Raw genomic sequence first — 252,770 nt, 5'->3', positions numbered from 1 at the left:
TTTGGTGGAATAGAGAAAAAATGATAAAATTCAAAAAATCAAAAAAGATGTAAAATGATTTTTATACCAAATTGAAGCTTAATCATTCCTCTTTAAAATGATGTATAAGTCGTTGCTTCAATTTGAAATCGATTCCACTAAGGAATTTTAAAGAAATGATGTGTTTTTGAGGATTTAGTGAAATCGCGAAAAAAATGATAAAATTCAAAAAATCGTGGAGGTCTTATTTTGAAAAATGAAAAAATAATTTTTGCATCAAATTGAAGCTTAATCTTTCTTCTTTAAAATGATATATAAGTTGTTGCTTCAATTTGAAGTCGATTCTTCCACTAAAAGATTTTAAAGAAATGATGTGTTTTTGAGGATTTAGTAGAATCACGATAAAAATGATAAAATTCAAAAAATCGTGGATGTCTTATTTTTGAAGATGATGAAATGATTTTTGCACCAAATTGAAGCTTAATCTTTCTTCTTTAAAATGTTATATAACTCGTTGCGTCAATTTGAAATCGATTTCACTAAAGAATTTGAAAGAAATGATGTGTTTTTGATTGTTTAGTAGAATCGTGAAAGAAATGAAAAAATTCAAAAAATCATATAGGTAGGTTTTATTTTTAAAGATGAAGAAATGATTTTTATACTAAATTGAAGCATAATCCTTCTACTTTAAAATGATGTATAAGACATTGCTTCAATTTGAAATCGATTCCACTAAAGAATTTTAAAGGAATGATGTGTTTTTGATTATTTAGTAGAATTGTGAAAAAAATGATAAAATTCAAAAAATCGTGGATGTTTTATTTTTGAAGATGATGAAATGATTTTTGTACCAAATTGAAGCTTAATCCTTTCTCTTTAAAATGATGTATAAGACATTGCTTCAATTTGAAATCGATTCCACTAAAGAATTTTAAAGAAATGATGTGTTTTTGAAATTTTAGTAGAATCGCGAAAAAAATGATGAAATTCAAAAAATCGTGGAGGTCTTATTTTTAAAGATGAAGAAATGATTTTTATACCAAATTGAAGCTTAATCCTTTCTCTTTAAAATGATGTATAAGTCGTTGCTTCAATTTGAAATCGATTCCACTAAAGGATTTTAAAGAAATGATGTGTTTTTGAGGATTTGGTGGAATCGCGAAAAAAATGATAAAATTCAAAAAATCGTGGATGTCTTATTTTTGAAGATGATGAAATGATTTTTGCGCCAAATTGAAGCTTAATCCTTTCTCTTTAAAATGATGTATAACTTGTTGCTTCAATTTGAAATTGATTCCACTAAAGAATTTTAATGAATTGATGTGTTTTTGAGGATTTAGTAGAATCGCGAAAAAAATGATGAAATTCAAAAAATCGTGGAGGTCTTATTTTTGAAGATGAAGAAATGATTTTTATACCAAATTGAAGCTTAATCCTTTCTCTTTAAAATGATGTATAACTCGTTGCTTCAATTTGAAATCGATTCCATTAAGGTATTTTAAAGAAATGATGTGTTTTTGAGGATTTAGTAGAATCGCGAAAAAAATGATGAAATTCAAAAAATCGTGGAGGTCTTATTTTTAAAGATGGAGAAATGATTTTTATACCAAATTGAAGCTTAATCCTTTCTCTTTAAAATGATGTATAAATAGTTGCTTCAATTTGAAACCGAATCCACTAAATAATTTTAAAGTAATGATGTGTTTTTGAGGATTTAGTAGAATCGCGAAAAAAATGATGAAATTAAAAAAATCGTGGAGGTCTTATTTTTAAAGATGAAGAAATGATTTTTATACCAAATTGAAGCTTAATCCTTCCTCTTTAAAATGATGTATAACTCGTTGCTTCAATTTGAAATCGATTCCACTAAAGAATTTTAAAGAATTGATGTGTTTTTGAGGATTTAGTGGAATCGCGAAAAAAATGATAAAATTCAAAAAATTGTGAATGTCTTATTTTTGAAGATGATGAAATGATTTTTAAACCAAATTGAAGCTTAATCGTTCCTCTTTAAAATGATGTATAACTAGTTGCTTCAATTTGAAATCGATTCCACTAAATAATTTTAAAGTAATGATGTGTTTTTGAGGATTTAGTAGAATCGCGAAAAAAATGATGAAATTCAAAAAATCGTGGAGGTCTTATTTTTAAAGATGGAGAAATGATTTTTATACCAAATTGAAGCTTAATCCTTTCTCTTTAAAATGATGTATAAATAGTTGCTTCAATTTGAAACCGAATCCACTAAATAATTTTAAAGTAATGATGTGTTTTTGAGGATTTAGTAGAATCGCGAAAAAAATGATGAAATTAAAAAAATCGTGGAGGTCTTATTTTTAAAGATGAAGAAATGATTTTTATACCAAATTGAAGCTTAATCCTTCCTCTTTAAAATGATGTATAACTCGTTGCTTCAATTTGAAATCGATTCCACTAAAGAATTTTAAAGAATTGATGTGTTTTTGAGGATTTAGTGGAATCGCGAAAAAATGATAAAATTCAAAAAATCGTGGAAATCTTATTTTTGAAAATGAAGAAATGATTTTTATACCAAATTGAAGCTTAATCCTTTCTCTTTAAAATGATGTATAATTCGTTGCTTCAGTTTGAAATCGATTCCACTAAAGAATTTTAAAGTAATGATATGTTTTTGAGGATTTAGTAGAATCGCGAAAAAAATGATGAAATTCAAAAAATCGTGGAGGTCTTATTTTTAAAGATGAAGAAATGATTTTTATACCAAATTGAAGCTTAATCCTTTCTCTTTAAAATGATGTATAATTCGTTGCTTCAGTTTGAAATCGATTCCACTAAAGAATTTTAAAGTAATGATATGTTTTTGAGGATTTAGTAGAATCGCGAAAAAAATGATGAAATTCAAAAAATCGTGGAGGTCTTATTTTTAAAGATGAAGAAATGATTTTTATACCAAATTGAAGCTTAATCCTTTCTCTTTAAAATGATGTATAAATAGTTGCTTCAATTTGAAATCGAATCCACTAAATAATTTTAAAGTAATGATGTGTTTTTGAGGATTTAGTAGAATCGCGAAAAAAATGATGAAATTAAAAAAATCGTGGAGGTCTTATTTTTAAAGATGAAGAAATGATTTTTATACCAAATTGAAGCTTAATCCTTCCTCTTTAAAATGATGTATAACTCGTTGCTTCAATTTGAAATCGATTCCACTAAAGAATTTTAAAGAATTGATGTGTTTTTGAGGATTTAGTGGAATCGCGAAAAAATGATAAAATTCAAAAAATCGTGGAAATCTTATTTTTGAAAATGAAGAAATGATTTTTATACCAAATTGAAGCTTAATCCTTTCTCTTTAAAATGATGTATAATTCGTTGCTTCAGTTTGAAATCGATTCCACTAAAGAATTTTAAAGTAATGATATGTTTTTGAGGATTTAGTAGAATCGCGAAAAAAATGATGAAATTCAAAAAATCGTGGAGGTCTTATTTTTAAAGATGAAGAAATGATTTTTATACCAAATTGAAGCTTAATCCTTTCTCTTTAAAATGATGTATAATTCGTTGCTTCAGTTTGAAATCGATTCCACTAAAGAATTTTAAAGTAATGATATGTTTTTGAGGATTTAGTAGAATCGCGAAAAAAATGATGAAATTCAAAAAATCGTGGAGGTCTTATTTTTAAAGATGGAGAATTGATTTTTATACCAAATTGAAGCTTAATCCTTTCTCTTTAAAATGATGTATAAATAGTTGCTTCAATTTGAAACCGAATCCACTAAATAATTTTAAAGTAATGATGTGTTTTTGAGGATTTAGTAGAATCGCGAAAAAAATGATGAAATTCAAAAAATCGTGGAGGTCTTATTTTTAAAGATGAAGAAATGATTTTTATACCAAATTGAAGCTTAATCCTTTCTCTTTAAAATGATGTATAAATAGTTGCTTCAATTTGAAATCGAATCCACTAAATAATTTTAAAGTAATGATATGTTTTTGAGGATTTAGTAGAATCGCGAAAAAAATGATGAAATTAAAAAAATCGTGGTGGTCTTATTTTTGAAGACTATGAAATGACTTTTGCACCAAATTGAAGCTTCATCCTTTCTCTTTAAAATGCTATATAACTGGTTGCTTCAATTTGAAATCGATTCCACTAAAGAATTTTAAAGAATCGATGTGTTTTTGAGGATCTAGTAGAATCGCGAAAAAAAATAATAAAATTCAAAAAATTGTGGATGTCTTATTTTTAAAGATGAAAAAATGATTTTTGCTCCAAATTAAAGCTTAATCCTTCCTCTTTAAAATGAGGTATAACTCGTTCCTTCAATTTGAAATCGATTCCACTAAAGGATTTTAAAGAAATGATGTGTTTTTCAATATTTAGTGGAATCGCGAAAAAAATGATAAAATTCAAAAAATGAAAAAAGATGTTAAAATGATTTTTATACCAAATTAAAGCTTAATCGTTCCTCTTTAAGATGATGTATAACTTGTTGATTCCATTTGAAATCGATTCCACTAAAAAAATTTCAAGAAATGATGTGTTTTTTGAGGATTTGGTGGAATAGAGAAAAAATGATAAAATTCAAAAAATCAAAAAAGATGTAAAATGATTTTTATACCAAATTGAAGCTTAATCATTCCTCTTTAAAATGATGTATAAGTCGTTGCTTCAATTTGAAATCGATTCCACTAAGGAATTTTAAAGAAATGATGTGTTTTTGAGGATTTAGTGAAATCGCGAAAAAAATGATAAAATTCAAAAAATCGTGGAGGTCTTATTTTGAAAAATGAAAAAATAATTTTTGCATCAAATTGAAGCTTAATCTTTCTTCTTTAAAATGATATATAAGTTGTTGCTTCAATTTGAAGTCGATTCTTCCACTAAAAGATTTTAAAGAAATGATGTGTTTTTGAGGATTTAGTAGAATCACGATAAAAATGATAAAATTCAAAAAATCGTGGATGTCTTATTTTTGAAGATGATGAAATGATTTTTGCACCAAATTGAAGCTTAATCTTTCTTCTTTAAAATGTTATATAACTCGTTGCGTCAATTTGAAATCGATTTCACTAAAGAATTTGAAAGAAATGATGTGTTTTTGATTGTTTAGTAGAATCGTGAAAGAAATGAAAAAATTCAAAAAATCATATAGGTAGGTTTTATTTTTAAAGATGAAGAAATGATTTTTATACTAAATTGAAGCATAATCCTTCTACTTTAAAATGATGTATAAGACATTGCTTCAATTTGAAATCGATTCCACTAAAGAATTTTAAAGGAATGATGTGTTTTTGATTATTTAGTAGAATTGTGAAAAAAATGATAAAATTCAAAAAATCGTGGATGTTTTATTTTTGAAGATGATGAAATGATTTTTGTACCAAATTGAAGCTTAATCCTTTCTCTTTAAAATGATGTATAAGACATTGCTTCAATTTGAAATCGATTCCACTAAAGAATTTTAAAGAAATGATGTGTTTTTGAAATTTTAGTAGAATCGCGAAAAAAATGATGAAATTCAAAAAATCGTGGAGGTCTTATTTTTAAAGATGAAGAAATGATTTTTATACCAAATTGAAGCTTAATCCTTTCTCTTTAAAATGATGTATAAGTCGTTGCTTCAATTTGAAATCGATTCCACTAAAGGATTTTAAAGAAATGATGTGTTTTTGAGGATTTGGTGGAATCGCGAAAAAAATGATAAAATTCAAAAAATCGTGGATGTCTTATTTTTGAAGATGATGAAATGATTTTTGCGCCAAATTGAAGCTTAATCCTTTCTCTTTAAAATGATGTATAACTTGTTGCTTCAATTTGAAATTGATTCCACTAAAGAATTTTAATGAATTGATGTGTTTTTGAGGATTTAGTAGAATCGCGAAAAAAATGATGAAATTCAAAAAATCGTGGAGGTCTTATTTTTGAAGATGAAGAAATGATTTTTATACCAAATTGAAGCTTAATCCTTTCTCTTTAAAATGATGTATAACTCGTTGCTTCAATTTGAAATCGATTCCATTAAGGTATTTTAAAGAAATGATGTGTTTTTGAGGATTTAGTAGAATCGCGAAAAAAATGATGAAATTCAAAAAATCGTGGAGGTCTTATTTTTAAAGATGAAGAAATGATTTTTATATCAAATTGAAGCTTAATCCTTCCTCTTTAAAATGGTGTATAACTCGTTGCTTCAATTTGAAATCGATTCCATTAAAGTATTTTAAAGAAATGATGTGTTTTTCAGGACTTAGTAGAATCGCAAAAAAAATGATAAAATTCAAAAAATCGTGGAGGTCTTATTTTTGAAGATAATGAAATGATTTTTATACCAAATTGAAGCTTAATCCTTTCTCTTAAAATGAAGTATAACTCGTTGCTTCAATTTGAAATCGATTCCACTAAAGAATTTTAAAGGAATGATATGTTTTTGAGGATTTAGTAGAATCGCGAAAAAAATGATAAAATTCAAAAAATCGTGGATGTTTTATTTTTGAAGATGATGAAATGATTTTTATACCAAATTGAAGCTTAATCCTTCCTCTTTAAAATGAGGTATAATTCGTTGCTTCAATTTGAAATCGATTCCACTAAAGAATTTTAAAGAATTGATGTGTTTTTGAGGATTTAGTGGAATCGCGAAAAAAATGATAAAATTCAAAAAATCGTGGATGTCTTATTTTTGAAGATGATGAAATGATTTTTGCACCAAATTGAAGCTTAATCTTTCTTCTTTAAAATGTTATTTAACTCGTTGCTTCAAATTGAAATCGATTTCACTAAAGAATTTGAAAGAAATGATGTGTTTTTGATTGTTTAGTAGAATCGTGAAAGAAATGAAAAAATTCAAAAAATCATATAGGTAGGTTTTATTTTTAAAGATGAAGAAATGATTTTTATACCAAATTGAAGCATAATCCTTTCTCTTTAAAATGATGTATAAGACATTGCTTCAATTTGAAATCGATTCCACTAAAGAATTTTAAAGGAATCATGTGTTTTTGATTGTTTAGTAGAATTGTGAAAAAAATGAAAAAATTCAAAAAATCGTGGAGGTCTTATTTTTGAAGATGACGAAATGATTTTTATACCAAATTGAAGCTTAATCCTTTGTCTTTAAAATGATGTATAAGACATTGCTTCAATTTGAAATCGATTCCACTAAAGAATTTTAAAGTAATGATGTGTTTTTGAGGATTTTGTAGATTCGCGAAAAAAATGATAAAATTCAAAAAATCGTGGATGTTTTATTTTTGAAGATGATGAAATGATTTTTGTACCAAATTGAAGCTTAATCCTTTCTCTTTAAGATGATGTATAACTCGTTGCTTCAATTTGAAATCGATTCCACTAAAGAATTTTAAAGAAATGATGTGTTTTTGAGGATTTAGTAGAATCGCGAAAAAAATGATGAAGTTCAATCAATCGTGGAGGTCTTATTTTTGAAGATGATGCAATGATTTTTATATCAAATTGCAGTTTAATCCTTCCTCTTTAAAATGGTGTATAAGTCGTTGCTTCAATTTAAAATCGATTCCACTAAAGAATTTTAAAGAAATGAAGTGTTTTTGATTGTTTAGTAAAATCGCGAAAAAGGTGATAAAATTCAAAAAATCGTGGAGGTTTTATTTTTGAAGATTATGAAATGATTTTTATACCAAATTGAAGATTAATCGTTTCTTGTTAAAATGATGTATAACTCGTTGCTTCAATTTGAATCGTAAAAAAAATGATAAAATTCAAAAAATCGTGGAGGTCTTATTTTTGAAGGTTATGACATGACTTTTGCACCAAATTGAAGCTTAATCCTTCCACTTTAAAATGATGTATAACTCGTTGTTTTAATTTGAAATCAATTCCATTAAAGAATTTTAAAGAAATGATGTGTTTTTGAGGATTTAGAGGAAACGCGAAAAAAATGATAAAATTTAAAAAATTAAAAAAGATGATAAAATGATTTTTATACCAAATTGAAGCTTAATCGTTCTTCTTTAAAATAATATATATCTCGTTGCTTCAATTTGAAATCGATTCCACTAAAGAATTTTAAAGAAATGATATATTTTTGAGGATTCTGTAGAATCGCGAAAAAAATGATAAAATTCAAAAAATCGTGGAGATCTTATTCTTGTAGATTATGAAATGATTTTTACACCAAATTGAAGCTTAATCCTTTCTCTTTAAAATGCTATATAATTCGTTGCTTCAATTTGAAATCGATTCCACTAAAGAATTTTAAAGAAATGATGTGTTTTTGAAGTTTTAGTGGAATCGCGAAAAAAATGATAAAATTCCAAAAATCGTGGAGGTCTAATTTTTGAAGATGAAAAAATAATTTTTGCACCAAATTGAAGCTTAATCCTTTCTCTTTAAAATGAGGTATAACTCGTTACTTCAATTTGAAATCGATTCCACTAAAGAATTTTAAAGGAACGTTGTGTTTTTGAGGATCTAGTAGATTCGCGAAAAAAATGATAAAATTTAAAAAATCGTGGAGGTCTTATTTTTGAAGATGATGAAATGATTTTTGTACCAAATTGAAGCTTAATCCTTCCTCTTTAAAATGAGGTATAACTCGTTGCTTCAATTTGAAATCGATTCCACTAAAAAATTTTAAAGTAATGATGTGTTTTTGAGGATTTAGTAGAATCGCGAAAAAAATGATAAAATTCAAAAAATCGTGGAGGTCTTATTTTTGAAGATGATGAAATGATTTTTATACCAAATTGAAGTTTAATCCTTTCTTTTTAAAATGTTATATAACTCGTTGCTTCAATTTGAAATCGATTCCACTAAAGAATTTTAAAGAAATGATGTGTTTTTGATTGTTTAGTAGAATCGTGAAAAAAATGAAAAAATTCTAAAAATCGTGCAGGTTTTATTTTTAAAGATGAAGAAATGATTTTTATACCAAATTGAAGCTTAATTCTTTCTCTTTAAAATGATATATAAGACATTGTTTCAATATGAAACCGGTTTCACTAAAGAATTTTAAAGGAATGATGTGTTTTTGAGGATTTGGTAGAATCGTGATAAAAATGATAAAATTTAAAAAATCGTGGAGGTCTTATTTTTAAAGATGAAAAAATGTTTTTTGCACCAAATTGAAGCTCAATCCTTTCTCTTTAAAATGATGTATAAGTCGTTGCTTCAATTTAAAATCGATTCCACTAAAGAATTTTAAAGTAGTGATGTGTTTTTGAGGATTTAGTAGAATCGCGATAAAAGTTATAAAATTCAAAAAATCGTGGATGTTTTATTTTTGAAGATGATGAAATGATTTTTGCACCAAATTGAAGCTTAATCCTTTCTCTTTAAAATGATGTATAACTCGTTGCTTCAATTTGAAATCGATTCCACTAAAGAATTTTAAAGAAAAGATGTGTTTTTGAATGTTTAGTAGAATCGTGAAAAAAATGAAAATATTCAATAAATCGTGTAGGTTTTGTTTTTAAAGATGAAGAAATGATTTTTAGAGCAAATTGAAGCTTAATCCTTTCTCTTTAAAATGATGTATAAGACATTGCTTCAATTTGAAATCGATTCCACTAAAGAATTTTAAAAAAATTAGGTGTTTTTGAGGATTTGATGGAATCGCGAAAAAATGATAAAATTCGAAAAATCTAAAAAGATGTTAAAATGATTTTTATACCAAATTGAAGCTTAATCCTTTCTCTTTAAAATAATGTATAAGTTGTTGCTTCAATTTGAAATCGATTCTACTAAAGAATTTTAAAGAAGTGATGTGTTTTTGAGGATTTCGTAGAATCGCGAAAAGAATGATAAAATTCAAAAAATCGTGGAGGTCGTATTTTTAAAGATGAAAAAATATTTTTTTGCACCAAATTGAAGCTTAATCCTTTTTCTTTAAAACGAAGTATAAGTCGTTGCTTCAATTTGAAATCGATTCCACTAAAGAATTTTAAAAAAATGATGTGTTTTTAAGGATTTAGTAGAATCGCGAAAAACATGATAAAATTAAAAAAATCGTGGTGGTCTTATTTTTGAAGACTATGAAATGACTTTTGCACCAAATTGAAGCTTCATCCTTTCTCTTTAAAATGCTATATAACTGGTTGCTTCAATTTGAAATCGATTCCACTAAAGAATTTTAAAGAATCGATGTGTTTTTGAGGATCTAGTAGAATCGCGAAAAAAAATAATAAAATTCAAAAAATTGTGGATGTCTTATTTTTAAAGATGAAAAAATGATTTTTGCTCCAAATTAAAGCTTAATCCTTCCTCTTTAAAATGAGGTATAACTCGTTCCTTCAATTTGAAATCGATTCCACTAAAGAATTTTAAAGAAATGATGTGTTTTTGATTGTTTAGTAGAATCGTGAAAGAAATGAAAAAATTCAAAAAATCATATAGGTAGGTTTTATTTTTAAAGATGAAGAAATGATTTTTATACTAAATTGAAGCATAATCCTTCTACTTTAAAATGATGTATAAGACATTGCTTCAATTTGAAATCGATTCCACTAAAGAATTTTAAAGGAATGATGTGTTTTTGATTATTTAGTAGAATTGTGAAAAAAATGATAAAATTCAAAAAATCGTGGATGTTTTATTTTTGAAGATGATGAAATGATTTTTGTACCAAATTGAAGCTTAATCCTTTCTCTTTAAAATGATGTATAAGACATTGCTTCAATTTGAAATCGATTCCACTAAAGAATTTTAAAGAAATGATGTGTTTTTGAAATTTTAGTAGAATCGCGAAAAAAATGATGAAATTCAAAAAATCGTGGAGGTCTTATTTTTAAAGATGAAGAAATGATTTTTATACCAAATTGAAGCTTAATCCTTTCTCTTTAAAATGATGTATAAGTCGTTGCTTCAATTTGAAATCGATTCCACTAAAGGATTTTAAAGAAATGATGTGTTTTTGAGGATTTGGTGGAATCGCGAAAAAAATGATAAAATTCAAAAAATCGTGGATGTCTTATTTTTGAAGATGATGAAATGATTTTTGCGCCAAATTGAAGCTTAATCCTTTCTCTTTAAAATGATGTATAACTTGTTGCTTCAATTTGAAATTGATTCCACTAAAGAATTTTAATGAATTGATGTGTTTTTGAGGATTTAGTAGAATCGCGAAAAAAATGATGAAATTCAAAAAATCGTGGAGGTCTTATTTTTGAAGATGAAGAAATGATTTTTATACCAAATTGAAGCTTAATCCTTTCTCTTTAAAATGATGTATAACTCGTTGCTTCAATTTGAAATCGATTCCATTAAGGTATTTTAAAGAAATGATGTGTTTTTGAGGATTTAGTAGAATCGCGAAAAAAATGATGAAATTCAAAAAATCGTGGAGGTCTTATTTTTAAAGATGAAGAAATGATTTTTATATCAAATTGAAGCTTAATCCTTCCTCTTTAAAATGGTGTATAACTCGTTGCTTCAATTTGAAATCGATTCCATTAAAGTATTTTAAAGAAATGATGTGTTTTTCAGGACTTAGTAGAATCGCAAAAAAAATGATAAAATTCAAAAAATCGTGGAGGTCTTATTTTTGAAGATAATGAAATGATTTTTATACCAAATTGAAGCTTAATCCTTTCTCTTAAAATGAAGTATAACTCGTTGCTTCAATTTGAAATCGATTCCACTAAAGAATTTTAAAGGAATGATATGTTTTTGAGGATTTAGTAGAATCGCGAAAAAAATGATAAAATTCAAAAAATCGTGGATGTTTTATTTTTGAAGATGATGAAATGATTTTTATACCAAATTGAAGCTTAATCCTTCCTCTTTAAAATGAGGTATAATTCGTTGCTTCAATTTGAAATCGATTCCACTAAAGAATTTTAAAGAATTGATGTGTTTTTGAGGATTTAGTGGAATCGCGAAAAAAATGATAAAATTCAAAAAATCGTGGATGTCTTATTTTTGAAGATGATGAAATGATTTTTGCACCAAATTGAAGCTTAATCTTTCTTCTTTAAAATGTTATTTAACTCGTTGCTTCAAATTGAAATCGATTTCACTAAAGAATTTGAAAGAAATGATGTGTTTTTGATTGTTTAGTAGAATCGTGAAAGAAATGAAAAAATTCAAAAAATCATATAGGTAGGTTTTATTTTTAAAGATGAAGAAATGATTTTTATACCAAATTGAAGCATAATCCTTTCTCTTTAAAATGATGTATAAGACATTGCTTCAATTTGAAATCGATTCCACTAAAGAATTTTAAAGGAATCATGTGTTTTTGATTGTTTAGTAGAATTGTGAAAAAAATGAAAAAATTCAAAAAATCGTGGAGGTCTTATTTTTGAAGATGACGAAATGATTTTTATACCAAATTGAAGCTTAATCCTTTGTCTTTAAAATGATGTATAAGACATTGCTTCAATTTGAAATCGATTCCACTAAAGAATTTTAAAGTAATGATGTGTTTTTGAGGATTTTGTAGATTCGCGAAAAAAATGATAAAATTCAAAAAATCGTGGATGTTTTATTTTTGAAGATGATGAAATGATTTTTGTACCAAATTGAAGCTTAATCCTTTCTCTTTAAGATGATGTATAACTCGTTGCTTCAATTTGAAATCGATTCCACTAAAGAATTTTAAAGAAATGATGTGTTTTTGAGGATTTAGTAGAATCGCGAAAAAAATGATGAAGTTCAATCAATCGTGGAGGTCTTATTTTTGAAGATGATGCAATGATTTTTATATCAAATTGCAGTTTAATCCTTCCTCTTTAAAATGGTGTATAAGTCGTTGCTTCAATTTAAAATCGATTCCACTAAAGAATTTTAAAGAAATGAAGTGTTTTTGATTGTTTAGTAAAATCGCGAAAAAGGTGATAAAATTCAAAAAATCGTGGAGGTTTTATTTTTGAAGATTATGAAATGATTTTTATACCAAATTGAAGATTAATCGTTTCTTGTTAAAATGATGTATAACTCGTTGCTTCAATTTGAATCGTAAAAAAAATGATAAAATTCAAAAAATCGTGGAGGTCTTATTTTTGAAGGTTATGACATGACTTTTGCACCAAATTGAAGCTTAATCCTTCCACTTTAAAATGATGTATAACTCGTTGTTTTAATTTGAAATCAATTCCATTAAAGAATTTTAAAGAAATGATGTGTTTTTGAGGATTTAGAGGAAACGCGAAAAAAATGATAAAATTTAAAAAATTAAAAAAGATGATAAAATGATTTTTATACCAAATTGAAGCTTAATCGTTCTTCTTTAAAATAATATATATCTCGTTGCTTCAATTTGAAATCGATTCCACTAAAGAATTTTAAAGAAATGATATATTTTTGAGGATTCTGTAGAATCGCGAAAAAAATGATAAAATTCAAAAAATCGTGGAGATCTTATTCTTGTAGATTATGAAATGATTTTTACACCAAATTGAAGCTTAATCCTTTCTCTTTAAAATGCTATATAATTCGTTGCTTCAATTTGAAATCGATTCCACTAAAGAATTTTAAAGAAATGATGTGTTTTTGAAGTTTTAGTGGAATCGCGAAAAAAATGATAAAATTCCAAAAATCGTGGAGGTCTAATTTTTGAAGATGAAAAAATAATTTTTGCACCAAATTGAAGCTTAATCCTTTCTCTTTAAAATGAGGTATAACTCGTTACTTCAATTTGAAATCGATTCCACTAAAGAATTTTAAAGGAACGTTGTGTTTTTGAGGATCTAGTAGATTCGCGAAAAAAATGATAAAATTTAAAAAATCGTGGAGGTCTTATTTTTGAAGATGATGAAATGATTTTTGTACCAAATTGAAGCTTAATCCTTCCTCTTTAAAATGAGGTATAACTCGTTGCTTCAATTTGAAATCGATTCCACTAAAAAATTTTAAAGTAATGATGTGTTTTTGAGGATTTAGTAGAATCGCGAAAAAAATGATAAAATTCAAAAAATCGTGGAGGTCTTATTTTTGAAGATGATGAAATGATTTTTATACCAAATTGAAGTTTAATCCTTTCTTTTTAAAATGTTATATAACTCGTTGCTTCAATTTGAAATCGATTCCACTAAAGAATTTTAAAGAAATGATGTGTTTTTGATTGTTTAGTAGAATCGTGAAAAAAATGAAAAAATTCTAAAAATCGTGCAGGTTTTATTTTTAAAGATGAAGAAATGATTTTTATACCAAATTGAAGCTTAATTCTTTCTCTTTAAAATGATATATAAGACATTGTTTCAATATGAAACCGGTTTCACTAAAGAATTTTAAAGGAATGATGTGTTTTTGAGGATTTGGTAGAATCGTGATAAAAATGATAAAATTTAAAAAATCGTGGAGGTCTTATTTTTAAAGATGAAAAAATGTTTTTTGCACCAAATTGAAGCTCAATCCTTTCTCTTTAAAATGATGTATAAGTCGTTGCTTCAATTTAAAATCGATTCCACTAAAGAATTTTAAAGTAGTGATGTGTTTTTGAGGATTTAGTAGAATCGCGATAAAAGTTATAAAATTCAAAAAATCGTGGATGTTTTATTTTTGAAGATGATGAAATGATTTTTGCACCAAATTGAAGCTTAATCCTTTCTCTTTAAAATGATGTATAACTCGTTGCTTCAATTTGAAATCGATTCCACTAAAGAATTTTAAAGAAAAGATGTGTTTTTGAATGTTTAGTAGAATCGTGAAAAAAATGAAAATATTCAATAAATCGTGTAGGTTTTGTTTTTAAAGATGAAGAAATGATTTTTAGAGCAAATTGAAGCTTAATCCTTTCTCTTTAAAATGATGTATAAGACATTGCTTCAATTTGAAATCGATTCCACTAAAGAATTTTAAAAAAATTAGGTGTTTTTGAGGATTTGATGGAATCGCGAAAAAATGATAAAATTCGAAAAATCTAAAAAGATGTTAAAATGATTTTTATACCAAATTGAAGCTTAATCCTTTCTCTTTAAAATAATGTATAAGTTGTTGCTTCAATTTGAAATCGATTCTACTAAAGAATTTTAAAGAAGTGATGTGTTTTTGAGGATTTCGTAGAATCGCGAAAAGAATGATAAAATTCAAAAAATCGTGGAGGTCGTATTTTTAAAGATGAAAAAATATTTTTTTGCACCAAATTGAAGCTTAATCCTTTTTCTTTAAAACGAAGTATAAGTCGTTGCTTCAATTTGAAATCGATTCCACTAAAGAATTTTAAAAAAATGATGTGTTTTTAAGGATTTAGTAGAATCGCGAAAAACATGATAAAATTAAAAAAATCGTGGTGGTCTTATTTTTGAAGACTATGAAATGACTTTTGCACCAAATTGAAGCTTCATCCTTTCTCTTTAAAATGCTATATAACTGGTTGCTTCAATTTGAAATCGATTCCACTAAAGAATTTTAAAGAATCGATGTGTTTTTGAGGATCTAGTAGAATCGCGAAAAAAAATAATAAAATTCAAAAAATTGTGGATGTCTTATTTTTAAAGATGAAAAAATGATTTTTGCTCCAAATTAAAGCTTAATCCTTCCTCTTTAAAATGAGGTATAACTCGTTCCTTCAATTTGAAATCGATTCCACTAAAGAATTTTAAAGAAATGATGTGTTTTTGATTGTTTAGTAGAATCGTGAAAAAAATGAAAAAATTCAAAAAATCGTGCAGGTTTTATTTTTAAAGATGAAGAAATGATTTTTATACCAAATTGAAGCTTAATCCTTTCTCTTTAAAATGAGGTATAACTCGTTCCTTCAATTTGAAATCGATTCCACTAAAGAATTTTAAAGAAATGGTATATTTTTGAGGATTTAGTGGAATCGCGAAAAAAATGATAAAACTTAAAAAATCAAAAAAGTTGTTAAATGATTTTTATACCAAATTGAAACTTAATCGTTGCTTGTTAAATTATTATTATTATTGATACCAGAAGGGCTTCGATAGCGAAGATCTTTGGCGCGCACCGTGTTTATAATTGATGGAACAAATCAATAGACTTAAAAAATTCAACCAAATTTATAGGATTCGCGTATGCATCATCCAGGCATAAGATATTATGTAATTGTCTCAACAAATAACCGAAAGTTAGTTGTGTACGTCCTATATGTAATCTCGCTAGTTTCACCTGCTCTGATCTATTGAAGATAATGGACTGATTCCAAGGTTTTATTAAGGGTTTGATATGGTGTAGAAAACTTTCACTGTGTTGCCAGCCATTCTACCACTTGTTATATACTAGAGTATACCTAAATAAAAACAGCATCATCATAGGCATTGATTATACAGGGTGCCCATTATGTATGGAATATAGTATATATCTTAGGAAATATCAATTTCATAAAAAAACATTTTATACAAAAGTTGTTTAATATTTTATTTGCCATAATAAGAAAGCATTCAATTGTTTCTATTTCAGAAAACAAACGAGCAACGAATAACTCTTTAATTTTTTTAATTGGCAAATTTTTCTCTTTACGATGACGTAAGATTTTACTACCCTTATATCTGAAAATTTTAGAAAAAAATGTAAAAATTGTTTATTAATAAAAATCGTAGACTCCAAAGTTCCTAGCAGTTCTTTGGCCTTTACTACTGCCGGTCTTGTGGCTGTTGATTTGTACACAGGTGGCTGTTGGGAAAACAATATAAAGATTGGGTGCTCAGGTTGCATGCGTTTTTTACAAAATACCAGATTCACAATACAAATTATGAACCGGACTAGTGGGAAATGTTCCAAGTTGCAAGATTGTGTATTACATTAAAATTCAATTTGATTCCATCAAACAGTGTTAAAGGTAAAACTTGCTTAATTCTCTAAGAATTAATTAATTTAAAGATGCGATTTATTGTGTAATTATTAAGTTATCCCCCTCAAATTAGCAAAATGTATTTGCACACACACTTGAATAGACAACAAAATTATTTATAAGGAAAATCATTAAAGGATATCCCACGGTTTGTTAGAGGGTCGCCCTGAAAGTGGACAATAACTTCATTAACCGGGGGAGCCAGTTCAGCTCTCTTTTCTCCTCTTCGTTTATGATGGGGTGGCGACGCCTTCGAATAATAAAAGGCGTTACAGATAAAAGCGTCTCTTTCGGTGGCATAACGCAACAGCGGGACCGTGGAGAACAGGTTCGACTAAATTCCGTGGAAAATTTAATTAAACCGTAGGGATTGTTGTCGGGCAAAATATAGGCACGTGACGCTCCCTATCAGAGATCAAGGGGGTCGCAAAAACTTCCTTTCTAATTCATCACCACGAAGATTAAAGTTTTTCACAAAAATATGTGCCTAAAGTTTCGGTTCGTTCATCAAATCTCTTTATAATTAATCTTGAATTAAACTATCGTCTCTTGTTCTAACCGGTTGTCTTTTGTTCCGGAAGTGGGTTCTTTTGTTGTCCGCGTCGCACATAAAACACAGATGACATCTTCTTTGTTAATTTGAGAGGGTTGAAAAATTTTTTTTATGGAGTACCCTCAACGTCGCTCGCGTCCTCGTTTCTTTTTTTACCTCCTCTTTTTTCTTCGCCTCATTAAAAGATCCACTTAACTTTACAAGTTGAGGCGAGAAAAAATTGTCTATTAAATGTTTGCGTTCTAACAAATATAGATTCGCAATCATCGTATTAATGCCCTTAATTAGTTTCGATGAAATCGGGAATCGAGGGGTCGAATTTGGCGCTGAGAGCAGATTGTCGCTAAATCACCCCTTTTGAAAACGGGTGGCTCCGCGCTGTTCCGACAATCGAGGTAGGTATGCTTTGATTTATTTAATCAAATCAAATCAAATCAACTTACGTTCGAAAAGCAACCCCCGCATATCGGGGAGGGTGGCAAATTCAATAACAAAAACCGGGGATTCCCATAATCAACATCATTGATAATCATTTCTTGGACCTTTTCATTTTGGTAATAAAGTACCCTCTTTTATTTTCGCGTAACTTAATCTCATACTTAAAATTATATAGTACATTCGTGATGACACAAAATACATCCTCTGTGAACGGCTAAAACCATATGCCGAAAATCAATACGAATTCCGCACTCAAAAATCAACAATTGATTAAATATTTGTGCTAAGGCAGATTCTACCATGAAGGACCTCAACATTCCTACGCACCTTATCTCACTAATGAGGGAGACACTGAGGGTGGAAAGTACTTTGAGAATTCAGAATGAGAAAACACAACATTTTAAAGTAGGAAGAGATCTACAACAAGGAGATGCACTGTCATGCATACTTTTCAATATCACTCTTGAAAAAATTGTAAGAGAAACAGATATAAAAATCAGGGGTTCAATCGTGATCAAGAGTGTACAAATATTAGCTTTTGCAGACGACCTTCTATAAGCTACCTTAAATTCCCCAATACGAGACAAACTACATTAAATAGATATGGGAATGTTTATAGATAATTTGTAGAGAATTCAATTCTCTTTCTGATAAGCTAAAAAATTGCAAATGCGATTTCATTGAATATGAAGAAACAGTAATTTAATTTTTGACCACGCTGTATAATAATTGTGGATATATATATGTGTCCACAAGATAAATTAATATTTTAATAACTAATAATATGAACTACATTCTAAGGACTGATAGAATCGATTGATTATTTGAATGATAATAATTTTATATAGTAACGTTCTTTTTGTTTTGTACAGGGTGGTTCAAATTCGATGTCCGAATAGGCTAACTCGGAAACTATAAGAGTTAGAAAAAAAGTAGCTTACTTGTCATGATCTCGTTTTTCGAGAAACTGCTAATGCCGAAAACCTCATAGCGCTATCGTCTTTTGTTTTTCCGCTAGAGGCTAAAATTGAAAATATCGTAAAACCAGCAAGCGCAATTATTTTGGTTTTAGATTTTGAGATATCACAATGTTCGTTTTTTTAAATGGAAACAACCACTGGTTATTCGCTTATTAAATTCGTTATTTTTTTCTGATTACAAGAATATAGGGTTTGATAGGTCTATTTCTTATTGTTTTAGAATAAAGCTAAAAATAAACTTTTCTTTTAGTGTCTTCCAAGAAATTAAATTTACAGTTTCCTGTAAATTACGGTACTATAATTAAAAATTAAAAAAACATATTTCTGATATTTGAAACAAATATATTTGTTGAACTATTTAATTTATATATGTAATTATACAAAAGTTGGAATAGATTGCATAATTTCACATTTTTTATTAATATTTAATATTATTCTTAAATGACTTAATAAATTATTGATAGATGGCGGCATATGTTTTTTTTTGAATTCAAATAAACATAGCAAGATTTGTTTGTATTCAAAAATTTTCTGAAGTGTCACTTTAAAAATTCTGTTTTTTTAAGATGGATTACGAAAATTACGAAAAGTTTAACATGTTAGAATGTTACATATTAGAAAATAAAGTAAATTTTATATAAATTTTTAGTAGAATAATTTTTAGTTATAGTACCGTAATTTACAGGAATCTGTAAATTTAATTTCGTCGATGACACTGGATGGAAATTTTATAAAAAAAGTTTATTTTTGGCTTTATTCTAAAACAATAAGAAATAGACCTTTCGAACCCTATATTTTTGTAATTAGAAAAAAATAAAGAATTTAATAAGCGAATAATCAGTGGTTGTTTCCATTTAAAAAAATGAAAATTGTCATGATATCTCAAAATCTAAAACCGAAAAAATTTTTTTGTCTACATCATCAAATTCTCTGTAAAAAAGTGTCCATATAATGTCTTAGTTATAATACTCCAGCTATAATAATAACCAAGATAATTGCGCTTGCTGGTTTTACGATATTTTCAATTTTAGCCTCTAGCGGAAAAACAAAAGACGATAGCGCTATGAGGTTTTCGGCATTAGCAGTTTCTCGAAAAACGAGATCATGACATGTAAGCTACTTTTTTTCTAACTCTTATAGTTTCCGACTTAGCCTATTCGGACATCGAATTTGAACCACCCTGTACATGTCGTGTGCACAGCATGCTATAATAATAATAATAATTTATTGCTCTGCAAGAAAATAATATATACATACATAAAAAAAGATTATTATAATAAACTTAAGACTTCTTAAATCTAGAACAATCGTATTGCTTGGTTCAGCTGTGCTGTTCTTCTACCTTGCTATAATAATAATCATTAAAGAAACCTGAACTCATGTCCAGAAAAATAATAAATCCATAAAGAAAAAAAGTCACACAGCAAACATAATGTCCGCACAGGCCAAGTATTTCCCCTCGATAATAGATAAATAATAATAATTATATTTATTGAATAAGCATGCATAATACATTATTCTCGTCAATACAATACAAAAGAAAAAAAAATTTATATTACATAATGTAAAAACATCAACATCGCTTTATTAGACTCTTCAAATAAATAAATAATTGGTATTTCCTGATTCTAATTTAGTTACAAATTCCTGCACCGAATAGAACTCGCCTTTCAATAACATTCTCTTCATAGTAATTTTAAATTGACTGTTATTTAATGATCTTATTTCGGATGGTATCAAGTTGTATATGTTGTGTTCTGTATGCTATCTATTTTGAAATGAACTGTATTTCTTTATTTTCTTGTTTTTAGTTAAGTGACATTCGTATATTTAGGTTTTTGTCTAAAGGATAACTAAAACGCACCTAACACCTTTTCTCATTCGACAGGAAGTGTCCATTTTTATTTCGCTGCCAACTTACAACTTAAAAATAACCAAATATTACTCTAACAATAAGTCAAAAAAAAACAAAAACACCAGACAGAACATGCCGCCAGCCTTGAAATATCAATATTTAAAACTAACATACATAAATGAAAACTAATACAAATTTGTAGAAAAATAGGAATATATAATATTTGTAAAATATATTCACTGAACTGAGTCAATCTTCATCTATCGGTAACGGACAAACTTTTGCAACGGCACGTTTTACCATGCCGCTTCTTGTCCGTACTAACACTACGCGCACTAGATGGTCCTGGCCGGGATATAGTTCTTCTACACGGCCTAAACGCCATTGTAGTGGAGGTATGTTTTGCTCTTTCAACAAAACCATGGTTCCAATCTGGACGTCATGATTATTGCGCGTCCATTTTGAACGTTGTTGTAAGGTATGTAGGTATTCATGATTCCAAACACGCCAAAATCTTTGCAACAATTGTTGCTGTTGTTTAAAATTGTTTAAACGGTTGGTTGGTACGTCGACAACGTTCTCTTGAGGTACTGCTTGTAGTGGTTGTCCAATTAAAAAATGTCCAGGTGTAAGCGGCTCCAAGTCCGTGGGGTCAGAGGATAAAGGTAATATTGGACGGGAGTTTAGGATTGCTTCAATTTGAGTAAGCAACGTATAAAATTGTTCAAAATTTAATTTAGTTTCACCTAAAACTCTCTTAATATGGAATTTAAAAGATTTCACTGCCGATTCCCAAAGACCACCGAAATGCGGAGACCTTGGTGGGATAAAGTGCCATGTTATCTGATTGTCAACAAAGTATGAATAATAATTTTCATCCTTAGCTGTCTCTTTAATAAGGTTATATAAGTTCTTTAAATCATTATTAGCGCCAACGAAATTGGTTCCATTATCTGAATAAACAGTCCTGCAAAGTCCTCTGCGCGATACAAAACGTTTAAAGGCGTTCATGAAAGCTTCTGAGGTCAGTTGTGTTACCAGTTCCAAATGTACAGCTTTTGTAGCCAAGCAGACAAATACACATAAATAAGCCTTAAGTTCCACACGACTTCTACTCTTATTATCTTTTATTAAATATGGACCTGCATAATCTAAACCGATTGCTGCAAATGGTCGTGTACGTGTTACTCTGAAATCTGGTAAATCGCCCATCAATTGATCAACATTTAACGGTTTGACTCTGAAGCAAGTTGTACAATTTCTCAAATATCTACGTACGGTATTTCTACCATCCAGTGGCCAAAATTTACTTCTAATACGGGATAAAACGAATTGTGGACCAGCGTGTAAGTATTTATGATGATAATACTTAACAATTAATTTGACAAAATGATGTTTTGCAGGTAAAACTATTGGAAACTTCTCATCATAAGATAATTCGGAGTGCCTTAAACGTCCTCCTATACGAATTAAGTTATTGTTATCTAAAAATGGATTTAAGCATACTAATTTACTTTGTTTATGAACCATTTTTCCTTGTTGCAAAAGAGATATTTCTTGTATAAAAGATTGGTTTTGCACAATTTTGCATAGTTTTATTGTAGCATTATTTAGTTCTTCCAAAGAAAGTAAACCGCTTAATTTAGTTTCTGATCTTATGTTGTTTACAAAACGAAGTAGGTATGCCATAACATGTTGTAATTTTAAAAATGTTGAATAGCGGGTACATATTCTATCGAAGTCATTCACTATCAAATATGAAAAATTAATATTTTGCTTTCGAGCTTCAGGTACGTCGTCTATCGTTACCGTGTGGTTCTGGGGCCAATGCGTTTCTTCTAATGTTATCCATTCGGGACCTTTCCACCAACATTCCTTATTTTGCAATTCGTCGGGATTAAGACCGCGTGAAACAAAGTCTGCTGGATTATCAGCTGTTGGAACATGTTTCCACATTTCGCGCTCTGTCAATCTTTGTATCTCCGCGACGCGATTAGCCACAAAAATTTTCCATTTATGCGATTCAGAATTCAGCCACGAAAGAACAATGCTTGAATCTGTCCAATAATAAACATTTTTTATTTGTATTTTTTCATTTGTTAACATTATTGATTTAATTTTTGTCATCAATTGAGCAAGCAAAAATGCTCCGCATAATTCCAATCGAGCTATCGATATTTGTTTAATAGGTGCGACTCGGGATTTTGAACAAATCAAATGAGATGATTTTTCGCCATTATCATTGCTCGAACAAACGTAAATGCATGCACCGTAAGCGACCTGCGAAGCATCGGAAAATCCATGTAATGTAATTGACACTACCTTTGCTACAATAACCGGTCTTGGTATTGCTATTTTGCTTATCATTTTGATGCTTTTAATAAAATTTGACCATTTTTGTTTTAAACAGTCCGGAATTTCATCATCCCAATCGCTTTGTAATTGCCACAATTCTTGTAAAATTAACTTAGCTTTCATAATACATGGATTAATGAGACCCAAAGGATCGAATATTCGCGCCACCTGTGATAATATAACCCGTTTGGTAATTTTGTCATTTTTAATTTCAAAATCGGTACTGTAATGTAAAGTGTCTTCTCGTGGATGCCAAACAATTCCCAACGCTCTCGTCTCAATTCCGTCGTTAATCTGAAATTTGTCTAGCTGGTTGTTCTCATTGTGTAGAACCCTGCTATCGTTCGATTGCCATTTTCTTAATTTAAAGCCCGATTTCGCCAATATACTAGCAAGTTCATCTTTAATTTTCAATGCTTCTTGCCAATCATCAGAACCAGTAATCAAATCATCCATGTAAAAATTTCGTAATATGATGTTAGAAGCTACTGCGTTAGAATTTCTAGAATTCAAGCCAACCTGATGTAAAACACGTGTTGCTAAAAATGATGCACTAGATGTGCCGTAAGTAACTGTGTTCAAACGATACGGCTTTATTTCATCATTAGGGTCGTATCGCCATAATATTCTTTGAAAATCTCTTTGTGTTTTATGAATAAGGATCATTCTGTACATCTTTTCTGCGTCTGCGGTTATCACTATCGGGTGCATTCTCATTCTAACAACTATATCGAACAAATCACTCTGGATTTTTGGGCCAACCTTTAAAACGTCATTCAAACTTAAGCCTGATGTCGTCTTCGCTGAAGCATCAAATACCACTCTTACTTTAGTAGTGCTACTCGTTTGTTTTATTACAGCATGGTGAGGCAAATAATTTACAATGTCATTATCACACTTATCGAAAGAAGTAAGAGTCATGTGGCCTAAATCCTCATATTCTTTTAAGAAATTATTATACTCCTGCCGTAAATTTGAATTTTTTGCTAGTTTTCTTTCTAGCGAAATTAGTCTGTTTTTTGCTATATCAAAAGAATCTCCTAATGATATGTGATTATCTCGTAAAGGCAATTTAACTGTAAATTGTCCGGTTTCGTCACGTTCAAACTCTTCGCGAAAATTCAATTCACATTCCATTTCCTCTTTTGACAATTTAGAGTTTGCAATTTCAATATTTTCAATTTCCCAAAAACGTTCGATCTGCTTGTGTAAATTGTCGGTTGCCAAAAAACATCTTGTTTCGTTTTTCTGTTTTATTTTTCCTAACATGGGTCCGGCAACTATCCAACCTAACTTTGTATTTTGTAATATAGGACCGTGCTTTCCCAACTTTAGCTGATCTGGTTTCATTAAGTCGTAAAATATTTCGCATCCCAATAAAACATCAATTTCGTTTGTTTCGTTGTAACTGGGATCAGCTAATTTTAAATCACTAGGAATTCTAAGATTCGATGTATCGAACGAAGCTTGTGGTAAGCTACCAGTAATGTTGTCGATAACAAGAAATTCCAATTTGTTTTGATAGGAACAGTCTGCTGATTTAATAATTGCCTCTGTTTTACAAGTTATGTTGCAAATGCTTTGGCTAATACCGGAAACAGGTGCAGCTATATCTTTTCCCGTTAACTGCAATTTATCGAACAGAAATTTGGTGCAAAAATTTGATTGACTGCCCGAATCCAGCAACGCACGACATTTAACGAATTCTCCGTGCTTATTGTAAATATTAATAATAGCAGTTGGCAAAATTATTTGTCTTGTTTTAGGAATATAACTTTGTGATGTCATAGTGATTGGCGGTTTCTCATCGTTTTCTTGTTCGTCGTCGCTCCAACGACTTTGTTTGGTATCGTGATCAATTTTTGATATTTCGCTTCGACTAACGTGTGCTTTAATATTAGTAGCTTGTCTTTGACGTAAATGAAAATTTTTGTCATGTAAAATAGTATTATGACGTTTCTGACAAATTTGACAACTTTTGCTGTTGCATTTATTAGGAGTATGATCGGATTTTAGGTAATTTGTGCATATGTTATTCTTTTTTAGTTCGTTGTAACGTTCGTTAATAGGTAATTTTAATAATTTTTCGCATTTGAATGTAAAATGATCATTGTTTTTGCAAAAAGTGCAAGACAAAAAGGCTGTTTTTTCGTTATTTGAAGTAATATGCATTGATACCTTTTCGTTTGTACGTTCATTCAAGAAGTTGGCATTTTTCTTTTAAAACTTTTAAAAATTGATCCAATTTCGGCGTGGTAATGTTTTTTGAATGAGTTTCCCATTCCCGTTGTGTTTGCTTATCTAATTTTATTGATACAATATGTATTAAAGTGTATCCCAATGTTGTACTGGCTCACCTAATGTTTGTAAAGAACGAAAATCTTTTAGAAAATTGTCGATAAGTTTTCTTAAATTAACGTGCGACTCTCGGGTCAGTGGTTGTAGCTCAAAAATGTTTTTTACGTGATTCCGTATCAAAACCTTTTTATTTTCATATCTTTCGCGTAATAGCTCAATAGCTACGTCATAATTTGCTTCTGATATTTCGAGTGAATTTATAATTCGTAAAGCGTCATCTTTCAAGCAAGATTGTAAATAATAAAATTTCTGAATTTTATTTAACCTTGCATTGTCATGTACGAGCGATTTGTACAATTCGAAAAATCTCAACCATTCTTCGTATGATCCTTTAAATTGAGGAAGATTCAAAGATGGTAAATTAGCCGAAAATTGTGAATAAGTATCGACGATTGTTGTCTTGTTGACTGATTTATTTAATTCGGTAATTTCTTCAGCGCGAGAAATAACCTCAAAGTATTTATTTTCAAATGTTTCGCGTTCCGTTGATTGACTTTGTTCGTCACCTTTTTCGTTTTCTTCGATTTCCGTTTGTATGTTATCAAATTCGTCCCATAATTTTTCTAATCGTTTTAATCGTGTTTTTAATTCCGCGATGTTTTTATTACCCAATTGTACTTCGTCTACGAACGAACCGAATCGTGTAACTTGTGATTTTATTACGGCGCGCTTCTTTGCTAATTGTTCCATCGCATCGATTTGTACTCGTGAAAGGGATTAAAAGGATGGACCAAATATAAAGGACACGAACCTGTATTGCCGTTGTTTAATATTAGCGTCTGTTGCCTTCCCATCCAGCGTAATGACGTCACCAACAAAGAGCGACTCGTCGAAACTTGTTGGCTGATGTAACCTAACCACAATGTTGATATCACTCAAATTTCGATAATCTTCGCTCGAAGGACCAAAAGTTGTGTTCTGTATGCTATCTATTTTGAAATGAACTGTATTTCTTTATTTTCTTGTTTTTAGTTAAGTGACATTCGTAGATTTAGGTTTTTGTCTAAAGGATAACTAAAACGCACCTAACACCTTTTCTCATTCGACAGGAAGTGTCCATTTTTATTTCGCTGCCAACTTATAACTTAAAAATAACCAAATATTACTCTAAGTCAAGAAAAACAAAAACACCAGACAGAACAGTATAACTTTATACCAACATATTTGAAAGAATTCTGAGATTTTTCTATCCTATGGTACGGAACCTGAATATCATTTCCGTGTCTGGTATGACATTTCGTGTATATAGGTGTTTCTGCGTATGAATATGACTCAAGCAGGTTAGTATGAAACAGCTGGGTATCGTTAAAATTCCTAATTTTTTGAAAATTGTTCTACAGCTTTCCCGATTGTTTAATTCCTTTAAAATTCTTACCGATTTTTTCTGCAGTTTAAAGATATTGATTATTTGACTAGATACTCCCCAAACTTCAATTCCATACGTTGCCATACTCGAATTTATCTGATGATAAATTCTTGGTCACAACCCTTAAACAATACAACGAACTTGCTAGTTTCTTTTTTAGTTCATTAATATGCTCTGTCCAGGTTAAAGTTTCTGACAATGTAATACCCAAAAATTTTGCAATTTTTGTATAAAAGGTCAGCATCTTGGTTTTTCCTCATTAAGTTTAAGTTTGTTAAAATTGAACCATCTTTTAGCATCGTTTAATGTTTCTGAAGTTTTAAGTTTTAAATCGGTTATATTTCCGCCATAATTTATAAAGGACGTATCATCAGCGTAGAGACACTGTGAATCCGATTGAATGTTGCCAGGCAAATCATTAATGTATAACAGAAACAATACAGATCCTTGCGGTACACCAGCCTTGACACAATTCCATTTTGATATTTTTCCCTTTCAATGAACTTGTTGGTATCTTTTTATATCTTTTTATACCTCCCTTCATTCCATACGCACTTATTTTTTTTATCAAAATTTTATGATCCATCAGATCAAACGCCTTGGTCAAGTCGCAGAAAGCAATTTGTGTAAACCTTTGTTCATCAAAACCGTCAAGAATCGATTGTAGAACACTTAGGAGAGCTGTACTTGTCGATTTTTGAGGTTGGTACCCATACTGATATTTTGTTAGAATATTTTCCTCGATTAAATGCGTCATAATCTTTTGGTTTATAATCGATTCAATAATTTTTGACATAGTTGGCAATATAGAAATTGGCCGTCATTTCGATCCCCAGGTTTCTTTGTTGGGACTATTTTGGCAAATTTTAGTTCTGGAAAAAATCCTTCAACCATGGATTTATTTATAACCACCGTTAGTTGATTTATTATTAATTCGTTTATTTCTTTGAGTAGCCTTACTGACACTCCATATACAGGTGTCCCGTTAAGCGTACAGAGCGGCTGTATCTCGACAACGGTAAGTCCTAGAGGTTTGGGAAAAAAATCTTTATAAGCAAAGTGACCAAGAGAAACAGCTGGAAATTATTTTGAAATTCGTAATTCGACCGCTAGGGGGCGTAACAGCCATTGAGAAACATAAAATTGCCGCTATCTCAGAAACTTAGACGATGAGCTATAATTTTGACAACATCATTTAATAGCTTGGATAATACCGCATCGCTTTTGTTTTGCGATATTTCTCCTATCTGTCATAATAAGGGAGGGGGAGGCCAATGCGTTTTCATATGTTTACATTTTAATATCTCCTGGACCATTCAACCGATTTGAATATTTTTGGTGTTGTTTGAAAGAGCATTTTATGCTCTTTTTAAAAATATTTTCAATAAAACCGTTTGCTTTTAAATAAATAAGCTAGACTGCGCTATCTGCAGTGATTACATATTTTTGTGATTTTTGAAGAAAAGTTAAATGGAACGATACTATTTACTTCACAGATTCTTAGTCACCTTAAAATTTGCTAAATTTTAGTGATAAACTCATCTCGATATCGCCACCCGTTCTCGAATTATAGAAGAAAATGTTAAAAACTCGAGGGCCATCAATCGCATCCAGTTACCTCATCGATAAAAACAAATCACATGACCATGGTAACCGTAAACATGTCATTTACCAACGCAGAAGCGTATGATGATTTATTTTCAATGTTTCGAATACGATGCAATTGCATGGCAAAAATGTGCAATGCAATTACGACAAAGAAAGACATTTTGCTCTAGAAGTGTTTTTTAAGATTGATTTAGCGATTACAGAAAACTGGCAACGTGTAACCCATTCAGACATCTCTATGAATTCGTAAATCACATTGGTGCGCAATGCATGGAGTTCACACATAATCTGGGAACTCCGAAAACAATTGTCCACAAGATTCCTCAAGAGAATAATATCTCCACCACGTTGTTTTACATCAGGCCTTAACAGATACCGATTATGATAAGAGACTGAACTATTATCATTGACTTTTAAATATGATTTGGACAAATCCAAACCTTTTATCACAAATGCTATGGATGTATGAAGCATCTGTCCACAAGCTGGTGTAAACTTGCATAATATGCATTCTTGGCTCGAGCAAAACCCACATTGCTTTCACCCCTTTATCTATTGCGTAGACTAAACGACCTGACTTTTCAAGAAAAATCAATAACCAGGGAAAATATGACAAAATTCTAAATACCAGTAGAAACGTGTCCAGGGCCGAGACTTAAGCTTTTAAGTTTTTTACGTCGAAACTAGATTAAATAAATGCATCGAGGTTTATGTAAGGCATTTCGCACATTAGTGAGCTATTTTTGCCAAAAATTTAAGTTATTCTAAGTGTTTTGAGATGAGATGAGAAATATCGCAAAACAAAAGCGATGCGGTATTATCCAAGCTACTAAATGATGTTGTCAAAGTTATAGCTCATCGTCTAACTTTCTGAGATAGCGGGAATTTTATGTTTCTCAATGGCAGTTACGCCCCCTAGTGGTCGAATTACGAATTTCAAAATAATTTACAGCTATTTGTCTTGCCCACTTTGCTTATAAGACAAATCCGACTTTCTCTGTGCACTAAATCAAGTTAATTCTAATTCGGGTCCAGGATCTGACGGTTTGCCCGGTATTTTGGTTACTTCCTGTGCCGATTAGCTTGCGGAACCATTGTTTTTGCTGTTCTATCAGTCTGTTGTTCAGGGGGTTTTCCCTTCCGTATGGAAGAAGGCGCTTGTTGTACCAATATTCAAATCTGGTCATAAGCATCTTGTCTCCAACTATCGTCCTATTTCAATATTGCCCATTATCTCAAAAGTTTTTGAAAAATTAGTATATTCTAAACTTCACTATATACTAAAACCTTTTATTATCCAGGAACAGCATGGTTTCTGTAGGGGCCGATCAGTCGAGACCAATCTTGCTGCTTTTATGACTTTTGTGCATAATGCAACGAATAATAATTTACAGACTTCAGTAAGGCTTTTGACAAGGTTCACCACGCAATTTTAATGGAAAAATTACAAGCGTTTGACCTTTCATATGGCCTGTTGCGTTGGCTTGGATCTTACATATCTAACAGACTTCAAGCGGTTAAAGTTAACAACTTTATATCTCATTTCGTACCGGTTACTTCCGGAGTACCGCAGGGGAGTCATCTTGGACCCATACTTTTCTTAGCGTATATTAATGATATTAATAAATGTTTTCGTTACTCTAATTTTTTGTTGTATGCTGATGACTGTAAAATTTTTTCATGTGTTCGGTCCTTGTCTGATTGTGATTTGCTACAGGAAGACTTAAATCGATTACATGATTTTTGCTCTGAAAACTATCTCTTTCTTAATCTGAATAAATGCAGCAAGATTACCTTTGGAAGAAAACGTTACCCCGTGAATTACCCCTACAGATTCGGTGCTGAACTGTTGCAGTCTAGTTCTTGCGTTAACGATCTCGGAATTGCGATGGATTCTAAACTGCTGTTTGGTCAACATATTGAATTAATGTTTTCCAAGGCTTTGCAACGTTTGGGTTTCATTATTAGATCGTGTAGAGCTTTCACCAATATATCCTGTATCATAAAACTTTATATGGCTTACGTGCACAGCATTCTAAGTTTTGCGTCATTGGTTTGGAATCCCGTGTATGCAACTTACGTTGATCGTATTGAGTTGGTGCAACGGAGGTTTGTACGGTATTTGGCGCATAAGTTTTTCTTGCCATATTGCGATTATGCTCGGAGATGTGCGGTCTTTGGCCTGAGGTCCTTGAGGGGTCGTCGTAACCTCTCGGATTCAATATTTCTGTTTAAGTTAGTAAATGGGTTGATAGACTGCCCTAACCTTGTCTCCGAAGTATATTACATTACCCCTTTATATACTGTGCGCGCTCATAGTCTGTTCAGATTGCCCGCATCCGCCTCGATCGCTCACATGAATTCACCTTTGCCTCGTATTATGCAGTTTTATAATCGGCACTGCTACTTGTGTGACTTGTCGTTGGAGTCGTTTAAACGTGCCCTCGCCTCTTTAGACGTAGTACGGTAGTAATTATAATTTGTTAATTTTCTTTTTTACCATTTAGTTAATTTTATACAATTAATTTGATTTGATTTGTATTATGTTTGTTTCTTTGTTTATCTTTTTGTACTGATTGTCACTTTGAAGAAATATTGTTGTACAATTGTTTTTCTAGTGGATACTTCACTGGGATTTTTCCTGTTTGTATCCCATAAGCAGAATAAATAAATAAATAAATAAATAAATAAGGATTTTTTTCTCAAACCTCTAGGCCTTACCGTTGTCGAGATACAGCCGCTCCGTACGCTTAACGGGACAGCCTGTATATCTTTTGTATTTGTTGTTTTCAAACATATTATTATTTTTATAATGTCTTGATCTTTGACTTGTTTAATATGATCGATACTATTATTTATTTTCTTTTTTATTAAAGAGGCTGGATCGATACTTGGATTTCCAATGCTGTTTGAAATCGGTTGATGTGCTAGATAAAAAGTTGTTGATATCATCAGCATCTATTTGGCAGTCTTCCTCATTCTTACATCAGTTTCCTTCTTTGTTATTTCCCAGGCCGCCGTTATTTTATTATCTGAGTTATAAACATATTTACTTATAGCCCTTCTCTTTGCTTGATCAACATGCTTTCTATATTCTTCTTTCAGGTGTTTGTATAACTTTTTGTGTCTTTCATCGTTCGTCACATCAATTACTGTGTACAAGGCATCCAAATAATTTTTGTACTGATCTAGCTTATCAGTTTCCCATTTTATCTTTATGGTATCAGTAGATTTTCTCACACTAAAATAATTCAAAACAATTCATAAATGTGGTGTGAAAAAATGTGTAGCTTGCCTGAGCATCTAAGTTTTTATTATTTAAAGCACCCCAGCCACATTGTTTTAATAAATGTTGATAAATATTGATAAATATTGAGCCAGTTTAATTCGGTCAACCTGTGACTGACGTGATCCCGTCTACGTAGCCCTAAGATGAATCTAATACAAAAATTCTGAACATTTTGTATTTTGAAATGAAATAAGTAATAATAAGTAGGCCTCTTCACCTCTAAAGTTTTTTATTAATTAAGTTTATGTACTTGGTACTAGTTTCGACATATTATGATGTCATCATCAGCCAAATCTACAAAAAGATATAATAACTATAGTGATCTTAAAAATATGTAAAAACCTTTTTTACACTTATGTAGGAGTTGTACAGGGTGGTTCAAATTCGATGTCCGAATAGGCTAAGTCGGAAACTATAAGAGTTAGAAAAAAAGTAGCTTACATGTCATGATCTCGTTTTTCGAGAAACTGCTAATGCCGAAAACCTCGTAGCGCTATCGTCTTTTGTTTTTCCGCTAGAGGCTAAAATTGAAAATATCGTAAAACCGGCAAGCGCAATTATCTTGGTTATTATTATAGCTGGAGTATTATAACTAAGACATTATATGGACACTTTTTTACAGAGAATTTGATGATGCAGACAAAAAAATTTTTTTTGTTTTACAATTAGATTTTGAGATATCATGACAATTTTAATTTTTTTAAATGGAAACAACCACCGATTATTCGCTTATTAAATTCTTTATTTTTTTCTAATTACAAAAATATAGAGTTCGAAAGGTCTATTTCTTATTGTTTTAGAATAAAGCTAAAAATAAACTTTTTTTATAAAATTTCCATCTAGTGTCATCGACGAAATTAAATTTACAGTTTCCTGTAAATTACGGTACTATAACTAAAAATTATTCTACTAAAAATTTATATAAAATTTACTTTATTTTCTAATATGTAACATTCTAACATGTTAAACTTTTCGTAATTTTCGTAATCCATCTTAAAAAACAGGATTTTTAAAGTGACACTTCAGAAAATTTTTGCATACAAACAAATGTTGCTATGTTTATTTGAATTCAAAAAAAAACAAAACATGGCGCCATCTATCAATAATTTATTAAGTCATTTAAGAATAATATTAAATATTAATAAAAAATGTGAAATTATGCAATCTATTCCAACTTTTGTATAATTACATATATAAATTAAATAGTTCAACAAATATATTTGTTTCAAATATTAGAAATATGTTTTTTTAATTTTTAATTATAGTACCGTAATTTACAGGAAACGGTAAATTTAATTTCTTGGAAGACACTAAAAGAAAAGTTAATTTTTAGCTTTATTCTAAAACAATAAGAAATAGACCTGTCGAACTCTATATTATTGTAATCAGAAAAAAATAACGAATTTAATAAGCGAATAATCAGTGGTTGTTTCCATTTAAAAAAACGAACATTGTGATAATATCTCAAAATCTAAAACTGAAAAAATTTTTTTGACTACGTCATCAAATTCTCTGTAAAAACGTGTCCATATAATGTTTTAGTTATAATACTCCAGCTATAATAATAACCAAGATAATTGCGCTTGCTGGTTTTACGATATTTTCAATTTTAGCCTCTAGCGGAAAAACAAAAGACGATAGCGCTATGAGGTTTTCGGCATTAGCAGTTTCTCGAAAAACGAGATCATGACATGTAAGCTACTTTTTTTCTAACTCTTATAGTTTCCGAGTTAGCCTATTCGGACATCGAATTTGAACCATCCTGTACATTGTCATAATCAATGTTATGGCCTGTTTCTAATTTATGTTTGAAAATGTTCGAAGTGCATCGGGTTTTATGTTCGCATAGTCTTTTTTGTAATTCTCTGACCAACATACATAGCAGAAAACACTTAACAGAATAAATACCACTACAATCCAAAGCGTTTTCTTTTTGTTTGTAGTTAGAAATGGAATCACCCAGTTGTCCTTTACATTTAAAGCTGACAAATACACCATAGGTTTGTAGTATGGTTTTAATTTTGCACTTTATTTTGTTGTATGTTATTGTCTTATAATTGTCAAAGTTATTTTTATTCGTAGAGTATAAAGAGTCTAGTTTTATGAGGTTTTTAGACAGTAATTGGTCGATGGTACAACTTGGATAACCATTTTCTCTTGCTAATCTGTTAATAAAATTTAGTTCTTTTAGTCTGAATGTATAGTCTAGAGGATATTTCAATAGTCTGGCAATAAAAGCCTGGAAAGCAACTAATTTGTAGTTGTTGGGATGGAACGAATCGTAAGGGATGAGAGTATTTAAAGATGAGGACTTCCTAAAAATGTCAAACTTAAAATTATTGTCAATTTTTTGTATTTTTAATTGATGTTGTTCATGTAAGATAGCATACTATCAAGATCGAATTTATTTCCATTCCATACACATATAATGTCGTCGACGTATCTATACCATTTTATGATATTCTCAAAGAACGGATTTTTTGAGTTAACAATGAAGTTCTTTTCAATATTATCTAAATACAAATCAGCTAATAATCCAGAAATTGAAAGACCCATAGGAAGTGCATGTTCAAGTTTGTAAATTTTATTATCAAAGCGACAATAGTTTTGTTGAATTATGTGATTAAGTATTTCAATTAACTCAAAAATTGAATTTTAAAATTTTGTATTGTGTTTTTTAAAATATATAGGATTTAAAAAAAAAATCGAAAATTCTGTACAATTTTCTTCATAATTAAGTAATATCGCTTTTAGTGTGTCTATTTCAAGCCAAGTCTTGTCACTTGTCCAAAAGCTATTCATTAAAGAAAATATTCTTTCCGTAGAATCATTTGTGCCAGGCAGGCAGAAAAAGAACTCTGCTAATTTTCGTAAATTTGAAAATGGAAGTTCACGATTATTAACGTGAGACACCCTGTATAGTTTAATAAGAAAAGTAAATAAATTAACTTTTTAGTTATGTAATTAATATAATTATTATTATAAATTCAAATTAAACAAAATCAGCATTTTAACGATATTTTTAATAAAAAATTAATGTTTTTAACATAAATATTTGGGGAAAATGAATTTATCTGATACAAAAAAAAGTGAGGTTAAGTAAATTTTATACATTTTTTATATATGTATAAAGCGATTTTATTTGATCAAATTCGCAAATAAATAACTAAAACAATGTTACATTTATCTACACCAGTGGTTCCCAAACTTATTATGGCTACGCACCCCTTCTTGAGCCAAAACGTGATCGTAGACCCCCTAGTCAGTGCCGTGCTACTAAAACTGTTTTTACCGGAATGCAGTGGTCGTAAAAAGTGAACTGGCTAGAAAATTGATGACCTGTCACTGACTTGTGACGTAAAATAAATACATATAAAAAATATTTTGATATTTAAAACAACATTAAAAAACATGTTACTGTTTTAAACAAAACATTTTTTAATGTGATGGGTGAGCCTGATGACTTGTGATCAAATGAAGGGGTCGGGAGAAAAAAGTGCCAAGCATCATGTTTGTTGTTTTGAGATATAGCAAGTTGAAAGTTTGGCTAAATCCATAAATAACATTTTAGTGCAGACAACAAACCAAAGTTTTTTAATACAAAGGTTATGTATTTATATACCGTTAAAAGTGAAGATAAATTATATAAGATAAAAATGGTTGTATAGAAAAATATGCACTGAATAATGTTGCTTGGCATTTTTTCCCCAAAAATAAAAGACATTAGGTTTGTTTGTACTTTTATTAAAACACACACTGTCATCGACAAAAAATACTCTTAACCAAAAAGGTACTTTTCAAATAGGCCTATATTACCACAACATCTTCCTTTTGGTCGTCTACTTCAGCGGAAGACTGTAGGCCATTGTAATATCCATGGTAGATGGGAGGAATGTATTGCATCAAGGATTTGACATCATCTAATTTTTTCTTATTGATTTTGTTGGGCGCATTTCTTTTTAAATGTAGTGCTGGAATAGAACTCCTTCCACGTTTCTTTAGGTTCAACACTAAAAACTCTTCGTTCATCAAGTGTTTGAGTTTCATTTGAAAAGGTTCTTCGCTGTCAAATTTAAAGCAAATAGCTTTGGAAAATCGTGGAGGAGTAACACCATCTGTACAAAACTTGCTTTTTGTGTTAAAGTAGGTCTCTTGCACCCTAGACAAATCGAGGAAATCCTCACTCATCATGCATGTTACGATGAAGTTCAGTGTTTTGTTCCACACTTTGCTACTATCTCTCTCCATTGCCCAGGACTGTACACATTTTGGCAGTGCTTGATATGATACTTTTCTATTTTTGAAAAGTCACGGTCTGATGAAAGATAAGTTAGTAATTGTTAGTAATGTTCTATTGTTTCAAAACGTTTACTAGCTACAAGGTGTGACCAAAGCGACATTATGTTCCAATTTTTATTTTGTCCTCCGCAGTTGTCGGTAAATATTACCAACTTCTTTGCGTGGACATTTGCTACTAATAAGTACTTTATAATACAGCTTCCTATTTCATCACTACCCCTTTTTCCAACTGATTCATCCCACCTGAACATAAAACCTTGTCCAGAAGTGCAGTTATGGATACCTACGTTATAGGTCCACAGTTTCCTGCAGTAAAATGCAGGTCCACATGACAGTTTTGGTGTAGGGAGGGTTTGTTGCTAAATAATTGGGATCGCTGTCACTGTCATCAAATTCTTCATACAAGTCTTCTAGGTTTTCATAATAATCTTTAAGATTTCTAACACATTTCCTCTTTCCCTCCATTTCTCATGAGGAGCTTGACACTGTCTTCCCCAAAACTTTGCAAACAACCAGTTGAGGTAATAAAATGCAATGCAAATACAGAGCAATCTAACGGCAATAATTGAAATCTAAACAGTGCTGCTTGTAATTTGTTCAATTTACTCATAGACAGCACTGCTAAATTCGGTTAGGCCAAAATGATGCTTGGCACTTTTTTCTCCCGACCCCTTCAAATTGTTTATGTTTGGCTCTATATTTGTAAGCAATAACCGCAAGTCACCACGAGCACTAACATCAAGTCGGTTTCTTTTTTTCGTAATCAGGTTCACAACCGCACTAAATCTACGTTCCATTAACTATGAAGACGAAAAAGCTATTAAAAACTTTTCCGCAGTGTCCTATACTTCGGGGTATAAAGTTGGTATCTGTTTTTGTAACCAACATTTTTCATATCCGTCAACAAACATTGGTTTTAATTCTTCGTTTGTACTTAGCTCGATAAGTTGCTAATGAATAAACATAGAGCTGGTTGATTTGTTGTCTTCAAATCTTTTTTTAAAATCTAAGTGAAGTGCCCCCAAGTGCTGACAATATACAAGCAAATCAACATCACGATTTTGTAGCTAAAAAAGTTTTGGAAATTAAGAGAATTCTCCTCTTCCCAACTTTTCTTTATAGAAAAAAAGTTTTTTTATGAATGTAGATATTACACTTTTTGTTTTTATTAAATTCAACTGATCGCCTTGCAGCTTCAAATTGATTTCGTTAAATTTGGCAAACATATCATTTCTTGAATGAAATAAATTAAGTCGCAGATCATTGCCTTCAGTTTCAGAGAGTTCTAAAACTTAATCAAAAAGTGAGTAAAATCTATTCAAACATGCACTTCTAGACAACCAACGTACTTCTATGTTAAGTAGCAAACGATTGTAACCCTAATCACTCTCCAGGCAAAGTTGAGCAAATAATCCCTCATTTAAGACATTCTTTTTGATTTTATTAACTGCTGTAATCACATAATAATTCAGCGAGCGATGTAAGATTTTTTGCTACTAAATGTTGTCGTTGAATGACACAATGTACTGTTAATACATTCGCTCTGCTTGTTTTAAATATGCCAGAAAACCTCGATGGCGTCCTACCATTGCCGGAGGACCATCAGTAGTAACGCAGATGATATTACACAAAGGAATAGCTTTTGCTTCAAAAAATTTTTAATTCCTTAAATATAGTTTCATTTTTTGTATCAGTTTCCAAACATACGCTATAGTATCTTACAAATTTAGTTGTTAATACACTTCACAGACTTACATATACTACAACAATTGACTACTGTTCCTACTTTTTGCGGACCCCCCAACGCTACCTATGGACCCCCGAATTAATTTTATTTTGCTACGGACCATCTGAGAACTTACAGGGACCCCAAGGGGTCCGTAGGAACCACTTTGGGAACCACTGATCTACACTATTAAAAACATAATCTCAAAATGACTTTGTATTTAATATTTAACTTTAATCATAAATATTTATCTTTATTAAAATCTTTATTTGACATTAAAATCTACGTGTGATGCAAAATGATCAAATTTGACAGTTAAAACGTCAATTGGTAGCAAAAATTGAGGTTGACATATCAATTAGAATATCAAACTGTAAATTTAATCATTAAGATGTCAATCAAATGTGACTTTTAACATTAAAATCTACTTATGATGGTACATGCCCGAATTTGATAGTTACACTGTCAATTGGTAGCAAAAATTGAGGTAAATATGTCATTTAGAATGTCAAATTGTCAATTTTGTCTTTAAGCTATCATTTAGATGTCACTTTTGACGTTAAAATCTTCGTGTGAGGCAAAATAATCAAATTTGACAGCTAGAACTTCAATTGGTGGCAATGATTGAGGTTGACATGTCATTTAGAATGCCAAATTGTAACAAAATTGTAAATTTAATCTTTAAAATGTCATTCAAACGTCATTTTTGACATTAAAATCTACTTGTGATGTAAAATGATCAAATTTGACAGTTAAAACGTCAATTGGTAGCAAAAATTGAGGTAAATATGTCATTTAGATTGTCAAATTGTCAATTTTGTCTTTAAGCTATCATTTAGATGTCACTTTTGACGTTAAAATCTTTGTGTGAGGCAAAATAATCAAATTTGACAGTTAGAACTTCAATTGGTGGCAAGGATTGAGGTTGACATGTCATTTAGAATGCCAAATTATAACAAAATTGTAAATTTAATTTTTAAGATGTCATTCAAACGTCATTTTTAACATTAAATTCTACTTGTGATGTAAAATGATCAAATTTGACAGTTAAAACGTCAATTGGTAGCAAAAATTGAGGTAAATATGTCATTTAGAATGTCAAATTGTCAATTTTGTCTTTAAGCTATCATTTAGATGTCACTTTTGACGTTAAAATCTTTGTGTGAGGCAAAATAATCAAATTTGACAGTTAGAACTTCAATTGGTGGCAAGGATTGAGGTTGACATGTCATTTAGAATGCCAAATTGTAACAAAATTGTAAATTTAATTTTTAAAATGTCATTCAAACGTCATTTTTGACATTAAAATCTACTTGTGATGTAAAATGATCAAATTTGACAGTTAAAACGTCAATTGGTAGCAAAAATTGAGGTAAATATGTCATTTAGAATGTCAAATTGTCAATTTTGTCTTTAAGCTATCATTTAGATGTCACTTTTGACGTTAAAATCTTCGTGTGAGGCAAAATAATCAAATTTGACAGCTAGAACTTCAATTGGTGGCAAGGATTGAGGTTGACATGTCATTTAGAATGCCAAATTGTAACAAAATTGCAAATTTAATCTTTAAAATGTCATTCAAACGTCATTTTTGACATTAAAATCTACTTGTGATGTAAAATGATCAAATTTGACAGTTAAAACGTCAATTGGTAGCAAAAATTGAGGTAAATATGTCATTTAGATTGTCAAATTGTCAATTTTGTCTTTAAGCTATCATTTAGATGTCACTTTTGACGTTAAAATCTTTGTGTGAGGCAAAATAATCAAATTTGACAGTTAGAACTTCAATTGGTGGCAAGGATTGAGGTTGACATGTCATTTAGAATGCCAAATTGTAACAAAATTGTAAATTTAATCTTTAAAATGTCATTCAAACGTCATTTTTGACATTAAAATCTACTTGTGATGTAAAATGATCAAATTTGACAGTTAAAACGTCAATTGGTAGCAAAAATTGAGGTAAATATGTCATTTAGATTGTCAAATTGTCAATTTTGTCTTTAAGCTATCATTTAGATGTCACTTTTGACGTTAAAATCTTTGTGTGAGGCAAAATAATCAAATTTGACAGTTAGAACTTCAATTGGTGGCAAGCATTGAGGTTGACATGTCATTTAGAATGCCAAATTATAACAAAATTGTAAATTTAATTTTTAAGATGTCATTCAAACGTCATTTTTAACATTAAATTCTACTTGTGATGCAAAATGATCAAATTTATTGATAGCAGAAAATAAGATAAATATGTCATTTAGAATGTCAAATTGTCAATTTTGTCTTTAAGCTATCATTTTGACAGTTAGAACTTCAATTGGTGTCAAAGATTGAGGTTGACATGTCATTTAGAATGCCAAATTGTAACAAAATTGTAAATTTAATCCTTAAGATGTCATTTAAACGTCATTTTTGACATTAAATCTACTTGTGATGCTCAAATGATCAAATTTGATAGTTAAAACGTCAATTAGTAGCAAAAATTGAGGTTGATATGTCAATTAGAATGTCGAACTGTAAATTTAATCATTAAGAAGTCATTCAGTTGTGACTTTTGACATTAAATTCTACTTATGATGGTACATGCCCGAAATTGACAGTTAAAACGTCAATTGGTAGCAAAAATTGAGGTTGACATGTCAATTGGAATGTCAAACTGTAAATTTAATCATTAAAATGTCATCGAAATGTGACTTTTGATACAAATATTGTCAAAATTCCATAGCTTTCTAATAAAAAACCCTTCATTTCGTGCGGCTTAACTTAAAAATAATATTAAAAGCATTCCAATGCTTTTAGTCCACGATATATTTAATTTATCGCATAAAATAAAAAAAGTAGAAATAATCGAATAAAAATGAGGTAGAAAATCGATTATCTTCTCCCGAAACATTTAACCTTGTCAACCCCTCGGAAATCTGGAGATTTTGCCCCCTTAATTGGGGATTGTAAAATCAAGAGGCACTCGAACAACACCGGAAACGAGAATATCATGTTTCAACTTCTATTATATATATATATATTTTATGTTATATTATATAAATTTTTTTATTTGAATTAATTAATTACTAAATTTTTTAATAACATTGAATTTTCGCTCTCTACCCAATTAATCCGGCAGTTTGTGTCCCGAAATCGCATTGTAGACGTGGCAACGCCGTTAAAGGCGTGTCCACACCCCACCGCCCCAAAAGCATCCCTTGGAAACCGACCAATGGAAGTAAAGCGAGATGACGAGGGGATCTCGGGGGTTGCAAATTGGACATTTAGAGAGCAATATGCGGTACATTAAGGGAAGATGGATTGTGTACAGCATTTCGGGGGAGGTGGGGGGAACCGAGAATAATATGCGATATATTATTTGACTTTGACATTCACTAGGTGACATTTTCAACAACGACGTTGTTGTGACATTTTGCGGTGTTCATCATTTTAGTGGGGACCCGTTATTAACCTTTAGTTGTTCTAATCGAGTCGTTTATGCGGGGTGAAATTCGATATCACTTTGAAAATGTAACCCGATAATAACAATATTTTCTAACAAATTTTCCCTCGAAAAAAGGGGCTTGATTGGAAATTCAATGATGTTTTTATTAGATTTTCATCGCCTCACGTGGAGATGCTTTGAAAATTGGTTTTGATCGCAATATGGATTATTCGCCCCCCCCTATCGGGGGGATATGCGAGAAGCGAGCGAGCGAAAATTGCCCAGTTATTGGAAATTTTCGCCGAAGAATGCCGTTCGTTATGGAACCATTTGCGGCCGTACACTCCCCGATTTGGGGGGAAGGGGCACACCGAATGCTGCCATTTTTAAATAAATCAATATCGAACGTCCCCCCCACCCACCTTAATCCTTTGTGTTATGTTGTACCTAAAATAAACCCAAAAAAAATAAGCATTACTTTAAAACCACCCCTATAATTAAAAACCCACTTAAAATCTCGAATTAAAATTGATCTAAAAAAATCTTAGATTCCAGATAAATCACGTTTTTATCAAAACACACATACTTAAATAATTTTTTTTTTAAATGGTTAAATTTAATTCAAATTTTAACGAATTTATCCCAACCAATTATCCCCAATCAATCCCATCAACGGGTTATTATCGTCTTGTATGTTTGCTTTAAGGATACATCCGATTCGAAGAGGGTGCAGGATGGTGTAGAGACTCAATTCTGTGGCGATGAGAAAGGGGATGATGCCGGGGGATGCGATGAAGGGCGGCGTCGAGGCGGGGCGAAGGATTGCGAGGGGTGGCGGCGTCGGCGTCGCAAATTCGAAGGCGGTGGCAGAACCCCAAATAGCCCCCCAGTTTGTATTCGGAATCGCCAAAGCAAACGTGATTTTTGAAAAAGTGATTTTTAGTTTGGTTTATTTTAATGGTGCGAAAGAGTTGTTTAATAATAATGGAGGGTTTTGTTGTAAGAGGTAAGTTCTAAAAAAAATGAACAAAAAATTTAAAAACTTTGAAAGGGTGTATCTTAAAAATTATTGAGAACGGATAATTTTGTTGGAAAGATCGTACTTTAATTAATAATCAAAGTTTCAAACATTTTTAAAGTTAAAATATAAAGTTAAATATATCTCAAGAACGAAACAAAATTTTTCAAAACGGACTAAATTTCTAAAAAGGGGATGCTTTAATTAATAAACGGTGAGAGTTTCATAAAAATTTTCCAAAAAATTAATTTTTTACAAATTATTAAACTTAATCAATAAAAATTTAAAAATATTAAAATCGAATTGGATTAAAACATTAATATCTCAAAAACGAAACGAGATTTTTCAAAACGGACTTGATTTCTAAAAAGGGGATGCTTTAATTAATAAACGGTGAGAGTTTCATAAAAATTTTCCAAAAAATTAATTTTTTACAAATTATTAAACTTAATCAATAAAAATTTAAAAATATTAAAATCGAATTGGATTAAAACATTAATATCTCAAAAACGAAACGAGATTTTTCAAAACGGACTTGATTTCTAAAAAGGGGATGCTTTAATTAATAAACGGTGAGAGTTTCATAAAAATTTTCCAAAAAATTAATTTTTTACAAATTATTAAACTTAATCAATAAAAATTTAAAAATATTAAAATCGAATTGGATTAAAACATTAATATCTCAAAAACGAAACGAGATTTTTCAAAACGGACTTGATTTCTAAAAAGGGGATGCTTTAATTAATAAACGATGCGAGTTTCATAATAATTTTCCAAAAAAGCGATTTTTCACAAATTATTAAACTTAATCAATAAGAATTTAAAAATATTAAAATCGAACTGGATTAAAGCGTTAATATCTCAAAAACGAAACGAGATTTTTCAAAACGGACTTGATTTCTAAAAAGGGGATGCTTTAATTAATAAACGATGCGAGTTTCATAATAATTTTCCAAAAAAGCGATTTTTCACAAACTATTAAACTTAATCAATAAGAAATTAAAAATATTAAAATCGAATTGGATTAAAACATTAATATCTCAAGAACGAAACGAGATTTTTCAAAACGGACTTGATTTCTAAAAAGGGGATGCTTTAATTAATAAACGATGCGAGTTTCATAATAATTTTCCAAAAAAGCGATTTTTCACAAACTATTAAACTTAATCAATAAAAATTTAAAAATATTAAAATCGAATTGGATTAAAACATTAATATCTCAAAAACGAAACGAGATTTTTCAAAACGGACTTGGTTTCTAAAAAGGGAATGCTTTAATTAATAAACTATGCGCGTTTCATAATAATTTTCCAAAAAAACGATTTTTCACAAATTATTAAACTTAATCAAAAAAAATTTAAAAATATTAAAATCAAATTGGATTAAAACATTAATATCTCAAAAACGAAACGAGATTTTTCAAAACGGACTTGATTTCTAAAAAGGGGATGCTTTAATTAATAAACGATGCGAGTTTCATAATAATTTTCCAAAAAAGCGATTTTTCACAAATTATTAAACTTAATCAATAAAAATTTAAAAATATTAAAATCGAATTGGATTAATACATTAATATCTCAAAAACGAAACGAGATTTTTCAAAACGGACTTGATTTCTAAAAAGGGGGTGCTTTATTTAATAAACGGTGAAAGTTTCATAATAATTTTCCAAAAAAGCGCTTTTTCACAAATTATTAAACTTAATCAATAAAAATTTTAAAATATTAAAATCGAATTGGATTAAAACATTAATATCTCAAAAACGAAACGAGATTTTTCAAAACGGACTTGATTTCTAAAAAGGGGATGCTTTAATTAATAAACGGTGAGAGATTCATAATAATTTTCGAAAAAAGCGATTTTTCACAAATTACTAAACTTAATCCATAAGAATTTAAAAATATTAAAATCGAATTGGATTAAAACATTAATATCTCAAAAACGAAACGAGATTTTTCAAAACGGACTTGATTTCTAAAAAGGGGATGCTTTAATTAATAAACGGTGAGAGATTTATAATAATTTTCGAAAAAAGCGATTTTTCACAAATTACTAAACTTAATCCATAAGAATTTAAAAATATTAAAATCGAATTGGATTAAAACATTAATATCTCAAGAACGAAACGAGATTTTTCAAAACGGACTTGATTTCTAAAAAGGGGATGCTTTAATTAATAAACGATGCGAGTTTCATAATAATTTTCCAAAAAAGCGATTTTTCACAAACTATTAAACTTAATCAATAAAAATTTAAAAATATTAAAATCGAATTGGATTAAAACATTAATATCTCAAAAACGAAACGAGATTTTTCAACACGGACTTGATTTCTAAAAAGGGAATGCTTTAATTAATAAACTATGCGCGTTTCATAATAATTTTCCAAAAAAACGATTTTTCACAAATTATTAAACTTAATCAAAAAAAATTTAAAAATATTAAAATCAAATTGGATTAAAACATTAATATCTCAAAAACGAAACGAGATTTTTCAAAACGGACTTGATTTCTAAAAAGGGGATGCTTTAATTAATAAACGATGCGAGTTTCATAATAATTTTCCAAAAAAGCGATTTTTCACAAATTATTAAACTTAATCAATAAAAATTTAAAAATATTAAAATCGAATTGGATTAATACATTAATATCTCAAAAACGAAACGAGATTTTTCAAAACGGACTTGATTTCTAAAAAGGGGGTGCTTTATTTAATAAACGGTGAAAGTTTCATAATAATTTTCCAAAAAAGCGCTTTTTCACAAATTATTAAACTTAATCAATTCAAATTTAAAAATATTAAAATCGAATTGGATTAAAACATTAATATCTCAAAAACGAAACGAGATGTTTCAAAACGGACTTGATTTCTAAAAAGGGGATGCTTTAGTTAATAAACGGTGAGAGTTTCATAATAATTTTCCAAAAAACCGATTTTTCACAAATTATTAAGCTTAATCAATAAAAAATTAGAAATGTTAAAATCGAATTCAATTAAAAGGTTAATATCTCAAAAACGAAACGAGATTTTTCAAAACGGACTTGATTTCTAAAAAGGGGATGCTTTAATTAATAAACGGTGAGAGTTTCATAATAATTTTCCGAAAAAGCGATTTTTCACAAATTATTAAACTTAATCAATAAGAATTTTAAAATATTAAAATCGAATTGGATTAAAACATTAGTATCTCAAAAACGAAACGGGATTTTTCAAAACGGACTTGATTTCTAAAAAGGGGATGCTTTAATTAATAAACGGTGAGAGTTTCATAATAATTTTCCAAAAAAGCAATTTTTTACAAATTATTAAACTTTATCGATAAAAATTTTAGAATCTTAAAATCGAATTGGATTAAAACATTAATATCTCAAAAACGAAACGAGATTTTTCAAAACGGATTTGATTTCTAAAAAGGGGATGCTTTAATTAATAAACGGTGAGAGTTTCATAATAATTTTCCAAAAAAGCGATTTTTCACAAATTGTTAAACTTAATCAATAAGAATTTAAGAATATTAAAATCGAATTGGATTAAAACATTAATATTTCAAAAACGGAACGAGATTTCTCAAAACGGACTTGATTTCTAAAAAGGGGATGATTTAATTCATAAACGGTGAGAGTTTCATAATAATTTTCCAAAAAACCGATTTTTCACAAATTATTAAACTTAATCAATAAAAATCTAAAAATATTAAAATCGAATTGGATTGAAACATTAATATTTCAAAAACGAAACGAGATTTTTCAAAACGGACTTGATTTCTAAAAAGGGGATGCTTTAATTAATAAACGATGCGAGTTTCATAATAATTTTCCAAAAAAGCGATTTTTCACAAATTGTTAAACTTAATCAATAAGAATTTAAGAATATTAAAATCGAATTGGATTAAAACATTAATATCTCAAAAACGAAACGAGATTTTTCAAAACGGACTTGATTTCTAAAAAGGGGATGCTTTAATTAATAAACGGTGAGAGTTTCATAATAATTTTCCAAAAAAGCGATTTTTCACAAATTATTAAACTTAATCAATAAGAAATTAAAAATATTAAAATCGAATTGGATTAAAACATTAATATCTCAAAAACGAAACGAGATTTTTCAAAACGGACTCGATTTCTAAAAAGGGGATGCTTTAATTAATAAACGATGCGAGTTTCAATATAATTTTCCAAAAAAGCGATTTTTCACAAATTATTAAACTTAATCAATAAGAAGTTAAAAATATTAAAATCGAATTGGATTAAAGCGTTAATATCTCAAAAACGAAACGAGATTTTTCAAAACGGACTTGATTTCTAAAAAGGGGATGCTTTAATTAATAAACGATGCGAGTTTCATAATAATTTTCCAAAAAAGCGATTTTTCACAAATTGTTAAACTTAATCAATAAGAATTTAAGAATATTAAAATCGAATTGGATTAAAACATTAATATCTCAAAAACGAAACGAGATTTTTCAAAACGGACTTGATTTCTAAAAAGGGGATGCTTTAATTAATAAACGGTGAGAGTTTCATAATAATTTTCCAAAAAAGCGATTTTTCACAAATTATTAAACTTAATCAATAAGAAATTAAAAATATTAAAATCGAATTGGATTAAAACATTAATATCTCAAAAACGAAACGAGATTTTTCAAAACGGACTCGATTTCTAAAAAGGGGATGCTTTAATTAATAAACGATGCGAGTTTCAATATAATTTTCCAAAAAAGCGATTTTTCACAAATTATTAAACTTAATCAATAAGAAGTTAAAAATATTAAAATCGAATTGGATTAAACCATTAATATCTCAAAAACGAAACGAGATTTTTCAAAACGGACTTGATTTCTAAAAAGGGGATGCTTTAATTAATAAACGGTGAGAGTTTCATAATAATTTTCCAAAAAAGCGATTTTTCACAAATTATTAAACTTAATCAATAAAAATTTAAAAATATTAAAATCGAATTGGATTAAAACATTAATATCTCAAAAACGAAACGAGATTTTTCAAAACGGACTTGATTTCTAAAAAGGGGATGCTTTAATTAATAAACGGTGAGAGTTTCACAATAATTTTCCAAAAAAGCTATTTATCACAAATCATTGAACTTCAACAAAAGTTTAAAAATGTCCTTAGTATTTAATTTGCTTTATAAATTTGTATAAAATCCATTGTATTGAATGTGAATATGAATCAAATTGTTAATTAAAATGTCCTCTTTCCAATGGACCAACCCGTTTTGAAAAATAACTTTTAGTTTTTGAGAAAACAATATTTGAAGTTTTGATCAAATTTTCGATGTTGCAATTTTAATCGATAACTTTCAAAATTCGCTATAAAATTAATTTCTTGAAGGATACTTGTGGAAATATCACCAATTATTAATTAAAGCATCCCCTTTTTAATGCAAAAAGCCGTTTTGAAAAATCACTTTCAGTTCTTGAGAAATACATTTTTGAAACGATCGAAAATTTTTTCGAATTTTGCAATTTTCGCCGATTAAGTTTTAAAAATTCGTATAAAATCGATTTCTTGGAATATGAGTATGAAAATTTGCCAAAGTATTAATAAAAGTGTTCTCTTTTCAATGAACCAACACGTTTTGAAAAATAACTTTTAGTTTTTGAGAAAACAATTTTTGAAGTTTTGATCAAATTTTCGATGTTGCAATTTTCATCGATAACTTTCAAAATTCGCTCTAAATTTAATTTCTTGAAGGATCCTTGTGGAAATTTCACCAATTATTAATTAAAGTATCCTCTTTTTAATGCAACAAGCCGTTTTGAAAAATCACTTTTAGTTCTTGAGATGATCGACGATTTCTTTTTATCTTTTTAGATTAAAACTCGTTACTTTCCCAACAAGCAATCAAAGGTAATAATCGATTTCAATCATTTTGGGACGATTTAATGCAACATTGGATTTTTGGGGTTAATAATTTATAAGATGGATCACCATGCAAGCGAATTTTCGACTCAAAACGAATTGGATTCATCGAATTTGAGTCAAAACTACCAAAATAGAACCTCGTTTTTAATCGAGGACATTTTATACAGACAGAAATCGGACGAATCCGGCTCCGATAAGATATACACTTCAAAATCCGACGACGTTTATCACCACCCAATTACAAGGGAGGAAAAGCGATTAACCTCCGAAAAATCATCTTCCGGAAATTATGGTTATTTCCAACCGGGGTCAATGATACAAAACGGATTAAGTTGTAGTATGCAAGGGATCCAAAGCGGTGAAAACCAATATATTCAAGTAATGGGCGCTTTAGGAGCTTACCTTCAAACGCCTTACAAAAATTCAATGACAGATCCTTATTTTCTAACACAAGGTAAAATCCTAAAAAAAAACTAAAAAGAATTATTAACGTTATTGATGTTATTTAAGGAATTCCTTTTCACCACGCATTATTCGGTTCTTCATCAGCTGAAATTTCCTTAAACGCTTTAAAACATTGTAGAAGAAGAAAAGCTAGGACGGTTTTTAGTGACCCTCAATTAACAGGTTGATTAGATTTATATTAAAAAAATCATTTGATTATTATTGTTTTAAAAAAACAGGTTTAGAAAAACGATTCGCAGCTCAAAGATATTTATCGACGCCGGAAAGGGTGGAATTGGCGGGAGCTTTAAGTTTAAGTGAGACGCAGGTGAAAACTTGGTTTCAAAATCGACGGATGAAACATAAGAAGCAAATGAGGAAGATTCAGGAGGATAAATCGAGCTCGAATTCAACGAAAAACGAACAAAATCATGGTAAGTGGTGGCTTAAAACATTGTTTTTTTCTAAATTTTATGGACGATATTAAAAAGTTTTATATGTGCTTAAAGAGGGCGATTTTAGCTTTAATTCGAGATATGAATCATTTCTTAGTTCCTATAAATACGGAAGATACGATTTATTAAAATTTGATGTTTTTAAAGAAATGTTCTAAAACAAGCAACTTTTCTGATTATGTTTTTTTCAAAATTTTATGGGCGATCATAAAAAGTTTTATATGTGCTTAAAGAGGGTGATTTCAGCTTTAATTCGAGGTATAAATCATTTCTTAATTCCTATGAATACGGAAGATACGATTTATTAAAGTTTCACGTTTTTGAAGAATTGTTCTAAAACGAGCAATTCTTATGATTATGTTTTCTTCAAAATTGTATGGACGATCTTATATATCTTTATATGTACTTAAAGAAGGCGATTTCAGCTTTAATTCGAGGTATAAATTATTTCTTAGTTCCTATAAATACGGAAGATACGATTTATTAAAGTTTGACGTTTTTAAAGAAATGTTTTAAAACGAGCAATTCTTATGATTATGTTTTCTTCTAAATTTTATGGACGATCTTAAAAATCTTTATATGTGCTTAAAGAGGACAATTTCAGCTTAAATTCGAGATATGAATTATTTCTTAGTTCGTATAAATGCGGAAGATACGGTTTATCAAAATTTGACGTTTTGAAAGAAAAGTTCTAAAACCAGCAATTTTAGGTTTATCTTAAAAAATTGTTTTCTTCTAAATTTTATGGACGATCATCCAAATCTTTATATGTGCTTTTAAAGACGACAATTTCAGCTTAAATTCGAGATATGAATCATTTCTTAGTTCCTATAAATGCGGAAGATACGATTTAATAAAGTTTGACGTTTTGAAAGAAAAGTTCTAAAACCAGCAATTTTTGGGTTTATCTTCAAAAATTGTTTTCTACTAAATTTTATGGACGATCTTAAAACTCTTTATATGTGCATAAAGAGGACAATTTCAGCTTAAATTCGAGATATAAATCATTTCTTAGTTCCTATAAATGCTGAAAATACGGTTTATCAAAATTTGACGTTTTGAAAGAAAAGTCTAAAACCAGCGATTTTTAGGTTTATCTTAAAAAATTGTTTTCTTCAAAATTTTATGGACGATCTTAAAAATCTTTATATGTGCTTAAAGAGGACAATTTCAGCTTAAATTCGAGATATAAATCATTTCTTAGTTCCTATAAATGCTTAAGATACGGTTTATCAAAATTTGACGTTTTGAAAGAAAAGTTCTAAAACCAGCAATTTTAGGTTTATCTTTAAAAATTGTTTTCTACAAAATTTTATGGACGATCTTAAAAATCTTTATATGTGCTTAAAGAGGACAATTTCAGCTTAAATTCGAGATATGAATCATTTCTTAGTTCCTATAAATGCGGAAGATACGATTTAATAAAGTTTGACGTTTTGAAAGAAAAGTTCTAAAACCAGCAATTTTTAGGTTTATCTTCAAAAATTGTTTTCTACAAAATTTTATGGACGATCTTAAAAATCTTTATATGTGCTTAAAGAGGACAATTTCAGCTTAAATTCGAGATATGAATCATTTCTTAGTTCCTATAAATGCGGAAGATACGATTTATTAAAGTTTGACGTTTTTAAAGAAAAGTTCTAAAACGAGCAATTTTTAGGTTTATCTTAAAAAATTGTTTTCTTCTAAATTTTATGGACGATCTTCAAAATCTTTATATGTGCTTAAGGCGAACAATTTCAGCTTAAATTCGAGATATGAATCATTTCTTAGTTCCTATAAATGCGGAAGATACGATTTAATAAAGTTTGACGTTTTGAAAGAAAAGTTCTAAAACCAGCAATTTTTAGGTTTAGCTTAAATAGTCGTTTCTTCTAAATTTTATGGACAATCTTATAAATCCTTATATGTCCTTAAAGAGCATAATTTCAGCTTTAATTCAAGATATAAATCATTTCTTAATTCCTATAAATACGGAAAATACGATTTATTAAAGTTTAACGTTTTTGAAAATATGTTCTAAAACGAGCAATCTTTATGATTATGTTTTCTTCGAAATTTTATGGACGATCTTATAAATTTTTATATATGCTTAAAGAGAGTAATTTCAGCTTTAATTCAAGATATAAATCATTTCTTAGTTCCTATCAATACGGAAGATACGATTCATTAAATTTCGACGTTTTTGAAGAAATTTTCTAAAACAAACAATTTTTAGGTTTATCTTAAAAAAGTGGTTTCTTCTAAATTTTATGGATAATCTTATAAATCTTTATATGTCCTTAAAGAGGATAATTTCAGCTTTAATTCAAGATATAAATCATTTCTCAATTCCTATAAATACGGAAAATACGATTTATTAAAGTTTAACGTTTTTGAAAATATGTTCTAAAACGAGCAATCTTTATGATTATGTTTTCTTCGAAATTTTATGGACGATCTTATAAATCTTTATATATGCTTAAAGAGAGTAATTTCAGCTTTAATTCAAGATATAAATCATTTCTTAGTTCCTATCAATACGGAAGATACGATTCATTAAATTTCGACGTTTTTGAAGAAATTTTCTAAAACAAGCAATTTTTAGGTTTATCTTAAAAAAGTGGTTTCTTCTAAATTTTATGGACAATCTTATAAATCTTTATATGTCCTTAAAGAGGGTAATTTCAGCTTTAATTCAAGATATAAATCATTTCTCAATTCCTATAAATACAGAAAATACGATTTATTAAAGTTTGACGTTTTTGAAGAAATTTTCTAAAAAGAAAAATTTTTAGGGTTATCTTAAAAACGTGGTTTCTTCTAAATTTTATGGACAATTTTATAAATCGTTATATGTCCTTAAAGAGAGTAATTTCAGCTTTAATTCAAGATATAAATCATTTCTTAGATCCTATCAATACGGAAGATACGATTTATTAAATTTTTACGTTTTTGAAGAAATTTTCTAAAACGAGCAATTTTTAGATTTATCTTAAAAACGTGGTTTCTTCAAAATTTTATTGACAATCTTATAAATCTTTATATGCCCTTAAAGAGAGTAATTTCAGCTTTAATTCAAGATATAAATCATTTCTTAGTTCCTATAAATACGGAAGATACGACTTTTTAAAGCTTCATGTTTTTAAGAATATGGTAAACTGTTTAAGCTATGTTTTGAGTTTTTTTGTGAGTTTATTGTATTGGCCAGCTTTTCCCTGGTAAAATACTAATTAAAAAAGTGACACAGAAAATAATGAATTAAAAATGATGTAGTTTATAAGTTTTCGATAAATTAGTGTTAGAAATATTCGAACGACCTAAAGTTTCTGGAAATGCAAAGTGGCCTCGGTCGTGTAACTTGTCTGGAGGGTCGGAGACACAACGGGGAACTTGGCGAAATCGAATTAGCCCTGTTTCTAATTGGCCGATGTTAAGATTTTAGCAAGTCGTCTCATTCCGTCCCCCCTTCCGAGGAAGCCGACCAAGAAGGGAACTTCTCCGCCCGAGAATCCCCAAAGCGTGTACGATTCACCTTCATTAGACCAGGAACTGTTCCCGGTTAATTGGCGTTTAACTTCAAGTTCTCGTTTCGTCCCATCTTTTAACCTTCAACGCATCGACTCTTAAGGCCTAAAGACGTGTTTATCTGATGTAATTTCTTAAATAAACGATTTATATTCTTTTAAAGAATATATAATATATATAGTTTTACGCTCCAATCTAACATACATTTTTTTATTCTTATCATTCTAGTCACCTTCACCAGTCCTCTCCTCTCCATCTCCATATTGATATTCTGTATCGATTTTTTCCTAGGCCTACCTGTTTTGCTTTTTGTCAACATGGTTCTTTGGCAGCATCTTTTCCAAAACATCATCTCTGATGCTAGCAGTCTTCGAGTTGTGTCTTTGTCTCTCACCCATACTTCTGACCCATACGTCATTAATGGTTCTATAATGGCCCTAAAAATGTTTTTCTTTGTTTGTATCGTTAGGTTGTTATTCCACGGAATCGAATGCATTGCCTTTATTGCTTTTTTCTTCTGCCAACTTTCCTCATTACATCTTTATTGTACTGGTCTACATGAATTCGTTCCTATTTTAGAGTTTATGTTTGCACATTTCGTGTTCTATGCTTTATTTTTCAGTTTTTTATTTCTTTTTTGGCTGTATATCTATATCTAGCTATAGCATTGTTCGTGTCCAACCATTTAAGATATAATTTCTGTCACTTCTGTAACAATCCACCAGTTATTACTTTCTTGTAGCTTTCCATTATATACCTAATGCTTCTGTGGCAGCTTCATACATTTTGCCTTTTAGTTCCTCGTAGGTTTCTTCTGTCGTGGCAATAATTTGTCGCTTCAGCTTCTGTGCTAATCGTAGTTTGTAGAGTCGGTTTTCAAGCTGTCTATATTGTAGTAGTTTCTCGTTGTCGTTTCCAGTTTTGCCTTCTCTGTACTTTTCTCTTCCTGTTTTCCATATTTCATGTCAAAACGCAATTTAAGCAGAAAGTGATCCAACCCACATGTCGCTCCTCTCCAGACTTTTACGTCATGTACTTCTATTGCTGGATTTTGTTATATTATGATGTAGTCTATTATAGATCTTAAATCTTTGGTTCTTTACATCCTGGTATACTTATGTATACCTTGTGGTCAAAATATCCATTTAGTATTTGTTGTAATGTAGTAATGTTGTTCATAGAGTTCTATCTACCTGGTTCCATTGTCGTTTACTGCATTCTCACCTGATTATTTAGAAGAAAGAGGGAGCGATTTTTTTTCGAAAAGAAATTAGGCGTGGCGAAGTATGTAAAGAATTTGTTGTTAAAATACATAAATTAATTTTTATAAAATGTATAAACCACAACCACGATTAATCCGAACACCGGTTCATAATCTAGAATCTTTAAGCTTAATTTTTTTTTTAATTTCATTATTAATTTGATTTATTAATTTGACAACTTTTTCTTTAATAACTTTTTCCTGGAAATTTCAGTAATATTATCTTATAGTTTTTATATCACATCATAAGGTAGAATCTCTAAGCATCAATTTAACATATAGATATCATATCATGATTCTTACAAACACATACACTATGATTTTTTGAAAATTTCATTTTATTTTTGATTTAATACTTTGACAATTTCTTTTTTAATAACTTTTTCCTGGAAATTTCAATAATATTAGCTTATAGTTTTTATATCATATCATAAACTAGAATTCTTATGTTTCAATTTGACATACATATCATATCATAATTCTTAAAAACACGGGTAATATGGTTTTTTGAAAATTTCGTTTTATTTTTGATTTATAATTTGACAATTTACTCTTAAACAATTTTTTCCTGGAAATTTCAATAATATCATCTAATACTTTTCATACATCATCATAAACTAGCATCCTTATGCTTCAATTTGACATACATATCATATCATAATTCTTAAAAACACGGCTAATATGGTTTTTTGAAAATTTCGTTTTATTTTTGATTCATAATTTGACAATTTCCTCTTAAACAATTTTTTCCTGGAAATTTCAATAATATCATGTAATACTTTTTATATATCATCATAAACTAGAATTCTTATGTTTCAATTTGACATACATATCATATCATAATTCTTAAAAACACGGCTAATATGGTTTTTTGAAAATTTCGATTTATTTTTGATTTATAATTTGACAATTTCCTCTTAAACAATTTTTTCCTGGAAATTTCAATAATATCATCTAATACTTTTTATACATCATCATAAACTAGCATCCTTATGCTTCAATTTGACATACATATCATATCATAATTCTTAAAAACACGGCTAATATGGTTTTTTGAAAATTTCGTTTTATTTTTGATTTATAATTTGACAATTTTCTCATAAACATTATTTTAATGGATATTTCAATTATATCATCTAATACTTTTCATACATCATCATAAACTAGAGTCCTTATGCTACAATTTGACATATATATCATATCATAATTCTTAAAAACACGGCTGATATGGTTTTTTGAAAATTTCGTTTTATTGTTTATTTATAATTTGACAATTTTCTCTTAAACAATTTTTTCCTGGAAATTTCAATGATATCATCTAATACTTTTTATACATCATCATAAACTAGAATTCTTATGCTTTAATTTGACATACATATCATATCATAATTCTTAAAAGCTCGGCTAATATGGTTTTTTGAAAATTTCGTTTTATTTTTGATTTATAATTTGACAATTTCCTCTTAAAAATTTTTTTCCCGAAAATTTGAATAATATCATCTAATACTTTTTATACATCATCATAAACTAGAATCCTTATGCTTCAATTTGACATATATATCATATCATAATTCTTAAATACTCAGCTGATATGGTTTTTTGAAAATTTCGTTTTATTTTTGATTTATAATTTGACAATTTCGTCTTAAACAATCTTTTCCTGGAAATTTCAATGATATCATCTAATACATTTTATACATCATCATAAATTAGAATTCTTGTGCTTCAATTTGACACACACATCATCTCATAATTCTTAAAAACACGGCTGATATGGTTTTTTAAAAATTGCGTATAATTTTTGATTTATAATTTGACAATTTCCTCTTAAGCAGTTTTTTCATGGAAATTTCAATAATATTAACTAATACTTTTTATATCACATCATAATTTGAAATCTTTAAGCTTCAATTTAACATACATATCATATCATAATTCGTAAAAACTCGGCTGATATGGTTTTTTGAAAATTTCGTTTTATTTTTGATTTATAATTTGACAATTTCCTCTTAAACAATTTTTTCCTGGAAATTTCAATAATATCATCTAATACGTTTTATACATCATCATAAACTAGAATTCTTATGCTTCAATTTGGCATACATATCATATCATAATTCTTAAAAACACGGCTGATATGGTTTTTTGAAAATTTCGTTTTATTTTTGATTTATAATTTGACAATTTACTCTTAAACAAGTTTTTCCTGGAAATTTCAATAATATTATCTAATACTTTTTATATATCATCATAAACTAGAATATTCATGCTTCAATATGACATACATATCATATCATAATTCCTAAAAACTCGTCTGCTATGGTTTTTTGAAAATTTCGTTTTATTTTTGATTTATAATTTGACAATTTCGTCTTAAACAATCTTTTCCTGGAAATTTCAATGATATCATCTAATACATTTTATACATCATCATAAATTAGAATTCTTGTGCTTCAATTTGACACACACATCATCTCATAATTCTTAAAAACACGGCTAATATGGTTTTTTAAAAATTGCGTATAATTTTTGATTTATAATTTGACAATTTCCTCTTAAGCAGTTTTTTCATGGAAATTTCAATAATATTAACTAATACTTTTTATATCACATCATAATTTGAAATCTTTAAGCTTCAATTTAACATACATATCATATCATAATTCGTAAAAACTCGGCTGATATGGTTTTTTGAAAATTTCGTTTTATTTTTGATTTATAATTTGACAATTTCCTCTTAAACAATTTTTTCCTGGAAATTTCAATAATATCATCTAATACGTTTTATACATCATCATAAACTAGAATTCTTATGCTTCAATTTAGCATACATATCATATCATAATTCTTAAAAACACGGCTGATATGGTTTTTTGAAAATTTCGTTTTATTTTTGATTTATAATTTGACAATTTACTCTTAAACAAGTTTTTCCTGGAAATTTCAATAATATTATCTAATACTTTTTATATATCATCATAAACTAGAATATTCATGCTTCAATTTGACATACATATCATATCATAATTCTTAAAAACACGGCTGATATGGTTTTTTGAAAATTTCGATTTATTTGCGATTTATAATTTGACAATTTTCTGTTAAACAATTTTTTCCTGGAAATTTCAATAATATCATCTAATACTTTTCATACATCATCATAAACTAGAATCCTTATGCTTCAATTTGACATATATATCATATCATAATTCTTAAAAACACGGCTGATGTGGTTTATTAAAAATTACGTTTTATTTTTGATTTATAATTTGACAATTTTCTCTTAAACAATTTTTTCCTGGAAATTTCAATATTATCATCTAATACTTTTTATACATCATCATAAACTAGAATCCTTATGCTTCAATTTGACATACATATCGTATCATAAGTCTTAAAAACACGGTTAATATGGTTTTTTGAAAATTTCGTTTTATTTTTGATTTATAATTTGACAATTTCCTCTTAAACAATTTTTCCTGGAAATTTCAATAATAAAATCTATTACTTTTTATATATCATCATAATCTAGAATCTTTAAGCTTCAATTTGACACACATATCACATCATAACTCTTAAAAACTCGACTAATATGGTTTTTTGAACATTTCGTTTTATTTTTGATTTATTAATTTGATAGTTTCTTTAGGGATATCACCGAAATTATTACAAATAATTATATTAACTCATTCCTTTAAAACTTGATTTGATCTAAAGACCAAAAGCGAACCAATTTGTAATAGGATACTTATCCTTAACTCCCTCTTACAAAAACTACACCCTCCCTATTTACTACACGAGGTTTATTACGCCCCGGGGAACAAAGAAAATCCTCTATAAACCTCAATAAACCTCGATAAACCCCTTTAAATCCCTTCTCGTATAGTTTGTCCCGTCGAATACAACGTTTAATTCGAATTTAACGAGCTCCCGAAGGACTCGAAATTTGCCGACGATTTCATATTCGTTTTTGATTTCTTTTCACTTTTTTAACCGATTCAATGTAAACATTTTCGTATTCTTTTCTGTTTAGAAACTCCCGTGGACTTTTCGAGCAGACCCAATGAGACTCAAAAGTCGACATCGACCCAATACGGACGACAAACGACATCGAGCATAAATTCGCATGATTCCGATCTAAGCGAGTGCGAGAGTGACATCGATATCGTGGGCGATGCAAAAGCAGCTCCGTATTCGTTCAAGGGGGCATAAAAAAGCTTTTTCTCAACCCCAACTTCCCTATTTATTTTTTAACTTACTTATTATGCCAAAGAGGTTCTTTGCTTTAAGAGAACCAAAATGGAAAAAGAAACTAATGGAATCAAATTGAGTTTCCAGATTTTTTTTCTTATTTAACATTTTTTTTTTTTGTGTAAATAGTTATGTAGGTTTTAGAGCTTTTTTGGTTCATTAGCAAGTTTTAACTAGTCTTGTTTAATGTGATTGTTTAAGTATTGGGGTAGATAGATAGTGAAAATAAATAATAATAATAATTAAACAGGGTAATGATGTATTATATAATTGATATTATTAATTATAAAAAAGAGGAATTAGTAAAAATGGGGTTTTTATTTATTTATTTTTATTAATTTTATAATTTTAAATTAATCCCCCCATAACTAGCGCCATCTCTTTGTGACAGTTCGAATTAACTTAAATTCATTCTCAACTAGTTAATGATTATTTAAATTTCTTTTAATCCAGAATCATTTCATTTCAACGAAATTACTGTTTTAATCATTAATCTAATTTTAAATTAGTTAATTATTCCTTTTTTATTTTTATTTATTTTTAGTTATTTTATTTTTTTCATAGTTGGTATTGATGTTGTGATTGTGATTAAGATGAAGCGTCAATTTATATTATGGTTTTTTTTAAGCTTTTTACAAGAAATTTGGCTTAGGATTAATGTTTTAAGGTAAGGAATCGTTAAATAATGAACATAATTAAGAGATTGATGCACAAAAATTGATTTAAACGTAAAAACACCGCCAATGTATATTGAGGTTATGTTAGTGACAACAAAACATTGTACACATAACCTTACTTTTTAAATTTCAAAGGAAATTTGTTCGTAAGTATAAAATTCTCTTTCTTTTAAATAAATTTTTAAAGATATTCGGTTCAAAATTAATTCAGGGATCATTGTAGATCTTTATCTTCCATAAATACAAGTTTTTAGTGATGGTGTTTGTAGTGTGTTGAATAAATTTTGAGGTAAGTAAATAATTATTAATTAATTAACTCCTTGGTGATTAATTATATGACTAATTATTCAGGTTCCACTCAAAAAGGAAGATACACAGAATAGATCTCCAACTTAGTGAATAAAATGGTTGCTGAAAGTTCTTTCTTTTAGATGGATCATCATTTCATAATGTTTTGGAAATAATAACACCTCAAATTCCAAAAATAGAGAATGAATGGAAAATTATTTCCAATCACAGATTACAAGCAGTAAATTTTAGCCAAAGAACTAAATGTAAATAAATATCTTCTATATTTACCTTGATTATGTTGTTAACTAATCATCATTGTTAAACTCCTCATTCTTTTTCTTTTATTCTTGATTTATTTTATTTGTAATGTTGGATCTTTCTGACCTATGAGAACTTCAGCACCATTTTTGAAATCTAAACATAATTAAGAAATTTACATAATTAATACAAGTCTGTTGTATTTGTTAATAAAACTAACTGTTATTTGTATTTAGCTTCTTTATTAACTTTACATAAGTTTGTTTACCAGTAAGAACGATTCGACTGCTACTGACTACATTGTTTATTGAGTTGCCTACATCTCTATCTATTACATCCCGTTTGTCAAGATAATTACAAAATATTTCAACATATATAGGGTGATTCACATAAGAACCGACACAGAGCAGGGACATGTAGAGGACAATAAATTAAGATGATTTAACGCAACTTATCTCTATACCAAGTTGTACCCCTGAGGAGTTATAGGCCTTCAAAGTTGGGTCTTAAATTTTTAAAACATTGAATATCTTCGTAATACATAAAGCTAGAAAAACCAAATTTGGTAGACGTTATGTGTGTACCGAGGGTATTAATTGGTAGCAAGTTGAGACCAATTGAAGCATTTCAAAGGGTTGATTAAGGGCGATGGTTCCCTAAATTTTGGCAGATTTTTTTAACCTTTTTGTGGATTTAATATATTATTACCTCATTTCACGTGGAATTTAATTCTAAAACTTTTTTTACTTAAACAAATTTAGTTTAGGTATAATGATTTTCTAGTGATAAAGAAAAAATCATCAAAATGTCAAAATTGAGTACTTTTGGTATTAAAATAGATCATAACTCAAAAATTAAAGGTGATTGAGAAAAGTTTATTTGAAATAAATTGTTTATTATGAACTAAAAAAACATCATCCATAAACAAATTTAGTTTAGGTATAATGATTTTCTAGTGATAAAGAAAAAATCACCAAAATGTCAAAATTGAGTACTTTTGGTATTAAAATAGATCATAACTCAAAAATTAAAGGTGATGGAGAAAAGTTTATTTGAAATAAATTGTTTATTATGAACTAAAAGGACATTACTCATAAACAGATTTGGTTTAGTTATAACGATTTTCTAATGATAAAAAGAGAAAATCACCGAAATATCAAAATTGAGTACTTTTGGTATTAAAATTGATCATAACTCAAGGATGAAAGGCGATGGAGAAAAGTTTTTTAGGAATAAATTGTTTATTATGAACTAAAAAAACATCATCCATAAACAAATTTAGTTTAGGTATAATGATTTTCTAGTGATAAAGAAAAAATCACCTAAATGTCAAAATTGAGTACTTTTGGTATCAAAATAGATCATAACTCAAAAATTAAAGGTGATGGAGAAAAGTTTATTTGAAATAAATTGTTTATTATGAACTAAAAGGACATTACTCAAACAGATTTGGTTTAGTTATAATGATTTTCTAATGATAAAAAGAGAAAATCATCGAAATATCAAAATTGAGTACTTTTGGTATTAAAATTGATCATAACTCAAGGATGAAAGGCGATGGAGAAAAGTTTTTTAGGAATAAATTGTTTATTATGAACTAAAAAAACATCATCCATAAACAAATTTAGTTTAGGTATAATGATTTTCTAGTGATAAAGAAAAAATCACCAAAATGTCAAAATTGAGTACTTTTGGTATCAAAATAGATCATAACTCAAAAATTAAAGGTGATGGACAAAAGTTTATTTGAAATAAATTGTTTATTATGAACTAAAAGGACATTACTCAAACAGATTTGGTTTAGTTATAATGATTTTCTAATGATAAAAAGAGAAAATCATCGAAATATCAAAATTGAGTACTTTTGGTATTAAAATTGATCATAACTCAAGGATGAAAGGCGATGGAGAAAAGTTTTTTAGGAATAAATTGTTTATTATGAACTAAAAAAACATCATCCATAAACAAATTTAGTTTAGGTATAATGATTTTCTAGTGATAAAGAAAAAATCACCAAAATGTCAAAATTGAGTACTTTTGGTATCAAAATAGATCATAACTCAAAAATTAAAGGTGATGGACAAAAGTTTATTTGAAATAAATTGTTTATTATGAACTAAAAGGACATTACTCAAACAGATTTGGTTTAGTTATAATGATTTTCTAATGATAAAAAGAGAAAATCATCGAAATATCAAAATTGAGTACTTTTGGTATTAAAATTGATCATAACTCAAGGATGAAAGGCGATGGAGAAAAGTTTTTTAGGAATAAATTGTTTATTATGAACTAAAAAAACATCATCCATAAACAAATTTAGTTTAGGTATAATGATTTTCTAGTGATAAAGAAAAAATCACCAAAATGTCAAAATTGAGTACTTTTGGTGTTAAAATCGATCATAACTGAAGAATGAAAAGTGATGGAGAAAACCTTGTCGTCAAATAACTTTATACCCTATTCATAACGTATACCAAATTTGGTTTTTCTAGCTTTATGTATTACGAAGATATTCAATGTTTTAAAAATTTAAGACCCAACTTTGAAGGTCTATAACTCCTCAGGGGTACAACTTGGTATAGAGATAAGTTGCGTTAAATCATCTTAATTTATTGTCCTCTACATGTCCCTGCTCTGTGTCGGTTCTTATGTGAATCACTCTGTATAATCATTAAATCTAACCGGTAATTTTCTTAGTCTTTTATTTAGAATCTCGCATCTATTAACACTTTCTTCATGAATACCATTTTGATTATTTACATTTTTTGGTATGTGAACAAACTTAGAATGTGAGTGTGGAGAAGATGGTTATGCCCTGGATAATACTTCCTTAAATATTTATTTATTTACACACACGGGGGTAGCAACAGGACATAGTCCCACATAAAAGCTACTCCACTGTAATACTTTTTATATACAATAAATTGTATGAACACAAAATTGAAAATCGATCAATTAATTAATTAATGGCCTTAAGCATATGTGATCAAATCAATTCAACACAGAACTCAAGCCGCTGCAACGAGATAATGTACTCAAAATCACACAACTGGTAGGGCGAGCACGGCATTACGAATAATTTGTTTGAAGTTGTGCGGCGTGACGGTGAATATGTCCAACCCAAGACGGTCCACTGTCCTCTCCATGCGAACTATTGGGGAATTTCTATACGAATTTGTACAGGCACTCGGCGCATAGAACAGAAAGTCATAGCGCAGCCGACGAGGGGGAGGATGCAGATCAATGCGTGAAAGAAGAACCTCTGACCAACCTGAACTGAAAGCAGGCATCACTGCAAGTTCTGCGCTGCTGAAGTGTGGGCATATGATACATTTGACAGGCAGATTCGTAATCTGTATAAGGATGTCGGAATTTATACGAGAGATACTTCAGAAACCTTATCTGAATCCTCTATTCTGTTAATGTATACGTCGTACTGAAGATTCCAAGCCGATCGATAAAATACTATTAACGAAAGCATTGTATAAAGAAATAATACGTCTAGGGCAGCAAAACGATTCAGAAGAGCGCATTACAAATCCCAGCATCCTATTAGCTCTGGCCACCACTGCATCAACGTGTTGATCAAACAATAGTTTGCTATCTAAAGTAATGCCCAGGTCTTTAATAGTGTCAACACGATCCAGTAAGCATGTTCCGCACCGGTAATCAAATTTAAAGAACTGCTTTTTTCTCGTAAAAGTAACAGTCCGACACTTGGATATGTTAAGTGACAAATTATTAATCTCACAAAAATCATAAAATCTGTTCAGGTCATTCTGAAGGTTAACACAGTCTGAAACAGCAGCAATAGAAGAAAATATTTTAATGTCGTCAGCATACATAAGACATCTTGAGGTAAGAAAAGACCCGGTGATGTCACCTATGTACATCGTAAATAAGAGTGGGCCCAGATGACTACCCTGAGGCACTCCGGAAGACATGATAACACAACCGGACGAATATCCACCAACCCCAACCACCTGCATGCGATTGGAGAGGTACGAAGCAAACCAGCTCAAAAGGACACCTGCGACACCAACACGCTCCAACTTCAACAGTAACAAACAGTGATCCATAGTAGTATAGAAACGCCGATTCTAGATAGGAAGTCGCACCACCGTGACGTCATCAATCCAATGTAAAAGGATAGGGAAGGGTACCAACCTATGGCTGTGGTGAAAAAAAAAGGTTGGTATTGGAAAAGTAACTAGATCTGGTGACTTTTAAAAAAAAGTAACGCTCCACCTAGTGGTTGGTAGTGGAACTAAACCACTACCGACAAGGTAGACTGCTACTTTTTTTTATATAAGTCACCAGATCTAGCTACCAACCTATTTTTTCCCCCAAGCCTTTGGTTGACACCCCTCCTTTTACATCGGGCGGATGACGTCACGGAGGAGCAACAACTTCCTGTCTAGAATCGGCGTTTCTGAAAGATGGCGCGTTGAACGCATAAAGGCGTGCCTCACAACTCTTGAATGCTGTCAAAAGCTTTGCTAAAGTCAGTGTATATCGCATCTACTTGGATGTTTTTATCAATAGTCGAAAAAAGAAAGTCGGTATATTCTAACAAGTTGGTGTCCACAGATAAAAATCGTGTTGCTCCTCACCCACACAGGGCTTCATCTGAAAAAATAGCCTGCTGTAAACCAATTTTTCAAAGATTTTTCCCATTATTGGTAAAATAGATATAGGACAGTAATTAGTTACAAGACTACGATCTCCTGACTTAAAAATAGACGCAATTTTCGCCCGTTTCCACACAGATGGAAAAACACCGTAACGTAGCGACATATTAAAAATTAAGCATAGAAGTCTAGTAAGGGATTTAGAGCATCTCTTGATAAAAAGGGAAGGTATATCATCTGAGCCCGGACCCTTGGAAACAGCCATACCAAAAAGAGTCTCTTCAACCTCGAAACAGCCAACCGAGATCGCATTAAGGCTATGGTCCCCCTCGGGGTATGTAGTAATTACCAACGGGGCAAACACAGATCCGAAGTAGTCGGAAAAGAGTTCACTAACTTCCTCCCCATTCACTAAGGAGACACCGTTATGTCGGACAACCACCGGCACGCCAACACCGCCCTTTCTTTGTTTTACAAGGGGACCTTACTTTTCGTCATGACCGATTTTGTTCATATTTATAGGGATTGAAGATCAGTACTCGGGCATCATTTTCCTGAAGCAGTTCGATCCCATGCTGGAAAATATCGGAGAAAATCGATATTAAAATTTTCAAAATATTTCGCAACAATAGAAATGCGGTAAATTGTATCTTCGTTCATAATGCCGATTAGCCGAGCGGCGTGAGTGGGGCTTTGGATGCCCAAGGTCGCAGGTTTCAATCCTTGCTGTTCGCTTTATTTTTTCATTATTGATGATAATCATTATTTTTAATGATTATTAACAAATATTAAATAAATTCAAAAATAATATTAAAAATAATAGCACAATGTCATCTGTTCATTGTCAAACCAAATAATCCAGATTACGCATACGGATGGCATAGTGATGACAAAATAATTTATTTATTGTTAGGAGTATTATACAGGGTGTATCTGAATGACTGCAAGAAACTTCAAGGGGTGATTCTTTAGTGAATTTTAAGGGTAGATTGAAAGTACAAATAGGGTCGAAACGTGCCCTATTATGAGTTAAACATATTCCTCAAATTTCATTTTCCTAGCGTTTATGGTTTTTGAGAAAAAGAAATTAAACCAAAATTTTCCGCTATTTTTGGAGGGGTGTAGCTCCTTAGGGGAGCCGAAGTCGCCCAAAGTTCATATATCAAAGTACTCTTAAAATTCACTATATAATATGAAATATATTAACAATACGAATAATATACGAATCGCCGTGCCGATCAAAACACGTTTCTCACGTGTACTTACCAATAGATTCGACACGGGAAGAGAAATAAACTTTTTCGGTCAATCAAAGTCGTCCGCTATTGGACAATAGCGGATGACTTTAAACAGTTCCCGTGCGGTTATTATAAACATTTCGAAAAAAATTTATTAGAAAGATCGCTTCAGAATAATGTATCCTACAACCTTATAATGCTCTGATGCGGAAGATACCGGGCACCCTGTATATAGATATAACAATAAATTATAATAACAACAGATTACTATTTTTAATCAATATTACATGAACTGCCCATGCTCTGCTGTTAACCGTATCAGATTCTCGATTTTTGGGTGGCAGTTTATCTCTCCAAAGGATTTGAATGACCTTTTATCGAGCAAAGTATTAATGTTCGTTAAGAGCGACTGCACGGTAAAATTTGATAACAATATCTATCGGAGTGCAATAGATCCTTAGGTATCTATACCTTGCTCCGCGAGGTTGGTTAGTCCGCTTATCCCATATGCAATCTATGTAATGGAATGTCATATATATTGTTATTATCGTATTGTTAATATATTTCATATTATATAATACTCCTAACAATAAATAAATTATTTTGTCATCACTATGCCATCACTATGCCATTATTTTTGAATTTATTTAATATTTGTTAATAATCATTAAAAATAATGATTATCATCAACAATGAAAAAATAAAAAAAAAATAAAGCGAACAGCAGGGATTGAATCTGCGACCTTGGGCATCCAAAGCCCCACTCACGCCGTTCGGCTAATCGGCATTATGAACGAAGATACAATTTACCGCATTTCTATAGTTGCGAAATATTTTGAAAATTTTGAAATCGATTTTCTCGGATATTTTTCAGCATGGGATCGAACTGCTTCAGGAAAATGATGTCCGAGTACTGATCTTCAATCCCTATAAATATGAACAAAATCGGTGATGACGAACCCGTAAGGTCCCCTCGTTAGATATGACCAAAACTGTTTAGCGTCAGCAGCAACAGAGTCCTGAACATGAATCATATAATCTTTGTGATCACGCGCTATAAGACATTTAGAACGATGTCTCAGCATTGAAAAGGTGCGGTAGTTAAGCTGATTTTTGTATCGTTTTCACCTTCTATGTACAGGTGTCCCAATTTCGATGCCCGCATAGGCTATCTCCGAAACTAAAAGAGATAGATAAAAAGTAGCTTACATGTCATGATCTCGTTTTTCGAGAAAATACTAATGCCGAACAGCTATCGTCTTTTGTTTTCGCCCTATCGACAAAAACTGAAAATTTTGCGAAAACGACAATCGCGAACATCTTACTTATTATCAAAGATGGAGTATTATAAATAAAACATTATATGGGCAACTTTTTACGAAGAATTCAGTGGCGTAGGTAGAATTTCTTTCCCATCTTTTATTTTCGAGATTTTAGACGTAACTTCATTTTTTTAAATGGAAACCATAGTTGGCTATGACCTAAAATAATTTGTTATTTTCTTCTAATAACAAATATGTATAGTTTGTGGGGTATATTTCTTATAGTTATTGAATAATTAAGAAAAATTCATTTTGTTCTATCTAAAACTAATGTATGTATTTAAAAGTTAATGTTGCTATGGTGATAACCATACATACTATGATGGAACATAATGTATCAATTTTTTGTATCAATTGTATCGGGGGTGTTGATGGGAAATACATCCATATGCAAGCACCAAAAGCATCGAGAAGTGAGTTCTTCAATTATAAACATACCTTCAGCATTGTTTTAATGGTACTTAAAAGTCAAGTTTTAGTGGCATGTGTAGATGCGGATTATAATTTCATTATAGCAGATATTGGAGCTAGTGACAGAAATGATGACAATACTATCTTTAAAGAATCTTCTTTCGGGTTTTTTTAAATGGAAACGTAGATATCCCTTTTCCAAAGAAATTGCCTAGAAGCGACATTATACTTCTACATTTTGTTGTGGGTGATGCTGCGTTTCCTCTAAGAGAAAATATAATGAGACTATATCCCGGACAGCAGGTAGGACTAGAAAAAAACATTTTCAACTATCGTTTATCCAGGGTAAGGAGGACCGTTGAAAATGCCTTTGGTATACTGTGCCAGCGGTGGCGAATTCTACGGAGGCCAATTATAGCTAGGGTAGACGTAGTAGAAAATATTGTAAAAGCCACAGTAGTTTTACATCACTTCCTTCGTATTGAACGGCAAAGCGAAAGGTACTGTCCTCCAAGATATGGTGATACTATTCAGTCAGAGTCAGGGGAAATTATAAATGGTCAGTGCGACCAATGCCACTGCAAAATATAGGACGGGTTGGGAGCAACAATGCGGCAAAAAGATTCCAGAAGAACAGAGACTTGTGTGAATATTTTAACGGTATTGGAAGTGTAACATGGAAATATGACCATGTATCGCGCAAAAATATTCATAAATAATGTTTTTGTATTTAATTTCAAAACAAGAGATAAATAAAAATAACTCTATTAATTTTGAGTCAATTTGGTCCGCATTTGATTCCATCGAAATAATTGTCGAAACAGTAACGCACAACAACCTTAATACAATAAAATACAAAACCTAACTGACCTAACCTCAATTTATAAAATAAAACAAAACACTGCTATATTACAAGGACACAAAAGAAAAAAGTGCGCATGCGTCACGTTACGACCGATTGTTTTAGCTTTAAGAAGTTAAAAGTTGGGCAACTCTTGGGACTAGGACAAAAACCATTTTAGTCGTAAGGTGTTGCATAAACAGTACTAGTATAACACAATACCTAACTTTCCACTCTTACGACTATGCCAACAACTACGACTAAAACAGGTTGCATGAACCCACCTTCACAGTGCTAGTGTAAAACTAGAACTAACACTAAACCTAGAAGGTCTAGTGTTAGTTCTAGTTTTAATTGTTATGCAGTGCTAGACCTAGAACTAGAATCATTTGGAAGAGTCGTACGTCTCTTAAGACGGCTAAACCTAAATGATTCTAGTTCTAGGTCTAATGTTAGTTCTAGTGACAGTGTAAGTGTAAAACTAGAACTAACACTATACCTAGAACTAGAATCATTCAGGTTTAGCCGTCTTTAGAGACGTGTGGCTAAACCCAAATGATTTTAGTTCTAGGTCTAGTGTTAATTCTAATTTTAATTGTTATTAAGCGCTAGATTGTTGTATATTCTTATTGAAGTAGTTAAAAGGTTAAATATACGTATTAGAAAAGTACGTATATTAGATTATGGTAGAACAAGAATCATTTGGGTTTAGCCGTCTTAAGAGACGTGAACCAGAAGTGACACTAGTGGTATTCCGCCAAATCTTTACCACTGTCACCAAGTACGAATTGAGCGCCGTTCAATCTGCTTGGCCATTGGTCGTCAACCCGACCTACGGATCGGACGGTCGCCAACCAACCACAACGCCCGGTTGATAGAGTTTTACCCAAGGGCGCCTATTTAAGGCGGCCGGGTTTCCATCAGCGGTCAATTCCAACCGAACTCCGAAGCGACAACAGCAGCGACAACAAGCCAGCACTTCAACCGCCAATTCGAAGACGACCCCTTTCGTCTTAAAAAAACCTTTGAGGGTTTTTTTTTTGTACATATTTTGTAAATAAATTATTTCGTTTTATTCAACAACTGTTGTTGACAAAAGGACGAACAACGAGAAGCCGTTCATTGTCGACACGGCCATATCCGACGAAGGAAGATTTGGCAAGCTCTTCAGAAGAAGAGGGGCCCACCCAACCGATTAAAGAAGAGAAGAAAGGAAAAGAATCCCAAACTCAGAAGATGGGGAAGACCGCCGAAGAACCGAAACAAGACAGTGCGACCGTTCAGACACAGGTTTGCGCCCTGTCAAAGTTATTGGCCGAACATGTCTGCATCCCAAAAGCCGAGTCCCCGTGCTTCACCGGCGATTCCTTGGAGGATCCTGCAGAATTCATCAAGGTAATAAAGACATATTTCACTGACACCGGCATTCCATCAGCGGAACAAACAAAGAAAGCGACCAGTTTTCTTCGAGAAGATGCCGCTGTGTGGTGGAGTGCATTCGATGATTTGGAGATGTCCTTCGCGGAATTTCACCAAGCGCTGTTGGAAAGGTTCAACAGTCCGCAAATATTGGCACAAGTCAACGGCCAATATTTCAGCCGCCATCAGCAGACTGATGAATCGGTGCAGGCGTTTTTGAAACTCAAACACCTGCAAGCCCGTCGTCTGCACCGAAAACCGGACGACGACATTGGAATGATGGTTGCCCTGCTGCTACCTCAGCTACAGCTGCACCTGTCCCCCACGCCGGCCAACATACACGAGTTGCGACACAAAGCAATTCACACGGAGGCGCTTCTGAAGAAGTCGGGCCTCCTCAAACAACCCACAACACCATCTCCAAAGGGTAAGAAGACTCCTGAAGGGGACAACGAGGACCCCAAGAAGAAGGTGCCCCGATGCTGGTACTGTCCCGGGTACCATTGGAACCGTGACTGTCCCCTACAACGCAGCACCGGTTCGCCCAGGACAACCCGGACGGCCGCAGTAATCTCCACATTGGAGGAACCTGGTAGCTCCAGCCGCTCGACTGTAATAATCGAGGTAGCAGGAAGGCGCAGCCTAGCTCTCCTGGATTCCGGCTCGACAAGCAACTTCGTCAGCTCAAGAGCCGTCGCGTCTTATAAACCGCTGGGAGACACCTACACCACCCAAGCGGACCCGAATGCCCAGCTGCCCATCCTCGGGAAGGCCGAAATCCAGTTCACCATCGGTGGACTCCAGTGCACCCAGCAGTTTTTGGTGGTTCCCCGACTCAGCACCCCGTTTGTTTTTGGGGATCCCTGGTTCCGCGACCAAGGGGTGATCCTCGATTTCCAACGAGGCTGTTTTCACTTCGGGAAAGAGAAGAGGACCACGATGTACTTCCGACGGGGCAGCCCCACTGCGCCACTGCCCGCTCTGGACGTCAGTACTATCCGTCACCAATTTCCGGACAAATACAAAGAGGCCTTTCTAACGACGCTTCGTGCCTTCCCCGACGTGTTTACCGACTCCCATAAGAGTACCACAGGGGCAACTCAACACAAACTGGAGCTCACCGAAGGAGCAAGGCCGTTTCGACTACCGCCATACCGCTGCTCCTATACCAAAAAGGAATTTATCGCCCGTGAAGTAGAGAAGATGTTGGCGGAAGGTGTCATTGAAGCCAGTCGTTCCCCGTATTCATCTCCGATCGTACTGGTGGAGAAGAAAGATGGGGCCAAGAGGTTTTGCGTCGACTACCGTCGATTAAACCAGCAAACGGTGGACGAGTCCTCAGCGTTGCCAATCATCCACGAGACGCTGCGGGACCTCAGCCAGGCTACCGTTTTTTCGAGCCTCGACCTGCGGTCCGGATATTGGCAAATCCCAATGGAGAAGGGATCTCGACCCTTAACCGCCTTCACAACTCCCGACGGTGCCACCTACCAGTTTCGCGTCATGCCTTTCGGATTGAAGAATGCCCCGGCGACGTTCCAGAAGTTGATGACGCAAGAAGTGCTCCCTGGATACCTCCGGAAATTCGCCCTGGTGTACCTGGATGATGTCATCGTCTACAGCAACTCCTGGGAAGAACACCTTAGACACTTACACCTGGTGTCTGAACAACCTCCGGTTATCACCGGAAAAATGCCACTTGGGGGCAACAACCATCGACTACCTGGGTCACCGGATTACACCAGGAGGAGTGGAGCCCTTACCGAACCACGTCAACTCCCTCTGCGACGCATCGAGACCGTCCAACAAGAAGCAGCTGCGATCCTTCTTGGGACTGTGTAACTGGCTACGCGGGTTTATTCCACGCTGCGCCGAAGTGTTAACCCCGCTGACAGATCTCTTGCGGGGCCAGAAACAGTTTAAGTGGACAGGTGAAGCCGAGAACGCCTTTCTCGAGATTAAACAGCTACTGAGCCGCCCACTGCAACTTAGACGCCCGGACTTCACTCAACCTTTCGTGCTACAGACCGATGCCAGCGGGAAGGAAGATCATCGCATTTGCCAGCGCCAAGTTGTCTCCCACTGAGCAGCGCTACCATGCTAACGAACAGGAATGCTTGGCAGTCGTCTGGGCGATGCGATTTTTCCGACCGTACCTGGAGGACAGAAGATTCACCCTGCGCACCGACAGTAGAGCATTGTTATGGCTTGACACCATGAAGGACCGGAACGCCAAGTTAACCCGGTGGGCGCTCCTTCTTCAGGAATATAAATTTGACGTACAAGACGTCCCGGGGGAACAGAACGAACTCCCGGACTTTCTCTCGCGCCAACCCGGGCATGAGCCAACGACTCCTGCGGGTCACACAGCTGACGTCGACCGGATGTTTCTTCCACCATCCGCCGAACAAGAACCAAAAAACGTCCGACCCCACATCGCATGTGTCGAATTCCCTGGGCTAGCAGACGACTTAAAAGACAGTCAACGACGAAATCCCCACAGCCAAAACCTGATTCGTACCCTGGACGGAATCAACGAGGCGGGTCCCGCAAACCCGGCGGAAGCTAGAGTCGCCGCCCAGTATTTAGTGCATGATGGGCTTTTGTGGAGACAGGACACAGGCCACAGGACATGCACGACCAGGTGTTGCACGCCTACCATGACGCGTCCACCGCAGGCCATCCCGGAGCTGAGGAAACCACGAGGGTCATCCTGAGGAAATACTGGTGGCTCGGCGTAGAGGAAGACGTGGCCAGATACGTCCGGGATTGCTGGGCCTGCTCATCGCTCAAGCGGGGACCCCTACAGGAACGGGCTCCATTACGACCACGAGCGCCCACACAACCATGGGAAGTTTTGGCAGTAGACCTCATGGGCCCATACGTGAAAACACGAGATAACAACAGGTTTGTGTTCGTTGTCACCGATCTGTTCAGTCGATGGGTGGAGGCGTTTCCGGCCGCTACCAGCAGCGCTCCGAAAATCATAAATATCCTGGAGAGTGAGGTGTTTCCCCGGTATGGTTATCCAAGGGCCATTTTATCCGACAACGGGCCTCAGTTTACCAGCGCCAACTGGGACTCCGCGCTGAGACGTTGGGGGTGCCACCACTGGACGACGCCGATATACCACCCTCAGGCCAATCCTGCGGAGAGGAGGATTCAAGAAATAAAGAAATGCATACGGATCCAACTCCAGGGCATAAATCCAACGACCTGGGATCGACACATCAATCGGGCTCTATTCAACGTTCGGTCACGGCGCAACGCGGCGACAAGAGAAACCCCCGCCGCCCTGCTGTTGGGATACGAGTTACCGCGACCTGGGGAATGGTTTCTTGAGGGCCCCCAAGATGGTCAACAGCCAGCGGCAGGACGGGCCGAGAGAAGAAGACGAGCGCACAGGAACGAGCACCGATACCGCCAGCGATACGCTGGGGCTGTACCACCACCCAGGCGGTTCCTGCCAAGGCAGCTCGTAATGGAGCGGGCTCATGTAGCGACGCCGTTTGGTCCTCGTTGGATAGGACCCCACATGGTTATAGAGGAGGCCGGACCTACAACGTACTGGATCCGCAGACACCAGACTGCAGAGCCCAGCAAAGTCCACATCAACGACCTACGTCTGGCTCCTCCACCACATCGACACCCACCTGCGCAGCCCGAACCAGCGCCTTGAGGGAGGGGGTGTCACCAAGTACGAATTGAGCGCCGTTCGATCTGCTTGGCCATTGGTCGTCAACCCGACCTACGGATCGGACGGTCGCCAACCAACCACAACGCCCGGTTGATAGAGTTTTACCCAAGGGCGCCTATTTAAGGCGGCCGGGTTTCCATCAGCGGTCAATTCCAATCGAACTCCGAAGCGACAACAGCAGCGACAACAAGCCAGCACTTCAACCGCCAATTCGAAGACGACCCCTTTCGTCTTAAAAAAACCTTTGAGGGTTTTTTTTTTGTACATATTTTTGTAAATAAATTATTTCGTTTTATTCAACAACTGTTGTTTCTTCTTCGGCGCAATCCATCCCCCGTAACACCACCAATAGTATGTTGCTATTGGTAACTCGCTATAATATGGCGCCAGATTTGGCGGAATACTGCCACTGTCACTTCTAGTTATTCTGTGCCCTAACAGTGTATCAATCCTTATTTAAATTTCATACAAACACCTCATACAGAGTTAATCATATCTACATCATTTTTTTTTTATTTTTTAGGCATTAATCCTGATTTCAACATCCATTTTAGCCGAATTTAACGGTAAGTTTAACGACAAATTCAATTTATTAACTTCCTTTTCAATCAACAAAAAAAAGAAATAAAATCCACTAAATAATCGTTTATTAAACCCCATTCCTCTGCTTACATTTTAACCTTCTAATTGTAAACAAAACAATAAGTCCTTTATAAAAAGTACTAAACACTAAAACAGTTAGTTTTTTTTTCCGATAAATCAATTCTTACTGGGTATATACAAATCAAGCGTAATTAAATGAGAAATGCAAATAATAATAAATATAAATCAAAAAAAAATTAAATAAAATCGTTTTAACCTAATTCGGCTAAAACCGAATCTAAATCTTCTTGTAACGCCATCGTAAGATCTTTTTGTTTGTTAAGATCGTCTTGTAGCCTCTCGACGTTCGCTTTTAACATTAAATTTCCTTTTTTCAACGCGGCCAACATGTTTTCGTGTCGTTTAACGCGGTGGGATAGATTATTTTTGACTTTGTCGGTTGGGGCGTCTTCCGGTTCGCTGTGAGATGCTTCCGAATCGGTTTCCGATTCTTCGGAGGATTCGGATTCGCTCGATTCACTTTCTTCGCTTTCACTCGCACTCTCTTCTTTGCTTTCTTCGTCTTCGTCTTGATCCGAATCGTCTTCGTCTTCATCTTCGCTCGATTCTTTCATTAATTTCGCCATTTTGTCGACTTCTTTTTGTAAGGCTTTGTATTTTTTCTTTTCTTCTTTGATGCATTTTTGGTGGGTTTTGACTTGTTCTTTTAATGCGACTCGCTCTTTTTTGGCGTTGTCTCGTTTGTTTTTGCAGCTGCGTAGTTTGTTTCTAAACATTTTTACTTCGCGTTGAGCGCGACGTTCGCGTTTTTCTTCGTTGTCGCTTCCTTCTGATTCGGATTCGGAGACTTCGTAAATTTCTTCTTCTTCTTGGTCGTTGTTGATTTGTGGGATTGATTGGCGTTTTCCGGTTAAGTATTCTTGGAGTTTTCGTTCGAGTTCGCGATTTTGTTTTTTGGCTTCTTCGAGTTCGGTTTTTTTCGTGTCTAATTCTTCGGTTGCTTGCGAATATTTCTTTTCGAGTTCTTCGCTCGTTTTGCGCGCTTCTTGGGCTTCTTGTTTTAGACTTGTTATTAATTTTTGATCTGCTTCTGAATTTGTTGAACTATTTATCACACCTCCACCTTCATTTCTGTTTTCGTGCTTCTCTAATTCCGCTTCTAATTGTTGGATTTTCGCCAATAACTTTTTATTCTCTCGTATTTGAGCCTCTTTATTCCTCATCTCAAACGCTAATAACTGCTTTGTACTTTGCAAATCATCCCTAACTTTATCAATATCATCCATTTCATCAGACTCATCTGGTACATCTTCCTAAAAATCAATTTAATCAAAACCAAAAATAAATTTTTTTTTGTACTTACAGGTGGTATGCTGGCCATCGATTGCGACTTAATAATTTGTTCCTCAATCGTCATTTGCCGCCTAAACTTCCTCAACCCATCCAGAATCGGTTTCGAGCGATCATTAGTCTTAACTTTCTTCAATTTGACTCCTTGCTCGATTTGCTTCAACAAATCGTGATGTGGATCATTTTTCTGGTGATTCTCACTCTCAAAAATGAATTGGCCCTTTGATTTCACTTTGGGGAGGAGTGGTTTCGATCTGTCGTTGCATTCCACGTGCTTCAATCGGGCTCCTTTTTCTAAATCTTTCAACATTTGGGTCCAATCTGGACGATGTTTTGGTCTTTGCCTAAAAAAAATAAATAAATAGAGTCCCAAACATTGCCAAAAAGTGTCTAAACTTAGTTTAGTGATTTATAAAGATGTCCAGATGAATTCCAAAGATGTCAAAACTACTTAGGTGTTGTCTAAGAATTTCCTAAGGTGTCCAAAATTGACCAAAAAATGTCTAAACTTATTTTGGTGATTTATAAAAATGTCCAGATGAATTACAAAGATGTCAAAACTACTTAGAAGTTTTCTAAAGATTTCTTTCTAAGCAATCTAGGATTTCCAAAGATATCAAAAACAGAGCTAAGGATTTCCAAAGTAAGAGAAATATTTTTATGAATACTCATAAGTTACCAGAAAGTATCTAAAGTTATTTTAGCAATTTATAGAAATATCCAGAGGATTTCCAAACATCTCAAAACTACTCAGGGGTTTTTCTAACTGTTCCCTAAGTTATCTAGATATTCTTATGAACATATCCAGAATTGTTAAAAAATTACTAGATATTGTTTCTAAGATTACTAAGAGCTTTCCAGAAAATTTTCAACAAGTCTAACAATCTTGGAAGCTTTACCAACATTCTCCTAAGCTTGTTTTCGTGTCATCTAAAATGGTCAAAAGGTGTCCAAACATTTTCTAGGAATTTTTAAACATTTGCAAATGTTTTAAAGATGTCAAAAAATATATCATCCTTTCTAAGGATTTCGTAATTGATATTTTTTGTGAATATCCAAAGTTGTCAAAAAATGTCAAAACGTTTTTTAAGATTTTTGAGAGCTTTCAAGAAAATTTTCAACAAGTCTAACAATCTCGGCAGCTTTACCAACATTCTTCTAAGCTTTACAGATGTTTTCATGTCATCTGAAATGGTCAAAATGTGTCTAAACATTTTCTAAAAATTTTTAAACATTTGCAGATGTTTTAAAGATGTCAAAAAATATATCATCCTTGCTAAGGATTTCGTAAGTGATATTTTTTGTGAATATCCAAAGTTGTGAAAAAATGTGAAAAATTTTTTTAAGATTATTGAGAGCTTTCCAGAAAATTTTCAACAAGTCTAACGATCTTGGAAGCTTTACCGAAATTCTCCTTAACTTTCCAGATGTTTCCATGTCATCTAAAATGGTCAAAAAGTGTCCAAACATTTTTTAGTAATTTTTAAACATTTGCAGATGTTTTGAAGATGTCAAAAAATATATCACCCTTTCTAAGGATTTCGTAAGTAATATTTTTTGTGAATATCCAAAGTTGTCAAAAAATGTCAAAATGTTTTTTAAGATTATTGAGAGCTTTCCAGAAAATTTTCAACAAATCTAACAATCTTGGAAGCTTTACTGACATTCGCCCAGACTTTCCAGATGTTTTCATGGTTATCTAAAACGGTCAAAAAGTGTCTAAACATTTTCTAGGAATTTTTAAACATTTGTAGATGTTTTAAAGATATCAAAAAAATATATCATCCATTCTAAGGATTTCGTAAGTAATATTTTTTGTGAATATCCAAAGTTGTCAAAAAATGTCAAAACGTTTTTTAAGATTTTTGAGAGCTTTCAAGAAAATTTTCAACAAGTCTAACAATCTTGGAAGCTTTACCAACATTCTCCTAAGTTTTCCAGATGTTTTCATGTCATCTAAAATGATCAAAAAGTCTAAACATTTTCTAGGAATTTTTAAACATTTGCAAATGTTTCAAAGATGCCAAAAAATATATCAGCCTTTCTAAGGATTTCGTAAGTAATATTTTTTGTGACTATCCAAAGTTGTCAAAAAATGTGAAAACGTTTTTTAAGATTATTGAGAGCTTTCCAGAAAATTTTCAACAAGTCCAACAATCTTGGAAGCTTTACCAACATTCTCCTAAGCTTTCCAGATGTTTTCATGTCATCTAAGATGTTCAATAAGTATGTAAACATTTTCTAGGAATTTTTAAACATTTGCAAATGTTTCAAACATGTCAAAAAATATATCATCCTTTCTAAGGATTTCGTAAATAATTTTTTTTTGTGAATATCCAAAGTTGCCAAAAAATGTCAAAACGTTTTTTAAGATTATTGAGAGCTTTCCAGAAAATTTTCAACAAGTCTAACAATCTTGGCAGCTTTACCAACATTCTCTTAAGCTTTCCAGATGTTTCCATGTCATCTAAAATGGTCAAAAAGTGTCTAAACATTTTCTAGGAATTTTTAAACATTTGCAGATGTTTTAAAGATGTCAAAAAATATATCATCCTTTCTAAGGATTTCGTAAGTAATATTTTTTGTGAATATCCAAAGTTGTCAAAAAATGTCAAAGCGCTTTTTAAGATTGTTGAGAGCTTTCCAGAAAATTTTCAACAAGTCTAACAATCTTGAAAGCTTTACCAACATTCTCCTAAGCTTTCCAGATGTTTTCATGGTTATCTAAAATGGTCAAAAAGTGTCGAAACATTTTCTAGGAATTATTAAACATTTGCAGATGTTTTAAAGATGTCAAAAAATATATTATCCTTTCTAAGGATTTCGTAAGTTATATTTTTTGTGAATATCCAAAGTTGTCAAAAAATGTCAAAATGTTTTTTAAGATTATTGAGAGCTTTCCAGAAAATTTCCAACAAGTCTAACAATCTTGGAAGCTTTACCAACATTCTCCTAAGCTTTCCAGATGTTTTCATGTCATCTAAAATGGTCAAAAAGTGTCTAAACATTTTCTAGTGATTTTTAAACATTTGCAGATGTTTTAAAGGTGTCAAAAAATATATGATCCTTTCTAAGGATTTCGTAAGTAATATTTTTTGTGAATATCCAAAATTGCCAAAAAATGTCAAAACGTTTTTTAAGATTATTGAGAGCTTTCCAGAAAGTTTTCAACAAGTCTAACAATCTTGGAAGCTTTACCAACATTCTCTTAAGCTTGTTTTCGTGTCATCTAAAATGGTCAAAAGGTGTCTAAACATTTTCTAGAAATTTTTAAACATTTGCAAATGTTTTAAAAATGTCAAAAAATATATCAGCCTTTCTAAGGATTTCGTAAGTTATATTTTTTGTGAATATCCAAAGTTGTCAAAAAATGTCAAAATGTTTTTTAAGATTATTGAGAGCTTTCCAGAAAATTTCCAACAAGTCTAACAATCTTGGAAGCTTTACCAACATTCTCCTAAGCTTTCCAGATGTTTTCATGTCATCTAAAATGGTCAAAAAGTGTCTAAACATTTTCTAGTGATTTTTAAACATTTGCAGATGTTTTAAAGATGTCAAAAAATATATGATCCTTTCTAAGGATTTCGTAAGTAATATTTTTTGTGAATATCCAAAATTGCCAAAAAATGTCAAAACGTTTTTTAAGATTATTGAGAGCTTTCCAGAAAGTTTTCAACAAGTCTAACAATCTTGGAAGCTTTACCAACATTCTCTTAAGCTTGTTTTCGTGTCATCTAAAATGGTCAAAAGGTGTCTAAACATTTTCTAGAAATTTTTAAACATTTGCAAATGTTTTAAAAATGTCAAAAAATATATCAGCCTTTCTAAGGATTTCGTAAGTTATATTTTTTGTGAATATCCAAAGTTGTCAAAAAATGTCAAAATGTTTTTTAAGATTATTGAGAGCTTTCCAGAAAATTTCCAACAAGTCTAACAATCTTGGAAGCTTTACCAACATTCTCCTAAGCTTTCCAGATGTTTTCATGTCATCTAAAATGGTCAAAAAGTGTCTAAACATTTTCTAGTGATTTTTAAACATTTGCAGATGTTTTAAAGATGTCAAAAAATATATGATCCTTTCTAAGGATTTCGTAAGTAATATTTTTTGTGAATATCCAAAATTGCCAAAAAATGTCAAAACGTTTTTTAAGATTATTGAGAGCTTTCCAGAAAGTTTTCAACAAGTCTAACAATCTTGGAAGCTTTACCAACATTCTCTTAAGCTTGTTTTCGTGTCATCTAAAATGGTCAAAAGGTGTCTAAACATTTTCTAGAAATTTTTAAACATTTGCAAATGTTTTAAAAATGTCAAAAAATATATCAGCCTTTCTAAGGATTTCGTAAGTTATATTTTTTGTGAATATCCAAAGTTGTCAAAAAATGTCAAAATGTTTTTTAAGATTATTGAGAGCTTTCCAGAAAATTTCCAACAAGTCTAACAATCTTGGAAGCTTTACCAACATTCTCCTAAGCTTTCCAGATGTTTTCATGTCATCTAAAATGGTCAAAAAGTGTCTAAACATTTTCTAGTGATTTTTAAACATTTGCAGATGTTTTAAAGATGTCAAAAAATATATGATCCTTTCTAAGGATTTCGTAAGTAATATTTTTTGTGAATATCCAAAATTGCCAAAAAATGTCAAAACGTTTTTTAAGATTATTGAGAGCTTTCCAGAAAGTTTTCAACAAGTCTAACAATCTTGGAAGCTTTACCAACATTCTCTTAAGCTTGTTTTCGTGTCATCTAAAATGGTCAAAAGGTGTCTAAACATTTTCTAGAAATTTTTAAACATTTGCAAATGTTTTAAAAATGTCAAAAAATATATCAGCCTTTCTAAGGATTTCGTAAGTTATATTTTTTGTGAATATCCAAAGTTCTCAAAAAGTGTCTTAACGGTTTTTCAAGATTATAGAGAACTTTCCAAAAAATTTTCAACAAAGTTATCAATCTTCAAGGATTTTCTACTTTCTCCTAAGCTTTTCAGATGTTTTTATGAGCATGAAAAATTGTCAAAAAGTGTCTAAACATTTTCTAGGAATTTTTAAACATTTCCAGGAAATGTTTTAAAGATGTCAAAAAATATGTCAGCCTTTCTAAAAATTTCCTAAGTTAGTTACATATTAAACTAACGTAACTAACTTAGGAAAATATATAAAACTAAATATTTTTATGAATACTCAGAAGTTGTCAAAATGTGTCTAAACTTATTTTAATAATTTATAAAACGTCTAGAGGATTTCCAAGAATATCAATACCATTCAGGAGTTTTCTAAGGATTTCCTAAGCTATCCAAAGTTGTCCAAAACAGCTCAAAAATTATATAACGTTTTCTAAAAATTTATAAACATTCTTAGAGAATTTTCAAAGATATCAAAAAATAGAAAAAGCTTTCTAAGGATTTCCTAAATTAGCCAGATATTTTTATGAATACTCAGAAGTTGCCAAAAAGTGTCTAAACTTATTTTAATAATTTATAAAACGACCAGAGGATTTCCAAAGATATCAAAACTAGTCAGGAGTTTTCTAAGGATTTGCCAAGCCCTCCAAAGTTGTCCAAAATTTCTCAAAAATTATCTAAACGTTTTCTAGCAATTTATAAACATTCTTAGAAGATTTTCAAAGATATCAAAAAATAGAAAAGGCTCTCTAAGGATTTTCTAAGTTAACCAGATATTTTTATGAATACTCAGAAGTTGCCAAAAAGTGTCTAAACTTATTTTAATAATTTATAAAACGACCAGAGGATTTCCAAAGATATCAAAACTAGTCAGGAGTTTTCTAAGGATTTGCCAAGCCCTCCAAAGTTGTTCAAAAGTTCTCAAAAAGTATCTAAACGTTTTCTAGCAATTTATAAACATTCTTAAAGGTTTTTTAAAGACATCAAAAAATACAATGAGCTTTTTAAGGATTTCCTAAGTTAGCCAGATATTTTTATGAACACTCAGAAGTTGTCAGAAAGTGTCTAAACTTATCTTAATAGTTTATAGAAATGACCAGATTAATTCCAAAGATATCAAAAGTACTAAGGAGTTTTCTAAGGATTTCCTAAGTTATCAAGATATTTTTTGTGAATTTTCAAAAGATGTCAAAAAATGTCTAAACGTTTTTAAGATTACTGAGACCTCTCTTTGTTGAAAATTTTTAACAAGTCTAACAATTTCAAAATTCAAAATTGTAGATAAGCGTTTCTAAGGATTTTCTAAATTATCAAGATATTTTTTATGAATATCCAAAATTGTTAAAAAGTGTTTCTAAACGTTTTTTAAGATTACTGAGAGCTTTCCACAATATTTTCAACAAATCTAACAATCTTGGAAGGTTTACCAACATTCTCCTAAGCTTTCCAGATGTTTTTATGAACATAAAATATTGTTAAAAAGTGTCTAAACAGTTTCTAGGAATTTTTAAACATTTGCAGAAGAAGTTGTAAAGTTATCAATAAATATATGAGCCTTTCTAAGGATTCCTATTTATCAAGATATTTTGTGTGAATAACTAAAGTAAATTTCCAAAGTTAGTCTAAACTTGTTTTAAGATAACTGAGAATTTAACCTTTCCAGAGAATTTTCAACAATCTTTGGACGCTTTCCATCATTTGCCGAAGTCTTTCAGATGTTTTCATGAACATCCAAAATTGTCAAAAACTATCTAAATATTTTCCAGGAATTTTTAAATATTTCCAGAAGATATATTAAAGAGGTTAAACAATATATGAGCCTTTCTAAGGATTTCTTAAATTAACCAGATATTTTTTGTGGATATCCAAAGATGTCAAAAAGTGTCTAAACTTTTTTTAAGATTACTGAGATTTTTCCACAGATGTTTCAAGTCTAACAATCTTGGGAAGCTTTCCAGATGTTTTCAGAAACATCCGAAATTGTCAAAAAGTATCTAAACATTTTCCAGAAACGTTTAAACTTTTGCAGAAGCTGTTTTAAAGATATCAAAAAATATATGAGGTTTTCTAAGGATTTCTTTCATGGAATCAGGACTTTTCATGGAATTTTTAAGCATGTCTAAAACCCTCTAGAGGCACTGTAGTACCTCTCCAAGCTGTCTAAAGACAACTAATGATTTCTAAAGTTATCAAAAAATGTCAAAACTTTCTTTGGTTTGCCAAAAATTGTCCATAGGACTTTCTTTGGCACTTTCCTAAGCTGTCTAAAGACACCTAAGAAGTTTTGATGTTGATAAAAAGTGTGAAAACTTGTTTTGGGAGTTGTCAAAAATTTGTTACAGGATTTTTAATAATGTCAAAAAGTATATAGATGCTTTTTAATACTTTTCTATGCCAACCACAAATACCTATGAAATCTTTTAATAGTTAGAGCGTGTCGAAACATTTTCTGGGAATTATGACAACCTACGAAGAAATTTTAAACATGCCTAAAAGTCTTTCTAATACTTTCGTAAACTGTCAGACATCTAAAAAAAGACATCAAAAGACATCTAGGAATTTATAAAGTAAACAAAAATTGTTAAAACTTATTTTGGAAGTGGTCAAAAATTTTCTAGACTCTTTTAAAGATGTCAAAAAATATGTAGAGGGTTCCTAACACTTTCTTATGCTATCCAGAGACTTCTATGGAATCCTAAAATACTTACAGTGTGTCTAAAATTTTTTTTAATACCTTTTTAAGTTGTCTGAAGATATTTAAGGATTTTGAATGTTGTCAGAAGGTGTCAAAACTTATTTAGGAAGTTGTGAAAAATTTTCAATGATGCCAAAAAGTATGTAGAGGCTTTCTAATACTTTCGTTAACTGTCTAGAGACATCTAAAAATTTCTAGTGAAATAAAAAGTTGTCAAAACTTATTTTGGGAGTTGTCAAAAATTTTCTAGACTCTTTTAAAGATGTCAAAAAATATGTAGAGGGTTCCTAACACTTTCTTATGCTATCCAGAGATTCCTATGAAATCCTAAAGTACTTACAGTGTGTCTAAACATTTTTTTAATACCTTTTTAAGTTGTCTGAAGATATTTAAGGATTTTGAATGTGGTCAGAAGGTGTTAAAACTTATTTAGGAAGTTGTCAAAAATTTTCAATGATGCCAAAAAGTATGTAGAGGCTTTCTAATACTTTCGTTAACTATCTAGAGACATCTAAAAATTTCTAGTGTAATAAAAAGTTGTCAAAACTTATTTTGGGAGTTGTCAAAAATTTTCTAGACTCTTTTAAAGATGTCCAAAAATATGTAGAGGGTTCCTAACACTTTCTTATGCTATCCAGAGACTCCTATGAAATCCTAAAGTACTTACAGTGTGTCTAAAAATTTTTTTAATACCTTTTTAAGTTGTCTGAAGATATTTAAATATTTTGAATGTGGTCAGAAGGTGTCAAAACTTATTTAGGAAGTTGTCAAAAATTTTCAATGATGCCAAAAAGTGTATAGAGGTTTTCTAATATTTTCCTACGCTGTTTAATGACATCTAAGGATTTCTAACGTTATCAGAATGAGTCAAAACTTGTTTTGGGAGTTGTCAAAAAGTATGTAGGGACTTCTTAATACTTTTCCCTTCTTTAACTTCTTCCCAAATCCCTTTTTTATCGTAACTTTACCGAATTCTTTGAGAATACTTAATTTATGTATTAAAAAAATTGTTTACCTTAACATATCAAGCTTCTCCTTCTGTTTATTTGATAGATTAGTCGCTTCAGATAGATCAGGTAGAGCCGGAGCAGGTGGTGGTAAAGGTGGAGCATTGGGAACCCCGAATTTCTTCATACTTTCTTGCCGAACCAACGCGTTTCTTGTAGCAGGAACGGCCTACGTTTGAAAAATGTTTATTTTTAAACCCAGTTCGAATTTATTTTTGTATTTCAAGTTGATTCATTACCTTATCAATATTATCGGGTAAATAATCCTCCCCGGCCACAGAGTTTCGTTTCAACGGCGCCAATTCGCGATCTTTAACACTGTTTAATTTCGGAATAGGAATTTTAACCTCCTTCGATTGCAAAGTGGTTTCTTTTGGGGGGACCGGTTTTAATTGGGGTTTTTGAAACGTGGTCGTTTCTTTTTTGCCATTTCCGTTTTCTTGTTGATCGGATTTAACGACTTTTCGTAATTTTGGGACTACTAATTTCGATGATTCTTCCACGTTTTCTTTTAAGCTGTTGCGTTTGTTTAATGTCCATGGCATTGTGGGTGTTGGTAAAGGATTTGGGGTTTCTTTAACCCATGGTGGGCGACCTTTTGTGCGGGTTGTGCTTGATGAGGAATCGTTGTTTATTGGGGAGGAGTCTTTGCTTCTATCTATTGGCATGGTTTAATCTAAAAATAGATGGATTAAATTTTTTTATTATTTATTTTTTGGGAATAAGTCACAATCCAAAATAGATCTTTTCGTTATTATCCGGCTGCATTCGATTTATTTTTGATGCGATACGGCCTTGAATGCAAACGTTTTTGGCATAAATAACAATTTTCATCGTGATTTTGATCATCAAATCTTATTATTATTAAAATTTTTTTTAATTATCCCAAAAATCTTTTTGTTGTTGAATCTCAAATAGAAAATGATTTCTTTTTATCTTTATTGTCCGGTTTAAAATTACCTGTGTTTAAAATAAAAAGGGGGGAAATCTCGTTATTTCACTTCTGATTCGGGTTGTTTTCCTTCGATGTTGTTGATTAACAATCGCAAATTGGGGGCACTTGAAAAAACTCCCGATATAAACCACTTTACGGAAAACGCACGCTAAAATGGCTACTCGCACTTAAAGAAGAGGCGTCTATTTTTGGATTGGGACGTCGTCGTCGACGACGCTCGGCGTCGGAATCCCAAACTAGTGAAATTTCTCGCTCGGTTTTCTCCTCGATGAAATTTAGAAAACGATTTTAATCTATTTTCTTTTTAATTTAGAATTAAAATTAAAAAAATAATAATTTTCTATGAATTATTATGGGTTTATAAAAAATTTGACAATTCTAAATTTGGGATAAATTTATTTAGAAGAACTTAAGTTGATATTGCGCCAAAACGAAAGTAAATTTTGTGAGTGTTGCCAAGAAATAAAGTGTTTTATTGAAACTAAATTGTTAGTTAGATTACAATAACTAATTTATAAAGTCATTAATCAAAACTTAATTAAATCGCTACTGAGTACTGGAGAATTTTAAATTTTAAAGCTAGCTGATTATTAAACGTAGTTGTGGATAAAATCAGGAAGTGTTGGTCATTGTAATATAATAGAAAAAGAAAAATAGAATGAGACTTGTTAAGAACTTATCTTTTTTTTTATTGTCCTTAATGATGATGTAAAGAGTTTTCAAAAAGGTGCCTTCAGAACGCAATGCAATACTTGAATTATATACTTTTTGCAGAACATCGTACATTGATTGCACATGATTAGATGCTGCCTGCAGAAGACTAGATATTGCTTGCAGAACACTATACAGGGTGTCTCACGTAACTGGTTCGTTAGAACTTTTTAAGGTTCCACTATTCGTAGTGGTTTGAATTTTGGTAGCATGGGTTGTTCATTCTAAACTTTCGATCTAAAATATTTTCAAGATGGCCACCCCTTCCGGTCTACCGGAAGTAGACCACAAATTCGTTATTTTAAATGGAATGCTATAGTTTTTATTACACTTTTCAATTATACGTAAAAAAATATGTTGACTTTGATAAAAGTTGTTGGTACCTAGCGTTTTTTGTTTTCGAGTTATTTTGATTTTAAGTGTTTTTTGACAAATTTCACCATGGTCTTTAAAAGCCCATATCTCAGCTAACGATCATTCAAAAAAGCTCTGCATTGGCACGACTACTCTACAGATCCTGCCAAATAGATTGTCATTTGTTGTATCAGAGAATCTTATACAGGGTGGTCAAAAATTGAATTATCGTTTCTCAATATTCAATTGCGGGAAAGTCGAAAATTTTAAATGGAACACCCCATATTTCTTTACCCCATCAGAAAGGGAATTTAATTCTCTACAAATTATCTATAAACATTCCTATACCTATTTGTTGTAGTTTCCCTGATATTGGAAAATTAATCAAAATCAGACATAGAATCCCAAAGCCCGTTTGTGTTTTTGTTAGCAGGCCAAGACATTTTGACAGTTCATCGTTTAATTTATTTAAATTATTATTGGTGTTATTTCTACAATTAACTATGGTGGAATAACCTTTAGCTTGCTCGCTTTTATTTACCAAAAATAACCAACAGAAAAACGAATAAATGAAACAATGAAAAACAACAATTTAATAACAGAAATTAGAATGAATAACATATAAAAAAACAAAAACTTAAAATTATAAAAAAATGAAAACTGTTCGATATGCTGACCATTCACCATTAAACATTTTTCAACTCTTCTTTCGACTTCTACGGTTGTGCCCCGTAGAAGTTGGTCGCCATCAATAGTACGTACTGCACGCATCACTCTATCATGCAACTCTTGTCGTGTGTTGATCGGTGAATTGTACACTTGATTTTTTAAGTGACCCCTCAAATAAAAATCCAATGGTGTTAAATCTGGAGATCGTGGAGGCCATTGCCATGAATATAAAACAAATTTAAAATATCGGCGTTGGAATAATTTGCCATGATATACAATGACTTTCACTCGTGATCAAAAGTAAGTAACAACAACAATAACACAAATATGGACCAAAAACTGTCAAAATTCTATTGCCTTCTAATAAAAAAATCAAACGTTTTCCCGCATTCCGTGCATGCTTTGAGTAATGTCCCAATATCAGGGAAACTACAATAAATAGGTATAGGAATGTTTATAGATAATTTGTAGAGAATTAAATTTCCTTTCTGATAGGGTAAAAAAATACGGAGTATTCCATTTAAAATTTTCGACTTTCTAGCCATTGAATATGGAGAAACGGTAATTCAATTTTTGACCACCCTGTATAAGATACTCTGATACAAGAAATGACAATCTATTTGGCAACATCTGAACAGTAATCGTGCCAATTTAGAGGTTTTTTTTAATGAACGTTAACTGAGATATAGGCTTTTAAAGAGCATGGTAAAATTTGTCAAAAAAAGCTTAAAATCAAAATAACTCGAAAACAAAAAATGGTAGGTACCAACAACTTTTATCAAAGTCAACATATTTTTTTATGTATAATTGAAAGTTGTAATAAAAACTATAGCATTCCATTTAAAATAACGAAGTTGTGGTCTACTTCCGGTAGACCGGAAGTGGTGGCCATCTTGAAAATATTTTAGATTGAAAGTTTAGAATGAACAACCCATGCTACCAAAATTTCAAACCTCTACGAATAGTGGAACCTAAAAAAGTTCTAACGAACCAGTTACGTGAGACATCCTGTGTATTGGAAAGGAATAGATATTGCTTGCAAAAAACTAGGCATTGCTTGCAGAGGATTAAATATTGCTTCCAGACTAGTAAATATTACTTGCGGAACACGAGATATTGGAGAAGAATAGATATTGCTTGGAGAAAACTTGATATTATTTGCAGAAGACTAGATATTGTTTGTAGAAGGCTAAATATTGCATAAAGAAGACAAGATATTGTTTGCAGAAGACTACTGTCGGTCCCAAAAGTCAAGGCCCCTCACTTTAGAGATTGATATCTTCTCAACCGCTCAATAAAAAAAATTGCGTCGAAGTTTGTTGTAATAATATAATATAATATCAGTTTATTTGCTTGTAAAGACAATATAAAACGTCGGAGAGAAAAACCATAGGGTAACATCATTACCCCTAGCGAGTTCTCTCAGGTTGCTGGTACACTCTCTAATTAGTGCCGAGTCACACATGTAGGCCTGTGTCTGTGAAAATGTTTATGGATACACCTTTTTATCCCTTCTGCAGATTCAAAGCGGTGCAGAAGTTTATAGCAAGCACTTCTGCTTGGAAAATTGTTATGTCCGAGCTGAGGGGCAATGTGATGTGGCTATTTGGTCCACTGTTGCCCATGCCTACTCCGGATCTTACTGTCTTTGAAGCATCGGTGTACCAGGCTAGGGTTCCTCTTTTTAGTTGAGGCCCTCCCTTTGCCCAATCATCCCTGCTTATAAATATGACCTTATATGGCTGGTTGAAATTGTATTCTGTCGGAATGACCGTTTTAATTTCAATCAGATGATTTAGACATGTGTCCTTGAGGACCTCGAGGTGTCCTCTGAGGTTACCCTGCATCAACTTGAGTGAAGAAACTGTTTTCAGTGATAAGGCATTTAAGGCTGCCTCCTTTTGTATATATATGTGGAGCGGTGTGAGACCGAGTAGGGCTTCCAAAGCAGCCGTCGGACAGGATCTCATTGCATTAAGACATGCTAACCGCTGGATTTGTGCCAGCTGCTGTTGAGCTGTCTTATGTTTTGTTTCTGGCCACCAAACCAATGAGGCGTAGGCGACCATGGGTCTGATTATTGCTACGTAGGCCCAATGAGCCATTCGTGGTTTGAGACCCCAGTTCCTTCCTAGGAGCCTGCGGCAGATCTGGTTAGTAGAATCTAACAGGACTGCTACATCTATTGTTGTGACAACCTGCCCGCAAAGTACGTCACATCATTTTCCACGCCCACCTGTTGTTATGGTTTATGCGTTTGCTGTGTATTTTTAGAGGTTATATCCTAGACGTATTCATATTATTTTTGAAGTTTTATGTTTTTAGACGTATTAATGTCTATCATATAACCTCTAAAAACACATACAGCTACCAGGCGTGGCAAATAGTGTGACGTAGAGTGCGGGCAACCAATCCGTAGTGGACTACAAAAATACAATGGATGTAGCAGTCCTGTTAGATTCTACTGTCCTTGTTTTACACCAAAGAAACACTTATCGTAATGACATTTTGTTTTGTTGTCATGGACGCGCTTCCTATGTTTTCTATGCTCAGCGCATACGACCCATATCAAAAATATAATATGAAACACAGACTACTACCAGACGGCCAACTCCATTGTGAAAGCGAGATCCAATATATACCGGTCTCTCTCACTCATCATGTAACACTTATGTTGATGGCAGTGAGAAGCAAAAATGCAATTGGCGCCAAATTCAAATCTTTTATTTAATTTAAAATTTGAATACAGAAATATTTTTGATCTAATGTGCTTTTTGTGGATCTATTAAGCTATATTTAGCTTGCGTAAGCCAAAATAATTACATTAATAGACCAATAAAAAGCACCTCAAATCTAAAAGTTATAATTTTATGATTTCAATGCAAAATAAAGAGAAATCCATTGGCGATTCAAAATTTTATATTTAAATTACAATATAATTACACTAAAAACCCTTGTCCTCGTCTTCTCCGGGACGACCCTCACAGGTTGGGTTGGGTTGGCCGTTTTTGTTTGTGGTTTTCAATTGATAAAGTACATACATATAATAAAAAAGCATTATAACAAATAAATGTTGGTTATCAAACACCAACTGCTTCTTACCCTAAGTGACACGGTGTTATCAAAAATTTGAATACTTAATTTGAATACTATTGAAATTAAAAATTAATATAATTAAAATACTAACCTGTCCTTATTCTTGGGAAAACAAAATAATTTTCCAACTTCATCTTCGCTACATCCACACACAATGCAAAACATTGTTACAATAATTATTCTCGAAAATTATTCGTAAAAAATACACAATACACAATAAAAACACAATAAACGCAAAGGACTCTAATGTAACATACATAAAATGTCAAAACCGCTTAAACAAAGTCAACAGCTTTCTGTAATATTACTAACGACATGTACGCCATCTACTAAGGATTTCTATCAAGATGACAAAGAGAAAATATCGGTATTATGATGTGATAATAAGAGATAGAGTGGCCTATCATTTTCCCGGTGAGCTAACTCTCTGCCTTACTCTGTGATATGAAAGATCAAACAACATCAGAAGTACACAGGAAAAAATCGTGTCGTGTAAAAATTTTAGAGTAGTTGGTAAAAAGAATTAGAGTAAAAATTGTAATAGCACATGGTAAAAACAACTCTAATGTACACTATGTTTAATATTAATATAGAGTTCATATATTATTCACTTAATAGAGTAGTTTTTACAGTTCTCTAAAGGAGAGTTCTTTTTTACTTATGTTAGTGAAGTTATGTAATATATAAAACATTAAATTTTACACTAGACGTGCTTCGTAGGCACCGCACTATTTTGCTCGGGATTACTCGTCGGTACCACGTGATCAATATGTGGTGTGATACAGCTAAAATTTAACGGTCATCTACTAAACGAGTCGGAACTCGATAACGTCTCGAGACCGGATTTACGCGATATAGAAAGAAAGAACGATTATTTTTATTTTAATTATGTTTGCCAAAATAAAACATTCATGATGTGAAATTAGTGGAACTTCCGGAAGATTTTACATACAAGTTCCTTGTGAAGATTGGTAAGTATGTGCAACTTGGTGCAACTATACATATAGGAAACTTATAGAAGACTCATTAGATGCAGTTTTGATGGTGACTCGGTGGAAACTTTAAAATGAATTAAGGGCCGGTTGTACAATATAGCGATAAACTTCCCGACAGCGTTATCTGGCAGATAAGTTAGTTTGTACTGTATTACAATGTACAGGTGTCCCAATTTCGATGTCCGCATAGGCTATCTCCGAAACTAAAAGAGACAGAAAAAAAGTAGCTTACATGTCATGATCTCGTTTTTCGAGAAAATGCTAATGCCACTCCGCACAGCTATCGTCTTTTGTTTTCGCCCTATCGGCAAAAACTGAAAATTTTGCGAAAACGACAATCGCGAATATCTCACTTATTATCAAAGATAGAATATTATAAATAAAACATTATATGGGCAACTTTTTACGAAGAATTCAGTGGCGTAGGTAGAATTTTTTTTCCATCTTTTATTTTCGAGATTTTAGACGTAACTTTATTTTTTTAAATGGAAACCATAGTTGGCTATGACCTAAAATAATTTGTTATTTTCTTCTGATAACAAATATATATAGTTTGTGGGGTATATTTCTTATAGTTATTGAATAATTAACAAAAATTCATTTTATTCTATCTAAAACTATTGTATGCATTAAAAGTTAATGCTGTTATGGTGATAACCATACCATGATGGAAAACATTGTTTCCAATTATTGCCAAAATTTGTAGTAGTATTTAAAAATTCACTAACAACTCTGGCATTATGTGGTGGTGCTCCGTCATATTGAAAATATATCATTTGAGACATATTTAATGGCAAATTGTCGACCAAAGGCTCAATGTGCTGCCTTAATATATTGAGGTATTTACGTGAGTTTAAGTTTTTATGGTAGATACTATATGCCAAATATCTATTATCTAAAAACGCACACCATACATTGAACCCTAATCTTCTTTGAACACTCAGAGACTTCATCGGTCCAGATGACATTTTGCACAAACAGTAGATTATTTAATATTTCTAAATATCATCTACAAATTTCTAATCTTAGATTAGACACGTAAATAATGAGTAAGCCCCGCTTTGTATGGTTTATACTTATTCTTCTTTCATATTCGGGAGCAGCGGCTGTTGGGTCAGACGTCTTGTTTAATTTCTCTGCAAGATGTTGAAGGATTTATCGCAATTGAAGCCAACACATTGACTTCATCCTCTTGCAGGTCATTTTGGTATGTTTTTGCACGTGGTTTGGGGAAGGACCAAAAATCTATTAAATTTTCTGCTAATCGGCTGAAGGTTCTTACGTGCGGTTGTCTTTTTTCCGGACACTTGTGAAATATAATTTCGCGGCTAACGTGGCATTCTTATCTGATAACATATAGCGTTCCATCATGTTACATTTTTCATAATTTTCGAAATTCATTGTAAAGTTTTATTCAGTTTTGTTATACTTGCTAGTGCTTCGTACCAGCACATAATGTCAGAGTTGTTATCAAATTTTTAAATACAAACTTTGGCAATTATTTGATACATTATGTTCCATCATAGTATGTATGGTTATCACCATAGCAACATTAACTTTTAAATACATACATTAGTTTTAGATCAAACAAAATGAATTTTTGTTAATTACTCAATAACTATAAGAAATATACCCCACAAACTATAGATATTTGTTATCAGAAGAAAATAACAAATTATTTTAGGTCATAGCCAACTATGGTTTCCATTTAAAAAAATAAAGTTACGTCTAAAATCTCGAAAATAAAAGATGGGAAAAAAATTCTACCTACGCCACTGAATTCTTCGTAAAAAGTTGCCCATATAATGTTTTATTTATAATACTCCATCTTTGATAATAAGTGAGATATTCGCGATTGTCGTTTTCGCAAAATTTTCAGTTTTTGCCGATAGGGCGAAAACAAAAGACGATAGCTGTTCGGAGTTTTCGGCATTAGCATTTTCTCGAAAAACGAGATCATGACATGTAAGCTACTTTTTTTTCTATCTCTTTTAGTTTCGGAGATAGCCTATGCGGACATCGAAATTGGGACACCCTGTACAACAAAAGTTGATTAACCCTAGAACACATACAGGGGTAATTAAATACCCCGGCAAAAATTAAAATTGCCGCCAACGTCACTATTTCCTTTAGTCAGTAGAGAGCGTTCTAGTATACTAAAGTGAGGTTAAACATATGTGTATTCCATTTGCAAAAGTAAAATAATCGTTATAGTTTTTTAATTACAAGTGGATTGGGGTAATTAAATACCCCAGTATGTATTAATGTATGTATTTTTTCTATACATATAAATAAATATAAATTTTGTAGAGGATGTCTACGCGAAAGAATGTAAAATATACAGATGCTGATTTTGAAGCCACAGTATTGAAGTGGTATGAAGAAATAGAATCAGATGGTGAGGGTAGTGAATATGAAGACAACGTAGAACCTATTTCAGAGCATGAAAATGAAATTTCGGAAAGCGATATTTCTGATTCGGAAATCATCGATTCCTCTGGTTCTAGTAAAAAAAATGTAATTTTGGGTAAAAATGGGTATAAATGGTCAACACTGGAACCACCAAGAACAAAAACTCAACACCGTAACATAGTTGTAAAAATACCGGGGCTACAAGGACCAGCCAAAAACGTAACTAATGAATTCGAAGCATGGAAAATTTTATTTACTGCTGATATGATCGAAAGCATTGTAGTGTATACGAATCAAGAGATTGAAAGGCAGAAATTATGCTATAATATGGACACTAGATATGTACAATTTACTGATGTAAGTGAAATTTTAGCACTTATTGGCATTCTTTACATAGCAGGCGTAAGAAAAGATGCACATTTCGCAGTACGGGAAATGTTTTCTAATGAAGGCCCCAAAATTTATAAGTGCATAATGAGTGAACCACGGTTTACCTTTTTATTGAGTTGTCTAAGATTTGATGACAAAAATATACGAAATCGACAGGATAAATTTGCACCGATAAGGCAGTTGTGGGAACCATTTATAAAAAATTGTACAGAATGCTACACACCTCATGCATATTGTACAATAGACGAACAGTTATTGGGTTTTCGCGGTAATTGCCCTTTTCGAGTTTATATAGCTTCCAAGCCTGACAAATATGGCTTGAAAATAAATACTATGTGTGACAGCAGAACATATTACATGGTCAGCGCTCTACCGTACATTGGCAAGGAAGATCGAATAAGTAAGGAACCTGTGTCGACTCAAATAGTAAAAAAGTTAGCAGAACCAATCTATGGCACGAATAGGAACATTACTATGGACAATTATTTTACGTCTATACCTCTCGCTCATGATATGTTAAAAAATCATAAACTGACCATAGTAGGAACTCTACGTAATAATAAAAGGGAGATACCGCCATCTTTTCTACCTAATAGAAAGAAAGAAATTCTTTCATCACAATTCGCCTTTGCTGAAAAGACAACCTTGGTATCCTTTACACCAAAACGTTCAAAATCGGTAATATTGCTTTCCACTGTCCATTCGACAGCAACAATAGATGAACAAAGTAAAAAGCCGGAGATTATCCTCTTTTACAATTCCACAAAAGGGGCGGTTGATACCTTTGATCAAATGGTGCATAATTATACAGTTGCGCGAAAAACTAAACGATGGCCATTAAGATTTTTGTTTGGAATGATTGATCAGGCTGGTATTAATGCTTACATAATTTTTAACTTATCAACTAAACCTGACAAACCAAATCGAAAACAATTTTTGAATAAACTTGGTGTACAGTTAGCACGAAATTATATGGAATATAGATTGAAAGGTAAATTACCAAATGAGTTCAGAAAAGATATAGAGAAAGTATTAGATATAAATACACCAGAGGAAGATGAATTGCCAGCCAAACGGTTAAAATCTGGACGGTGCCACTTGTGTCCAAGGATTAAAGATCGAAAATCAAAAATATGCTGCGTTAAGTGCAATAAGCCCGTATGCACTGATCATAGACTTGATATTTGCTTTTCTTGTAAAAAATGATAGTTTAGGCATTAAACGAAGCATTACTATATGTAATTTTCATAACGATTAAAAATTTGAATGTAATAATGTGTTTTATATAATGGGGTAATAAATTACCCCATGTATGTGTTTATAGTTGCAATGTTTATGTATGTGTTCTAGGGTTAAGATAAAATGTTTGTTATGTTAAATTATAGCGATATGCCGAATTTTATTAATTTAGCATATAAAAGAAAAAATGAGTTTTTTCTTGAAAATTTTTTTCTAATATTCCGTTTTACAATAAAAACAAATGACCTGAGTGAACTAACAATTATCATTTGATAGCTTAGCTTTAGCCTATTGTCAAATATTAATTGATCATGTTTACATTACAACATAAAATATTTATAGTGCAGTGCTATGGATTGAACAGCAATTTGAGGAAAAATTTCGATTTTTAGTAGATAAAAAAACAATTAAGAAAGTTGTTAAACAATTTTCGGAAACGGGCAATGTGGAAAATAAAAGGAAGGAAAAAAAGCTTTTAGATGAACATGATGCGAGGTCGATTGTTGCAGTAACGAACGCAATGGATTACGGTAAGGTGTCGTTAAGAAAAGGGGCAGTTCAAGTCGGTATAAGTAAATCCCATTTACAAAGAATCGAGAAAATAAAATATTGCTGTATAAACCAAAATTTAACCACACTATCAAATTAGGTGATGAAGCAAAACGTTTAGATTATTGTTTGTGGCTTGGGTACAAAATTTTGAAAGACAAAACTTTTTTAAAAAACATAATATTTTCGGACGAAGCATCGTTCACCACTAATGGAGTGGTTACATCACAAAATTGTCGATTCTGATCAAAGACTAATCCACATTATCGCATAGCTTGTAAACTCCAGTATTCCCAGAAAGTGAATGCGTGGTGTGCTGTTTCGTGGGACGGTGTTATTGGACCTCACTTCATAAACGGCAATTTGAATCAACAGCGATATTTGGAAATACTATAAAATTATTTATTTAATTATCTTCACGGCGTGGATTTAGAAAAACGCAATAAATTATATTTTCAACAAGATGGTTGCGGCCCGCATTCGACCGAAAAAAATGGATTGGTAGATATGATCCGCAACCATAGTCTACAAGAAGTCCGGATTTATTTACTATGGATTTTTATTTTTGAGGTTATGTAAAACAAAAAGTGTACACTGAAAATTTTAATAACAATTTAGACCGTTTAAAACAAAAAAATTGAAACTGTTATTAGAGAAATTCCGTTGGACCATATTAGAAAAAGTTATAAACAATGTCGGAAAAGGGCTGAATTATGTGTTAGTGTTGGTGGTGGTATCATTGAATAAGCTTTTATGTTAATTTAGTTTAGATCGAAAATGTTTTGTTAATCTTATGATTTAAAAATCTGCATTTTGCTTTTATATCCTAAATTAATAAAATTCGGCATATCGCTATAATTTAACATAACAAACATTTTATCTTAATCAACTTTTGTTGTACATTGCTCAGAAAGGCCACTTTACCTGCGACAGTTAACAAACTTCTTGCGATAACTTTGGTACTTTGAGGACATTTGACGTAACTTGGTTATATTTCGTTTTATGACATCCAGACTTTAATTGCAAAAGATGGAATTTGAATTCAAAAATTTATCGTCAATTATACCTTACGGGGACACAATCCGGGGACACACTGTATGTTATATATGTATATAAACAGAATTTAATTTTTTTAAATTTAAGTTATAACAATATATTACAAGTAAAAATAAAAACAAATATTTTATAATTTTGATTTTTATTACAAAAGTAAAACTTCCCTAAAAATACTCCACTTCCTATTAAATATGAACACTAATAAGTTTAAGATACACACTATTTAGTGATATTTTGTTAATTAATAGAGTAAAATTAGAGCGAATTTTTAATAATTTACACTGATTAGATTAGAAATGTATCTAATTAGAGTGACGACAACATCTAGTTAGATTACATACAGGGTGATTCATAAGTAATGGGCCAAATTGTAAATGTACGTTCAGGAGGCCAAAATAATAATATTTTCATTAACAATAATGGGTCTTAGTCTGCTCCTTACTGAGATACAGGATGTTAAAGCGAAAAAAATAAAATAGATTTTTGTTAATAGATCAGCTACTTTTCTACATAATGACTCATAGTTGACTTATAGTTTTTGTAAGGGTAAACAATAATGTGTGAGAGGATTTGAGTTAACTCGTAGATGTCGCCACATGCGCCATATGAATTAGATGAAATCAGCTAAAAATTTTTTATCGCTCATTATTTTACAACATACTTGTTTAATTTGGATAGCCCCATCATTTCTGTAGAAAAAAGCTTTTCGAGATATTTGAATTTTACTAATTCACTACACTACATTTCACGGTGGTCGACGTAGCATTAATCTGTTAAGACACAAGCATGGCATGGAATGTTGACATTTACCTAACCGTAATTGATAATTGATAACAATATTAAACTGAAACCATAAAAAAATTACGTAATAAAACAATTTATTGTACGCCAGTTAATAAAACGAAATACAACATTAGAACAGACTTGAACTAAGACCACTTACGACAACTGTTATCAAAACCTACATGTTAATGTTGTGCGAAGTTAAATTAAATTTAAGCTTAATTATGAGCTACTGCAAAAGGTTTTCAACATGACCACCACCAGCATTTATACACGCATTTAACCGTTTGGTTAAGGATTGTCTGACTTTAAAAAATGTAGCAGGATTATTTCGTATTGAATTGGCTGCATCTTGAATTCTATTCCATAACTCGTCTCGTGTATTTATAGTAGGTTCAGCATAGACCATTGATTTCATGTAACCCCACAAATAAAAATCAAGTGGATCACTACCACGTCCAATCCAACGGTGAGGGAATGTTTCATTCAGATGTTCGCGCACAGCACGTGAAAAATGTGGAGGAGCACCGTCTTGCATGAACCACATATTTCTTCTTAGTTGTAATGGAAGATCTCCCAAGAGGTCGACTAAGTCATTATTTAAAAAAATTAAATATAACTCTCCATTTAAATTAGGAGGTAATTCAGCTGCACCACACATTTATTTTAAACTCGTGCTGGAAATGTCTATCTTTTTTTAAACGAGGGTTTTCGGTTTCCCAGGCATGACTATTTCGCCAATTAAAAACTCCGCGTCTGGTAAAGGTTGCTTCATCCGTGAAAAGAATGTTATTTAGGAATGTTGGATTATTATTCAATTTTCCTTTTAGCCACTGACAAAATTGAACTCTGATTCGATAATCTGTTGGAAGTAAATTTTGCACAGGTATAAAATGATAGGGATATAAATTTTCCTTGTGTAAAATTCTAGTCACGGATGGTTGGCTTATTCCAGTTGCTGCAGACAATCGACGAGTGCTTATTTCAGAATTTTGCGCAATTCTTACCAAAATTTCATCTTCTTGCTGCGGAGTGATAATCTTAGGACGTCCTGTATGATATTTTGGACGAAATGAACCTGTTTCACCCAATCGATTATAAATATTTTGAAATATCTTCCGGTTTGGCTGCCTTCTGTAAGGGTACATTTCACGATATTTTCTGGATGCTGCTTGCCCAGAAAAACGTTCTTGTGCGTAAACGCATAACATGTCTCTCATTTCTTCGTTTGAAAAGTGATTATGTCTCGGCATTTTGATTTATGTTAGGACAAGAATGAATCAGTTTACTTAACAATAAAATGTTTTAAACTATTCATTAAACGTAAAAGCTCATTGACGTTTCATAATTACATTACATACATACGAGTTAACTCAAATCCTCTCACACATTATTGTTTACCCTTACAAAAACTATAAGTCAACTATGAGTCATTATGTAGAAAAGTAGCTGATCTATTAACAAAAATCTATTTTATTTTTTTCGCTTTAACATCCTGTATCTCAGTAAGGAGCAGACTAAGACCCATTATTGTTAATGAAAATATTATTATTTTGGCCTCCTGAACGTACATTTACAATTTGGCCCATTACTTATGAATCACCCTGTATAATACACTGTTATAGAGTAACGATTTTACACTATTTAATAAACACCATCTTTTCACTATTTAGTGTAAATTTTTAATCTATTCACCTACACTATACAGCGTGTCCCGTATCTTCCGCATCAGAGCATTATACGGTTGTAGAATACATTATTCTGAAGCGATCTTTCTAATAAAATTTTTTCGAAATGTTTATAATAACCGCACGGGAACTGTTTAACGATGACCAATAACGGACGACTTTGATTCATCGAAAAAGTTTATTTCTCTTTCCATGACGAATCTATTGGTGAGTACACGTGGGAAACGAGTTATCATCGGCGTAGCGAACCGGCCGAGGGTGGCACCGATTACCTGAGTCTGATTTGCGATCTGCTGATTTGACGAAAAACAGTTCCTTTAAACAGTTCCCGTGCGGTTATTATAAACATTTCGAAAAAATTTTATTAGAAAGATCGCTTCAGAATAATGTATCCTACAACCGTATAATGCTCTGATTTGGAAGATACGGGACACGCTGTATAGTGCAAAAAAATAACTCTAAATAAATTGGACCGATCTGAACCATGTTTTAGAGTTGATTTTTACTCTATATTTTTTCCTGTGTAGCAACTCAACAATTATACTTAATAATTTTTGGAAGTAGAAAAAGTAAGGTTAGAATCATCAAAATTTCCAATTCGATAATAATGTTATTAAAGAATTTATTTATTTGTTTTATAACGAATGTTTCTGCTTTTGTTATATTCGTGTTATAAATTATGGTAATTTTTTGATATTTTTCTCCCATAAATTTATTTAAAAAAGTTAATGAAATAATTTTTTCCACTAATCTTGCAGCATAAAAAAAAATAAGTAACAGTAGCGAATCGGTAGTTAATTACTTAACATCTCCGCAGAAATAAACACTTGGATGAGTAATACTTTTTATTAATTCTTTTTATTTTCATACGATTTAACATCAACTTGTTCAGAGAAATTGGGCCACGTCGAAATTTCCTTCAACAACCGATCCCCGGGACACTCGGTTCCATCGCGAACCTGCCGATGCCCATACAAAGTATAATTTTCTTGAATCATCCCCATCTCCACCCCTTTCCGAATCAACTCTTTCACCACTTCCAGTTGTTCGTACGGGGGCAATTCCACCCTCCAATCACCAATTATACAAATCCCGATGCTGCGATTATTATAAAGAGGGGCGTGAGCTCCAACGGAACTCCACCCCCTACCCTCGTAAGCCCGAAAATCACCCCCAACAGCAAAACTATACCCAACATCGTTCCAACCGTTAGTTTCTTGGTGATAATTTTGCATCCATTGCATCGCTTCGATACACTCAGTGGTGGTGTTACAAGCTGGGGGGATGTAACTGTGGTGGATGATTACGTAGGGGACGGGGTTTGGCATTGGTTCGGGGTCGATTTTTGGGGGTAAAGCCCCCCAAAAGCAACGTGGGGTGATTTCAAACATTTTTGGAAATGCTGGAACAAAAAAAAATTATCTAACTTTATCTTAATGGGATTTTAATTAATAAGTACTTAAAATAAAATAAATAAAAAAATTAATTTTCTTACCATCAACGCAAATTATTATTAATAATAAATAAATTGAAACGAAGGAAATGTTTTTGTAATATGGCTTCATTAACATTTTGATTTAAATTAATTAATTAATAAAAAATTAATTGATATCGCGATGTTCACTATTCACTGGTTGGTTTCAAACTGGCCATAAACGCAAATTGTCACCCATGTTTTAGATGGAGCGTATATATATATTTTTTTTTTATTTATTATCATCATCGCGAACAATGCGAGCATTTCCACCAACTTAAAATAATGAATTGTTGCGAATAACTAAAATTTTTGTGTCTTCCCCCTTGATGTTAACACAAAAGTTTTTTTTTACAAAAAAATTTTTTTACAATGTTTATACAAGGTCATTTTGAATTATTATTTTTATATAAATATAATTAAATGATTACGAAATTTAATTGGTATTTAAGACATTTTGGCGGTAAATAACCGTGATGGGGATTTTTTTATTTTTTATTTATTTTTTTTCTTTTTCTAATAAAATATAAACGACCTTGTTATGATTTGTGTAACGTTGCGTGTAATAAAACTAAATAGAGAGCGAAATGAAACGAGGCTAAAAAAACATCATCTTCTTTCACGAAATTAAAAAAAAAAACACATTGACTGTTTACCGTTTATTTTTTTGTTGCTTTTCTTGCGGTTTTTGCGTGGTGTTATTCACATCTGTTCGTTTTTATCTGTTTTCCGGACGTGATTAAAGGTAAAGTACAGGAAATCCCCTTTTGAGTTACTAATACCGAGAAGAAGATAAAGTTAAAAAGTCATCAATTGAAATCTTATTCTTAGTTGCACAATTCTTGTTTTTGTCAATATTAATAATTAAATATTTATTTCGAAATAATATTGTCGATTTATTGTTACATTTACGTTTTTGTTTAAAATATTGTTATCTTTAATTGTGAAAGTCATTATCAACTTTAATCGATTCGACCTTAAAAATTAATTACACTAAAAATTGTGATTATTACATTTTTTAATTTATAATTACATTCGTTGTTTTCGATTTGATTGATTGATTTCTGTTACAAAGTAGAGTTAAATATTATTCTAGGATTTTGCCCTTTTTATGGATATGGTATACAGTGCGTTTCAAAAGTAACGGATAAATTCGATAAAATCATTACGAACAATTTATGAAAAGATCACTGAAACGGGTCTAAAGATTTAAATTTTTTGCAATTTTTTGGTGTATATTTTAAATTTTTTCCGCCATTTTTAAACAAGTTATGACGTAATCGAAGTTTTTTAAAATGGAACACCTCATTTTTTATATCGGAATTTGAAAGAGAATTTTTTTCTAAATTATGTGCAATAAATATTAATATCGGTTACATAAGAAAATTTTCGAGAAAAATTAATTGAAAGTTTTATTATTTCTCATTCATTTGATATAGAAAATAGCAGTAGCAGTGCGTAACCATGGCAACCAATTGTTTTGATTTGACATTTTCAAGTGTCAAAATTCAATTTGAATTGAATTATTTATTTAAATTAATTATTATTACTATTGTACTTGAGATACAAAAGTAGCAATAGCTTGTTGCATCAAACGCATTAAAAAAAAACGCAAACAGAAAATAAGATATCAAAAATTAAACATTTTTTTTAAACTTTAAGTTTACAAAAATAACATGAACGATACCCAACCCAACCCAAATTTTTTTTAGATGATATTTTTTTTCTCAGAAATTTCATCATATAACATATAAATTATCATATATCATCTTAAAGGCGATATTTTAACCTTTCATTTAAGATATAATTAATTCGTTAACTCCCAAAAATAAACCGGAAGTGATGACAAATAGAAATGATCACCAATTTTTTAATAATCATAACTATTTTTTCATAATTTTTTTCTCGGAAATTTCATCATATAACATATAAGTTATTATATATCATCTTAAAGAGGACATTTTAAGCTTTCATTTAAGATATAATTAATTCGTTAACTCCCAAAAATAAACCGGAAGTGATGACAAATAGAAATGATCACCAATTTTTTAATAATCATAACTATTTTTTCATAATTTTTTTTCTCAGAAATTTCATCATATAACATATAAGTTATTATATATCATCTTAAAGAGGACATTTTAAGCTTTCATTTAAGATATAATTAATTCGTTAACTCCCAAAAATAAACCCGAAGTGATGACAAATAGAAATGATCACCAATTTTTTAATAATCATAACTATTTTTTCATAATTTTTTTTCTCAGAAATTTCATCATATAACATATAAGTTATTATATATCATCTTAAAGAGGACATTTTAAGCTTTCATTTAAGATATAATTAATTCGTTAACTCCCAAAAATAAACCCGAAGTGATGACAAATAGAAATGATCACCAATTTTTTAATAATCATAACTATTTTTTCATAATTTTTTTTCTCAGAAATTTCATCATATAACATATAAGTTATCATATATCATCTTAAAGAGGACATTTTAAGCTTTCATTTAAGATATAATTAATTCGTTAACTCCCAAAAATAAACCGGAAGTGATGACAAATAGAAATGATCACCAATTTTTTAATAATCATAACTATTTTTTCATAATTTTTTTCTCGGAAATTTCATCATATAACATATAAGTTATTATATATCATCTTAAAGAGGACATTTTAAGCTTTCATTTAAGATATAATTAATTCGTTAACTCCCAAAAATAAACCCGAAGTGATGACAAATAGAAATGATCACCAATTTTTTAATAATCACAACTATTTTTTCAAAATTTTTTTTCTCAGAAATTTCATCATATAACATATAAGTTATCATATATCATCTTAAAGAGGACATTTTAAGCTTTCATTTAAGATATAATTAATACGTTAACTCCCAAAAATAAACCGGAAGTGATGACAAATTGAAATGATCACCAATTTTTTAATAATCATAACTATTTTTTAAAAATTTTTTTTCTCAGAAATTTCATCATATAACATATAAATTATCATATATCATCTTAAAGGCGATATTTTAACCTTTCATTTAAGATATAATTAATTCGTTAACTCCCAAAAATAAACCGGAAGTGATGACAAATAGAAATGATCACCAATTTTTTAATAATCATAACTATTTTTTCAAAATTTTTTTTTTCAGAAATTTCATCATATAACATATAAGTTATCATATATCATCTTAAAGAGGACATTTTAAGCTTTCATTTAAGATATAATTAATTCGTTAACTCCCAAAAATAAACCGGAAGTGATGACAAATAGAAATGATCACCAATTTTTTAATAATCATAACTATTTTTTCATATTTTTTTTCTCGGAAATTTCATCATATAACATATAAGTTATTATATATCATCTTAAAGAGGACATTTTAAGCTTTCATTTAAGATATAATTAATTCGTTAACTCCCAAAAATAAACCGGAAGTGATGACAAATAGAAATGATCACCAATTCTTTCATAATCATAACTATTTTTTAAAAATTTTTTTCTCAGAAATTTCATCATATAACATATGAGTTATCATATATCATCTTAAAGAGGACATTTTAAGCTTTCATTTAAGATATAATTAATTCGTTAACTCCCAAAAATAAACCGGAAGTGATGACAAATAGAAATGATCACCAATTTTTTAATAATCATAACTATTTTTTCATAATTTTTTTCTCGGAAATTTCATCATATAACATATAAGTTATTATATATCATCTTAAAGAGGACATTTTAAGCTTTCATTTAAGATATAATTAATTCGTTAACTCCCAAAAATAAACCGGAAGTGATGACAAATAGAAATGATCACCAATTTTTTAATAATCATAACTATTTTTTCATAATTTTTTTCTCGGAAATTTCATCATATAACATATAAGTTATTATATATCATCTTAAAGAGGACATTTTAAGCTTTCATTTAAGATATAATTAATTCGTTAACTCCCAAAAATAAACCGGAAGTGATGACAAATAGAAATGATCACCAATTCTTTCATAATCATAACTATTTTTTAAAAATTTTTTTCTCAGAAATTTCATCATATAACATATGAGTTATCATATATCATCTTAAAGAGGACATTTTAAGCTTTCATTTAAGATATAATTAATTCGTTAACTCCCAAAAATAAACCGGAAGTGATGACAAATAGAAATGATCACCAATTTTTTAATAATCATAACTATTTTTTCATAATTTTTTTCTCGGAAATTTCATCATATAACATATAAGTTATTATATATCATCTTAAAGAGGACATTTTAAGCTTTCATTTAAGATATAATTAATTCGTTAACTCCCAAAAATAAACCCGAAGTGATGACAAATAGAAATGATCACCAATTTTTTAATAATCATAACTATTTTTTCATAATTTTTTTTCTCAGAAATTTCATCATATAACATATAAGTTATTATATATCATCTTAAAGAGGACATTTTAAGCTTTCATTTAAGATATAATTAATTCGTTAACTCCCGAAAATAAACCGGAAGTGATGACAAATAGAAATGATCACCAATTTTTTAATAATCATAACTATTTTTTCATAATTTTTTTTCTCAGAAATTTCATCATATAACATATAAGTTATGATATATCATCTTAAAGACGACATTTTAACCTTTCATTTAAGATATAATTAATTCGTTAACTCCCAAAAATAAACCCGAAGTGATGACAAATAGAAATGATCACCAATTTTTTAATAATCATAACTATTTTTTCATAATTTTTTTTCTCAGAAATTTCATCATATAACATATAAGTTATCATATATCATCTTAAAGAGGACATTTTAAGCTTTCATTTAAGATATAATTAATTCGTTAACTCCCAAAAATAAACCGGAAGTGATGACAAATAGAAATGATCACCAATTTTTTAATAATCATAACTATTTTTTCATAATTTTTTTTCTCAGAAATTTCATCATATAACATATAAGTTATGATATATCATCTTAAAGACGACATTTTAACCTTTCATTTAAGATATAATTAATTCGTTAACTCCCAAAAATAAACCCGAAGTGATGACAAATAGAAATGATCACCAATTTTTTAATAATCATAACTATTTTTTCATAATTTTTTTTCTCAGAAATTTCATCATATAACATATAAGTTATCATATATCATCTTAAAGAGGACATTTTAAGCTTTCATTTAAGATATAATTAATTCGTTAACTCCCAAAAATAAACCGGAAGTGATGACAAATAGAAATGATCATTCATGTTATGAACGTTGTTGAATTTAGAGTTATTTTTTTGTACTATATAGTGTAGGTGAATAGATTAAAAATTTACACTAAATAGTGAGAAGATGGTGTTTATTAAATAGTGTAAAATACGTTACTCTATAACAGTGTATTATATGTAATCTAACTAGATGTTGTCGTGACTCTAATTAGATACATTTCTAATCTAATCACTGTAAATTATTAAAAATTCGCTCTAATTTTACTCTATTAATTGACAAAATATCACTAAATAATGTGTATCTTACACTTATTAGTGTTAATTTTTAATAGGAAGTGGAGAATTTTTAGGAAAGTTTTACGTTTGTAATAAAAATCAAAATTATAAAATATTTGTTTTTATTTTTACTAAACTTATTGAGATTACAACATATTTTCGGACGAAAACCTTATTTCTTAGGCTATCAATGCATAACGACAATTACCTGTCGTTAGATAGAATTGTTTCTACCAAATGTGTGTTAATAGACTTTATGTTAATAGATTGTGTATCAATTGATCTGTCAAACGACTGAAATATCTTTATATTGTAAATATAAATGATAAATAAGTATAATAGCTTATTTAATAGTACCTTACTTAAGTTAAAATAGTTATTTATTTAAAAATTAATATTAAAAAAGACGTGTACATGGTTACAAAATAACAATAAAAAAATAACCCGTGTGACGATGGCAACAAACTGTGTATTTAACCAAATGACAATTATAACTAACAACACAAGCAATGTTAACCATGTATTTTCGTATTAAATCCTAACCTGAAATTGTTTAACTTATACCCACGCACAAAATAAAAAGTTATTTTCACTAAACTTGTTGAGATTACAACATAATTATTCATAATGACACCTATGTGAAGTTAGCCCCCAATTAGATAGGATTTTACATGTATAGTATTTTGATTATAACATGAGAACCAGTGAACCGATTTCGATAAACAATGTCTCATTCGAAAGCTTAATCCTGGGCCAATACGAAAGTGGAAATGCCCGATTCGAAATCTCTTTCGAATTTCGCTAAAACGCCAAAATAATGCGAAGATACACGAAAATAACACAAGATTTTGATTAAAACACAACAAACGAATTAATTAAACACATCAATTATCTCCTTAACTAATTGACCAATTTTAGTCATCGAAGGTGGAAATGCCCGATTTCAAAATTTACTAATTATGTGCGTACAGCCATTGAAATGACCCCGCGAGAGATTTCGAATCGGGCATTTCCACTTTCGTATTGTTCAAAGATTAAGCTTTCGAATGAGATATTGTTTATCGAAATCGGTTGACTGGTTTTCTTGTTATAATCAAAATACTATACATGTAAAATCCTATCTAATTGGGGGCTAGAAAAATTTGAGGCTAACCTCGCATAGGTCATAATGACTAAGTACCTGTCGTTAGATAGACTGTGTGTCTATTAACTATGTACAAGGGCGTCGCCAGATAGGAGCAGACAGATTCGAAAAAAAAAATTGAATAGAATATAAGATACAAATAGATTCTAAAAATCTATTTGAAATGTTTATAATCTGTTATCGCATTTAAATTGAGAGTTAAATAAGTTTAGAATTGAAATTCACACTTTTTAAATTTGACATAATATTAATTTAATTTTTTTAATTTGTTATTAAAAGACTTCAAACCACTTAAATATTATAATTAGGATACTTATTAGTTAGTTTAACGTTATTTTGGAACTTAATATATAACACATATTTTTAACATCAAAAGTTCCTAACGTAGGCTGAAATATTCGTCAAATCCTTTGGTCAAATCTGAAAGAGAAGAATAATAAACCTTATTTTGGAGAAATTCAAAAGATTAAGGTAGAAATGCAATTGATGGGTACTTGTGGGTGTGCAATGAGCACGTTTCCACTCGGAAATAAAAAAGAAGGAAGGTGCGGTAAGGTTGTATCGTTTCAAAAAGGCAACTTTTTTGCATATTTTAAGTTACAAATCCATCGAATCCACCTGGCGTCATGCGAAGAGTAGTATGTCAACATCTGGCCGTACTAAAAGTCATCTCCCAGGGAATCTTGCCAGATATATTTTCCACAAATCGTGCACAGTGAAGAATTTTATCGAATAGCTGCGATTATGTAAGTACGACCCTATGAAGCCAGCTGAGCAACGGTACCTGGAGGAAGCTTAAATTTTTCTATTACAAATTATAAAGTATATCTAGTTATACTTTATTTTTGGTTTGCGTCTCTGTTCACTTCCTCATAGTGCAACCTGGGTAACGCTAAGAACAGAATAAACAATAGTCATCAATTGTAAAAACAGATTGAGTTCCTATAAATACTTATTCTTATTTTTATAGCTGATGTTTATATTTGACCTACACCCTGCTGCATATCTAATCCGACATTTGGGAAATTCTCGCTAATTCAAACGTAAATTAATCTAACTCAAAATCTAATTTCTACACAAAATTCTTATTTGGGCGATTTTACATCGAGAAAAGCAAGATTAACGATTTTTAAGCAACATGTATATTGTAAAATTATACCAAGATGGGTTTATGGAAAAGTTGAACTTGTTCATTCATAAGTAGATAGTTAGCTGATATCTTTCTTATTATTAGAGATAGTGAAAAACTAAATGCGCCATTTAAAAGCTTAATCTTTCTCTATCTAAAACCGGTTTTTGCCTGTCGATAAGTTAATACTAAGATCAATCTGTACTTAAAGTACAAAGCGGTGGCTCTGTACTTAGATTAAATAACTTAAAATTACCAAACCTTGTGCAATTGTTATCAAACCGAATTTTAAAAAACTATTATCACACTCAAAAAGAGCGCTCTTTAAATTATCTTAATTCGGGTTTTCGTTGGTAAATATCTATCGGCGTCATGCTTAAATCGCCCTTAATATACATCACTACACGCAAAAATACTTAATTACTACTCCTTTAAACAACTTTCTTATTTGATAGGGGGAAAACTATAGAAGTATAGATCTATCTTATCTACAATTTTCTGCTCTTTCTAATGGTGTATAACACGCGGCTATCGCTGCTTGGTTATAGAGTTTTTTCCTGGTGATATAAGAAAGTTATTGATCCCAACAATGTTTAAAAGTAGCTAAAACGTGTGAATTTGGTAATTTTTTGACCAAAAACGTCCTTGTGCAAGTCTATAACTTCAAGATATACTTCTATAGTTTTCCTCATATCAAATAAGTATATTAATATGTATATTAAAGGTGATTTAACCATGATGCATGCTAATAGATATTGACCGACAAAACCCGAATTAAGATATTTGAAGGAGCGTTCTTTCTGATTGTGAACACAGTTTTTTAAAATTCGTTTTGATAACAATTGCACAAGGTGCTTGAAGTTTGGTAATGTTAAGCTATTTTACGTACAGAGCGGTGTTCTTCATCTTTTATTGATCTTAACCCTTTGTGTCCCGACGGTACTTTAAAGTACCGGTAATTTTAAACACTCATTTTAAACTGTAGTTATCTATTCGGCGCATTTAGAGCTGTCGGTACTTTCTACTATACAAGTAGTTGTTTCAACATTTTTTTTCTTAATATTTTTCAAATCCAACCCAACAATTATTATACATCATTTTAAAGAGAAAGCTTTGAGCTTTAATTTAAAATAAGTTTCATTCTTTAATTTCAATAAATACGGCTTACAGGAATTTTTAAATTAGCATCTTTTTTACATTTTTAGGTTATTCGAAAATGTAAGTTTTATTTCAACTTTTTTTTTCTCTATATTTTTCCAATCCAACCCAACAATTATTATACATCATTTTAAAGAGAAAGCTTTGAGCTTTAATTTAAAATAAGTTTCATTCCTTAATTTCAATAAATACGGCTTACAGGAATTTTTAAATTAGCATATTTTTAACATTTTTAGGTTATTCGAAAATGTAAGTTTTATTTCAACTTTTTTTTTCTCTATATTTTTCCAATCCAACCCAACAATTATTATACATCATTTTAAAGAGAAAGCTTTGAGCTTTAATTTAAAATAAGTTTCATTCCTTAATTTCAATAAATACGGCTTACAGGAATTTTTAAATTAGCATATTTTTAACATTTTTAGGTTATTCGAAAATGTAAGTTTTATTTCAACTTTTTTTTTCTCTATATTTTTCCAATCCAACCCAACAATTATTATACATCATTTTAAAGAGAAAGCTTTGAGCTTTAATTTAAAATAAGTTTCATTCCTTAATTTCAATAAATACGGCTTACAGGAATTTTTAAATTAGCATATTTTTAACATTTTTAGGTTATTCGAAAATGTAAGTTTTATTTCAACTTTTTTTTTCTCTATATTTTTCCAATCCAACCCAACAATTATTATACATCATTTTAAAGAGAAAGCTTTGAGCGTTAATTTAAAATAAGTTTCATTCCTTAATTTCAATAAATACGGCTTCCAGGAGTTTTTAAATTAGCATCTTTTTTGGCACTCTTAGGTTATACGAAAATGTAAGTTTTGTTTCAACATGTTTTTTCTCAATATTTTTCCAATCCAACCCAACAATTATTATACATCATTTTAAAAAGAAAGCTTTGAGCTTTAATTTAAAATAAGTTTCATTCCTTAATTTCAATAAATACGGCTTACAGGAATTTTTAAATTAGCATATTTTTTACATTTTTAGGTTATTCGAAAATGTAAGTTTTATTTCAACTTTTTTTTTCTCTATATTTTTCCAATCCAACCCAACAATTATTATACATCATTTTAAAGAGAAAGCTTTGAGCTTTAATTTAAAATAAGTTTCATTCCTTAATTTCAATAAATACGGCTTCCAGGAGTTTTTAAATTAGCATCTTTTTTGGCAGTCTTAGGTTATACGAAAATGTAAGTTTTGTTTCAACATGTTTTTTGTCAATATTTTTCCAATCCAACCCAACAATTATTATACATCATTTTAAAAAGAAAGCTTTGAGCTTTAATTTAGAATAAGTCTTATTCTTTAATTTCAATAAATACGGCTTCCAGGAATTTTTAAATTAGCATCTTTTTTGACACTTTTAGGTTATACGAAAATGTTAGTTTTAACTTAATACTCTTTTTCTCAATATTTTTTTAATTCAACCCATCGATTGTTATACATCGATTTAAACAGAAAGCTTCAAGCTTCAATTTAAAATAAGTTTTATTTCTTAATTTCAATAAACACGGTTTCCAGGAATTTTTGAATTAGCATCTTTTTAGATGATTGCATATTTTGCTAAAATTTTATTCCAAAGGCCTTTACTGAGTGTATTTTGATAGCGTTTTAATTCTGTCTGATTCTGTCACAAAGTTTCAAAATGTTTGACTTCTTGGGACACAAAGGGTTAATATCAACATATCGGCAAACAAGGACCGACGATTTCACAGAGAAAGAATCAAGCTTTCAAATGGTGCATTTAGTTTTCCGCTATCTCTAATAATAAGAAAGATATCAGCTAATAAAATAGATAGGAAATTACGGGTAAAAGTTTGTTGTTGGATGGTTTGTTGCTATCGTCACACGGGTTATTTATTTTGGAACCATGTATACACATGTCTTTTTTAATAACTATTTTAATTTAAGTAAACTACTATTAAATAAGCTACTATACTTATTTATCATTTATATTTACAACATAAAGATATTTCAGTCGTTTGACAAATCAATTGATACACAATCTATTAACACAAAGTCTATTAACACACATTTGGTAGAAACAATTCTATCTAACGACAGGTAGTTGTCGTTATGCATTGATAGCCTAAGAAATAAGGTTTTCATCCGAAAATATGTTGTAATCTCAATAAGTTCAATAAAAATAAGTTTTTATTTTGTGCGTGGGTATAAATTAAACAATTTGACGTTAGGATTTAATACGAAAATGCATATTTAACATTGCTTTTAACTTCGTAAAAGAAACGTCAAATCGCAACTTTAAAGTGATTTTTCGGTAAGTACTACACTTTTCCGCACTTTTTTATCATTAACGCCCCTTTTGACTCATTTCCTATCGATTAATAAAAAAATCCTCGATTTTTAAGAGATACTCCTAATCTTGAATTATTCCGTAAATCTTAAGATTTACCAACATGAGTTGGTAAATGCGAGGATTTTTTAAACAAGAGATAATTTTTCTGGCTTTTATCAATAGAGTTTAGTTCGTAAATGTTGGTTTTGAGAATAAAACAATATACAGGGTGTATCTGAATGACGTGCCCAAACTTCAAGGGGTGATTCTTTAGGCAATTTTAAGGGTACTTTGATATATGAACCATGGACGACTTCGGCTCCCCTAAGGAGCTACATCCCTCCAAAAATGGCGGAAAATTTTGGTTTAACTTGATTTTCTCAAAAACCATAAATGCTAGGAAAATGAAATTTTTTGAACCGTTTTGACCCTATTTGTACCTACCCTTCTAAACTACAAAACATAACCACCCCCGTTCAATTTATGCCTAGATTTTTATTATGAAGATGATAAATATATTGGAAAAATTTCAATTAGATAGATAAAACTAGTCTAAAACTTTTTTGTCTCTCTGATGTTCTAAAATTTAATAATTTCTGAGAAAAAAAATAATTAAGCAAACACTAACTGTTAAGCTGTAGGGTTGTTAATTGAAAGTTGGAATGAATTTTTAATGGAAAAATCTTACAAGGGAAGTATCAGAACTGTCCCTCACCGATTTTATTGAAATTTGGTACAGCGATAGTATGGCCAAAAATAAGGTTTACGTATTTTTTTATACGTGCTAATAAAGCCCCTGGGGCGAGTTATAAGGGTTGGAAATCGGGGCGAAATATATATATTCGCTTATAGGCTGAAAACGAAAATAGCTATCGAAATGTGGTAAATGTAAACTGATATTCATTTTCAAAGAGCTTTCCATTGATATATCACACATTTATCTGAGGGCTTCAGGGGGTAAACTACCCCTAGTTTTTTGGAATATTTGAAAAACTATCCTGTCGATTTTGGCGATATTATACAGGGTGTCTCAGCGAGACCGGTCATTAGACGTTTCTGGGGTTCTAGCCAAACAAAAAATTTGAGAATGCAGACTTAAGTATTATCAATTACGTTCTCTTCATCTAAAATATTTTCAGATTTCTAGCACTTCCGGTTATACCGGAAAAAAAACTGGAAAAAATGGAACACCCTGTATATTTTTACATATTTGGATTTGTCTGTTTTGAAGGTTTATAAATAACTTTACTTTTTGCAATTTGAACCAGCAATTCTCGAGTTATTCGAATTTTTGTAGAAAAATTTGCTCCAGCGGACATTTGTTCAAAAAATCATAGAACACTCAATTTTTGAGATATCAATTTAGGATTCAGAACATGCTTAAGCAACATGATGGAGTATGTTTTGGTGCCAAGAATGGCTGTCTAGATCGTTTGGTCACTTTACTATGATACGTTAACTTTTCGAAATTTGGAAGCACCATAACTTCATTTTTTTAAATGGCACCCCCCATATTTTATTACTTAGTCGTCTTCGGCGTCTCATTTTACATCTTTTATATTCCATATGTCCTATGCCTAACATTAATAGTTTGAGAAATAATTAGGGTTTTTTGAAAAATGCTTACATATCATATCGATATTAACCTAGTGTGCCATGGAAAACAAATGTTTAATGACTTATTGATAAACGTCAAAGTCTAATTTAGGTTGTTTGATGCTTGTGAGTCTAAAACCAGTTAAAATGGATATTAATAACGTAAATAATGTTTATACAAATGAAGAAATCCATAATTTATTTTTGTGCATGAAAAGTGCGACAAAGTTCTTAGTAGAACTTGCAGAATGTTTAATGAAAATTATCCACATTTATCTCCGATGACAAAAGGTAAATTTAGAGGAATAGAAGCAAATTTTTTGCATTTTGGACGAATTAATCACGTGTTAAACTGACCAAAAAATGTAGTAGATAATGCAACGGAAGTGGTGAATACCTTGGCTTATTTCGAGCCCAGTCCCAACACCTCAATTCGAGCTGCCAAAGAAGATCTGGGAATCATACTACGAACTTTGTCGCACTTTTCATGCAAAAAAAATAAATTAAGAATTTCTTGATTTGTGTAAATATTACTTTCGTTATTGTTATCGATTTTAACTCGTTTCAGTACTAATATTAAGGGACATAACAGATAATTATTAGCTCACATGCATCAAGTGACGTAAACAAGTGAGTCTTTGACAAGAACTCATTGAGAAGGCTTGTTTTTCATGGCACACTAGGCTAAATATCCATATGATATGTGTGCATTTTTCAAAAAACCCTAATTATCTCCCAAACTATTAATATTAGGTGTGGGTCATATGGGATATAAAAGATGTAGAATGAGACACCGAAGACAACTAAAAAATAAAATATGGGGGGTGCCATTTAAAAAAATGAAGTTATGGTACTTCCAAATTTTGAAAAGTTAACGTGCCATAGTAAAGTGATCAAACGTTCTAGACCGCAGTTCTCGGCACCAAAACATACTCCATCATGTTGCTTAAGCATGTTCTCAATCCTAAATTGATATCCCAAAAATTGAGTGTTTTCTGATTTTTTGAACAAATGTCTGCTGGAAAAGTTTTTTTAGAAAAATTCGAATAACTCGAGAACGACCGAATCAAATTGCAAAAACTAAAGTTATTTATAAACCTTGAAAACAGACAAATCCAAATATGTAAAAATACACAGGGTGTTCCATTTAAAAAAATAAAGTTGGTGGTGACTTCCGGTATAACCGGAATGACCGGTCTCGCCGGTCTCGCCGGTCTCGCGGAGACACCCTGTATATCCTTATAGTACGTTTAAAAATATTAATGACGTGTTTTTTCTTATTTGCCTCTGAGCATCCCCTGCAAACTTACGGGATTTGACAGATAACCCCTTTCCTTAAGGATAATGTCATAAACTGTTACACTTTTGAACAATATTTTGAAGAAAACCATTAATTAGATGTAAATTAAGATTTACGCAGTAAAATAAACCCTGTACGACATTAAGGGGTGGCTGGGGTTAACTACTCTAACCACCCCAAAAATTATATTATTCTTTTTTTCGAAAATTGTTTGTCGATTTTGGTGCAATTTACCACGATGATTTTTTTATACGTTAGGTAGTACTATTGTAGTATTTCTTGTAAGAACTTACAACGGTTGGAAGTTTGGGGTAGAAACTATATTTTCGCTAATAACTTTCATACTCCTACAGAAAAAGCTTTTTTATCCTTATTCTATTTAAAGAACACAAAAGTTAGGATAATTATACAGGGTGCCCATTATGTATGGAATATAGCATATATCTTGATAAGTATCAACTTTATAAAAAAACATTTTATACAAAAGTTGTTTAATATTTTATTTGCCATAATAAGACTGCATTCAATTGTTTTCAATTGAAAAAACAAATGAGTAACGAATAATACTTACATTTTTTTAAATGGCAATGTATTCTTTCGTTAGGATCATTTGATAGAGATTTTCTCTTTACGATGGCGTAAAATTTTTGTACCCTTACATTAGAAAATTTTTGAAAAAATGTAAAAATTGTTTAATAATAAAAATAAATTAATAACATTAATCTAGATACCCGAGATCTCAAATTATTACTGTAAATTAAATGTACGTACAAAATAAAATAAATAAACGAAAAATTAGTGTACATCTCCAATAATTCGAGGTACTTGATTATCTCGCATATCCAAAGGCAAATAAAATATTAAACAACTTTTGTATAAAATGTTTTTTTATAAAGTTGATACCTATCAAGATTTATACTATATTCCATAGATAATGGGCACCCTGTATATCCAGATGCAAATCAGGCGTATTTAAAAACATTAATAAATCGTGGGGGAGACAACTGGTTATGCGTTGAGGAGTGCAATTTTAAAATGTCATCTCGCTGATGCAAATTGACATCGTACTGGTAGAGAATAACTTGATCAGAAAATCTTCTAATGAAATTTTTCCATATTCTAAAACTAAATACATCCAGGGGTTGATTTTGGCCTGTTGTCCCTGCAGGTATAGACAAATATTTAAACTTAACATCCGATGGAGTTACTTCACTAATAATTTCAGGGCAGTGGCCACTCCACGTATCCAGTAATAGTAATGATTTGGGTCCGGTGTTTGGGAAATAGACATTTTGTAGCCAATTTTTCATATGAGCAGAAGTCAGTTTATCAGACTTTGATGCCAAAACGAATATGTTAACTGCTTTGAACATTGTACTTATTACCCTCGGTCCAAACGTACCAGAGGATTCTAACTAATATTTAAATATTTTTGTTTAAATGTCAGTGGTTTTCTTACTATTACACTATTACACAAAAAAAAAATTCTCTTTGAAAAATAATGTCTACTTGAGAATTCTACGAATTGTAACTAGACCATTCAATCGATTTGAATATTTTTGGTCTTGTTAGAAAGAGCATTTCATGCTCTTTTAAAAGATATTTTCAGTAAGCCCGCTTGGTTTAAAACAAGCGGGAACATATTTTTGTGATTTTTGAAAAATAAGTTAAATGGAACGGTACTATTTACTTCACAGACCGTTAATCACCATAAAATTTGCTAAATATTAGTGAAAACCGCATCTCGATATCTCCATCCATTCTCGAATTATAAAAGAAAATGTTAAAAATTCGTATATCTTAATCGGATCAAGTTACCTTAGGAAACAAATAAGAGAGAACAAACATTTTATTATCTAGAACCTTCCTTCACACTTTATCCAAGCTTAGAACTGCTTCAAAGCTACTTTTGAGGCGTGTTGAAAAGCCAACGGATCAATGAAACATCAACAATGATAATAAAACAAAATAAACCAAAACACTTAGAATAACTTAAATTTTTGGCAAAAATAACTCACTAATGTGCGAAATGCCTTCCATAAACCTCGATGCATTTATTTAATCTAGTTTCGACGAAAAGAAAGCGCTGCTTAAGTCTCGGCCCTGGACACGTTTCTACTGGTATTTAGTGTTTTGTCATATTTTCCCTGGTTATTGGTTTTATCTTGATAAGTCAGGTCGTTTAGTCTACCCAATAGATAAAGGGGTGAAAGCAATATGGGTTTTGCTCGAACCAACAATGCATATTGTTGTTTTTTCTTATACTCTTTCTCTATACGGTATGGCGTGCAATTTTCTAAAGATTATACATTTAAATATCAGATCATTGCGATCAAAAATTGAAGATTTGAGGACGTTGATTGCTGATACTAATGTGGATGTGTTGGCCTTGTCTGAAACCTGGCTACAGGATAATGACACTTTTCATGTGGATGGATATAATGTGATACGCAGAGATCGGGGGTCGAGAGGTGGCGGAATTTGTTTTGTTTTACGTGATTTTTTGGAGTTCTCCATTATTCCGTCTTCTTTCGAGATTGAGCAGTTGTGGATAAAAGTCCGTTTTGGTTGCGAGTGTCTGTGTGTTGGATGTGTGTATAAGCCTCCCGCTGTTTATTACAGAGGATTTCTGGATGAATTTGAGAATTCGGTTGTAAGTTGTCTGAGCTTTCCTGATCGAATTATATGTTGCGGTGATTTTAATGTTAATTTAATCAATATGGATAATTGCGATAGTGAGTATCTGTTGAATTTGCTAAATTCCCTTGGAGGTCAACAATTGATTGATGTACCTACAAGAATTACTTTTGGAACGGCTTCTCTGATAGACTTGTTGATAACGTTCGAAAAGACTCTGGTTCTACGCAGTGGAGTGCTCCCGTGCAATTTGTCTGATCATGATATGGTATTTTGCGATGTTGGTGTGAATGTAGGTAGACAATCTCCAGTGTTTAAGTCTCTACGACTATTAAGGCGTATTGATAGTGTATCTTTTCTGCATGATTTACAATCAGTTCCATTCAATTTTATATTTTATCTAACTGATATTAACGACAAGGTCTCATTCTTTACACAAGCCTTAATTGATTTATTTGATATTCACGCTCCAATAAAGCAATGTCGATTTACCAAGCCTCCCGCACCCTGGATGACTGATAATATTAGATTAATGATTAAGTTGAGAAATGAAGCTAAAACCAAGTTTAGACATACGGGCAGGCCGGCTCATTGGGAATATTATAAGACCCTTCGTAATCTCACTACTGCAGCTATAAGGAATGAAAAGCGAGCTTATTTTGGTTCTATTGCTGCTACGGGCAATACCAAACAGATGTGGAATAACTTGAAAACTTTGAACTTAAAACCAATTAAAAAATCTTGTCTACCTTTAAATTTAAAACATCCTGATCTGATTAATAATTATTTTGTAGGCAGTGTAAATGACATTATTAAAGATTTACAGGCTTCTGACCTTGATCTGTACAGTTCTCCTATTTATGGTAGTCAGTTTTCATTTAAGACTGTGGAGATCTCTCTGGTTTTTGACGTGATTGCATCTATTACATCTTCTGCTATTGGTACTGATGGAATTTCCATTGAGATGATCAAACTGTGTTGCCCCACCATTTTGCCATATTTAACCCACCTACTCAATTGTTGTTTAGTTGACCATGTCTTTCCCTTGGAATGGAAACGCGCAGAGGTTATTCCTCTGCTCAAAAATGATAACCCACGTGAGTATAGTGACTTGCGACCAATAAGTATTCTCCCTGTTCTTTCTAAAGTTTTAGAAAAGGTTATGAAAGCTCAATTGGTGGAGTATATGGAGACCAATAGTTTGCTCCCTTCAGAACAATCGGGTTTTCGATGTGGGTATAGTTGCACAACATCAATGTTAAATCTAACTGATGATATATTGTCCGCTGTTGACGTGGGAGAGAGTACTGCTGTGGTTTTTTTAGACTATTCAAAAGCATTTGACACTGTTAACCACACCATTTTGAGCAAACTACTTCGTTATCTGGGTTTTGGTCAAGGCGCAGTAACACTATTGAGTAGCTATCTTAGTGATCGCACACAGAGGGTGAAAATTGATGATGCCATCTCTGGTGAACTCGCACTTTGTAATGGTGTTCCCCAAGGATCTGTGCTGGGACCTATTTTATTTTCTATCTATACGTCACAATTTAATAAATTTATTAAATTCTGTAAAATGAGTACATATGCGGATGATACCCAGCTTTACGCTTCATACGCGACAGCGGGCAGTGGTATTGCCGAGGCTGGTATTAGCGGTGACCTTGATACGATTTTTGAATTAGCAACATACCACCAGCTTAAAATAAATCCTGACAAATCTATGTGGATGAGTTTTAATGGGCAACAGCGCAACCCTACTTCGCACTTAGCCATTAAGATGAATAACACCTTAATTAAAAAGGTCTCTGAAGCTAAGTGTCTTGGTATGATTTTAGATACTAGCTTAAGATTTAGAAAACAAATTCAAACATATATTCAGAGATCATATTTTTTTTTGCGTCGGCTGTACCCGCATCGTTCATGTTTACCTTTGAAATTAAAAGTGCTCCTCTGTGATATGTTTGTTCTTTCACAATTTAATTATATGTCTGCTGTATATCATAGGGCTATAGATGCAGTCACGTCACGAACTATACAAAAGGTTCAGAATAGTTGCCTCAGATTCATTTATGGGATTCGCAAATTTGATAGAGTTTCTTATAAACTTAAGGATGCTGGGTGGCTGAACATGAGCTCTCGACGGGAGTTTCATAGTTTGTCTCTCTATCATAGAATCGTTACCTCTGGAGTCCCGGAGTACCTGCATCATAAAATTAAATATAAACCACAGTGCGAGGGAAGTCAGACAAGGTCAGGTATTAGTTTCTATCCTCCAAAACATAGAACATCACTTTTTCAAAGGTCATTTCATATCATGTTTATAAATCGTATGGAAGCTTGCCACATGCACTACGTCAACTGAAATATGACCAATTTCGAATAAAATTGAGGAATATGATTTTTCAGCAGTCAACGGGTCTTGTCTGATGTTTGTTATTCTTTGTTTCTCTGTGATTTTTTTGTGACCTTATTCTTATTGATATAAAGTCATTGTTACGATGTTAACAGTTAAGCCATCAGTTATTACACTGAGTCCTTTTTTAATTTTCATTATTATTTTTTTTTTCTTTTTTTGCTCCTCATTTCTTTTTTTTTTCTCTTTCATTTAATTTACGTTTGGGTCTTTTGGGCCCTTTCATTTAATTTAATTATGTTTAAATTTAGATTTGATATGATGCGGGTGATACTGTATTAATGATTTCAAGATTTTGCCTTTGTTTTTTTTTCTTTTTATTTGTTATAATTCATAGAATTTTTTTTTTTTATTTTATGGTTGGATAGAACAGACTATTCTGGATCCCGCCGTTTGATCTCCATACATTATGTATATATTTGTATTGTAGTTTCTTTTTTGTAATGGAGACAATAAAGTCATTTATTATTATTATTATTATATTATGCAAGTTTACATCAGCTTGTGGACAGATGCTTCATGCATCCATAGCATTTGTGATAAAAGGTTTGGATTTGCCCAAATCATATTTAAAAGTCAATGGTAATAGTTCAGTCTGTTATCATAATCGGTATCTGTTAAGGCCTGATGTAAAACAACGTGGTGGAGATATTATTCTCTTGAGAACTCTTGTGGACAATTGTTTTCGGAGTTCCCAGATTATGTGGGATCACATTGCGCACCAATGTGATTTACGAATTCATAGAGATGTCTGAATGGGCTACACGTTGCCAGTTTTCCGTAATCGCTAAGTCAATCTTAAAAATACTTCTAGAGAAAAATGTCTTTCTTTGTCGTAATTGCATTGCACATTTTTGCCATGCAGTTGCATCGTATTCGAAACATTGAAAATAAATCATCATACGCTTCTGCGTTAGTAAATGACATGTTTACAGTTACCATGGTTATGTGATTTGTTTTTCTCGATGAGGTAACTGGATCCGATTGATGGCACTCGAGTTTTTAACATTTTCTTCTATAATTCGAGAACGGGTGGCGATATCGAGATGCGGTTTTCAGTAAAATTTAGCAAATTTTAAGGTGACTAAGGGTCTGTGAAGTAAATAGTATCGTTCCATTTAACTTTTCTTCAAAAATCACAAAAATATGTAATCGCTGCAGGTAACGTCCTCTAGCTCATTTGTGTTAAAGCAGACGGTCTTACTGAAAATATCTCTAAAAAGAGCATAAAATGCTCTTTCAAACAACACCGAAAATATTCAAATCGGTTGAATGGTCTAGGAGATATTAAAATGTAAACATATGAAAACGCATTGGCCTCCCCCTCCCTTATTATGACAGATATGAGAAATATCGCAAAACAAAAGCGATGCGGTATTATCCAAGCTATTAAATGATGTTGTCAAAGTTATAGCTCATCGTATAAGTTTCTGAGATAGCGGGAACTTTATGTTTCTCAATGGCAGTTACGCCCCCTAGCGGTCGAATTACGAACTTCAAAATAATTTCCAGCTATTTCTCTTGGTCACTTTGCTTATAAGGATTTTTTTCCCAAACCTCTAGGCCTTACCGTTCTAGAGATACAGCCGCTCCGTACGCTTAACGGGACACCTGTATATTAGAATGTATTAAGGGGATAAAAATTGTAAATATTAAAAACAATAAAATGCTTATTAATTATGTCATAGCTCTGAAATATTTTGCTCGTTTGGCAGCTTCAACTTCTTTGAATTTGAAGTGTTTGAATAGTTTTATGTTGTTGTCTAAATCTATACCAAGATATTTAATAACATTGGAAGATTTCACCGTGGTTGTGCCAGTAATAATTTTAGGAGATCTTGCGCGGATGCGGTGGTTGGGAATCATAAGTTGGAACTTGGAGGGATTGGGTGTAAATCTCCAATTTTTGAACCATTTTAGCGTTACAGCATTTGAAGGTTTTCGGTTGCTTTGTCTAGTGTGGTGTTGTGTGAGACCAATGTTGTGTCATCTGCATACTGTAGGATTATGCCATACAGTGTCAAAGGCTTTATTTATGTCTAACAATGCAATAGATTTTCTTTTCTGTTTGTGATTTACTTGTATGTTATTCACTAGTATTATTAGTAGAGTTTTGTGGTTTAAATCCAAACTTGTATAACGCTAGCTTGATGAATAAATTTGTGCGCGGTGGGATTTAGATTTCGTAATATATGCTTACTAATTAGATCTTTTCCAGGAGCTGAGCTTTTCTCTTTTTTCACTTGTTGTATATATTCGTCTTCGTCGATATCTGTAAGTGTATCTTCATTGCGTCTTTGAGATTCGCTGAATCTGATATACCATTCTTACACTTTTGCTAGATTGTCTTCGTCAAATGTTGGATCAGTTTTGGGGATAAAAGCTTCTTGAAAGAGTTGGGCAAATGCTTTGCTTTTTTAATGATCTGTTGTTGCATGTTCCAGATCATTCAATTTTAAAGTTGGTGCGTTCCATGTTTTTTTGTAAGAAGTAACTCTTTTTTTTTTGCCAAAATGTTGTGCCTTTATCGTTTTCGATTTCTTTGCAGATTTTGAACAACTCATTGATTCTGTATTTTTTTACTGCATCATGAATTTTTTTGTTTAGATTATTATATTCTGTCTTTTTGGTTTTGTCGTTGGATATTAAGTACGTACGATACGTTTTTCTTTTTGTGTGCAACAAGTTTACTATATGTTTGCGTAGGGTATACATAAAAGATATGGATTGAGTCAGGAGTTGTTGGAATCTGTTAATTAGATCTATGCACATTAATGACGTATCTGTATTGCGATGCTTTTGTGAAAATGAAGTTGATGTGGATGAATGTATACTAAAAAGATGTGGATTTCGTCCTTATCAAATAGAATTGTACAATGTAGACATTCATTAAGCGGTCTATTTATAGCTGGAGGGTTCGCTTTACGAAGAGATATTGCGGGGTTTAATATTATGAAAGAGCCACCTCTTGTTTTATCAGTTTTGTTTCAATTTTTTTGTGTTATTTGCCAATCTCTGTATCTTATTAAAATTGTTCTCCAACCTTTGATTTGGTTTCTACAAACATCAGTATATCTATGTCGTTTTGTTGTATGTAGTTGTATGTTAGCAGTTTTTTGTTATTGAAGCTGTTGATATTAGCATAAGAGAGAATTAGCATACTCATAAGAAATACATAAATGTATTATTTATACAGGGTGTTTCATTTAAAATAACATATGCTTATATCTCGAAAACCTAAACTCGAATCGAAAAAAGTTTCAAATAAACTTTTTTGGTGAAAAAGGGCACAGGGTACACATGAGCAGATTTTTTTTTCAAGGTTTTATTTGTTGTTTCAAATCGCACATATACTTTTTTCTTTCAACGTCTTGAACAACTTGACAAACTAAGTATTTTTTTCTTACAGGGTGAGTTGTTAGTATGCCGGCTTCCTATAACGTACAATTATTTTTATTTATACTCCCGTTGCATTTAGGCGTGACAAAGAGTATATATTTTTTAATGGAACACCCTGTATATTTTATCGTACTATGAATACAACTAAATTTGTTTCTCCACCCGTATATAAATATTACATTCTGTCTATTTTTGTCGGTTTTGTTTGATTAACATTTCGTTATTCCTCCTTATATCCAGGGTCGCGGATATACAGGGTGAGTTTTTTTTTCGATGTTTGGTATAGAGATCTTGAAAACTAGAGGAGATAGAGAGGCGATTAAATAGAGAAAGAATTGCAGTTTCATGAACTCAATTTAATGAGCTTTTTGTTTTTTGGATAAAATGCATGGCTAACTAGATATCTCGAAGAAACCGTTTTTTTGTTATATCGTTAGATACCTATGGCTCCGCTATTATTGATTTTAGGAAAAATGTGTAGGGTATTACATGTTTAACAAAGCAGTCTAACGGATTTTTTTATTTAAGCAATAATTTTTGATTTATGACACAAACTTGTAATTTTTCTAATGGAAACCACAGTTGGCCATGGCTTTATAAAAAAGGCCTTTTCTCAACGATTCTAATGATATACCACTTGACATAGATATTTTTATTAATAAATAAATTATAGCCATTTATTCTTTTAATTAGAAAAGTGTTCAGTTAGTATGCTATGGATTCGAATTTCAAGCCCCTAAAATCACCTGGAGGAGATGGAATTCTGCCTATCTTTCTGCAAAAAGGCTTAGAAGACCTTCTCCCAATAATAATATCCCTATATATAGCTAGCTACAACTTTAGCTATATACCCACTCTATGGAGGAAAGTAAAGGTGGTCTTCATACCTAAAGGTGGTAGGCGTTCAAACGCGGGCACCAAGGCGTACAGACCAATTAGCCTAACTTCATTTCTCCTCAAAGGGATGGAAAAGGTAATCGATCAATACCTAAGGAATGGAGTGCTTCTCACAAATCCACTCCACCCTAGCCAACATGCTTACCAGAAAGCAAAATCAACAATTACCGCTCTCCATGCTTTGACTAGCACCTTAGAGGAGGCAATTGCAACCAAAGAGATAGCCCTTTGTGTTTTCATAGATATAGAGGGTGCGTTTGATAACACCTCATATGAATCCATAGAGAATGCTTTAAACGTAAAAGACATACATCCGTCGACAATCAAGTGGTGTATAGCCATGTTGAAAAGTCGGCAGATCACAGCCAGTCTGGGAGGCGAGTCGCTGACTATAAAGGCGCTAAGAGGATGTCCCCAAGGGGGAGTTCTATCACCTCTACTATGGTGCCTGGTAGTTGGTGACTTGATGAACACCCTAACTAAAAACGGATTTAAGATACAAGGGTATGCTGATGGCCTGGTAATCACAATCCGAGGTAAATATGATTCAATCATAACTCAGCTAATGCAGAAAGCCCTACTACTCACCAGTACTTGGTGCAGAAGCAATGGGCTCAGCATCAATCTCAATAAAATCGAAATAGTCCCTTTCACTCGGAGAAGGAAGCTACAAATAAAAGCACCCTCCATTGAAAGCAGAACTATTAACCTCAAAATAGAAACTAAATACCTAGGGGTAATACTTGACAGTAAACTAAACTGGAACTCACACTTAGACAAGGTGAGGAAAAAGGCCATCATGGCAAACCAGATCTGCCGCAGGCTCCTAGGAAGGCACTGGGGTCTCAAACCACGAATGGCTCATTGGGCCTACGTAGCAATAATTAGACCCATGGTCGCCTACGCCTCATTGGTTTGGTGGCCAAAAACAAAACATAAGACAGCTCAACAACAGCTGACACAAATCCAGCGGTTAGCATGTCTTAACATAACGGGTGCAATGAGATCCTATTCGACGGCTGCTTTGGAAGCCCTACTCGGTCTCACACCGCTCCACATATATATACAAAAGGAGGCAGCCTTAAGTGCCTTATCACTGAAAACAGTTTCTTCACTCAAGTTGATGCAGGGTAACCTCAGAGGACACCTCGAGATCCTCAAAGACCCATGTCTAAATCACCTGATTGAAATTAAAACGGACCTTATACCGACGGAATACAATTTCAACCAACCGTATAAGGTCATATTTAGTAGCAGGGATGATTGGACGAAAGGAGGGCCTCAACTAAAAAGAGGAGCCCTAGCCTGGTACACCGATGCTTCAAAGACAGTAAGATCTGGAGTAGGCATGGGCATCAGTGGACCAAATAGCCACATCAAATTGCCCCTCAGCTCGGACTTAACAATTTTCCAAGCAGAAGTTCTTGCTATAACCTTCTGCACCGCTTTGAACCTACAGAAGGGACAAAAAGGTGCATCCATAAACATTATCACAGACAGTCGGGCCGCCTTAAAGGCAATTCCGCACTGATCAGAGAGTGTAACAACAACCTGAGAGAACTCGCTAGGGGCAATGATGTTACCCTATGGTGGGTTGCAGGTCACAGCAACATTGAGGGCAATGAGAAGGCCGACAAGCTGGCCAAAGAGGCAGCAAACACGCCCTTCATTGGACCCCAACCTGGATGTGGACTACAAAAAAGCCACCTAAAACAAATAATCAACAACTGGGAGGCTTACGCTGGAAAGAACTTCCAGGTCACAGACAAGCGAAGAGTATGATAACTCCGTCGCAAAACAAAACCAAAGAGGTTTTATGCCTCAGCAAAGGGGATCTAAGAACGCTCTCAGGCTACCTAACCGGCCATGTGCCCCTAAAATACCACCTCTTCCACATTGGACAAGCTGAGGATCAAACTTGTCGACTTTGCAACGACGAGTCAGAAACTGCTGGACATATACTGTGCAATTGCACAACGTCTTCGGTAAAACTCCCCTGTTACCTACCGACATAAAGGTTCAAGACCTCAGGACAATACTAAGGTTCATTAAGGACCTACATTTGCCCTAAACCTTTGGAGGGCTAAAGTTACAATAGATCTTATAGGTCGCGGTAACGAGAGGGGCCGCCCTCCTCAGCCCGGCAGCAATAATAATAATAATAATGCTATGGAAACAATTGATAGATACGTTTGCAAACGTAAGTTTCGGTGATTTCGTACCGCTAGCTTATTAAGTGGTGGTGCTCCATCGTGTTGAAACCATTTAAGCAAATGACGTGTCTGTAGAAGCAATTCATCCAACATATTATCGAACTCGTTCTGTAGAAAGTGAAGATAACGATCTCCGTTTAACATATCATTCCCTATATCTCATCCTGTATATTTAAATGGTCGGTTATCTCCTAAAGTAAAATATCTAGCAAAAAATGTTAAGCCATAAGTTTCACTGTTTTTTAAAATCAAAGACAAATTAAGTATACAAGGTCATAAGAGTCATCAAAAGTTATGATTGTTGCGTCAGTTACGTTTTCTTTAACGAAACACCCTGTATATTATTCCATATTGCGGTTCATCTCGAAATTCTAAACAAAATTCAAATCAGTCCTATAAATTACACAAAAATAATTTAGACAATGATGTTCATAGTTTATCAAGCTACCTTTGAAAGTTTCTCATCTCCATAGCAACGCAATGACATAAAACATGTCAAAAATACAAAAATAGTTTGAATAGATTCGTAAATTTTTAAAAGCTCGATATTTGGAAAACGGTTAAGTTTAGGTTTATGGTGTGCTACATGAATTTTATTTAGAATTTTGAGATGAACCGAAATATGGATTAATATAGAGGCTCTTCCCTTAAGGAAAACGTAACCTTGTTTCGTCATAACTTTTTGACTGACCCTGTATACTTAATTTGTCTTTATTGTAATGGATTTTAAAAAACACTAAAACTTTTGTATCTTAACATTTTTCGCTAGCTATCTTACTATCACCCAACCTGTATATAAAATGTCTAATCCTTTTTTCAGGATTTTTGATCTTATTAAAATCTTCTTCGATTTCGAGAATACTTGGTAATTCTTAGGATATTGTTACTTTCATTGATATAGTTAAGTATATCCTCTCTATCGGTCGGTAATATAGTGTTGTACCTGTAAGCAGTTCAACCCGAAAGCAACTCAACTTGAAAGGAATCCAACTCCATCGCAATCTGAAAGAAATTGAACTTGAATGAAACCCAACCCAAACCGAACGCAATTCAAACTAACTGAACCCAATTTAAAAGTAACTCACCCCGAATGCAACCCAATCCCAGTAACTCAACATGAAAGCTACCTAACTTTGCAAGCAACCTAATTATAGACCACTCAACCTAATGTGAAAACAACTCAACCTTAAAACAATCCAATCCAACCCGAAAGCACCCTAACCCAATCCGAAAATACCTCAACCCAAGAGGAAATCTGCTAAACAGACTGTAAAACTTTTCCCCCTCCTCTTCGGAATCTAGCGAATTTCTTCAGGGCTCTTCTTCCAAATGACTGGAAAACTTCTATTCCTCTATTGTTAACTCTATTATTGTTCCATTCTAGCTATATTATTTTTATTTTATTTTATTTATCATTTATTGCCACAGACAAAAATACAAAATTACATAAGATACACTTAACTTAAACAGTATCAGCAAATGGATCATTTTATCGCACAGGCGATCTCTGCCAAATGACCCAACAGAACAAACAAAAATAAAAATAGTATTTGCTGAATATGGCAAGTAGTGATAATTAGATATCACCAAATAAGATTAAGCAAGAAAAGAAAAACAAAGAGAAAAATAAAGAAAAGACACAAAAAGAGAGATAGAGAGCGACAAAAGAAACCAAAAGAATCTGCCGTATATCAGTTGCCAACAAGTGAGAGCAGTTGAAGAGAGGAAAAAAAGAGAAAGACAAAGAACAAAGAATCAGGAAACAGCCAGTTGAAGGGCAAGCAAGTGGCTTTTTAAAACATGTCTAAAATTAGTAATTCTAGAAATATTACGAATTTCAGAAGGCAGTCCATTCCACAGCGCAATCGACTGTACTGTAAATGATCTATGATAAATTTCAGTGCTATGAACGGGAAATGTAAGAATAGTATCAGAACGTGAACGAGTAGCAAGCTCATGAGTTGATAATTGCTGGAACCTATCTGATAAGTACTTTGGGGTGCAGTTATGAAGGATTTTAAATAAAATGGTTAATAAACGAAAGGATCTACGTCTCTCACAGGTTAACATCTGAATGTAATTGCGATACGGCGTTACATGCTCAAATCTATTTAGGTCAAATATGAACCGGATACAATTATTTTGTAGCCGCTGCAATTTACTCAGAAGAGTCACCGAGAGATCGGGATAAACCGCGTCCGCATAGTCAAAGTGAGGAAATATAAGAGAGTAACAAAGATTACGACGCACCACAGGAGGAAGAGAGCAGCGAAGTCTTTTTAAAGAGTGGAAGCAAGCATAGACTTTTGTTGAATTTGCGGTTTCCAAGACAGTGCAGAATCCATAAGGACTCCAAGATTTTTAACTGTGTTAGAAAACCGTATGACATTACCATCCAGCATCAGATCAGCAGGCAGATGGATTAATCTTACCAAGTAATTGACGAGTTCCAAACACAATAGCTTGCGTTTTAACTGAGTTCAACTTAAGTCCGTATCTCCGAGACCAGTTCAAGACGTTAGATAGATCGTTATTAAGTCGCGCAATAGCTGCCGGAAATTCAGCAACAGTAGTAGTAGTATATAACTGCAGGTCGTCGGCATACAAATGATAATTACACGAGATATAATTAGTAACACTATTAACGAACAAAGAAAAAAGTAACGGACCCAATACACTGCCCTGAGGAACACCACATTTGATTGCACAAGCAGAAGAAATTGAAGAGTTAGCGCGTACGCACAAGGAGCGATGGGAAAGGTAGGATTGAAACCAAGAAACACAGGGGGGAGTGAATCCGTAGGCAGAAAGAGACGCTAAAAGAAGGCTGTGGTCGACAGAATCAAAAGCCTTGCTGAAATCGAGCAGTACCAACACAGTAACACATCTGTTGTCGCAGGCATACCTAATATCATCAGTAACTTTAATGAGAGCAGTAGTTGTACTATGCCCACTGGGAAAACCCGATTGCAACTCATTGTGTAAATTAAACCTCTCTAGAAATCCTTGGACTTGTAAATAAACTAAGCGTTCAAGAGCTTTTGATAGTACGGATAAAATTGAAATCGGACGGAAATCAGTGTTACATGAAGAGGACTTGGATTTGGGTATGGGAACGACATGAGCAACCTTCCAGACAGAGGGAAATAAAGGTCGCTCAAGAGAAAAGTTGAAGATATGAGTTAAGGGAGGAAGCACTATATCCAGGATAGGAAGAAGAAGGTTGAGACCGATACCATCAGAACCCACGCAAGGGGACTTCGAATAAGTCAAAGCATCGCCTACTACGATCGCGGTCACAAGCGTAAGAGAGAAGGAGCAAGATTTAAGAGAAGTAAGAATTTCATTAATTGTAGCTGCCTTAATTACGTCATCGATGATCAGGGGAGGCTCTGCAAAAAAGTTTGCCATCGACTCACAATCAAGATCCATCTGGACAGACGGAGAATCAATCACTCCGAGAGACCTCATAGTCCTCCAAAATGTTCTGGGCGCGACTCCAGACAGCCTCTGGTAGAAATAAGATCTCTTAGCATACTTGCATTTATGATTACAGCGGTTGCGTAAAATTCGATAATTTTCCCGATTAGCGCTAGAGGGTGTACGTTTAACTACGGACTTTGCACGGTTACGCAGTCGCATAAGAGATCTTATCTCATCACTCAGCCAAGGTGCAGGCGGGTGCCTCATCCTGCGTTGCCTAAGTGGGGCATGTTTATCATAGAGATTAATGATTTTGGAATTAAAGTAGTCCACTTTAGCATCAATATCTGTTAAACGATACAGTGGAAGCCAATCAATCATCAGTGCATCCGACAAGAGCAAATTACTTTCAACTCGCCCTAGATCACGGTAAGTCACAACACGCCAAGAACGACTCAGATGCTGCACCCGCAGAGCACAATAGATTAAATCATGGTTGGAGAATTGGAAGGCAGGTAGCTGACCATGTGTAAGTATTCCGTCTGGACAGGATGTAATAATAAGATCAAGAAGAGAATGTGAGGTAGGAAGATGATGAGTAGGCAGAGAGGGTAAGATAGATAAGTTTGAGGAAGAAGTAACGAACTGAAGTTTCTCACTACGAGTATCATTTTTCAACAGACAGGTATTAAAATCCCCCATTAACAGAATAGTCCCATAGATAAGTGAGTGCCTTTCCAAAATCTCTTCCAATTGATCAAAATAGTTCATAGAAGGAGGGCAGTAAAAAACACCGAGTAATAATTTATTATAATCAGTTTTCAGCTGTACAAGCAAAAACTCCGCATTCGGCAACGTCGGAGGTTTCTACGATGGTAGCATGCAAAGTGTTTCGAATAAACAAGGCCCCTCCCCCACCACGTGAGAACATACGATCATTTCTTAACAAATAGTAATTAGGAAGAGTGTATAAAGTAGAAGGTAAGGTCGGCTTGAGCCACGTTTCTCCAACCATGATGACATCAAAGATATTGGATTCAAATGTAAGTAGGAGATCATCAAAATGAGCACAAATACTTTGCGCGTTTATATGACAGACTGAAATGAAGTTGGTCAGTCCTCGGAAGAGATCAGTCGAGGAGATCCCCGTATAATCAGCGGGATTAGTCACGCCATCACCATCCTCGACATTAAGGAGAGATTCCGTTGATGCCGCGAGAGAAGAGTCAATAGATGAAATACAAGAAAGGAAAGATTGTGAAGAAGAATCAGATGAACAACTGATACCAACATCCATTCAGAAACAATAAAAAGGCGGAAAAAGAAAAGGAAAAAAAGAAACAAAAACAAACAAAATTCAATAGACAAACAAAACTTGAAATAAAAAAAAACAAACAAAAGAAAAGAAAGAAAAAAAATATATATATATAGATATGCGTGTATGTATAAAGTATATAAAAGTAGTAGATAAAAGAAACGAAAATTGTTCTAACTAAACTAAAAGTGATGTAAATTCATACAACGAAAACCGGGCAGGTCGCTACAGTGAGAACTGAGACCAACGAGTTAAGTTCCCCGGAAAAAACGGAAATAACCAATAACAAAGTATCTCAAAAATTAACAAAATAAAAATGAAAGAAACAATATATATATGTGCAAGGTAAATAAATAAACTGGGCATAAACCGAACTACTCCCAGCATAATAATCAAAACTGAATGTACTTTTAAAGAAAAATACTTGAAACAAGAAAAGAATTATAGCCTATTATAAACAAATCATAACCTACTCCACAGCAGCCCGGCCACGGGTAGTCATCCCGCGACGACGGAGGACACGGGGGCACCCATCAAGATCGGACAAATTACGTATGACCTTCCTCTTCTTACCATCCCTTGATAACGAGACAGCTCTTCTGCTATTCCTCCTCTCGACGACCTCCACCACTCTGTTCCCTGCGGAATTCCGGAGGTGACAACTCTGTCCTTTCCTTCTGATAGAAATTTCTTCCTCTCGCAGCGGTAAGATTTCAGTATTCTTCTTATCCAGTGCCGAACTTCCTTCTCCTTCATGGCCTTCCTTACTCCTTTCCAGGACACGGTCTTGAATGCATTATAGTCATCACTGCATCCAATGTACCCTTTTCTCTAGTGTTACCTGTATACAATTCAACCCGAAAGTAACCCAATTCGAATGCAATACAATCCAATCTAGCAGCAACTCACCTCGAGAGCAACCCAACCTAAACGCAACACAAACCAACTCAACCTAAAAACAACCTAAGATTAAGAAGTATTGCTATTGACGAGAAAGTTATTAAAGCCGAGGCAATATCTTCATTCAATATCCATTACATCGACAATACATCTTAGTATTTTTGGATTTAGAGGTTTTTAAGTTGGTAATCCATCAACTTCTTGTTTCAAGATGTGCTGCAAAAGTATTTGCTTTTCTAATAGGAGTCACTTGTCTTAGTGGTCATTTAGGAAAGCTATTTAATAAATAACACAACTTTTATTTAACATTTCAAAAATCAATTAAAATTCTAACAAAATTTAAATTATATCACAAACTTACAAAATTAAAAACTAAAAAAACAATTTTATAGAAACAATTTATTAAAAACAATTTTCATTAAACCTGACTCGTAGAAATTTCATCCAACTGCTTTTTCATATCCTCCAATTTCTGCATATCACTCATCGACGTATCACACCGATACACGACCAACGAATGATAAAAGTGCACGGCGAATAAAACGAAAATAACCAAAACGGGTATAACGATAACAGTGCTCGCGATGGCCGCCTCAAAACTGTAATCCCAAAACTTCACCCAGCATAAAATCGCCACTTCGACAAGGAACAAGAAGAGGCCGAGAATCGTGGAGAACGCCCATGCGAGTTCGATGAATCCGCGCATTCGTTCGTGAGGGCTTTCTGAGACCAATTCGCAAACGTCCAATTTTGATATGGCGTCGATGTTGGGTAGAATGTAAGTTGAAATCATCAGGGCGAAGATGTGGACGGCCACAAGGACGGTTGTGCAAACGGCGAATAACACGAAAAGCCATTGAGGTACTGAGGTTGGATCATTTATTTGAAGCTCTACCTAAAATTTAATAAAAAAAATTATTAATTTGCATCATATAACATTATTGTCATGTTGCAGAAAATTTTGACAAGCTACAATGAGTTTTGACACATATTTGATTGTTCCTAATTCATATTTAATGTAGTACTGACGTCTGTTATTGCAAAACATAATTTTGACACATTCATATTAATTCTGATATGTATTACTGACACATGTGATAAAATTCTAATAAATTTATGAGTTATATCTTACACCATTTTAACATAGATTGATGTTAGACATAACTTTGTCGTGTAGCAGAAAATTTTGGCAAACTACAACGACTTTTGACACCTATTTCTGACATATCTTATTCTATTCTGACATGTTCCTGAATCATATTTAATATGATTCTTACATCTGTTATTACTAAACATAATTTTTAATCATTCCTATCAATTCTGATATACAGGTGTTTCTGAAAGTCGTGGCATAATTTTACGGGTCGAAACGCTTAATTATTTGTTGTTTTAGACGAATTTTGAGTTTTAAGTAGTTCTTGGAGTTGTTAATTTGTAGACTGAGCTTGTTGCAAAGTTTGAAGGTTCAGTTCGTAAAATTCAAAAGAATCAATATTGTTGTAAAGAATATCTGTTGAGAACTGCGCTATAAAGTTTAGATAGCGAGATTGTCTAAGATTTTTTTTGATTTAGAGGAAAAAGGCAAAGATATTCAGAAAGGCATCCTAGATTGTCTAGAAAAATCAAAGATATTCAGCACGCTGGATTTGAAGAATAGTTTTTTCCATGTCCCCGTTGATGTCCTTTGGAACTCCTGCTGGTCAATATCAATTTTTTTGAACACCATTTGGGCATTGCAATTCACCTTCAAAGATTTGATAAAGGATGGAATGATTCTAACATACATGGATAGCATTATAATTGTAGCTGAAAACGAGATGCAGGCTCTGGAAACATTGAAAATATGTATTAAAGGTTGCTAAACATCACGACTTGGAGATTAATTGGAAAAAAAGTCAATTCTTGAAGTCAGAAATAGAGTATTGGGGTTCTGAAGTAATTAATGGAAGCATTCGACTATCTCTGAGAAAAATTGAAGCTGTAACAAAATTTTCAAATCTTAGAAATCTGAAGCAGTTCCAATCATTGTTGAGCATTGCTCGTTATTTTCGAAAATTCGTCAAAAACTATTCGCTGATAGCTAAACCATTAAGTGTAACCGTTGAAAGATTAAAGACCATCTTGTCAGAACGTCCTGTCCTTAAAAATATACCAAAATGATGCTAAAACTGTTTAATTTGGTGCAATACTGATGCAAGACAGTGAAGATGATCAAAAATTACATCCTGTGTATTATATGAGTCGGAAGACAACACTTGCTCAACAAAATGGATGCTTTTAGTAAATTTACTTGGTTATATACAACCAAAACAGTGAACAGTAAAAAAGTGATAGGAAAACTAGATAATAGGAGAATATTTTTGGCAATCAAAGTTGGAGCAAGTTGGGGAAAACTGAAAATATTTTAGCTCGGGTAAACCTGTATATAAATTTCGTTTTAGTTTTCCATATACATATAGATTCCTCTCATCGTGACAGACCCTGTACATTTATGGCTATTTTCCTAAGGTATCTTAAAAAGGGTGGCAGATACCAGAATAACGCATCAGACCAAAAAGTTGAAGAAAAGCTGCCATGCTCCCTATGCCTGGAGATGGTATAAGAATCAGGAAGACGAAAAAATAGGACACCCTGGTAGTGTGGCTGACGATTTAATTTTATTGACAGTGTTGATAGTTGGAAGAAATTGCTTGGCACTCTTGATAAAAACAATGCACTGGTCGTCTAATGTGGAGTTTAGTTCCATGACTCTTAGAGAGTCGATCACCATGCAGCTCTCGTTCTGCCGTGACAAAAGGAGAAAAATCGTCGCATGCTTGCTCCTTTAAAAGACTTTTGCTTCAAGGTTTCTAATGTTTTCCATATTCATCTTTCTTCCATATTCAAGGAAGGAAACATATTAAGAGGACGAGAATCTGAAACCTTTCTAACACCTGTTTTCATTTGAAGTACTTTTTCTCCAACTTTCTTCAGCGTTCAGTTGTTTACAAACATTCTCATTTTTTATCATGTTGCTCTTCGTCTCTTTCTTTTCTCTCCGCCTTTTTTTCGGTTGGTGTTCCTTTTTTTTTTTGATTTTTCAGGTTTTGCGATTTCTTCACTCCTAATCCATTCCTTCAACTCTGTTCTTTTCATAACTTCCGCTAATCTTTAGACATTTCTCACTATATCATCAACTCTGAATGCATGGCACCCTAAAGCATGGCTTCCTTCTTTTCTACTGTCTGAGGTCTTCAAATATGGCACTTTGCCTAAAGACGATCCTTTCTATGTTTTCTGTCTTGTTGTTTGTGACATCGACGACCCTGGTTGACTTTGAAATTGTTTCGTTCTCCTCTTCCCAATGGCGTCGATTTCTGTTTTAATAGATTTCGAAAAAGTGGAATTCATCTCATCTAATTGATGACGAGCTGTCTCCGTCAAAATGCAGCATTCAATTGCCTTGTCTAATGTGTCGGAATCCCGTTGAAGCAGTTTTTCTCTCACCGCGTCGTCTTTTATGCCGGTTATGAGCATGGTTTTTATTAAATCGTTTTTTAATCATTCATCGCCGAATTCACATTGCGATGCTTGATTTTTTAATATTGTAATAAATTGTTTGATTGATTCCATACAATTATTGGTTGTATAAATTTTTGATCCATATTATTTTATTTCATGTAATTTAATTTTAACTTATCTTTATTTCACGTGTTTTACTCGCAGCGCCATGTCATGTGAATCAAACCACGTCTGGAGATGAACTGAACTTTTATTATTTTCAAAACCTGTTTTATACAATAAACTTAAATTTACATTTAAATATAACAGTCCTGGCTAGCAGAACTTGGTATAGATGAGTCTAGTAATAGTAAAGTATACTTTGAAAATAGATCCTATGGTCAATGCTCTTCAAGATGTTAGCAACTTTTGTTTTAAAAGTTTCTCTGTATCATGCTCGTAATACCGATTTATTTTCGAATATTTCTCTACATTGATGCATCTGAGAGCAGGAATGTTAGAAAACAATGTGTTAAGGGTAAAATTTGCTACAAATTTTGTTCTAAAAGTTTTTCTGTATCATGCTCGGAATACCGATTTTTTTTCCATTAGCAACTTGTGAAACTACGAATTTTTCTAATTTTCATATTTTCGAATATTTCTCCACATTGATGCATCTGAGTGCAAAAATGTTAGAGTATAATGTGTTAAGGGTAAAATTTGCTACAACTTTTGTTCCAAAAGCTTTTCTGTATCATGCTCGGAATACCGATTTCTTTTCCATTAGCAACTTGTGAAACTACGAATTCTTCTAATTTTCATATTTTCGAATATTTCTCTACATTGATGCATCTGAGACCAAAAATGTAGGAAAACAATGTGTTAAGGATAAAATTTGCTACAACTTTTGTTCTAAAAGGTTTTCTGTATCATGCTCGGAATACCGATTTTTTTCCCATTAGCAATTTGTGAAACTACGAATTCTGGTAATTTTCATATTTTCGATTATTTCAATACACGGATGCATCTGAGACCAAAAATGTAACAAGACAATGTGTTAAGGATAAAATTTGCTACAACTTTTGTTCTAAAAGATTTTCTGTATCATGCTCGGAATGCCGATTTTTTTTCCATTAGCAACTTGTGAAACTGCGAATTCTTCAAATTTTGTGGATATTTCTCCACATTGATGCATCTGAGAGCAAAAATGTTGGAGAACAATGTGTTAAGGGTAAAATTTGCTACAACTTTTATTCTAAAAGGCTTTCTGTATCATGCTCGGAATACCGATTTTTTTTCCATTAGCAATTTGTGAAACTACGAATTCTGCTAATTTTCATATTTTCGATTATTTCAATACACTGATGCATCTGAGACCAAAAATGTAGGAAAACAATGTGTTAGGGATAAAATTTGCTACAACTTTTGTTCTAAAAGTTTTTCTGTACCATGCTCGGAATGCCGATTTTTTTTCCATTAGCAATTTGTAAAACTACGAATTCTTCTAATTTTCATATTTTCGATTATTTCAATACACTGATGCATCTGAGAGCAAAAATGTTACAGAACAATGTGTTAAGGCTAAAATTTGCTACAACTTTTGTTCTAAAAGTTTTTCTGTATCATGCTTGCAATACCGATTTTTTTCCCATTAGCAGCTTGTGAAACTACGAATTCTTCTAATTTTCATATTTTCAAATATTTCTCTACATTGATGCATCTGAGAGCAAAAATGTTAGAGAACAATGTGTTAAGGATAAAATGTGCTACAACTTTTGTTCTAAAAGTTTTTTTGTATCATGCTTGCAATAGCGATTTCTTTTCCATTAGCAACTTGTGAAACTAGGAATTCTGCAAATTTTCATATTTTCGAATATTTCTCTACATTGATGCATCTGAGAGCAAAAATGTTAGAAAACAATGTGTTAAGGATAAAATTTGCTACAACTTTTGTTCTAAAAGTTTTTCTGTATCATGCTTGCATTACCAATTTTTTTTCCATTAGCAACTTGTGAAACTACGAATTCTTCTAATTTTCATATTTTCGAATATTTCTCTACATTGATGCATCTGAGAGCAAGAATGTTAAAAAACATTGTGTTAAGGGTAAAATTTGCTACAACTTTTGTTCTAAAAGTTTTTCTGTATCATGCTCGCAAACCGATTTCTTTTCCATTAGCAACTTGTGAAACTACGAATTTTTCTAATTTTCATATTTTCGAATATTTCTCTACATTGATGCATCTGAGAGCAAAAATGTTCGAAAACAATGTGTTAAGGATCAAATTTGCTACAACATTTGTTCAAAAAGTTTTTCTGTATCATGCTTGTAATACCGATTTCTTTTCCATTAGCAAATTGTGAAAGTAGGAATTCTTCTAATTTTTATATTTTCGAATATTTCTCTACATTGATGCATCTCAGAACAAAAATGTTAGAGAACAATGTGTTAAGGGTAAAATTTGCTACAAGTTTTGTTCTAAAAGTTTTTCTGTATCATGCTGCAATACCGATTTTTTTCCCATTAGCAGCTTGTGAAACTAAGAATTCTTCTAATTTTCATATTTTCGTATATTTCTCTACATTGATGCATCTCAGAACAAAAATGTTAGAGAACAATGTGTTAAGGGTAAAATTTGCTACAAATTTTGTTCTAAAAGTTTTTCTGTATCATGCTTGTAATACCGATTTCTTTTCCATTAACAAATTGTGAAAGTAGGAATTCTTCTAATTTTTATATTTTCGAATATTTTTCTATAATGATGCTTTTGAGAGCAAAAATGTTAGATAACAAAGTGTTAAGGGTAAAATTTGTTACAACTTTTGTTCTAAAAGTTTTTCTGTATCATGCTTGCAATACCGATTTTTTTCCCATTAGCAGCTTGTGAAACTAAGAATTCTTCTAATTTTCATATTTTCGAATATTTCTCTACATTGATGTATCTGAGAGCAAAAATGTTAGAAAACAATGTGTTAAGGATAAAATTTGCTACAACTTTTGTTCTAAAAGTTTTTCTGTATCATGCTTGTAATACCGATTTCTTTTCCATTAGCAAATTGTGAAACTACGAATTCTGCTAGTTTTCATATTTTCAAATATTCCTCTACATTGATGCATCTGAGAGCAAAAATGTTGGCGAACAATGTGTTAAGGATAAAATTTGCTACAACTTTTGTTCTAAAAGTTTTTTTGTATCATGCTCGGAATACCGATTTTTTTTCCATTAGCGACTTGTGAAGTTACGAATTCTTCTAATTTTCATATTTTCGTATATTTCTCTACATTGATGCATCTGAGAGCAAAAATGTTAGAAAACAATGTGTTAAGGATAAAATTTGCTACAACTTTTGTTCTAAAAGTTTTTCTGTATCTTGCTCGGAATACCGATTTTTTTTTCCATTAGCTACTTGTGAAACTACGAATTTTTCTAATTTTCATATTTTCAAATATTTCTCTCCATTGATGCATCTGAGACCAAAAATGTTAGAGAACAATGTGTTAAGGGTAAAATTTGCTACAAGTTTTGTTCAAAAAGTTTTTTTGTATCATGCTCGGAATACCGATTTTTTTTCCATTAGCAACGTATGAAGCTACGAATTCTTCTAATTTTCATATTTTCGTATATTTCTCTACATTGATGCATCTGAGAGCAAATATGTTAGAGAACAATGTGTTAAGGATAAAATTTGCTACAACTTTTGCTTTAAAAGTTTTTTTGTATCATGCTCGGAATACCGATTTCTTTTCCATTAGCAACTTGTGAAACTACTAATTCTTCTAATTTTCATATTTTCGAGTATTCTTCTACATTGATGCATCTGAGAGCAAAAATGTTAGAAAACAATGTGTTAAGGATAAAATTTGCTGCAACTTTTGTTCTAAAAGTTTTTTTTTGTATCATGCTCAGAATACCGATCTTTTTCCATTACCAACTTGTAAAACTACGAATTCTTCAAATTTTCATATTTTCGTATATTTCTCTATATTGATGCATCTGAGAGCAAAAATGTTAGAGAACAATGTGTTAAGGCTAAAATTTGCTACAATTTTTTTTCTAAAAGTTTTTAGTTTTCTAAACGTAACATTAAAAAGCTTGTAGTGACAAATTTCTGACCACATGTTTATTAGAATTTTTCTGATATTTTGTCAAGTACTACCACCCCCTAAAATATCTGTACGTCGGCGTCGTTTATTAACACCCTCTATATTAAATTAATATCTATATTAATATATACCATTGCAACCATTGCAAATCCCGAAAGTAACTCTGAAGTAGTCGCGGTTGCTTTCAATTTCGCCCTGGACATGTGTAATCGTCTCCAGCTTAATCCCTCGGGAGAATTCGTGGCGTAACCTTTATTTTTAAAGTTGTCTTCTTCGCAGGAACATTTACAACTCGTATCCGATCCTCCAATATACACATTTTTCTGCACAAAAATAAAATTAATTAATTTAAATTTCGTTATTAACTTTCATTTTTGAACAATTTTTTAAATAGAAAAATGTTGGATAATAATTACTCAACAGTTTAACTTTAACGTTACTCAACTTTAAAAAATGTTAAATATTTTAACTCATAATTTGCATTTTATTTTTATTTAAAAGTTTTTTAATTTTTTAAACTCACCTGTTTTAAAGGAACGTTATAATTAAAGGTTGCGTTAGAAACGGGGGGTGTACCCCGTTCCCTCCAATGTTGCGTTAACGAAACTTCACTGGTCGTTGGAGAATTCTTGGATAATTCGGATTGATAAAAAAGGCGACTTCGTTGATGAAAAGTTTCTGTGCTAACGAAATTTTGCCGATCCTTACTCGAAATTGGACGCATTTGCAACCAATTATTATTATTATTACCGTTGTTGTATTGCCTCGTTCCCACGTTAAGATCTGCCGAGGTGTTATAACGTGTTATATTCGCTCTTTTCGGTTGCGTTGGAAAATTAACTTGAGTTGATTGATCCATTTGATCTAAAAAAAATTAAATATTTCGCAATAAATTTTTATTGTGATGACTAACTCGAATTTTATTTTTAACCGGAAGTCGAAGGTAGAAATTAGATCCAATTACTTCTCTATTATTTAATTTTGTTTTTTCAAACTCGATTTCTAAACCGCTCTCAATCGCGTTTATTTTCCGTCTGTTTCGTTTCGACAACGAACGATAGTGGCAACATTAATGATTGTTTTAAAACAAACTTTACGAGTGTATTGTTGGTTTAAGCAAACCGTACAATACACACTTGACTTCAACTTCACTTTGAGTTATCGCTCCAACTATCGGGTTTTATACGCATTCTCAAGATGCTTTTAATAGACGAAATAACAACAACAATGTGCCAAGGAAAAAAAAAGACACTCATACAGAATCACAACAAAACGATAAAATTGATTAATTTTTGTTTTTTTAATCGAGAATTTGTAAAAAATTTAGATTAAACAGTTAAAGTTGTTAAAAGCCATTCGGAGTAATTAAGATCCTTTAAAAGGGTAAAATATTCGGAGTAAAAATAAAAATAAAACGCTATATGCCTGGAAAGTGATTAATTTATATTAAAAGCTATTCAGAGTCAGTGTGGGACAATAAAATGTCCTAATTATTGAAAAGATTGGTAACTTTAATTGATAAGTAATATTATGTTAACCTGAAATTGATTATGACATTGAGCTACCTCGGCCTCGGCTTTATCAATTAATAAAGTTACAGATTTTTTCGATAATTAAACCGAGGTCGCTAGCATCTTAAGGTATCCTCAACACCATCCATCCATCCATCCAACATTTTAATTCAATTTTTGACCAGCCTGTATAAAACACTAGTAATCGTGCCAAATTAGAGCGTTTTTGAATTAGCTATTGCTGAAAAATAGGATTTTAAACAGTTAACTATTCTCAAATTTAAACTTTTCTGATTCAATAGCTTACAAAGTGATCGAATATTATTTATTATTATTACAATGTCAAAGAGTATATTAAGACCCTATGTGAAACTACGAATTCTTCTAATTTTCAAATTTTCGAATATTTCTCTACATTGATGCATCTGACAGCAAAAATGTTACAAAACAATGTGTTAAGGGTAAAATTTGCTACAACTTTTGTTCTAAAAGTTTTTCTGTATCATGCTCGTAATACCGATTTTTTTCCATTAGCGACTTGTGAAACTACGAATTCTTCTAATTTTCATATTTTCGAACATTTCTCTACATTGATGCATCTGAGAGCAAAAATGTTGGAGAAGAATGTGTTAAGGGTAAAATTTGCTACAACTTTTGTTCTAAAAGTTTTTCTGTATCATGCTCAGAATACCGATTTCTTTTCTAGTAGCAACTTGTGAAACTACGAAATCTTCTAATTTTCATATTTTCGAACATTTCTCTACATTGATACATCTGAGAGTAAAAATTTTAGATAATAATGTGTTAAGGGTAAAATTTGCTACAACTTTTGTTCTAAAACTTTTTCTGTATCATGCTCGTAATACCGATTTCTTTTCCATTAACAACTTGTGAAACTACGAATTCTTCTAATTTTCATATTTTCGAATATTTCTCTACATTGATGCATCTGAGAGCAAAAATTTTAGAAAACAATGTGTTAAAGATAAAATTTGCTACAACTTTTGTTCTAAAAGTTTTTCTGTATCGTGCTCGGAATACTGATTTTTTTCCATTAGCATCTTGTGAAACTACGAATTCTTCTAATTTTCATATTTTCGAACATTTCTCTACATTGATGCATCTGAGAGCAAAAATTTTAGAAAACAATGTGTTAAAGATAAAATTTGCTACAACTTTTGATCTAAAAGTTTTTCTGTATCATGCTCGGAATACCGATTTTTTTTCCATTAGCAACTTTGAAAACTACGAATTCTTCTAATTTTCATATTTTCGAATATTTCTCTACATTGATGCATCTGAGAGTAAAAATGTTAGATAATAATGTGTTAAGGGTAAAATTTGCTACAACTTTTGTTCTAAAACTTTTTCTGTATCATGCTCGTAATACCGATTTCTTCTCCATTAGCAACTTGTGAAATTAAGAATTCTTCTAATTTTCATATTTTCGAATATTTATCTACATTGATGCATCTGAGAGCAAAAATGTTAGATAATAATGTGTTAAGGGTAAAATTTGCTACAACTTTTGTTCTAAAACTTTTTCTGTATCATGCTCGTAATACCGATTTCTTCTCCATTAGCAACTTGTGAAATTAAGAATTCTTCTAATTTTCATATTTTCGAATATTTCTCTACATTGATGCATCTGAGAGCAAAAATTTTAGAAAACAATGTGTTTAGGGTAAAATTTGCTACAACTTTTGTTCTAAAAGTTTTTCTGTATCATGCTCGTAATACCGATTTCTGTTCCATTAGCAACTTATGAAACTACGAATTCTTCTAATTTTCATATTTTCGAATATTTATCTACATTGATGCATCTGAGAGCAAAAATGTTAGATAATAATGTGTTAAGGGTAAAATTTGCTACAACTTTTGTTCTAAAACTTTTTCTGTATCATGCTCGGAATACCGATTTCTTTTCCATTAGCAACTTGTGAAATTACGAATTCTTTTAATTTCCATATTTTCGAATATTTCTCTACATTGATACATCTGAGAGCAAAAATGTTAGATAATAAAGTGTTAAGGGTAAAATTTGCTACAACCTTTGATCTAAAAGTTTTTCTGTATCATGCTCGGAATACCGATTTTTTTTCCATTAGCAACTTTGAAAACTACGAATTCTTCTAATTTTCATATTTTCGAGTATTTCTCTACATTGATGCATCTGAGAGCAAAAATGTTAGATAACAATGTGTTAAGGGTAAAATTTGCTACAAGTTTTGTTCTAAAACTTTTTCTGTATCATGCTCGGAATACCGATTTCTTTTCCATTAGCAACTTGTGAAATTACGAATTCTTTTAATTTCCATATTTTCGAATATTTCTCTACATTGATACATCTGAGAGCAAAAATGTTAGATAATAAAGTGTTAAGGGTAAAATTTGCTACAACTTTTGTTAGAAAAGTTTTTCTGTAACATGCTCGGAATACCGATTTTTTTCCATTAGCAACTTGTGAAACTAAGAATTCTTCTAATTTTCATATTTTCGAGTATTTCTCTACATTGATGCATCTGAGAGCAAAAATGTTATATAATAATGTGTTAAGGGTAAAATTTGCTACAACTTTTGTTCTAAAACTTTTTCTGTATCATGCTCGGAATACCGATTTCTTTTCCATTAGCAACTTGTGAAATTACGAATTCTTTTAATTTCCATATTTTCGAATATTTCTCTACATTGATACATCTGAGAGCAAAAATGTTAAATAATAATGTGTTAAGGGTAAAATTTGCTACAACTTTTGTTCTAAAAGTTTTTCTGTATCATGGTCGAAATACCAATTTCTTTTCCATTAGCAACTTTGAAAACTACGAATTCTTCTAATTTTCATATTTTCGAGTATTTCTCTACATTGATGCATCTGAGAGCAAAAATGTTAGATAATAATGTGTTAACGGTAAAATTTGCTACAACTTTTATTCTAAAAGTTCTGTACCATGCTCGTAATACCTATTTGTTTTCCATTAGCAACTTGTAAAACTAAGAATTCTTCTAATTTTCATATTTTCGAATATTCCTCTACATTGATGCATCTGAGAGCAAAAATGTTAGATAATAATGTGTTAAGGATAAAATTTGCTACAACTTTTGTTCTAAAAGTTTTTCTGTATCATGCTCGAAATACCGATTTTTTTTTTCCATTAGCAACGTGTGAAACTACGAATTCTTCTAATTTCCATATTTTCAAATATTTCTCTCCATTGATGCATCTGAGAGCAAAAATGTTAGAGAACAATGTGTTAAAGGTAAAATTTGCTACAACTTCTGTTCTAAAAGTTTTTCTGTATAATGCTTGGAATATCGATTTTTTTCCCATTAGCAACTTGTGAAACTAAGAATTCTGAGTCATTCGGAATAATTAAGATCCTTTGAAGAGTAAAATGTTCGGAGTAAAAATAAAAATAAAACTCTGTATGCTTGGAATATAGTAAAAATTAGGACCCATTGAAAGCGATTAATTTATATTAGAAGCTATTCGGAGTCAGTGTGGGACAATAAAATGATTCTAAGGGTCATTAACATTTAAAACATTATGAAAAGCTGAAATTAATTGTCTCATTTAAAGTTATTACTATACTCAATATTATCATTAAAATGATATTGGAGTTATTCGGAGGCATTGAGATATATTAGGAAGCAATGAAACCCATTAGGAGTTTAAGAAGCTTTTGAATACGTATCGAATAGAGAGCAGTTACAGGAATTATTGAGGGTCATTAGTTCCACCGGTTTCGATTCCTACAAATCATCTTCATAACTATTACATTAATAAAAACTATTTAAAACCAATTCTAAAATTTACAAATCATGATCAATTTTAGATAGATATAATATTAATCACTGGACTCGACCACAGGTGACCTCGACTTAATTATTGAAAAGATTTGTAACTTTAATTGATAAATAATGTTATGTTAACCTGAAATTGATTATGACATTAGCTGCCTCGGCCTCGACTTTATCAATTAATAAAGTTACAGATCTTTTCGATAATTAAACACCTTGTGAAGTTACGAATTCGTCTAATTTTCATATTTTCGAATATTTCTCTACATTGATACATTTGAGAGCAAAAATGTTAGATAATAATGTGTTAAGGGTAAAATTTGCTACAACTTTTGTTCTAAAAGTTTTTCTGTATCATGCTCGGAATACGGATTTCTTTTCCATTAGCAATTTGTGAAACTACGAATTCTTCTAATTTTCATATTTTCAAATATTTCTCTCCATTGATGCATCTGAGACCAAAAATGTTAGATAACAATGTGTTAAGGGTAAAATTTGCTACAAGTTTTATTCTAAAAGTTTTTCTATATCATGCTCGGAATACCGATTTCTTTTCCATTAGCAACTTGTGAAACTACGAATTTTTCTAACTTTCATATTTTCAAATATTTTTCTACATTGATGCATCCGAGAGCAAAAATGTTGGATAACAATGTGTTAAGGGTAAAATTTGCAACAACTTTTGTTCTAAAAGTTTTTCTGTATCATGCTCGGTATACCGATTTCTTTTCCATTAGCAACTTGTGAAACTAAGAATTCTTCTAATTTTCATATTTTCGAATATTTCTCTACATTGATTCATCTGAGGCCAAAATTATTAGAAAGCAACGTGTTAAGCGTAAAATTTGCTACAAATTTTGTTCTAAAAGTTTTTCTATATCATACTCGCAATACCGATTTCTTTTCCATTAGCAACTTGTGAAACTACGATTTTTTCTAATTTTCATATTTTCGAATATTTCTCTACATTGATGCATCTTATACCAAAAATGTTAGAAAACAATGTGTTAAGGATAGAATTTGCTACAACTTTTGTACTAAAAGTTTTTCTGTATCATGTTCGAAATACCGTTTTTTTTCCATTCGCAAATTGTAAAACTACGAATTCTTCTAATTTTCATATTTTCTAATCTTCCTCTACATTGATGGATCTGAGACCAAGAATGTTAGAAAACAATGTGTTAAGGGTAAAATTTGCTACAAATTTTGTTCTAAAAGTTTTTCTGTATCATGCTGGCAATACCGATTTTTTTTCCATGAGCAACTTGTGAAACTACGAATTCTTCTAATTTTCATATTTTCGAATATTTCTCTACATTGATGCACCTGAGACCAAAAATGTTAGAAAACATTGTGTTAAGGATAAAATTTGCTACAACTTTTGTTCTAAAACTTTTTCTGTATCATGCTCGTAATACCGATTTCTTTTCCATTGGCAGCTTGTGAAACTAAAAATTCTTCTAATTTTCATATTTTCGAGTATTTCTCTACATTGATGCATCTGAGAGCAAAAATGTTAGATAGTAATGTGTTAAGGGTAAAATTTGCTACAACTTTTGTTAGAAAAGTTTTTCTGTAACATGCTCGGAATACTGATTTTGTTTCCATTAGCAACTTGTAAAACTACGAATTCTTCTAATTTTTATATTTTCTAATCTTCCTCTACATTGATGGATCTGAGACCAAAAATGTTAGAAAACAATGTGTTAAGGGTAAAATTTGCTACAACTTTTGTTCTAAAATTTTTCTGTATCATGCTCGGAATATCGATTTTTTTTCCGTTAGCAACTTGTGAAACTACGAATTCTTCTAATTTTCATATTTTCGAGTATTTCTCTACATTGATGCATCTGAGAGCAAAAATGTTAGATAATAATACGTTAAGGGTAAAATTTGCTACAACTTTTGATCTAAAAGTTTTTCTGTATCATGCTCGGAATACCGATTTTTTTTCCATTAGCAACTTTGAAAACTACGAATTCTTCTAATTTTTATATTTTCGAATATTTCTCTACATTGATGCATCTGAGAGCAAAAATGTTAGAAAACAATGTGTTAAGGGTAAAATTTGCAACAACTTTTGTTCTAAAAGTTTTTCTGTGTCATGCTCGGAATACCGATTTCTTTTCCATTAGCAACTTGTGAAACGACGAATTCTTCTAATTTTCACATTTTCGAATATTTCTCTACATTGATGCATCTGAGAGCAAAAATGTTAGAAAACAATGTGTTAAGGGTAAAATTTGCAACAACTTTTGTTCTAAAAGTTTTTCTGTATCATGCTCGGAATACCGATTTCTTTTCCATTAGCAACTTGTGAAACTACGAATTCTTCTAATTTTCATATTTTCGAATATTTCTCTACATTGATGCATCTGGGAGCAAAAATGTTAGATAATAATGTGTTAAGGGTAAAATTTGCTACAACTTTTGTTCTAAAACTTTTTCTGTATCATGCTCGTAATACCGATTTCTTCTTCATTAGCATCTTGTGAAACTACGATTTTTTCTAATTTTCATATTTTCGAATATTTCTCTACATTAATGCATCTGAGACCAAAAATGTTAGAAAACAATGTGTTAAGGGTAAAATTTGCTACAACTTTTGTTCTAAAAGTTTTTCTGTATCATGCTCGGAATACCCATTTCTTTTCCATTAGCAACTTGTGAAACTACGAATTCTCCTAATTTTCACATTTTCGAATATTTCTCTACATTGATGCATCTGAGAGCAAAAATGTTAGAAAACAATGTGTTAAGGGTAAAATTTGCAACAACTTTTGTTCTAAAAGTTTTTCTGTATCATGCTCGGAATACCGATTTCTTTTCCATTAGCAACTTGTGAAACTACGAATTCTTCTAATTTTCACATTTTCGAATATTTCTCTACATTGATGCATCTGAGAGCAAAAATGTTAGAAAACAATGTGTTAAGGGTAAAATTTGCAACAACTTTTGTTCTAAAAGTTTTTCTGTATCATGCTCGGAATACCGATTTCTTTTCCATTAGCAACTTGTGAAACTACGAATTCTTCTAATTTTCACATTTTCGAATATTTCTCTACATTGATGCATCTGGGAGCAAAAATGTTAGATAATAATGTGTTAAGGGTAAAATTTGCAACAACTTTTGTTCTAAAAGTTTTTCTGTATCATGCTCGGAATACCGATTTCTTTTCCATTAGCAACTTGTGAAACTACGAATTCTCCTAATTTTCACATTTTCGAATATTTCTCTACATTGATGCATCTGAGAGCAAAAATGTTAGATAATAATGTGTTAAGGGTAAAATTTGCAACAACTTTTGTTCTAAAAGTTTTTCTGTATCATGCTCGGAATACCGATTTCTTTTCCATTAGCAACTTGTGAAACTACGAATTCTCCTAATTTTCACATTTTCGAATATTTCTCTACATTGATGCATCTGAGAGCAAAAATGTTAGATAATAATGTGTTAAGGGTAAAATTTGCAACAACTTTTGTTCTAAAAGTTTTTCTGTATCATGCTCGGAATACCGATTTCTTTTCCATTAGCAACTTGTGAAACTACGAATTCTTCTAATTTTCACATTTTCGAATATTTCTCTACATTGATGCATCTGAGAGCAAAAATGTTAGAAAACAATGTGTTAAGGGTAAAATTTGCAACAACTTTTGTTCTAAAAGTTTTTCTGTATCATGCTCGGAATACCGATTTCTTTTCCATTAGCAACTTGTGAAACTACGAATTCTTCTAATTTTCACATTTTCGAATATTTCTCTACATTGATGCATCTGGGAGCAAAAATGTTAGATAATAATGTGTTAAGGGTAAAATTTGTAACAACTTTTGTTCTAAAAGTTTTTCTGTATCATGCTCGGAATACCGATTTCTTTTCCATTAGCAACTTGTGAAACTACGAATTCTCCTAATTTTCACATTTTCGAATATTTCTCTACATTGATGCATCTGAGAGCAAAAATGTTAGATAATAATGTGTTAAGGGTAAAATTTGCTACAACTTTTGTTCAAAATGTTTTTCTGTATCATGCTTGTAATACCGATTTTTTTTCCATTAGCAAATTGTGAAACTACGAATTATGCTAATTTTTATATTTTCGAATATTTCTCTACATTGATGCATCTGAGAGCAAAAATGTTAGATAATAATGTGTTAAGGGTAAAATTTGCTACAACTTTTTTTCTAAAACTTTTTCTGTATCATGCTCGTAATACCGATTTTTTTTCCATTAGCAACTTGTGAATCTACGAATTCTTCTAATTTTCACATTTTCGAATATTTCTCTACATTGATGCATCTGAAAGCAAAAATGTTAGAAAACAATGTGTTAAGGGTAAAATTTGCAACAACTTTTGTTCTAAAAGTTTTTCTGTATCATGCTCGGAATACCGATTTCTTTTCCATTAGCAACTTGTGAAACTACGAATTCTTCTAATTTTCACATTTTCGAATATTTCTCTACATTGATGCATCTGAGAGCAAAAATGTTAGAAAACAATGTGTTAAGGATAAAATTAGCTACAACTTTTGTTCTAAAAGTTTTTCTGTATCATGCTCGCAATACCGATTTTTTTCCATTAGCAACATGTGAAACTACGAATTCTTCTAATTTTCATATTTTCGAATATTTCTCTACATTGATGCATCTGAGAGCAAAAATGTTAGATAATAATGTGTTAAGGGTAAAATTTGCTACAACTTTTGTTCTAAAAGTTTTTCTGTATCATACTCGGAATATCGATTTTTTTTCCATTAGCAACTTGTGAAACTACGAATTCTTCTAATTTTCATATTTTCGAATATTTCTCTACATTGATGCATCTAAGACAAAAAATGTTACAAAACAATGTGTTAAGGGTAAAATTTGTTACAACTTTTGTTCTAAAAGTTTTTCTGTATCATACTCGCAATAACAATTTCTTTTCCATTAGCAACTTGTGAAACTACGAATTCTTCTAATTTTCACATTTTCGAATATTTCTCTACATTGATGCATCTGAGAGCAAAAATGTTAGAAAACAATGTGTTAAGGGTAAAATTTGCAACAACTTTTGTTCTAAAAGTTTTTCTGTATCATGCTCGGAATACCGATTTTTTTCCATTAGTAACTTATGAAACTACGAATTCTTCTAATTTTCATATTTTCGAATATTCCTCTACATTGATGCATTTGAGAGCAAAAATGTTAGAGAACAATGTGTTTAGAGTAAAATTTGCTCTAACTTTTGTTCTAAATGTTTTTCTGTATCATGCTCAAAATACCGATTTTTTCCATGTATATTGCTATATTGCTATCTTTGTCCTGGTTATGAAATATCGCTGAAGACCATGAAGACACATGTTTGCTGTCTGATTTCATCCCCACATTTATTTAAGGGTGCATTTATGCAGAAATGTTGATCCTTGCCAAATTTATTGTGCAAGATTTTTTTGTATAAATGATAATCAATAAATTACTTAAAATCGTTAAAAAAAGAATTTTAAGTGACGATTAAAAAATTCTTAGAAATTTCGTTTCGGAATTCTTCATTTAATTAATTCCATTTAACACCAATTAATTTTTTCCAAATTATCACCTTTTTAAACATTTTTAAACCTTAATTATAACTTATTTATTCACTCATTTATTACAATTATTTTTATTCTTCGAATTTCAGATGGACATTATTTATTTAAGCCGACATTTTAGCGAAAACACCTACTTAGTAGCCGGAAAATGTAGGATATGTTACCAAGAAGACAACAACGTCCAAATAACCGCCATAAACCGCAACTTTCTGATCCAATTCGACCCCGAAAAGGTTCACTTACCCATTTTAAAAGGATGCGATTTCAACAAAAATTTTTTAATCTGTTTAGAGAAAAATCAAGATACGATAAAATTTATTCCTCCGATTTCTCCTTATCATTTAATTGAGGAACAACTTTTCGATGATCCTTGGAAATTATTAACCGCAACGATTTTTTTGAACAAAACCCCACTAAAATCTTGCAAAAATCATTTGGAGTGGTTCTTTAACGAGATTGAGTCGCCACAAAAATTACTCGAAACCGAAATAACCGTCTTGGAGAAATTCTTCGAACCTTTAGGTTTAAAACGAACGCGAGCCACTCAAATTTATTATATGACCCACGATTATTTATTTAAAAATTGGAAAAGTGTCGAAGAAATTTACGGAATTGGGGAATATGGGAGAGATGCTTACAACATGTTTTGTTTGGGGAAATTCGACGTCGAGCCGAAAGATCGATATTTAAGGATTTATAAGAACTGGTATTTGAAGGTTTATCTGGGGAATAACAACAATGACTTGTCTTTGTCGTGAATTGTAAAGGTAAGAATGTTTAATTTTTAATAAACGCAATTTTGCGCTTAATATTGCAAAGTTGTTTGCGTCACAAAGAAAAAACGTGGAATTATTTACTCGTTGACGTCGTAAGCGAGGTCTTTGATGTTTCTATTCTAATTGCGAATTCTTAGAAAATCGTGTACAGATCTTTTTTGTAATGTTACGTTGGAAATTAACGCGAAAAACAACTCAAATTAATCTCTAAATAATATTTTTATTCTTTATTTATATAAAATATATATATTATTTTTCGTGGTTACTTAAAATTGTTTAATAAAGCCGATACGCGAAGCAAAACGATTTGCAGAAGATTAAATTTAAAACAGAAACCTTAATACTATTGTAAGTAGAAAATTAATCAAGTTTTTTAAAGTAATCCATAATTTTCAGAATTATTTTATCTGATTAAAGAATTATGAATATTATTTGGAACATTCCCTCTTGATAATACAAAGGTTTCAAGCTTGCTAAGAGAGGAATAAGCTTCATCAAATGTAGGCACAGCGATAAGTATTTCATTTTCAAGATTATCATCACCCTCATCTGATTTTGAAACAATAACAACATTAGGTTTGTTTTGGTTCAAGAGTCTGTAGTTTCTGAGCCAGAGTCTATGAGTTTTGATTGTAGTTAAAATTACTTACAGAGCGGATTCGAATATTTTATTCTTTGGTAAATTCGACTTATAGAAGTGGAAGTTGAAGAAATTCCATAGTAGTTCAGTTCGAGTTACAGAGAAATTCGAGTTAGGGAAATTCGACTAAGGGCCGGTTTATCAATGTCGAGTTAAATCTGTTAGATACGCAACTCATGGATAAACTTGCCTAACAGATAACCTCAGCGAATCGTTTATCCAGCAACTTTCTACCCGACAGGCAGCAAGCTACGAGATAAAACATAGATGGTACCCCTGAGTGTTAACATCAGAAACGGAAATGAAACGTAATTGGTGAAATTTGAATAATTGACTTTAGTTTATGAAGTGGATATAAACAGCTGATCGTGTTTTGGAGGTTACCATTCCTGTGTGCTTTCGGTATTGTGCTTTGTTTTCGAAAACCTCTTTTATAATGGAATTCCTACATGAATATTTATTAGACAGCGATAAAGATGAGGATATTGTCCAACTCTTAAATTATAAACGACGACCATTATAAACCCCTATTATAAAAGAAAGACAAAAGTCAAAACCACTTTGAGGAGTTGGACGACCACGTTTTTTTGTTAGATTTCGGTTAAAAAATGACACAGTTTTGTCGATCTTGGTTAAAATTGAGACGAGTTTATACTGTATTAGATTATAGATTAGATTATTTTTTTTTTTTTTTTTAATTACTAGATTATTATTTATTTTCTATAACGTTTTTATATTCGTTTGCCAAATCCATCAACAAGTTCTTTTCTGCTGTACTAAAATTTGATGATCTTTTCTTTCTCTTGCTTATCCATCACCACAATTATTATCATATTATAAGCTTAATTTATTTTTGACGTTATATTTTGATTTTATTGTCATTTACTTTCACCAAGCAACCAAACTTGTGCTCACATTTTTTGGACAATATCTAATAGGTAAACCCTTAACCAGTACTTCAATCTGGTGGGTATCCAAATGTCATATTTATCTATAAGATTACCCTAAACTAGGGGTGGATAAACGATTCGTCGACGTTATCTATCAGCTACAATTTTAATTGACAAATAATTCGTCTTAACTAGATATTGATAAACCGGCCCTAAGGCCCACTTTTACCATCCTCCTGATAAACTATCTAGAAGATGGTTGCCATGGTTACGGCGGTTTTAAGCACTCTCATTGGCTAAGGTCCATTACTACCATCTTTTAGTTAAATTTATCTTATAGATAAACCTAAGAGTAATGGACCTAAGAGCTGGATTTATCTATCGGATAAATTTATCAAGAGGTGGTAAAAGTGGGCCTTAGAGAAATAAAAACACATTTGAAACCTAGTCAAACGCTTGAGCTAACGAAAATTATTCGACTTTCAGGATAATTCGAGATATAGAAGTTCGAGTTAGGGGAATTTCACTGTATATACTGCTTATGGAAGTCTAATTCGCAATTTAGCAACTTGTGAAACTACGAATCTTGTAAAATTACGAATTCTGCAAATTTTCACATTTTTGAATATTTCTCTCCATTGATGCATCTGAGACCAAAAATGTTAGAAAACAATGTGTTAAGGATAAAATTTACTACATCTTTTGTTCAAAAAGTTTTTCTGTATCATGCTTGTAATACCGATTTCTTATCCATTAGCATCTTGTAATATTATGAATTCTGCAAATTTTCATATTTTCGAATATTTCTCTACATTGATGCCTCTGAGAGCAAAAATTTTAGATAACAATGTATTATGGGTAAGATTTGCTATAACTTTTGTTCCAAAAGTTTTTCTGTATCATGCTCGGAATACCGATTTTCTTTCCATTAGCATCTTGTAAAATTACGAATTCTGCAAATTTTCACATTTTTGAATATTTCTCTCCATTGATGCATCTGAGACCAAAAATGTTAGAAAACAATGTGTTAAGGATAAAATTTACTACAACTTTTGTTCAAAAAGTTTTTCTGTATCGTGCTTGTAATACCGATTTCTTATCCATTAGCATCTTGTAATATTACGAATTCTGCAAATTTTCACATTTTCGAATATTTCTCTACATTGATGCATCTGAGAGCAAAAATGTTACAGAACAATGTGTTAAGGGTAAAATTTGTTACAACTTTTGTTCGAAAAGTTTTTCTGTAACATGCTCGGAATACCGATTTTTTTTCCATTAGTAATTTGTAAAACTACGAATTCTGCTAATTTTCATATTTTCAAATATTTCTCTACATTGATGCATGTGAGAGCAAAAATGTTAGAAAACAATGTGTTAAGAATAAAATTTGCTAGAACTTTTGTTCAAAAAGTTTTTCTGTATCATGCTTGTAATACCGATTTCTTCTCCATTAGCAAATTGTGAAACTACGAATTCTTCTAATTCTTATATTTTCGAATATTTCTCTACATTGATGGATCTGAAAGGAAAAATTTTAGAGAACAATATGTTAAGGATAAAATTAGCTACAACTTTTGTTCTATAAGTTTTTTTGTATCATGCTCGGAATACCGATTTTTTCCATTAACAATTTGTGAAACTACGAATTCTTCTAATTTTCATATTTTCAAATATATCTCTCCATTGACGTATCTGAGACCAAAAATGTTAGAAAACAATGTGTTAAGGATAAAATTTACTACAACTTTTGTTCAAAAAGTTTTTCTGTATCATGCTTGTAATACCGATATCTTTTCCATTAGCAAATTGTGAAACTACGAATTCTTCTAATTTTTATATTTTCGAATATTTCTCTACATTGATACATCTGAGAGCAAAAATCTTAGAGAACAATGTGTTAAGGATAAAATTTGCTGCAACTTTTGTTCTAAAAGATTTTCTATATCACGCTCGGAATACCGATTTTTTTTCCATTAACAAATTGTGAAACTATGAATTCTTAAAAATTTTATATTTTCGAATACAGGTAAACGTCGTTTTGCGCCGGTTTGGTTTACGCCGATTCACAATTACGCCGGTTGGTGCTGGCGTGGGATTCCCCGGTTCGCCTGACATCAGACGACAATAAAAAAATATAGAGAAAATGGAAAAATGTTAGCATTGTGGATTGATGATGCCAATCAAAAGAATATTCCTGTAACACAAGCAATCATATGCAAAAAAGCACTGTTGATTTTTCTGATTTGAAGGCGCAAGAAATCACTGACGAAACTTTCTTGGCAAGCACTGGGTGCTTCACAAGATTCAAATCTCGAACCAATATCCGTTCAAACCTCGAACGGCGAGCGCTGATGTAGCAGCAGCAGCAGCTTACCTTTAAAAGTTTCAAGAAATTGTGGAACAAGGGAACTACCTTGCAGATCTCATCTTCAATTTTGATGAAACAGGCCTCTATTGGAAGAAGTTGCCATCGAGAACATTTATTTCGCGACAAGAATGTAGTGCTCGTGGATTTAAAGCCGCCAAGGATAGACTGACTGTTCTCTTGGAATCAAATATTTCTGGTTCTTTAAAATTTAAGCCAATGGTAGTGTACCATTCCCAGAATCCACGAGCTTTTAGAGGTCTTGACAAAAGCTGAGAGGGACGAAGTGACAAACAATTAATTAAACGGCGTTTGGCGTAAACTTCTTCCTGGATTTTACAAGGTGCAAGTGTAGAAGTGGTAAATAACATTAACATAAACGAAGACATTATCAGGTTTACACGCGAATGTGGAATCAAAGACGTTACAATTGAAGATGTGACCGGACTGTTAGACGTGCATGAATAACCAATCACATATGATCGCCCTCAATCAGAAAATCCCGAAGAAGAAGAGGAGGATGAGAAAGAAAATGATAGGAAAATCCTAAAAACGGACTATCTAACTCGTATCCTTTCCTCTATAGAAAGATTAACAGGTGAGCTCGATGACATAGATGGGGATTACAATCGAAGCGCAAATGATAAAAGAAGTGTCATAGCTGCCCTCCGACCTTATGCTATGATTCTGCAAGAAAGGAAGCAACAATCAAAGCAAATTAAACTAGATGCTTTTTTCAAAAAAGTGTGAGACTTTAATTTAGTACCAACGAACTAGTGTGTTAGTATTTATTTCAAAAAATTTATTATTTATATCAAGAGATTATTATTTATTTTGAATATATACGAATGCATCTGAGAGCAAAAATGTTATATAATAATGTGTTAAGGGTAAAATTTGCTACAACTTTTGTTCTAAAACTTTTTCTGTATCATACTCGTAATACTGATTTTTTTTCCATTAGCAACTTGTGAAACTACGAATTCTTCTAATTTTCATATTTTCGAGTATTTCTCTACATTGATGCATCTGAGAGCAAAAATGTTATATAATAATGTGTTAAGGGTAAAATTTGCTACAACTTTTGTTCTAAAACTTTTTCTGTATCATACTCGTAATACTGATTTTTTTTCCATTAGCAACTTGTGAAACTACGAATTCTTCTAATTTTCATATTTTTGAATATTTCTCTACATTGATGCATCTGACAGTAAAAATGTTAGAAAACAATGTGTTAAGGGTAAAGTTTGCTACAACTTTTGTTCTAAAAGTTTTTCTGTATCATGCTCGTAATACCGATTTTTTTCCATTAGCGACTTGTAAAACTACGAACCCTTCTAATTTTCATATTTTCGTATATTTCTCTACATTGATGCATCTGAGAGCAAAAATGTTAAATAGCAATGTGTTAAGGGTAAAATTTGCTAGAAGTTTTGTTGTAAAAGTTTTTTTGTATCATGCTCGGAACACCGATTTTTTTCCATTAGCAATTTGTGAAACTACGAATTCTTCTAATTTTTATATTTTCGAATATTTCTCTACATTGACGCATCTGAGAGCAAAAATGTTAGAAAACAATGTATTAAGGATAAAATTTGCTACAACTTTTGGTCAAAAAGTTTTTCTGTATCATGCTTGTAATACCGATTTCTTTTCCATTAGCAAATTGTGAAACTACGAATTCTTCTAATTTTTATATTTTCGAATATTTCTCTACATTGATGCATCTGAGAGCAAAAATTTTAGATCACAATGTGTTATGGGTAAGATTTGCTACAACTTTTGTTCTAAAAGTTTTTCTGTATCATGCTCGGAATACCGATTTTTTTTCCATTAACAAATTGTGAAACTACGAATTCTTCTAATTTTTATACTTTCGAATATTTCTCTACATTGACGCATCTGAGAGCAAAAATGTTAGAAAACAATGTGTTAAGGATAAAATTTACTACAACTTTTGTTCAAAAAGTTTTTCTGTATCATGCTTGTAATACCGATTTCTTTTCCATTAGCAAATTGTGAAACTACGAATTCTTCTAATTTTTATATTTTCGAATATTTCTCTAGATTGATGCATCTGAGAGCAAAAATTTTAGATCACAATGTGTTATGGGTAAGATTTGCTACAACTTTTGTTCTAAAAGTTTTTCTGTATCATGCTCGGAATACCGATTTTTCTTCCATTAGCAACTTGTGAAACTACGAATTCTTCTAATTTTCATATTGTCGAATATTTCTCTACATTGATGCATCTGAGAGCAAAAATGTTAGAAAACAATGTGTTATGCAGGCCATACACCATAGGGTTTGCATGATGATTTTAGCCTTACATGCATAACCGACAGGTAAACCCTAGCGTGTGTGTGATAAAACTGTACAGGGTGTAGAAAGAAAAATTCTACGTGCACCATTGGATTCTACGTGAAAAAATCTATTAGAACCCGTTTTTACGTTTCCGGATAGCCGAGATACAGGAGGTGTCTGAAAATCGTAAATTTCAAAACCGAAGAGAGATGAAAATATGGAAATTTGGTTTGCGTCATTGTAAGTTTCACAAAAAAGTAGCTCAGGTTCGCGAAAGCCGCAACTTTCTATTTTTCATAATAACTGAGATACCCTGCAAACCCATTGAAATTTGGACACTCTGTACAGTTATCGGCGCATGTACGTGCAACCAAGCAAATATCAAAATTGATATTTTCTGCCGCTCGGTTACGTTTGCATGCATGCATAACCAGGCGTGTGTGGCGTCCGGCTAGCTTGCATACACAATTCTCAGACTTCTCAGTTTGTTTTCAGTTCTCAGTGGTTCTCACTTTAATGTATACGACGGTGGAAGGACGTGCGCGCCATCCACTCGTATGACACTTTAAGACACTTGTATGTTCTTCCTGTAGCAAGAAATCTTAATGTTGCTGCTAGTCTCTCATATGCTGATATTGCATTTCTCATAACAGTATCTTGTCTTTGTATAAACGGAGTGATCAATGATAGTTTCAAATAAAGATTTTCAGCCATTCGTAAATAATTTTTGTAATCTGTTGGTGTAAATCTCAATTCATTTAACAAATTTACTTGAGAGAACTGCTTTCTTTTCAATAACCAGCGTTTACACCATTCCGAGCGAGTTCTTCTTCTTTTTGTATTCTGTAGAACAAGTGTTAAGCCAAGTACAGCTATCAGGTCGTCGTCGTCCATTGTTAGTGACTATGTATTGCTTGCTAAAGATAAAAAAGTCATTATAAACGGCTGGATACTGCTTGAAACAGACTAAATGCTGATTGCAGAAAATCAAATCTGACAAAAAGACAAGAAAATGATCATAGAAGACTAAATACTGCTTAAAATAGTCTGAATGCTGATTGCAGAAGATCCAATCAAGTTTCCGAAAGGTTACCTGCTACTTGAAAATTCATAGGAATTATGTGTTGATAAAGCAAAACTCTATATTGCATGTAGGAAAGTAGATATTGCTTGTAGAAGACTAAATATAGCTTACTGAAGACTAGATACTACTGGCAGAAAATTAAATATTGCTTGCAAAAGACTAAAAGCTAAATAACGCGTGATGGTGATTTTATACTACTTCGGAGAGATTATGTGCTACTTACAGAAGATTAAATATTGATTACAGAATACCAAATTTTGATTGAAGTACATCAAATCTACTTTGCAGGAGATTGCATGCTACTTGAACATTCATGGAAACTTCGTATTGACGAAGCAAAATTGTATACTGCTTGTAAGAAACTAGATAGTGCTTCTAGAAGGCTTAATACAGCATATTGAAGACTGGATATTGCTGGTAGAAGAGTAAATATTGCATGTAGAAGACTACAAGCTAAATGAAGCCTGATGGTGACTTAATATTATTTCAACAAAACCATGCATTGCTTGAAAATGACTGAATGATGATTACAGAAGATAAAATTCAGTTTGCAGAAGATAACATGCTACTTGAAAATTTATACAAATTATGTGTTGATAAAGCAAAACTCTATGCTGCATGTAGGAAGCTAGATACTGCTTGTAAAAGACTAAATATACCTTACTGAAGACTAGATACTATTGGCAAAAAATTAAATATTGCATGGAATAGACTAAAAGCTAAATAAAGCTTATGGCGACTTTATACTACTCAGGGAGATTATGTGCTACTTACAAAAGATTAAATATTGATTGAAGAAGATCAAATCTACCTTGTAGGAGATTACATGCTACTTGAATATTCATGAAAACTTCGTATTCACGATGCAAAATTATATACTACTTGTTGGAAACTAGATAATGCTTGTAGAAGGCTTAATATAACATACTGAAGACTAAATATTGCTGGCAGAACAGTAAATATTGCATGTATAAGACTACAAGCTGAATAAAGCGTGATGGTGACTTAATATTATTTCAACAAAACCATGCATTGATTGAAAATGACTGAATGATGATTACAGAAGATAAAATCCAGATTGCAGAAGATAACATGCTACTTGAAAATTCATACAAATTATGTGTTGATAAAGCAAAACTCTATGCTGCATGTAGGAAGCTAGATACTGCTTGTAAAAGACTAAATATACCTTACTGAAGACTAGATACTATTGGCAAAAAATTAAATATTGCATGGAAAAGACTAAAAGCTAAATAAAGCTTATGGCGACTTTATACTACTCAGGGAGATTATGTGCTACTTACAGAAGAATAAATATTGATTGAAGAAGATCAAATCTACCTTGCAGGAGGTTACATGCTACTTGAATATTCATGAAAACTTCGTATTCACGATGCAAAATTATATACTACTTGTTGGAAACTAGATAATGCTTGTAGAAGGCTTAATATAACATACTGAAGACTAGATATTGCTGGCAGAACAGTAAATATTGCATGTATAAGACTACAAGCTGAATAACGCGTGATGGTGACTTAATATTATTTCTACAAAACTATGTATAGCTTGCAAAAGATAAGATACTGCTTGAAAAAACTGAATGCTGATTTCAGAAGGTCTAATTTAGTTTGCAAAAGGTTATATGCTACTTGTAAATTCATAGAAACTACGTATTGCTGAAACAAAGTTATATACTGCTTGCAGAAAACTTAATATGGCGAACTCAAGATTAGATTCTGCTAACAGAAGAATAAATATTGAATACAAAATACTTAATATCGTTTACAGGAGACTATATACTTTTTGCAAAAGATCATAGATTGATTACAAAAAACTTGATATACCGGATGAAGTCTGAAGAAAACTAAAGATTGATTAGAGAAGGCTAGATATTGCTTGATGGCGTCGGGACACTGCTTGAAACTTTGTGAAGGCTGATTTTGCTGGTTTTCGTGAAAGTGATTTTTCATCAGATATATTATAAATCGCCTTAATCTATAATACGCTCCTATAAGGCATAGACTAGAGAGTCAGGAACATCGCAGAAGTGGAACTGCTGGCTCAAGAAAAACTAATAAATGCTGCCTTCAAACTGAGACATGTTCCCAGACTTTTATGTAAGTTATTATGAAACCTCCTAATGAAGTGTCTTCCTACAGACCAATATCGCTGCTTCCGATGATGTCAAAATTGTTTGAAAGATTTTTATTAAAACGATTAAAACCAATAATAGAGAAGAAAAAGCTTCTGCAATGAATTAAGTTCACTTAATAACAAATAGAAGTAATAGAAAATCTGAAAAGAAAAGATAAAGACCAGGAAAGGATGGCCATACAGATGATTGGAAAGGCTGAGAAAACGACTGAACAAAGGTTGGAGAGCCAAGAAGCGGAATGGGCAGAAAGGTGTGAGACTGAAAAGAGGGTGGTAATGCAAGAATTATCATGAAGAAAGACTGGAAAAGAAAAAAGGCGGTTGGTCAGAAACATATATCAATGGAAAGATACTGGTAATAGAAGATTGAATAATACCTTAAAAGAGAAAAAAGACTAAGCAGAAAGGTGGAAGACTGCAAGAAGGGTATGAATCCAAGAAAAGCATGGCCGTACATAAACGAAGAACTCACGCCTTGTCCGTAAGCGATCTCGGTTGTAAACTCTCTAAATAGAAAAGATTTATCTTCTCTGTCTTGTTATAGATACACTAATTATTAGTGTAATAAGGTTGCGACAGTATATGTTGCTTCCTACCGAGGCAGTATTTCTATAACACTTTATCTTTATGGATCCTCATTAATTTAATATAAGGAATTCACTGTTGCTCTGTGTCTTAACTTTTTCGTCGTAGTAAAACTATTTTTAAAAACTTATTTATTTGAACTTGAATACAAAAAGTTACACTGAATCTAATACAATGAATATTAAGACTAGACTAAAATTATCTCTTAGTTGAGCGCAATTTTATACGACGATTACAAAAGAATCTGATGATTATTTATTTTAAAGTTCCTTTGTTCTCGGGTTATAACTTGTATTTACTTTTATCAGTAAATAGAACAATTTTACAAAAAGAAAAATTTTTATTTTCGTGCTCTTTCGCAAATATTAATCTCATGTTGTGATTCTTTTTATTGATTAACGGGTTTCTTCTCGCCTTTCTACGATGTAAATTAGTAGTGGTGGAACGGATATCTGGTATCTGGCCTATCCAGCTATTTTAAAATCCGGCCGGATACCGGATAGTAACTAAATCCGGTTTTGGCCGGATATTAAAAACTTATTACTTAGTACTCCACCATTCACAGGAATTAGTATCTCTTTTAGGTGTTGGACACTGCAGATAATAATCAAGTTTAACTACAATAAGACCTTTTCATTGAATACAACTTTATTTATCATTAGCAACCTCATTATAACAATCCCAATACGATATATAAAATCTCTTGTTGCTGCAGCTTCATCTAGTTTTCTTCTCTTCGCTTGTAATTCATCATCACATTCATTACTAACAGAACTGTCGCTGTTATCACTTTCGATTATTAATTAAAGTATCCTCTTTTTCATGCATCAAGCCGTTTTGAAAAATCACTTTTTGATTTTGAGAAATAAATTTTTGAAATAATCGAAAATTTTTTCGAATTTTGCAATTTTCGCCGATTAAGTTTTAAAAATTCGTATAAAATCCTGTTCTTGGAAAATGAGTATGAAAATTTCCCAAAGTGTTAATAAGAGTGTCTTCTTTCCAATGAATCAACCCGTTTTGAAAAATAACTTTTAGTTTTTGAGAAAACAATATTTGAAGTTTTGATAAAATTTTCGATGTTGCAATTTTCATCGATAATTTTCAAAATTCGCTATGAAATTAATTTTTTGAAGGATCTTTGTGGAGATATCACCAATTATTGAATAAAGTATGCTCTTTTTAATGCAACAAGCCGTTTTGAAAAATCGCTTTTAGTTTTTGAGAAATTAATTTTTGAAATGATTGACCTTTTTTTCGAATTTTGCAATTTTCGCCGATTAAGTTTTAAAAATTCCTATAAAATTCAACTCTTGGAATATGAGTATGAAAATTTCTCAAAGTGTTAATAAAAGTGTCCTCTTTCCAATGAACTAACCCGTTTTGAAAAATAACTTTTAGTTTTTGAGAAAACTATATTTGAAGTTTTGATGAAATTTTCGATGTTGCAATTTTCATCGATAACTTTCAAAATTCGCTATAAAATTAATTTCTTGAAGGATCCTTGTGGAAATATCACCAATTATTAATTACAGTATCCTCTTTTTAATGCAAAAAGCCGTTTTGAAAAATCACTTTTAGTTCTTAAGAAATAAATTTTTGAAATGATCGACAATTTTTTAGAATTTTACAATTTTTACCGATTAAGTTTTAAAAATTCGTATAAAATGCAGTTCTTGGAATATGAGTATGAAAATTTCCCAAAGTGTTAATAAAAGTGTCCTCTTTCCAATGAACCAACACGTTTTGTAAAATAGCTTTTAGTTTTTGAGAAAACAATATTTGAAGTTTTGATAAAATTTTCGATGTTGAAATTTTCATCGATAATTTTCAAAATTCGCTATAAAATTAATTTCTTGAAGGATCGTTGTGGAATTATCACCAATTATTAATTAAAGTATCTTCTTTTTAATGCAAAAAGCAGTTTTGAAAAATCACTTTCAGTTCTTGAGAAATAAGTTTTTGAAATGATCGACAATTTTTTCGAATTTTGCAATTTTCGCCGATTAAGTTTTAAAAATTCGTATAAAATCCAGTTCTTGGAATATGAGTATGAAAATTTCCCAAAGTGTTAATAAAAGTGTCCTCTTTCCAATGAACCAACACGTTTTGTAAAATAGCTTTTAGTTTTTGAGAAAACAATATTTGAAGTTTTGATAAAATTTTTGATGTTGAAATTTTCATCGATAATTTTCAAAATTCGCTATAAAATTAATTTCTTGAAAGATCGTTGTGAAATTATCACCAATTATTAATTAAAGTATCCTCTTTTTAATGCAACAAGCAGTTTTGAAAAATCCCTTTCAGTTCTTGAGAAATAAATTTTTGAAATGATCGCCAATTTTTTCGATTTTTGCAATTTTCGCCAATTAAGTTTTAAAAATTCGTATAAAATCCATTTCTTGGAATATAAATATGAAAATTTTCCAAAGTGTTAATAAAAGTGTCCTCTTTCCAATGAACCGACACGTCTTGAAAAATAACTTTTAGTTTTTGAGAAAACAATATTTGAAGTTTTGATAAAATGTTCGATGTTGCAGTTTTCATCGATAATTTTCAAAATTCGCTATAAAATTAATTTTTTGAAGGATCCTTGTGGAGATATCACCAATTATTGAATAAAGTATCCTCTTTTTAATGCAACAAGCCGTTTTGAAAAATTGCTTTTTGATTTTGAGAAATAAATTTTTGATTTGATCGACAATAGTTTCGATTTTTGCAATTTTCGCCGATTAAGTTTTAAAAATTCGTATAAAATCCATTTCTTGGAATATAAATATGAAAATTTCCCAAAGTGTCAATAAAAGTGTCCTCTTTCCAATGAACCAACACGTTTTGAAAAATAACTTTTAGTTTTTGAGAAAACAATAATTGAAGTTTTATGTTGCAATTTTCATCGATAATTTTCAAAATTCGCTATAAAATTAATTTCTTGAAATATCCTTGTGGAATTATCACCAATTATTAATTAAAGTATCCTCTTTTTAATGCAACAAGCAGTTTTGAAAAATTCCTTTCAGTTATTGAGAAATAAATTTTTGAAGTAATCGCCAATTTTTTCGAATTTTGCAATTTTTACCAGTTTTAAAAATTCGTATAAAATCCATTTCTTGGAATATGAGGATGAAAATTTCCCAAAGTGTTAATAAAAGTGTCCTCTTTCCAATGAACCAACCAGTTTTGAAAAATAACTTTTAGTTTTTGAGAAAACAATATTTGAAGTTTTTACAAAAATTTTCGATGTTGCAATTTTCATCGATAACATTCAAAATTCGCTATAAAATTAATTTTTTGAAGGATCCTTGTGGAGATATCACCAATTATTGAATAAAGTATCCTCTTTTTAATGCAACAAGCCGTTTTGAAAAATTGCTTTTTGATTTTGAGAAATAAATTTTTGATTTGATCGACAATAGTTTCGATTTTTGCAATTTTCGCCGATTAAGTTTTAAAAATTCGTATAAAATCCATTTCTTGGAATGTAAATATGAAAATTTCCCAAAGTGTTAATAAGAGTGTCCTCTTTTCAATGAACCAACACGTTTTGAAAAGTAACTTTTAGTTTTTGAGAAAACAATATTTGAAGTTTTGTTAAAATTTTCGATATTGCAATTTTCATCGATAACTTTCAAAATTCGCTATAAAATTAATTTCTTGAAGGATCGTTGTGGAATTATCACCAATTATTAATTAAAGTATCCTCTTTTTAATGCAAAAAGCCGTTTTGAAAAATCACTTTCAGTTCTTGAGAAATAAATTTTTGAAATGATCGACAATTTTTTCGATTTAGCAATTTTCCCCGATTAAGTTTTAAAAATTCGTATAAAATCCATTTCTTGGAATATAAATATGAAAATTTCCCAAAGTGTTAATAAAAGTGTCCTCTTTCCAATGAACCAACACGTTTTGAAAAATAACTTTTAGTTTTTGAGAAAACAATATTTGAAGTTTTGATAAAATTTTCGATGTTGCAATTTTCATCGATAATTTTCAAAATTCGCTATAAAATTAATTTCTTGAAATATCCTTGTGGAATTATCACCAATTATTAATTAAAGTATCCTCTTTTTAATGCAACAAGCCGTTTTGAAAAATCGTTTTTTGATTTTGAGAAATAAATTTTTGATATGATCGACAATTTTTGCAATTTTCGCCGATTAAGTTTTAAAAATTCGTATAAAATCCATTTCTTGGAATATAAATATGAAAATTTCCTAAAGTGTTAATAAGGGTGTCCTCTTTCCAATGAACCAACCCGTTTTAAAAAATAACTTTTAGTTTTTGAGAAAACAATGTTTGAAGTTTTAATAAAATTTTCAATGTTGCAGTTTTATAGATAATTTTCAAAATTCGCCATAAAGTTAATTTCTTGAAGGATCCTTGTGGAATTATCATCAATTATTAATTAAAGTATCCTCTTTTTAATGTAACTTTTGAAAAATAACTTTTAGTTTTTGAGAAAACAATATTTGAAGTTTTGCAAAAATTTTCGATGTTGCAATTTTCATCGATAATCTTCAAAATTCGCTATAAAATTAATTTCTTGAAGAATACTTGTGGATATATCAGCAATTATTAAGTATAGTATCCTCTTTTTAATACAAAAAGCCGTTTTGAAAAATCAGTTTTAGTTCTTGAGAAATAAATTTTTGAAATGATAGACAATTTTTTCGAATTTTACAATTTTCGCCGATTAAGTTTTAAAAATTTGTATAAAATCGATTTCTTGGAATATGAGTATGAAAATTTTCCAATATGTTAATACAGGTGTCTCCTTTCCAATGAACAAACCCGTTTTGAAAAATCACTTTCAGTTCGTGAGAAAAAAATTTTTGAAATGATGGACTATTTTTCGAATTTTCAATTTTCGCCGATTAAGTTTAAAAATTCCTATAAAATCCAGTTCTTTTAATATGAGTGTGAAAATTTCCTAATGTGTTAATAAAAGTGTCCTCTTTCCAATGAACCAACACGTTTTGAAAAATAACGTTTAGTTTTTGAGAAAACAATATTTGAAGTTTTGATAAAATTTTCGTTGTTGCAATTTTCATCGATAACTTTCAAAATTCGCTATAAAATTAATTTCTTGAAGGATCGTTGTGGAATTATCACCAATTATTAATTAAAGTGTCCTCTTTTTAATGCAAAAAGCCGTTTTGAAAAATCACTTTCAGTTCTTGAGACATAAATTTTTGAAATGATCGACAATTTTTCCGATTGAGCAATTTTCGCCGATTAAGTTTTAAAAATTCGTATAAAATCCATTTCTTGGAATATAAATATGAAAATTTCCCAAAGTGTTAATAAAAGTGTCCTCTTTCCAATGAACCAACACGTTTTGAAAAATAACTTTTAGTTTTTGAGAAAACAATATTTGAAGTTTTTACAAAAATTTTCGATGTTGCAATTTTCATCGATAACATTCAAAATTCGCTATAAAATTAATTTTTTGAAGGATCCTTGTGGAGATATCACCAATTATTGAATAAAGTATCCTCTTTTTAATGCAAAAAGCCGTTTTGAAAAATCACTTTCAGTTCTTGAGAAATAAATTTTTGAAATGATCGCCAATTTTTTCGAATTTTGCAATTTTCGCCGATTAAGTTTTAAAAATTCGTATAAAATCCATTTCTTGGAATATAAATATGAAAATTTCCCAAAGTGTTAATAAAAGTGTCCTCTTTCCAATGAACCAACACGTTTTGAAAAATAACTTCTAGTTTTTGAGAAAGCAATATTTGAAGTTTTGATAAAATTTTTGATGTTGCAATTTTCATCGATAATTTTCAAAATTCGCTATAAAATTAATTTCTTGAAATATCCTTGTGGAATTATCACCAATTATTAATTAAGGTATCCTCTTTTTAATGCAACAAGCCATTTTGAAAAATCACTTTCAATTGTTGAGAAATAAATTTTTGAAATGATGGACTATTTTTTCAAATTCTGCAATTTTCGCCGATTAAGTTTTAAAAATTCCTATAAAATTCAGCTCTTGGAATATGAGTATGAAAATTTCCCAAAGTGTTAATAAAAGTGTCTTCTTTCCAATGAACCAACACGTTTTGAAAAATAACTTTTAGTTTTTGAGAAAACAATATTTGAAGTTTTGATAAAATGTTCGATGTTGCAGTTTTCATGGATAATTTTCAAAATTCGCCATAAAGTTAATTTCTTGAAGGATCGTTGTGGAATTATCACCAATTATTAATTAAAGTATCCTCTTTTTAATGCAAAAAACCGTTTTGAAAAATCACTTTCAGTTCTTGAGAAATAAATTTTTGAAATGATCGACAATATTTTCGATTTTTGCAATGTTCGCCGATTAAGTTTTAAAAATTCGTATAAAATCCATTTCTTGGAATATAAATATGAAAATTTCCCAAAGTGTTAATAAAAGTGTCCTCTTTCCAATGAACCAACACGTTTTGAAAAATAACTTTTAGTTTTTGAGAAAACAATATTTGAAGTTTTAGTAAAATTTTCGATGTTGCAATTTTCATCGATAATTTTCAAAATTCGCTATAAAATTAATTTCTTGAAGGATCGTTGTGGAATTATCACCAATTATTAATTAAAGTATCTTCTTTTTAATGCAAAAAGCAGTTTTGAAAAATCACTTTCAGTTCTTGAGAAATAAGTTTTTGAAATGATCGACAATTTTTTCGAATTTTGCAATTTTCGTCGATTAAGTTTTAAAAATTCATATAAAATCCAGTTCTTGGAATATGAGTATGAAAATTTCCCAAAGTGTTAATAAAAGTGTCCTCTTTCCAATGAACCAACACGTTTTGAAAAATAACGTTTAGTTTTTGAGAAAACAATATTTGAAGTTTTGATAAAATTTTCGTTGTTGCAATTTTCATCGATAACTTTCAAAATTCGCTATAAAATTAATTTCTTGAAGGATCGTTGTGGAATTATCACCAATTATTAATTAAAGTATCCTCTTTTTAATGCAAAAAACCGTTTTGAAAAATCACTTTCAGTTCTTGAGAAATAAATTTTTGAAATGATCGACAATTTTTTCGATTTAGCAATTTTCGCCGATTAAGTTTTAAAAATTCGTATAAAATCCATTTCTTGGAATATAAATATGAAAATTTCCCAAAGTGTTAATAAAAGTGTCCTCTTTCCAATGAACCAACACGTTTTGAAAAATAACTTTTAGTTTTTGAGAAAACAATATTTGAAGTTTTTACAAAAATTTTCGATGTTGCAATTTTCATCGATAACATTCAAAATTCGCTATAAAATTAATTTTTTGAAGGATCCTTGTGGAGATATCACCAATTATTGAATAAAGTATCCTCTTTTTAATGCTACAAGCCGTTTTGAAAAATCGCTTTTTGATTTTGAGAAATAAATTTTTGATATGATCGCAAATTTTTTCGAATTTTGCAATTTTCGCCGATTAAGTTTTAAAAATTCGTATAAAATCCATTTCTTGGAATATAAATATGAAAATTTCCCAAAGTGTTAATAAAAGTGTCCTCTTTCCAATAAACCAACACGTTTTGAAAAATAACTTTTAGTTTTTGAGAAAACAACATTTGAAGTTTTGATACCATTTTCGATGTTGCAATTTTCATCGATAATTTTCAAAATTCGCTATAAAATTAATTTCTTGAAGAATCTTTGTGGAAATATCACCAATTATTGATTAAAGTATCCTCTTTTTAATGCAACAACCCATTTTGAAAAATTACTTTTAGTTTTTGAAAAACAGTATTTGAAGTTTTGATAAATTTTTCGTTGATTTCAAAATTTGCTATAAAATTCATTTCTTGAAGGATCTTTGTGGAAATATCACCAATTATTAATTAAAGTATTAACTTTTAGACTGATTTTCCTTCCTAGGAATGTTTAAGCACTAATTTTCTAATTTTGATAATTCTTTGTCCTCTTTGTGTAGACTTTTCGAATAAAAAGCTAGATTTTCGCGCGAATAATACAAAAAAGTCAATTAGGGAATTCCCCTTGTCAAGTGTTAAAGGTCTACATGAAATTGTTCTTAGTTTTTGTACTATTTTGGTTTATTTTTAAATTTTTTATTAGATTGAATAAATTTTTGTATTTTGTGTTTGTTTTTTTAATATGCAATTATTAAATTATTGAAAATCAATTTATTTTTTTTCCTAGCTGTTTTTTAATTTGAATATTTTTTAGTAAGAAATTATTATTACTCTATTGTACGAGTTTGGATCGATTCGGAATCAATAAGTCAATTAAAAAAATTCTTCGAGAACTACATAAGTTATTTTCGAAGTAAAAATAAAAAAAAATATTCAGTTTATGTAACGTTTCTGAACGAACAATGAAGCTGTAAAGATGATTTAGAATGGTTTTTTCCTTTTAATTTTTATTTGCTAAACAGCCGGAGAAAATCGGTTTATAAATCGATTATTTTTTTCTTAATCAAAATTATTATCGATTGACATTTTATTATCTTTTTTTTGACATATTTTTGATTTGTTTATTTTGTGCAAACCTCAATTTTAACGTCCCTTTTTTCGTTAATTTTTCTTTTTTAAATTCTTTTTAAATTTAATTTTTTCTTATTTTATTTTCAAGAAGAAAAATGGATGCGAAAAATAAATATTTAGAGGAGGTCGAAAGAAAATTAATAGCCACGCGAAAATGCATGGAAATGATGAACGAAAAGTGTATGAATAAATTCAAAAATAAGCAGACTTCGGATAAATTACCGTGGTGAGTTGATTTCTTTAATGAACACTTACTATTTTAATTCCTCTATAATATATATTATAACAAATTTTTAAGTTCCATTTTTGCTGCACGTTTTTATTGTTAATTGTTAACTCGTAAGAGACACTGCGTATTGCGAACCGGTTCGTTTTCGAATCGCGTCCGAGGTTATTCTGACCGCTTTTCATCGCTCCCGTTCGCTTTAAACGCAAATTAATCGTTTATAGCCTTTCTTTTCTCACCGGAAAATTATTTTTATATGATTTCGACGAAAACAGGGTTTTTTCAAAAGATACACCGAATTTCTATTTAATTTAGTGGTCATCTTGGGTTTTTAATTAGATAATCATTTATATATATATATATTCTAACAATAAATTTTTTCTTCAGATTATGCAACAAAAATTTTGTAAAATCCAACAAATTAGATAACCTCATATAAACAATTTCCAACAATCCGAGACGCAACAAATAGGTTACAGCAAATTCCATCCAGAGAAATAATATCATAACCGCTTGCGGCATAATCAAAATGTATTTATGTTTTCATCATCATAGTAAATTTAAATAGTGCAGGAAACTGTAAATTTAAATTCTTTGGCGACACTAAAAAAAAGTTTATTTTTAGCTTTATTCTAAAACAATAAGAAATAGACCTATCTAACCCCATATTGTTCTAACCCCAGTGGTTATTTCCATTTAAAAAAACGAAAATTTCAAAATATCTCAAAATCATCTGTCTCACTGAGCAGAATTGAATTGTCCGAAATTTGGACGAAAAACTCGTTTAACCCTCGCGACGTAATTATTAAAACACAGCAGGGTTTCATAATTAAATCCGAAAACAATAAAACACAGCAAATCACTTATCTAACTCTCCTAAAAGAAAGGCTACTCCAAAAGGGTTTTTTTTATAAAAACTGTCATTTCCCAGTTCCATGCAGTAAATGCCATGATTTTGCTCACACGACCGATAAATGTAATGTTCCAGTAAAATGCTCCAAATGCTTGGGTCCGCACAGTACCACCAAATGTACCTCCCAACTACCAGAGAAGTGTAGGTCCTGTGGCATTGAAGCTCTTGTTGCCTCAAATAAGTCGCGTGGACCCCCAAATTAATTAAATGACTACTTTCTAAGTTCCTCGATCCTTTGTGTCTCCGATAATTATGGATAATTGGAACCCTTCCATCAATACTTGTGTACAAAAAACCGTTTGTGATGGGAAATTTCGGTTCTTGATTTAATTGGGTTGATTTTTGTTGGTGGTGGTGATGTTGACGGTGGTGGATTTCGTTGTTGGAGGATTCGATGATGATTTCTGATTGTTGCGGAATTTCTGGGTGGTTGCCACACTCCATGGCGATATGAACCAAGGAAATAAACACAAAACCTATAAAGAAAAGAATGTGCTTTTTAGTGGTGAAAGCAGCATTAAAAAAGCTTATTTAGTTCTTGAGATATAAATTTTTGAGTTTATACCAATTCTTATTAACTTAGTAATTTTTAACAATCGGTGAAAAATCGATTTCCTTTTGAAACTTCATGAAACTATCACCACTTATAGAGGAAGGTGTGATCTTTTTGATGGCGAAAACAGTTTTTGAAAATTTCGATTAGTTTTTAAGAAAAAAAAATTTTAACTTGACCCAATTTTATTGAAATTTTTAGTTATCCTTCATTAATTAAAAAAATTGTGAAAAGTCGATTAATTCGAAAATCTTTTTGTATATTTTCCCACTAACAAGAAAAGGAATATACTTTTTAATGCCGAAAACCCAATTAAAAAAGCTCATTTATTTGTTGAGATATTAATTTTTGAGTTTTATTAACTTCGCAATTTTTAAAAATCCGTGAAAAATAGATTTCTTTTTGATACTTCATGAAACTATCACCACTTATAAAGGAAAGTGTGATCTTTTTAATGACACAAACAGTTTTTGAAAATTTTGATTAGTTTTTGAGAAAAAATTTTTTAAATTTTACGCAACTTTATTGAAATTTTTAGTTATCTCTCATTAATTAAAAAATTCGTGAAAATTCGATTAATTCGAAAATATTTTTGGATATTTTACCACTAATAAAGGAAGGAATATACATTTTAATGCCGAAAATCGCATTAAAAAAGCTTATTTAGTTCTTGAGATATTGATTTTTGAGTTTATATCAATTCTTATTAACTTTATAATTTTTGAAAATCGGTGAAAAATCGATTTCTTTTTGAAACTTCATGAAACTATCACCACTTATAGAGGAAGGTGTGATCTTTTTGATGGCGAAACAGTTTTTGAACATTTCGATTAGTTTTTGAGAAAAGAAATTTTTAACTTGACCCAATTTTAATGAAATTTTAGTTATCCCTCAATAATTAAAAGAATTGTGAAAAGTCGATTAATACGAAAATTTTTTTGGATATTTTACCACTAACAAAGAAAGGAATATACTTTTTAATGCCGAAAACCACATTTGATAAGCTTATTTAGATCTTGAGATATTAATTTTTGAGTTTATATCAATTTTTATTAACTTTGCCAGTTTTAAAAATCGGTGAAAAATCGATTCATTTTTGTAATTCCATGAAACTATTACCACTTATAAAGGAAAGTGTGATCTTTTTAATGGCGAAAACAGTTTATGAAAATTTCGATTCGTTTTTGAGAAAAAAAAATTTTAACTTTACCCAATTTTATAGAAATTTTTAGTTATTCCTCATTAATTAAAAAATTCGTGAAAAGTGGATTAATTCGAAAATCTTTTTGGATATTTTACCACTAATAAGAAAAGGATTATTCCTTTTAATGGCGAAAACCGCATTAAAAAAACTTATTTAGTTCTTGAGATATTAATTTTTGAGTTTATATCAATTTTTATTAACTTTGTAATTTTTAAAAATCGGTGAAAAATCGATTTTTTTTTTAGAATTCCATGAAACTATCACCACTTATAAAGAAAAGTGTGATCTTTTTAATGGCAAAAACAGTTTTTGAAAATCTCGATTAGTTTTTGAGAAAAAAATTTTTAATTTGACACATTTTTTTTGATATTTTTAGTTATCCCTCATTAATTAAAAAAATCGTGAAAATTCGATTAATTCGAATATCTTTTTGGATATTTTACCACTAATAAAGAAAGGAATATACTTTTTAATGGCGAAAACCGCATTAAAAAAGCTTATTCAGTTCTTGCGATATTAATTTTTGAGTTTATATCAATTCTTATTAACTTTGTAATTTTTAAAAATCGGTGAAAAATCAATTTCTTTTTGAAATTTCATGAAATTGTCACCACTTATAAAGAAAAGTGTGATCTTTTTAATGGCAAAAACAGTTTTTGAAAATCTCGATTAGTTTTTGAGGAAAAAATTTTTAACTTGACAGAATTTTTTTGAAATTCTTAGTTATCCCTGTTTAATTAAAAAATTCGTGAAAAGTCGATTAATTCGAAAATCTTTTTAGGTATTTTACCACTAATAAAGAAAGGAATATACTTTTTAATGGCGAAAACCGCATTAAAAAAGCTTATTCAGTTCTTGAGATATTAATTTTTGAGTTTATATCAATTCTTATTAACTTTGTAATTTTTAAAAATCGGTGAAAAATCAATTTCTTTTTGAAATTTCATGAAATTATCACCACTTATAAAGAAAAGTGTGATCTTTTTAATGGCAAAAACAGTTTTTGAAAATCTCGATTAGTTTTTGAGAAAAAAATTTTTAATTTGACACATTTTTTTTGATATTTTTAGTTATCCCTCATTAATTAAAAAAATCGTGAAAATTCGATTAATTCGAATATCTTTTTGAATATTTTACCACTAATAAAGAAAGGAATATATTTTTTAATGGCGAAAACCGCATTAAAAAAGCTTATTCAGTTCTTGAGATATTAATTTTTGAGTTTATATCAATTCTTATTAACTTTGTAATTTTTAAAAATCGGTGAAAAATCAATTTCTTTTTGAAATTTCATGAAATTATCACCACTTATAAAGAAAAGTGTGATCTTTTTAATGGCAAAAACAGTTTTTGAAAATCTCGATTAGTTTTTGAGAAAAAAATTTTTAATTTGACACATTTTTTTTGATATTTTTAGTTATCCCTCATTAATTAAAAAAATCGTGAAAATTCGATTAATTCGAATATCTTTTTGGATATTTTACCACTAATAAAGAAAGGAATATACTTTTTAATGGCGAAAACCGCATTAAAAAAGCTTATTCAGTTCTTGAGATATTAATTTTTGAGTTTATATCAATTCTTATTAACTTTGTAATTTTTAAAAATCGGTGAAAAATCAATTTCTTTTTGAAATTTCATGAAATTATCACCACTTATAAAGAAAAGTGTGATCTTTTTAATGGCAAAAACAGTTTTTGAAAATCTCGATTAGTTTTTGAGAAAAAAATTTTTAATTTGACACATTTTTTTTGATATTTTTAGTTATCCCTCATTAATTAAAAAAATCGTGAAAATTCGATTAATTCGAATATCTTTTTGGATATTTTACCACTAATAAAGAAAGGAATATACTTTTTAATGGCGAAAACCGCATTAAAAAAGCTTATTCAGTTCTTGAGATATTAATTTTTGAGTTTATATCAATTTTTATTAACTTTGTAATTTTTAAAAATCGGTGAAAAATCGATTTTTTTCTTTTGAATTCCATGAAACTATCACCACTTATAAAGAAAAGTGTGATCTTTTTAATGGCACAAACAGTTTTTGAAAATCTCGATTAGTTTTTGAGAAAAAAATTTTTAATTTGACACATTTTTTTTGATATTTTTAGTTATCCCTCATTAATTAAAAAAATCGTGAAAATTCGATTAATTCGAATATCTTTTTGGATATTTTACCACTAATAAAGAAAGGAATATACTTTTTAATGGCGAAAACCGCATTAAAAAAGCTTATTCAGTTCTTGAGATATTAATTTTTGAGTTTATATCAATTCTTATTAACTTTGTAATTTTTAAAAATCGGTGAAAAATCAATTTCTTTTTGAAATTTCATGAAATTATCACCACTTATAAAGAAAAGTGTGATCTTTTTAATGGCAAAAACAGTTTTTGAAAATCTCGATTAGTTTTTGAGAAAAAAATTTTTAATTTGACACATTTTTTTTGATATTTTTAGTTATCCCTCATTAATTAAAAAAATCGTGAAAATTCGATTAATTCGAATATCTTTTTGGATATTTTACCACTAATAAAGAAAGGAATATACTTTTTAATGGCGAAAACCGCATTAAAAAAGCTTATTCAGTTCTTGAGATATTAATTTTTGAGTTTATATCAATTCTTATTAACTTTGTAATTTTTAAAAATCGGTGAAAAATCAATTTCTTTTTGAAATTTCATGAAATTGTCACCACTTATAAAGAAAAGTGTGATCTTTTTAATGGCAAAAACAGTTTTTGAAAATCTCGATTAGTTTTTGAGGAAAAAATTTTTAACTTGACAGAATTTTTTTGAAATTCTTAGTTATCCCTGTTTAATTAAAAAATTCGTGAAAAGTCGATTAATTCGAAAATCTTTTTAGGTATTTTACCACTAATAAAGAAAGGAATATACTTTTTAATGGCGAAAACCGCATTAAAAAAGCTTATTCAGTTCTTGAGATATTAATTTTTGAGTTTATATCAATTCTTATTAACTTTGTAATTTTTAAAAATCGGTGAAAAATCAATTTCTTTTTGAAATTTCATGAAATTATCACCACTTATAAAGAAAAGTGTGATCTTTTTAATGGCAAAAACAGTTTTTGAAAATCTCGATTAGTTTTTGAGAAAAAAATTTTTAATTTGACACATTTTTTTTGATATTTTTAGTTATCCCTCATTAATTAAAAAAATCGTGAAAATTCGATTAATTCGAATATCTTTTTGAATATTTTACCACTAATAAAGAAAGGAATATATTTTTTAATGGCGAAAACCGCATTAAAAAAGCTTATTCAGTTCTTGAGATATTAATTTTTGAGTTTATATCAATTCTTATTAACTTTGTAATTTTTAAAAATCGGTGAAAAATCAATTTCTTTTTGAAATTTCATGAAATTATCACCACTTATAAAGAAAAGTGTGATCTTTTTAATGGCAAAAACAGTTTTTGAAAATCTCGATTAGTTTTTGAGAAAAAAATTTTTAATTTGACACATTTTTTTTGATATTTTTAGTTATCCCTCATTAATTAAAAAAATCGTGAAAATTCGATTAATTCGAATATCTTTTTGGATATTTTACCACTAATAAAGAAAGGAATATACTTTTTAATGGCGAAAACCGCATTAAAAAAGCTTATTCAGTTCTTGAGATATTAATTTTTGAGTTTATATCAATTCTTATTAACTTTGTAATTTTTAAAAATCGGTGAAAAATCAATTTCTTTTTGAAATTTCATGAAATTATCACCACTTATAAAGAAAAGTGTGATCTTTTTAATGGCAAAAACAGTTTTTGAAAATCTCGATTAGTTTTTGAGAAAAAAATTTTTAATTTGACACATTTTTTTTGATATTTTTAGTTATCCCTCATTAATTAAAAAAATCGTGAAAATTCGATTAATTCGAATATCTTTTTGGATATTTTACCACTAATAAAGAAAGGAATATACTTTTTAATGGCGAAAACCGCATTAAAAAAGCTTATTCAGTTCTTGAGATATTAATTTTTGAGTTTATATCAATTTTTATTAACTTTGTAATTTTTAAAAATCGGTGAAAAATCGATTTTTTTCTTTTGAATTCCATGAAACTATCACCACTTATAAAGAAAAGTGTGATCTTTTTAATGGCACAAACAGTTTTTGAAAATCTCGATTAGTTTTTGAGAAAAAAATTTTTAATTTGACACATTTTTTTTGATATTTTTAGTTATCCCTCATTAATTAAAAAAATCGTGAAAATTCGATTAATTCGAATATCTTTTTGGATATTTTACCACTAATAAAGAAAGGAATATACTTTTTAATGGCGAAAACCGCATTAAAAAAGCTTATTCAGTTCTTGAGATATTAATTTTTGAGTTTATATCAATTCTTATTAACTTTGTAATTTTTAAAAATCGGTGAAAAATCAATTTCTTTTTGAAATTTCATGAAATTATCACCACTTATAAAGAAAAGTGTGATCTTTTTAATGGCAAAAACAGTTTTTGAAAATCTCGATTAGTTTTTGAGAAAAAAATTTTTAATTTGACACATTTTTTTTGATATTTTTAGTTATCCCTCATTAATTAAAAAAATCGTGAAAATTCGATTAATTCGAATATCTTTTTGGATATTTTACCACTAATAAAGAAAGGAATATACTTTTTAATGGCGAAAACCGCATTAAAAAAGCTTATTCAGTTCTTGAGATATTAATTTTTGAGTTTATATCAATTCTTATTAACTTTGTAATTTTTAAAAATCGGTGAAAAATCAATTTCTTTTTGAAATTTCATGAAATTATCACCACTTATAAAGAAAAGTGTGATCTTTTTAATGGCAAAAACAGTTTTTGAAAATCTCGATTAGTTTTTGAGGAAAAAATTTTTAACTTGACAGAATTTTTTTGAAATTCTTAGTTATCCCTGTTTAATTAAAAAATTCGTGAAAAGTCGATTAATTCGAAAATCTTTTTAGGTATTTTACCATTAATAAAGAAAGGAATATACTTTTTAATACCGAAAACCGCATTAAAAAAGCTTATTTAGTTCTTGAGATATTAATTTTTGAGTTTATATCAATTTTTATTAACTTTGTAATTTTTAAAAACCGCTGAAAAAACGATTTCTTTTTAAAACGTAATGAAACTATCACCACTTATAGAGGAAGGTGTGATCTTTTTGATGGCGAAAACAGTTTTTGAAAATTTCGATTAGTTTTTAAGAAAAAAAAATTTTAACTTGACCCAATTTTATTGAAATTTTTAGTTATCCGTCATTAATTAAAAAAATTGTGAAAAGTCGATTAATTCGAAAATCTTTTTGTATATTTTCCCACTAACAAGAAAAGGAATATACTTTTTAATGCCGAAAACCCAATTAAAAAAGCTCATTTATTTGTTGAGATATTAATGTTTGAGTTTTATTAACTTCGCAATTTTTAAAAATCCGTGAAAAATAGATTTCTTTTTGATACTTCATGAAACTATCACCACTTATAAAGGAAAGTGTGATCTTTTTAATGACACAAACAGTTTTTGAAAATTTGGATTAGTTTTTGAGAAAAAATTTTTTAACTTTACGCAACTTTATTGAAATTTTTAGTTATCTCTCATTAATTAAAAAATTCGTGAAAATTCGATTAATTCGAAAATATTTTTGGATATTTTACCACTAATAAAAAAAGGAATATACATTTTAATGCCGAAAATCGCATTAAAAAAGCTTATTTAGTTCTTGAGATATTGATTTTTGAGTTTATATCAATTCTTATTAACTTTATAATTTTTGAAAATCGGTGAAAAATCGATTTCTTTTTGAAACTTCATGAAACTATCACCACTTATAGAGGAAGGTGTGATCTTTTTGATGGCGAAACAGTTTTTGAACATTTCGATTAGTTTTTGAGAAAAGAAATTTTTAACTTGACCCAATTTTAATGAAATTTTAGTTATCCCTCAATAATTAAAAGAATTGTGAAAAGTCGATTAATACGAAATTTTTTTTGGATATTTTACCACTAACAAAGAAAGGAATATACTTTTTAATGCCGAAAACCACATTTGATAAGCTTATTTAGATCTTGAGATATTAATTTTTGAGTTTATATCAATTTTTATTAACTTTGCCAGTTTTAAAAATCGGTGAAAAATCGATTCATTTTTGTAATTCCATGAAACTATTACCACTTATAAAGGAAAGTGTGATCTTTTTAATGGCGAAAACAGTTTTTGAAAATTTCGATTCGTTTTTGAGAAAAAAAAATTTTAACTTTACCCAATTTTATAGAAATTTTTAGTTATTCCTCATTAATTAAAAAATTCGTGAAAAGTGGATTAATTCGAAAATCTTTTTGGATATTTTACCACTAATAAGAAAAGGATTATTCCTTTTAATGGCGAAAACCGCATTAAAAAAACTTATTCAGTTCTTGAGATATTAATTTTTGAGTTTATATCAATTCTTATTAACTTTGTAATTTTTAAAAATCGGTGAAAAATCAATTTCTTTTTGAAATTTCATGAAATTATCACCACTTATAAAGAAAAGTGTGATCTTTTTAATGGCAAAAACAGTTTTTGAAAATCTCGATTAGTTTTTGAGGAAAAAATTTTTAACTTGACAGAATTTTTTTGAAATTCTTAGTTATCTGTTTAATTAAAAAATTCGTGAAAAGTCGATTAATTCGAAAATCTTTTTAGGTATTTTACCATTAATAAAGAAAGGAATATACTTTTTAATACCGAAAACCGCATTAAAAAAGCTTATTTAGTTCTTGAGATATTAATTTTTGAATTTATATCAATTTTTATTAACTTTGTAATTTTTAAAAATCGCTGAAAAAACGATTTCTTTTTAAAACGTAATGACACTATCACCACTTATAAAGAAAAGTATGATCTTTTTAATGGCGCAAACTGTTTTTGAAAATTTCGATTAGTTTTTAAGAAAAAAAATTTTTAACTTGACCCAATTTTATTGAAATTTTTAGTTATCCCTCATTAATTAAAAAATTCGTGAAAAGTCGATTAATTCGAAAATCTTTTTGGATATTTTAGCACTAATAAAGAAAGGGATATACTTTTTAATGGCGAAAACCGCATTAAAAAGGCTTATTTAGTTCTTGAGATATTAATTTTTTAGTTTATATCAATTTTTATTAACTTTATAATCTTTAAAAATCGGTGAAAAATCAATTTCTTTTTGAAACTTCATGAAACTATCACCACTTATACAGGAAGGTGTGATCTTTTTGATGGCGAAAACAGTTTTTGAAAATTTCGATTAGTTTTTAAGAAAAAAAAATTTTTAACTTGACCCAATTTTATTGAAATTTTTAGTTATCCTTCATTAATTAAAAAAATCGTGAAAAGTCGTTTAATTCGAAAATCTAAAGCACCTATACAAGGCGTCCCCAATGTTAGAATTAAATCGGCTAAGAAAAAATCAAACGAAATCATGAACAAAACCACCAAAGAAAGCTGCATTCATAATCCTGTTACGATCCATTATCAAATTATCGACACTTATCTCACAAAAATCAACTCTTCCAAGCCGCGGGATCGACAAGAGCTTTTAAATACCCTAAACCGTAGATTCATTGAGCATCATCAAATTGACACAATTGCTTTTTTGGGAAGCTACATGTATACAGGGTGTCCCGCAACGATTGTACAAAACTGCATCAGCGTATTCTATGATCAAAAATAAACAAAAAAAGCCTAATAAACATAGGTCCGAAAATGGACCATTTTCGAGATATTCAAATATTTAGTTTCATAAGTTAACATAATAAATGTTCAATATGCGCACCATTTACTTCTAAACACAAACGGATACGTTTTCTAAATGAACTTCTAATTTGTTTTACTGTGTCAAATGCGTTACTAATTTTATTCTTCAAATCCTGCACAATTTGAACGTCTTCAGAATAAACTATTTGTTTTAATTGTCCCCAAAACCAAAAATCTAACGGATTTAAATCTGGTGAATCCTCCTCGGCCAATCCACTTATTGCCAAATCTGTTATTTAAGTATGCTCGAGTAGCGCGTGCATAATCGTGCATAAAGTAGCAATCTTCTAGAATTTGTTGAGGTAATTCATCAAATGCCTCTGTAAGGTCATTTTGTAAAAAATATATGTAGGCATCGGCTGTCAATCTCTTTGGAAGAAAAAATGGACCTAATAACTGATCACCTATAACTCCAGCCCATACATTAACACTGAATCGCCACTGATGATGAGTTTCTAGTATTGCATGGGGATTTTCATCGCTCCAAACGTGCGCATTAAGAATATTAAAAATTCCGCTTTGAGTAAATGTTGCTTCATCCGTAAATACAATGTTTATGGGAAAGTCGACGTTTACTACCTCTTCCTGTATGGCCCACCTACAAAAAATCTCTCTTTTTTCGCCAGCATTTTCTGTTAGAGCTTGAACGGTGTTGTAATGATAAGGATAAAGCAACTGCTCCCTTAAAATGCGGTGAACGGTTGTTTTGTTAATGTTTCCTTGCACGGACATTCTTCTAATGCTGGTCGAGGCATTTTCATCAACTCTTCTCAAAACTGCTTCTTCTAATTCCACCGGCCTTGTGTAATGTCTCTCCGTGGAATGGCTGTGGGTTACGCTTCCCGCTTCTTTTAATCTTAGAAATAGTCTGCTAAAGGTGTGACTATTAGGCAATCGTCTGTTCGGGAACCTTTGCGCGTAATGACGAGCTGCTAACGACGCATTTTCATCAGCTAGTCCGTAACAATACATCATATCCGCCATCTCTTCCTTGGAGTAATTAATAGGAGCCATACTTAATAGTTTTATTAAATTAAATAGTAAAATAATAATTTCGTATAATAATAAGTCGTAATCATAGTAACGACTTAATTATTATAAAAACAAATTTAAATCCATGATGTTAACTTATGAAACTAAATATTTGAATATCTCGAAAATGGACCATTTTCAATGTATGGGCTGGAGTTATAGGTGATCAGTTATTAGGTCCATTTTTTCTTCCAAAGAGATTGACAGCCGATGCCTACATATATTTTTTACAAAATGACCTTACAGAGGCATTTGATGAATTACCTCAACAAATTCTAGAAGATTGCTACTTTATGCACGATTATGCACGCGCTCGAGTAGCATACTTAAATAACAGATTTGGCAATAAGTGGATTGGCCGAGGAGGATTCACCAGATTTAAATCCGTTAGATTTTTGGTTTTGGGGACAATTAAAACAAATAGTTTATTCTGAAGACGTTCAAATTGTGCAGGATTTGAAGAATAAAATTAGTAACGCATTTGACACAGTAAAACAAATTAGAAGTTCATTTAGAAAACGTATCCGTTTGTGTTTAGAAGTAAATGGTGCGCATATTGAACATTTATTATGACATGAATCTTTTCCAATTTGTTAAATATTCGTTGTTTTTATGCTGGTTGAACGATTTTCTTCGACAATCTTTGTTACTTGTTTTGTTAAATTATTAATGAACTGTATTAATTAACTTAATATTATCTTATTATTTATTAAACTTTATCTTAACCATCGTAACCATGGTAATCATATAATTACTGCATCTAAATCGTTAGAATTAATGATGTTTACAATAGGTCAGCTTATGAAACTAAAACTTTGAATATCTCGAAATTGGTCCATTTTCGGACCTATGTTTATTAGACTTTTCTTGTCTGTTTTCGATCAGAGAATACGCTGATGCAGTATTGTACAGTCGTTGCGGGACACCCTGTATATATTCTAAAAATAAATTTTTTCTTCAGATTATGTAACAAAAATTTTGTAAAATCCAACAAATTAGATAACCTCATATAAACAATTTCCAACAATCCGAGACGCAACAAATAGGTTACAGCAAATTCTAGCCAGAGAAATAAAAACATATACCGCCTTCAAAACCATATAAAACAATACAAGAATTCTTGATGATCGAAATGTATTTATGTTTTCATCATCATAGTAAATTTAAATTCTTTGGCGACACTAAAAAAAAGTTTATTTTTAGCTTTATTCTAAAACAATAACAAATAGACCTATCTAACCCCATATTTTTTTAATCAGAAAAAAATAACGACTTTAATAAGCGAATAATCAGTGGTTATTTCCATTTAAAAAAACGAAAATTTCAAAATATCTCAAAATCTAAAACAGAAAAAAAATTTTTGAATACGTCATAAAATTCTCTGTAAAAAACTGTCCATATAATGTCTTACAAGGGAAATATCAGAAATGGTTGGAAATCGGGGCGAAATATATCGGGTGTCCCTCAGAAGTGGCTCACCCCCATATTTTTTTTATTAGTGATATAAGAAAATCATTTAGAATGCATAATTAGGCCGTTAAAACGGATTATTACGACATGAAATCATTCTTTTTGTACTTCCGGTTATACTGGTTGTAAGTACTAATTTGGCTATTTTTTTAAATCTGTATAAAACAATAAGAAACAGACCTGTCAAACCCTATATTTTTGTAATCAGAAAAAAATAACGAATTTAATAAGCGAATAATCAGTGGTTGTTTCCATCTAAAAAAACGAAAATTGTCATGATATCTCAATATCTAAAACCAAAAAATTTTTTTTGACTACATCATGACATTCTCTGTAAAAAAGTGTCCATATAATGTCTTAGTTATAATACTCTACCTATAATAATAACCAAGATAATTGCACTTGTTGGTTTTACGATATTTTCAATTTTGACCTCTAGGGGAAAAACAAAAGACGATAGCGCTTTGAGGTTTACGGCATTAGCAGTTTCTCGAAAAACGAGATCATGACATGTAAGCTACTTTTTTTCTAACTCTTATAGTTCCCGAGTTAGCCTATTCGCACATCGAATTTGAACCACCCTGTACAATGGACATTGTACATTATAAGTTACTATCAGCTACAGAACATTTAGTGTTGTAAAAGAATAAAAAATAAAAGATTAAAAATAATTGAATTAAACTTAATTGTTTTTCTTTTAAAACTAATTTAATACAACTGTTAATTTACAGCATTATTAAAAAAGAACCACTGACTAAAGCATAGCAATGATCACTGCTCGAGAAATAGCAAATCAAGAGGGACATAACGTAGTTTATACTATTAACCTAGCTACTATGCGTCAAAAGTTGTAATACATTTTCCGAAACTACAAAACATTAAAAAATAACTATAACTTTTTTTTCAAAAATTATAAGCGATCGTGAAACTTTTTTCAAGTAAAAGTTATGTGAAATTATGCTGTCTACACAACTGAAGAAAAAAAATTATTGATTTGAAAAAATAGCGAAATTAGTACTCACATCCGGTATAACCGGAAGTACAAAATGAATGATTTCATGTCATAATAATCCGTTTTAACGGCCTTGTTATGCATTCTAAATGGTTTTCTTATATCACTAATAAAAAAAATATGGGAGTGAGCCACTTCTAAGGGACACCCGGTATATATTTGCTTACAGGCTAAAAACGAAAATAGCTGTCGAAATGTGGTAAATGTAAACTGATATTCATTTTCAAAAAGCTTTCCATTGATATATCACACATATATCTGAGGGCTTCAGGAGGTAAACTGCCCCTAGTTTTTTGGAATATTTTAAAAACTACCCTGTCGATTTTGGCGATATTATGTATCCTTATAGTACGTTTATAGTTATTTATGTACCAAGTCGGCAAAGTGATCCTTTATCGAACGAGTCTGAGTTTGCGAGTCGAGCGAGCGAAGCGAGCGAGGCGAGTAAACAGGCGAGTGCCCCTGAAGTCCTCAGATATATGTGTGATATATCAATGGAAAGCTCTTTGAAAATGAATATCAGTTTACATTTACCACATTTCGATAGCTATTTTCGTTTTCACCCTATAAGCGAATATATATATTTCGCCCCGTTTTCCAACCCGTATAACTCGCCCCAGGGGCTTTATTAGCACGTATAAAAAAATACATAAACCTTATTTTTGGCCATACTATCGCTGTACCAAATTTCAACAAAATCGGTGAAGGACAGTTCTGATACTTCCCTTGTTAGTTATAATACTCCACCTATAATAATAACCAAGATAATTGCACTTGCTGGTTTTACGATATTTTCAATTTTGACCTCTAGGGGAAAAACAAAAGACGATAGCGTTTTGAGGTTTTTGGCATTAGCAGTTTCTCGAAAAACGAGATCATGACATGTAAGCTATTTTTTTTTCTAACTCTTTTAGTTTCCGAGTTAGTCTATTCGGACATCGAATTTGAACCAGCCTGTACATATAAAATATACAAAATGTCAAATGTGTTTTTCATGAAGATATGATAATGAAAAAATGTTAAAAACGAGCTTTAAAGCTGAAGAAAATAAATAGAAGATAAATTTTGACTGATTATTAGGCTTTATAATTGAGGTCGCTTGTGGCCGAGACGCTACAATGAAGCCTCGAGAACACAATCGAGGTTCTGCCTCGGCCGCAAGCGACCTCGGCTTAAAAATACAACATTACAACCTTGTTATACATATAGCTACCGTATACTAATGCCCGGTTCACATTATTTCAGTCCAGTATTCCAGCGAATCAATCAAGTCCAGTGCTGGACTGGATCATATCGTTCACATTATGCCAGTCTATAGTCTGGTTTAAAACCGAAAGTCAGATTTAAACTAGGAAATATTCAAATTCAAAATTGCCTGTGTGTGAACCTTCCTCGCATTCAACCAATCACGTGCAAGGTCAATCTGGTGAGAAATTTAAAATGCTCCTCCTAGTTTAAAAACAGACTATAGTAATCCAGCTAGTCAATCCAGTCCAGTGGATTCTTAATCGATTCGTTAAGAATTCGCAATCCAGCACTGGATTAGCGGTCTACACTATTCCAGTGGCGTTGTAATGGGCGAGCTAGAATGAAAAAGTAGACCGTCGATCCAGTCACTGGAGTGGATTACTTACTGAAATGGGTACATTCCATTTACTACGCTACGGGAACAATGTGAACCGTGCATAATGCAAGGAAGATAAATTTTAACTGGTTATTAGGCTTTATAGTTGAAGTCGTTTGCAGGCGAGGCGCTTCAATGAAGCCTCATGAAGATAAAACGCAATCGAGGTTCTGCCTCGGCCGGATCGACCTCGGTTTGAAAATATAACATCACAACCTTATTATACAAATAGCTACCATATACTAATGCAAGGAAGCTACATTTTAACTGGTTATTAGGCTTTATAGTTGAGGTCGCTTGTGGGCGAGACGCTACAATGAAGCTTTATGAAGATAAAATGCAATCGAGGTTCTGCCTCGACCGCAAGCGACCTCGGCTTAAAGATACAAAATCACAACCTAGATATACAAATAGCTATCGTATACTAATGCAAGGAAGATAAATTTTAACTGATTATTAGGCTATATAGTTGAGGTCGCTTACAGGCAAAGCGCTACAATGAAGCTTTATGAAGATAAAACGCAATCGAGGTTCTGCCTCGGCAGCAAGCGACCTCGGCTTAAAGATACAAAATCACAACCTAGATATACAAATAGCTGTCGTATACTAATGCAAGGAAGATAAATTTTAACTGGTTATTAGGCTTTATAGATGAGGTCGCTTGCGGACAAAGCGCTACAATGAAGCTTTATGAAGATAAAACGCAATCGAAGTTCTGCCTCGGCCGCAAGCGACCTTGGTTTGAAGATACAGCATCGCAATTTTGTATAAATAATAATTTTATATCACAACAGGAAAGACAAATCTTTGTTAATTAGTTATAGTTGGTTATAAGGATTTATAGCCGTGGTCGCTTGCAGACGAGGCTCTATAATGAAGTCTCAAGAAGATAAAATGTAAGTGAGGTTTTGCCGCAAGCGACCTCGTCTTGAAGATGCAACATCGCAATCTAAAACGTAACCCAGGTTCTGTCTCGACCGCAAGCGATCTCGGCTCAAAGATACAACATCGCAACATTGTTATACAAATAATTATTGTATGGGCAGGGATAGAAAATCTTGGCTGGTTATGAGTCTTATGAATATGAAAGGTTTATAAGCTACTGCCTCGGCCGCAAGCGACTTCGGATTAAAGATACAACATCGAAACCTTGTTGAAATATGAAAGGTAAACCTATTCCGAGCGAATTCTTTTACATAACGTAACCAGCAAAACTGGAGTTTGAAACAATTGAACCAAATTGTTGCAAACAATTGTGCAATTAATCCAAAGTGTGTCCAATATTTTCAAAACAAACTTTAAATATTGATGAATCGTTCAAAATTAATAAATTCATAAAATAATGAAAATTAATAAATTTACCACGTCATTAGGAAGAGTTACACCACTAAAAATTGCCCCCTCCCCATTTCTAGGTGTCAAAAGATTTTAGTCTAGCGTTCAAAAGCAAATATAAGCTTTCTTTTGTTTCCCTCCTGATTCTCAGTTTCCAACTTTCTCCAACGCTAACAAGTTCGGATATGCGGATGACACATATTGCTACTTTTCTTTCTATTGTTTTTATCATTTTCTTATATTTGCTATGTTTCAGCGATGTCTCCCATCCTGAAGCGGCATACAAGGACACCAACTAGCTATGAGGCTCCTTCTCCTCCGACTGATCTTTGACATAATTCCCGACAGAGCGTTCATCGCGTGTGGTCATATGCAAGTCGATATCAAGGAGGACTCAAGATACTTGGCAGATTTTGTGCTGTTTACTAGTATACCGGTCATTCCAATCTGGATGTTTTGTAGCTTCCTCCTTCTTTCCAATATGACGCCCTCTGTTTTTGTGACATCAATTCCTCTCATATCATGCTACGCAATACTTTTAATATCTATGAACAACCTCCTATTGATTGTAGCTAACATGTAATTGTATCGTTGGAATTTTAATAATCTAGATCTTATTGATGAAACATACAAAATTAGCTAAAATGCCTAAGTATTTGCCTGGATTCTTCTTTAAATGTTTCTTCTTCAGTTTCTTTCCCAATCCATCTCTATCCACAGCCGCTCTCTTCCAGTTTTTGATACCGAAGATACTTTTCGCGTCTTCCTCATCCTGCCATCTCTTTCTGGGCCTTCCCGCTGACCTGCGTTGTTGATCTATTTAGTACTCTTTTAGTCGTTCTTATCCCCTTGATTTGGACCACGTGACCAGTGAAACGGAGTTTTTGTATTTTGACGAAAACTGGTATAGGCATCTCTTTATACATTTTGTACAATTCGCGGTTGTATCACCATATCACCATTTGTTGAGTATTGTCTTCCAGTTCGATAAAGATTTCCTTCGCTGTCGTTTTTGTTTTTCCCATTATGTTAATGTCGTGAGCATATGTTAGTATTTGGAAGGACTTATTATTCAAGATGTTTGAAGAATTGATCGACATTTTCACCTTTCAAGCCTTGTGTTATTTCGAATGGGTTACTCATCTGATCTCTTTTATCAACCACTATTTGACTGTATTGGCGTTGGTTATTCTAAATGGCCCTTCAAATTACTTGTAGGCATACACTCCAAATCTTTCGTACGGCATATATCGTCCCCTTTACGCCAAAACCATGAATGTACAATTTTGCCATTTTGCAGAAAACAGGTTTAAAGATAAATTTCAAATTCTAATTCTATGCTTACGTTAAACAAAAAAGTTAAGGTGGATATTTTACCGTAAAAATGGTGTGTTTAAAATACCATAAAAAAAAATTTAATATTATAATATATCCAGTTTTTTTGAAGAAAAGTCACATTCGCTTAATTCATTTATTATATAAGTGAGAAAAAACAAATTTAAACCTAGAATTAGAGTAAATGAAACCTAAAATCTATAAAAACTACTCATATTCTGAATCTTCATCCATGTTCGGTTCAGGAAGCCTATCTTTTAAGTTTTGGTTAACTTTTAATTCATTGTAGAATGCATGGTGAACTGCTGGAATGATGCCGCTTTTGCACATCTTTTGCAAATCTTTGTATTTCAAAGCACTGATTGGAAGGGATTCACTAAACGCTTTGTTTGGATCTTCCATTTGTTGATGTCGGCCTCTATTCCTTTTCACATTTTCATCACACCGTGAAGGCTTTTTAAAAGAAGTTTTATAAAATATTTAGAAGCAGACGCTTCTCCAACTAATTTTTATCTTGCCTTTGGTCAGCGACCAACTCTTAAAATCAATAAACTTGCTGAAAGATAACAGTTTCACCTCATATGGTCTTGGATTGAGTCTCGTATGAGCTGGGCCCATCCCTCTGGAATATGAACGGGGACAAATTTTGATTTTTTTTCTATTTTTGAATGTATGGAGTCACACTCCATTTCGGTGTGCCCAATTTCGAAAAATTTGTGATCTATTGTTTTAAGAGTAGGATGTTTGGTAACAGCATATAAACACATTGATGCAAAAATTGAGTTTTTTTGCATCCATCTGACATCATGCGAACCTGGGTAATTGAGGGATGACTCATAATGTATTCAAAAATACATGTGGATATTTCGTTGGAACCTCTGTTCCCTCGTGTTTCATCCCATAAGTTATAAATAACTTCTTGGTTACCGAGGTTATAAATGGTTAAATTGTATACAGCCAATTTCCGCATGTAAAATATTTGATCTGCAGGACCTTTGGGAGTAGTGAGTACTGCCTGCAAATCAAAATTAAAGGATAAAACATCAGGATTTTCTTGGGCAGCAATCTTGTCGTCGTTTCTACATTTTCTGGCATCTTCCTTTCTATCGAGATGAAGTTTATGAGAATGTTCTTGCTCTTTTTGTTGTGCTTCATTTAAATTAGAAAATGCTTCACATTGTTTACAGGCATCTTTCTTAGGCCTAAAAAATCCCAAGTGATACTCTCGAAATATGCTTCGATACTTCGCAAGAGAAGCAGGTTTTATTTTGTCTGTAAAGCATTTTTCTGGGTATAACCTGTACATTATGGAAACATTAAGATTACCATCCAAGTAACGTTTGTTGCTTTTTTTCCTGCAATAATGTGATTCAACAGTCGGGAAAGAAAGAATGTGATCAGTGATCACGTATGAATTGTTCTTCGTGAGATGGCATTTTATTATGAGGCGTATGCTTTCCACGTTTGTCTGGCGACATAAACCCTTCCGAGCTTTTTTCGCCAAACAGCTTCTTATCAATGCATCTGTGACATTCAATGTACTCATGAAAAATTCTCGACAAGCAAGTTTTTTTTCGCCATTAGCAGTTAGATGGTATTGATTAGTGAATGTCCTCCTGGAGTTGGTAAGTTTCCTTGTCGTTCGGTTCTTTGAACCCTGATCTATGTGTCTTATTAGAAAATGTCTTTGTTCATCCAATGAATCAAGACTTCTGAATTCCTTGTAAATATATGCCCTAAGTTCTTCAGGAAAAATGTTTGAACATTTGTGTTTCACTCTGCCTGCGCAAGGTGACAGTAACATACCTAGGTTTCGCTGGATGAACAATGTTTCGAAATCCGACGTACTCTTCTTTTGCAACATTTTTTTTCCACATGGACATTTTTGCTCTCTTCTTTTTTGGAACAGTTGACACTAAAAATAAGCAAAATGTAAAGACAGGAAAACACTGTGTGAATAAAAGCTATAATTAAGATTAAGAATGAACAAAAAATCACATTATTGAAAAAGGAACATATTATATTATGATCTTTCTTCACTATTAATTTGTGTTGACGTAAAAAAGAAAAATTTCGTCTTCATATTTACGATATTTTTATTTTTTCACACTCGTATCACCGATTGAAGGTATCCTTTCTTTATCTATTATCTAGTTTCTTGATATTTTCGTGGAAACCTAAATTTTATCAGTTCCGCGTAAAATAGGTCAACACAAACCTCTTGAAACAATAATAATCAGTGTATTGAGGATGATAATAAAATCAGTGCTGATTTAAAATCCATCATTGACGTATTCCATTATTATGCACATTTTCTAACAGAATATTAGATATAATTTTTTGCAACCGCAAATTACTCTGTTTATTTTTATCCATCATTATTTTTTATTTTTATTTAACCACAATAATTGATTCCTTTATAACTAAAAAATCCTAATCTTTAGACTTTAACCTTTAATTTTTTCAAGCATCAAAGATTCAGGATTTACCAGGTATTATTAAACAATAACATAATAATCATAAACAAATTTTTTTAATAATCCCTGTAATGTCATTAAATAATTTAAATTGATACTTCGACTACTCACCGATAGATGGCGCAAAATTGATTTACACAAACTAACGGTGTTTTTAACACATTTCGCAATCACTTAAGAATTTGCGTATTGAATTACATTTTATTAATTAGCAATATATCGATTACTAAATACGTGAAGTTATCGCATTGCGTGCAGTGTGCAAAAAATTTAGAATTGAAATAAACAAAATTAATAAATCAATCTTTTAAGTGTATAGTTCTAGAATTTTCGCGTAGAGGTCGTTCTTGCGGTGTCACTTTTAACCTTGATTCGACCTTTACTTATATATAAAACGCGCTGATTTTCGTTTACGAACGCTTGTTAGCTTCGAAGGTATCGTGCTGATAACTTTATTAAAAAAAGTTTTTAATCAAATCCATTTTTTGGTAAGTTATTATTATTGTATATAAAGGGGTGTTTTTTTAATTAATTGTATTGATATCTAAGTAGGTTAATAATTTTTTTGTTTTTTTTTTTTGAATATTTAAACCTGATTGGTTAATTTGTGAAGGCGTGTTATCTCTTCAATATGTCTTAATTTTTAACCTCAAAAAAAGATAAGATTTAATAAAATTATCAACAAAAAAAAACAACTTAAGTTAATTAAATTTTTTATTTTAGTACAAATCCTGCTTCTCCAATGACGACTTACTTCAGTTATCCAGATCAAGCTCTCCAAGATGAGCTTCGCCGCATTGCAACGGCGATTACAGCCCCTGGAAAGGGTATTTTAGCTGCTGATGAATCTGTGGGAACCATGGGGAAGCGCCTCCAAGGAATTGGGTTAGAAAACACCGAGGAAAATCGCCGCAAATACCGCCAGTTGTTATTTACAACTGATAAAACGATTGGGGAATCTATTTCTGGGGTCATCTTATTCCATGAGACTTTGTACCAAAAAACTGATGAGCAAGTCCCATTTGTTGAGCTTTTAAAGGAAAGGGGAATCATTCCTGGAATCAAAGTTGATACTGGGGTTGTTCCATTGATGGGGAGTGAAGATGAAGGAACTACTCAAGGTTTAATTAAAATTTAATTATTAATCCTCATGTTTTCAAGCTATACTTATACTAAATGATTTATCTTACACCTTAATTGAGTAAAAGTTGAACTTTATAAAGAGTAATGTCAAAAAAAATGTTAAAATCATGCTTCTTCAAAGGTGTTTGGTTTTTTATATTATGCCTAGCATAATTGTATAATACCTAGTAACTACATATTAATTAGTTAGGTACTTATTTTTGACATTACACAAAATTTTAACTAGATAATGTTTTGCAGCTTTTCCTAGTGGTCCAGTCCAGCTTTACACTAATATAATATAGATAAATATTAGGGATTAAATTCAATTTTATCTTATTTTTACTGAGACTAGTTTTGGGTTGTTTTCCCCATCATCAGTCAGAACTCTAAATTTATTAAGAATAAGCAAAAACAAAACAGTTAAAATTTCAAAATTTACTATCTAATGCAAATCTAAAAAATTCCAAAGAAAATTGGTGAACAAGAGACAAGCTAAGACTAAACAAAACGATGTAAGGTAAAAGATAACAGGTTAAAAGACAAGGTCAAACCAATCCCAAGCAAACCAGGTAAAAACCAAAGAATTCACATGCTTTAAATACATGAACAGAATAAAATATTACCTTTACAGATTTTATGTCTATTAATTTCTAAGATTTCTAACAAGCCTATTTCTTTTTTTTTTATTATGTTATTATTTTTATAATGATGGTTAGACAAAATGTTCAGTATATTGTTTTTATTTCAATAAGCCAATGAAATATTGTATTTAGCAAAAATATTTTTAGATTGATAGCTAATATTATTAAAGTTTTTAGATTCTTTTTCACGTTTTGAATATAATATCAGTTTGAATATAAATTTTGTTAATTATTCTTGAAGGTAAATTATTTTGTTTGGCTAAATTGTGTATATAACACTAGTTTACAAGAAAAATCTCGAAGACTGTGATATTTTTTTATAACGTAAATTCTGAAACTGTCTTCAGTTTTTCTCCATCACGTCCAGTTTTCGAGATATACCCAAAAATGTGAAAAATCGTAAATTAAAAAACATAGTAACGGTTCATGTTCAGTATATTTTTTATTTTGCATAGTGTACTTCTGTAGGTATATGGACATGAAAGTAGAGATCCAGACGAACATTTTGAGGTATTGATGACATAAATCAGACTCTCTGTTATTTTGCTACAGCCTAAAACAACAAAATCAAATTTTTTCCATTTTTTTATCACTTAATCGCACCGTAACAAAAAAGAATTATATATGAACAAAAAAGTTAGCTATTCTATCCTGTAGAACATTTAATTCTCTAAATTTCGAAGCATTGGACACCATGGTCGAACGTATTTTACCAGAGATATCGTTAATTTACGATAACCATGCAAAATTTCACTTTTTGTACGATTTTCACTGTGTTGTTGAAACATTATTACGAACAATTTTTTTTAATAAAGAGGTATTTTAACTGTTCCAAGCACTAAGTATAAACATTAAATTCACCGAAATAAATATTATTATTTTTTAAATATAACAAACAATAACATTCTTGTAAACAGTTTTTAAGAACTCGCGCGTTTACCTGTTAGACCTTTTTTGGCAAAATAAATTCTTATTGTTAAACAACAATCACTTTCCGTGAAAAAGTGTTTTTTAATAACTTCACTTTATACAGGGTGATTCATTAGCTCTATCACAAACTTTGGCAGATGAAAGGTGATGCGATTCTAAGGAAAAAATGTTATATGAATATGGGTCCGATTCATTTTGGTTAAAGAGCTACAAGCCTTTGAAAATTTTACACAGTTTAATAGGCAAATGAAGATGTAACATAAAAAATAAGTTTAAAAATTACAAAAATTGTTCGAAATGTCCGCCTTCAGCTTGAATGCACGCCTCACATCGACAAAGTAAAGATTCTATCACACGACGTATGATATTTGGATCATTCCGTATGCTATTAGTTGCATCTTGAATTCTGTCCAGTAGTCGCTGACGGGTAGTAATTTCTACATGGTACACAAGCTGCTTCATGTGTCCCCAGAAATAATAATCCAGCGGATTTAGATCTGGGGATCGTGGTGGCTAGACTACTGGACCTCCATTGCCAATCCATTTGTTTGGAAAATGTTCATGTAACCAAGCGATGACTTCTCTTCCTCGATGTGGTGGTGCACCATTGTGCTGATACCACATATTTTGAACGATGTTAAGTGGTACGTCGTCGATAAAATCGAAAAGGTTATGTCCCAAGAAATTTCTGTACATATTTGCATTTAAGCGTTCATTTATCACCCATACAGGTAGCAAAGAATTGTTAAAAATGCCACTCCAAACGTTTACACTAGGGGTGGATAGATATAGGGAAGCCAGGAGAGAATACAGAGAGTTATGCAGTAGAAAGAAAACAGAATTGAGGGAAAAGGAGGCGGCAGAGATTAGGGCGATAACAAGGGAAGGGGAGGTCTGGAGGTATCTGAAAAAAGGAAAGAAGGGTAGGGAGACGATAACCAGCGAAATACACATGACATAGGTAGCGAAATACTACCTGGCGCCCTTCCCATCTTCAGTCTCCTCAACACTGCCTCCATGTAACGTAAATTCTCCATTCAGTCGTTTGTATATCCCTGCTGACTTCCTCTCTTCCCTTCTTCATCCTCTTTAAATATCTCCATACCTCATTTTCCTCTTTCAACTCCTTAATCTTCTCAGCCTCCCTTTCCTTCAGCTCCCTCTTCTTTTGCTTGCATTCTTCTGTGTATTTTCTCCAGGCCTCTATATATCTATCTATCTCTACCTCCCCTCTCTGCCACTGTCTCAATTTCCTTCTGGCTTCTCACTTGGCCTCTGCATTCCCCATCCCACGATTCGTTTTTTCCCAGTCTAATCCCCTGTCACCCACTCTCTTTCTTCAACGTCGCCTCCCTAACCAGCTCAATTAGTTCATTCAACCCGTCGACCCCCTCCACCCTCTGACCCCAGCTTGCCAACTTTCCCCTATAATGTTCTATCCCCTCTTTTGACCAATCCACCCTAATGTATTTTCCACCATGTTCCATTATCTTTCTGTTCCTTCTTCCCCTCGATCCCTTTATACACACTTCTAGAGGCTGGTGATCCGACTCTAGCAACGACCCAACCCTAAATATTTCTATCCTTTCCCACATTCCTTGGTCCAGTACCACATAATCTATCACGGACGCCCCCCTGGCACCCGTATAGGTATATTCTCCTTCATCTCCTTCCTCCATATTCCCATTCCGTATCTCCCATCCTCTCTCCTCTACCCACCTCAGCATCTCCCTTCCTTCTCCATTCAGAATCTTATTCTTGGACTGCCCTCCCTTATTATCAACCCCTCGCTCTTCTCTGGCTTCTCCCCTCCCCCGTCTAGTTTTTTGATAAAGTCCCTTTCTGTCCTGTCCTCATAATTAATACTTCTCTTCGCCAACTCCGCCGCTATCTGGTATTCCCCACAGTTTCTATCCCTCGTTTCGTGTCTGTCATCCTTCCCCCTGGCTTTGCAGTTTGCATATACCGCATCTCTCTCCCTATTTCCACAGTTCTTAAACTCACTGCCCTTTTCCGCACAATGCCAACATACCATCACCGATTTGCAGAAACGTTGGAGATGCCCGAAACCCTGGCATCTGTAACAACCCAACGACAACCCAATATATACCCTCCAAAACTTTGTAATCTCCCTTCTCACTCTCCTTGGCACTTCCATAACATAATTTACCACCCCCCTTTCCCTTCTGCCCGTCTTGAATAATATTTTGACTTGCTTTCTGAAGTGTCTCCGTGTTTTTACCCCACAGCTGCTTCCAATAATACCCCCCAGTTTATCTCTCTGTCCACATCATAGCGTATCACCTTAGGCCATACCATAACTGGTTCCCATATTGTTATATTCTGATCCCCGATCTTCTCCATTACCAATTCAACATCCCTCCTCGAGTCTCTCTCTATTAATACCTTCATGTTTCTCAACTTGGCGAAACCAGGCTGTACTTAGACAGTGGAAATACGATTTCATTTGATCTAAAAGATCAATAAACTTAAAATCGTTACTCGCTAAACCTTACATTCGTTGTAGTGCAATACCACATTAGGCTTTGCAAGTGTTCCTTTTCGATGTTGTTTTATTGCAATTTCATCAGTACGCTTGGTACTTAGCACTAGAACATCTCTTTGGTCCTTCGATTTTATCATTACTATGCCGCCTTTATTCTGACGAGCGATAATTTCATGTTTTTTCAATTTATGTCTTACAACTTGTGTACAATTCAGTTTTCTATTGCTTCTTATAGTGTAATTGTTGTATAACGTCTTCAATTGTAGCTTCATACCTCTAAAATAATATTTAGGTAAATACAAGCAGATTAGAAATAAAGCTGACCTCAACTCGAGTAATGTTCTCATCTAAAATATTTTGATGGTTCGCCTCATCACAAAGTATATTGCTACTTTCTTCTGCAGATAATGATTCCTAAAATATGCATAATATTCATAGGCAAACACAAAGATACTGTAATAATACAACCTCAGAAATATTTGCGGAGTTATCTATAATCCCGCGCTTTTGTATACCACTACCATCTGCTTTTGACAAATCACGTGACAAATACATTTCTGAATCAGCAAATCTTCTTCTCCATAAAACCCAAGCATTTACACATATTACATCTAAGAAAAGAAAGAAAATTCTCAAATACCGTATTTTACATGAGTAAATTCCAGACGCATAATTAATAATTGTAAAAAAAAAATAGTTTAAAAGATACAAGGCAAAAACTAGTATCTGAGGTGCCAAAATATACCCCACGATAGTACTTAAGGCTTAATTAATTAACTTCAAATTAATACAACATTTTTTTTAGGTCTCGATGATTTATCAAAACGTTGCGCCCAATACAAAAAAGATGGCTGCCATTTCGCCAAGTGGCGCTGCGTCCTAAAAATCTCAAAAAATACCCCTTCGTATCAAGCGATCGTCGAAAATGCGAACGTTTTAGCCCGTTACGCTTCAATCTGCCAGATGAACGGGCTCGTCCCCATCGTTGAACCCGAAGTTCTTCCAGACGGTGACCACGATCTCGATCGTGCCCAAAAAGTGACCGAAGTCGTTTTAGCCTTTGTTTATAAAGCGCTTAGCGATCACCACGTTTTTCTCGAAGGAACTTTGTTGAAACCGAACATGGTTACTGCTGGGATGGGGGCTGCCGTGAAAGCTTCGCCAGCGGATGTTGGAAGAGCTACGGTTACAGCGTTGCAAAGAACGGTTCCGGCTGCTGTCCCTGGAGTATGTTTCTTGAGTGGTGGGCAATCTGAGGAAGAGGCTACTGTTAATTTGGATGCGATTAATAAGTTTAATGGGAAAAAGCCGTGGGCGTTGACGTTCAGTTATGGTAGGGCTTTGCAAGCGAGCGTTTTGAAAGCGTGGCAAGGGAAAGATGAGAATATTGAGGCTGCCCAACAAGAATTAATGAAGAGGGCTAAGGTAATAATGATAATAAAAACAATATTTTTATTTTAGGGTTACTTTTGCTTCTTTTTTATGTTTGAGGTTATGATATTAATTTGCATCATAATCAAAAATATGTTAATGTCAAGATAGCTGTATAAATCATGCAGTGTTACCAACCAATAACCAATAGATGACATTTAATGCACAATTATATATATGTATGTGAGGCTAAGTTCATGCTAATCAGAACAGGGTTGAAATTGGTATAATAATCTTTGTTGAAATTTAACCATGACCTATTTTTAATTAAGATCTTCTTTTTTATGGAATCTTTCCATGAAGGAGCTCTCCACTTCTACATCAACAATCAATGAGGTTTAACACAATTTAATGAAGTTTTTAGCTTAAATTATTCAAATTGCCTATAATAAAACGGATAAGCTCTACAATCTTTGCTCAAAATCGAATGTCCGCATCAAGTTTTGAACTTAATAAGTCAACTAGAAATGGTACTCAACCTGAACACATTTTTAAATGATTAGTTTTATTAAGATTAAGTTTTAAAAATTCGTATAAAATCCAGTTCTTGGAATATGAGTATGAAAATTTCCTAAAGTGTTAATAAAAGTGTCCTCTTTCCAATGAACCAACCCGTTTTCAAAAATCGGTTTTAGTTCCTGAAAAATAAATTTTTGATATGATCGACAATTTTTTCGAATTTTGCAATTTTCGCCGATTAAGTTTTAAAAATTCGTATAAAATCCAGTTCTTGTAATTTGAGAATGAAAATTTCTCAAAGTGTTAATAAAAGTGTCCTCTTTCCAGTGAACCAACAGGTTTTGAAAAATTGCTTTTAGTTTTTGAGAAAACAATATTTGAGTTTTGATAAAATTTTCGATGATGCAATTTTCATGGATAACTTTCAAAATTCGCTATAAAATTCATTTCTTGAACGATCCTTGTGGAAATATCATCAATTATTAACTAAAGTATCCTCTTTTTAATGCAGCAAGCCGTTTTGAAAAATCGCTTTCAGTTTTTGAGAAATAAATTTTTGAAATGATCGACAATTTTTTCGAATTTTGCAATTTTCGCCGATTAAGTTTTAAAAATTCGTATAAAATCCAGTTCTTAGAATATGAGTACGAAAATTTCCCAAAGTGTTAATAAAAGTGTCTTCTTTCCAATGAATCAACACGTTTTGAAAAATAATTTTTAGTTTTTGAGAAAACAATATTTGAGTTTTAATAAAATTTTCGATGATGCAATTTTCATGGATAACTTTCAAAATTCGCTATAAAATTCATTTCTTGAACGATCCTTGTGGAAATATCACCAATTATTAACTAAAATATCCTCTTTTTAATGCAGCAAGCCGTTTTGAAAAATCGCTTTCAGTTTTTGAGAAATAAATTTTTGAAATGATCGACAATTTTTTCGAATTTTGCAATTTTCGCCGATTAAGTTTTAAAAATTCGTATAAAATCCAGTTCTTAGAATATGAGTACGAAAATTTCCCAAAGTGTTAATAAAAGTGTCTTCTTTTCAATGAACCAAGCCGTTTTGAAAAATAATTTTTAGCTTTTGAGAAAACAATATTTGAGTTTTGATAAAATTTTCGATGATGCAATTTTCATGGATAACTTTCAAAATTCGCTATAAAATTCATTTCTTGAACGATCCTTGTGGAAATATCACCAATTATTAACTAAAGTATCCTCTTTTTAATGCAGCAAGCCGTTTTGAAAAATCGCTTTCAGTTTTTGAGAAATAAATTTTTGAAATGATCGACATTTTTTCGAATTTTGCAATTTTCGCCGATTAAGTTTTAAAAATTCGTATAAAATCCAGTTCTTAGAATATGAGTACTAAAATTTCCCAAATTGTTAATAAAAGTGTCTTCTTTTCAATGAACCAAGCCGTTTTGAAAAATAGCTTTTAGTTTTTGAGAAAACAATATTTGAAGTTTTGATAAAATTTTCGATGTTGCAATTTTCATCGATAATTTTCAAAATTCGCTATAAAATTAATTTCTTGAAGGATCATTGTGGAAATATCACCAATTATTAATTATAGTATCCTCTTTTTAATGCAAAAAGCCGTTTTGAAAAATCACTTTCAGTTCTTGAGAAATTCATTTTTGAAATGATCGACAATTTTTTCGAAATTTGTAATTTTCGCCGATTAAATTTTAATAATTCTTATAAAATGGATTTCTTGAAATATGAGTATGAACATGTCCCAAAGTGTTAAAAAAAGTGTCTTCTTTCCAATGAACCAACCCGTTTTGAAAAATACCGTATTTTCTCGAATATAATCCGCACCTTTTTTACAAATTTTACATGCTCTAAAATCAAATGCGGATTACAATCGGGTGCGGATTAGATTCGCAGTCGTATAGTTGCAATTTGGAAAATAGTAAAATAAAATCATATTATAACAATAACACTTTATTAAGGGTTTTAGAACGATATTTACTTTTTTATGTATCATTTTCTTGCCATATTACGTCATCTTCGGATCTGTCCAAAGCATTGGTTATACAAAATTTCTTAAATGATGTTATAATATTGTTTTCAGGGATCGTTTTCCATGTCGTCTACACTCACTGAGCAAGTTCAGAAGCTCGTTTAATTGCTCCTGGTTTTATCAATTCTCGAGTTTGTTAATATATACATACACAGGTTGTAGTATGGATGTCATTCCACCAGGTATTATTGTTATGACAAGAAGTCTAAACCAAGGGCAATCAGTCTATGATTAATTAATATCCTTATTTAATTATCCTCCTGGTCTAAGACTCCATACTTGTCTTAGTCATTTCATCATCAGCTTTTCCATTATCCATCCTTTTTGTTGTGCCCTAACTAGGACGTCATTCAGGAAGTCTTTCAGATTTCAGAATGGGTTTTTTCTCAATATTAATGATGTCGATAAGTTTTCCCTATATCTTGTTACTGCTAGCATCAATGTTATGCGCAATTTGTCGGAACCACTCGTTTATAAAGAAATTTCCCACACACCTCTTCTTTCCAGTGTGTAATTAAGTTTGAGACAAATTGAAATTTTCTTGAAAATCATTAGGAGCTTTTGGGAAATTGTAGTTCTGCGCCTCAACGATAACACCATTCGGCGCATAAATCCCACAGTCCAACCTTAGCTAGTATTAAAAACTTTTTAGTCCCTCCTTTCGTTTTTCTTGAGAGAACTAGAAAACTGCCTCGTCAATTTCATGGAATCATCTCTTCTTTGGCCCGGTAAATTTTTTGCACGATGCCTCACAGTCTGCAATAGCTACCTTGTCTTTCCGCAACAGCCGCAACGTTACTCTCATTAACAGCAAAAATTGTACCAGCTTTTCGATTTCCTTAACGCTAACTTAATAACATCTCTTTAAACTTTGCTGTATAGAAGAACCTTTTAGATTTTTGCAACTTTTTTTTATAATTACGCTATTATATGTATAATTAAGCACACACCACGTTCGAGCTACTACGAGGGCAGTATATGAACGGAATTCGTGCTAGGCATTACTATTTATTTTTAAAATTATATTTATTTTCCAATTTTTTCTGGCTTGGTAAATTTAAAGTCTGGTCTAATAAAAACTCGTCGTAAGCAAGGTTTCTTTAGGTACATCAGCGTCAGTCAATAAAAAAAATATATATTTATGGTTAACAACAAGCATCGCATCGTTTTGGTGTTGTCGAATTGCTCAAAGAAAGATGCGGATTACATTCGCAAACTAAATTTTTTTACCACTATACATTTTTAAAATCGGGGTGCGGATAAGATTCGATAAAATACGGTATCTAGAAAGCTTTGTACTTATGTAAAAATTAAATTCCAATATTTTGATTTTCCTCTGAATCTACATTGACAATTTTTGCTTAAAATCGAATGTCCGCGTCAAATGTCAAGTTTTGAACTTACTAAGGGCCGGTTGTACCACCTCTCGATAAGTTTATCCGATAGATAAATTGGCGCACTAAGGTCCATTACTACCATCTTTTAGTTAAATTTATCTTATAGATAAACCCATCTACTAGCCAATCAGAGCGCATAAAATAGCCGTAACCGTGGTAATAATCCCTTAGATAGCTTAACCAGAAGATGGTAGTAACGAGCCTAAGGGCCGGTTGTACCACCTCCCGATAAACTATCTAACGGATAATTACCATGGATACAGCGGTTTTAAGCGCTCTCATTGGCTAAGTGCGCCAATTTATCTATCGGATAAATTTATCGGGAGTTGGTACAACCGGCCCTTAGCCAATGAGAGCGCTAAAACCGCTGTAACCATGGCAATTATCCGCTAGATAGTTTATCGGGAGGTGGTACAACCGGCCCTAAGTCAACTAGAAATGGTACTCAACATGAACACATTTTTTATTAAAAGTTTTATTAAGATTAAGTTTTAAAAATTCGTATAAAATCCAGTTCTTGGAATATGAGTACGAAAATGTCTCAAAGTGTTAATAAGACTATCCTCTTTCCAATAAATCAACCCGTTTTGAAAAATAACTTTTAGTTTTTGAGAAAACAATATTTGAAGTTTTGATAAAATTTTCGATGTTGCAATTTTCATCGATAACTTTCAAAATTCGCTATAAAATTAATTTCTTAAAGGATCCTTGTGGAAATATCACCAATTATTAATTAAACTATCCCCTTTTTAATGTAATAAGCCGTTTTGAAAAATCACTTTCAGTTCTTGAGAAATACATTTTTGAAACGATCGCTAATTTTTTCGAATTTTGCAATTTTAGCCGATTAAGTTTTAAAAATTTGTATAAAATCCAGTTCTTGGCATATGAGTATGAAAATTTCCCTAAGTGTTAATAAAAGTACCCTCTTTCCAATGAACCAACTAGTTTTGAAAATTAAGTTTTATTTTTTGAGAAAACAATATTTGAAGTTTTGATAACATTTTCGACGTTGCAATTTTCATCGGTAACTTTCAAAATTCGCTATAAAATTAATTTCTTGAAGGATCCTTGTGGAAGTATCACCAATTATTAATTATAGTACCCTCTTTTGAATGCAAAAAGCCGTTTTGAAAAATCACTTTTAGTTCTTGAGAAATAAATTTTTGAAATAATCTACAATTTTTTCGAATTTTGCAATTTTCGCTGATTAAATTTTAATAATTCGTATAAAATCGATTTCTTGAAATATAACTATGAAAATTTCCCAAAATGTTAATAAAAGTGTCTTCTTTCCAATGAACCAACCCGTTTTGAAAAATTACTTTTAGTTTTTGAGAAAACAATATTTGAAGTTTTGATAAAATTTTCGATGTTGCAATTTTCGTCGATAATTTTCAAAATTCGCTATAAAATTAATTTCTTGAAGGATCCTTGTGGAAATATCACCAATTATTAATTATAGTATGCTCTCTTTAATGCAAAAAGCCGTTTTGAAAAATCATTTTTAATTCTTGAGATATAAATTTTTGAAATAATCGACAATTTTTTTTGAATTTTGCAATTTTCGCCGATTATGTTTTAAAAATTCGTATAAAATCCAGTTCTTGGAATATGAGTATGAAAATTTTTCAAAGTGTTAATAAGAGTGTCCTTTTTCTAATGAACCAACCCGTTTTGAAAAATTACTTTTAGTTTTTGAGAAAACAATATTTGAAGTTTTGATAAAATTTTCGATGTTGCAATTTTCGTCGATAATTTTCAAAATTCGCTATAAAATTAATTTCTTGAAGGATCCTTGTGGAAATATCACCAATTATTAATTATAGTATGCTCTCTTTAATGCAAAAAGCCGTTTTGAAAAATCATTTTTAATTCTTGAGATATAAATTTTTGAAATAATCGACAATTTTTTTTGAATTTTGCAATTTTCGCCGATTATGTTTTAAAAATTCGTATAAAATCCAGTTCTTGGAATATGAGTATGAAAATTTTTCAAAGTGTTAATAAGAGTGTCCTTTTTCTAATGAACCAACCCGTTTTGAAAAATTACTTTTAGTTTTTGAGAAAACAATATTTGAAGTTTTGATAAAATTTTCGATGTTGCAATTTTCGTCGATAATTTTCAAAATTCGCTATAAAATTAATTTCTTGAAGGATCCTTGTGGAAATATCACCAATTATTAATTAAAGTATCCTCTTTTTAATGTAACAAGCTGTTTTAAAAAATCACTTTCATGTCTTGAGAAATAAATTTTTGAAATGATCGACAATTTTTATCGAATTTTGCAATTTTTGCCGATTAAGTTTTAAAAATTCGTATAAAATCCAGTTCTTGGAATATGAGTATGAAAATTTTCCAAAGTGTTAATAAGAGTGTCTTCTTTCCAATGAACCAACACGTTTTGAAAAATTACTTTTAGTTTTTGAGAAAACAATATTTGAGTTTTGATAAAATATTCGATGTTGCAATTTTCATGGATAACTTGCAAAATTCGCTATAAAATTCATTTCTAGAAGAATGCTTGTGGAAATAGCACCAATCATTAATTAAAGTATCCTCTTTCTAATGCAACAAGCCGTTTTGAAAAATCACTTTTAGTTTTTGAGAAATAAATTTTTGAAATGATCGTCAATTTTTTCGAATTTTACAACTTTTGCCGATTAAGTTTTAAAAATTCGTATAAAATCCAGTTCTTGGAATATGAGTATGAGAATTTCCCAAAGTGTTAATAAGAGTGTCTTCTTTACAATGAACCAACCCGTTTTGAAAAATAGCTTTTAGTTTTTGAGCAAACAATATTTGAAGTTTTGATAAAATTTTCGATGTTGCAATTTTCATCGATAACTTTCAAAATTCGCTATAAAATTAATTTCTTGAACGATCCTTGTGGAAATATCACAAATTATTAATTAAAGTATCCTTTTTTTAATGCAAAAAGTCGTTTTGAAAAATCACTTTCAGTTCTTGAGATATAAATTTTTGAAGTGAACGACAATTTTTTCGAATTTTGCAATTTTCACCGATTAAGTTTTAAAAGTTCGTATAAAAACGATTTCTTGGAATATGAGTATAAAATTTCTCAAAGTGTTAATAAAAGTGTCTTCTTTCCAACGAACCAACCCGTTTTGAAAAATAACTTTTAGTTTTTGAGAAAACAATATTTGATCTTTTGATAAAATTTTCGGTGTTGCAATTTTCATCGATAATTTTCAAAATTCGCTGTAAAATTCATTTCTTGAAGGATCCTTGTGGAAATATCACAAATTATTAATTAAAGTATCCTTTTTTTAATGCAAAAAGTCGTTTTGAAAAATCACTTTCAGTTCTTGAGATATAAATTTTTGAAATGAACGACAATTTTTTCGAATTTTGCAATTTTCACCGATTAAGTTTTAAAAGTTCGTATAAAAACGATTTCTTGGAATATGAGTATAAAATTTCTCAAAGTGTTAATAAAAGTGTCTTCTTTCCAACGAACCAACCCATTTTGAAAAATAACTTTTAGTTTTTGAGAAAACAATATTTGATCTTTTGATAAAATTTTCGGTGTTGCAATTTTCATCGATAATTTTCAAAATTCGCTGTAAAATTCATTTCTTGAAGGATCATTGTGGAAATATCACCAATTATTAATTAAAGTATCCTCTCTTTAATGCAAAAAGCCGTTTTGAAAAATCACTTTCAGTTCTTGAGAAATATATTTTTGAAATGATCGTCAATTTTTTCGAATTTTACAACTTTCGCCGATTAAGTTTTAAAAATTCATATAAAATCCAGTTCTTAGAATATGAGTATGTATATGATAACAGTTTATGGAAACATTTATTATTTACATAGAAACATGTATTTTCGTATACATCTTTAAAATTATGGAAGACTAATAGATAATAACTAGATATAACTATTATACATAACCGGTCGATTCGATCTGGAGTTTTTCCATGTGTTTGGAAGGAGGCTCATGTAATCCCTATCTTTAAATCCGGAAATCGTGGTGAGATATCTAATTATAGACCTATTTCGTTATTTGCCATTATTTAGTAAAATACTTGAAAAAATCGACTGTAGACAGCACGGCTTTTTTGCAGGTCGCTCGGTCGAGAGCAACTTGTTGGAATACACCCATTATATTTTCAACTCTATGGATGATTCCTTTCAGGTTGACTCCATTTATACTGATTTTAGTAAGGCTTTCGATCGAGTCGATCATGCTCTGCTTCTTTCAAAACTTCGTATGTTTGATATTGACGAACATCTTGTGCGTTGGTTTGCCTCCTATACACGTGGAAGGACTCTAAAGGTGAATATCAATGGTCATTTTTCGGGCAGCATGTTTGTTACCTCCGGTGTATCGCAAGTCACTTCTATTTAATATTTATATCAATGATATTTTTTCAATAATTAAACACTCTCATTGCTTGATGTATGCTGACGATTTAAAAATGTTTACACGAGTTTCTTCACCTTTGGATTGTTCGAGGCTACAGCGCGACATTGATGCGCTACGTATTTATTGCAGCTCAAATTTCTTGACACTGAACCCTGAAAAATGTAATGTTATTTCTTTTACAAGGAAGGCAGGCACGATCAGATACGATTATAGCCTAGGTGATGATACCATACCTAGAGTGACTCAGATCAGGGATTTGGGCGTCACATTTGATGTCAAACTAACGTTTGAGGGCCATGTTGATGGAGCTGTTGCTAAGGCTTGGCGCATGCTTGGCTTCGTTATGAGAGTCACGCAAAATTTTACAAATATTTATGCTATAAGAACATTATATTTTGCGTATGTACACAGCGTTTTAAGCTTTTGCAGCTCCGTTTGGAATCCCCAGTATCAAACATATATATCCAGAATTGAAAGGATTCAAAAAAAATTCCTAAAGTATTTATGTTTTAAAAGCAACATCGTTTACATTGATTACGTATCTGCCTGTGCCTCCTTCAACTTCTTATCGCTCCGTCAGCGTCGTTCATGTGGTGATGCTTTAACATTCCATAAAATCATTAATGGTAGTATTGATTCTCCTAGCCTTCTTGAAGTCGTTAATTTTCGTGTTCCTCCCCGGTGTGGCTCGATTATTTATTTTACATTTTACACTCCACGTACGAATATCTTTCAGAACTTTCCCATGTTGAGGAAAGCGCGCACATGCGACCATTTACATCGTGGCGCGAGGGTTGATGTCTTTTGCTTTTGTTTAAACGTTTGATAATTGCGGCGTGTAAAGTTGATCACAATAATTAGTTTATATAAGTAAATTCTATATGTTTTGATCGTTTATATTTTCTATTGTTATCTTTGAGACACGGTGCCTTGGGTTCGTCCCGTTTCCGTGTCCAACTGTATACGTAAATAAATAAATAAATTTGAAGTACATAACTAGTACTTGAAATAGAAATAAATTATTAAAATTTGATATATTTACAGTTTCTAGTCTTTCAGTAGCAATACCGAATCCTCTGCTAGTAGTATTTAATCATGTACCAGCAATATATAATCTTTCAGCAGTATTTATTCATCTGCAAAAAGTATCTTATCTCCTATTAGCAGTGTATATTCTTCCATTAGCGGTATCTAATCTTTCATAGACAATATTTAATTTTCTTCAATCAGTATTTAGTCTTCCACTAGCAGTGTCTAGTCTTCTTCCAACAGACTTAATGTTCTGCAAGTAGTATCTAGTCTTTCATTAACAGTATCTAGTCTTATGTCAGTAGTATATAATCTTCTGCAATCAATATCTTGTCTTCCACTAATAGTGTTTAATATTCTGCCGACAGACTTAGTGTTCTGCAAGTGGTATCTAGTCGTTCATTAACAGTATCTACTCTGTTGCCAGCAGTATATAGCCTACTGCAATTATCCACTAGGAGCGTCTAGTCTTGCCAACAATATCTAGTCTTCTGCCAACAGATCTAGTGTTTTGCAAGTGGTACAACCCTGATGGGGAAGTAATCAGAGATCGTTATCAAAATTTTAGTTAACTAAAATAAACAATATGTTCAAAATAATAGGATAATTTCTGCTGAGATAGGTTCATGCCGTCTATGAGCAAATGAAGAGACTCACCAATGAAAGCTAAACTGGAACCCCAAGAAGTGCCAACTGTTCGCTGTTAAGTTTCCTCACGAACTATATGACTATTTTTATTAGTCACTTACGAATCCAAACTTTACAATAATTTTTATTAATTTTCATTTTTTGAACTTTAATTAACCAATAAATATTAATTTTCCACAAATTTTGTATCGTAAGCGCTGTTAACGAATGGAAATCGTTGTAATTGCGACACTATGGGTTATTGAATAATCGAACGGAGTTATATTACATCTATCCATTTGCTCACATCGAATATTTACACCTGTATTTCCTTTCTCAACTTCATGAGGTCGCAAGTAAATAGAATATGGATTTTTAGATTATTAATCATTACATAAGTATTATCTAGTCTTTCATTAACAGTATCTAGTCTTTTTCCAGCAATGTCTAGTCTTTTGCCAACAATATCTAGTTTTCTGCCAACAGTATACAGTCTTCTGCAATCAATATTTAATCTTCTGCCAACAAATCTAACGTTCTGCAAGTAGTATCTAGTCTTTCATTAACAGTAGTCCGGAAAATGCATTATGTTTCATTATCAGCTTTCTGGCCTAGCCCCCCGTTTCCTATACAACTTTTCCTCTTTCATTTATCTTTCCATTTTCTTGTTTTTTTGTCAGCAATACACGTCTTACTTCTCTTGTATCTTGCAACCTTCATAAATGACCCCACCTATTTCCTTTACTCTTTAGATATTTTATTATATTGTTCTTTAGAAAAGTCCATTATCCTTTCTTCTCCAAACACTTACCTTAATCTTCATCTTTTTGAATTCATTGTTCTTGAATTTATTCAGTCCAGTTTTCGTTATCGTCCATGATATCGACATTCGTTATTTTATCCCTTTTCGTTACTCTTCTCAAGTTTCCTAGCATACTTATACCATACAAAAAGTGCTGGTGTATGCGACATCAAATTTTACGATGTTCTTGCAAATAGTATCTTGTCTCCTATTAGCAGTGTATAGTCTTCCAATAGCAATATATATAGTCTTTTGCAATCAGTAACAACCCTTCTACTAGCAGTGTCTTCTGCTAACAGATCTAGTGTTCTGCATCGAGTTTCTGGTCTTTTATTAACCCATTTACATCATGACTCTTCTTCACATTCCTTTTGCAGGTATCAGCGACGTTCAGCTGACGACTGACGCGTATCACCGCCGCGGTCGGTCGTAGGTACACTAAATGACATTTATTCATAAAATATTGAAAATGTTTAATATGGTTTGTACAAATGGTTATAACACAAATATCGCATTTTAGTCCTTTGCCAACAAATCTTGTGTCCTATTAGCAGTGTATAGTCTTCCAATAGCAATATAGGTATAGTCTTCTGCAATCAGTATCTATCCTTCCACTAGCAGTGTCTAGTGTTCTGCCAACAAATCTAATGTTCTGCAAGTAGTTTCTGGTCTTTCATTAACAATATCTAATCTTCTGCCAACATTAATCAATGTCCACGTTTCAGGAAAAATTTTGGAATTGCATTGGTCAAACTCTGAACTGCAGAAAACGTAATAATAACAAATTTACTTAAAAAAATGTCAGAAATCATTCAGGCCAAGTTCTGAACTGTTTTAGAAGAAGGCTAAAATGGTTTTGGTAACAATTGTTAAGATTAATTAATTAGAATGACCAATCTCTAAGTTGCCAGCAAAAATCTGAAATCGCATTGGCCAAACTCGCAGTTGTAACAAAAAGACTGGGGTTGCTATTGATAACAATCAAGGTATCAAGAAAAACCGCATATTTTATCTCGGAAACCGCAAAATGGTTTTAGAATGATATTGACCAAATTACAAGTGTTGAAAATAGTATATTATTATATGAGCATATAATGAGGGCTATTATTAACGAAGGTTAAGTTTATGTCACGAGCGTAGCGAGTGGCATAATTAACCTGAGTGAATAATAGCTCATTATATGCGAGTAGAATACTATACTTTGTCCACGACTATTGAAATTGATTCCATAAATTAATTTTTTAAATAAATTTTTGAATAAAGGTTAAACGTCAATGTGACACAAATTTTAATGTTACTAACTGTAACCAACTTCACAACAATTTGTCAAAATTAAATGTCAGTTTTATAAAACGTCGTTTTTTTGAGGAAAATTTATTAATTTATGCTTAAATCATACGAAAAAAGGAATTTGTTTAGGTTTTTTTAATGTCAAACATTTAGAAACTCTTAAAAAATTGAATTAAATTCACGTTTTTTGAACTTTTAACGTTTCAAATAATTATTATTAGTCTGGTCAAGATGGCTACCCGTGGATAATGATTATTATTCACCGCTATTATTCACTCCGTGAAAAAAGACTACAATTTTGTTTTAGAAAACTCATTCATAAGGTATATATTATAAGGTAGTCATGGACAAAAGTTTTTATTTGGCATTACTCTGGGGAGATTCCAGAAATCAACAAAAAGTTTTAGAATGATTGGCCAAACTGAAAAATGTTTGGAATCACTCTGGTTGAACTTTAATTTGAAAGAAAATGACAGAATGATCATAATTCAGATATCTTATTTTCGAGGCACCTATGTTGCTGAGGTAGTAGCATGAATACTAAAGATAAAAATAGTAAAACTTTTATTTTAATAATATCTTGTTGGATAACAATTTGTAAAATAACGAATTTGTCATATTTTCATATTATCGTATTTTTCTCAATATCTATGCATCTGAGAGCAAATGTGCAAGAGTGTAGTTTTGTTAACAATAAAATTTGCTACAACTTTCGTTCGAAAAGTTTTTCTCTAGCATGCTCAGATTCTCCAATGCTACCATCAATAATTTGAAAAAACAACGAATTCATCATATTTTCATATCGCATTTTTCTCAATATCTATGCATCTGAGAGCAAATGTGTAAGAGAGCAATTTTGTTAAGAATAAAATTTGCTACAACTTTCGTTCGAAAAGTTTTTCTCTAGCATACTCAGATTCTCCAGTGCTACCATCAATAATTTGAAAAAACAACGAATTCATCATATTTTCATATCGCATTTTTCTCCATATCTATGTATCTGAGAGCAAAAGTGCAAGAGTGCAGTTTTGTTAAGAATAAAATTTGCTACAACTTCCGTTGGAAAAGTTTTTCTCTAGCATGCTCAGATTCTCCAGTGCTACCATCAATAATTTGAAAAAACAACGAATTCATCATATTTTCATATCGCATTTTTCTCAATATCTATGCATCTGAGAGCAAATGTGCAAGAGTGCAGTTTTGTTAAGAATAAAATTTGCTACAACTTCCGTTGGAAAAGTTTTTCTCTAGCATGTTCAGATTCTCCAGTGCTACCATCAATAATTTGAAAAAACAACGAATTCATCATATTTTCATATCACATTTTTCTCCATATCTATGCATCTGACAGGAAAAGTGCAAGAGTACAGTTTTGTTAAGAATAAAATTTGCTACAACTTTTGTTCGAAAAGTTTTTCTCTAGCACGCTCAGATTCCCCAGTGCTACCATCAATAATTTGAAAAAACAACGAATTCATTATATTTTCATATCGCATTTTTCTCAATATCTATGCATCTAAGAGCAAAAGTGCAAGAGTGCAGTTTTGTTAAGAATAAAATTTGCTACAACTTTCGTTCGAAAAGTTTTTCTCTAGCATGCTCAGATTTCCCAGTGCTACCATCAATAATTTGAAAAAACAGCGAATTCATCATATTTGCTTATCGCATTTTTCTCCATATCTATGTATCTGAGAGCAAAAGTGTAAGAGTGCAGTTTTGTTAAGAATAAAATTTGCTACATCTTTCGTTCAAAAAGTTTTTCTCTAGCATGCTCAGATTCTCCAGTGCTACCATCAATAATTTGAAAAAACAACGAATTTATCATATTTTCATATCGTATTTTTCTCAATATCTATGCATCTGAGAGCAAAAGTGCAAGAGTACAGTTTTGTTAAGAATAAAATTTGCTACAACTTTCGTTCGAAAAGTTTTTCTGTAGCATGCTCAGATTCTCCAGTGCTACCATCAATAATTTGAAAAAACTACGAATTCATCATATTTTCATATCGCATTTTTCTCAATATCTATGCATCTGAGAGCAAATGTGCAAGAGAGCAATTTTGTTAAGAATAAAATTTGCTACAACTTTCGTTCGAAAAGTTTTTCTCTAGCATGTTCAGATTCTCCAGTGCTACCATCAATAATTTGAACAAACAACGAATTCATCATATTTTCATATCGCATTTTTCTCCATATCTATGCATCTGAGAGCAAAAGTGCAAGAGTGCAGTTTTGTTAAGAATAAAATTTGCTACAGCTTTCCTTCAAAAAGTTTTTCTCTAGCATGCTCAGATTGCCCAGTGTTACCATAAATAATTCGTAGACTAGGTCACATATAATCTTCTAAAATCAGTCTATGCTTCCACTAGCAGTGTCTAGTCTTCTGCCAACAATTCTAGTGTTCTGCAAGTAATTTCTAGTCTTTCATTAACAATATCTAATCTTCTGCCAACAACACATAATCTTCTGCAATAGGTACTTAGTCTTCCTCTAGCATTTTCTAGTCTTCTGCCAACAGATCTAGTGTTCTGTAACTAGTTTCTAGTGTTTCATTAACAGTATTTAGCTTTCTGCTAGCAGTATAGTCTTCTGCAATCAGTATCTAGTCAAAGCGCAAGTACTAAATACTACTTGCAGAATCATGGGTCTTTCATTAACAATATCTAGCATTCTGTAATCAGTGTCTAGTCTTCTGTAAACAGTTTTATTAGCCGTATCTAATTAGCAAAATCTAGTCAATTACAGTTTAAAATTCAATCACCAGTTACTCTAATTCAATTAGAAATATTAATTGTGAATTACAAATCAAATCCAATTGAATTAATTGTCATAAATTTAATAGCAATTAAAATTGATTGATGAATTCATTTATTAATTGATTTATTTATCAATCATACTTTAATTTCATTTCCTCAACTTTTCAAGCTTAATTTTTTTAATTATAGGCGAATAGTGATGCTTCTTATGGAAAATACGACGCTTACGCCATATCAGATTTGGCACAACAAAGTTTATTTCAAAAAATTTATTAACTGTGTATCGATTAAACAAATTATTAAAAAAATAATTTGATTATTTGTTGTAAATTTATTGTTTTTAATTTTTTAAGGCTAATGGCTCGGCATCCCAAGGAAAATACGTGGCTGGAACCGTCGAGGGTAGCGCAGGAATGGAAAGCATGTTCATTAAAAACCACTCCTATTAAAAATTAATTCATTCTTATCCTTTTTATCCCTAACAATTAAAAGTAAGGATGAAGAAAGGATTCGATGAAATAAATTCTGCGCTTTTTTTCCACATTATTATTATTATTACAAATTAAAAATTGTAATTTGTCTTTTAAAAAAAAATTTTAAATATCTTTGTAACCATTTTTATTTATTTTTTTTTATTCTTTATTTTAGATCTTGACATGGTGGTTATTTTAGGTGAGTCAATTTTAATTTCCTTGATTCATTTCCTTTTTTCCTATTAATCTTTCCTTGGTGGAGAAAAAAGGTTCATAAATTAAAGATTCAAATTTAATTTATTTAATAAATACCTAATTAATTAAAAGTATCACAACAAAAAAATAGAATCACAAATCACATCGATTAAAAAATAATACTACGATATTAGATTAATTAAGTCTTAATACTGGAGAAGTTCCCGTTTAAGTACAAGATTATTTATTTAGGGTTTAATTGATAACGGTTTCGGTTCGTTGAAGTTTATCGTTTGAAGCTATCTTCGTACGTAATCAAATCTGGGGTCATTTCCTCTTGTAAGTTGTCATCCTGGGGACTCAATAGCAACTCGAGCAGATTCGATTGCGATCGACGTCTCCTCCCACTATAACAAACAAAAAAAACGCTACAATCTTGTTTCATTTTAAACTTTTATTTTAATTTGGTGATATCATCAAAAATAATTTATTAATAAGATTAAGATAATATGTATTTGATACAATTATGTCGGGATTAAACTGTTGATAGTTGTAAATTTTTCTTGGTCGCTTCTGAAAAATAATTTTTTATTGAGATTACAATCTCGTCGTTGTACTTACATTATTGCGGGGTCTAATTTCCCGTGAGCAACTGGGATGGTTACGATTTGACCTTTTAGTTGAGATAGCCCCAATTTTGTGTTCAATTCTGCCAATCTTTGATCGGAAACCCGTTTAACTCTGCAACAAAAAAAACATATAAAAAATATGGAATGACAGAAATAATTGTCATTGGTGAGACTCATTCAATGTCCAATATTCAGGAAAAATTCTGCAATTGCATTGGCCAAACTCTAAACTGCAGAAAATGCTTCAATACTTCAAAAAAAGCTGCAAGTTATACTGCGCTATCTCCAACTTGGAAGAAAATATCTGGAATTATATCGAACAAGTCTAGAATTTGCAGATTTGAAAAAAAGTTTTTGTAATTACTCTGATTAAATTTTTTTTTACAAGAAAAATGTTGGAATTGTATTATTCAATGTCTAAGTTTCATGAAAAATTCTAGAATTACATTGGCTAAACTGCTGCTGCTGGTATTAGTCTGGGGAGATTCCAGAAATCAAGTTTTAGAACGATATTGACCAAAAGTTTTGAATCACTCTGGTTAAACTTTAATTTGAAAGAAAATGTTAGAATTGCCATTGGTAAGACTCCAGATATCTTATTTTTGAGGCAACAATGTTACTGAGGCAGTAACATGAATACTGAAGATAAAAACAGTAAAACTTTTATTTCAATAATATCTTGGATAACAATTTGAAAAAACAACGAATTCGTCATATTTTTATATTATCGTATTTTTCTCAATATCTATGCGTCTGAGAGCAAAAGTGCAAATGAGCAATGTTGTCAAGAATAAAATTTGCTACAACTTTCGTTCGAAAAGTTTTTTTGCAACATGCTCAGATTTTCCAATGCTACCATCAATGATTTGAAAAAACAATAAATTCATCATATTTTCAAATTATCGTATTTTTCTCGATATCTATGCATCTGAGAGCAAAAGTGCAAGAGAGCAATTTTGTTAACAATAAAATTTGCTACAACTTTCGTTGGAAAAGTTTTTCTCTAGCATGCTCAGATTCTCCAATGCTACCATCAATGATTTGAAAAAACAATAAATTCATCATATTTTCAAATTATCGTATTTTTCTCAATATCTATGCGTCTGACAGCAAAAGTGTAAGAAAGCAATGTTGTTAAGAATAAAATTTGCTACAACTTTCGCTCGAAAAGTTTTTCTCTAGCATGCTCAGGTTCCCCAGTGCTACCATCAATAATTTGAAAAAACAATGAATTCGTTATATTTTTAACTTATCGTATTTTTCTTGATATCTATGCGTCTGACAGCAAAAGTGCAAGAGAGCAATGTTGTTAAGAATAAAATTTGCTACAACTTTCGTTGGAAAAGTTTTTCTCTAGCATGCTCAGATTCTCCAATGCTGCCATCAATGAATTGAAAAAAGAATAAATTCATATTTTCAAATTATCGCATTTTTCTCAATATCTATGCGTCTGACAGCAAAAGTATAAGAAAGCAATGTTGTTAAGAATAAAATTTGCTACAACTTTCGTTGGAAAAGTTTTTCTCTAGCATGCTCAGATTCTCCAATGCTACCATCAATGGTTTGAAAAAACAATAAATTCATCATATTTTCAAATTATCGTATTTTTCTCGATATCTATGTGTCTGAGAGTACAAGTGTAAGAAAGCAATGTTGTTAAGAATAAAATTTGCTACAACTTTCGTTCGAAAAGTTTTTTTGTAGCATGCTTAGATTCCCCAGTACTACCATCAATAATTTGAAAAAAATGAATTCATCATATTTTTAAATTATCGTATTTTTCTCTATATCTATGCGTCTGACAGCAAAAGTGCAAGAAAGCAATGTTGTTAAGAATAAAATTTGCCACAACTTTCGTTGGAAAAGTTTTTCTCTAGCATGCTCAGATTTTCCAATGCTACCATCAATGGTTTGAAAAAACAATAAATTCATCATATTTTCAAATTGTCGTATTTTTCTCAATATCTATGCGTCTGACAGTAAAAGTGTAAGAAAGCAATGTTGTTAACAATACAATTTGCTACAACTTTCGTTCGAAAAGTTTTTCTCTAGCATGCTCAGATTCCCCAGTGCTACCATCAATAATTTGAAAAAACCAATTCATCATATTTTCATATTATCGTATTTTTCTCAATATCTATGCGTCTGAGAGCAAAAGTGCAAGAGAGCAATGTTGTTAAGACTAAAATTTGCTACAACTTTCGTTGGAAAAGTTTTTCTCTAGCATGCTCAGATTCCCCAGTGTTAAAATAATTCCGAGACTAGGTCACATATAGTCTTCTGAAATCAGTCTATCCTTCCACCAGCAGTGTCTAGTCTTCTGCCAACAATTCTAGTGTTCTGCAAGTAGTTTCTGGTCTTTCATTAACAATATCTAATCTTCTGTCAACAATATATAGTCTTCTGCAATCGGTATTTAGTCTTCCACTAGCATTTTCTAGTGGAGGAATAGGAAAAATAACAAATTTAGTTAAAAAAATGTCAGAAATCATTCAAGCCAAGTTCTAAATGAGGTTGTTATTGATGAAGGTATCAAGAAAAACAAGTATTTTATCCCGAAGACCGTAAAAAGGTTTTGGTATTACTCTGGGGAGATTCCAGAAATCAAGAAAAACTTTTAGAATGATATTGGCCAAATTACAGGTACTGAAAAAAGTTTGGAATCACTCTGGTTGAACTTTAATTTGAAAGAAAATGTTAGAATTGCCATTGGTAAGACTCCAGATATCTTATTTTCGAGGCAGCAACTTTTATTTCAATAATATCTTGGATAACAATTTGAAAAAACAATGAATTCATAATATTTTCAAATTATCGTATTTTTCTCGATATCTATGCGTCTGAGAGCGAAAGTGCAAGACAGCAATGTTGTTAAGAATAAAATTTGCTACAACTTTCGTTCGAAAAGTTTTTCTTTAGCATGCTCAGATTCCCCAGTGCTAGCATCAATAATTTGAAAAAACAACGAATTCATCATATCTTCATATTATCGTATTTTTCTCAATGTTTATGTATCGGAGAGCAAATGTGCAAGAGAACAACGTTGTTAAGAATAAAATTTGCTACAACTTTTGTTCTAAAAGATTTTTTGTAATATGCTTAGATCGTTTAGTGTTACCATCAATAATTTGCGAAAAACAAGTAATTCATAAATTTTTTCATATTTTAGCATTTTCCTTGATATGTATGCATATGAAAGCAAAAGTGCAAGAGAGCAATGTTGTTAAGAATAAAACTTGCTACAACTTTCGTTCGAAAAGTTTTTTTGTAGCATGCTCAGATTCCCCAGTGCTACCATCAATAATTTGAAAAAACCAATTCATCATATTTTCATATTATCGTATTTTTCCCAATATTTATGCATCTGAGAGCAAATGTGCAAGAGAGCAATGTTGTTAAGAATAAAATTTACTACTACTTTCGTTCTAAAAGCTTTTTTGTAATATGTTTAGATCTTTTAGTGGTACCATCAATAACTTGCGAAAAACAACGAATTCATCAATTTTTTCATATTTTAGCATTTTCCTTTATATGTGTACATATGAGAGCAAAAGTGCAAGAAAACAATATTGTTAAGAATAAAATTTGCTATAACTTTCGTTCAAAAAGTTTTTTTCTAGCATGCTCAAATTCCTCAGTATTACCATATATGTGTACTAAGAATATAAACAGCAAAACTTTTATTTCAACACTATTTCGTTGAATAGCAGCCGAGGTAGCAGTGCCAGTAATAAAAATACAAATAGTGAAACTTTTATTTCAATAATGTCTTGTTGGATAATAGCCGAGATAGTGGCGTGAGTACTAAGGTAACAATATCCAGTCCGCAGCAACAGATTCGTCTCAATCATGAAAGTTTCTGCTCATTATCTTCAACAAAATTTTCTGTACATACAGGTGTTTATGAAACATGCGGCAAACATTCAAGGGATTATTCTTTCGACTATTCTATGGTCTATGTTTTATCCTTTGATAATTGTTGAAAAACCGGTTTGCTTCGAAGATACAGCTTAAACAAAGATTTCAACAACAACAACATTTTATTACTACAAATTATAAATATAAGCTTCCTAATCTACAATAATTGTTGAAAATGACTATCTCCAGCTAACATGCAAAAACACCAGGATAGTTTCTTATTGAATTTCAGCCAGCATTTTCCTCTGGAGTAGTTTAAACTAAAGATTTAAGATGGCCCCATAGATAAAAATCCAGGGGGTTTAGTGAGCCAATGGTACATCCTATAGAAACTGATGTAACGTTTGTTGCAAAAAGTTGCAAAACACTTCGCCGGTAAGCCAAAAATGCTGGTCCAACTAGCTAATTTCATGTTGAAATCCTTCTTCACTTAGCTCACGTGGATTTTCAGTAGTTGAGGGATTTGAACCAATTTGTCCAAGAGTCATTGACACAATGCTAAACGTGGAAGAAAATCAGCAGGTAGAAGTGCTTGAACGCGTTGTCAATGGTATATGAGTAATGATATATGCGGTGAAGTATGTATTCAACTGCGATGAAGATTTCTAGAGATTTCTAGATTTTGGTAATTCAGTAACGCCTCGAAGATCTGGTCAATAATAAGTCGGAACTAAACTCATTGAGCGAGTGCGAAACATCTCCGACCACCATGATGAATATGAAAAAGCAAATATAGTATATTTGCTAAGATAAATCTTGGTAGTTTTCGAAAAGAAAGTTTTTCAGAACGTAAATGTTTTGATTCATAAGAATAAGTATTGTTTTAAGAGAAGGTGTACTTTTTTTCCTGGTACTCGATGCTTAAGTAGAGTGTATGGCAGAGTGTGGTGGTTTGCTTGACTCAGGATGTGCATTTAATACCATTTGGATGTTGAATATATTTAAATCGATCAAATTAGAGATCGAATGTGTGATGTGTGTTTAATTCGGCAGCTTTAATTCGGCTTGCCTGTCGGCAGGTTAATGGTGTGATGAGATTGTTTGAGAGTGCGAGAAGATTGGATAGGGAGTAGGCATGAAAGAGGAGATGAAGAAAAAAAGTTCTCTTCTGGAAATTCCCCCGAACAGAAAATTGTCTTCTGGAAGCAGTAAGGAACCTTTCCAATCAGTAAGTAGTCCTTTAAGCAGCAAGTTGTATTCTGCACACACGAAGTTTGCGTTTCCAAGCAGTATCTAAGCTCCGCAAGCAATAAATAGACTTCTGCAAGAACTAAGTAGTCTTCTCAAGCAGTATTTTGTGTTCTACAAGTAATAAATGGTCATTTGAAAGAAAAAAGATAATGTTTTACAAGTCTCTCTATGCAGTGGTTAGTCTTTTGAAAACGGGAAATAGACTTTTGCAAACCCTAATTAGTACACCCCAGCTGTATTTAGTCCTCTGCAAGAAATAAGTAATTTTTGCAAATGGTTTTAGTTTTTTGCAAGCAGGAAAGACCGTTTGGTGTGGTTTGCACGCTGGTGGCATCATTTCTTCAAAAATGAAGCCGGATCACGCTCCATTCCGGTCAATGGAGATCGTTACTGCACCATAATTAATGATTTTTTCTTTGAAAACATGGATGACATTGATCCGGGCGAAATGTGGTTTCAACAGGACGGCGCTATGTGCCATAGGGCGACCGCAACCATAGACTTATTGAAATCAAAATTTGGCGATAAGTTGATTTCGAGAAATGAACCTGTCAATTAGCCTCCAAGGTCGTGCTATTTAACACCTCTCGATTATTTCCTGTGGGGCCACGCAAAGTCATTGGTTTAAGCTGATAAATCAGCAACAATTGACGCCTTGGAGGCCATACGTGACATACGGCCAACAAGCTTCGTTAAGAATAGCCGCGGTGCCCATATGCCCGAAATTATTTTCAAATGTTAATGACATTCATGTATTGATCTTTCAAACAAAATAATTTTTTGGATTAAAATTAAATTTGTTGTGTTATTAACTTCAATTTAAAAATAAAATTTGCTACAACTTTTGTTCCAAAAGTTGCGAAACTTACGAAAAACAACGAATTCATCAAATCTCCATATTTTCGTAATTTTCTTAATATCTATGCATCTGAGAGCAAACAGAGCAATATTGTTAAGAATGTAATTTGCTACATCTTTTGTTCTAAAAGTTTTTTTGTAGTATGCTTATATCTCCTAGTGTTACCATCAATAACTTGCGAAAAGCAACGAATTCATCAAATTTTAATATTTTGTATTTTTCTCGATATCTATGTATCTGAGAGCAAATGTGCAAGAGAGCCATGTTGTTAAGAATAAAATTTGCTACAACTTTTGTTCGAAACGTTTCTTTGTAATATGCTTAGATTCCCTAATGTTGCCATCATTAACTTGTGGAAAGCGACGATTTCATCAAATTTTCATATTTTCGTATTTTTCTTGATATCTATGGGTATGAGAGCGCAAGAGAGCAATGTTGTTAAGAATAAAATTTGCTACATCTTTTGTTGTAAAAGTTTTTCTGTATCATGCTCGGAATACCGTTTTTTTCCATTAGCAACTTGTGAAACTACGAATACTGCCAATTTTCATATTTTCGAATATTTCTCTGCATTGATGCATCTGAGAGCAAAAATGTTAGAGAACAATGTGTTTAGGGTAAAATTTGCTAGAACTTTTGTTCTAAAAGTTTTTCTGTATCATGCTCGGAATACCGATTCTTTTTCCATTAGCAATTTGTGAAACTAAGAATTTTGCTAATTTTCATATTTTCGCATATTTATCTACATTGATGCATCTGATAGCCAAAATATTGGAGAACAATGTGTTAAAACTAAAATTTGCTACAACTTTTGTTATAAAAGTTTTTCTGTGTCATGCTCGAAATACCGATTTTTTTTTCCATTAGCAACTTGTGAAACTACGAATTCTTCTAATTTTCATATTTTTGAATATTTCTGTACATTGATGCAACTGAGAACAAAAATGTTAGAGAACAATGTGTTAATGCTAATATTTGCTACAACTTTTGTTATAAAAGTTTTTCTGTATCATGCTCTGAATACCGATTGTTTTTCCATTAGCAAATTGTGAAGTTACGAATTTTTCTAATTTTCATATTTTCGAATATTTCTTTACATTGATACATCTGAGAGCAAAAATGTTAGAAAATAATGTGTTAAGGGTAAAATTTGCTACAACTTTTGTTATAAAAGTTTTTCTGTATCATGCTCGGAATACCGATTTTTTCCATTAGCAAATTGTGAAACTAAGAATTCTTCTAATTTTCATATTTTCGAATATTTCTCTACATTGATGCATCTGAGAGCAATAACGTTGGAAAACAATGTGTTAAGGCTAAAATTTGCTACAACTTTTGTTCTAAAAGTTTTTCTGTATAATGCTCGGAATACCGATTTTTTTCCATTACCAAATTGTGAAGTTACGAATTTTTCTAATTTTCATATTTTCCAATATTTCTTTCTCTATATTGATACATCTGAGAACAAAAATGTTGGAGAACAATGTGTTAAGGCTAAAATTTGCTACAACTTTTGTTCTAAAAGTTCTTTTGTATCATGCTCGGAATACCGATTTTTCTTCCATTAGCAACTTGTGAAACTATGAATTCTGGTAATTTTCATATTTTCGAATATTTCTCTACATTGATACATCTGAGAGCAAAAATGTTGGAGAACAATATGTTAAGGCTAAAATTTGCTACAACTTTTGTTCTAAAAGTTCTTTTGTATCATGCTCGGAATACCGATTTTTCTTCCATTAGCAACTTGTGAAGTTACGAATTCTTCTAATTTTCATATTTTTGAATATTTCTCTACATTGATACATCTGAGAGCAAAAATGTTAGAAAACAATGTGTTAAGGGTAAAATTTGCTACAACTTTTGTTCTAAAAGTTCTTTTGTATCATGCTCGGAATACCGATTTTTCTTCCATTAGCAATTTGTGAAACTATGAATTCTGCTAATTTTCATATTTTCGAATATTTCTCCACATTGATGCATCTGAGAGCAAAAATGTTAGAAAACAATGTGTTAACGGTAAAATTTGCTACAACTTTTGTTATAAAAGTTTTTCTGTATCATGCTCTGAATACCGATTGTTTTTTCATTAGCAAATTGTGAAGTTACGAATTTTTCTAATTTTCATATTTTCGAATATTTCTTTACATTGATACATCTGAGAGCAAAAATGTTAGAAAATAATGTGTTAAGGGTAAAATTTGCTACAACTTTTGTTATAAAAGTTTTTCTGTATAATGCTCGGAATACCGATTTTTTTTCCATTAGCAAATTGTGAAACTAAGAATTCTTCTAATTTTCAAATTTTCGAATATTTCTCTACATTGATGCATCTGAGAGCAATAACGTTCGAAAACAATGTGTTAAGGCTAAAATTTGCTACAACTTTTGTTCTAAAAGTTTTTCTGTATCATGCTCGGAATACCGATTTTTTTTTCCATTAGCAAATTGTGAAGTTACGAATTTTTCTAATTTTCATATTTTCGAATATTTCTTTCTCTACATTGATACATCTGAGAGCAAAAATGTTGGAGAACAATGTGTTAAGGCTAAAATTTGCTACAACTTTTGTTCTAAAAGTTCTTTTCTATCATGCTCGGAATACCGATTTTTTTTCCATTCGCAAATTGTGAAACTAAGAATTCTTCTAATTTTCATATTTTCGAATATTTCTCTACATTGATGCATCTGAGAGCAATAACGTTGGAGAACAATGTGTTAAGGCTAATATTTGCTACAACTTTTGTTCTAAAAGTTTTTCTGTATCATGCTCGGAATACCGATTTTTTTTCCATTAGCAACTTCTGATACTTCGAAATCTGCTAATTTTCATATTTTCAAATATTTCTCTACATTGATGCATCTGAGAGCAAAAATGTTAGAGAACAATGTGTTAAGGGTAAAATTTGCTACAACTTTTGTTCTAAAAGCTTTTCTGTATCATGCTCGGAATACCGTTTTCTTTCCATTAGCAACTTGTGAAACTACGAATTCTGCTAATTTTCATATTTTCGAATATTTCTCTACATTGATGCATCTGAGAGCAATAACGTTGGAAAACAATGTGTTTAGGGTAAAATTTGCTACAACTTTTGTTCTGAAAGTTTTTTTGTATCATGCTCGGAATACCGATTTTTTTTCCATTAGCAAATTGTGAAGTTACGAATTGTTCTAATTTTCATATTTTCGAATGTTACTTTACATTGATACATCTGAGAGCAAAAATGTTAGAGAATAATGTGTTAAGGCTAAAATTTGCTACAACTTTTGTTCTAAAAGTTTTTCTGTATCATGCTCGGAATTGCGATTTTTTTTCCATTAGCAAATTGTGAAGTTACGAGTTTTTCTAATTTTCATATTTTCGAATATTTCTTTACATTGATACATCTGGGAGCAAAAATGTTACAGAATAATGTGTTAAGGGTAAAATTTGCTACAACTGTTGTTCTAAAAGTTTTTCTGTATCATGCTTGGAATACCGATTTTTTTCCATTAGCTACTTGTAAAACTACGAATTCTGCTAATTTTCATATTTTCGTATTTTTCTTGATATCTATGGGTATGAGAGCAATATTGTTAAAAATAAAATTTTCTACAATTTTTGTTTCAAAAGTTTTTTTATAATATGCTTAGATCCCCCAGTGTTACCATCAATAACTTGCAAATCATCAAATTTTCATAGTTTGGTATTTTGCGTATGAGAGCAAAAGTGCAAGAAAATAAAGTTTAGGGGCTTTTATATAACTCTGCTGAAACTTAATATTTAATCGTTTTTTTTTGTCAATAATTAAAAACACATAATCGAGTATTGTTGAATTATCTATAGCAGCTTATATGCCAAAAATTTGTAAGTGGCACTACACCTGGACTGAAGTGCCACTTCCGATTACGCCATTCGATTGCAATTTAATATCGAAGTGTTTCTTATCTTATTTTCACGAATTTTTCACAACAAAAGTTTTACAAAAGTAAACAGTGACTCAAACATATCATGTAACTTAAAAATGTAACTCAAAAAAATAATTTTTGCCAATTTCTATTTTTCTGAAAATTAAAAATTTGCGAATTTCGAGTTGAGCAGAATTTCCGATTAATTTATTTTCAACTGTATCGCATTCCTTGTCGTATTAAGCAGCAAATCCAGAAAGAAAATTATTTCTGCCACTTCATATTTTTATGGAAAACAAAGTTTGATGAATTTCGGGTTGATCAGAATTTGGTATTAATTTAATTTGAATTGGATCGCATTCCTAATCGTCTTAAGCAGCAAATCCAGAAAAAAAATCGTTTCTGTCACTTCGTATTTTTATTTATAACGGATTTTTTTTTGATTTTTTAAGAATTTTGAGTTGAGCCAAATTTGTTATTAATTTCAAAATTGACGTTTAAACGTAATCATCAAATTGATGCATTAGTTATCATTCAAACGATCTAAATTAGAAATTAAATCGTTTATAAACACAAATCGTGCGAAAATAATAATAATAATAATAATAAAATAGAATGAATAATACTTGAAATCGCTTTTACAATCAAAAACAATAAACAATATCAATTGAACGAAAAGTGAAATTCGTTTCGTACGTATTTATTTCATTGAGTTCATTTAATTATTTTTTTTTTAATGAACGATTTCATTCTCTGTATTTGATTAGCGTTATCTTATATATTTCTCTCTTACCCAACGCCGCCGCGATTGTTTATAATTCGAAGTTTATAACATTAAGTGACGAAATTTTACAATTTTACAACGTTACAATTTCTACATTGAATTAAATTAATTTTACCTTTGATTAGGTCTACAAGCTCCGTAATCCAATAAAACCAAAACAAAAACGATTAAAATTTTTGCCATCTTCATTCTTCTCTTTGGAGACTTTTTTAATTTATATATATATGTAGTCAAAATCACTTGATTATTTTGGATTAATTTTTTTATGTTGATGTTTTATAATTCGACCTTTGAATCTATTTGGCCGTTAACGGGACAAAACTGACGGTCGCTGTCTGTATCGTGACGGCTTTTATAGTACACGCGCGTTTCGATATTAAATCTTGGCATGATCATGCGCGATTCCTCTTCAATTTGATATGGAACCGACGAAAATTGGCGGAAACAAACTTTTAAGATACTTTTTAATAAGCGGGACTTTTTTGGACCTCATTAATCTTTTTAATCTAAAAATCGTAATCTTTCATTTATTTATAAATTAAAAAAAAAGAAACTTTTTATTTACTTTGCATTAACGTCAAATTCTTGCAATATTTTGAAATTATTTGTATATGAACTTTCTAGGTGAATGATTCATCTAAAATCAACGAGGACATCGTTTACGGTTTTTTGACGAAATCATTCACACATTTTTTTAATCGATTATAACATTCTTGATTGACCAGATAAGATTACAAATTTAACTGAACTAGACTTTAATTTACAATTAAAAAATTTTCAACTTTCTCCTGAAGATGGTTTAACACCGAAACTAGTAAAATAAAACATCTAAATTAATATCGATATCATTAAAATTTGTTCAATTTAGTCATCCATATCACTTCCAGTGAAGGAGGTGATTAAAAAGATGAGAGAGGCATCGAAAAGGAGACAAATGAAATCAGATAAGGGATGGGAGGTGTTTAGGGTGATAAAGAAGGATTGAATGGGCAGTGTGGTCATATCCAGCAAGGGCATATAGCTTGACTGGACATGGTGCTTGTAATATATAACTGTTAACTGGTAGAAGAGTAATAGAAAAAGGAGTGAGAGAAGAGTCTGGAAGCTACAACGAGTAAGGAATCTTTCCAAGCAATAAATAGACTTTTACAAGCAGTATTTAGTCCTCTGCAAGTAATAAATAAAGGGCCATCTGAAAGCAGAAAATAGTGTTTTGCAAGCACTAAGTAGTCTTCCCAAGCAGTATTTAGTCTTCTTCAAGTAGCTAGTAGACTCTCTAAGCAGTGGCTAGTCTTCCAGAAAGAAAGTTTCCAAGTGGTCTTTAGTTTTCTGCAAGCAGGAAATAATCTTTGGCATGCACTAAATAACATAATTATATACTATGATAAAATATCAAAAAAAATTGCTAAAACTTTTAATATATGTGCGAAAAACAACGAATTCATCAAATCTTCATAATTCCTATTTTTCTCGATATCTGTGCGTCTGAGAGCAAAACTAGTAGAATGCAATATTGTTAAGAATAAAATTTGCTACAACTTTTGTTCTAAAAGCTTTTTTGTAATATGCTCAGATGCCCCAATACTACCATCAACCATTTGCGAAAAGCAACGAATTCATGAAATTTTCATATTTTCGTATTTTTCTTGATATCTATGCGTATGAGAGCAAAAGTGCAAGAGAGCAATGTTGTTAAGAATAAAGTTTGTTACAACTTTTGTACCAAAAGTTTTTCTGTAATATGCTTTGATCCCCCAGTGGTACCATCAATAACTTGCGAAAAACAACGAATTCCTCAAATTTTCATATTTCGCATTTTTCTTGATATCTATGCGTATGAGAGCAAAAGTGCAAGAGAGCAATGTTATTAAGAATAAAGTTTGCTACAACTTTTGTTCCAAAAGTTTTTTTGTAATATACTTTGATCCCCCAGTGTTACCATCAATAACTTGCGAAAAACAACGAAATCATCAAATTTTCATATTTCGTATTTTTCTCGATATCTGAGTGTCTGAGAGCAAAACTACAAGGAAGCAATATTGCTAAGAATACAATTTGTTACATCTTTTGTTCTAAAAGTTTTTTTGTAATACGCTCAGATTCCCCAATGTTACCATCAATAGCTTGCGAAAAACAACGAATTCATCAAACTTTCATATTTTCGTATTTTTCTTGATATCTTTGCGTATGAGAGCAAAAGTGCAAGAGAGCGATGTTGTTAAGAATAAAGTTTGCTACAACTTTTGTTCCAAAAGTTTTTTTGTAATATGCTTTGATCCCCCAATGTTACCGTCGACAACTTGCGAAAAACAACGAATTCTTCAAATTTTCATATTTTCGTAATTTTCTCGATATCTGCGCGCATGAGCAAAACTACAAGAGAGCAATATTGTTATAGATGAAGTTTGCTACAATCTTTGTTACAAAAGTTTTGTTGTAATACGCTTAGATCTTTCAGTATTACCATCAACAACTTGGGAATAACAACGAAATCATCAAATTTTCATATTTCGCATTTTTCTCGATATCTAAGTGTCTGAGAGCAAAACTACAAGGAAGCAAAATTGCTAAGAATACAATTTGTTACATCTTTTGTTCTAAAAGTTTTTTTGTAATACGCTCAGATTTCCCAATGTTACCATCAATAGCTTGCGAAAAACAACGAATTCATCAAACTTTCATATTTTCGTATTTTTCTTGATATCTATGCGTATGAGAGCAAAAGTGCAAGAGACCAATGTTGTTAAAGATAAAATTTGCTACAGCTTTTGTTACAAAAGTTTTGTTGTAATATGCTTTGATCCCCCAGTGGTACCATCAATAACTTGCGAAAAACAACGAATTCCTCAAACTTTCATATTTCGCATTTTTCTCGATATCTAAGTGTCTGAGGGCAAAACTACAAGGAAGCAATATTGCTAAAAATACAATTTGTTACATCTTTTGTTCTAAAAGTTTTTTTGTAATACGCTCAGATTCCCCAATGTTACCATCAATAGCTTGCGAAAAACAACGAATTCATCAAACTTTCATATTTTCGTATTTTTCTTGATATGTTTGCGTATGAGAGCAAAAGTGCAAGAGAGCAATGTTGTTAAGAATAAAGTTTGCTACAACTTTTGTTCCAAAAGTTTTTTTGTAATATACTTTGATCCCCCAGTGTTACCATCAATAACTTGCGAAAAACAACGAAATCATCAAATTTTCATATTTCGTATTTTTCTCGATATCTGAGTGTCTGAGAGCAAAACTACAAGGAAGCAATATTGCTAAGAATACAATTTGTTACATCTTTTGTTCTAAAAGTTTTTTTGTAATACGCTCAGATTCCCCAATGTTACCATCAATAGCTTGCGAAAAACAACGAATTCATCAAACTTTCATATTTTCGTATTTTTCTTGATATCTATGCGTATGAGAGCAAAAGTGCAAGAGAGCAATGTTATTAAAAGTTAAATTTGCTACAACTTTAATTCTAAAAGTTTCTTTGTAATACACTTAGATCTCTCAGTGTTACCATCAACAACTTGCGAAAAACAACGAATCAATAACTTGGTGTGTAATTTTCGTATTTTTCTTGATATCTATGCGTCTGAGAGCAAATTAAACGGTCTTTAAGCTATCTTTAAATGTTAATAAACGGTCACAACATTTCTTCAATTTTTCAACGCTGATATTATCCATTCAGCGTATTCATTGTCGCTTTAGGTTTTGTTCTACAAGCAATAACTGGTCTTTCCAAGCACTATCCAGCTCTCTGCAAGCAGTAGAAAATCTTCTGCAAATAGGAACTACTTTTCGAGTAGTGTCTTCTCCTCTACAAGCACTAAACAGTCTTCTCAAGCACTATCCAGCTCTATGCAAGTAGAAGGTAGACTTTCCAAGCAGTACATAGCCTTCTCCAAGCAGCAAATAGTCTTCCCAATTAGTAACTAGCTCTATGCAAGTCTTAAATAGCCTTCTGCAAGCAGTAAGTAGTCGTCCCAAACAGTACCTAGTTTTCTGCAAGCAGTAAGTACTTCCCAAGCAGTACCTAGTTCTCTGCAAGCAGTACAGAGTCTTTCTAAGCAGTACATAGTCATTCCAAACAGTACCTAATCTTCTCCAAGCAGGAAATAGTCTCCCAAAGCAGTATCTAACTCTATGCATGCCGTAAATAGTTTTCTGCAAGCAGTAAATAGTCTTCCCAAGCAGTATTTAGGCCTCTTCGAGCTGCAAGCAGTTTTCCCAAGCAGCACATAGTCTTCTCCAAGCAGGAAGTACTCTCCCCAAGCAGTATCTAACTCTATGCAAGCCATAAATAGTTTTCTGCAAGTCTTCCCAAAGAGTAGTTAGGTCTCTTCAAGCTGCAAGTGAATACTTTGTCGTACGCAAGGAGAAAATAATCTTTCTAAGCAGTATTTTCAATGATATTACGTACATAATTCAATTCTTAATCACTTAGTCAAAATTTCAGTAATTACTAATCAATTTTTACTTGTAATTTTTATAACATATTAATACCATTTTCAGTCACAAATGAAGAAAAAAAATAACTTGATCTAAGTTATTTATACCTTTTTCGTTTATTAAATAAAAAAACCTTTTGCTTTAATCGCTTTTAAACAACTCCAGGACAATAATCGTAAAAACCTAATTGACTCTCACGATGTTTTAATTCTCGATAGTCCTTTTTGTTCAAGTTCCTCTCATTGCAATTAAACAATTAAGCGAAAACCGAGATAACCCTTCCGAACATCATTTGCGAATATTCCATTGAGTTTTGCTAATTATTGTTAAAGTTGCGATAATGTATTGAATAAAAACGTGTAATAATACGTAATAATAAATAAAAATGAGTAAAAACGGGTTAAGGTAAACGATCGTAAATGTTAATAATTAAGCATGATACATCAGGCGGGGGACGTGTAATCTGTTAATATTATATGCGAAAGTACTTAACCGTGTCTCGTTTTAGTCCGAGTACAAATGTTTGCTTTGGCACGCGATAACCGAAATAACAGGATGATCTGCTATTTTCTACGCGAAATGTGTATATCTAAACTAATTTTTTTTGTTGTACGTGCATACGATAATAAGTATGAGTAAACAAATGGATCGGTTTTTACATTAATAATGCGTAACCATTTTTATGGAATTTCTCTTTCACCCCTACATTATGTTATTAGATAAATAAAGTGTTGATATACCAAAATCAATAAATCATATCCTTAGAGGTAACGAGGAAGAAAAGTGTAATACTAATAATTTTCCAATAAGTAAGTTTTCTTTTACGGACTCTAGCAGAGCCTCGTTGGAGCTTCTCATGCAGACTCACTTCCCAGGAAGCCTGATGATGAGGGCCGATAATGCCACAGCGGGCTATTCCTGCAAGGCAAAGCGCCCCTCAAATACGGATTGGAGTGTGGCTAGAAAAGTCGTTACTTACACATCCGTGGACCAGGCAATTCAAACGTTTAAGCCGTTCAAATCGCCTGGAGAAGACAATATCTTTCCTGCTTTGTTACAGCAGGGGAGGTCTTTGTTGTTGCCAATTTTGGTAAAAATTTTTAGAGCGAGTGTCGCCTGGAAATATGTGCCGGCAGAATGGACTGTTCGGTCCCTACTTCTAATGCCTTTCAACCCATCAGCCTAACGTCATTTTTGCTGAAAACCCTTGAAAAAGTTCTGGAACGGTGTATCCGTACGGTGCCATTGGTATCTGGTCCACTGAGTCGCCACCAGTACGCTTATCAAGCGGGAAAATCAGCAGAATTGGCTCTACACAACTTAGTTGGTAGAGTATCCAGGACGCTGCAGGATAAAGAAATCTTGGTTTGTGCGTTTCTGGATATAGAGGGAGCGTTCAACAACGCAATACCACAATCTCTTGAAAGAGCTGCTCTTGACAGGGGAGTGGAAGCAACTATAGCGGGTTGGATCCGCAATATGCTAGATAGTAGAATAGTTTCTACTTCACTCCACGGTGATACGATACGCTTCAGGCAGGGAGGGGTGTTATCTCCCCTGCTTTGGTCCCTCCTAGTTGACGATCTGGTTGCGATAGTCGAAGCCGTTGGTGTGGAAATACAAGCTTATGCTGATGACGTTGTCGTTATGGACAAAGGAACATGTTTACCGAAGATATCTAAAGTCCTCCAGGTGACCCTAGATACCATTTGCGCTTAGTGTAAGGGAGAGAACCTCTCAATAAACCCGCAAAAGACAATTGTTGTGCCCTTCACCAGGAAGCGAAAGTTGGATGGACTAATCCGTCCAACTATCCAAGGTGAAGAAATTCCTTTCTCAAAGGAAGTCAAATATCTAGGAGTAATCCTAGACAAAACCCTGTCATGGAATGGACATTTGCAGGGAGTTTTGCACAAAGCTAGACTATCCTTGTGGACTTGTCGCAGTCTTTGTGGAAAAAATTGGGGTCTTAACCCTGAAAGACTGTACTGGCTCTACGTGACTGTGGTTAGACCTATGATCACATACGGAGCAGTAGCCTGGTATAGGAAAGTCCGACAGACTTCAGTTATCAGTAAACTTTCACGAATTCAACGAGTAGCTGGATTGGCAATCTCTGGTGCGATAGGCACAACGCCAACTCTAGTATTGGAGGTTCTGCTTGGCCTATCTCTTCTGCATTTGCATATAGAGAAAGTGGCTAGAACAACCATTTACAGATTTAAGCAATACGCTCAAAACTGTTCCGACATGTCCTACCAATGGGCTGCGGAAGACATTATAAGCACTGATACTGTGCTATCAATGCCGTCAGATTTGGCGGTATCACTATCAGTGATTAATGCTCGATACCAGATTGTACTGCCTGAGCGGCAGTCCTGGATCGAAAATGAAAATTCTCTGGTTCGGGCAGACATTTGCTTGTACACAGATGGATCAAAAACTCCAGAAGGGGTAGGAGCAGGAGTATACTGCCAGACACCTCGAATTAAGCAAGCCTACAGCCTGGGTACGTACTGTACTGTATTCCAGGCGGAAGTATTTGCTATTGACATGGGTGCTAAAATCCTTCTTGAAAGAGGGGTGAAGAACATGACAGTACGAATTTTCTCAGACAGTCAAGCCGCTCTCCAGGCGCTGCAAGCCGTGAAAACGGTGTCGGCTCTGGTTAATGATTGTAAGAGAACATTAAACACACTGAGTTGTGATAACAGAGTCTCTCTGATCTGGGTCCCGGGTCACTCTGGGGTTGCTGGCAATGAAGCGGCAGATAAGCTAGCACGAGATGGCAGCGCTGAAGCGTTTGTGGGGCCGGAACCAGCAGTTGGTGTATCATTTGCGATGGCCAAATATAGGATTGGACTGTGGGCTGAAGAGAGACTTCGCCTACTGTGGACCAGTTCTCCTGGAATGAGACCCGGGAATATTTTAGGACTTGCCCGTAGTAGCATAAAAGTTCTAATGGGTGTTTTACTGGGCACTGCCGATTAAAAGCACACCTCAACTTGTTGGGTTTAACCGACGATGTTGAATGCCGACTATGTGCGGAGGAAACAGAGACGGTTGAGCATGTCTTATGCCACTGCCCTGCCGTTAACCGTATCAGATTCTCGATTTTTGGGTCGCAGTTTATCTCTTCAAAAGATCTGAATGACCTTTCGCCGAGCAAGGTATTAATGTTCGTTAAGAGCATTGGACTGCACGGTGAAATTTGATAACAATATCTATCGGGGTACAATAGATCCTTAGGGTCGCGGTGCAAGGTTGGTTGGTCCGCCTACCCGATATGTATTCTATGTAATTTAATGTAATGTAAGTTTTCTTGTGTAAATACTTTATATACCACGTTTACATATGGCTTAAAAAGGCTACTTACTGTTTGCAGAAGATTTGGTACTGTTTGGGAAGACCACATACTGCTTGCAGAAGACTAAGTGATTCTTGGGTAGACTAGGTACTACTTGGAAAGATTAACTACTGCTTGCAGAAGATTAGGTACTGTTTGGGAAGACTACTTACTCCTTGCAGAAGATTAGGTACTGCTTGGGAAGACTACTTACTGCTTGCAGAAGATTAGGTACTGCTTGAGAAGGCTACTTAGTGCTTGTTTAAAAAGACAATTTCCCGCATAAAGAAGACTAAATACTGGTTAGAAAGACACCTTATTGCTTGCAGAGGACTATATACTGCTTGAAAAGATGACTCTTTCACATTCCAAAGTATTTGAAACTTCTGAAAAACATGCCTATATATTTATGTAACTTTCTTTGTCTATAAAAAGTAATCTAAAAACATTTAGAATAGATTTGAGTGATATTGAGACTCACCAATCAACTTTTTCTAATTCTTGGTGTCTTTGGAATACCTTCAAACAAAGTCCAAATTCAATTTTTTATTTTTTTAATTTTGGTTAAGTATTGTAGAGTCGATTACAAGAATTTCGATTATGATAATTTTCTGCAAAACGTACTCAGTTATTTATCTTACTCATTTTGTCTTTATGAGGTATTTTCAAAACATAACAATCAACTTTTTCTATTGTTTCTCTGAATTACGATCGACTTCCTTGTCGAAACTCATCAAATCTTGACATTTCGCTGATTTACACCTTCTAATCAAAAATTAATTATAACAAAGCTGGATCTGGTTACGTTTTATATTAGCTGGGTTCGTTATAAACAATTTATATGCAAAACATTTCTCTCCATCGCTTTTAGTTTCTGAGTTACAATCGATTTAACTGCGAAAATCATCAAGAAGAAGAAGAAAACAAATTTTATTCTGAACCCTTAGTACATAAAATAATAAGAGTAATGATAACAATATATTTATATATATATATATATATATATATGGGGTAGAATAGGGCTACCGATCAGGGTCTTTCTATCCGTGCCATAACATGATTTTATCTACGACTGCTTGGATAAGTCATCATTACCGCACTCATTTGAGTTACGTAATGAAGTTCATTACCGCACTGGTTTCATTACGTAACGCATTTTTAGCCTAATCAGAACAGACTTAATTTATTGAAATGAGCAACAATACAAAAGAAAACGTGCTATCTACTTACAGAGAAACAATACTATTTATTATAAACATTAATTGTTATGTTTTTACATTTCGAAACACTTATTCCAGATAAGTAAACATGTTGTTGAAACTGACAATTCAAAATTGTCAACAATCATTTCAAAATATTTTTATAAATGTCAAATAGACTTTTTTAGTAATTTTTAACAGTCGTAGATAAAATGCTGTATATCACACGTGGGCTAGAGCATAATTACAGTACTCGTGTGATTACACGACTCGGTCTAGTAATTATGTTCCTAGCCCACTTGTAATATAAATAACAATTACTAATTTTTTAATATTTTCGCAAATGAAGAAGAAAACAATATTTATTTGGACTTATATCAAAATTATAAAAAAATAATATAACAAATAAATATAAAAAAAGAGTCCAAAAGGGCTATAGACCTTAGTCTTCCTACCCGTGATTTTGAGTTTGGTTTGGTTGTACTTGGGTCTTCTCAGTTGGGCCTTATTTTTTTAAGAAGTGTGAGCCGTGTTATGGGACAGCGGGTAAGGGAAAGGGGAATGATGATAAGATTTTTTAAGGCGTTTTTGGGGAAGTTCATAGTTGCTTTAAGGGCTAAGGATTGTAGACGGGAGTTTATAGGAGGAATCTTTGTAAGGTCGTAAAGGAGTTCGTTGGAAGGGTTGAAAAGTGGGTTGTGAGGGTGTCTAATGTGGGTGATGATTCTCAGGGCTGCTCTCTCTGCTACTTCCAGATGGTACTGTGATCCTCTCGGCGCTTCAATCATGATTAATGAGGCATATTCAATAATAGGTCGGCATATTGAGGTGTATATGTGAGTAGCGCATTTGGTGGATATCCCTCGGCCTCTATATGAGAGTGAGCGGAAGTGTTTTGCGCGGTTTTTGACTTTCATTTTTACATTGATGGCGTGGGCAGAGAATTTAAGGGTTCTATCCAAGGTAATGCCGAGGTAGTTACAAGTTGGTGATGCTGTGATAGGAGAAGATTGAATTATTATTGTGGGAGGAGCAACGCGAATAGGGAGGAAGGGGATGAAGAATTGGGTTTTGGAGGGATTTATCAGGATACGCCATTTCCGGTACCATTCCTCTATGTTTTGAATGAGCGTCTGCAGCCTTAGGATTGATGATGGAATGTCTACATCATGTGCGACGAGAGTAGTATCATCGGCATAAAGTAGGGCGTAAGACATTGGATCGAAGACGTCTGGGTTGTCGTTGTAGATGTCATGGCAGTAGACGTTGTACAGTGCTGGCGAGATGGGAGAGCCTTGTTGAGCTTTGAAACTGTGAGAGTAGTAGTTTTTCACTTTAACCAATGAGAAGCGGTCTGACAGAAATTTTTTTAGCAGGTTAAGAAGATAAGATGGGATTTTCAGCATAGCTAGCTTGTACAGTAGACCTCTGTGCCATACGGAGTCGAATGCCTTCCGAACATCCAGGAAGACTGCGGCGGATTGTTGTTTTTGGAAACGTGCTACTTGGAAGTTTGAGACAAGCACTGCCAAGGGATGAGATGTAGATCTACCTTGTTGGAATCCAAATTGGTATGACGGAATCTTCCTTGCAACAACATCGAGCAGCTTGTTCTTCAAGTGCACCTCGAAAAGCTTCCCCATTACATTTCTCTGGTAGTTGGGAGGTACATTTGGTGGTACTGTGCAGACCCAAGCATTTGGAGCATTTTGCAGGAACATTACATTTATCGGTCGTGTGAGCAAAATCATGGCATTTACTGCATGGAATTGGAATTGGTGGTGGAGGACGCCTGTCGTAAACTGGGAAATGACAGTTTTTATAAAAAAAAACCCTCTTGGAGTAGCCTTTGGTACGAATCAACGCATCCTGTGATTAGTCTAATCTTATAGGTTGGATTGTTAGTGGCTTTTGAAATTATTCTTTTGCAGACTCTATGCGATAGTTTCTGTGAATTCAGAAACTAGAAGGCCGAAGCCTCTGAACCTTTCGATGTCATTGTTTCCATTCGCAAATGATTATCGTTAAGTTATATCGTAATACTCGCTACTCCACAATAACCACTTTTTATTCACCTCAACTCTGGATAAAAATGACATGTAAAGTTAACACTTATTTTGCATATCAATTTCCAAAAACATTTGATTAATATTGAGAAAAGATTGTAAACATATTAAAAGTTATACCGTTATAAAACTTCACTGTAAAAGCTTCTTGAATACTGAACAGATGCCTATTTCACAAAAATTATTATCAAGAAACGAACACTGCTGCATTTAAAAATTTTACAAACGACACAATTGTATTATTCAATCAATTATATAATTGGTATTACATGCCTGTGGCAGTGCATAAAATTCTTGTGCATGACCACCTAATAATAAAATCATTAAATATCCAGATTGGCCTGCTTACAGAAGAAGCGCAAGAAACTAGGAATAAAGAGACCTTAGAAGATATAGAGAGAATTTTTCCAGAAAAATGTCAGAATACACAATAATAAGTCAAAAGTGATATTGTCACAAATTAATACAGAAACAGAGAATAGCGTAGTTCACTCTATTATTGCAAATAAAGTAGTAACAGTATTTTTTAGCTGCTATTTTTTCCAATACATAAATGCAACAAAAAAAATGGGGGTTCCTATTTTAAAATGTCAACTTAGGCATGGTATCTCAATTCTGGGACACCTGTACATTTCAATTTTAACTCAAAAACTGCGCGTTAAAAAATATAACATAGATATCCAAAAAATTTTTCTGGAAAAATATCCCTCAAATTTTTATCTAATTGATTTCATACTTATTAAGAACTGAAAGTGATTTTTCAAAACGGCTTTTTACATTAAAAGGGGGATACTTTAATTAATAATTGGTGATATTTCCACAAGGATCCTTCAAGAAATTAATTTTATAGCGAATTTTGAAAGTTATCGATGAAAATTGCAACATCGAAAATTTTATCAAAACTTCAAATATTGTTTTCTCAAAAACTAAAAGTTACTTTTCAAAACGCGTTGGTTCATTGGAAAGAGGACACTTTTATTAATACTTTGGGAAATTTTCATACTCATATTCCAAGAAATCGATTTTATACGAATTTTTAAAACTTAATAGGCGAAAATTTTCGATAATTTCAAAATTTTATTTCTCAAGAACTGAACGTGATTTTTCAAAACGGCTTTTTACATTAAAAAGGGGATGCTTTAATTAATAATTGGTGATATTTCGACAAGGATCCTTCAAGAAATTAATTTTATAGCGAATTTTGAAAGTTATCGATTAAAATTACAACATCGAAAATTTTATCAAAACTTCAAATATTGTTTTCTCAAAAATTAAAAGCTATTTTTCAAAACGTGTTGGTTCATTGGAAAGAGGACACTTTTATTAATACTTTGGCAAATTTTCATACTCATATTCCAAGAAATCGATTTTATACGAATTTTTAAAACCTAAACGGCGAAAATTGCAAAATTCGAAAAAATTGTCGATCATTTCAAAAATTTATTTCTTAAGAACTGAAAGTGATTTTTCAAAACGGCTTGTTGCATTAAAAAGAGGATACTTTAATTAATAATTGGTGATATTTCCACAAGGATCCTTCAAGAAATTAATTTTATAGCGAATTTTGAAAGTTATCGAAGAAAATTGCAACATCGAAAATTTTATCAAAACTTCAAAAATTATTTTCTCAAAAACTAAAAGTTATTTTTCAAAACGTGTTGGTTCATTGGAAAGAGGACACTTTTATTAATACTTTGGGAAATTTTCATACTCATATTCCAAGAAATTGATTTTATACGAATTTTTAAAACTTAATCGGCGAAAATTGCAAAATTCGAAAAAATTGTCGATCATTTCAAAAATGTATTTCTCAAGAACTGAAATTGATTTTTCAAAACGGCTTTTTACATTAAAAAGGGGATACTTTAATTAATAATTGGTGATATTTCCACAAGGATCCTTCAAGAAATAAATTTTATAGCGAATTTTGAAAGTTATCGATGAAAATTGCAACATCGAAAATTTTATCAAAACTTCAAATATTGTTTTCTCAAAAACTAAAAGTTATTTTTCAAATCGTGTTGGTTCATTGGAAAAAGGACACTTTTATTAATACTTTGGAAAATTTTCATACTCATATTCCAAAAACTGGATTTTATACGAATTTTTAAAACTTAATCGGTGAAAATTGCAAAATTCGAAAAAATTGACGATCGTTTCAAAAATTTATTTCTCAAGAACTAAAAGTGATTTTTCAGAACGGCTTTTTGCATTAAAAAGAGGATACTTTAATTAATAATTGGTGATAATTCCACAACGATCCTTCAAGAAATTAATTTTATAGCGAATTTTGAAAGTTATCGATGAAAATTGCAACATCGAAAATTTGATCAAAACTTCAAATATTGTTTTCTCAAAAACTAAGTTATTTTTTAAAACGTGATGGTTCATTGGAAAGAGGACACTTTTATTAATACTTTGGGAAATTTTCATACTCATATTCCAAGAACTGGATTTTATACGAATTTTTAAAACTTAATCGGCGAAAATTGCAAATTTCGAAAAAATTGTCGATCATTTCAAAAATGTATTTCTCAAGAACTGAAAGTGATTTTTCAAAACGGCTTTTTGCAAGAAAAAGGGGATACTTTAATTAATAATTGGTGATATTTCCACAAGGATCCTTCAAGAAATAAATTTTATAGCGAATTTTGAAAGTTATCGATGAAAATTGCAACATCGAAAATTTGATCAAAACTTCAAATATTGTTTTCTCAAAAACTAAAACTTATTTTTCAAAACGTGTTGGTTCACTGGAAAGAGGACACTTTTATTAATGCTTCGGGAAATTTTCATACTCTTATTCCAAGAAATAGATTTTATACGAATTTTTAAAACTTAATCGGCGAAAATTGCCAAATTCGTAAAAGTTGTCGATCATTTCAAAAATGTATTTCTCAAGAACTGAAAGTGATTTTTCAAAACGGTAGTAATGAATGTGATGGTGAATTGAAATGATGTGATGGTGAATGAACAAGCGAAGAGAAGGAAACTGGACGAAACTGCAACAAGAGATTTTATATATCGTATTGGGATTGTTACAATGAGGTTGTAATGATAAATAAAATTGTATTAAATGAAAGAAGTCCTATTGGGGTTGAACTTGATTATTATCTGCAGTGTCCAACACCTAAAAAGGATGAGATGGAGTTACTTGGACACGTTTTTTACGCATTTTTCAAGATTAAAAGCGAAGAATATAGTTAGGACAACAGAAACTTGTTCATCATACTAAACTAACCTTCAGGATTATATAGGTATCATAAATCATTGAAAATACGTTATACTTACAACAAAAAATATATAAAAAATGATGTCCGAATAGCCCTGTTGTTGGGGCTTCTTCTAGGGACAATCTCTTACTTTGCATATCAGATGGTCAAGTTCCCCTGAAAATTTAACTGAAGCATGTCGTCGCGGTTAACTGACGACCTGGACCGCTTGATATTTGACGGTATTCTAATGGACAGGTTATTTCTAGCGATAAAAGAATCGATGAAATCTGGACCTGGACTGTTGTTCTTGAAGACCTTGATCTGCTTCCCTTGCTTATCTAGGTATTTCGTCACCACATCTCGAATGTCGACCTTTGTCAAGGGGAAGCCCCAATTCGCAACAACAGTCAAAGTTTCAGAAATCAACAGCTACTCAGACTTGTTTAATACAGTCGGATGTTCAACGGGTCTTGAATTCCTTCCAAGCATCTTCCGTACTAATGTTGTTCGAGGCACTTTGAATGTTTCTGTGACCTTTTTCCTTGACATCCTGTTCGGAACTGCATCCATAGCCTTTTCCAAGTTTTCCACTTTGTACTTCATATAGGCTTTTGACCCTGGACCCCTGACTTCCTTTGATAAGAAAAATATGAGATGATGAAATAAATCCTAAATAACTATTAAGGAAATATTATAATGGTATTAAACATTTTCAAGTTCATTTAGTTGTAATTAGATTTTTGGACGGATATTCATAACTTCCTAACACTGTGGGATGGCTTGTTTCAGTCTTCTCTGACGGCCAGGAGTTTTTGGAGGAGAAGAGATGGATTGTTGACAGGGTGGAGTAATCGAGGCGATATAAGCATGTGTTGAAAGGCGTTGATAGGTAAATTTAGCATGGATTTATCGGACAAAGATTGAAGGCGGGTATGGATATGGGTGATATGGATAGGATGGATCGCAGTACAGATCTTTCCACCACTTCCAGGTGGTACTTTGTTCTTCTTGGTGCGTCGCTTAGCAGTATTGATCCATATTCTATGATGGGCCTGCATATGGTCTTGTAGATGTGTGAGATACATGAGGTAGATATTCCGCGACCACTGAACGAGAGGGATTTAAAGTGCTTGGCGCGTGTCTTTACTTTCATCTTCACCTTGGTTGCGTGAGTGGAAAACTTTAGCGTTCTGTCAAGTGTTAAGATACTTGCAGGTTGGTGAGACGAAGATTGCCGTTGATTGGATTGTAATTGTGGGATTGAGTAGGATTTTCGGAACCAATTTTCCGTTTTATTTATGAGCGCCTGCAGCTTACGGACCGAAGAAGCGACTTCCCTACTGTTCGAGACCAATGTTGTGTCGTCGACATAAAGTAGTGCGTATGTACTGAGGTTAAAGGCGTCTGGGTTGTTATTGTAAAGATCGTGGCAAAATAGATTGTATAAAGAGGGAGAGATAGGCGAACCCTGAGGAAGGCCTTGCTGAGCGGAGAAACTGTGGGTTTTTCAACTTCACGATGGAGGAGCGATTCGACAGGAGTTCATTTATCGGGTTTGGAAGGTAGTATGGCGTATTTAGCCTATGCAGTTTAAATAGCAATCCTTTGTGCCAATCAAAGAGTCAAAAGCCTTTCGGACATCTAGAAACACGGCACAAGTTGGAAAACCAGAATAGTTAGTTGATTTTCCGGATTGGAAGCCAACTGGTAAGGCGGAATTTTCTTTGATCCAGGAGCTCGTTCTTCAAGTACGCCTGGAAGAGTTTTCCAATTACGGGAAGCAATGAGATAGGGCGGTAGTTTGCCGGATAAGAAAGAAAAGAATCTAGACTTCTTAGCATTTCCCTGTCCAAGAAGAGTTTTCGAACTTCGTGCCAATAGTTTCTTCCTTTACACAGTTTTATTTTGTCATAGGCTTCCATGTACTTTTCCGTTCTGTATTGCTGAATTAGCTTCTGTATTTTTTTGTTGAACTCGTTAAACTTTTGTTTCAACTCAGGAACCTCATATACCCTGAAGTCTCGATATAGGCGTCTTTTCTCCTTGATGACTCTGATAATAAATGGAGGTAGCGGAAAATTGTAATGCTTGGTGGTTCTGGATGGGCTTGCCGGATATGCTTGTATGAAATCTTTCATTGTTGTGTTAACTGTCTCCATGTTGCAAAGTTTGTAGTTTTTAATTACAGTCGGAACAGGTTTAGGTACCTTGGGTGTTCGATTTTGTTTCCACAAACATTGCGCAACGGATGTGGTTCTCAATGATGTAGTTTCTGATTAGATGTGATTTCGAGTGGAAGCTGTTAATGTTTGCGTACAATAATTTTAAGCTGGTCATTGTTGATCTTGCGAAATCGAGGATTGGTAGCCGTGGATAGGTTCTGTAGGGGATGGTATAGAGGTGTCCTGGAGATCAATCGTGATACCATACATGTAGCTTCCAGAGAATGCGACAATCGTGTCGATTTGGTAGTTTTCTACAAATTTCCGTTTGAGGGAATTGATAAGCTCTTGACGATCACGTGCTTTGGGTGAGTTAACTTTTGAGAGGTAGGTATCAACAATGTGGTCATGAATGGTGATTGGTTTATGTATGCGTGTTTCTTTTGCTGTTGTAGAAATTTGGCAAAAATCATCAAGTTTTTACATTTCGGTGATTTACACTTCTTAATCAAAATTCGTCTAAGACAGTCCAAGATTCATTTTCCAACCCAGAAACGAAATCTCTTCAACGCTGGCTATCTCAGTATTCTTGATCTGGTCAGAGCATAAGTGATAATTAACAATTTTCTTTTTTTTTGCACTTAGCTTTATGTTGTGCGCTTCAAACCAATCCGCAAGTTTATTCAGATCCACAGTAAGTGATTTCTAGATTTCATAATCAGTGCCACTCCTCGCCACGGTCATTGTGTCAACCGCAAATATTATCGTAATGTTGTTCGTTACACGTGGTAAGTCATTCACATACAGGAGGAATAATAGATGACCCAACATGGAACCCTGAGTGATCTTGCTTGACTTCCCTCCAAGCTGATCTTATTTCTGTTCCCTGTTCATTGTGGGCAACTACACATTTTAACCTCCCTGATAGACAGGATTTCATCCATGACAAGGTAATACCTCTAAAACCAAGTCTCTCCAACTTGGTCAAAAGGATTGAATGATGTACACTATCAAAGGCTTTTTGTAAAATCCATGAAAAATGCTGTTGTGGCCTGTTGTGGCAAGTTTGGTGGATCTTCCCTTCCGAAAACCATTTTGATTCTCATGCAGTATATTATATTTGTTTAAATAATTTATAATTCTGTTGTATACAAGCTTCTCATAAATTTTTACAAGATTGGATATGAGTGAGTGCTATTGGACGATAATTATCATAGCAGGACTTGTCTCCTTTTTTATAGATTGGGATTATTACTGTCCTTTTCAACTCATCCGGAAAACGGCCGTCAGTGAAGGATGTGTTTATTAAATGCGTTAGCGGTTTAACCAAGTACCTTGCAGAATGGTTTAGAACGCTCGTAGGTATGTCATCTTCACCTGTTGCCGTTATGTTATTTAAATTATTTATTATTTGTAGAAATTCAATTTCGTCCGTTAAGTATAATGAGAATGTGTGGCCCACTGACGGTTGATAGTGAATCTTTATAAAAATCTTTATAAAATAATCATTTATTTCCGTCAGAATATTTAAGAACTGCTCATTTGTAGCTTCAAAATCTGATGGTTTTATACCACTTGTGGTAGCTTTACCTTGAAGGCGGTTTATCAGTTGCCAAATCCTACGTTGGTTCATTATAAACACATTTTTCTCAATCGCCTTTAGTTTCTGAGTTAAGATCGATTTAGTTGCGAAAATCATCAATTTTTGATATTTCGGTGATTTACGCTTCTTAATCAAAAATTGATTACAACCAAGTTGGAATTAGTTATATTTTATGTTAGTTGGTTTCATTATAAACAATTTATATGCAAAACATTTTTCTCCATAGCCTTTTGCTTTTGAGTTACGATTGATTTAGCTGCGAAAATCACCAATTTTTGACACTTTAGTGATTTACACTTCTTAATCAAAAATTGATTACAGCCAAAAAGGACGGATGTTGTGCTACTACAATTTGTTCAGCTAAATGCAGATTACAACGAACTCCAGAATTCGACGAACTATTCAAACGAAAACGGTTAAAAAATTCTACATTGTCCATAGCAGTGAAATGATTAGAATGTTCAAATCTATTTTGAGTAGTATATTGACGACACTCCCGTTCAATATTTTCAAGAATATTAATTTCTTCTTCTATAACAATATCGTCAATAATGTCTTCTTGTATTATATTTAAAAAAAAAAACATATCGACCAAACCAACAAGACAACCTATTTGTTTATATGTGTTTATATATGATTTAATTTAATCTGAGATAAAAATCTTTACTGATAAGAATTTAGCAAGTAGATTAACCCTCTGGTAGCTACCATTAACGGACAGATTAACTTTACCAGGAGGTGAATATGCAATTATTCTTACAAGTAAGTCTCATTCTGTCAAGTAACACTAACAGACATTTTATTTGAAGATGAATATACCGGGTTTTAGTTACGAAAATCACCACTTCGGTGATTTACACTTCTTAATCAAAAATTGATTACATTTAAGCTGGATCTGGTTATGATTTATGTAAGTTGGGTTCTTTATAAACAATTTATATGCAAAACTTTTCTCTACATTGCTTTTAGTTTCCGAATTACGATCGATTTAGCTGCGAAAATCATTAATTTTTGACACTATGGTGATTTACACTTCTTAATCAAAAATTGATTACAACCAAGTTGGATCTGGTTATGTTTTATATTAGCTGGGTTCATGATAAACAATTTATGTGCAAAACATTTCTCTCCATCGCCTTTAGTTTCTGAGTTACGACAGATCTAGCTGCAAAAATCATCAATTTTTGACATTTCGGTGATTTACACTTCTTAATCAAAAATTGATTACATTTAAGCTGAATCTGGTTATGATTTATGTAAGTTGGGTTCATTATAAACAATTTATATGCAAAACATTTTTCTCCACCGCCTTTAGTTTTTGAGTTACGATCGAGTTAGTTGCGAAAATCATTAATTTTCAACATTTCGGTGATTTACACTTCAGAATCAAAAATTGATTACAATTAAGCTGGGTCTGGTTATGTTTTATGTTAGTTGGGTTCATTATAAACAATTTATATGCAAAACATTTTTCTCCATCGCCTTTAGTTTTTGAGTTACGATCGATTTAGTTGCGAAAATCATCAATTTTCAACATTTCGGTGATTTACACTTCAGCATCAAAAATTAATTACAATTAAGCAGGATCTGGTTATGTTTCATATTACTTGGGTTCATTATAAACAATTTATATGCAAAACATTTTTCTCCACCGCCTTTAGTTTTTGAGTTACGATCGAGTTAGTTGCGAAAATCATTAATTTTCAACATTTCGGTGATTTACACTTCAGAATCAAAAATTGATTACAATTAAGCTGGGTCTGGTTATGTTTTATGTTAGTTGGGTTCATTATAAACAATTTATATGCAAAACATTTCTCTTCATCGCCTTTAGTTTCTCAGTTACGATTGATATAGCTGCAAAAATCATCAATTTTTGACACTTTGGTGATTTACACGTCTTAATCAAAAATAGATTACATTTAAGCTGGATCTGGTTATGATTTATGTAAGTTGGGTTCTTTATAAACAATTTATATGCACAATATTTTTCTCTATCGCCTTTAGTTTCCGAATTACGATCGATTTAGCTGCGAAAATCATTAATTTTTGACATTATGGTGATTTACACTTCTTAATCAAAAATTGATTACAACCAAGTTGGATCTGGTTATGTTTTATATTAGCTGGGTTCATGATAAACAATTTATGTGCAAAACATTTCTCTCCACCGCCTTTAGTTTATGAGTTACAATCGATTTAGTTGCGAGCATCACCAATTTTTGACACTTCGGTGGTTTACACTTCTTAATCAAAAATTGATTACAACCAAGTTGGATCTGGTTATGTTTTATGTTACTTTGCTTCATTACAAACAATTTATATGCAAAACATTTCTCTCAATTGCCTTTGGTTCTCAGTTACAATCGATTTAGTTGCGAAATTCATCAATTTTTGACATTTCGGTGATTTATACTTCTTAATTAAAAATTGATTACAGCCAAATTGGATCTGTTTATGTTTTATGTTAATTGGGGTCATTATAAACAATTTATATGCAAAACATTTTTCTCCACCGCCTTTAGTTTTTGAGTTACGATCGATTTAATTGCGAAAATCACCAATTTTCAACATTTCGGTGATTTACACTTCAGCATCAAAAATTAATTACAATTAAGCAGGATCTAGTTATGTTTTATATTACTTGGGGTCATTATAAACAATTTATATGCAAAACATTTTTCTCCACCGCCTTTAGTTTCTGAGTTACGATCGATTTAGTTGCGAAAATCATCGATTTTTGATATATCGGTGATTTACACGTCAGAATCAAAAACTGATTACAATTAAGCTAGATTTGGTTATGTTTTATATTAGCTGGGTTCGTTATAAACAATTTATATGCAAAACATTTCTCTCCATCGCCTTTAATTTGTGAGTTACGATCGATCTAGCTACAAAAATCATCAGTTTTTGACATTTCGGTGATTTACACTTCTTAATCAAAAATTTATTACAATCCTGTTGGAATTGGTTATGTTTTATGTTAGCTTGGTTCGTTACAAACAATTTATATGTAAAACTTTTCTCTCCATCGCTTTTAGTTTTTGAATTACGATCGATTTAGTTAGGAAAATTATCAATTTTTGACATTTCGGTGATTTACACTTCTTAATCAAAAATTGATTACAACTAAGCTGGGTCTGGTTATGTTTTATGTTAGTTGGAATCATTATAAATAATTTATATGCAAAACATTTCTCTCCATCGCCTTTAGTTTATGAGTTACAATCGATTTAGTTGCGAAAATGATCAATTTTTGACATTTCGGTGATTTACACATTAGAATCAAAAATTGATTACATTTAAGCTGGATCTGGTTATGATTTATGTAAGTTAGGTTCTTTATAAACAATTTATATGCAAAACATTTCTCTCCATCAACTTTAGTTTCTGAGTTACCATCGATTTAGCTACGAAAATCATCAATTTTTAACATTTCGGTGATTTACACTTCTTAATCAAAAATTGATTAGAACTAAGCTGGATCTGGTTATCTATTATATTAGCTTGGTTCATTAGTAACAATTTATGTGCAAAACATTTCCCTCCATCGCCTTTAATTTTTGAGTTACGATCGATCTAGCTACAAAAATCATCAGTTTTTGACATTTCGGTGATTTACACTTCTTAATCAAAAATTTATTATAATCCTATTGGAATTGGTTATGTTTTACGTTAGCTTGGTTCGTTACAAACAATTTATATGCAAAACTTTTCTCTACATTGCTTTTAGTTTCTGAATTACGATCGATTTAGCTACAAAAATCATTAATTTTTGACATTATGGTGATTTACACTTCTTAACCAAAAATTGATTACAACCAAATTGGATCTGATTATGTTTTATATTAGCTGGGTTCATGATAAACAATTTATGTGCAAAACATTTCTCTCCATCGCCTTTAGTTTCTGAGTTACGACAGATCTAGCTGCAAAAATCGTCAATTTTTGACATTTCGGTGATTTACACTTCAGAATCAAAAATTGATTTCAACCAAGTTGGATCTGGTTATATTTTATGTTAGTTGGGTACATTATAAATAATGTATATGCAAAACATTTTTCTCTATAGTCATTTGCTTTTGAGTTACCATCGATTTAGCTGCGAAAATCACCAATTTTTGACACTTCAGTGATTTACACTTCTTAAGCAAAAATTGATTACATTTACGCTGAAACTGGTTATGATTTATGTAAGTTGGATTCATTATAAACAATTTATATATGCAAAACATTTCTCTGTACCGCTTTTAGTTTCTGAGTACGATCGATCTAACTGCAAAAATCTTCCATTTTTGATATTTCGATGATTTTACTTCAGAATCAAAAATTTATTGCAATCCAGTTAGAATTGGTTATGTTTTATGTTAGCTGGGTTCATTATAAACAATTTATATGCAAAACTTTTCTCTCCATCGCCTTTAGTTTCTGAATTACGATCGATTTAGTTGCGAAAATCATCAATTTTTGACATTTCGATGACTTACACTTCAGAATCAAAAAATGATTACAATTAAGCTGGATCTGGTTATGTTTTATATTAGTTGGGTTCATTGTAAACAATTTATATGCAAAACATTTTTTTCCACCTCCTTTAGTTTTTGAGTTACGATCGATTTAGTTGCGAAAATTATCAATTTTCAACATTTCGGTGATTTACACTTCAGAATCAAAAATTGATTACAATTAAGCTTGGTCTGGTTATGTTTTATGTTAGTTGGGTTCATTATAAACAATTTATGTGCAAAACATTTCTCCTCATCGCCTTTAGTTTCTGAGTTACGATTGATATAGCTGCAAAAATCATCAATTTTTGACATTTCGGTGATTTGCACTTCTTAATCAAAAATTGATTACGGCCAAATTGGATCTGGTTATGTTTTATGTTAGTTGGGTTCATTATAAACAATTTATATGCAAAACATTTCTCTCCACCGCCTTTAGTTTCTGAGTTACAATCGATTTAGTTGCGAAAATCATCAATTTTTGACATTTCGCTGATTTACACATTAGAATCAAAAATTGATTACATTTAAGCTGGATCTGGCTATGATTTATGTAAGTTAGGTTCTTTATAAACAATTTATATGCAAAACATTTCTCTCCATCAACTTTAGTTTCTGAGTTACCATCGATTTAGTTACGAAAATCATCAATTTTTGAAATTTTTTTTTTGACCTTGTAATCACAATCCGAGGTAAATATGATTCAATCATAACTCAGCTAATGCAGAAAGCCCTACTACTCACCAGTCACTCGGAGAAGGAAGCTACAAATAAAAGCACCCTCCATTGAAAGCAGAACTATTAACCTCAAAACAGAAACTAAATACCTAGGGGTAATACTTGATAGTAAACTAAACTGGAACTCACACTTAGATAAGGTGAGGAAAAAGGCCATCATGGCAAACCAGATCTGCCGCAGGCTCCTAGGAAGGAACTGGGGTCTCAAACCACGAATGGCTCATTGGGCCTACGTAGCAATAATCAGACCCATGGTCGCCTACGCCTCATTGGTTTGGTGGCCAAAAACAAAACATAAGACAGCTCAACAACAGCTGGCACAAATCCAGCGGTTAGCATGTCTTAACATAACGGGAGCAATGAGATCCTGTCCGACGGCTGCTTTGGAAGCCCTACTTGGTCTCACACCGCTCCACATATATACACAAAAGGAGGCAGCCTTAAGTGCCTTATCACTGAAAACAGTTTCTTCACTCAAGTTGATGCTGGGTAATCTCAGAGGACACCTCGAGATCCTCAAAGACCCATGTCTAAATCACCTGATTGAAATTAAAACGGACCTTATACCGACGGAATACAATTTCAACCAACCGTATAAGGTCATATTTAGTAGCAGGGATGATTGGGCGAAAGGAGGGCCTCAACTAAAAAGCGGAGCCTTAGCCTGGTACACCGATGCTTCAAAGACAGTAAGATCTGGAGTAGGCATGGGCATCAGTGGACCAAATAGCCACATCAAATTGCCCCTCAGCTCGGACTTAACAATTTTCCAAGCAGAAGTTCTTGCTATAAACTTCTGCACCGCTTTGAACCTACAAAAGGGACAAAAAGGTGCATCCATAAACATTTTCACAGACAGTCGGGCCGCCTTAAAGGCAATTCAGGCCTACACGTGTGGCTCCGCACTGATCAGAGAGTGCACCAACAACCTGAGAGAACTCGCTAGGGGCAATGATGTTACCCTATGGTGGGTTCCAGGCCAAAGAGGCAGCAAACACGCCCTTCATTGGACCCCAACCTGGATGTGGACTACAAAAAAGCCACCTAAAACAAATAATCAACAACTGGGAGGCTTCAAAGATAGCCTTACGCTGGAAAGAACTTCCAGGTCACAGACAAGCGAAGAGTGTGATAACTCCGTCGCAAAACAAAACCAAAGAGGTTTTATGCCTCAGCAAAGGGGATCTAAGAACGCTCTCAGGCTACCTAACCGGCCATGTGCCCCTAAAATACCACCTCTTCCACATTGGACAAGCTGAACATATACTGTGCAATTGCGTCGCTAGAGGCCGTCTAAGGCACAACGTCTTCGGTAAAACTCCCCTGTTACCTACCGACATAAAGGTTCAAGACCTCAGGACAATACTAAGGTTCATTAAGGACCTACATTTGCCCTAAACCTTTGGAGGGCTAAAGTTACAATAGATCTTATAGGTCGCGGTAACGAGAGGGGCTGCCCTCCTCAGCCCGGCAGCAATAATAATAATAATACCATCGATTTAGCTACGAAAATCATCAATTTTTAACATTTCGATGATTTACACTTCTTAATCAAAAATTGATTACAACCAAGTTGATTCTGGTTATGTTTTATGTTACTTTGCTTGATTACAAACAATTTATATGCAAAACATTTCCCTCCATCGCCTTTAGTTTCCGAATTACGATCGATTTAGTTACGAAAATCATCAATTTTTGAAATTTTCTTCATTTCCACATCTATATCAGAATAACCCAATTTATACATATAACAAATCTCATCGATATTCTAAATGAAATCCATTTCTGAAATACATTTTCACTTTGCAACACGTTGAAACAGAATCCATCTGATTTGACCACAACGTAAAGTCCATCTCTTTATGCATTTCCATCGCAAAGAGGAAATATGTCCGCATTTTTCTTTACGACTACTAAATCGATTTGAGAGAGTACCGAGAATATCAAAGACACGCGTACGTCAAGTTTCAAAACGCGAATCCCTTGGGCGTTTTAGCCCAATTATCACATGTAAATCTTACAAGTCGATGCGTGTTGTGAATTAACACGTTTCGGAAAGACTTGTGTCAATTAAACTTTCCCAATTAATAACTAATATTGTGTTGTAAATAATAAAAGTGTTATTAATAAATATATAAATTAAAAAGGGTATTGCGTAAAGCAATTATATTGTTTTTATGCTCAATCGGGTGATAACAAATTAATAAATGAATTGAAAAGGTATTATTATTTTAATGTTATTTCTCAAGGTATTTATCAATAATTAGTTTTTTTTTTGATAACATATAGGTTGTTATCTAGAGCTTTAAAAGATTAATATCGTCGATTTACGCAAACTAAATAATCCCCCGTTGCCGGTTTCGTAGAAAAGCGATTATTTAATTTCCTCTCCTTTCTCATTTTTTTAAGTTAAAAGTTTTAATTTGATTTCTATAGAGCTTAAATTTTTGTTTATTCCCTTTTACTTTACACCGAGTTTCATGATTAACTCGGTCGATTATCCACCAAGACATAGATTAACTTAATAAAATTAAACGTGATTCTAATATAAACTAATTATAAATCTATTAAACTATGTTGATGTGAAACTTTGAAATGAAAGATTTATTACGACATCTATTGTACGCAAACGTAATTTAGAACTTTAGTTTCGATGTAATTTAGTTCAGCTATTCGATAATAGATGGGTAAAGTATACTTTTTAAAATGATTTATCATTTTGTTGTAATTCCATTCAGAAAAATTTTAAATTTAATACTAAAATGATTTTTATAGCAATAATAAAACCATTTGATTACCATTTTCATGGTAATATGTCGTACATTTGTAGGTAAATTTTTAGATATAACCTTTATGCAGTATATTAAATTTGATAGTTTTCTTTTTAAGTTTGTTACATGGTCCGACCACGTTAAAGTTTCGGACAGCATAATGCCTAGAAAATTTATCTTTTGAATTATATCTCTTGTAGTAATTGTTGTAATTATGTCTCTTTTTGTAGAAAAAGTTAGTATTTTGGTTTTATCTGCATTTAGTTTCATTTTGTTCACGTCAAACCATTTTTTTGCATCGGCTAATGATGTTTGCCTTTTATTTTTAAGTTGCTGAAAATCATTTCCTTGGTTGATAACAGACGTGTCATCTGCATAGACACAAATGGAAAGTGCCTTCACATTTTCTGGCAAATCGTTTATATACAGGGTGTCACACAAAAAACGCCTCAAGCTGTAACTCTGTCATTTACGTTCCGATTTTAATGAGCCAGGTATCAAATGAAATGGTTTGATAAATACTATGATTCATGCTACAAATAATATTTTTCCAACGCCATCTTGAATTTCAAACGATTATGAACTTTTGTTTTTCAAATTGCACCGTATATTTTTCGTCACGTCATTAGATAGAGATTTTTTTTCTGAATCCAATGATGTACAGGATGTCCCAATTTCGATGTCCGCATAGGCTATTTCCGAAACTAAAAGAGATAGAAAAAAAGTAGCTTACATGTCATGATCTCGTTTTTCGAGAAAATGCTAATGCCGAAAACTCCGAACAGCTATCATCTTTTGTTTTTCCCCTATCGGCAAAAACTGAAAAGTTTGCGAAAACGACAATAGCGAATATCTCACTTATTATCAAAGATGGAGTATTATAAATAAAACATTATATGGGCAACTTTTTACGAAGAATTCAGTGGCGTAGGTAGAATTTTTTTCCCATCTTTTATTTTCGAGATTTTAGACGTAACTTTATTTTTTTAAATGGAAACCATAGTTGACTATGTCCTAAAATAATTTGTTATTTTCTTCTGATAACAAATATGCAGGGTGTATCTGAATGACATGCCCAAACTTCAGGGAGTGATTCTTTAGGCAATTTTAATTGTACTTGCGACTTCGGCTCCCCTAAGGAACTACACCCCTCCAAAAATGGCGGAAAATTTTGGTTTAATTTTTTTTTTTCAAAAACTATAAACGCTAGGAAAATGAAATTTGGGGAATATGTTTAACTCATAATAAGGCACCTTTTGACCTTATTTGAACTTTCAACCTACCCTTCTAAACTACTAAACATAACCACCCCCTTTACATTTTTGCTAAAATTTTTTGTATGCAGATGATAAATACATTAGAAAAATTTTATATAGGTACATGAAAGTATCCTAAAACTTTTTTGTCTCTCTAAAATTTTTCCAAAAACGATTAATTTTTGAGAAAAAAAAATAATAAAGCAAACACTGCCCGTTAAACAACGGGGTTGTCGATCAAAAGTTGGAATGAATTTTTAATGAAAAAATCTTAGTAGGCTTTGCAATCTTTATCAGAAATATTTTTGACGTTTAAACATCAGTGGTTTTCTTACTATTATTATTGTTTTTCAAATTAATTTTTGAATAAAGTTCTATCGCATTTACGCTCGTTGACTCGACGTTTCAAAATTTTAAACAAAACTTTAATAATAGTAAGAAAACCACTGACATTTAAACGTCAAAGTATTTCTGATAAAGATTGCAAAGCCTACTAAGATTTTTTCATTAAAAATTCATTCCAACTGTACAGGGTGTCCCGTTAAGCGTACGGAGCGGCTGTATCTCTAGAACGTTAAGGCCTAGAGGTTTGGGAAAAAAATCTTTATAAGCAAAGTGACCAAGAGAAATAGCTGGAAATTATTTTGAAGTTCGTAATTCGACCGCTAGGGGGCGTAACTGCCATTGAGAAACATAAAGTTCCCGCCATCTCAGAAACTTAGACGATGAGCTATAACTTTGACAACATCATTTAATAGCTTGGATAATACCGCATTGCTTTTGTTTTGCGATATTTCTCATATGTGTCATAATAAGGGAGGGGGAGGCCAATGCGTTTTCATATGTTTACATTTTAATATCTCCTAGACCATTCAACCGATTTGAATATTTTCGGTGTTGTTTGAAAAAGCATTTTATGCTCTTTTTAAAGATATTTTCAGTAAGACCGTTTGCTTTAAAACAAATGAGCTAGAGGGCGTTATCTGCAGCGATTACATATTTTTGTTATTTTTGAAGAAAAGTTAAATGGAACGATACTATTTACTTCACAGACCCTTTGTCACCTTAAAATTTGCTAAATTTTAATGAAAACCGCATCTCGATATCGCCACCCGTTCTCGAATTATACAAGAAAATGTTAAAAACTCCAGTACCATCAATCGGATCCAGTTACCTCATCGACAAAAACAAATCACATAACCATGGTAACTGTAAACATGTCATTTACTAACGCAGAAGCGTATGACAGAGCGTATGATGATTTATTTTCAATGTTTTGAATACGATGCAACTGCATGGCAAAAATGTGCAATGCAATTACGACAAAGAAAGACATTTTTCTCTAGAAGTGTTTTTAAGATTGACTTAGCGATTACAGAAAACTGGTAACGTGTAGCCCATTCAGACATCTCTATGAATTCGTAAATCACATTGGTGCGCAATGTGATCCCACATAATCTGGGAACTCCGAAAACAATTGTCCACAAGAGTTCTCAAGAGAATAATATCTCCACCACGTTGTTTTACATCAGGCCTTAACAGATACCGATTATGATAACAGACTGAACTATTACCATTGACTTTTAAATATGATTTGGACAAATCCAAACCTTTTATCACAAATGCTATGGATGCATGAAGCATCTGTCCACAAGCTCAGCTTGTAAACTTGCGTAATATGCATTCTTGGTTCGAGCAAAACCCACATTGCTTTCACCCCTTTATCTATTGGGTAGACCAAACGACCTGACTTTTCAAGAAAAACCAATAACCAGGGAAAATATGACAAAACACTAAATACCAGTAGAAACGTGGCCAGGGCCGAGACTTAAGCAGCGCTTTTTTTTCGTCAAAACTAGATTAAATAAATGCATCGAGATTTATGGAAGGCATTTCGCACATTAGTGAGTTATTTTTGCCAAAAATTTAAGTTATTCTAAGTGTTTTGGTTTATTTTGTTTTATTATCATTGTTGATGTTTCATTGATCCGTTGGCTTTTCAACACGTCTCAAAAGTAGTTTTGAAGCAGTTCTAAGCTTGGATAAAGTGTGAAGGAAGGTTCTAGATAATAAAATTTTTGTTATCTCTTATTTGTTTCCTAAGGTAACTTGATCCGATTAAGATATACGAATTTTTAACATTTTCTTTTATAATTCGAGAATGGATGGAGATATCGAGATGCGGTTTTCATTAAAATTTAGCAAATTTTAAGGTGACAAAGGGTCTGTGAAGTAAATAGTATCGTTCCATTTAACTTTTCTTCAAAAATAACAAAAATATGTAATCGCTGCAGATAACGCCCTCTAGCTCATTTGTTTTAAAGCAAACGGTCTTACTGAAAATATCTTTAAAAAGAGCATAAAATGCTCTTTCAAACAACACCGAAAATATTCAAATCGGTTGAATGGTCTAGGAGATATTAAAATGTAAACATATGAAAACGCATTGGCCTCCCCCTCCCTTATTATGACACATATGAGAAATATCGCAAAACAAAAGCAATGCGGTATTAGCCAAGCTATTAAATGATGTTGTCAAAGTTATAGCTCATCGTCTAAGTTTCTGAGATAGCGGCAACTTTATGTTTCTCAATGACAGTTACGCCCCCTAGC

The 252,770-nt window shown here is 31.7% G+C and overlaps 8 protein-coding genes across 12 annotated transcripts; 3 read left to right on the top strand and 5 right to left on the bottom strand.

Moving 5' to 3' along the window:
• Positions 1 to 20,760: 20,760 nt before the first annotated feature.
• LOC139432413 (uncharacterized) lies at positions 20,761 to 25,914 on the bottom strand. Its single transcript, XM_071200936.1, has 2 exons — positions 25,490 to 25,914; positions 20,761 to 24,775 (listed from the first exon to the last, which is right to left on the bottom strand). The coding sequence occupies exons 1-2, from the start codon at positions 25,912 to 25,914 to the stop codon at positions 20,761 to 20,763; spliced, it is 4,440 nt and encodes a 1,479-aa protein (XP_071057037.1).
• Positions 25,915 to 41,853: 15,939 nt separating this feature from the next.
• On the top strand, positions 41,854 to 58,001 carry LOC111420241 (brain-specific homeobox). Its single transcript, XM_023053193.2, has 5 exons — positions 41,854 to 41,942; positions 47,786 to 48,290; positions 48,347 to 48,463; positions 48,520 to 48,714; positions 57,537 to 58,001. Exons 2-5 carry the CDS (start codon positions 47,894 to 47,896, stop codon positions 57,713 to 57,715), a joined length of 888 nt encoding a protein of 295 aa, XP_022908961.1. The 5' UTR covers positions 41,854 to 41,942; positions 47,786 to 47,893; the 3' UTR covers positions 57,716 to 58,001.
• Positions 58,002 to 58,322: 321 nt separating this feature from the next.
• Positions 58,323 to 150,024, top strand: LOC111422229 (methyl-CpG-binding domain protein 4-like). The gene is made up of 4 exons (XM_071200877.1): positions 58,323 to 58,421; positions 73,063 to 73,105; positions 149,347 to 149,490; positions 149,549 to 150,024. The coding sequence occupies exons 3-4, from the start codon at positions 149,415 to 149,417 to the stop codon at positions 150,013 to 150,015; spliced, it is 543 nt and encodes a 180-aa protein (XP_071056978.1). The 5' UTR covers positions 58,323 to 58,421; positions 73,063 to 73,105; positions 149,347 to 149,414; the 3' UTR covers positions 150,016 to 150,024.
• On the bottom strand, positions 73,170 to 84,236 carry LOC111420240 (DNA ligase 1-like). The gene is made up of 5 exons (XM_023053192.2): positions 84,053 to 84,236; positions 83,332 to 83,768; positions 83,101 to 83,261; positions 74,506 to 74,836; positions 73,170 to 74,455 (listed from the first exon to the last, which is right to left on the bottom strand). The coding sequence occupies exons 2-5, from the start codon at positions 83,758 to 83,760 to the stop codon at positions 73,394 to 73,396; spliced, it is 1,983 nt and encodes a 660-aa protein (XP_022908960.2). The 5' UTR covers positions 83,761 to 83,768; positions 84,053 to 84,236; the 3' UTR covers positions 73,170 to 73,393.
• On the bottom strand, positions 98,822 to 99,657 carry LOC111423059 (peptidoglycan-recognition protein LB-like). Its single transcript, XM_023056312.2, has 2 exons — positions 99,485 to 99,657; positions 98,822 to 99,391 (listed from the first exon to the last, which is right to left on the bottom strand). Exons 1-2 carry the CDS (start codon positions 99,558 to 99,560, stop codon positions 98,838 to 98,840), a joined length of 630 nt encoding a protein of 209 aa, XP_022912080.2. The 5' UTR covers positions 99,561 to 99,657; the 3' UTR covers positions 98,822 to 98,837.
• LOC111421271 (calcium release-activated calcium channel protein 1-like) lies at positions 131,071 to 168,929 on the bottom strand. Of its 3 annotated transcripts, none has more exons than XM_071200875.1 (4): positions 168,800 to 168,929; positions 138,901 to 139,241; positions 138,509 to 138,700; positions 131,071 to 131,687 (listed from the first exon to the last, which is right to left on the bottom strand). In XM_071200875.1, exons 2-4 carry the CDS (start codon positions 139,234 to 139,236, stop codon positions 131,211 to 131,213), a joined length of 1,005 nt encoding a protein of 334 aa, XP_071056976.1. In that variant the 5' UTR covers positions 139,237 to 139,241; positions 168,800 to 168,929; the 3' UTR covers positions 131,071 to 131,210. The 3 variants fall into 3 exon arrangements, with proteins under 3 accessions (XP_071056976.1, XP_071056977.1, XP_022910183.1); XM_071200876.1 differs by lacking the exon at positions 168,800 to 168,929 and adding an exon at positions 159,946 to 160,226; XM_023054415.2 differs by lacking the exon at positions 168,800 to 168,929 and adding an exon at positions 139,309 to 139,655.
• LOC111419934 (fructose-bisphosphate aldolase) lies at positions 168,640 to 211,512 on the top strand. Of its 2 annotated transcripts, none has more exons than XM_023052820.2 (4): positions 168,640 to 168,770; positions 190,213 to 190,610; positions 195,497 to 196,116; positions 211,261 to 211,512. In XM_023052820.2, exons 1-4 carry the CDS (start codon positions 168,640 to 168,642, stop codon positions 211,354 to 211,356), a joined length of 1,245 nt encoding a protein of 414 aa, XP_022908588.2. In that variant the 3' UTR covers positions 211,357 to 211,512. The 2 variants fall into 2 exon arrangements, with proteins under 2 accessions (XP_022908588.2, XP_022908589.1); XM_023052821.2 differs by lacking the exon at positions 168,640 to 168,770 and adding an exon at positions 189,854 to 189,977.
• Positions 211,513 to 211,658: 146 nt separating this feature from the next.
• LOC111419936 (uncharacterized) lies at positions 211,659 to 223,178 on the bottom strand. Of its 2 annotated transcripts, none has more exons than XM_071200878.1 (3): positions 222,960 to 223,177; positions 212,197 to 212,316; positions 211,659 to 211,982 (listed from the first exon to the last, which is right to left on the bottom strand). In XM_071200878.1, the coding sequence occupies exons 1-3, from the start codon at positions 223,031 to 223,033 to the stop codon at positions 211,862 to 211,864; spliced, it is 315 nt and encodes a 104-aa protein (XP_071056979.1). In that variant the 5' UTR covers positions 223,034 to 223,177; the 3' UTR covers positions 211,659 to 211,861. The 2 variants fall into 2 exon arrangements, with proteins under 2 accessions (XP_071056979.1, XP_071056980.1); XM_071200879.1 differs by lacking the exon at positions 211,659 to 211,982 and adding an exon at positions 212,010 to 212,148 and having other exon boundaries at positions 222,960 to 223,178.
• Between the last annotated feature and the right edge of the window lie 29,592 nt (positions 223,179 to 252,770).

This window comes from Onthophagus taurus, unplaced genomic scaffold (assembly GCF_036711975.1).
Source record: "Onthophagus taurus isolate NC unplaced genomic scaffold, IU_Otau_3.0 ScKx7SY_15, whole genome shotgun sequence".
Classification (NCBI taxonomy): domain Eukaryota; kingdom Metazoa; phylum Arthropoda; class Insecta; order Coleoptera; family Scarabaeidae; genus Onthophagus; species Onthophagus taurus.
This window is presented reverse-complemented; position numbering and strand designations above follow the sequence as displayed.

Coding starts and splice junctions, on each gene's coding strand:
- LOC139432413 (XM_071200936.1), bottom strand. CDS start 25,914: ATGGAACAATTAGCAAAGAAGCGCGCCGTAATAAAATCACAAGTTACA. Junction 24,776..25,489: donor CTCGTACATGACAATGCAAG/GTTAAATAAAAT, acceptor TTTACGTCAAAG/ACAAGCTACTAATATTAAAG.
- LOC111420241 (XM_023053193.2), top strand. CDS start 47,894: ATGGATCACCATGCAAGCGAATTTTCGACTCAAAACGAATTGGATTCA. Junction 48,291..48,346: donor TCCTTATTTTCTAACACAAG/GTAAAATCCTAA, acceptor ATGTTATTTAAG/GAATTCCTTTTCACCACGCA. Junction 48,715..57,536: donor GAAAAACGAACAAAATCATG/GTAAGTGGTGGC, acceptor TTTTCTGTTTAG/AAACTCCCGTGGACTTTTCG.
- LOC111420240 (XM_023053192.2), bottom strand. CDS start 83,760: ATGCCAATAGATAGAAGCAAAGACTCCTCCCCAATAAACAACGATTCC. Junction 74,837..83,100: donor GAGAAGCTTGATATGTTAAG/GTAAACAATTTT, acceptor TATTTTTTTTAG/GCAAAGACCAAAACATCGTC. Junction 74,456..74,505: donor CGATGGCCAGCATACCACCT/GTAAGTACAAAA, acceptor ATTGATTTTTAG/GAAGATGTACCAGATGAGTC.
- LOC111423059 (XM_023056312.2), bottom strand. CDS start 99,560: ATGTTAATGAAGCCATATTACAAAAACATTTCCTTCGTTTCAATTTAT. Junction 99,392..99,484: donor AATAATAATTTGCGTTGATG/GTAAGAAAATTA, acceptor TTTTTGTTCCAG/CATTTCCAAAAATGTTTGAA.
- LOC111421271 (XM_071200875.1), bottom strand. CDS start 139,236: ATGGATCAATCAACTCAAGTTAATTTTCCAACGCAACCGAAAAGAGCG. Junction 138,701..138,900: donor ATAACGTTCCTTTAAAACAG/GTGAGTTTAAAA, acceptor ATTTTTGTGCAG/AAAAATGTGTATATTGGAGG. Junction 131,688..138,508: donor GATTTGCAATGGTTGCAATG/GTATATATTAAT, acceptor ATTAAATTTTAG/GTAGAGCTTCAAATAAATGA.
- LOC111422229 (XM_071200877.1), top strand. CDS start 149,415: ATGTTACCAAGAAGACAACAACGTCCAAATAACCGCCATAAACCGCAA. Junction 149,491..149,548: donor TCCAATTCGACCCCGAAAAG/GTTCACTTACCC, acceptor TAATCTGTTTAG/AGAAAAATCAAGATACGATA.
- LOC111419934 (XM_023052820.2), top strand. CDS start 168,640: ATGGATGCGAAAAATAAATATTTAGAGGAGGTCGAAAGAAAATTAATA. Junction 168,771..190,212: donor ACTTCGGATAAATTACCGTG/GTGAGTTGATTT, acceptor TTTTTATTTTAG/TACAAATCCTGCTTCTCCAA. Junction 196,117..211,260: donor AATTAATGAAGAGGGCTAAG/GTAATAATGATA, acceptor TAATTTTTTAAG/GCTAATGGCTCGGCATCCCA.
- LOC111419936 (XM_071200878.1), bottom strand. CDS start 223,033: ATGAAGATGGCAAAAATTTTAATCGTTTTTGTTTTGGTTTTATTGGAT. Junction 212,317..222,959: donor GCTTGTAGACCTAATCAAAG/GTAAAATTAATT, acceptor TTTTTGTTGCAG/AGTTAAACGGGTTTCCGATC. Junction 211,983..212,196: donor AAATTAGACCCCGCAATAAT/GTAAGTACAACG, acceptor TGTTTGTTATAG/TGGGAGGAGACGTCGATCGC.